General features: G+C 41.2%; 1 protein-coding gene across 2 annotated transcripts; it reads right to left on the reverse strand.

The window, feature by feature from the left end:
- Positions 1 to 42546: 42546 nt before the first annotated feature.
- LOC126335081 (protein O-mannosyl-transferase TMTC4-like) lies at positions 42547 to 183797 on the reverse strand. 2 transcript variants are annotated; one of them, XM_049997974.1, is made up of 13 exons: positions 183171 to 183797; positions 171908 to 172139; positions 165138 to 165321; positions 157115 to 157294; positions 151935 to 152240; positions 134879 to 135087; positions 115304 to 115481; positions 103349 to 103548; positions 102939 to 103046; positions 95085 to 95226; positions 55141 to 55255; positions 44865 to 45047; positions 42547 to 43069 (listed from the first exon to the last, which is right to left on the reverse strand). In XM_049997974.1, the coding sequence occupies exons 1-13, from the start codon at positions 183298 to 183300 to the stop codon at positions 42876 to 42878; spliced, it is 2361 nt and encodes a 786-aa protein (XP_049853931.1). In that variant the 5' UTR covers positions 183301 to 183797; the 3' UTR covers positions 42547 to 42875. The 2 variants fall into 2 exon arrangements, with proteins under 2 accessions (XP_049853931.1, XP_049853932.1); XM_049997975.1 differs by lacking the exon at positions 157115 to 157294.
- Between the last annotated feature and the right edge of the window lie 104561 nt (positions 183798 to 288358).

Here is a 288358-nt window from a genome sequence, read left to right on the forward strand (position 1 = left end):
AAATTACCGATCCATCAGTCTGCTGTGCTCTCTCAGCAAGATTGTTGAGAAGGTAATATTAAAACGCATCACTAGGCACTGCCCCGCCAATGACACCCTAAGACCGGAGCAATTCGGTTTTAGGAATCACCACTCAACAACACAACAACTCTTCCACGTAGTCGAACATATAACACATGGCTACAACATGAACAAAGCCATAGGGGCCGTGTTCCTGGACATCGAAAAAGCTTTCGACCATTTTTGGCACAACGGCCTTACACACAAACTAGGCGAAGCTGGTTTCTTGGACGGACTCGTACGTCTGATACACTCATATCTCATGAACAGATGTTTCAACACTGACGTGCAGGGCTCATATCTCATGAAAAGATGTTTCAACACCGACGTGCAGGGCAAACAATCGACACAACACGGTATCCAAGCTGGAGTACCCCAGGGAAGCATCATATGGCCCATCTTGTTCAACCTGTACATTAACGACTTCCCAATAACACAAATCACGACGTTAGTCATCTACGCAGATGACAGCCATTCTTGCCCAAGATTGGAAACTGTCGATTATTAATTCAAGAATGCAGACCGCACTCAGAACTGCCAAACCTAGGTTGGAACGATGGCTTATTAAAGTAAACGTCGACAAGTGCGGAGCTGTTCTGTTCACACGCAGACTGAAACGACTGCGAAAATATCAACACTGTAGACAGATAACACTACATACACGCCCAATTCGTTTATGAGGGAAAGCCAGATATCTCGGTGTCTGGCTGGACCGGAAACTTACATGGGGAGACCACGTCGAATACATTGCCAACAGAGTGCGTGCAAGGCTCAAACAACACTACCCAACGCTCAACAGAGAAAGCACAGTGAATAGGAGGGTGTCAATGTCCATATACATGACATTGATTAGGCCTCTGATGACATATGCAGCTCCCGTCTGGGGATATGCAGCTCCTATACGCCTGCGCCGCCTGCAGACCATACAAAGTGCTACGCGTCATTAGCAACGCCCCACGCTACACATGTACCGTGCATCTTCACAATGAATACCGCCTTGAAACCCTCAAGGAAGTATTCAAAAAACATGCCACATGACTGTACAGAAACTCGAGACACTCAAACAATCCTTTCGTATTTACTCTGGGAAACTATGATCACAACCATAGATGGAAGCACAAGCGGCCAAAGACACTACTACCTAGGGCATAACCACCTATGGTAAGCTAACACACACAAACAAGCGAGTAACGTCAACAAGCCCCTGCATATGAGCAATGTTGACTGGATGTGCCAGTTGCTATAAAAGCCGACCGACAGAGCAATGAGCTCGCCCACTAACACACAAAAAAATTGCAAACATCACCCTGCACTGTGCATCTGATATATGACCTATCAGACACAAAACGATGATGAACATAACTATTAGAGGTATGCTGACACTGATCAAGAGATCAACACCAGCACCCAGCGGCAGCCGCCGAGTAACAGCACTGCACAACGTCGAAGGTATCGACATGCATGATACCCACTGCTAACAAAGCCTGCCCTCGCATGACCTGTCGCAGGTAGCAAGACATCTGCTACTACTCTTGCTACCCGACCTAACTATAGCAGAGTTTTTTTTTCCCCTTGGCTTTTGCCTTGGCACTTTTTTTCCTCTGCCCTTCGAATCGCTACCCTTCGTTCGTTTTTCGACCCAATATATCTCCATATGAGCGCTTATTAATGTTTAACCTTAACCAGACATACGCAACATCACAATACCCACATCCTACGACACCTCACATTGCCGGCCGGAGTGGCCGAGCGGTTCTAGGCGCTACAGTCAGGAATCGACGACCGCTACGGTCGCAGGTTCAAATCCTGCCTCGGGCATGGATATGTGTGATGTCCTTAGGTTAGTTAGGTTTAAGTAGTTCTAAGTTCTAGGGGACTGATGACATCAGAAGTTAAGTCCCATAGTGCTCAGAGCCATTTGACACCTCACATTAGTGAAAACTAACCCTTATGCAGAGATGGCAGCAGACCTTTTCAGTTGGCCATCATGCCAGTGTGGGCGTGGAGGGGCTCCACCTCTATTTAAAGGTACTGCGCGGTTTGAGGCGCCACGTCATAGATTGGGCAGCCCCTCCCATTGGAGGTTTGAGTCCTCCCTCGGGCATGGGTGTGTATATTATTCTTAGCATAAGTTAGTTTAAGTTAGCTTAAGTAGTGTGTAAGTCTAGTGGCCGATGGCCTCAGCAGTTTGGTTTCACGGGAATTCACACATATTTGGACATTTTTGAACTTTATGGCACTCCATGGTTAAGTTTAACTCCTAATCCCGCAAATTTACAACCATATTCGAGAACTCTTACTAGACCTACATGTATCTGAACAATATGATGGTGGAGTTCTGAATCTTTTCTAGAGTCCACAAAGCAATTCTCGTAGCTCACAAAATACGCGCGAATCTTCTAATTGAGTAAGAAACATCATACCAGTGATCATTATTAAGCCGCAAAAGAGTTGTGCAATGTTCTAATACTTTAAGCGGTCTCATTCTGTTTTTAACGCTTTATTATACAGCGCTTCGAGCTTGACAAATTAAAACAGTAGTCGTTTTAAAATGTCTCAGAGCCAGAACGTGCAATCAATGGTTGATGATCTGTACGAGAAATATACTCAGGAAAAACATCATGGCGATCGCTTAGTGCAACGGAAAATTTAAGTCCGCGACACTGTTGTCTTCCCAGTGACACCAGGGAGCGCAGGTGAATAACACCGTACTAAGAGCCTCCCGGGGTGTGCCAGAAACATCTGACTATTTCGAAAACAAAGCAGATCAAGAGAAAAGTGGAAATACTTACTTTCATTTTTTATTGAGAATTAGTATCACTGTTTCTTGAAAATAACATTTAATAAGTGCCTTTTGATTTATCCAATGCCAGTGATACATCTACGAAAGAGGCAAGTAATTACAGAAACACAAGTTTATTTCTTGAACACAACTTAATCACAATTTTCAGTGTATAGCGGAAGAAGGTTTCTCTTTAAGTTCGAAGTTTAAACAAAGTCCTGCCGCAAGTGAAACAAAAGTAAAGACTGTTCTCCAATAGCAAACACAATCGATGTTCCTGATCCCAAAAGTTCCTCAACACTGGAAAATAATCACAACACCCTTCACAGTGAGAAAATCTTGAGATCTTAAATAACGTTAAATTTAACCTAAAGCAAATTCTGCAGTTGTGGGCGTTGAAAACGAAGTTGCATTGAAGTTTTATTAACAAAAACAAACACTTTTAAAGTATGTTATAGCTGGACTTCACAGTAAAGTACCAGATGATCATACGCACAGAAAAATTTCTAATCCTGACAAGGATACACTGATGTGGCATGACTCATGGGATAGCGAGATGCACTTATACAGATGGCGATAGTACCGTGTGTACAAGGTATAAAAGGGCAGTACACTGGCGGGGTTGTCATTCGTACTCAGGTGAGTCAAGTGAAAAGGCTTTCGACGTGATTATTGGTACACGAGGAGAATTAACAGACTCTGAACACGGAATGGTAGTTGGAGTTAGACACTTTGGACGTTCAACTTCGGAAATCATTTGGGAATTGAATATTCCGAGATCCATAATGTCAAGAGTGTTCTAAGATCGAAGCATCAAAGAAACCGTGTAGGCATACGTATTCAAATACAAAGGTATGTAAACAGGCAGAATACGACGCTGTGGTCGGCAACGCCTACATAAGACTACAAGTGTATGGTCCAGTTATTAGATCGGTTACTGCTTCTAAAATGATAAGTTATCAAGATTTAAGTGAGTTCGAACGTGGTGTGAGAGTCGGTGCATGGGCGATGGGACACAGCATCTCCGAGGAAGCGATGAAATGGGGATTTTCCCGTACGACCGTTTCACGAGTCTATCGTGGATATCACGAATCCGGTAAAACATCAAATCTCCGACATCGTTGCGGCCGTAAAAAGATCCTGCAAGAACGAGACGAACGACGACTGAAGAGAATTGTTCAACATGTCAGAAGTGCAACCCTTCCGCAAATTGCTGCAGATTTCAATGTTGGACCATCAACGAGTGTCAGTGTGAACCATTCAACGATAAAACATCGATATCGGCTATCAGAGCCGAAGGCCCAATCGTGTACTCTTGATCACTGCATGACACAAAGCTTTACACCTCGCTGGGCCCATCAGCACCGACATTGGACTGGAAACACGTTGCCTAGTCGGACGAGTCTCGTTTCAAATTGTATCAGGCGGATGGACGTGCATTTCAGCAAGGAACTGTTCAAGCTGGTGGAGGCTCTGTAACAGTGTGGGGCGTGTGTAGTTGGAGTGATGTGGGACCCCTGATACGTTTAGAAACGACTCTGATATGTGACACATGCGTGAGCATCCTTTCTGATCACCTGCATCCATTCATGTCCATTGTGCATTCCGACGAACTTGGGCAATTACAGCAGAACAATCAGAACAATGCAACACTCCACACGTCCAGAATTGCTACAGAGTGGCTCCAGGAACACTAGTCTGAGTTTAAACACTTCCGCTGGCCACCAGATTCCCCAGACATGAACATTATTGAGCATATCTGGGACGCCTTGCAACGAACTGTTCAGAAGAGGTCTCGCACTCTCAAGAATTTATGGACAGCCGTGCAGGACTGATGGTGTCAATTCCCTCCATCACTACTTCAGACATTAATCGAGTCCATGCCACGTTGTGTTGCGGCACGGCAGGTGTGCCACTTTCTTTGGCTCTTCAGTGTAAAATTTCAGGCAATACGTCTCACCACGGACAACACAGTGGCCGAAGATCTTCACGTAACGACGGAAAGCGGTGGCGTTTGTGTAGAATTGTCAGCGCTATCAGAGAAGCAACATCGCATGAAATAACGGCAGAAATCGATGTGGGACGTCTGACGAACGTATCTGTTAGGACAGTGCGGCGAAATTTGGTGTTTATAGGCTATGGCAGCAGACCAACGCGAGTGTCTTTGTTAACAGCACGACATTGCCTACACTGCCTCTTCTGGGCTCATGAGCATTTCAGTTGGATCCTAGATGACTGAAAAACCGTGGCCTGGTCAGATGAGTCCCGATTTCAGTTGGTAAGAACTGATAAGGTTAGAGTGTGGCGCAGGCCCCACGAAGCCATGGACCCATGTTGTCAACAAGGCACGGTGCAAGCTGGTGGTGGCTCCATAATGGTGTGGGCTGTGTTTACATGGAAGGGACTGGGTCCTCTAGTCCAACTGAACCAACCCATCGACTCAAAATGAGTGTGTTCAGCTACTTGGAGATTTAATGTTCCCAAACAAGAGCTGAATTTTTATGGATAACAATGCTCCATGTCACCAGGCCACAATTGTCCATGACTGGTCTGAAGATATTCTGGACAATTCGAGCGAATGACCTGGCCGCACAGATCGCCAGACATAAATCCTGTCACACACCTATAGGGCATAATCGAGAGGTCAGTTTGCACACAAAATCCTGCTCTGGCAACACTTTTGCAATTATGAACGGCTGTAGAGGCAGCATAGCTTAACGTTTCTGCAGGGGACTTCCAACAACTTGTGGAGTCCATGCCATTCCGAGTTGTTGCACTATGCCAGGCGAAAGGTCTGATATGGTATCAAAATGTATCCCATGACTTTTGTCATCTCAGCGTAAAAGCAAAATGTAAAGTCTTGGCATAATCTTGTTGGTGGGGGAAACAAAACAATAAAATTATACCATGTCTCAGTGCCAACAAATACATCACCGATAACTCTGAATCCCAGCAAAGGAGGTGGAGGACTTTAGTGGACGATGGTGACTGAGTCCTTGATGCAATGTGGTGAAGACCTTCTGCTCTTTTCTTCACTGTGACAGAACTGCTGGCTGGAGCTCGTGTAATGTCCTAAATAGCTGCCTCGCAGACATTATATAGGTCTTATTTTTGCACATGACCTGTAGATACAGGAAATGGTGCTATCCATCAACATCCTGTATTATCGCCATGCTTGCTGCATTGTGGCCCAGCCGGAATGGTGTTGTCACCCTCTGTTGGTCTAGCTTCGGTGTTGCGGCATTCTGAGGTCCTGTGGCGTGTGCTTCAAAGGGTTTTAAAAATGAAGTCAAAACAGTCTTGACTTCAATAAAATATTTATTAGCAATTTTTTAAATATTTTAGCCAGACTGCTGTTTTCGTCCATGAGAAATGTTCTCAAAAGTTACTGCTTGAAATCCTCCCCTCCTCCTCCACCCCCACCCCCCACCCCCCGCCACATGCCCCAGGCAATCGAAGACGGGTGGAGGCAGATGTCAATGCCCAACATCTTGCTGATGTATGTCAGCCAGCAGAGTCGCTGGCGAGGTGGCACCTTGGGAGGGTCCAGGCTCGGGTGCATTTCTGGAACAGATTGTGGTGTATGATTTCCAGCAGGAGACGTGAGACCTCGATGTGACCAAACCCAATTGCCATGTTTTCTGGACTGATGCCATTCTGTAAACCAATTTTGAGCATGGCGCGGCCAGAGATATGTGTGATGATGGCAGGGAACTACTGGGGATTACCCTGGGAGAAGATGAGCGCCCTAACGAAATTTTGTAAGGAAAAACGGTGTCAGCAAGCTTGCTGGGGCTATGGTAAGGCTGACTGAGGGTGGATAATACAGAGTTGTGAGTGGTGTGGACGCACATGCAGTTTCTCTATGGCAGCACAGCTTTGCCATCTGAGCTACAGACATTTGAGCAAATCTCTCAACAAAGCCATTCGATTTGGGTTGAAAAGGTGCTGTGCGTATATGTGATATACTGTTGCTGGCACAAAAAGACAGGAATTATGTGGATACAAACTGGGTCCACTGTCAGTGATAATGGGCTCAGGGAGTTCCTCCAATGCAAAAATGAGGGTGAGGGCTTTGATAGTATGGGCAGAGACTGTGAATGTCATTTTGGTGACAAAAGGGAAGCCAGTCCAGCATCAATTACCGTGAACCATGGTAAAATGAATGGCAAAATCTAAATGTATACTGGACTGTGGAGAAGAGGTAGTTGGTGAAGGAAAGTAACTTCTAGCAGGGGCAGCCTGTTTGCTCTGACATGTAGTGCAGGAGGTGACCATATTTGTAATGTCTGAGTCTGTACCTCACTAATTCACATTTTGCCATGCTAGCCTCTTCATAAGATCCACACCCCAGCGGCCTTTGTGGAGCAGGTCAAGGACCCAACACTGCAGTGCTGTGGGATGATGACTTGTGTTCTTCTGTTGTCTTCTTGCAGGAGGATAGCCCTTTGGAGAATGGAAAGTTTCTGCTGTTGGGATCAAAACTCTGGAGATCTGGTGGATTGAAGGCTCCTTATTGGAGGGCCAACCCTGATGTATGTAGTGTAATATTCCTACGACACTGGGTTTTCTACTGTGTGACACGACAAGTTGAACATCCAAGGGGAGCTTGGTGACTGCGTCATCTGAATCTGAGTCCAAGTGGAAGCATACTTCAGGGTCTGCATTGAACTCTGGGTCCTGACCTAGAGGCAGGTGTGACAGCATGTGGTGCATTTGGACCTGTATTGGATATTATAGATGTAGCTGGAAATAAACAGTGCCCATGGAGGTGATGTGCCAGCTTGGTTTAGACAAGCTGAATAAACATTCATGTAGTCTGTCTGGAACAGATAATATAACTCGCTGCAACATTTCAAGATTTCATTTGGAATATCTTGAATACACTCGTGAATTTGACCATTTAACTCATCAGTATTGGTTGGGAAATTACTGTTTAAAATAACCCTACAAAAAATAATCAGGTGCTGCAGACTGGGTGAACAAGCAGGCCAACTGATGCCCACAAAGGAAAAAAAATACTCTGCCTGGAAACATTTCATTCAGGACTCCCATGAAAAGACATGCATTATGGGCTCTTGCTCCATCATTACAGTATGACCCTCATTTTCAAAAAACTGTGGACCAATAATGTACTCGGAGGAAATGGCACATCATACTGCCACTTTTATACTATGCATAGAATGCTCCAGCAAATCACATTGAGTGGGCACTGTCCAGAACTGACAGTTATGGTTGTTTACATACTCAGCAGTCTTCATCTGACATCAGTAACGTGTTCATAAAGTCCTCTTCACTTGTAGAAGCTCCAAAAACTCTTTGCAGAATTGAAGTGTCATCAGCTTGATGATTTCAGTAAGCTTATGGAAAAGAATCATGAAAGAAGGTTGTATACGTGGAAGAACCCTGGAGATACTAAAAGGTATCAGATAGATTATATAATGGTAAGACAGAGATTTAGGAACCAGGTTTTAAGTTGTAAGACATTTCCAGAGGCAGATGTGGACTCTGACCACAATCTATTGGTTATGACCTGTAGATTAAAACTGAAGAAACTGCAAAAAGGTGACAATTTAAGGAGATGGGACCTGGACAAACTGAAAGAACCAGTGCTTGTACAGAGTTTCAGGGAGAGCATAAGGGAACAATTGACAGGAACGGGGGAAAGAAATACAGTAGAAGAAGAATGGGTTGCTCTGAGGGATGAAGTAGTGAAGGCAGCAGAGGATCAAGTAGGTAAAAAGACGAGGGCTAGTAGAAATCCTTGGGTAACAGAAGAAATATTGAATTTAATTGATGAAAGCAGAAAATACAAAAATGCAGTAAATGAAGCAGGCAAAAAGGAATACAAAAGTTTCAAAAATGAGATCGACAGAAAATGCAAAATGGCTAAGCAGGGATGGATAGAGGACAAATGTAAGGATGTAGAGGCTTATCTCACTAGGGGTAAGATAGATACTGCCTACAGCAAAATTAAAGAGACCTTTGGCAAAAAGAGAGCCACTTGTATGAACATCATGAGCTCAGATGGAAACCCAGTTCTAAGCAGAGAAGGGAAAGCAGAAAGGTGGAAGGAGTATATAGAGGGCCTATACAAGGGTGATGTACTTGAGGACAATATTATGGAAATTGAAGAGGATGTAGATGAAGACGAAATGGGAGATACGATACTGCGTGAAGAGTTTGACAGAGCACTGAAAGATCTGAGTCGAAACAAGGCCCCCGGAGTAGACAACATTCCATTAGAACTACTGACGGCCTTGGGACAACCAGTCCTGACAAAACTCTACCAGCTGGTGAGCAAGATGTATGAGACAGGCGAAATACCCTCAGACTTCAAGAAGAATATAATAATTCCAATCCCAAAGAAAGCAGGTGCTGACAGATGTGAAAATTACCGAACTATCAGTTTAATAAGCCACGGCTGCAAAATAGTAACGCGAATTCTTTACAGACGAATGGAAAAACTGGTAGATGCAGACCTCGGGGAGGATCAGTTTGGATTCCGTCGAAATGTTGGAACACGTGAGGCAATACTGACCATACGACTTATCTTAGAAGAAAGATTAAGAAAAGGCAAACCTACGTTTCTAGCATTTGTAGACTTAGAGAAAGCTTTTGACAATGTTGACTGGAATACTCTTTTTCAAATTCTAAAGGTGGCAGGGGTAAAATACAGGGAGCGAAAGGCTATTTATAATTTGTACAGAAACCAGATGGCAGTCATAAGAGTCGAGGGGCATGAAATGGAAGCAGTGGTTGGGAAAGGAGTGAGACAGGGTTGTAGCTCTCCCCGATGTTATTCAATCTATATATTGAGCAAGCAGTAAAGGAAACAAAAGAAAAATTTGGAGTAGGTATTAAAATTCATGGAGACGAAGTAAAAACTTTGAGGTTCGCCGATGACATTGTAATTCTGTCAGAGACGGCAAAGGACTTGGAAGAGCAGTTGAACGGAATGGACTGTGTCTTGAAAGGAGGATATAAGATGAACATTAACAAAAGCAAAACGAGGATAATGGAATGTAGTCAAATTAAATCGGGTGATGCTAAGGGAATTAGACTAGGAAATGAGACACTTGAAGTAGTAAAGGAGTTTTGCTATTTAGGAAGTAAAATAACTGATGATGGTCGAAGTAGAGAGGATATAAAATGTAGACTGGCAATGGCAAGGAAAGCGTTTCTGAAGAAGAGAAATTTGCTAACATCGAATATAGATTTATGTATCAGGAAGTCGTTTCTGAAAGTATTTGTTTGGAGTGTAGCCATGTATGGAAGTGAAACATGGACGATAACTAGTTTGAACAAGAAGAGAATAGAAGCTTTCGAAATGTGGTGCTACAGAAGAATACTGAAGATAAGGTGGATAGAGCACGTAACTAATGAGGAGGTATTGAATAGAATTGGGGAGAAGAGAAGTTTGTGGCACAACTTGACGAGAAGAAGGGATCGGTTGGTAGGACATGTTTTGAGGCATCAAGGGATCACAAATTTAGCATTGGAGGGCAGCGTGGAGGGTAAAAATCGTAGAGGGAGACCGAGAGATGAGTACACTAAGCAGATTCAGAAGGATGTAGGTTGCAGTAGGTACTGGGAGATGAAGCAGCTTGCACAGGATAGAGTAGCATGGAGAGCTGCATCAAACCAGTCTCAGGACTGAAGACAACAACAACATGGAAAACTTTGATCTTATACACATGTTGGTGTAGATCTTCATGCAGGATTTGGTGAACACTTGTAACCGCCAACCCAAGTGTGATAGCTTGCTACTGAGCTGACCATTGAGGATTACACAAGAGCTTGTCCCATTCACAACTCACATTTTTTGAGGTGTGCACCGAATGAGGATGTCCTGCAACTTAACTGCCATTCACAGTTCCATCCTCATGCCGTTTCATTATCCATTGCATCGTATTGCAACTTGGAGGAAGATGTTGAGCAAATCTATATCTACAGTGGCATCATGCAGGTGTGATAGAATCTGTCTTTATGAACAGCTCTACCACCATGAAGTGATATTCCACAGACCAGTTCTCCATCTCAACTAAACTCTAGAGGACAGTGTTCAACACAGAGAGTAGTATTACAGTGTGACATAATACGTGTCCTGTGAAAGAAAAGCTCAAAACTGTCTACATCTATATCTATACTCCATAAACCACTGTGAAGTGCATGGCAGAGGATGTGTCCCAGTGCAACAGTTATTAGAGATTTTTCCTTTTCCATTCACATATGGAGTGTGGGAAGAATGATTGTTTAATTGCCTCTGCAGGGACTGTAATTGATATAATCTAGTCCTCAGAATCACTGTGGGAGCAAAATGTGTGTGTGTGGGGAGGGGGGGGGGAGGCATTGTATATACCTAGGGTCATTGTTTAAAGCTGCTACTTGAAACTATAGTAGTAGGTTTTCCAGAATAGTTGCTGGCTAACTTCAAGAATCTCTACTTCAGTTCTTCCAGCATCTCTGTGGCACTCTCCTGTAGGTCAAACAAACCCATGGCATTCATGCTGTCCTTCTCTGTATATGTTCAATATTCCCCGTTAGTCCTATCTGGAAGGGGTTTCACACTCATGAGCAGTACTATGGAATAGGTCACATGAGTGATTTGTAAGTAATCTCTTTTGTAGATTGATTGAATTTTGCTAAGTATTCTGTCAGCAAACTTAAGTCTACCATCTTTTTTACCCACAACTGAGCCCACATGATCACTGCATTTCACATCCCTACACTCAGGTATCTAATATTGTATTTATAGGATTCTATGTTCATTTTGTGAGACACACAGTTTTATATTTTTGAACAATTGAAGCAAGTTGCCAATTTTTGCACCATTTTGAAATTGTATCAAGGTCTGTATGTCCAGCTTCATTCACACTGTAATCCATTGTAGATAACTGCATCATCTGAAAAAATATTGTCATCATCTGCAAAACTATTGTCCGCAACATCACTAATATACAGCATGAACAGCAAGGGACCCAACACGCTTTCCAGGGGTACACCCAAAGATACTTCTGCGTCTCTCAATGATACTCCTTTAAAGATAAGATGCTACATCCTCTGTATCAATTCAGTAACAAATTTCGCCTGATATTTGTATGATCATACTTTTGATAAAAAGTGTTGGTGTGGTGCTGAGTCAAATGCTTTTCAGAAATTGAGATAAACTATTTCTGCCTAAATATGTAGATCCATGGCTTGCAGGATGTCATGTGAGAAAAGTGCAAGTTGGGCTTTACATAATGTATGTTTTTTGAAATTCATGCTGCTTGACATGGAGGAGGATGTTCTGTTTGAGATACCTCACTGCACTTGAGCTCAGAATATTTTATAAAATTCTACAACAAATGGATGTCAAGGATAGTGGGCAGTAGTTTTGCTACCCTTCTTGTATGCAGGTGTGATGTGTACTTTCTTCTCACTACTGGGTTCAGTTTTTTGTCTGAGGTATCCATAACAGATTATAGTTAACAGAGGGCCTAACTCAGGCATAAATCGAGTCTGAAAGGGATTCCATTGCACCCTAGTGCTTTGTTCAGCTGTTTCTCAACACCAATGACAACAATGTCTATTTCACTTATCTTTTCAGTGATAAGAGGGTTATATTGGGGCAATACTTCTACACACCCCCTTTTTCTTTTTTAAAGGAACATTTGGAAATGGTGATGGCATTTCTGCTTTTGCTTTGTTTCAGTTTCTCTCTTATCCATGAGTGTCTGGACACTAACTTTGGTGCTACTAATAACCTTAACATACAACCAGAATTTCTCTACATTTTGTAAAAGATCTTCAGGTGTTTCTGATGCAGCCAGTATTTACATATCGGAACCCCTGCTGCAGCCAAAGAGAGGCCTTCTGCACTTGCACAGAGGGAGTGGTGCTGCTGCTGGACACTGCTGTTGTTAAATAAAGACTAAATCAACTCTGCAGTGCTTTTTATTATGTCAGAATTCAGAGGTTCTTGTTTCTCCCATTTTAATTTAATGGCAGTCAGTGCTGGATTCCATGCTATACTGTATTCAACTTGAACTCATGCATCTCTGTTGAGAAGACAGTCTACTGTAGTGATATTTATGGCCTCTTTGATAATACAATTCCAGAATGATGATGCCAAGGAGAAAACATTAGTCTTCTCATAAGATATGCAATGCTCCGTGTTCAGGCAGTGCTCCACTGCCGCTGGTTTGTCATGTTGTCCAGGGCATGTATGTCAGTGGTGTTCAGTACAATGTTCTTTCACAGTGTGACATGTCTACCCAACTACCCAATACCACATTTTCTGCACTGGCATGGAATCTTATGTAGAACTCGTTTTCTTAAGGTAAAATCATCTTCACAAAGCATAATAAATTTCTCAGTTTTGCCTGTGGACCAAAAACACACTTAATGTTATGTCTCTTGAAGAGCCTTTTGATATTTAAAACATGTCACCAAAATACAGCAGGAAGATGCATTCAGTATCTCCACATCTCCACTTACATCTCTACATTGAACTCCCTTTCATCGGAATGCATTACGCTTCTATTTATCAGAATAACCATTTTGTTGAAACACCATTTGTTGATGTCCAGTCCATATGACAGAAGTTTTGCTGGGAAGCTCTTACAAATCCTCCATACAGTCCTGATCTCTTGCCATGTGATTTCCATATTTTTGCTGCCATGAAAAAAGACATTTATGGCCATTGATTTTCTTTGGACAAAGAGATGCACTCATGGGTACAGTCATCATTTTGTAGGCAATCACAAACATTTTTCTATGAAGACACTGACTGCATTGTATCACAGTGGGATGAATGTATTAATCATTATTGCTATTAATCTTGAAATAATAGACAGTCTAATTACTTTTCTTCCACCTGTTTTTATTTGACTATCCCTTATACTTAAACAACAAAGACAGACACCATAGGTTTCATAGGATTTCAAAATCATTTATGATGCTGTCTAAGATCACAGTTCACAGCTTGACAAGCAGTGTGAAAATATTGTACCTACAAGCACTGCAAATAGCCCTAGGTGTGGAAGAGTAACTCTTTCAATTGATGAAGCTCTCATCTTTGTCACATATTAGAGGAATCATGACAAGAGTCACAGGTTTGTGTTGAAAAATAGATGGTAGCACAGTACACCCATTCAGAAGTATTGGAGAGGACACGCAATGAATTAAGTGTCAGTACAACAGCTACATCATATGATTTGTGCCACCAACACTTCTTGAAAGTATCCACCAACCTCTGCAGTGACCTGCCATGACAATCTTACTAATAGGAAGTTATTTTCAGTCATCAGAGATGTGTTAATACAGAAATGCACTAAAGCTATAACTCTCAAACGCTTGTGGGAGCTATTTCAGGCCTCTTAGTCATCAGGAATGTGACACTATTAACATTACAATGCAGGAAATCTATTCCCAGTACCTGACATACTTTCATCCAACAATATTCTTTTCTTTTTTCTTTGTAGAGTTCCTCACACATTGGTGGCAAACTTTTAGGTATGCTGCAGCCTATGAAAGCCATCAGCATTCAAGTGAATCTTGTGTCTGATTTCCACTGCAATACACCAGCTAAACAAGACACATCACTCATCCACGTACACATAGCAAGGTGGTGACAGAATACTGGATCGCTTTAACTGTGTGAGCACTATGCTGCCATGCTTAGGTGAATGTATCCTTCCTTACGATGGCCTGAAATGATGCTGCTCTTTGTAGTGTATTCCCTGCAATTAATATATACATAACTGCAGAACTCTACGTTCAATAGCAGACAGTTATTATAATGGGTAGCAGGAGTGTGTTGAGTGCATGTATTGAACCACCATTGCAGCGACTTATGTATCCCTTCTTAAACATTGTAACATGATTTGGCCCTTTATAACACAGTCATCCATTCTGCTGGAAGTATAGTGCATACACACAGTGAATTTTACTGTTTTACTGTGTAATTGGAATGGTTGTTATCAACATACTGGACAGCAGCATTTGACATCAGAACTTAACAATATGTTCTCACATTACCCATTTCCTAATTTGTTTGACAGACTCCAATGTCAACTGGAAATGCAACTTGATTTTTCAAAATCTGCATGAAAATAAATGAATTGTAGGTTGAAATAGGTGTTACAGCAGTTTGTATTTAACCTAAAGCAATTAAGGAGCACATAGTCCCATTCGTATGATCAAAGTTAGTAACGTGAACATCTTATTTCTAGAAGTATTGCAAATAGCTCTAGATGTGACAGAGTAGCCCTTTTGATTGGTGAAAGTCTTGCATTGTTGCGTACTGTACTAGATGAATGTGATAAAGTGCCACAGGTTTGTGGTTGAAGGGGACGAAAGACAACTATCCACAATATCAGAATGGGAAATGGAGATGGACACTATAGTGCCTACATACAGCAAGTCAGTCAATTTTGTGTTTAAGTAAATGAATTTCAGGCAAAAATCAGCTAGTATAAAAGATTCCAAGAAAGAAGTGCTTAGACTAAATGGGATAGTCACATTAGTCTATGTGATATACATCTAAACATAAGCGAAGTCTCCACAGCATTTCTAAATCATGTTGTTATGGATGCCTGGATGATTCTTTTCAACAAGGACACTTCTGCAAGAGATCTTCTGCTGGTCACACATGTGCGTGTCAAGAGATGTGATGTGAAATTATTGATTTTATGAAAGATACTCTGAAATATTTCAGAAGAAGTTTGGACTTTGAATATTTTATATGAAGTGGGAATGTGATGAGAAATCAAATAGTTCTTAAGTTGATCTATGGAGATTATATAAAATGTTACCCCATATGTCTACCTGTTATAGTGTAATTGTAACAAATAACGCCCATGTAATGAAATTGTAACAATATGTCCCCAAAAGCATAACAAATTGTCACCAAAATAAAACAAAGTGCTCCAAAACTGTAACAAACTGCCCCAAAACTGTATTAACTGTCCCCAAAACTGAAAAATCAAGACATATTACAGTGAAATTGTGACAATTTGCCCCATGTTTCAACAAAAATTGTAACAAAATTCCCCTAGAAATGTGACAAATTTCCCCATATTACAGCAAAAATTGTAACAAATGGCCATGTTTCAGCAAAATTTATTGCAACATATCCCATATTACAGTGAATTGATAACAAAGTGCATCTCAGTATACAGACTTTTTACAGGATTAGTACAATCATTGTTGCCTTACACGAATATTGCTCATCAGTTTTGGGAACAAAGTGTAGCTTTTAGGGCTTTTGTGAGTGGAACTCTATAGCCAACAGGAGTGTTGTCCACCTAAGCCTGTCCAGCACACATTGTAACATATCTTGATAGTTTTAATTTTGTTGCTTGAATTTTCACAATTGGGTCAACTTATTGTGTAAGAGACAGTGTAAACGTACTGGATTTACATCCTCAAAAATAGTCATATACGGAGAAGCAATACTGGCCTCCCTAGTGTGATAATTATTTCAGGATGAGAGCTACAATCATCATAATGTCCTTACCAAGAAGCATTCTTCTGTCTGGAAAATTGTAGAGGAAATGAAAACCATTGGTCTGCCTTTTAACCTAAACCAGCTTGAGAGGCAAACTCATTTCTGTCTTTTGTCCTGAGGTTAACTTGCCTGATGAGCCTTCTGTGGTTTCAACAGTGAAATCGCAAATAATTTCTTATATTCATCTCACTGGATGTCTTATCTTTCCAAATTCATATCTTGAGGCTTGACTGTGGCTGCACTGTATAGGTGTTTGTTATGAGTATCTATAGAGTATAGTGGTGTTTTGTTGATGATCAGAGAAAGAAAAATGGGGGGAAACCTAGTGACAGCAAAAGAGAAGAATCACTGTGAGACACTGCAAAGACGTGAATTTTAGTCCTTTGTGAAGGACTCAGATATTTTGGAGTTGGGTACTTAAGCACCACCATCGGCACACAATAACCCAAAATTCTCCCACATGACAGAATTTTGATATTTAAGTATGGACTGTTGTTAACAGATGATTCCAGAGAACACTGTTTTAGTATTTTATGCTAATGGTCATGAATATTTTGCTATATGGTTGAAAAACATGCATTATTTGTCTTTAATGTTGTATCAATGGTCTGAATATGCTTTATTTGTTACACTGACTATTCTGTTAGATGCACATCCTATGATTTCCAGAGATTACCTATCACTGGCAGGGTTTCTTTCAGAACATAAATATAAGGAGGATCCTGGTTTCGATTACACAGAAAAACATTATGCGGCCTTACTTTACAGCTATGAGGAGTTACTGTAAGGATGTAATACATACTGAAGGTAAAGATGACATCTGTATGATGTTCTGTGGGTAAGAAGGTTTTTGACATTCTTCTGTCCTTGTGCAGAAAAGCAGGGCACACAGGATGAGGAAACAGAGGGGAACATGGCCATTCCAATTCAAGCCGAGCACAATTGGTTGGTGCGCCAAAAAGTCAGATATTCATAATATGACATAAAATGCAACATGAAGGTTTCAAAGATGTGACAATACAATGTGCTTAACTGCAATTAATTCTGAACTACACACTAAGTTTAATTATGACACTTCATCTTTGTATTCCAGCTATCATGTCACTGTGTTTAATCAGAAAACATACATTTATTTATCTGCAGTAGACTGACAGCTTTAAGCTTGTTGTGGCCTTCAGTCTGAAGACTGGTCTGATGCAGCTCTCCATGCTGCTCTATTCTGTGCAAGCATCTTCATCTTAGAATAACTACAGCAACCTATATCCCTCTGAATCTGCTTATGGTACTCATCTCCTGGCCTCCCTATACAATTTTTACACCCCACACTTCGCTCCAGTACTCGATTGGTGATACCTTAATGTCTCAGAATGTGTCCTATCAGCTGATCTCTTCTTTTAGTCAAGTTGTGCCACAGATTTCTTGTCTCCCCAGTTCTATTCAGTACCTTCTCATTAGTTATGTGAGGTACAGAAAGGAGCCTCCGAGAAGATTGTGATGATCTGCGATCAAGATGATAAAAGCAATTGGGCGTACCCTGGACAACATCATAATATGATTCAAAATAATCTGATGACTGATACTTTCACACCGGAAACATATGTACCTGAGCCCTTTTCGGGCCACAGTTAATGATTATATCTATTAACACAAAACACATAACACCAGCCAGAGAAGAACTGCTATGAGAACTATGCAGTTAGCACCAATGCAATGTACTGTGCATAGAGGAGACACATCAAAGTTGTGACATGAGCAGACCAAAAATATACAGAATGTGTCTCACCATCTAAAGACCACATGATAAATATGGAAGTGCTATTTTTGTTCATCCAGATATCCAGATCCTATCTACAGCAGTCATGGAAGAAAACAGTTAATTGCACCATTAAATTGCTTAATAAACGACCTGGTGCTAAATTCATAGTTAAAAAACCACCCAATTTTCTAAATAAACATGTGCAGATTGTGATTGGTGATTTCAACAGCCATAGTACCATATGGGGCTAAGATCATGAAGATGAGAATGGGACAGCAGTGCAAATATGGGCAGAAGCAAGTCATCTGATTTTAATCCATGATTCAAAACTGCCTGGATCTTTCAACAGTGGCAGGTGGAGGCAAGCTTACAGTCCCGATCTATTTTTTGGTAGCAGCAGTATCAGCCAACAATGTGTAAAATCTGTATGCTCTCCAATATGCAACTTGCAGTATAGACCAATAATGTGTTATTTATTTGCTGCTATAAGACCACAGAGTCTTTCTTTTCAGAGAAGGTTTAATTTTAAGAAGGCTGATTGGTCAGGATTTGCAGAATTGTTGGACATCGAAGTAGCTCATATAGAACCAATACCCTAATGCTATGACACCTTCATGGCTGCGGTAAAGAGATGTTCGAGAATGTCTATCCTTCTGGGCTGTCGAACATCTTATATCCCTGGGCTTACTTCAGACCAAGCAACCCTATGAGTGGAATACAGCTACTTATTTGAAGAAAACCTTTTCAGTGAAGCAACTGTGGAAGCAGGGAACAAGCTTATTCCCTCTGTAATGGAGACAAATAGGGATAAGTGGATAAAAACTATAGAAAACTTGGATCTGAAAAGAGACAGCCATGAAGCTTGGAAACTTCTGAGATGCCTAAACAATGATCCAACTAAGACCATTATGCATCATAATATCACTGCCAATCAAATAGCACATCAGCTACTGATGAATGGGAAGCCAACACACAAATCACAAAAACCAAATTTGCAAAGAGTAGAGCAAGAGGAGAGTAATGACCTTACATCATCATTCAGTATGGAAGAACTAAAGAAAGCTATCAAATAAAGTAAAAATTGTAGCTGGCTTGGATTATATGAACACTTTGGCTTAAATACAAAGAAATGCATTCTCCAACTTTTTGATAACTGTGTAAGCAGAAACCAAATTCCAAAGATATGGCAGAAGAACTGAGTGATTGCTTTGCTGAAACCTGGCAAAGAAGGAAATGATCTGAAGAATTTCAGACCAGTTGCACTACTTTGTCATCTTTACAAAGTGCTGGAGAGGCCAATTTTAATTTGTCTATCACCTGCAATTGACCCCTCACTTATAACTCAGCAATCTAGATTTTGACCAGGTAAAAGCTGTACTGGACAATTGTTAAATCTCACACAGTTTATAGAAGATGGCTCTAAGGCTCGGAAGGCGACAGGAGTTGGATCTCTCAACTTACAAGCTGCGTATGATACGATCAATCACCAGCTACTACTGGTTAAGGTCTAAAATCTGACCAAAGATTTACGTCTAACCAGAATCATCACCTCCCTTCTGCAGAATCGCTGGTTGTTCATCGACTTTTAAGGCCAGCATAGTCAATGGAAACTACAGAAGAAGAACTCGCACAAGGAGGTGTTTTGGCTCCAATTCTGTTTAATATATACACAAACGATCAACCTATAGCCCCAAACACCAGAAGCATCTTATATGCTGATGACTTCACTCTAGCCACCCAGAGCATAGATTTTGAATCAGTGCACAACAACCTCATGAATCCCCTTGAAGATATGTCCAGATGCTACAACACAAACCAGCTTAAACCAAACCCTTCAAAGACCCAAGTGTGTGCTTTTCATTTGAGAAACAAGGAAGCCACTCTTAAGTTGAAAATAGTATGGTTGGGGGTACAACTGGAACACTACGAGAATCCAAAATAGCTAGGAGTTCCACTTGACAAGAAAAAGCACTGCATGAAATGCAAGTCGAAATTTTCCATCAGGTACAATCTCCTGCAGAAATTGGCCAGATCACAGTGGGTTAGTTAACCTGAAACAATCCGAACATCTGCAATAGCACTATGCTGTTCTACAGCAGAGTATGCCTGTCTTGTTTGGTGTAATTCAACTCATGCCAAACAGGTGGATGTAGCTCTCAATGAAACCTGCATTATTGTAACAGGTTGCTTGAAATCCACTCCAGTTGGATGGCTTTACCACCTTGCAGGAACACCACCACCACCTGTTCAAAGAGAACAAAGAAAGAAAGGCAGTGGCACAGGAAATTACCTATCCTCTGTATGGGCATGAACCATATCTGCAATGACTGAAGTCAAGGAAGAGTTTCCCTAGAACATCAAAGGAACTTAGAACCACTGCTGAAAAAGCTAGGTTGCAACTATGGAGGGCTACGAACTACCTTACCCCTGGTTAGAAAAGAGTCATTAAAGCTTTACCTCCAGGCCACGACAGGGAATGGAAAGCTTGGAAGTCCCTGAATAGACTGATATCCGGAGTTGGAAGATCAAAAGTTAACTTGGCGAGATAGGGATACACTGATCCAAATGGTATTTGGTGTGTGTGTGTGGAGAAGAGCAGACAGTTCAGCACATGTGTTGGTGTCAATTGTGCCCAGTCTCCTGTACAGAAGATGATCTTCTGCAAGCAACAGAAATGCACTAGAAGTGGTCAAGTTTGGTCAAAAGTAATTTAACTGTAACTGTGTAAAATGTATGTACAGTACCTGAATGTTTCTGACATGAGAATAATAGTAATTAGTTACTTGATCTACCCAACTAATCTTCAACTTTCTTCTATAGCACCACATACCAAAAGCCTCTATTCTCTTCTTGTCTAAACTGCTTATATTCATGTTTCACTTTCACATGGCTACACTCCAGACAAATATCTTTAGCAAATACTTTCTAACACTTAAATCTATATGGATGTTAGAAAATTCCTCTTCTGCAGAAATGCTGTTTTTGCCATTGCCAATCTACATTTTATATCCTCTCTACTTTGGTGATCATACTTTATTTTGCTACACAAATAGCAAAATTCATCTAATATTTTCACAGTCTTGTTTCCTAATCTAATTCCCTCAGCATCACCTGATTTAATTTGGCTACATTCCATTAACCATTTTTTGCTTTTGTTCATCTTATATCCTCCATTCAAGACCATGTCCACTCTGTTCAACTGCTCTCCCAAGTCTTTTGCTGTCTCTGACAGAATTGAAATGTCATAGACAAACCTCAATGATTCTCCTTCCTGAACTTTAATTCCCACTCCACATTTTTCTCTTGTTTGCTTTACTGCTTGCTCACTGTACAGATTGAACAACATCAGGGAAAAGCTACAATCCTGTCTCACTCCCTTCTCAACCACTGCTTCCCTTTCATGGCCCTTGACTCTTACAAGTGCCATTTGGTTTCTGTAAAAGTTGTAGATAGCCTTTTGCTCCATGTGTTTCACTTCTACTGCCTTAGAGTTTCAAAGAGTGTATCCTAGTCAACATTGTCAAAAGCTTTCTGTAAGTCTACAAATGCTATGAATGTAGGTTTGCCCTTCCTTCACCTATGTTCTAAGATAAGTCATAGGGTCAAAATTGCCTCACATGTGCCCACATTTCTCCGCAGTCCAAAGTGATGTTCCCCAAGGTTGGCCTCTACCAGTTTTTCCATTCTTCTGTAAAGAATCCGTGTTAGTTTTTATTAAACTGACAGTTCAGTAATTTTCGCATCTGCCAGAACCGACTTTTTTTGGAATTGGAATATTAAATTCTTCTTGAAGCCTGAGGGTATTTTGCTTATTTCATACATCTTGCACACCAGATGGAAGAGTTTTGTCATAGCTGTCTCTCCCAATGCTCGTAAGTAGTTCAGACAGAAGGTTATGTACTCCCAAAGCCTTGTTTCTCACATACATCTACATCTACATGATTACTCAGCAATTCACAGCTAAGTGCCTGGCAGAGGGTTCATCAAACTACCTTCAAGCTGTTTCTCTACCGTTCCTCTCTCAAACAGTGCTTGAAAATAATGAATACTTTCTGTACAACCACTGATTTCTCTTATTTTATTATTATGATCACTCCTCCCTGAGTAGGTGGCTGCCAACAAAATATTTTCACACTCTGAGGAGCTAGTTGATGATTGACATTCCATGAGAAGATCCTGCCACAAAGAAAAATACCTTTGCTATAATAATTACCAACCCAATTCACATATCATATCTGTGGCACCATTTTGCGATAGGCCTAGTACAAAATGAACTGCCCTTCTTTGACCTTTTTCGATATCCTCCATTGATCCTATTTGCTGCAGATCCTACACTGCACAGTGATACTCCAGAAGAGGACACACATGCATTGTGGAAGCAATCTCTTTAGTAGACCTGTTGCATTTTCTCGATGTTCTGCCAATAAATTGGTCTTTTGTTTGCTTTACTCGCAACGTTATCTACATGACTGTTCTAACTTAAGTTATTCATAATTGTAATACCTAAGTATTTAACTGAATTTACAGACTTTAGATTTGTGTGATTTATTGTGTAACTGAAATTTATCGGATTCCTTTTGATACTCACTTGAATGGCTTCCCCTTTTCATTATTTGGAGTCAATTGCTACTTTTCTAACCATTAATATATCTTGTCTAAACCATTTTGCAATTAGTTTTGATCATCTGATTACTTTATAAGATGGTAAATGAGTGCTCTCAGATTGTCCCCTAAATCATTTATGTAGATCAGGAACAGCAGAGGGCCTATAACACGTCAAATATTACTTAGGTTTTATTTGATGACTTTCCATCAATTACTGTGAACTGTGACCTTTATGATGTGAAATCAAGACTCCAGTCACACAACTAAGATGGTAGTCCATAGGCACGCAATTTGATTAGAAGTCATTTATGAGAGACAGCGTCAAAAGCCTTCTGGAAATCTAAAAATATGGAATCAATTTGACATCTCCTGTCAATAGCATTCATTGCTCCAAGAATGATATTTACTGAATCTGTGTTGGCTGTTAGCCAGTAAATCATTTTCTTTGAGATAACTTATAATGTTTGAACACTGTATATGTTCAAAAATCCTATTGCAAATTAATGTTAATGATAAGGATCTGTAATTTAGCAGATTAATCCTATTTGATTTCTTGGCTATTGATGTGACTTGTGCAACTTTCCAGTCTTTAGGCACAGATCTTTCAACACATGATCGGCTGCATATGATTGCTAAATATGGAGCTATTGTATCAGCATACTCTGAGAGAAAGCTGACTGGTATATAATCTGGACTGGAAGACTTGCTTTTATTAAGTGATTTATGCTGCTTCGCTACAACGAGGATATCTCATGTTGGTAGGTGTTCTTAGTTTGAGTTCTGGAATATTTACTTTTTTCTTCTTTGCTGAAGGAATTTTGGGAAACCGTATTTAATAACTCTGTTTTAGTTGCACTGTCTCAGTAGCACCAACATTGTTATCGTGCAGTGAAGGTATTGATTGCTTCTTTCTGCTGGTGTACAACAATCTCTTTGCATTCTCTGCCATATTTCGAGACAGAATTTCATTGTTGAAAGTAATAAGAGCATCTCACTTTACAGTTCAGGCTACATTTTGAGCTTCTGTAAAACGTAGCCAACCTTGAGGCTTGTTGCATTCTTTTAAATTTAGCATGCTTTTTTCATTGCTTCTGTAAGAATGTTCTGATATGTTTAGTGTACCATGTGGGATCAGTATCATCTCTTATTAATTTATTTGGTAAATGTCTCTCAATAGCCACTGACACTATTTCTTTGAGCTTAAAGAGCATCTGGCCTACACCTACATATTCAGAGTGGAAGGAGTGGAGACTGTCTCTTAGGAAGGTCTCAAGCAAATTTTTGGTTTTTAAATAGACATATTTTACATTTATTTTTGATGGGTTTCAATGCTAGTCAGCATGTTCCCTACTTCTTAAAGGATTATTTGTTGCCAAGAGGTCAAGTATGTTTGCGAACCATTTACAATTCGAGAGAGCTCCTGAGCTGACTGTTTAAAATAATTTTCTGAGAATGCTTTCAGAATGATTTATGATGACGTTTTATGCCTACCTCCAACTTTAAACATGTATTTTGCCAACATATTGAGGGTAAACTGAAGTCACCACCAACTATATGGGTGGGATACTTATTTGAAATGAGACTCAAGTTTTCTTTCAACTGTTCAGCAACTGTGTCATCTTGTATCATCTCCTCTGCAGAATGACAAACCCTAACTTACATTTTACTGGACCCCTTGGACTGCCTCTTATGGTAAGTAGTAGATTTACAGGGTTGCGTGGCAGGTCCACTTCGTGACTTACCTGTGCAGTGGCAGCGTAGTCAGCCTCCGCAGTTTCTCGACCTGTAATCGTACCTGCCCTTACCTGCAGTTCAGTTGCTCATACGTTATTCAGCACCCTGTAGATTCTGGTCTTTGCAAATATGTACAATTAGGATTTTGGAGAGGAATTCTGATGCTACTAAAGAATGCAACACAGCTCTGATAAAAGCAATTATATTCAACAGACTCGTTGGCCTCAAAATCCTTTGATACAATTTATTACAAACAAGTTTCAAAATCCTAGTTTGCATACCAGAACCAACCAGACAGCAGTAAGATGGATATGCCCCTCAAAGTGGGTTTAAGACCACTGTCGGATACTGATTGCCTTTGGTTGTTGTCTCAGTCAGGCTAATCCCAATTGTGATCTTTATAATATAATTCACTCAGCTACCATGCAGGTCTTTTAGTGCACAAGGCCAAGATCTTGTATTACTGGATGCCACGGAACTCAGTCTTTACTTACACATTATGCTCCACATAAAAATGAGCATGATCATAACCAATTGGTCATAATGATCATTGTCAGAAAACAAAAACAGAATTTGCAACAGCAGGAGTGAGCACAGCAGTTGACTTACTGTGTTCAATGACTGTTGTGTTGTTGCATGCAATAAGTTTTGCTCTGTTAATTATTTGCGTCTATACCTCAGTAATTGTCACATATCACATCATTCACAGTCAAAATAACAGCACCATCTATGCAAACATTACATTGTCACAAGCAAAGCTTCATTGGTAATCTTGTGAGAGCGCAACTGCTAGCCATCTGTACTGCTCCTCAGTCTAACTGTTAGTCCTCAACCATGGCGAGCTGTGCGCTCCTTCTCCCCCACTAAACCACTTGTGATGTCAGCCACCATCTCTGCCCTTAAAACAGACACATTTTACCTTATACTTTCCCTATTGCTTTCTGCACAAATACACTTTTGATTTACACTCTTCCGCAAATTTTACTCAGGTCCTCTGCTCTAATTTAAAGTTTTCTCAAATGAACTACTTTTTTACTTTTTGGCAGCCTCTGGTCAGACCAGTCTACCTTCTCCGTCCCCAAGGGATGTCCGAATGTGGATGCAGTGTTGTATTTCTGAGCTATCTCTGGCTTTCCTGTGTCCTTCCGGTTTCGTGTTCTTGTTAGTCACCATGCTGGCCTACCGTGCCCGACTTGGCTCTTATCGTAACCCTTCAGCACGCTACCTCTGCTCTGGCCATTTGGCTGTCTGCCATCCTGCTGCATTCTAATCAGCGCTCACTTAATTAAAAAGGTTGGAATTTTAGTTTTTTAAATTATTCTTAAAACAATTGCTTATCTGAAGTGTGGTCATTCTTCCACAGCATATTGCCTGTCTCCACTGTTTGTGTAAAACAATATTTTTCAGAAACAATGTAATAGATATTTTACCTCTGTTGTGCTTTAAAATTATGCCTTTATGATTACCCAATTTCAATCTTTCACACCTTTGTTTCTCATTAGTTGTCTATCACACCAACTGTGAACTTACAAACCTACTGATCTGAGGCCTGGGCATCATTCATGGCACCTCTTACTCTTCTTTTTCTGGTTGCTTATATTTGTTACTTTATCCTGTATAGTATACCTTCACTCACATCCTTCACACTGGCATATTACTTTTGTATGTCTACCAGAACTGCACTTTCAGCTACTCTCTTGCACACTTGAATTTTTGAATCACTTTAATATACCGAATATATGTACAAAACTATTCTAATGTCTCTCTGGCACTCATGGCTGTTCAGTCCATTCCACACATCCTACAGGAATCTACTTCCACATCTTACAACTATGTCATAGCATCTTGCTCCCTTAACTACCACTACAGAAAAACATAATGCTTCTTTAATAGCTAGTGCTTTCTGTGGGCTCTGATCATTATTCCTCACCTTTGCTCTCTACTTTCAATTCGTCTCACATTCTTGCAGAGCCTCGCATATAGCACTAGACTCTATTCTAAAAATTAAACATTTTCTTTAACTTTAAATACCCCTTTACTGCATGTAATTCCATTATTTTGCGTTTCCACATCTACTTCTCTCCACTCGAGATATTGTCCTCCCTTCTTTTACAGTCCTGTGAAGAATTTTTGATAGACAAATGGTTAGTAGTAGAGATTGAAGCACAGAAAGGAAGAATTGCTTTAGATTGCTGAGGTGCGCACAGTTGCAAACTGTGGTCTCCCCGAGACTGAGAGACTCCCTACGCTTTATCATCACTCTGTCCAGTCACATATACCTTTAATTCTATTACATTTCTTAATCCAAAAACGTGTTTGGAACCAGGATAGATGAGTCGATAGGCATTAATATATGGTGAACTCTGCACCAAAAATTGGCCATGATACCCTAGCAAAAATTTCTTTATCTCTTTGTACACCTTATTCGATCGCTCTTTGGCCTTAACTAGTACTAAATCCCCCGGTTTAAACACAGTTGCCTGAACCCTAGCATCATGTCTTTTTTTCTTTCAGCTGCCCGTTGACACATTCTTTCTCTGGTCAACTTTTCTATTTCATCTTTAGTTAGAACTCTGCTCACTGGAAAAACTGCTCACCCCAATAACATTCATTGGTTTATGCTCAAATATCAATTCACACGGTGCAAAACCTGTTGCTTCATGCCATACGTTATGGATTATCTCTTCAAAACTTACAATAAAGTTTGCCCAAGTTGTGTTTCTCCTGTGACAATAAGTCCTACATAACCAGTTCAACTCTTTCATGACCTGCTCACTCGAATTCTCTTGAGGGAAATATGGCGAAATTCTGACATGTCTCAGTCCATGTCACTCCAACATTTCTGTAAACTTGTGGGCTGTAAATGGAGGACCATTGTCTGACAATAAAGCAGCTGGCTTCCCCACATGCACAAAATAATCTTTCTCCAGTTTTTCACTCAATATCCTGGAATTTGCCCTCCTGATTGGGTACAACTTTACATGTTTCGCAAACACATCTAACTCTACAAAAATATAGGTACAACCAACTCTGGATACTGGGAGAGGTCCAAACAAGTCCACTGAAATCAATTCTCAAGGTTCTTCTACTTACATATTCTGCTGAAAACCTTGAATGGGAACCATAACTGCTCTCTCCTTTTGACATTGTTCACGAGCTTGGACTTGTCCCTGCACCCTTCGCCACATGTTCTCAAATATTACCACTTTTTGTAACTTTCCAATGCACTTTTGTGCCCCATAATGTCCATAATTTTCATGCACTAGGTCTATTAATTCACCTACAAATTGCTGCAAAAACAGAGTTTCCATTCCTCCTGATCCCCTTATAACAGAACGTAAAATCCTGTATGTCAGTAATTTCTTTACATGTAATGTTTTATGTAAATATAGCCTTTGACTGCAAGTTTAACAACTAAGAGATGGTTATCCTTGGTCATGCGGGAAGGAGGTGGATCTTGGGAAGAGGTGGTTGGGGGTCTTTGGATCGGGAGCGTGGGTTGGAGGTGGTGGTGATACAGATGTGGTGTAAAACAATGTCTTATTTCATATTATTGTAGAAGTGTTAAATGTGAATAAATGAATTAAATAGTGATGTGCAAAACTAATGTAATATTTACTCTCTAAAAATCAAAATACCACGTCGCCCTACAAAACAATTAGTCTCATCCAAACACAAAGAAACCCACGGGAACATCGCAGTGGAATCACCTCTAGACTTCACGAAGACGACAACGCAGCCACCGATACGAGTTAAGTACCAAACTGTTCGTACTTGTTAATGACCTCGGACTATAAATTTGAATCTCCTGTAGTGCCTGAAGTCACCATGTGGACAAAGGAGTAGGACAACTTATAGACTGTGGAAATCTTAGGGAGAGGTCTGTTAAACCCATTCCTCCTCTTAAACAACACCCCTTGATGATTTTTGTAAAATATTATTACTTTGCGATGTTGCTTTGATCCTAAAATTTGCTTAACATATCTTGTATGTTCATCCTGATTCAGCTGTCTTCTCATATCCTTACATACTCACCTAATTACAGCCTCATGCTTTGATCCTCTGATCATCAACACCCAGAAACCTTCCAAGTTTCTTTTACTCAAGCTCTGTTCCTCCTACCAGCATTCTGGATAAGGCAGCTGCAAAAATGTTATCCCGAACTTTAACGTATCTAATCTCCATATCAAACTGCTGTAGATACATTGCCCAACGTCCCAAATGACATCTCTTCATAAAGCTTACTGACTGATGGTCAGTAAGCGTTATTGTGTGATGACCCAACAAATAAGCCTCAGACTTCTGAAACCCATACCACATAGCCAGGGCTTCTGTTCTGCAACACAGTAGTTTCTTTCAGCTGCCATTAGCATTCTGCTAGCGAATGTGATGATTTGATGGCTGGGTTCTCCCTCCTGAAATATTTCTACCCCCAATGCCATAGCCATTAGCATCGGAAGACATTTAGGAAGGTCTACTGAAATCTAGATGATACAGAATTTTGCTACTTAATAGATGTATGTTCAGTTCCTGAAAAGCCACCTCACATTCCTCTGACCACTTCCAGGGCACATTCCTTTTCAATAACTGATTCAATGCTGGGTTATTAAATGCTTGTGATGACACAAAACGCCGATAGAACCCAAGCAACCCATACACTCCTCTCAAATCGTTCTTATTCTTTGACCGAGAAAACTCCTCGATGGCCCTAAGTTTTTCACTCTCTGGTTCTATACCTGTTTGATCAATGATATGCCCCAAAAATTGTATCTTTTCCTTCAGCCAATCTGCCTAACTAAACTTAAGTTTCATATCCCCTTCCTGCATGGCCACCATTACTTTTTCCAATAATGCACAATGCTGCTCCCACATCTATGTGGCTGTAAATATATCGGTGACATACACAGTAAACTGGTGCATTAGCTCAGGCTCTAACATCTGGTACATGGCTCTTACAAAGACACACACAGAAATGTAAAGACCAAATGGCAAGATGCAAAATTGATATCAGATTCCTTTATGCAGGAATGCTGTATATTTCCTAGATTGTTGTACTAACCTTATATTCCAGTATCCACAGGTCACATCCACGGATGAAAGAATGTTTTACTCCCTGAAACTTTAGGAAAAGTACATCTATCGATATTGGCCTATCGGTCTATCATTCCACAATTGCATTCAATCTTCTAGCATACAAGGCAAGTCACACACTGCCATCCTTCTTGGGTACTGCAAAAAATGGATTGATGTATTAACTACTTGCTCTTTCAATTACCCCCCAGGACAACATATGGTTTATCTCTTCTTGTATTGCTTCTCTCTGGTCAAACAGTATTACGTTAGTCTTGGGGACATAGACCCCATGTGGCTTACTAGTCAAACTGCACTCAAAATTCTGTACTTCACCTGGTGCATCAGAAAAGACTCCACAATTCTGATTTAAATTTTCAATCAATTCCCTTTTCTGTTGTTCAGACAAACTCTCCAACTCTGACACCCTCTCTTATATTTTCTCTTGAATTGTCTCCACAACATTGATACCCCATCTCAAGCTATGGATCATTACTAATTTCACCTCTGTTGAATCGCCTCCATCTCGTACTATAGGACTATTAAATATCTCCTTTCTCTTAACAAAGGGGACGCCTAGTTTGCTACCTCCTACTTGGAATCTCAACAAGGACTATTAAATATCTCCTTTCTCTTAACAAAGGGGACCACCAGTTTTCTACCTCATACTTGGAATCTCAACACACAGTCGTCAAAATTTAGTTCATCTTTAAACGCATTCAGGAAATCCAGGTCCACTAATAACTCTACAGTCAACTCGAGAATGAGAAGAAAGGAATGTTATACCATTACTCCCCCTAACTGCACTGACATTGCTACTTTCTGTCGAATAGCCTTTGACAACTTACCAGTAGCACCAAATATTTTCACTGGGGACACTGGCCACACTGCCATATCTTATATTGCTGGTGAACTTACAAAGTACTCTCCTGAAATTCTGGAAATTTCCAATCTGCTGTCCACTAACACCTGACTTATCACTCTTCCAACATTCTCCTCGACAATAGGCTCACTATCTGCAACCATGGGAATGACTTCTGTTGTAGCCATGACCGTTCCGGTCGCGGGGTTATTGAGAACAAAAGTGCAGCACCCCGCAAACAAACAAAATGAACCGGGAAGGACAGACATGAACAAAGAGTGACGACAGAGCAAGACCTAACGAACAACAACACACAAATAGCAATGGGGTCACAAGCAAAACCTTGAGTTCAGAACGTCCACTTGCACATGGAAACCAAGTAAACACACTGTCTGTAGGCGAGATGCCGATAGACTAGCGCGAATATCAGACTGCCTGCTGAGCCAGAGGCAGGCACTTAAATACCTGATAAGAGTAAATTGCTATTGGCTGCTGGGACCATGTGCTCAACCGTGGCGCCCTCACATTATACGAGGGCTAGGAGTTCTGTAGTGCCCCCAGAATTTTACGAAAGTCTGGAGACACTTGTGTTCCGGCTGTTTCAAACAAGCGTTATTTTAAAGCAGGGTGTAAGGATGAGCATGGGATACTGCACCGATTTATTGTTTGTGCAGGCGAAACTGGAAGGGAGATAATTCGTCGGCACTGGCAAGTGTTCAGCGCGACCTGCCAAGAATCTGGAGACACTTGTGTTCCGGCTGTTTCAAACAAGCGTTATTTTAAAGCAGGGTGTAAGGATGAGCATGGGATACTGCACCGATTTATTGTTTGTGCAGGCGAAACTGGAAGGGAGATAATTCGTCGGCACTGGCAAGTGTTCAGCGCGACCTGCCAAGAATAATTTGAACTGCTATTGAGAGTACGTGGACTGGACGTGGATATTCAGCCACAATAAAAGCTTATGTATTAATTGTGTTCAAAAATGTGTAATTAACTGATTCTGGGTGCCTGGTAATGTGTGGGCTTATGTCATAAGCTTGAGTTGTTTTTTTGTACAAAGTGGAAATAAACATGTTCTGGTGCATTGAATGATATTCCAAGAGTAGCGTATTTTTTAAATAAGAAGAGAGAGAGAGAGTGAGAGAGTGAAAATTTCCCCTTTCTAGCAGTGAAATCTTCAGAGAAGCATCCAGTGCTAGCAGAAGACATCGGCACTGCAAGAAAGCAGAACCAGCATTCTTCAACAAGTAAGTCCATGAAAATGCTTAACATTACACCAGGCCACCGCAAGAATGTGACGACCATTGAGAAAGGACCTGAGAAAGAATGGAAAATATTAAAGAAGTTATAAGAAAAAGGAAAAAAAAAAAAACAGTTGGGAGTTGCCATAGCAACCAATAACAGTTAGGCTGAAGAGCGATTCCACGATACTTATCCAGAAATATCATGTTGATAAATGGTGAAATGATTAAGGGAATCAAGAAAATCGCACAACGCTGCAGTTAGTCTCAAATCGCCGCCGCCACCGTCTACCAACGCTGACGCCGCCATACACCAACGCTGACGTCGCATCACACCAATGCCAACGCCACCATCCACAAAAGCCAATGCCGTCGTCCACCAACGTCGACATTGCCGTCCATCAACGCTGACGCCACCGTAAACCGGTGCCAACGCCGCCTTCCACTGACACCGGGTGAGCTTCTAGTGACCTTTGATTGTTTTTGAAGTGTGGGGGGCTGTGAAAATGAGCGAGTGTACTTTTAATGATAACTAGATAAAAGGCAAAACAAAACACAATGGAAAAGGAACATCAATCCGTAGAGTCTGTTGGGGCTATGGGAATTGAAGAACAGGGGGCAGATTTAGGCGAATTAATGAGGTTTATCAACGTGCAGTTTGAATCACAGAACACAAAACAGGATGAACTGAAGGCAGAATTATACTCTTAAGTTACATTTGCAAAACACAAAAGTAGAGGCTCAAGTTAATATCCTAAGTAATCAGATGCGAGAAAGGAAAAAAGAATTTAAAAAAGAATTGTCCAATTCCCTGAGTGAACAGACAAATATTTTATTTAAGGATTTAGAACAAAGAAATGGAGCTAATCTAAAAGGTTTAGTTAAAAAATTAGTACATGATGTAGACTGTTAATGTAGTAATTTGGAAACACAATTTAACGAAAATTACAACTCTTTGAAAAATGTATGTAATGTTGCATTTGATGAGGTCGAACAAGAATTAACTACGCTAAAAACCGATGTCCAGAAACAAGATAAGTTGCTCCCCCTAGTACAGGCACAAATTTCAGGGGTCAAATCACGGGTGGAAACTGTAGAACAGAACTTCAAAGAAAAGTTGATGACCTGCAGAGCTTATAAATTTGACTTGCACAGAAGAACAAGTAGAAGAATTAATAGGACAAAAGGTTGAAGAGAAACTAAGTGTTGATATCTCTTCGCCTACAGTAACTTCCGAGTTAGATAACACCAAGAAAGACTTAGAAAGTTTGAGGAAAGAATTCAAGCTTATGCACGAAAAACTACAGAAATACACAGTTTCCCAAAATATTATATTAAATAAGGACATGATAACTGATCTGCAATGGGGATAAAATATTTAGTAGATCCTGTGACGGGAGAAGAAAAGGGAATGTATAATGTTAAGGATATAAAATGATATGTACAAAACCCCCAGGGGCATTGACGTTCTGTGTCAACAGGAGGAGTGATGTCCACCGGTTCCCGAGTTGGGTTCGGTGCTACTTCCACATTAGTTTTCCTTCACCCATTTATTGTTTGTGCAGGCGAAACTGGAAGGGAGATAATTCGTCGATGCTGGCAAGTGTTCAGCGCAACCTGCCAAGAATAATTAAATACGGCCCAGAAGCTCCGTGGCCGGCTGCAAAGAGTAATGTAGCTTTGTATTGTTGAAAAACAAATGGAGTGACTCAAGATAGTGACTATTTATTAGACGTTGAACTGCTGTTGAGAGTACGTGGACTGGACGTGGATAGTCAGCCACAATAAAAGCTTATGTATTAATTGTGCTCAAAAATGTGTAAATAACTGATTCTGGGTGCCTGGTAATGTGTGGGCTTACATCATAAACTTTAGTTGTTTTTTTTTGTACAAAGTGGAAATAAACATGTGCTGGTGCATTGAATGATATTCCAAGAGTACCGTATTTTTTAAATAAGAAGAGAGAGAGCGAGAGAGTGAAAATTTCCTCTTCCTAGCAGTGAAATCTTCGGAGAAGCGTCCGGTGCTAGCAGAAGACATCAGCGCTGCAATAAAACAGAACCAGCATTCTTCAACAAGTAAGTCCATGAAAATGCTTAACATTACACTGGGCCACCACAGTATACGTGCACATCACTTCTAGTGATAATCAAGGTCCATGCTCTCTGGTGCTGATTACAAACCCACGGCACTCGGCATCAGAGCTTTCTCCTCTGCTATCAAATTGGCAATTATCTCTCTTCAGCCAAATTCTTGAACAACTCTAACAATTCCAGATTGAATATTACCTAACTGCCAACACAAAGAACCTTCAAGCAATCTGTCATGAAGCGACAGTTCGTACATACACTCAACTCGTGTCCATTCAGCACAAGATTCGAGGAGCTCAACTTCTCCGTCATTGAACCTTAAGGGTTGTCCATGTTGCTTATCTCCATCAAATATGAACAAAAAAACATCACTCTCTTGCTCTTCAATACTGACACCTTCCTCTAATGGTTCTGCTATTGCAACATTAACATTTCTATCCATACAGCCAGATTCCACATTTAGTCTTGGATGCCATAGCTCCCATACTCTTTGACTAAACGAGATATTACTATTTTACTGCCCTCAGTTCTTCAAACAATCAAGCTATTCCATAAGTTCACTCGCCTCCTGCACTTAACATGGTGTTTTCATTATCTCTGGCATGCTCCTGGTGCTGCTGATGGCGTGTCCGCTGCTTGTATTCTTCCCTGTGCAAGGGACCCCCTACTACTGTTCTTCTCTCTCTCTCTCCTTCTGTATTCATTGCGCACGCATCCACTGTCACCTGTGTCCAGCCAGTACCAGCTGACTCTCACCCCTCCAGTGCACCTTGCCAAGTGTCGAGGTCATCTCTTACAGCCTCAAAAATGGCTCTGAGTACTATGAGACTTAACTTCTAAGGTCATCAGTCCCCTAGAACTTAGAACTACTTAAACTTAACTAACCTAAGGACATCACACACATTCATGCCCGAGTCAGGATTCGAACCTGCGACCGTAGCGGTCATGCGGTTCCAGACTGAAGTGCCTAGAACCGTACAGCCACCCCGGCCGGCTCTTACAGCCTCCTTGCTCTATCCTTCCACTTATCCCCCCACCAGCTTGCACAAGAACACCTGTTTCTATATGGGCCCATCTTGTGAGCTGTCTCCAGTCGGCCCACCACTGAGACACTATTTAGTTTAAACTCTCTCTTCCCTATGCCTGTCTCTCACATTCTGAGCATGAACACCTCTCCCAACAAATCTTACCAGCTGTACGTCTTCTTGCACTGAAGGCCACTGCGACTGAGCTCATTACCGTTGCACAAATGTAAATTTCATAGCTCACCTGTGGTGCTGCTACCGGTTCCTTCCTCACATAAAAAGGCAACATCTGCTCTATCCCAGCAGCAAACAACTTGACTGCCATACCTCCATCTATGTACTTTATGCGGTGCCACCGCCAATCACAAAACTGTTTCATAGTACCACACTTTGCTTGGTACATCCTGCCTCCCCAAAAATCCACTAACAATTGTTGCTGAATTTATCTAGACCAATATTCTTCTAAAAACCTTTTCCTAAAATCTGTGAGATCTTTGCAGTCCCACAGCTACCTCATCAGCCCACTGAAAGGCATAACCCTTTAAGTGACCCACTACATACGAAATTTGCTCTCATTTTGTCAAGTAGTTTGGCATTACCTCATCAAATTCCTTAACGAATACTTTAGGATTAATGGTTCCCTGTGACTCAAAGGCACTAAACTTATGACACTGAATACAAGCTGCTTCTGCTGAATTGCTCGACGAAACTTGGCCTGCCCTTGTGTCCAGTTTAGCAATTGCTTCCTCATTTTGCATTATTCGAGCATCTATCTGCTGATTATGTATCTCTTGATGTTTCCCAAATGAGTCACATGTTGCTCAACTAGCTGTCAACGTCTGAATAATATCCTTAACATGCACCTTAAAACTAGTATCTTATTCAGATCTTATCTTACCACTTGTGTTACCCACTTCCATATTCATTTTCGTTTTAAAATCCCTCTGTTTAACTCCCAACTCAGTTGCGAAGTTTTGATATGCAGTAGCATGCTCAACCAATGTTTTGATTATTTGATCTAACCCTCCTTGTGCCCTTTAGCACATTTCTTCTTCACTTGGTCCAGCTCAGTACCCACTTTAGATACTACTTGTAGGTTAATGACTACTTGCTGCTCCAATTGCGATTTACACCGGGTGAACTGCTAAGCGATGTATTTCTTCACATGCAAATTCAACACTTCCAATGCAATACTGGAGTTTACTTGTTCATTACCTTGCTTAATATCTTTACTGATTTCTTCCTGAAATTGTGTCAAGATTGCAAGAAGTGACAGCAAGAAGACATTTTTCTCTTCCCCTGGTACTGACGAAACCATCTGGTCTACTACTGATTCTGACCTGCCTTGAGTAGCCTCAACCCCTTCAGAGACTGAATCACTCAAGTTAATAGTGGCACCTCTTTTCTCTGTTCGGTCTCTACTTTGCTATCAACCACCAATAAAATTCTCGTTGAATGCAGATCGGGGCTAAACACCTCTGCACTGTCTGATTCCCTTATTTTAACAACCTCCTCAGTATCACCTTTGGCTTTCCCTGCTATGCTACTTTTATCCTGGGCAGCCATTCTCTTTTCTAAAGTTAACACGCTGTTCAACAGTTGGTATAGCTTTTGGTTTCTTAGCTTTTGACAATTTTTCCAGTGTACTGCCTGTTTGCTGCATGCCCCACCGTCCCCTTTGTGTGGAGCTTCTGCACCGGCTTCACCCTCATGTGATCTGTTGTCCACTGGTCTTCTGTTTCCACCATGTGCTGGCGCCATTCCTCTTTGCGTGGCTGTTCATCACGCCCAGCAAAGCTCAACAGACTGCGGGCACCTGCTTATGCGAATTGCGCCCAGTTCAAGGCTACTACGCAACCCTTTTCGACCGCTATTGTCACCTTGTACTAAGCGCGCAAGCCAAACTATCGAGCCAATCTGCTGCTGCAATTACTTACAGTGCACTATCCTACTATAACGCTTATCCTTTTGAATAAATTACTTCGTACTTGTCGGTGATGCATCTCTGTTTACTTGTTTCAAGGCCAATCACGCCATGTTGTAACACTTCCCTAGGCCTATGCACCACTTTGTAACATCCTCTGCAGAATGACAAAGCCTAACTTCTACATCTACATCTACATCCATACTCCGCAAGCGACCTGATGGTGTGTGGCGGAGGGTACCTTGAGTACCTCTATCAGTTCTCCCTTCTATTCCAGTCTCGTATTGTTCGTGGAAAGAAAGATTGTCGGTATGCTTCTGTGTGGGCTCTAATCTCTCCGATTTTATCCTCAAGGTCTCTTCACAAGATATACGTAGGAGGGAGCAATATACTGCTCGACTCCTCAGTGAAGGTATGTTCTCGAAACTTCAACAAAAGCCCGTACCAAGCTACTGAGCGTCTCTCCTGCAAAGTCTTCCACTGGAGTTTATCTATCATCTCCATAATGCTTTCACGATTACTAAATGATCCTGTAACTGAATCAAACACCTTGCAGAAGTCAAGAAACACGGCATCTACCTGAGAACCCATGTCTATGGCCCTCTGAGTCTCGTGGACGAATAGCGTGAGCTCGGTTTCAGATGATTGTCTTTTCCGATACCCATGCTGATTCCTACGGAGTAGATTTCTAGTTTCCAGAAAAGTCATTATACTCGAACATAATATGTGTTCCAAAATTCTACGGGTATGACCTGTGCCCTTTTCCAATCCTTTGAAACGCTATGCTCTTCTAGAGACCTACGGTACACTGCTGCAAGAGGGGGCGCAAGTTCCTTCGTGTACTCTGTGTAAAATCTTATATCATACTGGACCCCTTGGACTGCCTGTTATGTTAAGTAGTAGATTTACAGGGGTGCGTGGCAGGTCCTCTTTGAGACTTACCTGTGCGGTGGCAGTGTAGTCAGCCTCCGCACTTTCTTGACCTGTAATCTTACCTGCACTTACCTGCAGTTCAGCCCCTCATAAGTTATTTAGCGCCCTGTAGATTCTGGACTTAGAAAATTCACTACTGGCCATTAAAATTGCTACAACACGAAGATGACGTGCTACAGACGTGAAATTTAACCGACAGGTAGGAGATGGTGTGATATGCAAATGATTAGATTTGCAGAGCATTCACACAAGGTTGGTGCCGGTGGTGACACCTACAATGTGCTGACATGGGGAAAGTTTCCAACCGATTTCTCATACACAAACGGCAGTTGACCAGTGTTGCTTGGTGAAACGTTGTTGTGATGCTTCGTGTAAGGAGGAGAAGTGGGAACCATCATGTTTCCGACTTTGATAAAGGTCAGATTGTAGCCTATGACGATTGCAGTTTATCGTATCGCAACACTGCTGCTCGCGTTGGTCGAGATCCAATGACTGGTAGCAGAATATGGAAATTGGTGGGTTCAGGCGGGTAATACAGAACGCCGTGCTGGATCCCAATGGGCTCGTATCACTAGCAGTCGAGACGACAGGCATCTTATCCACATGGCTGTAATGGATCGTGCAGCCATGTCTCAATCCCTGAGTTAACAGATGGGGACATTAGCAAGACAACAACCATCTGCATGAACAGTTCGGCGACATTTGCAGCACCATGGACTATCAGCTCGGAGACCATCGCTGTGGTTACCCTTGACGCTGCATCACAGACAGGAGCACCTGTGATGGTGTACTCGACAATGAACCTAGGTGCACAAATGGCAAAACGTCATTTATTCAGATGAATCCAGGTTCTGTTTACAGCATCATGATGGTCACATCCGTGTTTGGTGACATCGCAGCGAATGCACATAGGAAGCGCATATTCGTCATCGCCATACTGGCATATTACCCGGCGTGATGGTATGGGGTGCCATTGGTTACACATCTCGTTCACCTCCTGTTCGCATTTACGGCACTTTGAACAGTGGACACTACATTTCAGATGTGTTACGACCTGTGGCTCTACCGTTCATTCGATCCCTGTGAAACCCTACATTTCAGCAGGATAATGCATGACCGCATGTTGCAGGTCCTGTACAGGCCTTTCTGGATACAGAAAATGTCCGATTGCTGCCTTGGCCAGGACATTCCCCAGATCTCTCACCAACTGAAAATGTCTGGTCAGTGGTGGCCGAGCAACTGGCTCGTCACAATACGCCAGTCACTACTCTTGATGAACTGTAGAATCGTGTTGAAGCTGCATGGGGAGCTGTACCTGTACATGCCATCCAAGCTCTGTTTGACTCAATGCCCAGGTGTATCAAGGCCGTTATTATGGCCAGAGGTGGTTGTTCTGGGTACTGATTTCTCAGGATCTATGCACCCAAATTGTGTGAACATGTAATCACATGTCAGTTCTAGTATAATATATTTGTCCAATGAATACTCGTTTTTCATCTGCATTTCTTCTTGGTGTAGCAATTTTAATGGCCAGTAGCATATGTACAATTAGGATTTTGGAGAGGAATTCCGGTGCTACTAAAGAATGCAATGCAGCTCTGATAAAAGCAATTTTATTCGAGAGACTCGATGGCTTCAAAATCCTTTGATACAAACAACTTGAAAACTCTTAGTTTGCATGCCAGAACCAACCAGATAGCAGTCAGATGGGTATGCCCTTCAAAGTGGGTTTAAGACCATTGTTGGATACTGATTGCCTTTGGTTGCTGTCTCAGTCAGGCTAATCCCAATTTTGATCTTTTTAATATCATTCATTCACCTTCCACACAGGTCTTTTAGTGTACAAGGCCAGGATCTTGTATTATTGGATGCCACGGAACTCAGTCTTTACTTACACTTTATACCCCACATAAAAATAAGCATGATCATAACCAATTGGTCATAATGATCATTGGCAGAAAACAAAAACAGAATTTGCAACAGCAGGAGTGAGTACAGCAGTTGACTTACTGTGTTCAATTACTGTTGTGTTGATGCATGCAATAAGCTCTGCTCTATTAACTATTTGCGGCTACATACCTCAGTAACTGTCACGTATCACATCATTCACAGTCAAAATAACAACACCATCTATGCAAACATTACATTGTCATGTTCTTAAGCACATTCTGCCAAAACGCAAAGCTTCATTGGTAATCTTGTGAGAGCGCAACTGCCAGCCATCTGTACTGTTCCCCGGTCTAACTGCTAGTCCTCAACCATGGCGAGCTGTCCGCTCCTTCTCCCCCACTAAACCGCTTGTGACGTCAGCCACCATCTCTGCCCTTAAAACAGACACCTTATACTTTCTCTATTACTTTCTGCACAAATACACTTTTGATTTACTCTCTTCTGCAAATTTTACTCAGGCCCTCTGCTCTAATTTAAAGTTTTCTCAAATGAATTTCTTTTTTACCCTTTGGCAGCCTCTGGTTGGACCAGTCCACCTTCTCCAGCCACAAGGGGATGGCTTTTCTGTGTCTTTCCACCGTCATGTTGTTGCTGGCCTACCATGCCAGTATCAACTCTTATTGTAACCCTTTAGCACGCTACCTCTGCTCTAGCCGTCCATCTATCTGCCATCCCACTGCATTCTAATTGGTGCTGGCTTAACTAAAACCTCCAGACTTTAGTTCTTTTTTATTATTATTAAAACTATTGCTTATCTGGAGCGTGGTCATTCTTGCACAGCACATTGCCACGTTTCAATCTGAGTCAGAAGGTTGGTAAAAGGAACCAATTATTAATTTATTCCAGTTGTCAAGTAAAAGTTCCACCCATACTAACTCACAGGAACTGTCTACTTCGATTTCACTACAAGGTAAACTACTACTGACAGCAGTAAACACTCCAGCACCAACTGTATTTAATCTATCTTTTATGAACATGGTTAGGTCCATTGTAAAAATATCATCTGAATTTAGTTTTAGCTTTAGCCACCTTTCTGCATGTGTAACACCTATTAACCATCTAAATTTCCATAGTGTTAATTTTTGGGCTGCCAATTTCGGCAACATACAATGTCATCTTCAGGCCCCCTGACTGACATGAAGGAAGTCTCCCACCTTTGGTCCAGCATTCAACGACTGGTATCCAAAGATTTCTACTTGAGGCAGTGATCAAGTGATTTTGGAAGTGAGCACTGTCTCAAGGCTCAAGTAGAAATCTACAGATACCAGTCATTGAATGCTGACCCCTGCTTTTGACTGGACCAAATGTGGGAATCTTCCTACACATTGGTCAGGGGGCCTGAAGATAGCATATTGTCAAAACAGGTAAAAAAAAAAAAAATGCACTGGTAGCAGATGTATCAGTAGAAACTGTGGGAAAAGTGTTCTGGTGACTGGTTCACACATTTCTGATTTCCACAACTGATCATGACAGATAACTTTGTCACTTTGAGTCACAACTCTTTGTGGAAGTAATGAATATCTGTGGCTGCAACCATCTACATACAACCAGTTACCATCTGTCAAGTAACGGGCAGCACTTATGTACTACAAGGTGACATGAACAAAGGCATTACCACTCATAGTATTAGGATTGCATGCAGCAGTAAAGGAAGATATACTAAATTCACTGGTAGAATTGCTTTATGGTGAATGGTTGTGAATTCCTGGAAAACTAATAACACCAGCGACACCCTCAGCTGCGCAAGAGCTGAGAACAGGATTTGAGCACATGAGACAGTTATAAGAAGTGTCACCCATAAGGCATGGGGACAGAAGGGACTTACAAACATACCCCATTTGTCTGGCTGTCTGATGACACTGTGTGACTGCCACTACAACTGCCTTTTGTGGTTCCTCATACAGTACAAAGAAGGATATATTTTTACACTAGACATAAATGGGAAGCAAGAGGCAGTAACAGTTGAATGGTTGAAACCATGTTACCAGTGTACGGATGGAACATTATGATGTGAACAGGCAAACACACCTACTGGCAACAACTTGCCGACAGCGGCAAATGGAAGAGACAGTCATTTGGCTGAGAAAACCTCAGAACAGGAAGAAGACACTCTGGAGCAGCAACCACAGGTTTTTATCACCAGGGCAGGCTGTTGTATCAGCTCCAGTACCCCTACATACCTGTGGCACCAAGTATTTGTTTGTTTGTTTTCTTCTTTTTTTTCTAAAGGGGTGTAAAGGGCAGAGGGGGGAGGGGGTGGGGGTGTAATGATAGAAGCATATAAATGGCAAGTGTATGATGCAGTAGATGATGATAGCTGGTTGCAGTATGGAATTATTATTGTTATTATTATGGAACTTTTGTCCTTGTTATTTTTTTTATTTTCCTTAGTGTTTTGCTGATTGATTTCATGAATAAGTAACAAAAAGATTACTTACCTGTTTCTTTCATTTGCTATTATTATTCTCACCAAACACTCAGTGATTTGTGTATACCTTCCACTGCTATTTCCTAGGTCAAAAACTAGTTCACATTCCATATTGGTACTGTTAGAGCATTATAGGACTAATAGCAAAATGAGAACACTGTTGTCATTAGCAGTATTAATATTATGGAATATCCAAATCTCATGTTCATAGATAATGAACATTACATTTTAGCACAGCAAAACTGATTGCTAACTCCTGCAGTTATATTATGACGATACAAAAACTGTAAAGTGTGATGGATATATTCTTTATCATCAACATAGCAGATGGCAGTGTTAGAACAGTTCTAGTGAATGTCTGGCTTTAATCACAGTATTCATTATATTTTAATAATAGTATACAGGGCTGAAGACAACAACAACAACATACATTATAAAATTTTTGATGGGACTACAATCACTGATGTTAAGACAGATAACTGGGTGGGATCTGTTCAAAATTTATGTGCCACTTTTTGGGTTGTCAGCTCTGAGTGAGTGTTAAAACATACAATATTAGGATGAATGGAAGGGGAAATACATTACAACTGGTTAACACAATCCCAGCCTTTATTTCTAGTAACCAAACACTCATTCTCCAGGAAGATTTGGATCCACAGCACAACAAAGCAAGCCACAGCTGTAACTATTTATAAAAACAGATAAAAAAGACTAATACTATAACTGACAATCTTGTATTATCACATTTAGTTACTGCAAGAAACATCTACAAGGGCAGTGACAACAGATATGTTTCATTGTTAATAACAAACTGTGAGGACTCCAGGAATATTCACTTTTCTGATTCCACACATGATTCAGTTACAATGAGAACATAATTAATTAATTCAGTCTTTTCTTGATATTAAAAAATGACATTGTCAAGCATTACAGGTATTTACCTCTTTCTTTCCCTTTTTTGTCTGTTTAGCAAGTGAATAATCTTGTTTTGAACGAAATGTACGGACCACATTCAGATTATCTATTGTACTTTGCATTGTAGGGTCTATGGCCAGCGCTATTTTATACAATGTTTCTGCCTTTGGGTACTTCTTCCAGCGATGGTATAAAACTCCTGAGGAGAAATATGTATGTGAATACAAAATGAAAATGAATTCATGGAGTACATTCAAGTATCACAGTTTCATAATGGAATAAATTAGCATCAAATAACATGAAAATATATTAAACACAACTGTCAAATATAGCTATCTACAAAGCTATACTTAAAAGTTTGTGAGCAAAAATATTTCGTTCCATCTCCTACCACTGCCACACTACACTGTTGTTGTTGTTGTTGTTGTTGTTTTGTCATCACTGTGGTCTTCAGTCGAAATATTAGTTTGATGCAACTCTCCATACTGATCTATTCTGTGCAAGCCTCTTCATCTCCAAATTACCACTGCAACCTACATCCATTTGAACTTGATTATTGTGCTCCTTCTTCCACAATTTTTACCCCCCCCCCCCCCCTCCCCCCGCCACACACACACACTCACCTCCAACTATTACCATACTGATTAGTCCTTGATACTTTATTACATGTCTTATCAACCAATCCCTGCTTTTAGTTATATTGTGCCACAAATTTCTTTTTTTTCCAGATTCTATTCAGTACCTCCTTTATTACACTATCCATCAATCTGATCTTCAGAATTCTTCAGTAGCAACATATTTCAAAGGCTTCTATATTGTTCTGGTGTAAACTGCTTATCATCCACATTTCACTTCTGTACAATGCTACACTCCAAATAAATACTTCCAGAAAAGGCTTCCTAACATTTACATTTATAATAGATGTTAACAAATTCCTGTTTTTCAGAAATGCTTTCCTTGCTACAGCCAGTCTGTGGTTTACATCTTTTCTGCTTTGGCCATCATCAGTTATTTTGTTGCCTAAATAGCAAAACTCATCTACTACCTTTAGTGTCTCATTTGCTAATCTAAATCCCCAGCAATGCCTGATTTAATTTGACTACATTTCATTAACCCCCCTTCTCTTTTACTTTTGTTCGCCTTATAACCTTTCAAGACCCTATCCATTCTGTTCAGCTGCTATTCCAAGTCCTTTGCTGTCTCTGGTAGAATTATAGTGCTATGAATATACAGATGAAAAGTAATGCAGCACTGATAAAAAATGGATTAATAATCAGTTGACACATGTCAAGCTTGAATAGAAAATTTAAAAAATTCAATCAGCAGAACTACGGCATCATCCCATGATGATGATGATGATACAAGTTCTGAAAACTGATAAAAGAAATTTTTTAAAAATGTAGTTCTACTATTTCACCAAATTTTACTTGGCTCTTCTGGGTGTAAAATTGAAAAAATCTTCTACATGTCAATCAACACTTCCAACTTAAAAGTGAGAGTTATATTACTACAGATGATTCTCTATTTTATGCTTAACAATTTTGTTTCTATAAAGATTCTCAAAATCATTTTTTTGTCATTTACAAAAGTGAGTCATTCTCAGTTTTATGATGAGATAAAAGACATCTTTTTTAATGCCGTGTCATATGGAATTTGTAACATCATTCTTTAACTTATAATCACCTTACAATCACTTTAATAAATTTGGCAAAATGTATAAGAATGAACTCTTTTTGAAACCATATTCAGAACACAATGTTTGTTGAACACATCAGAGGTAGGGAATTTCTCACTTACTATATTTTTTTCTAGTCTCTAAGAGACTTTTTACATCTTTATAAGTTTCACCTTGCTGTTGCTCATTTCTGAACTGTCAAACTGAACTACAAAAACTGATGGAGGGCAAGTCCATGTAATAATTTAATAATAACAGATGGAACAAGTGTGAAAACTGTAGCAATGATTATATAATAAGGGAATACATTAGCACTTACCTAAATTTGAGTAATATAAAGCATTATTTGAATCAAAGTGAATTGCCAGCTGGAAATGTTTTTCAGCTTCCTCATATTTGCCGGACTTGCCCAGAGTATTTGCCAGACTAAAATGCAAAGACGGCTCATGTGGAAGATGCGAAAGGGCTGACTGCCCCACAACTTCAGCTTCAGTAATATTGCCTAGTAAAAGGAAACCACAAATGTAACCAGGCCATGAGTAATTCAGTCTCAACATTATTTCAAAAAAGTTCAATTTTCAGCTAAGTATCAAGAATGGAAGTCAGTGGTGCAATTATTTTATCTCAGACAAACATTTGAATTCCATCCATATATTCCATTACAAACTGCATTTTTATTTCAACTTCACAAACTAAAATTAGCCACAAACTGTTCTAATTAAACATGACACAGGCACGCATATGTATACAGATCACCAACTGCAAATTACATTGCCTTGTACTGTTCCATTGTTATTTCACCATTGTGAGCAAGTACCTATTAATCCATTATTTCTTGAGCTAACATTGTGGTTAGCTGTATTGTCATACATCCAAACGATCAGCAGTAATATAAAATAAACAGTGAACTAGTTGAGAAAAATTTTTTAATCTGTGCTAGAAAATGACTCAGATTAGAAGGTAGCAGCACTATCCCACAATGAGGGTGTTGTCTACGAGATAATTAGTAAGCAAATAAATAGTTAGCTGGGGTCTGAAGCAAATGTTCTGTTTAATGCATTAGGTGGGTCACTACTGTGGGGTAACTCTCGTACATGGAAACTGAGCGATATAATGAAGAATGATTTTATTATATTTTAATTAAACAGTGATTTAGCTCATATAATGTAAGTGTATTTTATCATTCTTTAATTAAACTAAGATTAAATTGTGATTTTGCTCGGATGTTTACCTTGATAACATAAAGACAGGTATTCTTTCTACGTGTACAAAGTATGGCGCACGCCCTTTCGTGTTATGAAAGAGGGTACCACTAGAGGACTCCTTGAAACTACTTGACAGCCATTTCGATGAAGACACAGTGGAATTATTCCAGCATGTGCTCACAACCAAGTGGTATTCCCAGTGTGGGGGTAAGTTTTATGAACAGGTGGATGGAGTTGCTATGGGATCCCCACTGGCACCATGTATCCCTAACCTGTACGCACCATACTTTGCAGATATCATCTTGGAAACAGCACGCCTTAAACCCAAGGTCTTTTATCAGTGCGTGGACAATACTTTCACGTTATAGCCACACGGTGAGGACACTCTAAAAAAAATTCTCTACCACCTGAACAGCATACATGAGAACATCAAGTTCACAATGGAATTAGAAGAAACTGGGTGCTTACCCTTCCTCTATGTCATAATAAAGAAAAAAAAAAAAACATATGGAATACTGTGACACTCGACTACACACAGTCCTGTACCTCAAAACCAACAGCTGCCACTACCCAGCACAACAGAAATCTGTGTTCACTACACTTGTCAGCAGAGGTCATGACATTTGCGACAAGGACAGTTTACCTACTGATATGCAGCACCTGAATAAAATCTTGCAGAAAAATGGCTACACTGAAACACAGATTACACGCGCTCTCAAGTTGGCCAAGAAGAAGAAGGAGGAGGACCTTCAGGAAGGAAGAAGAGGACAATAAGGGCCTGGCGTTCCTCTTGTACATGGGCCCACTCACGGCAAAGATTTCCAGGATACCGGAGAAGAACAAGCCAAAACCATCTTCCATCCTCCAGCAAAAATCAGGAATATGCTGGGCTCAATGAAGGACAACCTGGGTCTAAGAACACCGGCTTTCTACAGCATTTGATGTGATGTAGAAAACAATATATCGGACAGACACAGCGTTGCATCACACAACACTTCCCTGAACACATGAGAAGCGTTCGGCTTGGACAAAAGGCAAAATCTGTGATAGCAGAGAACAGCTTTAGTGAAGAACCCATGTTTCAGTTGGAACAAACCAGGATGACATGTAGAGTGAATGGTTTCTAGGAGTCTATTATTAAAGAGACAGTGGAGCTGTGAGTCAATGATAACCTGGTCAACTGGGATAGTGGCTTCCAATTTAGCACCATGTGAGACACAACATTAGCAAGAAGAGTGCACCAGTGGAGGTAGCACAGTGGCAATTGATGGAATAAACAGGCTGCACCGAGATGAGATGCTGAGACAAGACACCAAGACCCACTGGCCACAAGACCCCCCCCCCCCCCCCCCCCAATCTGCTGCCGCACTGATTCCACTTGTGCTTGATTGGTCCAACTGACATCATGTATGCAGAGAAGCCTGTGGTCGAGCAGCTACAAAGACCTGGATGAGACATGAACCTAACACTTCGCCTGAAAATGGCAAGTAAGAAACTTGCTGAACTGTTGCCAGAGAATGATGCAATGACACAGCTGTTAACCTGAGAAGATTTTATCATCGAGATTCATTGAAAAAGCCTGCATTCTCATATGTGCACTGTTCTTTCAAGGCTTCTCTATACTCAAAATTGACACACAAAACTTTAGGCATCACAAGTGCTTGTAAAGATTAAAGCTAATTTTTAGGGTTCCATACCTCAATCAATATAAACGGAACCATTACTGGATTGCTTTGTTGTCAGGTCATCAGTCCGTCTGTCCGACTGTTAACAAACCTTTTCCTCACAAATGGGTAGATGTATCAAGCTGAAATTTATGTCACACACTCTGGTCTATATTCCCCTGTTAGTGTAAAAAAAATTGAAGCTTCTAAACTAGTGCAATCAAAAGACTCAGCAATTAATGTCACATATTTTAATACTCCAAAAGTCAATCATCAAAACTTCTAGGGTACTTCCTGTTGGCCTAGAATCATGAAATTTGACAAAACAGAAGATTTCATGGTGCACCCAAAGGAAAAAAGTCAGAAAACAGTAAATTTGTAATTATATCACACAATTTTTTTTTGTCATTTCTTATCTGACTCTGTTAGTCTGCTTGTTAAGGCCCTGTTTCTCAGCAATGAGTACATGAATCGAGTTGACATTTATGTCACATACTAAGGTCTATAGGCTCTTGGTGGTGTAATAAATATAAGCTTCTAAGTCAGTACTATCAAAAGTTACGACCATTTAGGTCACATATTTAGCTACAAACTCCCTCATCAAACCATATAGGGTGCTTCCCATTGGCCTGGAATCATGGAATTTGGCAAAAAGTAAGGTTTCACAGTACAACCAAAGGAAAAAAGTCCAAAAACTGTAAGTTTGTAATTATTTCACAGGGAAAAAAAAAATTCTGGCATGTTGTGTAATCAGACTGACTTGACTGTTCATCTACATGATTACTGGAAAATCTCATATAAAGATGTGAAACAAATACTAACAAAGAGATAGAGGGGCTGGCCAGTACTTACCTCAGCTCAGTACAGCTGATAGATACACAAAAAACAACCAAAAATTACATTCCTAGCTTTCGGAATAAATGTTTCTTCATCAGGGAGGAGAGAGGGAAAAGAAAGGGAAGAAGGGAAAGTGGATTTAGTTACTCACAACCAAGGTTATGAAGCAACAGGGAAAGGAAAACAGAGAGGGTAGCAAGGATGGAGGCATGGTTGTCAGAGGGAAGCCAAAGATATTCTACTTAAGTACTGTGCCAGCTTCAAACCAAAGAGGATGCATACAGAAGTAAAGAGGTATATAGTATAAAGATAAACACAACTATGTAGGATGAAAAGATGCGTGAATGGCTAAAGAGGAAAGGGAAAGAGGAGAAGACTGAAGAGTAAATGGGAGTGAGGTTGTTTAACGTAAGTTCAGTCCAGGGGGATGGCGGGATGAAAGGATGTGTTGGAGTGCAAGTTCCCATCTCCGCAGTTCAGAGGGACTGGTGTTGGGTGGGAGAAGCCAAATGGCACATACGGTGTAGCAGGTTCCTAGAATTATGCTGGAGGGCATGGTCCGCTACTGGGTATTGGACATCTCCTAGGCGGACAGTTCGTCTGTGTCCGTTCGTGCGCTCAGCCAGTTTAGTTGTTGTCATACCGATGTAAAAGGCTGTGCAGTGCAGGCATGTCAGCTGATAAATGATATGTGTAGTTTCACACGTGGCCCTGCCTTGAATTGTGTATGTTTTGACAGTAGCGGGGCTGGAGTATGTGGTTGTGGGGAGTTTTGCAGCGGGGTCAGTTACAGGAGTAGGAACCACTGGGTAGAGAAGGTAGTCTGGGAATATAACAAGGATGTTACGGAGGTTACGGGGGTGACGAAAGGCAACTCTGGGTGGTGTGGGGAGAATTTTGGCAAGGGATGATCTCATTTCAGGGGTTGACTTGAGAAAGTCATATCCCTGGTGGAGTAATTTATTGATGTATTCGAGGCCAGGATAATATTGAGTGACAAGGGGTATGCTTCTGTGTGGTCTGGGGATAGGAACATTGTTGTTGGACGGGGAGGAATGTATTGCTCAGGAGATCTGTTTGTGGACAAGGTCTGCAGGATAGTTGTGGGAGAGGAAAGCACTGGTCAAGTTATTGGTGTAATTGTTGAGGGATTCGTCATTGGAGCAGATGCATGAATGTGAGCATGTTGTGCTCAGCAGCATGTCCTGCCACTGGTTTGTTTACTCTGTTCTATGTTAAAGTGTGGCAGTGTCCACCCATTCTGGTGGATAGGTAGGCGGTGGCCATGCCCATATAAAATGCTGTGAAGAACTTGCAGTAAAGCCAGTGTACAACATGGCTACTTTCAAAAGTGTCCCTGCCTCCAATGGGATAAGATACACCAGTGATAGGACTAGATTGGGATATGCTGAGCAGATGAATTCGGAAGGTCTTGCAACTGGATCTTGCACAGGGATATGATTCATGTGGCAAGGGGGTAGGAGTGAGAATGGCATAAGTATGGAGCAGGATGTTTTGTACATTGGGTGGGCAGCAGAATACCACTTTAGGACGGGTGAGATGTAGGATGCACTTCATTTCTGGACACAGTGATTGATAGTCAAAGCTCTCTTGAAGCATATGGTTCAGTTGCTCCAGCCTGGGGTGAGATTGTGTGATGAGGAGGACACTCCTTTGCAGCTCCTTCTTCGGGTGGTGGAAGGATTAGGTGTAAGTGAGGATATGGTATGGAAAATCTGTTTGAGGACCAAGTGTGGAGAGTAGTTCCTGTCTGGAAAGCCTCTGTGAGATCTTTAGCATAAAAATTACTGCAGATGGAAGGGGATGCAGTTGCCGAAATGCAGGTGTTGTTGATAGTTAGTTAGCTTGTTATGGACAGAGGTATGGAATGAATCCATCAAGAGGTGAAGATCAAAGTCCAGGAATGTGGCATTGGAAATGTAGATAGTTACTAGCCATCAGGTTTTTTTTTTTTTTTTTTTTTTTTTTTTTTTTTTTTTTTTATATAATACAGACTTCACAAGAATTCTCTGCAGATATATACAAACGTGATGAGAATTTTCCCATGGTACAACAATCAATGATCAGGGCCATGGTAGATGGTGAGCCTGAAAATACTCTTCTAGATGCCAGAGCTTCTGTAAGTGTGGTGTTGCCAAGTTTTCTTTAAAAAATAATGGAGCAGAAGTTACCTATATTCCAGTTAGCAATTGTAAGGTTATTGGAGCTAATGGCACAAAATCCCGGAGCATAAGAGTGCAGACAAAGATGATGAATTTCAGTAGGGAATGTAGTGGATGCATGCAAGTTCCTAGTTCTTAATGGATTAATTGTAAACCAGACATTGGGTCTGAGCTCTTTCTAGGAAAAGGAAACAAAGTTCAACTTTTCAGTGGGCCACATCTTATTCTGGATTCATAGAGCTACAATCTGAATGAATGAATGAATTAATTAATGAAACAAGATGAGAGTCACTGAAGATACTGTATATGAAACCAGCTTCATCTTGTCTATGATCAACACTCCAAAACCCGAAATGTTCCTGTCACAGAAATCACTGAGTTTAATACGTCACAGGGGCACAGTTGGCAAATTTCCTAGTGCAAAATTCTAAAGTTTTTGAAGAACAGCCTGGCATAATTAAAGGCCGCATATAAAGACTTGCATGAATCTTATTCATTAGTGGAAGACAGAGATTTCTTCACAGACCTTTTGTGAACTTTTGTTTTGAGGAATGAGGAATAACTGTGATATGTGTCGCCTACACACTAGTGATTTATACTTTTATATTACATAAGTTGTATTAATATGTGCAGTTTTTCAAATTTTGTCCTTCAGCTTAGAAAATAGATTCCTATTGTTGTCTAATGTCATTAATGAATGGTTTTCCCTGAAATGGAATTTTATTTGTGATAAGGAATCTACAGGAGAGGAATTATCAATTTTTAAAGTAATTAAATAATTTTCTTTGCTTTTATTTGAGAATTTGTAGGCTCAGTAAACTGAGCAAATGTTAGTTTAATTTCATCCAATAGTTCACAGTTCCCTAATGTTACAGGAACTGTTGATTTAATTACTCCATAACAAGAATAATTTTAAGAGTCTTAGGTCTAGATTTTGCTCTTAGTGTCTAAAAACATGGGATGGTACAAGTGAGCAGTTTGTCTTGACTGATGTGTAGTGCTATGCACACCATTCCATCTTCGTTACTTGAAAAGATAAAAAATGAGCTGAATGTAGCTTGCTTCGGATTTTTTTTTTTTATTTTTATTTTTTTTTTTTCCCCGAGCTATGTAAAGATTAAAATGATACTATGGAACTGTTATTTAGAGAAGTGAGGAAGTGAGTGGTTTTGTTTGTGTGTGTGTGTGTGTGTGTGTGTGTGTGTGTGTGTGTGTGTGTGTGTGAAAAAACATTTTTAATTGAACATGAATATTTAGCTTATGGTTTGTGATGATTTGTGGAACTCTTTTAAGTATCAGTGGAAACATATCACCCCTTTATCTGTGTGAGACACCAAACCAATACTGTACATTGAATTATTGGATAAAATGCAACATGATAATCAGCCAGAATAACTGAGAGCTTATGTAGTTATGAACATTGAAGGTGACAAAGGTATATTTCAACATTGAACTATCAGTGACTGATCATTCTTTCACTTGTCAGATTGGTGAATTTGACATCTGCAAGACAAGCACATTTGCATGTTTTGAAAGAAAATCTTCATACTTGTAAACATACCATTTCCAAAACAAACAAATTCAGGTCAACATAATTAAGTAAAAGTCCATATTTATGTTTAGACAGTTTCTTTCCAGCTCTAAAAAGGGTAGGTATTATGAAGTGTTTCTGAATGTTTTACATGTATCTACAGTACCGCTGCTAGCATGGCACTGTGAGGGTTATGGCCATCGTGAGGGTGGTGTTCATTCCTGACCATACCGCAATCAGCCAATCCACTCATGGATGACTACTACAATTATGTTCCAGATCCACTTTGCCAAGATCTACTTCCATCATGTTACAGTACACTGAAATCATTGCAGTGTTTTCCTGTTCCAACTCTCATACTACGAATTTTCCATCCATAGCTCCTGGTTATAATCAGTTTCCTTGACATTTAGTTCTCATAATATGAGAATGCACATTCATACAAAAGCAGTTCACTTAACACAATTTCTTTGTTGAATTCATGTAGTAAATTGAGGTTGACGAGGTTATGGTCAAGGTTTTGCCATGGTTCCCTTTGACCCAGTGCTGAATGGAAAACCCAGAATTCATTAGTTACTTCAACAGATGTGCTAACAGCTAAGGTGAAAAGTTTTGTGCTAACAGCTAAGGTGAAAAGTTTTGTGCTAACAGCTAAGGTGAAACGTTTTGTGCTAACAGCTAAGGTGAAACGTTTTGTGCTAACATCTAAGGTGAAAAGTTTTGTGCTAGTTGCATTTTCAGAACTTCAATGTTGGTGCCTTTTTGGTAGCTTGTTATCATATGCTACCCTAAAAAGAATCAATGAAAACAATCAGTAATTGATAAAATTATTTAATTGAACAGATTAAAAAATCTACTCACCAAGTGGCAGTAGAACACACACATAAAAGATTGTTGTGATTGGCAAGCTTTTGGAGTCAGTCAGTGGCTCCTTCTTCAGACAGAAGGGTTCAAGGGGAAGGAAGAAGGGTGAAGGAAAAGGATTGGAGAAGTCTAGGAAAAGGGGCAGATTTTGGGAATGTCACCCAGAACTGCGGGTCAGCGGAGACTTACCGTACGGGATGAGAAAGAAAGACTGATTGTTGGGGACTGCACGGACAAGATTTGAAAACCTGAGAGCTTAAAGGTGAAAGACAGGGTAATATGCAAGACTTTAAGCTCTCAGGTTTTCAAATCTCGTCTGATGTAGTCCCCAACAATCAGTCTTTCTTTCTCACCCCATACAGTAAGTCTCCCCTGACCTGCAGTTCTGGGTGACTTTCCCAAAATCTACCCTTTTTCCTACACCTCTCCAGTCCTTTTCCTTCACCCTTCTTCCTTCAGCATCAACCATTCTGCCTGAAGAAGGAGTCACTGGCTCTGAAAGCTTGTCAACCACAACAGTCTTTTATGTGCGTGTTCTTCTGCTGCTTGGTGCCTAAAAAGAATCAGCTGCACTTATTCACTCAAGCATCCAGGAAAGAATAACAGTTGTTAACCTACTGAACTGAACAGTTACAAATATTAATATGAATTCCAATAATGATTCTCTATTTAGCGAGCACTTAGGTATATGTACACTTGAACAAACAGTGACAGATGATGTCAGTAGACAATTCTGCACTTAACTACTCATCCCTTACCATGGAGCCTTGTGCTGTCACCGTATCCGAGTAAACTTTATTCCAAATATATCTGGGTATATGCTTGAACTGAGAATACAGAAACTGTGACTACATTAAGAACCTCTCATTTTTTTTCATATTTTATGGAAGCGTATCCTATATGATACAGCATGTCCAGGGATGTTATAACAATGTTTTGAACATGGCTTGGTATTCTCTGGGTACTGAATGAAGGTTACTCTCTGAATTATGAAAAACTTTTTTGCTGGGATTTCTAATTGAATTAAAGTATGAGACGCATTAGAAATCAATGTATTAAAGAGATCAATATTATTTCTTCATTGTGTTGTAGAAAGCCATTGTACAAGAAATTGTAATGTAGTTAATTATATGCAATGTGTCTGAGTATACTATAATGAATGTTAAGGACATTGTTTGGGATTGTGAACTAATAATTAAAACACACACACACACACACACACACACACACACACACACACACACACACAGGTATGTTTAACTAATTTGTATTATCTTTCCTTAATTCCATATTTCGTAAATAACAACTCTTGTCAGCATAGTTTACAGGCATGTGTGAAGGATGACGAGTTGGTAAAATACTGCTCCACAGTCCCTGGAATTCTGCATGAGTTTATAATTCATGTAATTGCACATCATGGTACAACACAGTGCTCCATACAGGCACAAATCTACAGACACCCTGTTTCTTTATTAAGATGCAGCAAATAAAATCCAGAGATCATCACTTCACCAACAAGCAGTATTAGCACAATTTCAGCCTTTATATAGTATAGATATGCAGTACTAGTGAATGTAGACTCCTCAAGGTAATGGTATGTAAAAACCTAGAATTTACAGAGAGAGATTTAGTGAGCCTTCTTGATATGACAGATTAAATTATTCACACTTATTTTACAATCTTAAATGTATGTTATTGTAATTGCTGCATTTCATGTAGTGATACAATAACGTCAAAGTGTTAATCAAAAACATGATATCCATTGAAATATTTCTGAGAAAACAATGTGTGGTGATTGGATTGCGGTGGTGGTAGTGGTCGGTGTCATTGTCTGATATAGGATTAACATCATCTTGCTCTTTAGCAATGAAAGACGCAGTGCAGGACTTCTTCTGAACCACTCATTTAAATGGAAGTCTTAGAGTATCTACTTCCACAAAATCTAAATTGTGCATTATCTGATCACCTATTTTCATCAAAATTAAGTTATTTAACATGAGACACATATTCACATAATTTCACATGCAGGCCACACTAGACATGAATGCCGACATTTATTCTTTCTGGGCAGCTTTCACCAGGTAATTTCTTTTCCATCACCTTGACCCATTTCTTCTATCAGTGGTACTCTCTTATCAGGTAAAACATCTGTTGAACAGGCTACTGAGCTTGAAGTCTGCCTTTCATAAGCAGTGCTCTACCAAAATAATACAGAATTGTCCTGTGGGACAATGTCTTTAAACTGTTCCAAGTATTTAGATCCTCTGCTTTATACCAACATTAAATAAACAATACCAAAAAGTCAACATACCTATGTTGTCCAACATAATTATCATATTATTCCATGCCAGACTGTGCAGTGGCTTAAGAGTTGTAGCATTCTTCCAAGCTTCATATGCTGCATCGTATTTTTTTAACTCCAGATACTGTAAAGGAAAAAAAATCCTTCTTCTGATATGTTACAGAGGTAACAAACTTTAATGGTATTGCACAATATTTCTACTCAGTAGGCCTAACAACAAAACAATTATCAAAAAATTACTCATAGAATTCACCTGAGGAAGCTATAAAAATATGAGCCAGAATTTCTTGTCAGTATTTATCCTCAGGAGATGAAAAATTGAACATTTGTAATAGGCACATATTAAGTATACTATCCTAGATTTCATAATAGTTAGTTACTTGTTTGGGGGAAGAGAGAGAGGGATGGGTTGGGGAAGGTCAGAAAGGCAGAGCAGACACCATGATGAGATGGAGCCATCTGTTATGAGGACGAGGAGAGGCAAAGGATAATTTGTGTGTGTGTGTGTGTGTGTGTGTGGAAGGATATTTCACTTTGTATTAACTTTGTAGGGAAGATGTGTATGCAATGCCAACAGACAACAGGAAATTCATTGCAACAATAAAAAATTTACAAGAATGAGTCATTTAAAAATATGGAAGTACTATTGTGGCAGTCATGAGAAAGTCATAATGCATATACGCATATCACTTTACTAGCTCTCGACTAGGAATAAACAGGCATGAATAACACAGTAGAGAAAGAGACAGGAATAATATTAAGATCAAGTTCCTTGATTAGCTTACATTTAAAATTCAAAATGCAGGGTTAAAATAAAAACTTTGAGAATAAAACAGATGAAAAGAGAACTTGCACAAGAAAATATAGGAAGGATAAAACAGAAAAGAAAAGACACACATCATTTGGCTCTCAAATTGTATCATAATAGTGAAACCTTCCTCTTGCACGAATGAAAATAACAATAGAAAACAGAGGGTAACATCAGCAAATGAAACAACATGAATAAAATTAAATCCACAGCAGGACACACTAAATATAGTGTTCCACAAAGTTTGGTGATGGCCCGCTTCTGTTCTTGGTGTACATAAATGACATACCGGGGACACTGGGTGACTCATCAAAAATTGTACTATTTCTTGATGACACAAGGATATTGATATAAAGTCCGAAAACACCCATACCTGACACACTGACAAGAAAAATGATACAGCATTTGAGCTGGTTCACAGCCAACTTCCTAACCCCTAATGTTATAAAAACTCATATTAGGCATTTTCAAAACAAATATATACATTAATAAATTACAGGTACCACATGGACATGCACGGGATGAGGTTCCACATGTAAAGGTCTTGAGTACCCAGGTGGCTAATGAACTGAGGTGATAATGGCATGTCAAGAAGTTAATCAAAAAGCTCAGTCCTGCCTGTTTTGCACTCATACATCTCTGCAAAGAGAGTTGCTAATACACTTGCACTCAGTTCCATCCTACAGCATAATCTTCTGGGGCACTGCTGCTAATGTTAAAAAAGGGCTTATTCTACAGAAGCATGCAATAAGAATATTGCATAAAATTGTAACCAAACATTTTGCAGATGTCTCTTCAGGTACCTGGTGATTCTTACACTTACATACCAATGTGTATACTTCCTAATGGCATTTGTGGTTAATAACAGGAGTGACCCCCCCATGAACCATGGACCTTGCCGTTGGTGGGGAGGCTTGCGTGCCTCAGCGATACAGATGGCCGTACCGTAGGTGCAACCACAACGGAGGGGTATCTGTTGAGAGGCCAGACAAACGTGTGGTTCCTGAAGAGGGGCAGCAGCCTTTTCAGTAGTTGCAGGGGCAACAGTCTGGATGGTTGACTGATCTGGCCTTGCAACATTAACCAAAACGGCCTTGCTGTGCTGGTACTGCGAACGGCTGAAAGCAAGGGGAAACTACAGCCGTAATTTTTCCCGAGGACATGCAGCTTTACTGTATGATTAAATGATGATGGCATCCTCTTGGGTAAAATATTCCGGAGGTAAAATAGTCCCCCATTCGGATCTCCGGGCGGGGACTACTCAGGAGGATGTCGTTATCAGGAGAAAGAAAACTGGCGTTCTTCGGATCGGAGCGTGGAATGTCAGATCCCTTAATCGGGCAGGTAGGTTAGAAAATTTAAAAAGGGAAATGGATAGGTTAAAGTTAGATATAGTGGGAATTAGTGAAGTTCGGTGGCAGGAGGAACAAGACTTCTGGTCAGGTGACTACAGGGTTATAAACACAAAATCAAATAGGGGTAATGCAGGAGTAGGTTTAATAATGAATAGGAAAATAGGAGTGCGGGTAAGCTACTACAAACAGCATAGTGAACGCATTCTTGCAGCCAAGATAGATACGAAGCCCACACCTACTACAGTAGTACAAGTTTATATGCCAACTAGCTCTGCAGATGATGAAGAAATTGAAGAAATGTACGATGAAATAAAAGAAATTATTCAGATAGTGAAGGGAGACGAAAATTTAATAGTAATGGGTGACTGGAATTCGAGTGTAGGAAAAGGGAGAGAAGGAAACATAGTAGGTGAATATGGATTGGGGCTAAGAAATGAAAGAGGAAGCCGCCTAGTAGAATTTTGCACAGAGCACAACTTAATCATAGCTAACACTTGGTTTAAGAATCATGAAAGAAGGTTGTATACGTGGAAGAACCCTGGAGATACTAAAAGGTATCAGATAGATTATATAATGGTAAAACAGAGATTTAGGAACCAGGTTTTAAGTTGTAAGACATTTCCAGGGGCAGATGTGGACTCTGACCACAATCTATTGGTTATGACCTGTAGATTAAAACTGAAGAAACTGCAAAAATGTGGGAAATTAAGGAGATGGGACCTGGATAAACTGAAAGAACCAGAGGTTGTACAGAGTTTCAGAGAGAGCATAAGGGAACAATTGACAGGAATAGGGGAAAGAAATACAGTAGAAGAAGAATGGGTAGCTCTGAGGGATGTAGTAGTGAAGGCAGCAGAGGATAAAGTAGGTACAAAGACGAGGGCTGCTAGAAATCCTTGGGTAACAGAAGAAATATTGAATTTAATTGATGAAAGGAGAAAATATAAAAATGCAGTAAATGAAGCAGGCAAAAAGGAATACAAACGTCTCAAAAATGAGATCGACAGGAAGTGCAAAATGGCTAAACAGGGATGGCTAGAGGACAAATGTAAGGATGTAGAAGCTTATCTCACTAGGGGTAAGATAGATACTGCCTACAGGAAAATTAAAGAGACCTTTGGAGAGAAGAGAACCACGTGTATGAATATCAAGAGCTCAGATGGCAGCCCAGTTCTAAGCAAAGAAGGGAAGGCAGAAAGGTGGAAGGAGTATGTAGAAGGTTTATACAAGGGCGATGTACTTGAGGACAATATTATGCAAATAGAAGAGGATGTAGATGAAGACGAAATGGGAGATATGATACTGCGTGAAGAGTTTGACAGAGCACTGAAAGACCTGAGTCGAAACAAGGCCCCCGGAGTAGACAACATTCCATTAGAACTACTGACGGCCTTGGGAGAGCCAATCATGACAAAACTCTACCAGCTGGTGAGCAAGATGTATGAGACAGGCGAAATACCCTCAGACTTCAAGAAGAATATAATAATTCCAATCCCAAAGAAAGCAGGTGCTGACAGATGTGAAAATTACCGAACTATCAGTTTAATAAGCCACGGCTGCAAAATACTAACGCGAATTCTTTACAGACGAATGGAAAAACTGGTAGATGCAGACCTCGGGGAGGATCAGTTTGGATTCCGTAGAAATGTTGGAACACGTGAGGCAATACTGACCTTACGACTTATCTTAGAAGAAAGATTAAGAAAAGGCAAACCTACGTTTCTAGCATTTGTAGACTTAGAGAAAGCTTTTGACAATGTTGACTGGAATACTCTTTTTCAAATTCTAAAGGTGGCAGGGGTAAAATACAGGGAGCGAAAGGCTATTTATAATTTGTACAGAAACCAGATGGCAGTAATAAGAGTCGAGGGGCATGAAAGGGAAGCAGTGGTTGGGAAAGGAGTGAGACAGGGTTGTAGCCTCTCCCCGATGTTATTCAATCTGTATATTGAGCAAGCAGTAAAGGAAACAAAAGAAAAATTTGGAGTAGGTATTAAAATTCATGGAGACGAAGTAAAAACTTTGAGGTTCGCCGATGACATTGTAATTCTGTCAGAGACGGCAAAGGACTTGGAAGAGCAGTTGAACGGAATGGACAGTGTCTTGAAAGGAGGATATAAGATGAACATTAACAAAAGCAAAACGAGGATAATGGAATGTAGTCAAATTAAATCGGGTGATGCTGAGGGAATTAGATTAGGAAATGAGACACTTAAAGTAGTAAAGGAGTTTTGCTATTTAGGAAGTAAAATAACTGATGATGGTCGAAGTAGAGAGGATATAAAATGTAGACTGGCAATGGCAAGGAAAGCGTTTCTGAAGAAGAGAAATTTGTTAACATCGAATATAGATTTATGTATCAGGAAGTCGTTTCTGAAAGTATTTGTTTGGAGTGTAGCCATGTATGGAAGTGAAACATGGACGATAACTAGTTTGGACAAGAAGAGAATAGAAGCTTTCGAAATGTGGTGCTACAGAAGAATACTGAAGATAAGGTGGATAGATCACGTAACTAATGAGGAGGTACTGAATAGGATTGGGGAGAAGAGAAGTTTGTGGCACAACTTGACTAGAAGAAGGGATCGGTTGGTAGGACATGTTTTGAGGCATCAAGGGATCACAAATTTAGCATTGGAGGGCAGCGTGGAGGGTAAAAATCGTAGAGGGAGACCGAGAGATGAGTACACTAAGCAGATTCAGAAGGATGTAGGTTGCAGTAGGTACTGGGAGATGAAGCAGCTTGCACAGGATAGAGTAGCATGGAGAGCTGCATCAAACCAGTCTCAGGACTGAAGACAACAACAACAACAACAACAGGAGTGACTTTAGGATAAGCTCAACAATTCACAACCACCATACCAGAAGTAGAAATAATTTCCGTATGGACTATGCATGACTCTAAGGCTCTGACTGGAGTTTTACAATCTGGTGGAAACACCTTTTAACAGGCTGCCAGTGGACATCAGGTGGTAAATTGAAAATTTCCAAATATTTCAACACAAAGTAAAAGTATATTTTACTAGGCAATCCTTCTACAATATATCTCAATACTTGACTCACCAATGTAACATCTGCGTAACTCTAATACGTGTCTGAGATAAATCCTGGTTTTATCATTACACAAATAGCTAATAATAGTGTGTGTAAAGTACAAATTCTTTGCTTGATGTATCAAAGAATAACAGCAGCTGAATAGTACAGGAGGAGGAGCAGTGCTTTTTCAGAGTAGTTGTTTTCTTCCTAACATTAATGTTACATAATCTACAAATTATTACCATAAATATCAGTTTGAGTAGACTGATGCTAGTAATAATATGTTGTTACTGTACTTTACAGAAGTGGCCTCCATTGGTAGCTTCTGCTTGTTAATGGATAGCTTGATTCGTTCCACATCCCTGAAAGGCCTTCTTTATGATGGGACTGATAGAACATGATGTGTGAATGAATGAATAAATAAATAATTTTGTGACTACTTAATGTGTTATGTTTAATATCTATCCTGATTTCACTATCTTGACCAGAAACTGTAAGAAACATGTCCTTTAATTTATGAACAGGTCCAATTTGCTTGGTCTTTTCTTCATTTGACAGAGTAAGGAAACACCAGTTTCCAAATACTTGCATTTTTGTCATTCATTCAATTAATTAAAATTTTTTATGGTTTGGGGAGTTGAATGTTAGATCCTTTATTTGGCTAGGTAGGATAGAGAATTTAAAAATGGAAATGGATAGGTGGAAGTTAGATATAGTGGGAATGAATGAAGTTTGGTGGCAGAAACAACAGCACTTCTAATGAGGTGAGTACAGGTTTATCACCACAAAATCAATTTAGGTTATTACAGGAGTAGGTCTGATAATGACTAAGAAAATAGCAATACAATTGAGTTACTATGAACAGTGTAATGAATTAAATATAATAGGCAAGACAGACAGACAGCCAACATTCACCACAGTAGTAAAGATTATATACCCCTACTAGCTCTGCAGATGAAGAGATTGAAAGAATTGGGAAGCAGTAGTCAGAACTGCCCTCTGCAGAAAGTTCTTGAGTTCACATCACAAATAATTCATATTACATGTTTCTGGGCTCAGAAAACTTTTGTTTGTCTTTATGTGTTACCCCAAAAAATAATCCCATATAACATTATGGAATGAAGTTAGCAAAGTACGCTAAGTTTATTTTTACATCACCTATGTCTGATAACATTCACATTTCAATAGAGATTTGTTACGTGCTCCTCCTTGTTGTATTTATTATCAACCAGCAATCTCAAGAATTTAACACTGTCAACTTCTTCCATCTACTTGTCATAATGTTTTATGCATATACTGGTGGCAAACCTCTTACAAGTTCTGTACTGCATATTGTGCGTTCCTTCAAAGTTTAATGACAAAAGTTGGCTAGGAACCATTTATGTCCATAAAAATTTCATTGGAGAAGAATGCTGAGTATCAGATGGGCAGACCGAATAACTAATGAAAAGGCCCTGAATAAAACTGGGGAAAAAGAAATTTATGGACAAATTCAAAATGAGAAGGTATCAGTTGATAGGCCACAGCATGGGACATCATGGATTCGTCAATTTGGTAAATGAAGAAAGTGTGAGGGGTCAAAAAAACTGTAGAGGTAGACCAAAGCTAAAGAGAATTTCTTCAACAGCATACCCCACCATCTGATAATTCTTGATAAATGACTTCAGAACTCAAGTATCATGTCAATAAGAAGTTTCTTCAGCATACAAAAGACATCATACATGATAGGAACATTTCAAAGATGCTCAAAGGCTATCTAGCGAAAATGGAATACTGCAGTATTAACTGCAGCTTAATAAGATAAATCTGCAAACATTGTTACATGTAATTAACAGTGCCCAAATATAAACTAAAATCGTAAAATTCTAGTAAAAATACGTTACTGAATGTTTCATATGTGTGACTTGTCTTACATTAAACTAATATTTGCTGTATGCAGTATCATCTCACAAGATCAAAATATTAGTAATTTACTTGTGTGTATGTCTGCTGCAACCAGAAAGTATATGTTCTTTATATATTTATGTGTCAAAATTTATAACTAATGCATATTTACTTGAAGACAAAGGAGTAGTTATTGTTTGGATCAATATCTTCAATTACAAACAAAATCCTTGACAAGTGCTCTCCATCTGGACTGCAGAAAAGTGTCTTTCTTGCAGTCTGTACCGTGTTTTGTGAGATTCTGTGGGAATATATCCACCACAGTCCAAGACAGTGACAAATAATGTGGTTATCACTGAACTGAATCAGGCGACTGGATAAAATTCCATGTAGTATCTTGGACAATACTTTCACTGGGAATCCTCAATGAATCCTTTCTCTTGGAAAGCATTTTGGTGTCTACAAATATGGAGTTCAATCAGCTGCTTTGGGCAGCTACTGGGTCAGAAATGGGTTTGGTTTCCACTGATGCAATTAGTAGGTGGAATTTCACTGGGCATGGTCTGCATCTCTATAGCAAAGAGAAACGTAAATTGGCTGAGGTGATAACAAAATCCTTAAGGTTGGTTGGTTGGTTTGTGGGATTGAAGGGACCAGACTGAAAATCCTTAAGTGTGGGGAGCGGGGGAGGGGGGAGTGTGGTAACTCATGGGAGAACCTCTTTCTTAGGCTAAGGTCAGTGTTCAGTTATTCAACATAAAAAGGAATTAAGCCTAATGAGAAGGTCCGATAGGCAGGTACTAAAGGTGTTAATATATCAAAATAGTCTCATAAAGGAACAGCAAAAAATAATGTTAGTATATTACATCAGAATATCAGGGGATTAAGATATGAAGTTGATGAACTATTTGTTCATTTCAAATACTCTCATAAAGGAACAGCAAAAAATAATGTTAGTATATTACATCAGAATATCAGGGTATTAAAAAATGTAGTTGATGAACTTCTTGTTCATTTCGAAGATTTGGATACTGAGGATGTAATAGATGTAGTATGCCTATCTGAACATTTTATAGTCACAGTTATAGAAAAGTGGATATAAGCATTTTGCACATGGAAGTAGAGACAATATGAAGAAAGGAGGAGTTTCTATACAAGTTAAAAGTTATCATAACGAGAAAAATTTAGAAACTAAAAAGTTTGTGTAGAGCAATATATAGAAACATGTGCTTGTGAGTTCGAACTAAATAATAGTACTCTTAATTGTAAATGTGTATACGTCCTATTGCAACAATTTCTGAAAAACTTGGATTCTTTCTTGTGCTATCTGTCAGAGAGAGGGAAGTAAATTATTATTTGTGGGGATTTTGATGTAGCTTTTTTGAAAGATTGTGGTAGGAAAAATGAGCCTGAAGTGTTAATTAGTTCTTTCAATTTGACATCAGTTATTGATTTCCCAACTTGGGTAGGATAGGAAAGCAGCACACTTATAGATGATATTTTCATAAACCAGATAAATTTTGATCCTGTTAGGAATGGTCTTTCTGGTCATGTTGCACAGCTAGTTATAGTACATGACATAGCTCCATGCAATAATGTAAAACAGTTCAGCAAAATGGTGCATTCAATTAACAATTTAACACACACATTAGTGCAGTGCCTGCAATTAAAAGTGCCTGTAAAGTTCAATGCTCTGTTACTTTGGAGATGCATGCATGTCCAAAGGAACAGACACGGCTGACAATATATAGCTGTGTTAAATCATGAAACATATTCACAGACTGTAAATATGGTATCACCACAGCTATACAAATTGCTGGAATCTGTCAAATACAAATACTGCACTAATGTATTTCATGCCAAAGCAGTCTGATGACAAAACTAAATAAGTCTCTCTCCCTGTGCAGGAATCACATAACTGTGCAAGCACAATCTGTAGCAGATACTGGGACATGTGGAAGTTTATGTCTGTCTGTGAAATGTGCTTGGATAACCAAAGTGGTTACGGCAACCCTTTACATAAAATGGAAATTCTGGGTTCAAGTCCTGGTCCAGCACAAGTTTTTATTTGTTTCCATCAATTTGTATAGCTGTGGTTGTACTGTACATGCAATTTGTGAATACATTTCATAACAATTTAACAATTGCAAATTTTACGGAAAGCTTGCAGCAGTCAGATTGGGATGCGGTTTGCCAGGGACCGGATGCAAAATTAAAGTATGACTGATTTCATGATGCGTTTGTAGGTATATTTGAAAACAGTTTCCCTGCAAAAACAGTGAAATACAATTGTTAGAAACTATTAAAAAGCTATGGCTTACTAAATGGATAACAGTATCTTATAAACATAAAAGGTCTTTTATTTATGAAGCATTTTCAGTGGTCTGTAATACACGTTTATTTTTATATACATACATCAAAAAAGGCTTTGCATCACCCCGGTTCCCACAGCTCCTGAAGATGGACGTTGATTGTGGATATTGTATCAGAGACGCAGTCCCTTTGACTGTTCAGAGATGTCACTAAACCCACCCAAAGATGTAAACAACCATGCATGAGCAGCACCTATTAGACGGAGGGGATCCAACAGCCGATCAGTTCCAGTCATTCCACCAGCAAAGAGGTACACAGTTCGTGCTGCCTGTAGTTCAACCATGCCTAGATGGTCAATACCGTGGTTTGATCGGATCTCGGAGTGAATCAAAGCGATGTTGTTTGGACATGGAGCAGATACAGAGAGACAGGAACTGTTGACGACATGCCTCACTCAGGCCGCCAAAGGGCTACTACTGCAGTGGATGACTGCTACCTACAGATTATGGCTCAGAGGAACCCTAACAGCAACGCCATGATGTTGAATAACGCTTTTCATGCAGCCACAGAATGTCGTGTTATGTCTCAAACTGTGTGCAATAGGCTGCATGATGCGCAACTTCACTCACGATGTCCATGGTGAGGTCCATCTTTGCAACCATTACACCATGCAGTGCGGTACAGATGGGCCCAACAACATGCTGAATGGACCGCTCAGGATTGGAATCACACACACTTCACCAATGAGTGCCACATAAGCCTTCAACCAGACAATTGCCGGAGCCGTGTTTGGAGGCAACCCAGTTAAGCTGAATGCCTTACACACACTGTCCAGCGAATGCAGCAAGATGGAGACTCCCTGCTGTTTTGTGGTGGCAGAATGTGGGGTTGATGTATGTGGGGCTGACGTACGCTGCTGGTGGTCATGGGAGGCGCTGTAACGGCTATATGATAAGTGAATGTCTTCCTCTGACCTATAGTGCAACCATATCGGCAGCATATTGGCAAGGCATCCGTCTTCATGGATGACAATTCCCACCCCCATCATGCACATTTTGTGAATGACTTCCTTCAGGATAACGACATCGCTCAACCAGAGTGGCCAGCATGTTCTCCAGACACGAACCCTACTGAACATGCCTGGGATAGATTGAAAAGGGCTGTTTATGGACAACGTGACCCACCAACCACCCTGAGAGATCTATGTCTAATCGTCATTGAGGAGTGGGACAATCTGGACCAAGAGTGCCTTGATAAACTTGTGGATAGTATACCACAATGAATACAGGCATGCATCAATGCAAGAGGACGTGCTACTGTATATAAGAGGTAGCAGTGTGTACAGCAATCAGGACCACCACCTCTGAAGGTCTCAATGTATGGTGGTACAACATGCAATGTGTGATTTTCTTGAGGAATAAACAGGGCAGACATGATGTTCATGTATATCTCTATTCCAATTTTCTGTAAAGGTTCTGGAACTCACGGAATCAAGGTGATGCAAAAACATTTTTTGATATGTGTATAATAAATGCATTATGTAGTAGTTACAAGTATGTGACTATGCTACATTTTCTCATTTTTTCAGATTAGAAAAAACTTTTGCAGCACAAGTTTTGTGAGATTAAATTATCATTTTGTGTTACTTGTGATTTTCAAAGTTGCTAATCCATGTGTGTGATCTTGGATATGTGTTCATTGAGTCCCTATACTGCAGATGGGTGATTTCTAGTATTTTTTCACCCACTTTATCACAACAGCTGACTTACGCTTTTCATTTATGTTACAATGTGTATGTTTACAGTGTGTAGCGTTGCCAGCTGTCAATGTATGTTTATCTTTTGTGTGGTTTGATATTTATTCATTTGTTTTGTTGTGTGTGTATGTGTGTGTGTGTGTGTGTGTGTGTGTCATTAAATTAAATGGCTTGTCTGGAACCAAGGTACCATACGGAACCTTTGCCAGCAGTCCTGTACTCTCCACTATACTCCAAGTCTTCCAAGCCAAAATGTTTGAATCAGGGAATGCTTCAAGGCCAACATAACAATCTGCATGCTTCCCCCATACAACAGCCATGGTCATCCATGTACTGCTACCAAAGACAGCACTAACATCACACGTGAACTGCATTCTCAGTTTCACATTTTTGTTTGTTATTGTTTTAGTGGCTAAAATGATCAGTGAGTTACTGCTTATATTGATTTGGTCACTAATTATTTTCTTTTTCATTGCAGGGGCACTTTGTAAATGAAAGTTTTCCTGTTACATCAAGAGTTTTTTGTTGTAACTGTTCACTCTAATAATTTTTACATCCTGTTCTAACATGGAACAAGACACAAAAGCTGTTAGAATCAAGAATTACACAAAAAAATTCCTGACATGACACACATGGCAAAAAACAAACTGCCTTTACTTAGTTGTGAAGAAGGAACATACCTCTACAAATTTGGAATATTATTGAATTATTGAAAGGGAAAAAGGGAAACATGGCAACCAAGACTACACAAAGCTTGTTCTACCATCAAACTAAATGAAAACTTTATTAACAAATAGTCAGAAGTTGAAAATATTTTTAATAATGATTTTTTAAATGTTGCTGAAAAAGAAGAATCTAGATGCTCATCAGAAAAGGCAAGGTTATGGATGGAAGATGCAATAGCTATGCAGTTTGATAAAATTGAAATTCTATTCACCTCTTCTGAACAGGTAAGTAGAACTCTCAGCCACATATGTAGTAGCTCAGTGAAACAGGGCATTTTTCCTGACAGACTGAATTATGCTACTGTACCACTTCATAAAAGAGGGGATAGGTCTGATTCTGACAACTACTGCCCAATCTCACTTCTGACAGATTTATCTAAAATTCTCGAAAAAGGAATATTTTCAAGAGTAGCTTCACACATTGTAAAAATAAAGTACCAACAAAATGTCAGTTTGGTTTCCAGAAACGCTTTTCAACAAATCATATTTAAATGCTCTGAACAACTGAACATTACCCACTGGAATTTTTTGTGGTCTCTAAAAGGCTTTTTATTGTGTAAATCATTGAATTCCTCTACATAAGCTTAAGTAGTGTGGTATTAGTGGGACAATGGTCACATGGTTTAGTTTATATTTAACTGGAAGAGTGCAGAAAATTGAAATAAACAGTTCACATAACACACACAAACTCAGCAGATTCCTCAAACTGTGGAGGTATCAAGAATGGGTCTCATGTGATTCAGTCTTGAATTCCTTATTGTTCTTAATATCATTAATGACATACCACTCTATACTTATGAAGATGTAAAGCTAGTTCTTTTTGCTGATGATACAAGTATAGCAACTACACAACAAACATGAATTATCCAAGGAAATTGTAAATAATATCTTTCAGAAAATTATTAAGTAGTTCTCTGCAAATGGACCCTCACTAAATTTTGATAAAACAACACAGTATACACAGTTTTGTGCAACAAATGGCATAACATGATTAATGAATACAAATTTTGAAGAGAAGTCTGTAGGTAACGCAGAATATTCAAAATTTTTGGGTGTGTGCGCTGATGAGAGACTGAATTGGAAGAAACACATTGATGATCCACTGAAATGTTTGAGTTCAGCTGCTCATGTTATTATTATGTAATGGGATAGACAAAAAAATCTACTCACCAAGCACTGGCAGGAGAACATATATATATATATATATATATATATATATATATATATATATATATATATATATATATATATATATATATATATATATATAAAACAGAAAGAAACTTCCACATGGGAAAAATATATTAAAAACAAAGATTCCAAGACTAACCAAGCGGGAAAGCGCCGGCAGACAGACACATGAACAAAACACACAAACACACACACAGAATTACGAGCTTTCGCAACTATATATATATATATATATATATATATATATATATATATATATATTAAAAATAAAGATTCCAAGACTTACCAAGCGGGAAAGCGCCGGCAGACAGGCACATGAACAAAACACACAAACACACACACAAAATTACGAGCTTTCGCAACTGGCAGTTGCTTCGTCAGGAAGGAAGGAAGGAGAGGGAAAAATGAAAGGGTGTGGGTTTTAAGGGAGAGGGTAAGGAGTCATTCCAATCCCGGGAGCGGAAAGACTTCCCTTAGGGGAAAAAAAAAAAAAAAAAAAAGGGACAGGTGTACACTCGCACACACGCACACATATCCATCCGCACATACACAGACACAAGCAGACATATTTAAAGGCAAAGAGTTAAGGGCAGAGATGTCAGTCGAGGCGGAAGTACAGAGGCAAAGAAGTTGTTGAAAGACAGGTGAGGTATGAGCGGCGGCAACTTGAAATTAGCGGAGGTTGAGGCCTGGCGGATATCGAGAAGAGAGGATATACTGAAGGGCGAGTTCCCATCTCCGGAGTTCGGATAGGTTGGTGTTGGTGGGAAGTATCCAGATAACTCGGACGGTGTAACACTGTGCTAAGATGTGCTGGCCGTGCATCAAGGCATGTTTAGCCACAGGGTGATCCTCATTACCAACAAACACTGTCTGCCTGTGTCCATTCATGCGAATGGACAGTTTGTTGCTGGTCATTCCCACATAGAAAGCATCACAGTGCAGGCAGGTCAGTTGGTAAATCACGTGGGTGCTTTCACATGTGGCTCTCCCTTTGATTGTGTACACCTTCCGGGTTACAGGACTGGAGTAGGTGGTGGTGGGAGGGTGCATAGGACAGGTTTTACACCGGGGGCGGTTGCAAGGGTAGGAGCCAGAGGGTAGGGGAGGTGGTTTGGGGATTTCATAGGGATGAACCAAGAGGTTACGAAGGTTAGGTGGACGGCGGAAAGACACTCTTGGTGGAGTGGGGAGGATTTCATGAAGGATGGATCTCATTTCGGGGCAGGATTTTAGGAAGTCGTATCCCTGCTGGAGAGCCACATTCAAGGTCTGATCCAGTCCCGGGAAGTATTCTGTTACAAGTGGGGCACTTTTGGGGTTCTTCTGTGAGAGGTTCTGGGTTTGAGGGGATGAGGAAGTGGCTCTGGTTATCTGCTTCTGTACCAGGTTGGGAGGGTAGTTGCGGGATGCGAAAGCTGTTTTCAGGTTGTTGGTGTAATGGTCGAGGGATTCAGGACTGGAGCAGATTCGTTTGCCACGAAGGCCTAGGCTGTAGGGAAGGGACCGTTTGATATGGAATGGGTGGCAGCTGTCATAATGGAGGTACTGTTGCTTGTTGGTGGGTTTGATGTGGACGGATGTGTGCAGCTGGCCATTGGACAGATGGAGGTCAACATCTAGGAAAGTGGCATGGGATTTGGAGTAGGACCAGGTGAATCTGATGGAACCAAAGGAGTTGAGGTTGGAGAGGAAATTCTGGAGTTGTTCTTCACTGTGAGTCCAGATCATGAAGATGTCATCAATAAATCTGTACCAAACTTTGGGTTGGCAGGCTTGGGTAACCAAGAAGGCTTCCTCTAAGCGACCCATAAATAGGTTGGCATATGAGGGGGCCATCCTGGTACCCATGGCTGTTCCCTTTAATTGTTGGTATGTCTGGCCTTCAAAAGTGAAGAAGTTGTGGGTCAGGATGAAGTTGGCTAAGGTGACGAGGAAAGAGGTTTTAGGTAGGGTGGCAGGTGATCGGCGTGAAAGGAAGTGCTCCATTGCAGCGAGGCCCTGGACGTGCGGGATATTTGTGTATAGGGAAGTGGCATCAATGGTTACCAGGATGGTTTCTGGGGGTAACAGACTGGGTACGGATTCCAGGCGTTCGAGAAAGTGGTTGGTGTCTTTGATGAAGGATGGGAGACTGCATGTAATGGGTTGAAGGTGTTGATCTACGTAGGCAGAGATACGTTCTGTGGGGGCTTGGTAACCAGCTACAATGGGGCGGCCAGGATGTTTGGGTTTATGAATTTTAGGAAGTAGGTAGAAGGTAGGAGTGCGAGGTGACAGTGGGGTGAGGAGTTTGATGGAGTCAGGTGAAAGGTTTTGTAGGGGGCCTAAGGTTCTGAGGATTCCTTGAAGCTCCGCCTGGACATCAGGAATGGGATTACTTCGGCAAACCCACCAACAAGCAACAGTACCTCCATTATGACAGCTGCCACCCATTCCATATCAAACGGTCCCTTCCCTACAGCCTAGGCCTTCGTGGCAAACGAATCTGCTCCAGTCCTGAATCCCTCGACCATTACACCAACAACCTGAAAACAGCTTTCGCATCCCGCAACTACCCTCCCAACCTGGTACAGAAGCAGATAACCAGAGCCACTTCCTCATCCCCTCAAACCCAGAACCTCTCACAGAAGAACCCCAAAAGTGCCCCACTTGTAACAGAATACTTCCCGGGACTGGATCAGACCTTGAATGTGGCTCTCCAGCAGGGATACGACTTCCTAAAATCCTGCCCCGAAATGAGATCCATCCTTCATGAAATCCTCCCCACTCCACCAAGAGTGTCTTTCCGCCGTCCACCTAACCTTCGTAACCTCTTGGTTCATCCCTATGAAATCCCCAAACCACCTCCCCTACCCTCTGGCTCCTACCCTTGCAACCGCCCCCGGTGTAAAACCTGTCCTATGCACCCTCCCACCACCACCTACTCCAGTCCTGTAACCCGGAAGGTGTACACAATCAAAGGGAGAGCCACATGTGAAAGCACCCACGTGATTTACCAACTGACCTGCCTGCACTGTGATGCTTTCTATGTGGGAATGACCAGCAACAAACTGTCCATTCGCATGAATGGACACAGGCAGACAGTGTTTGTTGGTAATGAGGATCACCCTGTGGCTAAACATGCCTTGATGCACGGCCAGCACATCTTAGCACAGTGTTACACCGTCCGAGTTATCTGGATACTTCCCACCAACACCAACCTATCCGAACTCCGGAGATGGGAACTCGCCCTTCAGTATATCCTCTCTTCTCGATATCCGCCAGGCCTCAACCTCCGCTAATTTCAAGTTGCCGCCGCTCATACCTCACCTGTCTTTCAACAACTTCTTTGCCTCTGTACTTCCGCCTCGACTGACATCTCTGCCCTTAACTCTTTGCCTTTAAATATGTCTGCTTGTGTCTGTGTATGTGCGGATGGATATGTGTGCGTGTGTGCGAGTGTACACCTGTCCCTTTTTTTTTTTTTTTTTTTCCCCTAAGGGAAGTCTTTCCGCTCCCGGGATTGGAATGACTCCTTACCCTCTCCCTTAAAACCCACACCCTTTCATTTTTCCCTCTCCTTCCTTCCTTCCTGACGAAGCAACTGCCAGTTGCGAAAGCTCGTAATTTTGTGTGTGTGTTTGTGTGTTTTGTTCATGTGCCTGTCTGCCGGCGCTTTCCCGCTTGGTAAGTCTTGGAATCTTTATTTTTAATATATTTTTCCCATGTGGAAGTTTCTTTCTGTTTTATTTACATCGTCATTAATTTGAACCCAACAATTACGTTTGTTATTGTCTCTGTTGCATTTCGAAATCTTCTCTATCGTCTTACTTTCTCTTTTCGTTTGTACAAGAAGTTCCACTTTGTATTCATCTTCCATTTTTCCGTAATCTACCATACATTTTATCCTGCCTAATTATACTCAATAATACGTAATTTACTTCCAAACCATAACCTGAAATTTTCAACGCTTTCAACATAACCGCTGCTATAAAATCCATTGTTCCAAGTTTACAAACATTTCGTGTAAACTCGTGAATACTATTTCACAGCTTCAGTTCCTTTCACCCATTACACAACCATCTCAGTTTTTTTTCCAACAACTTTCGTTTTATTCCCATTCCCGTTTTTTCCCACAAAACCGATCATTTTCTAGCAGCTTCCCACAGGTTTACACGTTATTATTTCTTCATCAAATAATTGTTAGCCTCATTATCATAACCTGCCAGTACATAACCAGTCCTTTGAATACATTTACACACATATTCTTCGAGATTTTATTCAAAAATTTTTTTCGAATTTTATTTTTTCGCCTATTATTTTTTCGAAACTTTTTTCGAAAAAATTTTTTTGTCGAAATTTTCTTGAATTTCTCGAAATTTTCTTGAATTTCCCCACCTTTTTTAAAGTGATCTGGAGACAACATAACTACCCAACCTTTGCACCCATTGTTGTTCACCAACCTAAGTTCAGCACATGATCAACATAGCTCATCTCAAACCAACACTTTTTCGACTTTTTTCACACCTTTATCTCTCCCTATATAAATCTCTCTTTACTTTCACTTTAACCTCATATTACCCTTTCCACCTACCAATACCATGTCAACCTCACAACATCCCTACAACGACCCCATTAAATTTTATTTACATTCCCTCCGCAAACATGCCTTCACCCTAGCCAGATTACGCTCCCATATTTTATTTACTCAGGCTTGTCTGACATTTGGCATTACTCCCAAAGGCCTCACACTTAAAGTTCCCATCTCTGGCTGCAATCCTTCTTTCCATCAGTCCTTATACCAGTTCCAAACAGCACAATCCATAGCCCTCACCCGCCTAATCCTTCACCTATACATCGACTCGGCCAATGAACACACCCGTCAACTCCTATCCCAAATCAAAGTCCTCAATCTTTCCTCTCCCGCATCCACACCGGCTGTACATAGCATCCTCCTACAGGCCAACCGCAAATTAGAACAACATGCCACCCTCCACCTCAAAAAACTATCCAATCTCCTGGTTTCCCACCTCCGGAAAGGCAACTCACTCACCCTCCACAACCTTTCCAACAAACCTCAACCTCCTCTCATTGCACACAGACCCAGTCTCTCCCATCTACTCAATCTCCCACTTCCAGCTCCACTCCCCCCAACACCTCAAAATTCTAGTCAACACAATCTGGAACCACAACACCCCAATTCAGTAGTTAACCTTTCCTCCAAACCCCTCTCCCAATCCGAAACCTCTGTCCTATCCAAAGGCCTCACCTTCAGCCCCACTCCCAGGTTCAACCAAACTGCCCTTGTCAAGGATTTACTGTCCTACACTCGTAGTCTCTGCTGGAAATATCACTTTGCCACGAAGAAAAACAATCCTGATCCCACTCCTAATGATCCAACTCCCCAAGACACTATCCAAATTGAACCCTGCCTGCAACAGTTCCGTCCTCCATCACAGCGGGACCCACCTCCTCTTCCTCAAAATCACCCTCTCCAAACCTTCCAGGAATTTCTCACCTCCAGCCTTGCCTCTCAATCTTTCTTGAAAAACCTTAATCCTACTCCCAACATCACCACAGCTGAATCCCAGGCTATCCGTGATCTGAAAGCTGACCGATCCATCATCATTCTTCCGGCTGACAAGGGTTCCACAACTGTGGTACTTGATCGTCGGGAGTATGTGGCTGAGGGACTGCGTCAGCTTTCAGACAACTCTACGTACAAAGTTTGCCGAAGTAATCCCATTCCTGATGTCCAGGCGGAGCTTCAAGGAATCCTCAGAACCTTAGGCCCCCTACAAAACCTTTCACCTGACTCCATCAAACTCCTCACCCCACCGTCACCTCGCACTCCTACCTTCTACCTACTTCCTAAAATTCACAAACCCAAACATCCTGGCCGCCCCATTGTAGCTGGTTACCAAGCCCCCACAGAACGTATCTCTGCCTACGTAGATCAACACCTTCAACCCATTACATGCAGTCTCCCATCCTTCATCAAAGACACCAACCACTTTCTCGAACGCCTGGAATCCGTACCCAGTCTGTTACCCCCAGAAACCATCCTGGTAACCATTGATGCCACTTCCCTATACACAAATATCCCGCACGTCCAGGGCCTCGCTGCAATGGAGCACTTCCTTTCACGCCGATCACCTGCCACCCTACCTAAAACCTCTTTCCTCGTCACCTTAGCCAACTTCATCCTGACCCACAACTTCTTCACTTTTGAAGGCCAGACATACCAACAATTAAAGGGAACAGCCATGGGTACCAGGATGGCCCCCTCATATGCCAACCTATTTATGGGTCGCTTAGAGGAAGCCTTCTTGGTTACCCAAGCCTGCCAACCCAAAGTTTGGTACAGATTTATTGATGACATCTTCATGATCTGGACTCACAGTGAAGAACAACTCCAGAATTTCCTCTCCAACCTCAACTCCTTTGGTTCCATCAGATTCACCTGGTCCTACTCCAAATCCCATGCCACTTTCCTAGATGTTGACCTCCATCTGTCCAATGGCCAGCTGCACACATCCGTCCACATCAAACCCACCAACAAGCAACAGTACCTCCATTATGACAGCTGCCACCCATTCCATATCAAACGGTCCCTTCCCTACAGCCTAGGCCTTCGTGGCAAACGAATCTGCTCCAGTCCTGAATCCCTCGACCATTACACCAACAACCTGAAAACAGCTTTCGCATCCCGCAACTACCCTCCCAACCTGGTACAGAAGCAGATAACCAGAGCCACTTCCTCATCCCCTCAAACCCAGAACCTCTCACAGAAGAACCCCAAAAGTGCCCCACTTGTAACAGAATACTTCCCGGGACTGGATCAGACCTTGAATGTGGCTCTCCAGCAGGGATACGACTTCCTAAAATCCTGCCCCGAAATGAGATCCATCCTTCATGAAATCCTCCCCACTCCACCAAGAGTGTCTTTCCGCCGTCCACCTAACCTTCGTAACCTCTTGGTTCATCCCTATGAAATCCCCAAACCACCTCCCCTACCCTCTGGCTCCTACCCTTGCAACCGCCCCCGGTGTAAAACCTGTCCTATGCACCCTCCCACCACCACCTACTCCAGTCCTGTAACCCGGAAGGTGTACACAATCAAAGGGAGAGCCACATGTGAAAGCACCCACGTGATTTACCAACTGACCTGCCTGCACTGTGATGCTTTCTATGTGGGAATGACCAGCAACAAACTGTCCATTCGCATGAATGGACACAGGCAGACAGTGTTTGTTGGTAATGAGGATCACCCTGTGGCTAAACATGCCTTGATGCACGGCCAGCACATCTTAGCACAGTGTTACACCGTCCGAGTTATCTGGATACTTCCCACCAACACCAACCTATCTGAACTCCGGAGATGGGAACTCGCCCTTCAGTATATCCTCTCTTCTCGATATCCGCCAGGCCTCAACCTCCGCTAATTTCAAGTTGCCGCCGCTCATACCTCACCTGTCTTTCAACAACTTCTTTGCCTCTGTACTTCCGCCTCGACTGACATCTCTGCCCTTAACTCTTTGCCTTTAAATATGTCTGCTTGTGTCTGTGTATGTGCGGATGGATATGTGTGCGTGTGTGCGAGTGTACACCTGTCCTTTTTTTTTTTTTCCCCTAAGGGAAGTCTTTCCGCTCCCGGGATTGGAATGACTCCTTACCCTCTCCCTTAAAACCCACACCCTTTCATTTTTCCCTCTCCTTCCTTCCTTCCTGACGAAGCAACTGCCAGTTGCGAAAGCTCGTAATTTTGTGTGTGTGTTTGTGTGTTTTGTTCATGTGCCTGTCTGCCGGCGCTTTCCCGCTTGGTAAGTCTTGGAATCTTTATTTTTAATATATTTTTCCCATGTGGAAGTTTCTTTCTGTTTTATTTACATCGTCATTAATTTGAACCCAACAATTACGTTTGTTATTGTCTCTGTTGCATTTCGAAATCTTCTCTATCGTCTTACTTTCTCTTTTCGTTTGTACAAGAAGTTCCACTTTGTATTCATCTTCCATTTTTCCGTAATCTACCATACATTTTATCCTGCCTAATTATACTCAATAATACGTAATTTACTTCCAAACCATAACCTGAAATTTTCAACGCTTTCAACATAACCGCTGCTATAAAATCCATTGTTCCAAGTTTACAAACATTTCGTGTAAACTCGTGAATACTATTTCACAGCTTCAGTTCCTTTCACCCATTACACAACCATCTCAGTTTTTTTTCCAACAACTTTCGTTTTATTCCCATTCCCGTTTTTTCCCACAAAACCGATCATTTTCTAGCAGCTTCCCACAGGTTTACACGTTATTATTTCTTCATCAAATAATTGTTAGCCTCATTATCATAACCTGCCAGTACATAACCAGTCCTTTGAATACATTTACACACATATTCTTCGAGATTTTATTCAAAAATTTTTTTCGAATTTTATTTTTTCGCCTATTATTTTTTCGAAACTTTTTTCGAAAAAATTTTTTTGTCGAAATTTTCTTGAATTTCTCGAAATTTTCTTGAATTTCCCCACCTTTTTTAAAGTGATCTGGAGACAACATAACTACCCAACCTTTGCACCCATTGTTGTTCACCAACCTAAGTTCAGCACATGATCAACATAGCTCATCTCAAACCAACACTTTTTCGACTTTTTTCACACCTTTATCTCTCCCTATATAAATCTCTCTTTACTTTCACTTTAACCTCATATTACCCTTTCCACCTACCAATACCATGTCAACCTCACAACATCCCTACAACGACCCCATTAAATTTTATTTACATTCCCTCCGCAAACATGCCTTCACCCTAGCCAGATTACGCTCCCATATTTTATTTACTCAGGCTTGTCTGACATTTGGCATTACTCCCAAAGGCCTCACACTTAAAGTTCCCATCTCTGGCTGCAATCCTTCTTTCCATCAGTCCTTATACCAGTTCCAAACAGCACAATCCATAGCCCTCACCCGCCTAATCCTTCACCTATACATCGACTCGGCCAATGAACACACCCGTCAACTCCTATCCCAAATCAAAGTCCTCAATCTTTCCTCTCCCGCATCCACACCGGCTGTACATAGCATCCTCCTACAGGCCAACCGCAAATTAGAACAACATGCCACCCTCCACCTCAAAAAACTATCCAATCTCCTGGTTTCCCACCTCCGGAAAGGCAACTCACTCACCCTCCACAACCTTTCCAACAAACCTCAACCTCCTCTCATTGCACACAGACCCAGTCTCTCCCATCTACTCAATCTCCCACTTCCAGCTCCACTCCCCCCAACACCTCAAAATTCTAGTCAACACAATCTGGAACCACAACACCCCAATTCAGTAGTTAACCTTTCCTCCAAACCCCTCTCCCAATCCGAAACCTCTGTCCTATCCAAAGGCCTCACCTTCAGCCCCACTCCCAGGTTCAACCAAACTGCCCTTGTCAAGGATTTACTGTCCTACACTCGTAGTCTCTGCTGGAAATATCACTTTGCCACGAAGAAAAACAATCCTGATCCCACTCCTAATGATCCAACTCCCCAAGACACTATCCAAATTGAACCCTGCCTCCAACAGTTCCGTCCTCCATCACAGCGGGACCCACCTCCTCTTCCTCAAAATCACCCTCTCCAAACCTTCCAGGAATTTCTCACCTCCAGCCTTGCCTCTCAATCCTTCTTGAAAAACCTTAATCCTACTCCCAACATCACCACAGCTGAATCCCAGGCTATCCGTGATCTGAAAGCTGACCGATCCATCATCATTCTTCCGGCTGACAAGGGTTCCACAACTGTGGTACTTGATCGTCGGGAGTATGTGGCTGAGGGACTGCGTCAGCTTTCAGACAACTCTACGTACAAAGTTTGCCGAAGTAATCCCATTCCTGATGTCCAGGCGGAGCTTCAAGGAATCCTCAGAACCTTAGGCCCCCTACAAAACCTTTCACCTGACTCCATCAAACTCCTCACCCCACCGTCACCTCGCACTCCTACCTTCTACCTACTTCCTAAAATTCACAAACCCAAACATCCTGGCCGCCCCATTGTAGCTGGTTACCAAGCCCCCACAGAACGTATCTCTGCCTACGTAGATCAACACCTTCAACCCATTACATGCAGTCTCCCATCCTTCATCAAAGACACCAACCACTTTCTCGAACGCCTGGAATCCGTACCCAGTCTGTTACCCCCAGAAACCATCCTGGTAACCATTGATGCCACTTCCCTATACACAAATATCCCGCACGTCCAGGGCCTCGCTGCAATGGAGCACTTCCTTTCACGCCGATCACCTGCCACCCTACCTAAAACCTCTTTCCTCGTCACCTTAGCCAACTTCATCCTGACCCACAACTTCTTCACTTTTGAAGGCCAGACATACCAACAATTAAAGGGAACAGCCATGGGTACCAGGATGGCCCCCTCATATGCCAACCTATTTATGGGTCGCTTAGAGGAAGCCTTCTTGGTTACCCAAGCCTGCCAACCCAAAGTTTGGTACAGATTTATTGATGACATCTTCATGATCTGGACTCACAGTGAAGAACAACTCCAGAATTTCCTCTCCAACCTCAACTCCTTTGGTTCCATCAGATTCACCTGGTCCTACTCCAAATCCCATGCCACTTTCCTAGATGTTGACCTCCATCTGTCCAATGGCCAGCTGCACACATCCGTCCACATCAAACCCACCAACAAGCAACAGTACCTCCATTATGACAGCTGCCACCCATTCCATATCAAACGGTCCCTTCCCTACAGCCTAGGCCTTCGTGGCAAACGAATCTGCTCCAGTCCTGAATCCCTCGACCATTACACCAACAACCTGAAAACAGCTTTCGCATCCCGCAACTACCCTCCCAACCTGGTACAGAAGCAGATAACCAGAGCCACTTCCTCATCCCCTCAAACCCAGAACATCTCACAGAAGAACCCCAAAAGTGCCCCACTTGTAACAGAATACTTCCCGGGACTGGATCAGACCTTGAATGTGGCTCTCCAGCAGGGATACGACTTCCTAAAATCCTGCCCCGAAATGAGATCCATCCTTCATGAAATCCTCCCCACTCCACCAAGAGTGTCTTTCCGCCGTCCACCTAACCTTCGTAACCTCTTGGTTCATCCCTATGAAATCCCCAAACCACCTCCCCTACCCTCTGGCTCCTACCCTTGCAACCGCCCCCGGTGTAAAACCTGTCCTATGCACCCTCCCACCACCACCTACTCCAGTCCTGTAACCCGGAAGGTGTACACAATCAAAGGGAGAGCCACATGTGAAAGCACCCACGTGATTTACCAACTGACCTGCCTGCACTGTGATGCTTTCTATGTGGGAATGACCAGCAACAAACTGTCCATTCGCATGAATGGACACAGGCAGACAGTGTTTGTTGGTAATGAGGATCACCCTGTGGCTAAACATGCCTTGATGCACGGCCAGCACATCTTAGCACAGTGTTACACCGTCCGAGTTATCTGGATACTTCCCACCAACACCAACCTATCCGAACTCCGGAGATGGGAACTCGCCCTTCAGTATATCCTCTCTTCTCGATATCCGCCAGGCCTCAACCTCCGCTAATTTCAAGTTGCCGCCGCTCATACCTCACCTGTCTTTCAACAACTTCTTTGCCTCTGTACTTCCGCCTCGACTGACATCTCTGCCCTTAACTCTTTGCCTTTAAATATGTCTGCTTGTGTCTGTGTATGTGCGGATGGATATGTGTGCGTGTGTGCGAGTGTACACCTGTCCTTTTTTTTTTTCCCCCTAAGGGAAGTCTTTCCGCTCCCGGGATTGGAATGACTCCTTACCCTCTCCCTTAAAACCCACACCCTTTCATTTTTCCCTCTCCTTCCTTCCTTCCTGACGAAGCAACTGCCAGTTGCGAAAGCTCGTAATTTTGTGTGTGTGTTTGTGTGTTTTGTTCATGTGCCTGTCTGCCGGCGCTTTCCCGCTTGGTAAGTCTTGGAATCTTTATTTTTAATATATTTTTCCCATGTGGAAGTTTCTTTCTGTTTTATTTACATCGTCATTAATTTGAACCCAACAATTACGTTTGTTATTGTCTCTGTTGCATTTCGAAATCTTCTCTATCGTCTTACTTTCTCTTTTCGTTTGTACAAGAAGTTCCACTTTGTATTCATCTTCCATTTTTCCGTAATCTACCATACATTTTATCCTGCCTAATTATACTCAATAATACGTAATTTACTTCCAAACCATAACCTGAAATTTTCAACGCTTTCAACATAACCGCTGCTATAAAATCCATTGTTCCAAGTTTACAAACATTTCGTGTAAACTCGTGAATACTATTTCACAGCTTCAGTTCCTTTCACCCATTACACAACCATCTCAGTTTTTTTTCCAACAACTTTCGTTTTATTCCCATTCCCGTTTTTTCCCACAAAACCGATCATTTTCTAGCAGCTTCCCACAGGTTTACACGTTATTATTTCTTCATCAAATAATTGTTAGCCTCATTATCATAACCTGCCAGTACATAACCAGTCCTTTGAATACATTTACACACATATTCTTCGAGATTTTATTCAAAAATTTTTTTCGAATTTTATTTTTTCGCCTATTATTTTTTCGAAAAAATTTTTTTGTCGAAATTTTCTTGAATTTCTCGAAATTTTCTTGAATTTCCCCACCTTTTTTAAAGTGATCTGGAGACAACATAACTACCCAACCTTTGCACCCATTGTTGTTCACCAACCTAAGTTCAGCACATGATCAACATAGCTCATCTCAAACCAACACTTTTTCGACTTTTTTCACACCTTTATCTCTCCCTATATAAATCTCTCTTTACTTTCACTTTAACCTCATATTACCCTTTCCACCTACCAATACCATGCCAACCTCACAACATCCCTACAACGACCCCATTAAATTTTATTTACATTCCCTCCGCAAACATGCCTTCACCCTAGCCAGATTACGCTCCCATATTTTATTTACTCAGGCTTGTCTGACATTTGGCATTACTCCCAAAGGCCTCACACTTAAAGTTCCCATCTCTGGCTGCAATCCTTCTTTCCATCAGTCCTTATACCAGTTCCAAACAGCACAATCCATAGCCCTCACCCGCCTAATCCTTCACCTATACATCGACTCGGCCAATGAACACACCCGTCAACTCCTATCCCAATTCAAAGTCCTCAATCTTTCCTCTCCCGCATCCACACCGGCTGTACATAGCATCCTCCTACAGGCCAACCGCAAATTAGAACAACATGCCACCCTCCACCTCAAAAAACTATCCAATCTCCTGGTTTCCCACCTCCGGAAAGGCAACTCACTCACCCTCCACAACCTTTCCAACAAACCTCAACCTCCTCTCATTGCACACAGACCCAGTCTCTCCCATCTACTCAATCTCCCACTTCCAGCTCCACTCCCCCCAACACCTCAAAATTCTAGTCAACACAATCTGGAACCACAACACCCCAATTCAGTAGTTAACCTTTCCTCCAAACCCCTCTCCCAATCCGAAACCTCTGTCCTATCCAAAGGCCTCACCTTCAGCCCCACTCCCAGGTTCAACCAAACTGCCCTTGTCAAGGATTTACTGTCCTACACTCGTAGTCTCTGCTGGAAATATCACTTTGCCACGAAGAAAAACAATCCTGATCCCACTCCTAATGATCCAACTCCCCAAGACACTATCCAAATTGAACCCTGCCTGCAACAGTTCCGTCCTCCATCACAGCGGGACCCACCTCCTCTTCCTCAAAATCACCCTCTCCAAACCTTCCAGGAATTTCTCACCTCCAGCCTTGCCTCTCAATCCTTCTTGAAAAACCTTAATCCTACTCCCAACATCACCACAGCTGAATCCCAGGCTATCCGTGATCTGAAAGCTGACCGATCCATCATCATTCTTCCGGCTGACAAGGGTTCCACAACTGTGGTACTTGATCGTCGGGAGTATGTGGCTGAGGGACTGCGTCAGCTTTCAGACAACTCTACGTACAAAGTTTGCCGAAGTAATCCCATTCCTGATGTCCAGGCGGAGCTTCAAGGAATCCTCAGAACCTTAGGCCCCCTACAAAACCTTTCACCTGACTCCATCAAACTCCTCACCCCACCGTCACCTCGCACTCCTACCTTCTACCTACTTCCTAAAATTCACAAACCCAAACATCCTGGCCGCCCCATTGTAGCTGGTTACCAAGCCCCCACAGAACGTATCTCTGCCTACGTAGATCAACACCTTCAACCCATTACATGCAGTCTCCCATCCTTCATCAAAGACACCAACCACTTTCTCGAACGCCTGGAATCCGTACCCAGTCTGTTACCCCCAGAAACCATCCTGGTAACCATTGATGCCACTTCCCTATACACAAATATCCCGCACGTCCAGGGCCTCGCTGCAATGGAGCACTTCCTTTCACGCCGATCACCTGCCACCCTACCTAAAACCTCTTTCCTCGTCACCTTAGCCAACTTCATCCTGACCCACAACTTCTTCACTTTTGAAGGCCAGACATACCAACAATTAAAGGGAACAGCCATGGGTACCAGGATGGCCCCCTCATATGCCAACCTATTTATGGGTCGCTTAGAGGAAGCCTTCTTGGTTACCCAAGCCTGCCAACCCAAAGTTTGGTACAGATTTATTGATGACATCTTCATGATCTGGACTCACAGTGAAGAACAACTCCAGAATTTCCTCTCCAACCTCAACTCCTTTGGTTCCATCAGATTCACCTGGTCCTACTCCAAATCCCATGCCACTTTCCTAGATGTTGACCTCCATCTGTCCAATGGCCAGCTGCACACATCCGTCCACATCAAACCCACCAACAAGCAACAGTACCTCCATTATGACAGCTGCCACCCATTCCATATCAAACGGTCCCTTCCCTACAGCCTAGGCCTTCGTGGCAAACGAATCTGCTCCAGTCCTGAATCCCTCGACCATTACACCAACAACCTGAAAACAGCTTTCGCATCCCGCAACTACCCTCCCAACCTGGTACAGAAGCAGATAACCAGAGCCACTTCCTCATCCCCTCAAACCCAGAACCTCTCACAGAAGAACCCCAAAAGTGCCCCACTTGTAACAGAATACTTCCCGGGACTGGATCAGACCTTGAATGTGGCTCTCCAGCAGGGATACGACTTCCTAAAATCCTGCCCCGAAATGAGATCCATCCTTCATGAAATCCTCCCCACTCCACCAAGAGTGTCTTTCCGCCGTCCACCTAACCTTCGTAACCTCTTGGTTCATCCCTATGAAATCCCCAAACCACCTCCCCTACCCTCTGGCTCCTACCCTTGCAACCGCCCCCGGTGTAAAACCTGTCCTATGCACCCTCCCACCACCAACTACTCCAGTCCTGTAACCCGGAAGGTGTACACAATCAAAGGGAGAGCCACATGTGAAAGCACCCACGTAATTTACCAACTGACCTGCCTGCACTGTGATGCTTTCTATGTGGGAATGACCAGCAACAAACTGTCCATTCGCATGAATGGACACAGGCAGACAGTGTTTGTTGGTAATGAGGATCACCCTGTGGCTAAACATGCCTTGATGCACGGCCAGCACATCTTAGCACAGTGTTACACCGTCCGAGTTATCTGGATACTTCCCACCAACACCAACCTATCCGAACTCCGGAGATGGGAACTCGCCCTTCAGTATATCCTCTCTTCTCGATATCCGCCAGGCCTCAACCTCCGCTAATTTCAAGTTGCCGCCGCTCATACCTCACCTGTCTTTCAACAACTTCTTTGCCTCTGTACTTCCGCCTCGACTGACATCTCTGCCCTTAACTCTTTGCCTTTAAATATGTCTGCTTGTGTCTGTGTATGTGCGGATGGATATGTGTGCGTGTGTGCGAGTGTACACCTGTCCTTTTTTTTTTTCCCCCTAAGGGAAGTCTTTCCGCTCCCGGGATTGGAATGACTCCTTACCCTCTCCCTTAAAACCCACACCCTTTCATTTTTCCCTCTCCTTCCTTCCTTCCTGACGAAGCAACTGCCAGTTGCGAAAGCTCGTAATTTTGTGTGTGTGTTTGTGTGTTTTGTTCATGTGCCTGTCTGCCGGCGCTTTCCCGCTTGGTAAGTCTTGGAATCTTTATTTTTAATATATTTTTCCCATGTGGAAGTTTCTTTCTGTTTTATTTACATCGTCATTAATTTGAACCCAACAATTACGTTTGTTATTGTCTCTGTTGCATTTCGAAATCTTCTCTATCGTCTTACTTTCTCTTTTCGTTTGTACAAGAAGTTCCACTTTGTATTCATCTTCCATTTTTCCATAATCTACCATACATTTTATCCTGCCTAATTATACTCAATAATACGTAATTTACTTCCAAACCATAACCTGAAATTTTCAACGCTTTCAACATAACCGCTGCTATAAAATCCATTGTTCCAAGTTTACAAACATTTCGTGTAAACTCGTGAATACTATTTCACAGCTTCAGTTCCTTTCACCCATTACACAACCATCTCAGTTTTTTTTCCAACAACTTTCGTTTTATTCCCATTCCCGTTTTTTCCCACAAAACCGATCATTTTCTAGCAGCTTCCCACAGGTTTACACGTTATTATTTCTTCATCAAATAATTGTTAGCCTCATTATCATAACCTGCCAGTACATAACCAGTCCTTTGAATACATTTACACACATATTCTTCGAGATTTTATTCAAAAATTTTTTTCGAATTTTATTTTTTCGCCTATCATTTTTTCGAAAAAATTTTTTTGTCGAAATTTTCTTGAATTTCTCGAAATTTTCTTGAATTTCCCCACCTTTTTTAAAGTGATCTGGAGACAACATAACTACCCAACCTTTGCACCCATTGTTGTTCACCAACCTAAGTTCAGCACATGATCAACATAGCTCATCTCAAACCAACACTTTTTCGACTTTTTTCACACCTTTATCTCTCCCTATATAAATCTCTCTTTACTTTCACTTTAACCTCATATTACCCTTTCCACCTACCAATACCATGTCAACCTCACAACATCCCTACAACGACCCCATTAAATTTTATTTACATTCCCTCCGCAAACATGCCTTCACCCTAGCCAGATTACGCTCCCATATTTTATTTACTCAGGCTTGTCTGACATTTGGCATTACTCCCAAAGGCCTCACACTTAAAGTTCCCATCTCTGGCTGCAATCCTTCTTTCCATCAGTCCTTATACCAGTTCCAAACAGCACAATCCATAGCCCTCACCCGCCTAATCCTTCACCTATACATCGACTCGGCCAATGAACACACCCGTCAACTCCTATCCCAATTCAAAGTCCTCAATCTTTCCTCTCCCGCATCCACACCGGCTGTACATAGCATCCTCCTACAGGCCAACCGCAAATTAGAACAACATGCCACCCTCCACCTCAAAAAACTATCCAATCTCCTGGTTTCCCACCTCCGGAAAGGCAACTCACTCACCCTCCACAACCTTTCCAACAAACCTCAACCTCCTCTCATTGCACACAGACCCAGTCTCTCCCATCTACTCAATCTCCCACTTCCAGCTCCACTCCCCCCAACACCTCAAAATTCTAGTCAACACAATCTGGAACCACAACACCCCAATTCAGTAGTTAACCTTTCCTCCAAACCCCTCTCCCAATCCGAAACCTCTGTCCTATCCAAAGGCCTCACCTTCAGCCCCACTCCCAGGTTCAACCAAACTGCCCTTGTCAAGGATTTACTGTCCTACACTCGTAGTCTCTGCTGGAAATATCACTTTGCCACGAAGAAAAACAATCCTGATCCCACTCCTAATGATCCAACTCCCCAAGACACTATCCAAATTGAACCCTGCCTGCAACAGTTCCGTCCTCCATCACAGCGGGACCCACCTCCTCTTCCTCAAAATCACCCTCTCCAAACCTTCCAGGAATTTCTCACCTCCAGCCTTGCCTCTCAATCTTTCTTGAAAAACCTTAATCCTACTCCCAACATCACCACAGCTGAATCCCAGGCTATCCGTGATCTGAAAGCTGACCGATCCATCATCATTCTTCCGGCTGACAAGGGTTCCACAACTGTGGTACTTGATCGTCGGGAGTATGTGGCTGAGGGACTGCGTCAGCTTTCAGACAACTCTACGTACAAAGTTTGCCGAAGTAATCCCATTCCTGATGTCCAGGCGGAGCTTCAAGGAATCCTCAGAACCTTAGGCCCCCTACAAAACCTTTCACCTGACTCCATCAAACTCCTCACCCCACCGTCACCTCGCACTCCTACCTTCTACCTACTTCCTAAAATTCACAAACCCAAACATCCTGGCCGCCCCATTGTAGCTGGTTACCAAGCCCCCACAGAACGTATCTCTGCCTACGTAGATCAACACCTTCAACCCATTACATGCAGTCTCCCATCCTTCATCAAAGACACCAACCACTTTCTCGAACGCCTGGAATCCGTACCCAGTCTGTTACCCCCAGAAACCATCCTGGTAACCATTGATGCCACTTCCCTATACACAAATATCCCGCACGTCCAGGGCCTCGCTGCAATGGAGCACTTCCTTTCATGCCGATCACCTGCCACCCTACCTAAAACCTCTTTCCTCGTCACCTTAGCCAACTTCATCCTGACCCACAACTTCTTCACTTTTGAAGGCCAGACATACCAACAATTAAAGGGAACAGCCATGGGTACCAGGATGGCCCCCTCATATGCCAACCTATTTATGGGTCGCTTAGAGGAAGCCTTCTTGGTTACCCAAGCCTGCCAACCCAAAGTTTGGTACAGATTTATTGATGACATCTTCATGATCTGGACTCACAGTGAAGAACAACTCCAGAATTTCCTCTCCAACCTCAACTCCTTTGGTTCCATCAGATTCACCTGGTCCTACTCCAAATCCCATGCCACTTTCCTAGATGTTGACCTCCATCTGTCCAATGGCCAGCTGCACACATCCGTCCACATCAAACCCACCAACAAGCAACAGTACCTCCATTATGACAGCTGCCACCCATTCCATATCAAACGGTCCCTTCCCTACAGCCTAGGCCTTCGTGGCAAACGAATCTGCTCCAGTCCTGAATCCCTCGACCATTACACCAACAACCTGAAAACAGCTTTCGCATCCCGCAACTACCCTCCCAACCTGGTACAGAAGCAGATAACCAGAGCCACTTCCTCATCCCCTCAAACCCAGAACCTCTCACAGAAGAACCCCAAAAGTGCCCCACTTGTAACAGAATACTTCCCGGGACTGGATCAGACCTTGAATGTGGCTCTCCAGCAGGGATACGACTTCCTAAAATCCTGCCCCGAAATGAGATCCATCCTTCATGAAATCCTCCCCACTCCACCAAGAGTGTCTTTCCGCCGTCCACCTAACCTTCGTAACCTCTTGGTTCATCCCTATGAAATCCCCAAACCACCTCCCCTACCCTCTGGCTCCTACCCTTGCAACCGCCCCCGGTGTAAAACCTGTCCTATGCACCCTCCCACCACCACCTACTCCAGTCCTGTAACCCGGAAGGTGTACACAATCAAAGGGAGAGCCACATGTGAAAGCACCCACGTGATTTACCAACTGACCTGCCTGCACTGTGATGCTTTCTATGTGGGAATGACCAGCAACAAACTGTCCATTCGCATGAATGGACACAGGCAGACAGTGTTTGTTGGTAATGAGGATCACCCTGTGGCTAAACATGCCTTGCTGCACGGCCAGCACATCTTAGCACAGTGTTACACCGTCCGAGTTATCTGGATACTTCCCACCAACACCAACCTATCCGAACTCCGGAGATGGGAACTCGCCCTTCAGTATATCCTCTCTTCTCGATATCCGCCAGGCCTCAACCTCCGCTAATTTCAAGTTGCCGCCGCTCATACCTCACCTGTCTTTCAACAACTTCTTTGCCTCTGTACTTCCGCCTCGACTGACATCTCTGCCCTTAACTCTTTGCCTTTAAATATGTCTGCTTGTGTCTGTGTATGTGCGGATGGATATGTGTGCGTGTGTGCGAGTGTACACCTGTCCTTTTTTTTTTTTCCCCTAAGGGAAGTCTTTCCGCTCCCGGGATTGGAATGACTCCTTACCCTCTCCCTTAAAACCCACACCCTTTCATTTTTCCCTCTCCTTCCTTCCTTCCTGACGAAGCAACTGCCAGTTGCGAAAGCTCGTAATTTTGTGTGTGTGTTTGTGTGTTTTGTTCATGTGCCTGTCTGCCGGCGCTTTCCCGCTTGGTAAGTCTTGGAATCTTTATTTTTAATATATTTTTCCCATGTGGAAGTTTCTTTCTGTTTTATTTACATCGTCATTAATTTGAACCCAACAATTACGTTTGTTATTGTCTCTGTTGCATTTCGAAATCTTCTCTATCGTCTTACTTTCTCTTTTCGTTTGTACAAGAAGTTCCACTTTGTATTCATCTTCCATTTTTCCGTAATCTACCATACATTTTATCCTGCCTAATTATACTCAATAATACGTAATTTACTTCCAAACCATAACCTGAAATTTTCAACGCTTTCAACATAACCGCTGCTATAAAATCCATTGTTCCAAGTTTACAAACATTTCGTGTAAACTCGTGAATACTATTTCACAGCTTCAGTTCCTTTCACCCATTACACAACCATCTCAGTTTTTTTTCCAACAACTTTCGTTTTATTCCCATTCCCGTTTTTTCCCACAAAACCGATCATTTTCTAGCAGCTTCCCACAGGTTTACACGTTATTATTTCTTCATCAAATAATTGTTAGCCTCATTATCATAACCTGCCAGTACATAACCAGTCCTTTGAATACATTTACACACATATTCTTCGAGATTTTATTCAAAAATTTTTTTCGAATTTTATTTTTTCGCCTATTATTTTTTCGAAACTTTTTTCGAAAAAATTTTTTTGTCGAAATTTTCTTGAATTTCTCGAAATTTTCTTGAATTTCCCCACCTTTTTTAAAGTGATCTGGAGACAACATAACTACCCAACCTTTGCACCCATTGTTGTTCACCAACCTAAGTTCAGCACATGATCAACATAGCTCATCTCAAACCAACACTTTTTCGACTTTTTTCACACCTTTATCTCTCCCTATATAAATCTCTCTTTACTTTCACTTTAACCTCATATTACCCTTTCCACCTACCAATACCATGTCAACCTCACAACATCCCTACAACGACCCCATTAAATTTTATTTACATTCCCTCCGCAAACATGCCTTCACCCTAGCCAGATTACGCTCCCATATTTTATTTACTCAGGCTTGTCTGACATTTGGCATTACTCCCAAAGGCCTCACACTTAAAGTTCCCATCTCTGGCTGCAATCCTTCTTTCCATCAGTCCTTATACCAGTTCCAAACAGCACAATCCATAGCCCTCACCCGCCTAATCCTTCACCTATACATCGACTCGGCCAATGAACACACCCGTCAACTCCTATCCCAAATCAAAGTCCTCAATCTTTCCTCTCCCGCATCCACACCGGCTGTACATAGCATCCTCCTACAGGCCAACCGCAAATTAGAACAACATGCCACCCTCCACCTCAAAAAACTATCCAATCTCCTGGTTTCCCACCTCCGGAAAGGCAACTCACTCACCCTCCACAACCTTTCCAACAAACCTCAACCTCCTCTCATTGCACACAGACCCAGTCTCTCCCATCTACTCAATCTCCCACTTCCAGCTCCACTCCCCCCAACACCTCAAAATTCTAGTCAACACAATCTGGAACCACAACACCCCAATTCAGTAGTTAACCTTTCCTCCAAACCCCTCTCCCAATCCGAAACCTCTGTCCTATCCAAAGGCCTCACCTTCAGCCCCACTCCCAGGTTCAACCAAACTGCCCTTGTCAAGGATTTACTGTCCTACACTCGTAGTCTCTGCTGGAAATATCACTTTGCCACGAAGAAAAACAATCCTGATCCCACTCCTAATGATCCAACTCCCCAAGACACTATCCAAATTGAACCCTGCCTGCAACAGTTCCGTCCTCCATCACAGCGGGACCCACCTCCTCTTCCTCAAAATCACCCTCTCCAAACCTTCCAGGAATTTCTCACCTCCAGCCTTGCCTCTCAATCTTTCTTGAAAAACCTTAATCCTACTCCCAACATCACCACAGCTGAATCCCAGGCTATCCGTGATCTGAAAGCTGACCGATCCATCATCATTCTTCCGGCTGACAAGGGTTCCACAACTGTGGTACTTGATCGTCGGGAGTATGTGGCTGAGGGACTGCGTCAGCTTTCAGACAACTCTACGTACAAAGTTTGCCGAAGTAATCCCATTCCTGATGTCCAGGCGGAGCTTCAAGGAATCCTCAGAACCTTAGGCCCCCTACAAAACCTTTCACCTGACTCCATCAAACTCCTCACCCCACCGTCACCTCGCACTCCTACCTTCTACCTACTTCCTAAAATTCACAAACCCAAACATCCTGGCCGCCCCATTGTAGCTGGTTACCAAGCCCCCACAGAACGTATCTCTGCCTACGTAGATCAACACCTTCAACCCATTACATGCAGTCTCCCATCCTTCATCAAAGACACCAACCACTTTCTCGAACGCCTGGAATCCGTACCCAGTCTGTTACCCCCAGAAACCATCCTGGTAACCATTGATGCCACTTCCCTATACACAAATATCCCGCACGTCCAGGGCCTCGCTGCAATGGAGCACTTCCTTTCACGCCGATCACCTGCCACCCTACCTAAAACCTCTTTCCTCGTCACCTTAGCCAACTTCATCCTGACCCACAATTTCTTCACTTTTGAAGGCCAGACATACCAACAATTAAAGGGAACAGCCATGGGTACCAGGATGGCCCCCTCATATGCCAACCTATTTATGGGTCGCTTAGAGGAAGCCTTCTTGGTTACCCAAGCCTGCCAACCCAAAGTTTGGTACAGATTTATTGATGACATCTTCATGATCTGGACTCACAGTGAAGAACAACTCCAGAATTTCCTCCCAACCTCAACTCCTTTGGTTCCATCAGATTCACCTGGTCCTACTCCAAATCCCATGCCACTTTCCTAGATGTTGACCTCCATCTGTCCAATGGCCAGCTGCACACATCCGTCCACATCAAACCCACCAACAAGCAACAGTACCTCCATTATGACAGCTGCCACCCATTCCATATCAAACGGTCCCTTCCCTACAGCCTAGGCCTTCGTGGCAAACGAATCTGCTCCAGTCCTGAATCCCTCGACCATTACACCAACAACCTGAAAACAGCTTTCGCATCCCGCAACTACCCTCCCAACCTGGTACAGAAGCAGATAACCAGAGCCACTTCCTCATCCCCTCAAACCCAGAACCTCTCACAGAAGAACCCCAAAAGTGCCCCACTTGTAACAGAATACTTCCCGGGACTGGATTAGACCTTGAATGTGGCTCTCCAGCAGGGATACGACTTCCTAAAATCCTGCCCCGAAATGAGATCCATCCTTCATGAAATCCTCCCCACTCCACCAAGAGTGTCTTTCCGCCGTCCACCTAACCTTCGTAACCTCTTGGTTCATCCCTATGAAATCCCCAAACCACCTCCCCTACCCTCTGGCTCCTACCCTTGCAACCGCCCCCGGTGTAAAACCTGTCCTATGCACCCTCCCACCACCACCTACTCCAGTCCTGTAACCCGGAAGGTGTACACAATCAAAGGGAGAGCCACATGTGAAAGCACCCACGTGATTTACCAACTGACCTGCCTGCACTGTGATGCTTTCTATGTGGGAATGACCAGCAACAAACTGTCCATTCGCATGAATGGACACAGGCAGACAGTGTTTGTTGGTAATGAGGATCACCCTGTGGCTAAACATGCCTTGATGCACGGCCAGCACATCTTAGCACAGTGTTACACCGTCCGAGTTATCTGGATACTTCCCACCAACACCAACCTATCCGAACTCCGGAGATGGGAACTCGCCCTTCAGTATATCCTCTCTTCTCGATATCCGCCAGGCCTCAACCTCCGCTAATTTCAAGTTGCCGCCGCTCATACCTCACCTGTCTTTCAACAACTTCTTTGCCTCTGTACTTCCGCCTCGACTGACATCTCTGCCCTTAACTCTTTGCCTTTAAATATGTCTGCTTGTGTCTGTGTATGTGCGGATGGATATGTGTGCGTGTGTGCGAGTGTACACCTGTCCCTTTTTTTTTTTTTTTTTCCCCTAAGGGAAGTCTTTCCGCTCCCGGGATTGGAATGACTCCTTACCCTCTCCATTAAAACCCACACCCTTTCATTTTTCCCTCTCCTTCCTTCCTTCCTGACGAAGCAACTGCCAGTTGCGAAAGCTCGTAATTTTGTGTGTGTGTTTGTGTGTTTTGTTCATGTGCCTGTCTGCCGGCGCTTTCCCGCTTGGTAAGTCTTGGAATATTTATTTTTAATATATTTTTCCCATGTGGAAGTTTCTTTCTGTTATATATATATATATATATATATATATATATATATATATATATATATATATAAGTTTTACTCATGCAAGCTTTCACAGCCAGTGGCTTCTTCTTCCACCTGAAGGGTCGAAGGGGAAGGAAGTGGGTTTAATGGAAAGGAACTGGAGAGTTTTAGTAAGGAAAGACTTCTTTCATTCTCATTCCATCTGGTAAGACTCCTTTAACCCGGGTCCTGGCTGATTTTTCTGAACTCTACCCCTTTTCCTAAACCTCTCCGGTTCCTTCCCTCTTTCTTCCCATTCAGCCTTTCTGCCAGAAGAAGGAACCACTGGCTCTGCAAGTTTGCATAAGTAATATATGTGTGTTCTCTTGCTGCTGCTTGGTGAGCATCATTTTTTACCTGTCCAGTTACAGTATATTGTCAAAAATTGATTACTTTAGTTGTTATACTTACATTATTAAACATTTCTGGCAATAAATATATCAGTAAATTAGCTTACTATGCCCATCATCATTCACTGCTTTCCTATGGTGTCATATTTTGGGGTAATTTGTCATTAAGGGGAAAAAGTATTCATTTCAAAAATGTGTGTAATCAGAATAATAGCTGGAGCCCACCCAAGATCATCTTGCAGATTTTTATTTAAGAAACTAGGGATATTTACAGCTGCTTCACAATGTGTGTGTGTGTGTGTGTGTGTGTGTGTGTGTGTGTGTGTGTGTGTGTGTGTGTATATTTATACAGGATGGAGAAAAATTATGTCACGTAATTTTAACCCTGGATAACTGATGCCAGTAGGAAACAAAATTACTAATGTTGTATAGGTCAACAACACACCATTTTTAAACTACGGAAACTTGATGCCACGTGCTCTGATTGGCCGTGGGATTGACATGTTGTTGTTCGTCAGTTGACGGGCAGTGCTATGTTTATCGGTTCACACATACAGAAGTCCCTCACCCTGTCACTGCCCCAATGTGATACATGCACATGTCAAACAGGCCTTCCTGTTCGTCACCACCTCACATCTGAGGCATTCACACATAAGCTTCACTTCGGAGCACACAAGTCACCTGTAATCTCTGTCAATGGTAATGTGTTATCCAGAGTATCCGGCAACAGGGCAATCCTGCACAGCGTGTGGTGCCAAGTTTCTGTACTTTAAAAACTGCGTGTTGTCAACCCACACAACATTAGTAATTTTGGTTTCTTTTCTCCACCTTGTATGCATGTGCACATGCACGCGCAAGTGCGCACGCGCGCGCACACACATACACACACACACACACACACACACACACACACACATATCACTTATGACATTTGTTATTAATAACACATCCCAATTCAAAAACCATAGCATTGTGCGTAGCTACAACAGTAGCAGGACGGCTGATCTTAGCTATTCTTGGATAAATCTAACTTTGGTACCAAAAGGGGTAAATTATGCTGCCACAAAAATTTTTGGTCCGTTTTCCAATAGCATCAAAAGACTGACAGATAGCCAACTAGTATTTAACAATAAATTAAAAGAATATCTGAATAACAACTCCTTCTACTCAATAGATAAATTTTTAGATATAAATCAGCAATTTTACAATAAAAAAGGAAGAAAAAAGAAAGAAATTTAGGTATGTCATGTAAAGAGACTAACTGACGTGTTCCACATCATTATGATGTGTCATATTTGTGACCTAATATAATCTAATCTAGAAGCAAAGAACAACAATATTAGGAAAAGGATACATTGCTACTCACCATTAAGATTACCTGTTGAGTTACTGACAGGCACAACTAAAGACTCTCACACATTACAGATTTCGACCAAAGCTTTCTTCAGCAATAAGACACATACCACGCAAGCAAGCACACTTCATACTCATATGACCGATGTCTGAAGCAAGTATTATCTGACACTGATCGATCTGATACACACGATAAAACAGAATGCAGAAAATGGAAGCAATATGAAGATAGGGAGGAACAAATAAATATCACTGCAAGTAAAGAAGTAAATCACACTATCCTATGATGATGCAATAGTTGCTTCTTTTTGTTATGCTTGGCTTGTCCCTCCAATTTTGATGTTAATGCAAGGTATTATTTAGGCAGGAACAGGAAATTATGTGCAATTAAACTTCTCCCAGAAAATACCTAACAGCAGATCTAGACTTTGTCCCATTTCAAATCTGAATGTATTTGTGACTCACATACTCAAATTTCAACTTGTTCACATCCCTCTCAAATGAATTGAATATATAATTGGTACTGAGAACTGAGCTTAAGTTTGATGTTTGTTGTTAAAACATGATACAGTGGTTGTTATAGTTCCCCTACCACAGCAAAGAACACAACTACAAGATCAAAGTTCTAGTTTTGTCCCTTTTTACACCCAATGCTTCTTCTCATCCCTTCAATACTTCAGTTACTTGATGATCAGTAGTAGTACAGTTTGTTTTTAATAAATTTTTTAAATGAAACAAATCCTTTTGAAATGGGAAGCAGAGCTATAATTGTACTAACCAAGTTTCCTAAATTGTAATAGCAGTCAGGGTATTTCCGTCTATGCTTAAGAGCTGTTATGTAGCATTCTTCTGCTTCTTGATAGCGTTTTTGTCCTGAAAGTACAATACCCAAATTCATCCAGGCAGCAGCAAAATCATTTCTGTAAGAAACCAAATGTATCAGATTTATAATCACACAACAGGGAGACTACTATTCCACAATGAAACGGTGAGGCACAAATGTAACAACAAAGCTAACATACAGCACACACTACAGTATTTAAAATATATGTTAATGTAATTTTTATTAAATATTTACTGGCTGATGAATACTGGCTTAAATCAATTTATGGATCAACACTCACCTTTTTGCATGTTTTACCTTTTATAGGAGAGAGATAATACATAGTTTGATAGTACACGAGCCTACACAAGTATCAGTTTATGTCCCCTAATCTTACTGTTGAAATAAAAATAACTTTCACACTTATTGCTGTTCTCCACTCATTGTAAAGCCACTGTGGCATATTTGGCACTAACGCTAAATGGTTATTATAAATGCTTTCCGACAGAATGTGGTAAAGGAGATGTTATGTTTGTGGTGGTGTCTGTGGTGACAGTGGACACTGCAGGATTTTTTAGGCACACTGCATGTTTAATACACCAATAATGCACTAAATTATGGAAGTACTTTACTATGAATGTGATTAAAAGAAGTAAAAATCACACACTCATGAAAAACTTCCTTATCAAAATCTGATTAACACTCTCTTTCTTGCTTTCTCTTGTTAACATCCAAGTCTTCAATATTTAAAACTTTTTGTAATACAAACAGCATAAAATCTGTCCCCCAAAATATAACAAAAACAACACATGAAAAATAAATCTAAATGCTGTGGCTGGGTGTTTGATTATTAAGGGAATTAGCCATTCACCTTCACTGTCACATTTATGTTTTTGTAAGTTCATGTGATGTTTGCTCAACAGGATATGAAATGCAATGAGTTAAAATAGAATGTGTTGCAATTAGAACACTATATGAATTGGCATGAAGACCCAGTCATACAAGTTTATATGCCATCTAGCTCCGCAGATAATTAAGAGACTGAAGAAATATATGATGAAACAAAAGAAATTAAACAATGGAAAATGCAGGATGGAATAATGACAATATTATGAAAAGGATAGATTGCTACTCACCATATAGCAAAGATGTTGAGTTCCAGACAGGCACAACAAAGAAAGTACCAAACACACAGGCTTTAGCTCAAAAGAACTTCTTCTGAAATAGACAACAAACACATGCACATTCAAGCAAATGCAACTCACACACACACACAGGATCACTGTCTCTGGCTGCTGAGGCCAGCCTGCGAGCAATAACACATGATGCAAGCAACAGCCTGGGTGGTGGGGGTAAAGAGGAATCTAGGACAGGAAGAGAGAGGGATAGAAGGGTACAGGTGGGGAACAGTAAGTGCTGTTTGTGGGAGCACGCAGGGATGACGTGGAGAGAGAGGGTAGGGCGTAGGGCAGCTAGGTGCTGTCAGGGGGTTAGACAGATGAGGCATGGGGGTAAGGGGGTGGGGGGTGGGGGGTGGGGGGGGGGGAGGGAGGCTGCGGAGGAGAGGATGGAGCGGAAAAGGAGAGTCAAAAGACTGTGGGTATGTTTGTGGAATAGAAGGCTGTGGAGTGGGAACACGGAAGGAGATATATGGGTAATGGAGAATGACAAACAAAGGTTGAGGGCGGAAGGGTTACTGGAACATAGGATATATTGCAGGGAGAGTTGACACCTGCACAATCAATTCAGAAGAGCTGGTGTTGGTAAGAAGGATACAGATGACACAGGCTCTGAAGCAGTCATTAAAATGAAGAACACTGTGCTGTGCAATGTGCACAGCAACTGGGTGTTCCAGCTGTTTTCAAAAGCCCCTTCCATACAGCCTAGCCATCCATGGTTGTCGCATCTGTAGTGACAAGTGGTCCCTCTCAAAATATATGAAAGGTCTCACTGAAGCCTTCACAGACCGTAATTATCCTCCCAACCTTGTACAAAAACAAATCTCCTGTGCCTTATCTTTCCAGGCTCTCACCACCACCAAAAGTCTCACCATGTAGCCACAGAAGAGCATTCCCCTCAAAACTCAGTAGCACCCAGGATTGCAGCAATTGAATTACACTCTCCACCAGGGTTTCGACTACCTCTCATCGTGCCCTGAAATGAGAAATGTCCTGCCCACTATCCTTCCCATCCCTCCCACAGTGATATTCTGCTGTCCACGAAACCTACAAAATATACTCGTCCATCCTTAAACAACCCCTGTCCCAATCCCTTACCTCATGGCTCATGCTCCTGTAATAGACTTAGATGCAAGACCTGTCCCATACATCCTCCCACCACCACCTACTCCAGGCTGGTCACAAACATCACCTATCCCATCAAAGGCAGGGCTACCTGTGAAACCAGCCATGTAATCTACAAGCTAAGCTGCAGCCACTGTGCTGCATTCTATGTGGGCCTGATGACCAATAAGCTATCTGTCCACTTGAATGGCCACCAACAAACTGTGGCCAGGAAACAAGCAGACCACCCTGTTACTGAACATGCTGCCAAACATGACATCCTTCATTTCAATGACAGCTTCACAGCCTGTGACATATGGATCCTTCCCACCAACACCAGCTTTTCTGAATTGTGCAGGTGAGAACTCTCCCTGCAATAAATCCTACATTCCCGAAACTCTCCTGGCCTCAACCTTCATTAGTCATTATCCTCACCCATCCAGCCCCTTCCCTGTTCCCATTCCAGCACTACATAGCCAGCATTCCACCATCACACTCAGTATTTTTACTTCTGTCCTTTTCCACTACTTCTGCGCCTCCCTCCCCACCTCTCCCCTACACTCCGTCTAACCAACCTCTCCCCTGCCCTTTGTCTAACCTGCAGCACTTCACTGTCCGTCACCCCCACCATACTATCCCTCCCCCTTCCCACCTCCTCCTTACCCCCACCCATTCAACACTTCCAACATGCACTGGTGCTAGCTACTGCTCGCAATGTGGTTTCAGTTGCCTGAGTCTGCGATCATGTGTGCGAGCTGCATTTGCGCGCACGTGTGTGTGTAATGCTGTTACATTCCACTGTATTTTCCATTATTTGATGTACTTTTATGATTATTTTTTTTACTGATAACAAAATATCAGTATTGTACAGTTCATTGATCAGTATAATACAATATTATGATTTCGATCAAAAATAATCTTCTATATGACTGAAGTGTAATGAGCTATTATTGAATAAGTATGTGCATATGTTATATGGGAGAGTTTTATAAATGGAAGGGAATGTCAAAACTTCTCTCAGTTTAGAATGAGATCATGTCAGAGTTAGAACTGAAGCTACATTCTTGTTCTTGTGTCTTCCTGTTGAAGATGCATTTGTGTAAGAGTTGGAAAGGAGGACATATGCCTAGAAATTACCAAGTGGTTTAAACTGATTAGTCAGGAAACAAACAATCAAGTCGTCAGCCAAACGAAAATTACGAAATAGTTTGAACCGAAGAGGACAGATGTGGATGAAGCAAAACTTATACAAGCTCCAGAAGTTAACTCACCTGCAGATTGCCACCAGCAAACAGAAGCCACACACAAGAAAGATACTGAAATTTTTTTAGGGTAAGTGCTGTATTATAAATGCCATTAGATAAAGAATCAGAAATCGTTTCAACTAAAGTTACTAAATACCCAGATTTTGCAATACTACACCATAACGTTCAGTCACTCACAAATAAAATTTCCATGTTGGAAGCACTACTCCAGCATGCACTACATGTAGACATAATTTGCATTACTGAACATTGGCTATGAAATGACGAAGTAAAATCAACCTCAATCTCAGGATATAGATTACCAAATCATTTTAGCTGAGAATTTTCCAAACATGCTGGCTCTGCTATCTTTGTGAAAGAACAAATAAAGTTCTGTGATGTCAGTAAAAGTTATATTGACTCAATTGAAAAAGACTTTGAACTTTCCATTACTAAACTGCCAGAGCTTAATTTCATAGTTATTAACATATACAGGGTGTTACAAAAAGGTATGGCCAAACTTTCAGGAAACATTCCTCACACACAAAAAAAGAAAAGATGTTATGTGGACATGTGTCCGGAAACGCTTAATTTCCATGTTAGAGCTCATTTTAGTTTCGTCAGTATATACTGTACTTCCTCGATTCACCGCTCAGTGGAGCACATTATCATGATTTCATACGGGATACTCTACCTGTGCTACTAGAACATGTGCCTTTACAAGTATGACACAACTTGTGGTTCATGCACCATGAAGCTCCTGCACATTTCAGTCGAAGTGTTTGTACGCTTCTCAACAACAGATTCGGTGACCAATGGATTGGTAGAGGTGGACCAATTCCATGACCTCCACGCTCTCCTGACCTCAACCCTCTTGACTTTCATTTATGGGGGCATTTGAAAGCTCTTGTCTACGAAACCGCGGTTCCAAATGTAGAGACTCTATGTGCTCATATTATGGACGGCTGTGATACAATATGCCATTCTTCAGGGCTGCATCAGCGCATCAGGGATTCCATGAGACGGAGGGTGGATGCATGTATCCTCGCTAATGGAGGACATTTTGAACATTTCCTGTAACAATGTGTTTGAAGTCACACGGTACATTCTGTTTCTGTGTGCTTCCATTCCATAATTAATGTGATTTGAAGAGAAGTAATAAAATGAGCTCTAACATGGAAAGTTAGCATTTCTGGACACATGTCCACGTAACATATTTTCTTTCTTTGTGTGTGAGGAATGTTTCCTGAAAGTTTGGAAGTACCTTTTTGTAACACCCAGTATACAGCACCAAGTGGATACCTGCTAGTCTTCATGAATAAACTAGAGGTTCTGCTAAACAGAATCAGTACACTAATTATGAAGATAGTGTTTTGTGGGGATTTCAATATTGATTTTTCAAAAGATAGCAGCACCAGAGATGCTTTGATAAATATGACCAACACATTCAATATGATCCCCACAATACATTACCCATACAAGATTAACAGAATGCAGAGATTCCATTATTGACCAAATATTCATCTCAGAAACAAATTAAAGATTCACAAGCAGAGTACTGAACATGGGTTATAGTGATCATGAGGCATAGCTGCTGTGTATAGAAATGCCAACAAGTAGAAGTAGTTTGAAAAAAGTAGTTAACCTTTTCTGAAGATAACATTAGAATTTTTAATCTTTTACTGGTGAAGGAAAACTGGGAAAGCATCGCCACTCAGAACAATGTTAATAGCATGTACATGAGTTTTCAGAGCACCTTTCTTCACTGTTTTAATATAGCATTTCCGAAAGAAGTAAAAACAGTAAAACCTAACAATAATAAGCAATACGTAACTAAAGGCATAAAAATTTCCAGTGAGAGAAACAGATTTCTGCAGTACTGTTGTAAGAAATATAGAGTAACCCAAGAATTCGCAGATTATTCAAGAGCCTACAAAAGAATCTATGGTAGAGTAGTCAAAGAGACAAAAATTATGTGAAATGACAATTTGATAAGAAACTCATGTAACAAAATAAGATCCACGTGGGGAGAACTTGTAGTTCAGAGCCAAAGAAAAAGAATGTGTCATTAACACTAGAAGGCTCAAAAGTGACAGACCCAAATTCAGTTGTGGAAAAATTCAATGAATACTTCACTTCACTAGCTGAAGACCTTATTCAGGTACACTGTCAAGGTGCAGTCTCAAGTTTCTCTAGCAAGTCAGTGATCTCGACTGCTTCTATGTATGTTTATGAAACAAACCCCAATGAAATTATAAGTAAAATTAAATCATTAAGCAATAAAATGTCAAGTGGTCTTGATGAAGTACCTGATTTCATATTAAAAGCATGTGCTCACCACATAGCAGACACCTTGGCAAACATTCTCAACCACTCTTTAAAAACTGGTGTATTTCCAGATATTTTTAAAATAGCAAAAATTTCACCACTGCTAAAAAAAGGTTCTTCTGAAAAAATATCAAACTACCAACCCATGTCACAGTTAAGTTCCTTCTAGAAAAACTGTTCTATGACAGGTTTTTAAGTTTCATAAATAAATATGCACCTCTTACAGTACAACAACATGGTTTCAGAAAGTCTAAATCTACACAGGCAGCAATCTTCGAATTCTCAGTCTGCATTTTAAAATCCCTTGATTAAAATAAATTAGCTGCAGGTATTTTTCTAGATCTATCAAAAGCCTTTGATGTCCTGGACCATAACATTCTGCTCCAAAAATTAGAAAGACAAGGAGTAAGAGGAGTAGCACAAAGTTGGTTGTGTTCATACCTAAAAAACCAGAGGCAGAAAGTATCACTTCAGCACAAATTCAACAAAATGAATAAAACAAGAAACAACTCCTTTCTTTCCAGTGAATTACCAATAAAATATGGTGTACCACAGGGCTCAATCTTAGGTCCACTACTCTTCTTGATTATGTGGACGACTTAGTTGAATATATGAGTCCCACAAAAACTATCCGGTTTGCTGATGACACCAGCATATTGCTCACTGGATCCAGTCCAGAAACTTTGCAGTCCTCGGTAGAAAGTTTTATTAAAAGTCTTTCTGAGTGGTTCACAAAAAACAAACTCATTATAAATACTGAAAAAACTGTGTGTGTCGATTTTCATTTAATTCCTCCAACTAATCAAATGTCTATTCAAGCACAATTAAAAAATGATACCCTACAAAATGCGTCACAAAATTTTTGGGTCTATGGGTTCAGCACGACTTAAAGTGGGACACACATATAAATAATTTGTCTAGAAAACTATCATCTGTGTGCTATGGCCTAAGAATTTTAATGGCTACAACAAGCTAAACAACAGTATTGCAGGCATACTATGCACAGTTATGCTCACTAGTCCGATATGGGATCATTTTCTGGGGATACTCAATACACAGTGTAAAGGTTTTTAGAATGCAAAAAAGAGCGCTAAGAATTATTTGTGGCCTTAAAAAGATGGAGTCCTGTAAATCCCATTTTACTGAGCTTGGTGTTCTAAATGTTCCAAGTTTATTCATTTTGGAAACTATCTTGTTCACTAGGGACTACCTCCTGAAAACAGGCAAATTGCTACAGAAAAAAAAAAAAAAAAAAAAAAAAAAAATGTACACAACTACAGTACCAGAGGAAAATCAAATATACATCAAAAATATCACAGAAAAACCACTTATCAGAGGAGCATAATTGACATTGATGTAACACTACACAATAAGACACCAGAGGAAATAAAAAATGTTACTCATCCAATATTTAAAGCTAAACTAAAGGCATTTCTAATAAAGCACTGTTTCTATTCTGTCAGAGAATTTCTGAATACGTAACAAAATTAATTGCAACAGTCACCTATTTTTAATTTTCCTACTATTCTGCTAATACTATGTATTATTATAACTTATCTTTGACCTGTCTAATATCAATTGTACAATTTGTGCTGTATGATAAAACTGGGCCAATAAAAAATCAAATCAAAAAGGCAACTGAAGGACTAGCTCACTTGAAACTTCCTTTAGTATTTTAGTTATGCACATGAAGTCTGGTTCTCTAGCACATGTCACATTACACAGTTCACAAGATCTTTACTGTTAGTTGTGAAATAGCTTTGGGTTGTATTCAGTAACAAGGGCACAAATATTGAGCAACTGGAAGTTACTTCTTTTGCTTCCTTCATAACTTTATAGCAAAATTAGAAGGTGCTTGATTCATTATTGTTGATATATAAACTATTTTTTTTCAAATTTTTCAAAATATTTCATTACTTCAATTTACATTTTAGGAATCAAAAGTTTCAATTCACCTCAACGATATAGCTTTTCGGAGAAGGCTTTCGGCTTCATTCAACTGTCCATCATCTCTGAGCATATTGGCCAAGTTGTTCATTGCCTGATCATATTCTTCATTTAACCTGCAAAAAGAAAAAGAAAAAAGAATTTAGTTTTAATGCAGGGAAACAATATAGTCTACAAAGTTGTTCGTCATAAATATGATGTATTCTGTTTTGGACCTTAACACTAAAAAATATTACAAGTGACTGAACACATTATAAATTTATGAAATACACATAAAAGATTCGCTTTTGAATTATATGAAAAATTTTGATGGGGTGAGAGCAATATAAAAATTCACCTATTACTTAAAGTACAGAGGATTCCCATATAACTGTCAAATGAAATTAAAATAAAACACAGGAAGTTTTGAGCACGTTACCTGAGAGCTGTCCTGTAGCCAGCAATGGCTGCAAGTTTATGCCCAGCATCACCTGCCTTTTTGGCGATGTTGTAATGAATTTTGGCATTAAGGGGGCAGACATTAAGACCACTCTCAAAAAGAACCTCCTCTGTCTTCCACTGTGCACTCCTTCGAGTTGCACGGGTACCAAAGGCAATCAGCAGGTAAAGAAAACCTACCTGTACATAAATGAGAGTAAATAACAATGTAAGTAGCACAGCACAAGCAAATGACTACTGTATTCAAAAAAATATGTGATACATGCAAAGGCACAGCAATAAAAGGGTGGTGGCAAAGGAAAACGACTGCAACTTGTTCTTAGCTGCTCATACACCGAGACAATGTCTGAGCTTATGCTTATTATGCGCTGTTTAGGTGTTCACCTAAAGCATCCTTGCACAGCACCTGCTTTCAAACACAGAGCTCTAATATATATTACACATAACAGCTCCAATGCCAATACATAGGAGGCTCACACAGGCACTTTAATATTCTCCTCTGCACTTACAACACTCATATCCATGACATTTATGTTCCTTGTATTGATTGATGATCTTTAACCTTCTTTTACCTAGCTAAATAAATTGACTATTTTTTACACATTAAATTTTGAAACACGTTATTAAAAAACACACAAACATTTTGGTTGTTGTTTCCTAACATGCTAGTGGCCAAGTTACCTGCTGGAGGACAACTGTCCCAGCAGTGTGGGTTCCTATACAATTGTTTCTTTGAAGAATTAGCTATAACCTAACTCTGACAGTGTGGATCCCATACACTTGATCCTTCTAAGAACTAGCTATAACCTTACTATTGTTAACTTATCAATTACAGATACTCATTAAAACTACCATCCACCTAATATTGCAGAAAAAACTAATACTAATACTAATAACAATGATGATGATGACGATGAGAGAAGTAATAAAAATACGAAGAGAGAGGTAGAGGAGGAAGGGAGAGGGGGAAAGAGGGAGGGGGAGGGGGAGGGGGGAGGGGGGAGGGGGGAGGGAGTGAGGGAGTGAGGGAGTGAGAGAGAGAGAGAGAGAGAGAGAGAGAGAGAGAGAGAGAGAGAGAGAGAGAGAGAATATAAACGAGAAAAATGTTGTCATCATAATAATAAAAGCATGTTGATGTTGTGGTTTTCATTTTTTTTTACTTTTTTTATTAGTAATCTGAGGGAATTTCACTGGTTAGGGCATGATACATCCAGTTTCCTTTTCACACTGGCTTTAGGAACCTTATAACCTGAAAGCTAGACGATGATGTACTGGAATACTTCACAACTGAATATTCGTATTACAGATGAGGGACTGAAGATCAAGTCTCTCTTTCACAGTGAGGTCATCGATCTCATCGGATTAGGGAAGGATGGGGAAGGAAGTTGGTGGTGCCCTTTCAAAGGAACCACCCCGGCATTTGCTTGAAGTGATTTAGGGAAATCACAGAAAACCTACATCAGGATGGCCCGATGTGGGATTGAACCGTCATCCTCCCAAATGCGAGTCCAGTGTGCTAACCACTGCGCCACCTCGCTTGGTGCTTTGGAAATGAAGACAAGCTAATGGTCTACTTCACCTAGAAGCAGAACACACTGTCTGTGACAACACATTCAACTTCATCTGTTGCCTTGCAACTCATGTCACATTGGTTCCTCCCAGAAACATCTCTTCTGAGCTGCTCATATGATAAGTGCTCTTCCAGCATATTCTACTCCCCTGCAATGTTCCTAGACTTAAATTCTGTTAGTTTTTGTGTTGGCCTGTCCATTCTTCTCTTCCTTTTAAACTTCTAGTTTTCCCCCGTCCTTTCTATTTGTTTTCCTTGCTCTTTTATCTTTCTTAGGCTACACACTGTACTTCCCTTTCCAGTTCTCTGGGCATTTTCATGGCAGGCTCCCACTTTCTTGCTTGGCACATCTCCCTTCACATGTGTATCCTGTCTGAGGCCACAACTTGTTGCTGGAACCCACCATGTTGTTGCTTTCTGTCTACTCCATCACCTCTCTTTGCAATCTTTTGAAGTCTCCCCTCTTCCACCTCTTCAGCCTTCCCACTCTTTTCAACTTCTACTACCATCTACACCAGTTATGCTGCAACATGAAAAGTATGTATGCACATCTACATATCCAGAACAACAACAAGTACCCCAAAGATAGGCAGTTAATCACTTTTCTTTTATGTTTTGCCCACACTGTTACCTCATATTTACAGTGTGTCATGGCCTGTCCTTGCTATATTTATTTTTATTATTCACTAGGTGGACATAAAAATGCAATAACCTGTACATTCTTGGTGGAATCACACCATTAAATTCCTTTTGTATTAAATACATTAGCAGGTGGTACATGTACAATTATTTAACAGGTTGAGAAAGAATTCTTAGTATGTATTAGTAATAATGTAGGGTAGGAGTAGGAGGGGGTGGGGGTGGGGAGGGTGAGAGCTAGAGCTATATTCTGGTTACAAACAATTTCACAACATTTCTTATACTGCAATGGCAATGTACCAGGGCACTTAGTTTCAAGTGGCTAGTGCGAAGATGAAACAATGGAAACGCCAGGTAGGACAAGATAGATTGCTACTTCCCATAAAGAAGACATTTCAAGTTGCAGACAGGCACAATTAAAAGACACTTGCATAAAGCTTTTGGCCACAGCCTTCACTGGAAAAAGAGAACACACACACACACACACACACACACACACACACACACACACACACACACACACACACACTAGTGTGTGTGTGTGTGTGTGAGGTGTGCTTGCTTGTATTTGTGTGTATGAATGTTGTGTGTGTTTCTCTCTTTACTGATGAATGCTGTGGCCAAAAGCTACATGTGAGTGTCATTTAAATGTAGTGTGTGCCCTCCGTGGTGAAATTGGGTCAATCTTTGCAGTATGCCTTGTTGTAGCCTTGTCGCCTATGTCACACTATCAATGGAAAGCAATGATTTGTTGGGCAGTTTTGATGTAGTTTTGCTTTTTACAAATGTGCCTCTGATGGACTTAATACATCTCATCGGCAGTAGGTTTGGGGTTGACATTACAGTGTTGTTCGAGCACACTCTACCCTCGGCATACTTTTTATTTAACAATGATGTTTTCTGGCCAATTGGATGATGTCGCCATGGGGAATCCTTTGTCTCCCCTGGTGGCCATTCTTTTATGGAAGATTTTTGGGAGCAAACATCCCTCCAGTATATGTTGATGACACTTTTATAGCTTGGCCTCATGATTTGGACATTCTCCAAGAATTCCTTCAACACCTACGCATGAAAACATAAAATGTACTATGGAGACTGAGAAAGATGGCTGGTTGCTTGCTGCTTTTACATCTCTTGGTGTGACATAATACCTATGGTACAGCACTGCATCTGCATGGCAAAATCGCAGGAGTAGTGTTTGTCTACATCACTCGCTATGCATGCTCATGTGGCATCATGCAGCTGGCACTTCACTCACTCGGTATCACGCAACGCTTGACAGGTAACAGCTGAGTGGCCTTGCCGTGTGGGTAAGGAAACAGGCTCTACCAATACAGCTCTGACACAAATAGTGGCCCTAAGGGAGCTGGCAAGCATTCAAATGCATTTAGAATTATAATTTCTTTTTAGTGGTTGATTTTCCATGTTTTCTTTGGAGGACGTGAGTTTTGTATACATGAGATTCACCAAGTATTACCACACTATAATGAAAATTAAAGTGATAAACAAATATTGAATGTTATTAAAGATTATTGTTTCAGTTATGGAACTATATATTTCTGTGAACTAATACTTGATAAATTAATGCTCAGAATTTAGTCAGCTGCTAAAATTGCACTGACATTTAGACTTTTTTTTGAACAGGGCAAATTAAAATGATTTACATTGAGGGGTGTGACAACAGATTATAATTATCAGCTTAGTTTATAATTACCAAAAATCTTAAATCTGGCTACACCATAGGCTTTCATGAGTAAACTGAGTAAGTGAGCAACTAGGACTCATTGCATTTGATAATATGAACAGAAAATCATTCAAACAAATTTATTCACCTGTGAATTATCTGCAAATTAAATAATGAATAACATACAATGCCACCATATTTTCTTTGTTTACTTCTTGCACAGAATTAGTATTTGTTCCCTTGGCTCAATGCAATTTCTGTTTGATAATAAACTTATTAATGGTTTGTCTAGAAATGCGCCTTTGTAGTTCAGTGGTTAAGTTCCACACTACAAAACTTAGGCTTACATTTCAAACCCCAGCTATCCAATTATTTTCTCTGTTCTTATCAATTCTTTCGCCTACAATAATGACAATAATGCCAAGTTGCAACGTATTTTGGAGTACATGTTTAAACGTAGACTCCCCTCTAACTGGATGTATAAGTCTGTTCAGAGGTGTTGGTCGATTGGTTGATTGGTTGGTTGATTTGGGAGCAGGGGACCAACCAGCAAAATCATCGGTCCCATTGGATTAGGTAAGTATGGAGAAGGAAGTCAGCCATGCCCGTTCAAAGGAACCATCCCTGCATTTGCCTCAAAATCTTGGAAAACTTAAATCTAGATGGCCAGACATGGGTTTGAACCATTGTCCTCCTGAATGAGAGTCCCGTGTGGTAACCACTGCACCATCTCACTCAGTTTCAGAGGTGTGAGGACTATGCCTAGTAAAGTGCTGCAATGCTGAAACCATCCTTCAAGTTGAGCACAGATTTACTTCATTTAAATGAAATATAAAAATGCTTATATGTGGATGGCATATAATGTACCAGGGCTATAATGCACTAGGCAGCCACAATGCTTAACACCCCAATTTAGTCACCCATCTGACAGTCAGTCATGAATGATCAGCTGAGCGAGATGTACATATAATATGTTATGCTTTTCCTCATAACAAACACACTTTACTATAACTATAAAAATTATTTTTCCATCATTTTACACTCCTGGAAATGGAAAAAAGAACACATTGACACCGGTGTGTCAGACCCACCATACTTGCTCCGGACACTGCGAGAGGGCTGTACAAGCAATGATCACACGCACGGCACAGCGGACACACCAGGAACCGCGGTGTTGGCCGTCGAATGGCACTAGCTGCGCAGCATTTGTGCACTGCCGCCGTCAGTGTCAGCCAGTTTGCCGTGGCATACGGAGCTCCATCGCAGTCTTTAACACTGGTAGCATGCCACGACAGCGTGGACGTGAACTGTATATGCAGTTGACGGATATGAGCGAGGGCGTATAGTGGGCATGCGGGAGGCCGGGTGGACGTACCGCCGAATTGCTCAACACGTGGGGCGTGAGGTCTCCACAGTACATCGATGTTGTCGCCAGTGGTCGGCGGAAGGTGCACGTGCCCGTCGACCTGGGACCGGACCGCAGTGACGCACGGATGCACGCCAAGACTGTAGGATCCTACACAGTGCCATAGGGGACCGCACCGCCACTTCCCAGGAAATTAGGGACACTGTTGCTCTTGGGGTATCGGTGAGGACCATTCGCAACCGTCTCCATGAAGCTGGGCTACGGTCCCGCACGCCGTTAGGCCGTCTTCCGCTCACGCCCCAACATCGTACAGCCCGCCTCCAGTGGTGTCGCGACAGGCGTGAATGGAGGGACGAATGGAGACGTGTCGTCTTCAGCGATGAGAGTCGCTTCTGCCTTGGTGCCAATGATGGTCGTATGCGTGTTTGGCGCCGTGCAGGTGAGCGCCACAATCAGGACTGTTTACGACCGAGGCACACAGGGCCAACACCCGGCATCATGGTGTGGGGAGCGATCTCCTACACTGGCCGTACACCTCTGGTGATCGTCGAGGGGACACTGAATAGTGCACGGTACATCCAAACCGTCATCGAACCCATCGTTCTACCATTCCTAGACCGGCAAGGGAACTTGCTGTTCCAACAGGACAATGCACGTCCGCATGTATCCCGTGCCACCCAACGTGCTCTAGAAGCTGTAAGTCAACTACCCTGGCCAGCAAGATCTCCGGATCTGTCCCCCATTGAGCATGTTTGGGACTGGATGAAGCGTCGTCTCACGCGGTCTGCACGTCCAGCATGAACGCTGGTCCAACTGAGGCGCCAGGTGGAAATGGCATGGCAAGCCGTTCCACAGGACTATATCCAGCATCTCTACGATCATCTCCATGGGAGAATAGCAGCCTGCATTGCTGCGAAAGGTGGATATACACTGTACTAGTGCCGACATTGTGCATGCTCTGTTGCCTGTGTCTATGTGCCTGTGGTTCTGTCATTGTGATCATGTGATGTATCTGACCCCAGGAATGTGTCAATAAAGTTTCCCCTTCTTATTTCAATTTCCAGGAGTGTATGTACTTTATGCACTGTGGATTATAAGTTCACTTAAGAAATGTTGGAGCTATGGAAAATATAGTAACTCGGCTATAGGAGAAGGAATTCTGCCTTATGCAAGACACCTTTTGTTTTACCTACACATGTTTCAGCACTTTTTTGTGGTATCTTCAGTGGGTTGTTTGGTCCCATAGAAACTTACCATCTTTAGCGAGTTGCTTTATTTTCTTACTTACATGAAGCTATTGGTTGGTTATGGTGGTACCTAGTCTGCTACACAATCTACAACTTGTCATGGCTATGATGTCATAATGTTTTCTCTTATGTTTTGGTGAGGTGAATACGCTGATTTCTGTTTCACCTCACCATAACATACGAGGAAACACTACAACATCAAAGCCATGACAAGCTGTAGATTATGTAGCAGACCAGCTACCAACATAAACACAGAATAGCTTCATGTAAGTAAGAAAATAGAACAACCCACTGAAGATAGCACAAAAAGTGCTGAAATATGTCCAGGAAAACGAAACTGAAAAGGTGTCTCGCATAAGGCATAATTCCTTGTCCTATTTTCATAGCAAGCACAAACATATGAAGAACTGCAACACCACAAGATGATAACTCATCTATTTTTATGCAATCAATTTTGCATGAAAATGTCATTAGTAAAAATTTATGAATATTGGAGGAAACCCCATATCAAGCAAGGGAGTACCAATGCCTTGTGTCATTGTCAGAGATGACGCAATTTGTGTATCTGAAGGAAGACTTTTTCATCACCCAATGGATGTTTGAGAAGAAATTGCAATTGCTATAATAAATGTATGCTGTGTTTTACAAAATAATGTGCCCAAATGAGATGGAAATTCCCCCAGGTCCTACAAGATGTTAAAAGTTATCATTAAATTTGTTTCAGGATGCAAGCAAGGTCTGGCTGCATCAACAAGGGAATGGACACTCCTCTCCATGAAATCACAGTGGCCCAGCGCACAGCCTACAATGCACATATATTTTTAGTTAGCTGCCACAGATGGCCTGCTAAGTCTTTTACAGCACTTATACTACAGACTCAGCCCCATTCAACTGTCTCTGCAGTGCCAAAATGTCTCCCCCCTCCTCCTGCTAATATGGTGCAAAAACTCTACATAAGCAGCCCACAATGAGAATGCAGCCAACAAAAGCTCTAAATCTTCAATGCCTTTCTTACACTGCTAACACCATCAGATAAGCATGTCTCCTTAATACAATGACACAATTCGTTGTAGAGTGAATGATGCAAGAACTCACTGGTTCCTAATGATTATTATCACCAGAATTTTAATTAAAGTCTCCTAAGATACTTCTGAAATGCTGATGGATGTCCAAAGTCATCCAAAGTGTTTTAAGATTAATTCTGACTAACCTTGCTGTTTGAATATGGAAAAGAGAAGATTTTCCTTGGAATGTAATTTGAGAAGTGAAGTTAAAGTTGAATCACAATTAATTATTAGCCACAAAATGCAGTGGAATTGATAATTTCTCAGTTTTTGCTGAAGGAGATTGTGAGCTGAAAGTCATAGATTGAATTCATGACTGAAGATGAATTCAGGAGTGCATTGCATGTGTACAACATATTTTCTTTAGTGTGCAATGGGAAATCTCCATAAATCAAATAGGTTTATGAGGAAATCAAACAATGGAAAATCCAGGATAGACTATGACAATATTAAGAAAATGACAGATTGCTACTCACCATGCAGCACAGATGCTGAGTTGCATATAGGCACAACAGAAAGATTGTCAAACGAGTGGTTTGGTCTTCCTGTTGTATCTATCTATCTATCTATCTACAACTCAGCATCTACACTGTCATTTAGATGTTGTTCATGCTGCTGGAGGGGGGGGGGGGGGGGGGGGTGCACACAGAGCATTTGTAAAACACAGCTAAAGCTGAGACTTTAAGATTTTGTGAGTATTTTGCAATTCATCCATTTGTTTGAGCAATGTTTTCATCAATAAATATGGAGTTTTGAAATCAGGTCATTCCTTTTGAAACACTCTGTATTAGTGGAAAATCTACCATCAGAGGTACATACAGTAGCTTGTCATGAGTTTAAGAAATATTTTAAAGACATGAATGAAAATTTTAAATCAGTACACAGTGAAATTTTGAACATGAATGAGAAAGTAGAATTAATTAAGTGCCTATAACAATCCATTACTAGTGGCTAAGAAGGCTGCAGGCAGGATTTACCTTGTGTTGGATGCAAGCACACAAAATAGGCACACAGAAATGGAATGTGATAGACCTGTTGGTATCGATGAATTATTGAAATGATTTGAACAGCAAGATAGTTTAGCTTGATGGAATTGATGGTTGGCTATATACAGTGCTCTTATACAATGGAAAATGTTATCAATTTAGGATATTATCTTTTTCATTGAATAGTTCTGTTTCAGTATTTATTAGAGCCCTTGATCAAGCTCTTGGGAAACAATTATTGCAAGAACTTTCAATTTATGTAGATGATATTTTATTGGTATCCACGACATGGGACTGTCTTTGATATCTTTTTTCTTCTTAGATTTCAAGAAATCCTTGCTTAATTTCCTTTCTTTAATCTCCTTTAGGAGGTCCAGTTATATCTTTTCTTCCTTCTGTAAGCAATAGTCTTCATTGTGGAACCCTTCTTATTTCTGCTTAGTTTCAACTTGTTTTCACAGGATTGATGAGATTGATCTGCACGCATGAGACATGAGATGACGACAATACAATAAATATTCAAGTGTAGAGATGTTCCCGGCTATCAAAAATTTTTGGTGGCGATAGCCATGCATGAAGCAACATGTGCATTGAAGAAGACGCACTACACTTGTTCAAACAGCAGATGATACATGGGTAGAATAAAACAAGATTGATTTCTTAAAGATAAGAATGTGCTTTGGGCAAATCGAATTCATAAGCAGAAAAACTGGATATTATTGATGCATGACAACATATTACAAGTATGTACAGATATGAATACCAGCAAATTGGTGTAATGTAAGTACTAATATAAATTTTTCTATGAATATAGATTAGTTAAGAACTCAAAATAATTTTATCTTACAGGTACTAATGAGTAATGTTGCAGAGTTAATTACATGCATAAAATAGTGAAAAGTGAGGAAAATATTAAGAAATAAGGAACAAAGTCTGACTGAACATAAATGCATGAGCCATGGTAGGTAAAGCAAAAGTGGATATGAAGCTTTCAACTTTAAGTAAACTGATAGGCCTGGGAATTATTGTATAAAATATTATAAGTATGAGGGTTTGCTAAATGGAAGTAATTAGAGTATAAAGAAATGTTAAGCTATAAGCTGAAGAGAAACACAGGTTTACATCTCAGTACAGTCAAATATTAAGTGTAAGGAGAGAAGTAGAAAATAAGCTGATAGAGGCTGTGTGACTGGTTTGTAATATAAGGAGAAGTGTACTTAGCTTAGGAGAAGGTAGAAATGGGAGACGGATGGACAGATACATGAGAGACTGAGGTTTGCTGTGGTTCAGGGAATGGTGGTAGTATATATTTGTAGAGAATTTAAATGGGGCATTTTCACTTGAGGTTGTGCAGTATCTACCCACAGAAGGCAATGAGCAGTTCTTTTATTAAACAATTTACACAGTTACAGTGGCAAATGATCATGTCAAGGAAGAGGTTTCTTAATTAGTTCAGATAGAGGATTTTCCTAATCACAATGTAAGGGGACCTTTAAAATCTCCATGCATATTAACATAAAGGTATTTGAAATTTTGATATGTACTCGTAAGGAACGATGTACCATCAGCATAAGACTCCTCTAGAAAAGGCAGACATAATAAAAATTTGTATAGGGGAACTGAGAAGTAAATGAGTTAAATGTTAAATAAGTTAATGCAAACTGATCTCTTTATTGAGAAACTTGAACTCCTTGCTGAAAACATGTGGCCTGCCTGATTTTCTCCAGTTGGCTATTCAATAGAAGGTATCAAGTTATTACATTTTCTGTGACACCTCACAGAAACCCTATAGATGTTATTCTGTACAACAAGCATTTAACATTTACTTTATCAAAATACAATGAGTGGGAACAGAAGTAACCAACAGGTTTTAAGTACAAAATGTATGTTTTTATTTAAGCAATGGTGGCTAAACATTAACCTTTGTACTCACTAGAAGGTAGAATAAGAAGAGAACCCTATGTTCATGTTATCATAATAAAGGTTTGACAACAAAACTGGATTTTTTCCATACTTTTCTGAAACTTATGAAAGTTGCAGAGACAAATAAAATTTAGTTTATATGAGGCTTGTTCAAAAAATGCCTGAACTTTGTCCACAAATTTTTTCATTTCTTACCTTTCACTTATTTTGTATGATCTCCTTCGAAATACTCTCCTCCACAACTAATACACCACTCCCAACACCATTTCCTCTTCCAGAAGCAGTCTTGGTACACCTCTTGCTGGATCACGTGAAGCGCCACCTACAAATTTTCTATTATCTTGTCTATTGTTATAAATCTCCGTCCTTTTAAAGGCGTTTTCAACTTTGGAAATAAAAAAAAAGTTTGCAGAGCCAGGTCTGGACAGTACAGAGGATGAGGCAGCACAGTGATTTTGTCTTTTGTGCAATAGTCACGCACCAACAGGGATGAATGTGTGGGTGTGTTATCATGATGCAAGAGCCATGAACTTTCTTGCCACATTGCAAACCATTTCCTTCTCACATTCTCTGACAGGCATCACAAGACGTTCTGACAGTACCATCAATTATCAGTTTGTTTCTGTGGCACAAATTCATGATGAACTAATTCTTTAAAGTAAATTATCAGCATGGCTTTGAGATTTGACCTGACCTGACAAGCTTCTTTTAGTCATGGAGAAACTTACCCGACCCATTGTGAAGACTGAACCTTGGTTTTAACATCATATCCATAGACCCACGTCTCATGAACACTCTAATTCTTTTAAGGAACATCTTGTTCTCATTTGCGCAATTCAAAAGATCTTCACAGACTGCGAGGGGAAAATCTTTCCGGTCTTGACTCATGAGCCGTGGGACGAGATGCTGCATCAGGATTTCATGACATGATCCAACTGAAACGTTACATTCTTCTGAAATCTCTTGGACAGTCAGTCTTCAATTGGCATGCACAATTTTGTTGACATTCCTGACATGAGCATCGTCAGTAGATATTGAAGGGCATCCTGAACAAGGGTCATCTTTAACTTCCAACTGGCCACTTTTAAACCGTGTGAACCACTTGCAACACTGAGTATGGCTTAAGCACTCATCAACGAAGCCTTTCTGCACCATTTGGTTTCTCTCTGTAGAGGTTTTCTTGAGTTTCATGCAAAATTTAATGCAGATGCGTTGCTCCTCTCAAAGTTTGAAACCTGTGTGACACAATGTTCTGCGCACTATAGCACTAATCAATAACTAACAGACATACAACAATGTAACTTCTGGCAGTTCACTTTAAATTAAGGCATGTGAAGGGATGACAACTGCATTTTGCTCCAACACACCACTGGTGAGAAATTACAAACGTTCCGGCATTTTTGAACAGACCTCGTAAGAAACAGAGACAATTAATAGCATTAGTAGTACATATTACCCGTGCCAGTGATCTATCAACTTGGGCCAGCTGTCGAAGGCCTATCACAATAAGCATGCAATGGCCAGCACTTGGGAGGTAGAGAACACGCTCAGCCACAACAAAACCCACACGGAAGAATATATTTGAAGCTGGGAGGAATGGAATCACTAGCAGTCCCAGACTCAAGATCATGCACCTGTAAAAAACAATATTCAAGTAAATCAATGAGTTAGGTAAAGTGCTGCTTTAATGGGGTATTAGTGCATATTCAATAAATGGGCAACAACTCTCTTTGTTGGTTGTGTATATAGTAACTGCATTCTGTATCTACAGCCTGCACCAACATTCACTTACTATATTGTTTCATTTTATGTTTTTGTTGCTGATCACTTGTATTGTGAGCCAATGTGTGAGAGGTAAACATATTGTACTGGGTCAGCAGATAATGTAATAGTCTATGAAGACTTCCGTGGAGTACTGGGAGACTGCAAAACATTTTATCTAAAATGAGACCCATGGCGCAAATGTGAAGACCTAAAAATTATATAAAAACATGTCTGGAAGTAAATGTATTTGATGAAGTTCTGACATCATTTCTGCATGGACCTTGGGCGGTGATGTGTGTTTTCATTTTGAAGTAAATTGTGAGCATCCAGGAGAGAGAAAGAAAACAACATTTTCTGGGGCTTTCCTGTGGTGAATAAGATATGGGTTCCAATATCATTTTCCATTGTGTTGCTCCATATCTCTGATAAATGTAAAATAACAATAATATCATAATGTGAATAAGCGCTACGTAGGCAGAAGAGGAGCACTTTGACTGCTGATGCAGGAAGAATCTGAGTTAGAGTCTTCTATACACAATCAAACAAAATTAGGTTAAGAGACATGGAATCTCTTACTTTGGAAACATCTGGAATAGGTCGTTCATCAAGAAAACAAGGCAGACATGAAACTGGAAAACATATGGATATACTGGAAAACATATGTACCAGTATATGATGTATAAGAGCTGGTGAAAAGGAGTCCGTCTGAACTCTTTATTAATGGAAGAACTGAGGGTAGTGTGTACGGTATAGGAAAGGAACATTTTACAGTCACGCTTATTAGCTATTCCATTTGTGCACTGTGTGCCTCTCTTGATACAAATTCTGCATAATATTTCCTTCCCTACAGTGTCATCTGTGTATTATATTTTACCTTCTCCATTGCTAAGTGCACCTCTTTCTTTGCTAAAAGAACAACATTTAAGCTATATGGCCTAAAATCTAGATCCCTCTTATAGATGTTATTTAATTGGATAGATAAAAAATCTACACACCCAGAAGCGGCAGCACCCACACATAAAATACTGTTGTGATTGGCAAGCTTTTGGAGCCAGTGGCTTCTTCTTCAGACAGAAGTGGTGAAGGGGAAGGAAGAAGGATGAAGGAAAAGGACTGGAGAGATCTAGGAAATGGGGTAGATTTTGGGAAAGTCACCCAGGACCATGGGTCAGAAGACTTTAAGCTCTCAGGTTTCCAAATCTCATCTGATGCAGTCCCCAACAATCAGTCTTTCCTTCTCATCCTGTACAGTAAGTCTCCTCTGACCTGCAGTTCTGGATTACTTTCCCAAAATATACCCCTTTCCCTAGACCTCTCCAATCCTTTTCCTTCACTCTTCTTCCTCCCCCTTCAACCCTTTTGGTGGATGAAGGAGCTACTGGCTCCAAAAGCTCGCCAATCACAACAGTCTTTTATGTGTGTGTTCTGCTACCACTTGGTGAGTAGATTTTTTATCTATCCAATTAAATAATTTTATCAATTATTGACTGTTGGAGATGTTATATAACGATGCAAGTAAATGAGAGGTCTTTTGTTTTGTGTCTTGTAACATCTTCAATGGCTTATAGTACTAGTTTGTTTTTTGAATATAATAATGGTGTTGTGTAATAATTCACATCTGTTGCTATAGTACGTTTTTTGTTATTCTCATATTTTCAAGTAATAGACAACTTTTTGGAGTACAATTTTCATAAGGTTAACCAAACATTAATTTAACCTTATGAAAATTGTGCCCACAAATTGCTTCTTTCCCAAAAATTGAAGAATAACCAAAAACTGTAAGGTAGCAACATATCTGAATCATTACATAATGCAGTTATTATATACATCATACACACGTGTCACAGGGCACTGGAGATGATTCATAAACAGATACAACTGAAAAGTGTATAGCATAAAACAAACCATATTTTATTAAGATGCATAGATGGACAACATCTTCAAGAATACAGTTGCAACTAACGAACAATAGAAAAAGCACAAAAAAAAAAAATAGAAAAAGAAGACAAGTTAGTAGCTCCTAATTACAGTAGGAACATTCTGGTACAATGAATGAGGGAATGGTGGAAAGTTATATTTCTTTATTTTTTATGTGAAAGCTCTTAAAGTCTTTTAAATAAAACAAATGTTATTAACGTTCTACATATTTATTCTTCATGCCTACATATTTGCAGCCCTGTGCTGCTACAGGGCTCCCAACTGTAGCACCTAACATTGCTGTTGCATCGTAACTATGTAGGGACATAAGAAACAGTGTGCTGCAATCAAGTTTCAAATTTGAAGAGTTCATCCACGCATGTAGCAACCTCTCCTTGAAGTCCAGAGTGAGATTTTAACTCTACAGCGGGGTGTGCACTGATACGAAACTTCCTAGCAGATTAAAAGTGTGTGATAGACCAAAACTCAAACTCAACACCTTTGCCTTTTGCAGGCAAGTCCTCTAGCAGTTGTGCAAAGTACAGCACACAGTTTTAATCTGCCAGGAAGTTTCTCTCCTTGAAGTGTTTCTATGGAGTACCTAGTTATGGGCTGTATCAAAGTTCTCAATTGATCTGTCACTTCGATGTTGTTCAAGAGTACTTTTACCTTACTGAAGATTTTAGGTTGCCTTCTCATTCTTTCTTGAAGCAGTGCACCTGCTATTCAGTGCCACTGATTGTGCCATTGGACTTTGTTTCCAGCTGCAAAAGGTCGAGGGCTATAAGAGAGCCCGCAACTACACCAACCCATTATGAAATGGCGTAACTGTCTTTTAGAGAATTCCCCCGTACTTAGTTGTTCTTGTATTCAATAATTATGAGTGGTAACAAATCAGTCATTACTCAGGACAATGTATCTTAAGTGTATCTCTGAAAAGTACATAAGAGAGTGACATTTTTCTGCAGCTTCTATCAGATGTTTTTGGGTGTTCATATTGTCAGCAGAAGAGTTTCCTCTGTGCTTTCCAAAACACTGCCAAGCCATGACACCAAAGCATAAATGTCACATCCAGAGCAAGCAGAGATTCTCAACAGCATCACACCTCACTGGTATCCCATGCTCATGCTTCTCGAATCTTCTCTGCACAAACCAAAATCGAAGCATGCAGAGTGGATATTTCTTATGTGCTAACCACCTAAACAATGTTTTTAAACCAGCAACTTTCATAAGATTGAATTGAAGAGGCAGAAGAACGTGTTATACCACATCCTTCAGCTTGACAATGCTAGATCTTACATGAGTGCTATGACACCTGCAACAATCCAACACCTGGGGTTCACTGTGACTGAACATCCTCCATACAGTCCCAACTTGGCTCTATCAGATTTTTAGATTTTCATCTGTTTCAAATACTTAAAACAATGAATTAGTGCAAGCAAATGTGATGTTGTGGCTCTGTCAACTAAGTCAAACATTCTACAGTGACATACAACAAACTGGTCTCTCATTGGGAGAAACGTGTTTGTCGGCAGGGTGACTAAGTTGAGAGATAAATCTGTAGACATAAAGATTTAAGACATACAATGTTAATAACATTTGTTTTATTTAAAAAGATTTAAGAGTTAACACACAAAATATTCGGAGTTATTAGTTTTTAGCCTGCCTTGTTACCTACTTTGGAGACCACTCACCAAATAGCAAAAGCATTGAGTACTGAGTCATCAACGGGCAAAAACACAAAATAATGAAAACAAGCTAGCTTTTGGAGTAAGAGATACAAACACAACACAACACACACACAAAATCACAAAATATTTCAGTGCTGCAGTTCATCAGGTGGTCAGGTGGACTATGTTCAGGTGGGATTTGTGTTCAGGTTAGATTACCCGGCGGGGAGGGGGGGGGGGGGGGGGAGCAAGGAGGGTCTGGGGTGGGTGGCTAGCAGCTCGAAGGGAGGCAGCTGCTCTGCTGGCTACGAACATGGAAGGAGGGATGGCAGTTGCACAGGTTAGGTATGTAATGCACCGGTGTCAGAGCCAGCGGAGAGTGGCACATACTGAAGGTGACATTAGGATGTGAATTGAGAGAGGGCAATAGGACCGAGGAAGGGAAAACTGTTGGGTGGCAGATGTGGGAATTGCAGGTATCTGGAGCTGAGTCCAGGGTGATTACGGGAGCAAGGGTGTGCTGCAAGTTTAGAGAAGTTGGGGTGGAGGAAAGGATCCAGATGGCCCGGGTTGTGAAACAGCTATGAAATTGAGCATGTAGGCTCAGCTGCATGTTGAACTGCTGGGTAGTCAACTTTCTTCTTGGCCACAGTTTGTTGCTGGTCATTCATCCTTCTGGACAGTTGGCTGTTAGTCATGTTGACATAAAAACTGTGCAGTATTTGCAGCAGAGTTGGCATATAACATGATTGCTTTCACAGGTGGTCCAGCATCTGATGGGGTAGGATAAACCTGTGACAGTACTGTAGTTGGATGTGCTGCATGGGTGGATTTGCCATGTCTTTCATCTGGGTCTCCCATAAGGATATGATCCCTGTGGCAGAGGTTGAGAGTGGGAATGGCACAGGGATGAACTAGGATGTTGTGTAGGATGCATGGAGGAGTCAACACCACTTTAGGATGACTGGTAAGGATCTTGGGTAGGATGTCTCTCACTGCAGTGCATGATGATAGATTATTAAAATTCCTGGTGAAGGATGTGGTTCAGTAGTTCTAGTCCAGGGTGATACTGGATGATGAGGGGGTGCTACTTTGTAGCTGATTCGTGGCGTTGGGGGGAGGATTGGGAATGTGTGAACATGTTGTTGTTGTTGTTGTGGTCTTCAATCCAGAGACGGGTTTGATGAATCTCTCCATGCAACTCTATCCTGTGCAAGCTTCTTCATCTCCCAGTACCTACCTCAACCTACATCCTTCTGAATCTGTTTAGTGTATTCATCTCTTGGTCTCCCTCTATGATTTTTACCCTCCACGCTGCCCTCCAATACTAAATTGGTGATCCCTTGATGCCTCAGAATATACGCTACCAACTGATCCCTTCTTCTAGTCAAGTTGTGTCGCAAATTTCTCCTCTCTCCAATTCTACTCAATACCTCCTCAATAGTTATGTGATCTATCCATCTAATCTTCAGCATTCTCCTGTAGCACAACATTTCAAAAGCTTCTATTCTATTCTTGTCTAAACTATTTATCGTCCACATTTCACTTCTGTACAAGGCTACGCTCCATACAAATACATTCAGAAACGACTTCCTGACACTTAAATCTATACTAGATGTTAACAAATTTCTCTTCTTCAGAAACAGTTTCCTTGCCATTGCCAGTCTACATTTTACATCCTCTCTACTTCGACTGTCATCAGTTATTTTGCTCCCCAAATAGCAAAACTCCTTTACTACTTTAAGTGTCTCATTTCCTAATCTAATTCCCTCAGCATCACCCGATTTAATTCGACTACATTCCATTATCCTCGTTTTGCTTTTGTTGATGTTAATCTTATACCCTACTTTCAAGACACTGTCCATTCTGTTCAACTGCTCTTCCAGGTCCTTTGCTATCTGTGACAGAATTACAATGTCATCAGCGAACCTCAAAGTTTTTATTTCTTCTCCCTGGATTTTAATACCTACTCCGAGTTTTTCTTTTGCTGTCTTTACTGCTTGCTCAATATACAGATTGAATAACACTGGGGATGGCTACAACCCTGTCTCACTCCCTTCCCAACCACTGCTTCCCTTTCATGCCCCTCGACTCTTATAACTGCCATCTGGTTTCTGTACAAATTTTAAATAGCCTTTCGCTCCCTGTATTTTACCCCTACCACCTTCAGAATTTGAAGGAGAATATTCCAGTCAGCATTGTCAAAAGCTTTCTCTAAGTCTACAAATGCTAGAAATGTGGGTTTGCCTTTCCTTAATCTATTTTCTAAGATAAGTCGTAGGGTCAGTATTGCCTCACGTGTTCCAACATTTCTACGGAATCCAAACTGATCTTCCCCGAGGTCGGCTTCTACTAGTTTTTCCATTCGTCTGTAAAGAACTCGAGTTAGTATTTTGCACCTGTGGCTTATTAAACTGATAGTTCGGTAATTTTTACATCTGTCAACACCTGCTTTCTTTGTGATTGGAATTATTATATTCTTCTTGAAGTCTGTTGGTATTTCTCCTGTCTCATACATCTTGCTCACTAGATGGTAGAGTTTTGTTAGGCCTGGCTCTCCCAAGGCTGTCAGTAGTTCTAATGGAATGTTGTCTACTCCGAGGGCTTTGTTTCGACTTAGATCTTTCGGTGCTCTGTCAAACTCTTCGAGCAGTATCAAATCTCCTATTTAATCTTCATCTACAGTCTCTTCCATTTCTATAATATTGTCCTCAAGAACATCTCCCTTGTATAGATTCTCTATATATTCCTTCCACCTTTCTGCTTTCCCGTCTTTGCTTAGAATTGGGTTTCCATCTGAGCTCTTGATATTCATGCAAGTGGTTCTCTCTTCTGCAAAGGTCTCTTTAATTTTCCTGTAGGCAGTATCTATCTTACCCCTAGTGATATGTGTCTCTACATCCTTACATTTGTCCTCTAGCCATCCCTATTTAGCCATTTTGCACTTCCTGTTGATCTCATTTTTGAGACATTTGTATTCCTTTTTGCCTGCTTCATTTCCTGCATTTTTATATTTTCTCCTTTCATCAATTAAATTCAGTATCTCTTCTGTTACCCAAGGATTTCTATTAGCCCTCGTCTTTTTACCTACTTGATCCTTTGCTACCTTCACTATTTCATCTCTCAAAGCTACCCATTCTTCTTCTACTGTATTTCTTCCCCCCATTCTTCTCAATCGTTCCCTAATGGTCTCCCTGAAGCTCTCTACACCCTCTGGTTCTTTCAGTTTATCCAGGTCCCATCTTCTCAAATTCCCACCTTTTTGCAGTTTCTTCAGTTTTAATCTACAGTTCATTACCAATAGATTGTGGTCAGAGTCACATCTGCCCCTGGAAATGTCTTACAGTTTAAAACCTGGTTCCTGAATCTCTGTTTTACCATTATATAATCTATCTGTGACCTTCCAGTATCTCCAGGATTCTTTCATGTATACAACCTTCTTTTACAATTCTTCAACCAAGTGTTAGCTATGACTAAGTTACGCTCTGTGCAAAATTCTACCAGGTGGCTTCCTCTTTCATTCCTTACTCCCATTCCATATTCGCCTACTACATTTCCTTCTCTTCCTTTTCCTCCAGTCACCCATGACTATTAACTTTTCATTTCCCTTCACTATCTGAATAATTTCTTTTATCTCATCATACATTTCATCAATCTCTTCATCATCTGCGGAGCTAGTTGGCATATAAACATGTACTACTGTGGTAGGTGTGGGCTTTGTGTCTATCTTGGCCACAATAATGCATTCACTATGCTGTTTGTAGTAGCTCACCCGCATTCCTATTTTCCTATTCATTATAAAACCTACTCCTGCATTACCCCTACACCGGGGGTGGTTACAAGGGTAGGAGCCAGAGGGTAGGGAAGGTGGTTTGGGGATTTCATAGGGATGAACCAAGAGGTTACCAAGGTAAGTCTTTCCGCTCCCAGGATTGGAATGACTCGTTACCCTCTCCCTTAAAACCCACATCCCTTCGTCTTTCCCTCTCCTTCCCTCTTTCCTGAAGAAGCAACCGTGGGCTGTGAAAGCTAGAAATTCTGCGTGTGTGTTTTATTTATTGTGCCTATCTACCGGCGCTTTCCCCTAAGGGAAGTCTTTCCGCTCCCGGGATTGGAATGCCTCCTTACCCTCTCCCTTAAAACCCACATCCTTTCGTCTTTCCCTCTCCTTCCTGAAGAAGCAACCATCTGTGTGTGTGTTTGTCTGTTTTGTTCATTGTGCCTGTCTGCCGGCACTTTCCCGCTTGGTAAGTCTTGGAATCTTTGTATTTAATATATTTTTTCCATGTGGAAGTTTATTTCTATTATATATATATATATATATATATATATATATATATATATATATATATATATAAAAACAAAGATTCCAAGACTTACCAAGCGGGAAAGCGCCGGCAGACAGGCACATGAACAAAACACACAAACACACACACAGAATTACGAGCTTTCGCAACTGGCAGTTGCTTCGTCAGGAAGGAAGGAAGGAGAGGGAAAAATGAAAGGATGTGGGTTTTGCCTTTAAATATGTCTGCTTGTGTCTGTGTATGTGCGGATGGATATGTGTGTGTGTGTGTGTGTGTGTGTGTGCGCGAGTGTACACCTGTCCTTTTTTTTCCCCTAAGGGAAGTCTTTCCGCTCCCGGGATTGGAATGACTCCTTACCCTCTCCCTTAAAACCCACATCCTTTCATTTTTCCCTCTCCTTCCTTCCTTCCTGACGAAGCAACTGCCAGTTGCGAAAGCTCGTAATTCTGTGTGTGTGTTTGTGTGTTTTGTTCATGTGCCTGTCTGCCGGCGCTTTCCCGCTTGGTAAGTCTTGGAATCTTTGTTTTTAATATATTTTTCCCATGTGGAAGTTTCTTTCTGTTATATATATATATATATATATATATATATATATATATATATATATATATATATATATATATATATATATATATATTAAAAACAAACCTCATATAACCCTTTCCACCTACTAATACCATGTCAACCTCACAACATCCCTACAACGACCCCATTAAATTTTATTTACATTCCCTCCGCAAACATGCCTTCACCCTAGCCAGATTACGCTCCCATATTTTATTTACTCAGGCTTGTCTGACATTTGGCATTACTCCCAAAGGCCTCACACTTAAAGTTCCCACCTCTGGCTGCAATCCTTCTTTCCATCAGTCCTTATACCAGTTCCAAACAGCACAATCCATAGCCCTCACCCGCCTAATCCTTCACCTATACATCGACTCGGCCAATGAACACACCCGTCAACTCCTATCCCAAATCACAGTCCTCAATCTTTCCTCTCCCACATCCACACCGGCTGTACATAGCATCCTCCTACAGGCCAACCGCAAATTAGAACAACATGCCACCCTCCACCTCAAAAAACTATCCAATCTCCTGGTTTCCCACCTCCGGAAAGGCAACTCACTCACCCTCCACAACCTTTCCAACAAACCTCAACCTCCTCTCATTGCACACAGACCCAGTCTCTCCCATCTACTCAATCTCCCACTTCCAGCTCCACTCCCCCCAACACCTCAAAATTCTAGTCAACACAATCTGGAACCACAACACCCCAATTCAGTAGTTAACCTTTCCTCCAAACCCCTCTCCCAATCCGAAACCTCTGTCCTATCCAAAGGCCTCACCTTCAGCCCCACTCCCAGGTTCAATCAAACTGCCCTTGTCAAAGATTTACTGTCCTACACTCGTAGTCTCTGCTGGCAATATCACTTTGCCACGAAGAAAAACAATCCTGATCCCACTCCTAATGATCCAACTCCCCAAGACACTATCCAAATTGAACCCTGCCTGCAACAGTTCCGTCCTCCATCACAGCGGGACCCACCTCCTCTTCCTCAAAATCACCCTCTCCAAACCTTCCAGGAATTTCTCACTTCCAGCCTTGCCTCGCAATCTTTCTTGAAAAACCTTAATCCTACTCCCAACATCACCACAGCCGAAGCCCAGGCTATCCGTGATCTGAAAGCTGACCGATCCATCATCATTCTTCCGGCTGACAAGGGTTCCACGACTGTGGTACTTGATCGTCGGGGGTATGTGGCTGAGGGACTGCGTCAGCTTTCAGACAACTCTACATACAAAGTTTGCCAAGGTAATCCCATTCCTGATGTCCAGGCGGAGCTTCAAGGAATCCTCAGAACCTTAGGCCCCCTACAAAACCTTTCACCTGACTCCATCAAACTCCTCAGCCCACCGACACCTCGCAATCCTACCTTCTACCTACTTCCTAAAATTCACAAACCCAAACATCCTGGCCGCCCCATTGTAGCTGGTTACCAAGCCCCCACAGAACGTATCTCTGCCTACGTAGATCAACACCTTCAATCCATTACATGCAGTCTCCCATCCTTCATCAAAGACACCAACCACTTTCTCAAATGCCTGGAATCCGTACCCAGTCTGTTACCTCCGGAGACCATCCTTGTAATCATTGATGCCACTTCCCTATACACGAATATCCCGCACGTCCAGGGCCTCGCTGCAATGGAGCACTTCCTTTCACGCCGATCACCTGCCACCCTACCTAAAACCTCTTTCCTCGTCACCTTAGCCAGCTTCATCCTGACCCACAACGTCTTCACTTTTGAAGGCCACACATACCAACAATTAAAGGGAACAGCCATGGGTACCAGGATGGCCCCCTCATATGCCAACCTATTTATGGGTCGCTTAGAGGAAGCCTTCTTGGTTACCCAAGCCTGCCAACCCAAAGTTTGGTACAGATTTATTGATGACATCTTCATGATCTGGACTCACAGTGAAGAACAACTCCAGAATTTCCTCTCCAACCTCAACTCCTTTGGTTCCATCAGATTCACCTGGTCCTACTCCAAATCCCATGCCACTTTCCTAGACGTTGACCTCCATCTGTCCAATGGCCAGCTGCACACATCCGTCCACATCAAACCCACCAACAAGCAACAGTACCTCCATTATGACAGCTGCCACCCATTCCATATCAAACGGTCCCTTCCCTACAGCCTAGGCCTTCGTGGCAAACAAATCTGCTCCAGTCCTGAATCCCTCGACCATTACACCAACAACCTGAAAACAGCTTTCGCATCCCGCAACTACCCTCCCAACCTGGTACAGAAGCAGATAACCAGAGCCACTTCCTCATCCCCTCAAACCCAGAACCTCTCACAGAAGAACCCCAAAAGTGCCCCACTTGTGACAGAATACTTCCCGGGACTGGATCAGACCTTGAATGTGGCTCTCCAGCAGGGATACGACTTCCTAAAATCCTGCCCCGAAATGAGATCCATCCTTCATGAAATCCTCCCCACTCCACCAAGAGTGTCTTTCCGCCGTCCACCTAACCTTCATAACCTCTTGGTTCATCCCTATGAAATCCCCAAACCACCTTCCCTACCCTCTGGCTCCTACCCTTGCAACCGCCCCCGGTGTAAAACCTGTCCTATGCACCCTCCCACCACCACCTACTCCAGTCCTGTAACCCGGAAGGTTTACACGATCAAAGGGAGAGCCACGTGTGAAAGCACCCACGTGATTTACCAACTGACCTGCCTGTACTGTGATGCTTTCTATGTGGGAATGACCAGCAACAAACTGTCCATTCGCATGAATGGACACAGGCAGACAGTGTTTGTTGGTAATGAGGATCACCCTGTGGCTACATCTACATCTACATGACTACTCTGCAATTCACATTTAAGTGCTTGGCAGAGGGTTCATCGAACCACAATCATACTATCTCTCTACTATTCCACTCCCGAACAGCGAGCGGGAAAAACGAACACCTAAACCTTTCTGTTCGAGCTCTGATTTCTCTTATTTTATTTTGATGATCATTCCTACCTATGTAGGTTGGGCTCAACAAAATATTTTCGCATTCGGAAGAGAAAGTTGGTGACTGAAATTTCGTAAAAAGGTCTCGCCGCGACGAAAAACGTCTATGCTGTAATGACTTCCATCCCAACTCGTGTATCATATCTGCCACACTCTCTCCCCTATAACGCGATAATACAAAACGAGCTGCCCTTCTTTGCACCCTCTCGATGTCCTCCGTCAATCCCACCTGGTAAGGATCCCAGACCGCGCAGCAATATTCTAACAGAGGACGAACGAGTGTAGTGTAAGCTGTCTCTTTAGTGGACTTGTTGCATCTTCTAAGTGTCCTGCCAATGAAACGCAACCTTTGGCTCGCCTTCCCGACAATATTATCTATGTGGTCCTTCCAACTGAAGTTGTTTGTAATTTTAACACCCAGGTACTTAGTTGAATTGACAGCCTTGAGAATTGTACTATTTATCGAGTAATCGAATTCCAACGGATTTCTTTTGGAACTCATGTGGATCATCTCACACTTTTCGTTATTTAGCGTCAACTGCCACCTGACACACCATACAGCAATCTTTTCTAAATCGCTTTGCAGCTGATACTGGTCTTCGGATGACCTTACTAGACGGTAAATTACAGCATCATCTGCGAACAACCTAAGAGAACTGCTCAGATTGTCACCCAGGTCATTTATATAGATCAGGAACAGTAGAGGTCCCAGGACGCTTCCCTGGGGAACACCTGATATCACTTCAGTTTTACTCGATGATTTGCCGTCTATTACTACGAACTGCGACCTTCCTGACAGGAAATCACGAATCCAGTCGCACAACTGAGACGATACCCCATAGCTCCGCAGCTTGATTAGAAGTCGCTTGTGAGGAACGGTGTCAAAAGCTTTCCGGAAATCTAGAAATACGGAATCAACTTGAGATCCCCTGTCAATAGCGGCCATTACTTCGTGCGAATAAAGAGCTAGCTGCGTTGCACAAGAGCGATGTTTTCTGAAGCCATGCTGATTACGTGTCAATAGATCGTTCCCTTCGAGGTGATTCATAATGTTTGAATACAGTATATGCTCCAAAACCCTACTGCAAACCGACGTCAATGATATAGGTCTGTAGTTAAATGGATTACTCCTACTACCCTTCTTGAACACTGGTGCGACCTGCGCAATTTTCCAATCTGTAGGTACAGATCTATCGGTGAGCGAGCGGTTGTATATGAGTGCTAAGTAGGGAGCTATAGTATCAGCGTAATCTGAAAGGAACCTAATCGGTATACAATCTGGACCTGAAGACTTGCCCGTATCAAGCGATTTGAGTTGCTTCGCAACCCCTAAGGTATCTACTTCTAAGAAACTCATGCTAGCAGATGTTCGTGTTTCAAATTCTGGAATATTCCATTCGTCTTCCCTGGTGAAGGAATTTCGGAAAACTGCGTTCAATAACTCCGCTTTAGCGGCGCAGTCGTCGATAACAGTACCATCGGCACTGCGCAGTGAAGGTATTGACTGCGTCTTGCCGCTTGTGTACTTTACATACGACCAGAATTTCTTCGGATTTTCTACCAAATTTCGAGACAATGTTTCGTTGTGGAACCTATTAAAGGCATCTCGCATCGAAGTACGTGCCAAATTTCGCGCGTCTGTAAATTTTAGCCCATCTTCAGGATTTCGCGTTCTTCTGAACTTCGCATGCTTTTTCCGTTGCCTCTGCAACAGCGTTCGGACCTTTTTTGTGTACCACGGGGGATCCGTTCCATCTCTTACCAATTTATGAGGTATGAATATCTCAATTGCTGTTGCTACTATATCTTTGAATTTGAGCCACATCTCGTCTACATTCGCATAGTCAGTTCGGAAGGAATGGAAATTGTCTTTTAGGAAGGCTTCTAGTGGTACTTTATCCGCTTTTTTAAATAAAATTATTTTGCGTTTGTTTCTGATGGATTTGGAAGATATGGTATTGAGCCTAGCTACAATGACCTTGTGATCACTAATCCCTGTATCAGTCATGATGCTCTCTATCAGCTCGGGATTGTTTGTGGCCAAGAGGTCAAGTGTGTTTTCGCAACCATTTACAATTCGCGTGGGTTCGTGGACTAACTGCTCTAAATAATTTTCGGAGAATGCATTTAGGACAATCTCGGAAGACGTTTTGTGCCTACCACCGGTTTTGAACAAGTATTTTTGCCAACATACCGAGGGTAGGTTGAAGTCCCCACCAACTATAACCGTATGAGCGGGGTATTTATTTGTTACGAGACTCAAACTTTCTCTGAACTGTTCCGCAACTGTATCATCGGAGTCTGGGGGTCGGTAGAAGGAGCCAATTATTAACTTAATTCGGCTGTTAAGTATAACCTCCACCCACACCAATTCGCACAGAGTATCTACTTCGACTTCACTACAAGATAAACCACTACTGACAGACACCAACACTCCACCACCAATTCTGCCTAATCTATCTTTCCTGAACACCGTCTGAGACTTCGTAAAAATTTCTGCAGAACTTATTTCAGGCTTTAGCCAGCTTTCTGTACCTATAACGATATCCGCTTCTGTGCTTTCTATTAGCGCTTGAAGCTCAGGGACTTTTCCAGCGCAACTACAACAGTTTACAACTATAATTCCGACTGTTCCTTGATCCAAGCACGTCCTGTAATTGCCAAGCACCCTTTGACATTGCAGCCCATCCCGCACTTTCCCGAGGCCTTCTAACCTAAAAAACCGCCCAGTCCACGCCACACAGCCTCCGCTACCCGTGTAGCCGCCAGCTGAGTGTAGTGAACTCCTGACCTATTCAGCGGAACCCGAAACCCCACCACCCTATGGCGCAAGTCAAGGAATCTGCAGCCAATACGGTCGCAAAACCGTCTGAGCCTCTGATTCAGACCCTCCACCCGGCTCTGCACCAAAGGTCCGCAGTCGGTTCTGTCAACGATGCTGCAGATGGTGAGCTCTGCCTTCATCTCATAAGCAAGACCGGCAGCCTTCACCAAATCAGATAGCCGCTGGAATCCAGAGAGAATTTCCTCAGATCCAAAGCGACACACGTCATTAGTGCCGACATGTGCCACCACCTGCAGCTGGCTGCACCCTGTGCTCTTCATGGCATCCGGAAGGACCCTTTCCACATCAGGAATGACTCCTCCCGGAATGCACACGGAGTGCACACTGGATTTCTTCCCCTCCTTAGCCGCCATATCCCTAAGGGGCCCCATTACGCGCCTAACATTGGAGCTCCCAACTACCAGTAAGCCCAACCTCTGCGATTGCCCGGACCTTGAAGGCTGAGAATGATCCTCTGAAACAGGGCAGGCAGCTGCATCTGGCTCAGCCAGAGACAGTGCCTGAAACCGGTTTGTCAGACGCACCGGGGAGGCTTTCTGGTCAGCTTCCGGGGACGCCTTTCGCTGCCTGCCACGCCTTGGAACGACCTCCCAATCAACCACAGGCGAGGGCTCAGCTCCACTGCGGGCAGCAACCGGGGCAACCACAGCGGCAGACCGATCTGGGGACAGACGGGATGAGGTTGACATCCCCGTGATACCCGAGTCCGGCTCCCCACAGTGGTGCCCATTGGCAACAGCCTCAAGCTGCGCGACCGAAGTCAGCGCCGATTGCAGCTGTGAGCGAAGGGATGCCAAGTCAGCCCTCATCCGAACACAGCAATCGCAGTCCCTGTCCATTCTAATCGATGTTTAACAACAGTTACTGAAACACGAGTCGGTGCCTAGATAACGCAAGCGGAACACGCAAAGAATGTATCAACTAACCTGTACAAATGCCTAACGACTGCGCTACAATCTGCTGAATTTACGATTACAGTAACTAAAATTCGAAACTGCACCTCCTATACGAAACTCACACGCAATTTAAATAAGAATCTACGAAGTAAACACTAAAGCGCGATGCTACAACTGTCAAATACTATAATACGCCCGAAATATATGAATTAAACAATGCAAGTACCCAAAAACACGCAAAGAAATTAATTAAACTATGTAACAAATAAGTAAGCTAGGGTTATACGAATTGCTGCTGCAGCTGCTTATCCAACGGCGGCAGGGAGCTAAACATGCCTTGATGCACGGCCAGCACATCTTGGCACAGTGTTACACCGTCCGAGTTATCTGGATACTTCCCACCAACACCAACCTATCCGAACTCCGGAGATGGTGTATGTGCAGATGGATATGTGTGTGTGTGCGAGTGTACACCTGTCCTTTTTTTCCCCTAAGGGAAGTCTTTCCGCTCCCGGGATTGGAATGACTCCTTACCCTCTCCCTTAAAACCCACATCCTTTCGTCTTTCCCTCTCCTTCCTGAAGAAGCAACCATCGGTTGCGAAAGCTAGTAATCCTGTGTGTGTGTGAAGGCCGGACTGTGTGTGTGTGTGTGTGTGTGTGTGGGTGTTTTGTCAACTTTAAAAGAAGGCCTCTTGGCAAAGCGTAGCAGTATTTTTGCTGTGTCCTCCATATGATAAGTACCAATCCACCATAGTGACTTTGGGAATAGCTAATAACTGTAAAGAGTATGTTTAATGTAAAAAGAGAGATGCCAACCATAGTGCCTCTTCATGTTGGAAGTGTTCTAATATTTCTCAATAGATACTCACCATAGCAATTTTATTGAACAGCTTACATTGTTATAGAAATTTATTTGTTGTGATAAAGAAAGGACATCGACTAAATTTTCTTTATGTAAACTGTTTTTAATTATGTAATTGGGTATGTTTCAAAAAGACGTTTGTAATGGGAAAAGTTAAAAGGAAATTTATGCTGGAGGAAATTTAAAAATTTCAAATGTAATTTATTTGTGACGTGGACATTTATTTTGTTGAAAAGAATCTCAATATTATTATTTTGTTAGAAATATATTTCTCACAAAAGTTTGTAAAATAATTTTTATGTATTACTATCGAGTCCAAGGTGTAGAAATTTGATAATACTGTAGAAGAATTTCATGTTTTCATTAATATGTAATTCACCACTGAATTTTTTGATGGTTAGATTCAGTTAAAAATTTGACTTTCTTAAGGTAAAAAGGTACTTTATAATAATCATGCTCTTATGTGAACCTCAAACATACTTGAAAGTAATTGTCAGTTCACAGGAGGTGTGTAATGTAGCACAGTATACCGAGTATTTATTCCTTGCAGTGAAGTATGTGAGCTTAGAGTATGTCTATTCTGGATCCAGAAGGAAGAGCAATTTTCTTTGTTCTCAGCTGCAAGGAGCTAATACTGAGCACCCAAATTGTCAGCCAATAGGAATTAAACATTTCCTGCACTTAGGATAAAGCTTTGTATGCTGCAGTTCTGTTAGCTCTGGAACCATCTTACTGTGCAGGTCATGTGCCCCACAGTTTTCAGCTAAGATGGAAAGTATCATTTATTCTTTTGCTTCTGCTACCGTAATTATGAAGCAACTACAGTTCTAAACAGTTTAGTGGAAGTCTGGAAATCTTGAGTAACTTAGCCTGGAAGTTATTTGCTTGTGAACTTTCCCCAAAACAACTTCACATAGTGTGTTTCATGAACATTCTTGGAAGTTTTGGGTGAGCACATCTTCTTAAGAAGACAACTGAATGACCTGATACAGTAACTCATAAACAGCTGTGGGTCAGTGGCTGTATAGACCATATAAATTATTCGGGTTGGACTGATAGATTTCTGGTTCCTTTCACATGTGAACTCTTGTAGTAAAATAGTAACCAACTTGCATGATAATTGTTTCATTACTAAGTACAGATTTGGTAGCCATTTACAACTTCTTTCAGAGGCAATAAACCTTAATTAACTGAAATTTGAAAGCTTTTATGCCAGTTATTAAAAACCCAAAAGCCCAATATTTTTTTACAAAACTTACACATGCTGCCTCCAAGCTTGAGTTATAGGTCTTTTGCTGGTACATATTTAGTGAGTCTTTCACCAGCTGACACAGTACCTATCAACACAGAGTGAAGGGGGTGTACATCACGAAGCCTTTTGAGGTAGGTGGACTAAAATTTCTGCACTGAAACTCCAGGCACAGACTTTTATGTCGAACTGTTATCTGAAGTAGATGTAGAAGGGTATTGGAGGTATGAATATGCCCTGCTGATTGTTGGAGGCTGGAACATGCCACTTGAATGCTGGAGGTCTCACAAAGGCCTTCACAAACAAGCACCCTCCCTGCCCCCTCCCAACCCTATCCCACAAACAGTTACCCCATGCCATATCCTTGCACATTCCAAATCCTCCCTCCAACCCCAAGAATCATCTACAAAGCAGTGCCTCCCTCATCACCCAGTACCATCCTCGAACAGAACAACTGAACCATAACTTTTATCAGGGTTTGACCCTACCCAAGATCCTACCCACCCCACCTAAAGTGGTGTTCCGTCGCCCTCCCACCTACACAAAATTCTAGTCCATCCCTGTGCCACTCTCACTCTCAACCCCTTGTCACTGGGACCATTTCACTGTGGAATATCCAGGTGCAAGACCTGCCCAACCAACCACCACTTATTAATCCAGTCCTGTTAGAGGCTTATCCCACCCCATCAGATGGTTGAGCCACCTATGAAAGCAGTCATGCCGTATACCAACTCTGCTGCAAACACTGCACAGCTTTTTGTGTCGGTATGACTAACAACGAACTATCCACCAGGATGAATGGCCAACACCGAACTGTTGCCAAACTTGACCACCCAGTGGCATAGCATGCAACTGAGCATAACATGCTCTATTTCAATAGCTCCTTCATAGGCTGGGCCCTTTGTGTCCTTACCTCCACTTCCAGTCTCTCTGAATTATGGAAATGGGAATTATCCTTGTAGCACACCAATAATCTCCAGTCCCCACACCTGCCACACAACAGTTTCCTCTTCCTCAAACCTATCTCCCCCTCCCAGGTTCACATCCCCATTGTCATCTTCAGTGTGCACCTCTCACCATCACCTCCAATATCTATATATCACATGCCTAGCCTGTGCAACTGCCAACCTTCCGTCCCAAATTCCCAGCCAGCAAACCAGCTGCCCAAGAGTCACTAGCCACAAAAGCCCCATAACTTCCTGCCTCTTGCCTCTCTCCTCCTACCAACCCCATCCAATACAACCTGCATCCCAACATAGTCCACCTACCATGCAGCAGCAATGGTATTGTGTGTGTCCAGCTGGTGCCATGCAAGGATATAAGTGTGTGTGTGTGTGTGTGTGTGTGTGTGTGTGTGTGTGTGTGTGTGCGCGCGCGCGCAAATGGTAGGGAAATAAGTGTGTGTGGGGGGGGGGGGGGGGAGAGGTTGTGCTTGCATGCTTCTGCATGTGTGCATATTTGTACTTTAGCATGAAAAATAATTATTTTGGAAGCCAGGAACTTTTCTTTCATTTTTTGTGTTTGGCAGTGAATATCAGTTTACAGAATGAAATTTTTTCATTCTGGAAATAAATCAGTTCTATCAGCTCTTACAATGCAGTTGAGTTTCCTGCTTAATAAAGAAGTAACAGGCACCACACATTTAATTTATAAAAGTGATATGTTGTGTTCTTGACAATGGAATCATTGTAATTCAGTCAATATTAAACCAGAATCTACTAATAGTACGTATGACCAATGCTGCCTTTCTCAGTTAGTTTCACTGACGAAATTTTCTTGGATTGTGGTGAATAACAACACTGTCTAGCAAAAAAATATCAACAAGCTCTGTATTTGTCAAGAAAATCTGACTGAACTGATAAGTTGGAAAATTGTTGATATATTATTTCATGATGATTCTGTTATTTGAATATTATCTAGATCGCTGAAGAAGTCATATACATCACTCATACAATAGTAAATGTCTCAAGATTATCAGGAGAACATACCTCACATTTCTTGAGTTTCTGCTTGAGAAACACTTCCGTAGCAGCACTGCCAATAAGGTCCAGAAGATAACAATGGTCACAATACGATAGTCAAACGGATTCTTCATGGAGAAAAGGGGTATGCAACCCATGGACCAATCAAAGCACAGCCATTCAGGGCACAATAGTAACCAGGCATTGAGAGCATAGATGTAGTTGTAAGTAAGAAACTAAATGAACAAAAAAAGAGTTTTTGTTAGATATAAATCTTGAGTTGTTTCCTTAGAGTAAATATTTAAAAAAACTAAAAATGAATAAATAAAGCTCAAACGTGAATCAACAACAAATAGCTACATCAATCAGAAGGAGGTCCAGTAGAGCATCAATTATCCAAATACCAATTACCTGAAACATTAGCTAAATGAAAACACTCCAATCAGTAAATTCAAATTTGCACTCAGTAAATTCAAATTTGCACACATGCCCTGCAAAAGTTTCAGTGGCACTGGGCTTGCCAGTGTAGCAGTAACCACCTCCCTGCTAAATGTCATTTTTGATGTTCTGTGTTGATGCCTAAACCTTCCATGTGACTGATCATGCTGTTGAGACATTCACAAAACATATTGTTCCTAATATTTTCAATAAACTACAGATAATAGACCAGTTGAAGAAGGCTGCCAGTGGATCAAGCTTATCTCAGGAAGATGGTTCAGAAATGCAATAATGCTGGGTCTTAAAAGGGACAGAGACGTCACTACAAAATTTGCAAGTGTACTTCACAGTGTAATGGTACAAAACTCTGCCACCGTCCACAGCCATAATTGCACCATGGTCACCTTCAGCAGCCACAGAGACCTGTCGACACAGCAACCCTCTGCTGTCAGGCCACTTTCACGTCAGCCTCCTTCCGAATGATGACATCTGCATCTGTAACACTGGCCCTGTTTGAGACTTTTGACATGATCCAGAAACACACCTTCTTCTGTACTGGTCATCATTTTACAGCAGCACTTAAACATCAAGGACCAGCCCATCATCACTGAACTGCTTGGTAGTAGTATGAATTCCAATCTGTTCTGCCCGTGCCAAACTTACATCGCAGATGCCATTGCCATCAATGAGACGTGAACTGTTGTCTGCTAACTGGCTGCATGGGTTGCTCACAGCCAGCCACCCCACTGCCAACACCACCACCACGTGGTCCGAGACTCACAGTGAGGTACAGTCACTTTGGCACTGCTACTACATGGTCTCCAAGGTCTGTGTTTGACACGCAGGACAGTTTTACTGGACAAGCCCATCTACCCCTGGGCAGTTGTTGCTCCACCACCCCCGCTGTCCTACATAGCCATTGTCACTTGTCACAATGTGGCAGGAGTAGTTATCAGTTACAGAATTCAAGTAACTGCTGATCAAATTTTTGGACCTGTCTGGTTGTGATTTTTCCTTTGCTTTCCTTTCTGTTTGGGTATATTGTACTTGTGTGGCAATAATAGTAAGCAAAATATCTGTCAGTAGGAGACTGATAACCCTGGAGATGATTCGGCATTTGGTGGATAAGGTAGCTAAAGTTCAAACAGATAATAAAGCTTTGCATAGAGAAACAGATCGTTTAAAGGGTGAAAGCAAGTAATGGTCAACTTCTAACATGTCCCCACACATCTTTGATGCTAGTACTGCCTAGTTAGTAGGCCCATTTTCTGGTAAAAGAAGGGAAGATCTTTTTATCTGTTTTGATAGTTTGCACATGAGTTATGGAACTTGTGTACTGAGCAGTTTCAAATTTAAAATTAGTGGGACACTAGAAAATAAGTAATATACAATGAGAAGTTGCGGGATGCTCAGTCCTTCACAGACTTTCAGGAAGAGTTAGTGGATCATTACAGGAAAAATGATGCTTCTAGGAATTATCAGGAAAAACTTAATGGTGTAATTAAAAAACAAGGGGAATCAGTAGAAAGTTTTGTAGACCATTTCAGGAAAATCAATATTCATATACATGAAATGATGGAAGGTGATAGTGTCAACAAGCCCATTCTGTAGGAAGCAGAACAATGGACACTTGATGCATTTTTGTGGGGACTATTGGTTGAAATGTCATGAAAAGTTGCACAGATTTCCCAAAAACCTTGGAATATGCGGTAGAAACTGCGGCAGCTTCAGCTGAAATTTACTCAGTGACTAGGTGGAGGGGGCAACAATTAGTTTTTACATCAGTGCACAATGCTCCCAGTAAGTCTGACCACTTGGATACCCATGTGATAAAACCAATGACAGGCATCTGTCTAACTGGCTATGTAAAGGGAACATTGTGTAAGTTTTTGTTGGGTACAGGATTACAGGTATCCATGACAAACAAGTGTTTATTTGGTACCATAAATTTGAACCACCACGTTTCAGATATCTGTATGGGCGACAAAAAATTTGCACTAACTTTTAGCATCAACTATTTCCATTGTTATTTGTGTGGGTGACATTTTAGGGTCATTAGGGATCATGCAGCACTGAAATGGCATCTGGGACTAAAAGATAGAACCAGTTGTTTGGCACACTGGGCTTTATGGCTAAATTAATTTGATTTTGAGGTTGTACATCATCCAAGGAAATCTCATGGAAATGGATGAAATTAGTAGCAAAATCTCTGCAGTAGAATGTATTGTGGTAAGCACAGAATGATGTTGCAGACTCAGGCCACTGACCCAACTTGTCAACAGTATGCGAGGCAAGCCCAACTCAGCTCTCACGATAGAGTGCTGTACATGCAACCAAGGTCTGGCTGCCACATAGATGCACCAGTAAGTTTACATAAAAAGTTCTGAGGCAGGCTCAGAATTCCATTTTGGCAGCACATTGTGGATGATGTGCCATGGAATGTCCTATTTCTGGAAATAACTGGTGGCCAACAAGAAGCAAGATGTAGAGGGTTTCATATAGAACTGCATTCACTGTGCTCAAAGAGACAAGCTGAGTCGTCAGTGAATCCCATTACAAAGGTTACCTGAGGTGGATAGACCATTCTAAATGACTGGAAGGGACATTCTTGGTCCCTTTGCACAAACACCACCAGGGAACTGATATGGATTAACTATAAGTGATTATTTCTCACATTTATTGACTGTGATCACCATGCCAAATCAACAGACAGAAATGGTGGCACGAGCTATGGTCAGTCAATGTTTACACAATTTGTAGCACCAGAGACTGTGTTAATTGACCATGCCACTAACTTCATGTTTGAGTTACTGAAGTAACTGTGTCAACTATTATGCATAAAGATGTCACTATACTCATAAACAAACAACAGGACTGTAAGGCTACACTGAACAATAGAGAAATGTTATGTTATCATGTAAATAGTAGTCATAATGATTGGGACACACTAATACCAAATGTAGTAGCAGAATGTAACTTGAAAGTCCATGAGGATATGGTCTTACCACTTTATGAGGTTGTTCTGGGCAAAAAATGCCCTCCCCTTTTGAATTATGCAAACCTACCCCAGGAGAAAATATATTGTTTGTTTGAAACTTTGCTGAAAAGTTTTAAAATGTCTGGTGCCAGATTACAAAGATCAGTGCAATGGCTCTAGAATAAGAGGGGGACTCACAACAAAAAAGAAAAATTGTCCAAGTACCAAATCAGGCAATGGGTAATGTTATCTAACCCTTGATGCTGAAATAAAAAAATTAAAAAGTTCATTTTGTGTTACCAAAGACCTTATCAGGTAGTTGAGACAATGTGTCTTGTTAATGTCAAACTGCAACTTCCGATCTTAAGCACAGTGGTCTTAAGTAAGAAGAATTCTGAACTAAAAGTACTATCTCAAATTGCTGGCAGTTCCTTACGAAGGAAAGGGTTGGTGATAATATGAGAAAGAAGGTAAAATTATGCACGTAAAGCATGTGTACCTACAGTTGTTCCAATGCATCAATACACCTTGTCACGAGATGGCTTTGCGAGCTAATTTTTCATGTTTTCCTATTAGCTATTACAGATATTTGTGATTATACATTACTGTTATGTCTGTGTTTGCATTGCTTTTCTGAAGGAGGCTCATGTGCGAGTGTGAAGAAAAATGTTACTTTCGTAATAGATTAAAATAATTTTTGCATAAAATTTTATTTGCAATGTTGGTAGAACATTAAGTGCCTTATTTAGCATAACATCGTGCAGCACATTTATTGTTTGGTTAAGTATGTGGTTTGTGTAGAAGCAGTTGTGCAAACTTGCAACGTGAAATAGAGAGAGAGAGAGAGAGAGAGAGAGAGAGAGAGAGAGAGAGAGAGAGAGAGAGAGAGAGAGTACACCTTTTACTAAACTGTAGACCTATTTTAGTGACCATTTGGAACTTTTCAAACAGGGATGTGTAGTTAACAGTCTGCATTATTTGCAAGACACATGATACAAGATATAAATGTACATTTTTGTGTTTAATTTTGTGTTTCTTTCTTTCATATTCCTATGACCAAAGGTACAAAACGTTTTCATAAATGACTGGTTATCTTTAAAAAAATCAGTTATCTGAACATCTTCCACCCTCAACTGTTTTAGATAACTGGTGCTCCATTGGAAAAACAGTTAAAGTCATGATACTAAACAGGCAATAAAATCATCACCATGTATATATTACAGGCACTAATCACCTAACCATATTCTGATCAAAACCTGTAGTCATATCATTCCTACACTACAGCTTGGCTGTCATCTGTGTTTCGATTTCTCTCCACAGGGTCATTTTCCACATGCACAGCTGGCCTACCATTGAACACTTCCACAACCTGTGATATCCTTCCCACAAATCTTAAATTCATATTCAATAATAACTGTTTCGACTCTGAGTGACAGGTATTCACAGCTCCCTCTTATGCTAAACTTCTCATTCCCACTTTGAGAGTTTCAGCAAAGTCCAAGAACAATAAGGCACTAAATTTATTCAAATTATTTTGTTATTTACACTATCTAGATCTAAGCTGTCTTACAACACATCACTTTGTTTATAAAGTTCAGCTGATTTAAACCTAGAGTGCTATGAGAGCTGTCACCCTCTGTAGGTTAAACACTTCCTTCTTTTGGAACTCAGCAGTTGTAGTAAATTATCTATTCAGACAAGGACTTGGCTCATAAATATACTCTTTAACATCGCCAATGAACTATTTAAGCATCTAACAACAAAGCAGTGTATTTCTCTGGTGTGGATATAAATTTCTTATGTCATGACACAGTGTTGTCACCTCCCAAACCCCCATACAAGCTACTCACAGCCTTTATGTGTCTTTGACTCACGCCACTGCTATATACTCCACAGGTTTAGGACAGCATCCACAGCCAAGCTTTCTTATACATTTTCTTGTCACTACTTTCTCCAGCCCTTTACTAGTAAGAACTCTTTCAAAGGCACACAGTATACATCCAATAATATGCAACCACAGTTTGTCCTTTTCTTGAGAATAACTATTTCAACAATGACATACCTACAACATTCTCTCAGTACTTCTACTTCCTTACAAATTCTGGCACAAATATCTAATAAAGAATGGCATGAAATTTGAAATCAAATTTCTATGACAACTACGCAATACCCTTTCACTGTTCCTACAATACTACACAATAGCTGTAACCTTATTGTTGCTAGTGGTTGGTTACTGTTTCCCAGCACGTGCAAAGTTCTCACTGAAGTCAGACTGTCATGACAGCCATTTAAAACACAGCAAGTTGTCATTATGACTGACATGCTAACACTGATGAATGTGTGGCTCTTGGTCGAAAGTGAATATCCATTGCCATTACTCTCTTCTCATTTGGACCTTCTTGCAATGTCATCAATAGTCAACCATGGTAAAGCAACAGTCAATCACAGCACAGATGCTGCACACCGAAACAGCATATACAGGTGCCAATCAGGAAGAAGCAGTAAGCAGCACCTCTCATAGTTACAAGGCACCACTGCCAAGGCACACTCCTCAAATACTGCCATATAGAACAAGACTAACCAGTTCTATTCTGCTCTGTCTTCAAGTTGTGTATCTCAAGTGCAGTCACACCCTAATGTACTGCTTCTGGCTCCAGAGGACAGTGGTGTTGTATCATTGCTGAGTCAAATCTAGTTCCATCTTAAATGTGTTGAGTGTCATCAATGGTCACATATCCATCATAGCTGCAGCAAATATTCAGAATTCATTATCTGTAGACCTGTACTTTGACTCAGCTCATTGTTTACGGCTGCCTATTGTGTACTTGAACAGCAAGTCATTTAACTGCATAACTAATTCCAGACATATTCACATAGACACAGTAGTAAGAGTATTTGTTTGCTTCAATGAAGTATTGGGTATTTGACTATTCATTTAACTGACTGTTTCATTTGTTCACAGCAGAACACAACACCTCCACTCACAGAAAATTTCAATGATTCCACTTCTATCATTCCCTTGTCATCCTCCAGTATTCCTGCATTCTCTCACTGCATATTTTCTTCATTACATAGCACCATTTTGTGCCTATCTTCTTCTATGCCTAACATGGATCCCTTCATTTTTCAAAATTCTTCTTAATCTCCATTTTTACCACATCTTATTCTTTTATGTTGTGTCTTTCATAATGTTTCTTCCACTCTTTAATGGAGGTTGTCATCATCTTCCTAGAAAAACATTTGAAAATCTGTTAATTTCGGATCAGTCATACTGCACAGGTATTAAAATAACATCACACAACATATCATTTCTTTGTTTCTGTTTCATTTTGTATGTTCTGTTCTACAAGAACTACTTACTACTATCCACATCTCTTGTTGCTGGTGTATATTGTACCTTAGTCAACAATTCTCATTTCAAGTATGTCACTTTTAATTCAATATTAGACATCTGCTCAACTATAAGCACCATGGCTCTGTTAGTTTAGTTTGGTCATGAAAGAGATTGCAGCTGACAAGCGGACTGCCAAGGAAGTAAACAAAGACAACTTTTTTTACCTATACATAGCTACTAATCAGTGCAATGAGGTATTGTGATTATGTGTGCCTGTAGATGAAACTTGTTCATCTGACATATATCAGTTTTAATGAGATCTAATTTTAAGGTAATTAATGTTCTAGGTGTGGTCTGGTCAAAAGATATGTTTAAATTGTTAATTTCCGACTTTTTCAGAGTTCTCACAATTAATTAGACTGATTCCACTACACTCATCTCTGAATATTTGGTGCTCAGTGGCCTTTAACATCATTCTTTAATGGTCATTGTTGAATGTTGTAGAGAAGTTACACAAATTATTCTTTATAGCAATGGAAAAAATCAGTTTTTTAAAATGTAATGTGATTGTATGGACAAAACATCTGCTCAGCAAGTGGTGACAGGGGAAGATACACATACAAATTTCAAAGTCTGCAAGCTTTCGGAGCCAGTGGCTCCTTCATCTGGCAAAAAAGGTTGAAGGGGAAGAAAGAGGAGTGAAGGAAAAGGAGTGATGAGGTTTAGGAAATGTGGAGAGTTTGGAAAAGGCACTCAAAACCCTGAGCCAGGGGAAACTTACCAGACAGGATGAGAAGAAAAGACTGACTATTGAGGAGACATGTAAAACCCTAAGAGTTTAAAGATGAAAGAGGGGTAGGGTAAGAGACAGATTACTGACACATCATCATGCACATGTTAATAAGAACAGGAAGCTAAGTGCATTTTATGTGGTAGAGGTGGGGGACGAGGAAAAATGGACATGTCAGAAAATGAAGGATATAGAAAACTAAGAAGAAATGCTGGGACTGAAGAAATTAAAGTAAATTAAGGCCAGGTGGGTGGCAAGAACCAACGAAATGTTGTAATGCCAGTTCTCGTCTTCAAAATTCTGAGGAACTGGTGGCTGGGGGAATAATCCAAATGCCACGTGTGGTGAAACACACACTGATGTCACGACTGTCATACTGTAAAGCACGCTCTGCAACAGGATACTGTGTTATGGCAGTATATTCCCTCTGCCTATGCCCATTCATCTTAACTGATAACTTGGTGGTATTCATGCAAATGTAAAAGCTAAACAGTGTTTACTTAACAGCTGATACACAACATGTGTCATTTCACAAGCAACTCTCCCTTTGACAGTGTATGTTTTGCCAGTACAGGGCGGATATAGGTGATGGTAGGTGGGTGTATAGAGTAAGCCTTGCAGCAGGAATGGATGTATGGATAGAAGCCATAGAATAGGTCTGGCAAGGATGTTGCAGAGATTGGGAGGGTGATGAAAAGTTATTCAAGCTGCGGTGAGCAAAATGTCAGACAGAATGGACCTCATTTCAAGACATGATTTAAGGAAGTCTTAACCTTGTCAAAGTAGCTGGTTAACACATTCAAGACCAGGATAACACTAAGTGACAAGAGGCATACGCCTAAGTTGTTTTTTGGAGGGATCAGCGGTACCAGGAATGGATATGATGGCCCAGGAAATCTGCTTTTGAACTAGGCTGGTGGGGTTATTATGTCCAGTGAAGACTAGGGTGAGAATAGTGGTGTGTTTCTGTAAGGAGTCTGCATCTGAACAAATACGCTTGCCTCGAATGCCAAGGCTTCAGGATGGCAAGTGCCAGTATGTAAGTACTGTTGTTTGCTAGTAGGTTTAATGTGAACTGAAGTGAGTAGCTGACCCTTGGTGAGGGCGAGGTCAACACCAAGGAAAGTGGCATGAGATTCAGAATACGACTATGTGAAATTTAGGTGGAAAGCTGTATGCAGAGATGCCAAGAATTTTAACAGGTCTGCCTGACTATGAGTCCGCCCTCAAGTGACACATCAAAAGGTTGACTTATAAAGGAGCCATCCTGGTTCCCATTGCCATGTTGTCCCTCATCTGTTTATATGTCTGCCCATCAAAGGTAAAGTAGTTTTTGATAAGTATCAAGTCATTTAAGGCAAGCAGGATGGGTGTCATACATTTGGAATCAGGTGGGTGAGTAAATGCTCAGCAGCAGACAGACCAGGCACTTGGGGGTGTTCGTGTAGAGGGAGGTGTCTTCAGTGGCCAAAGTGTGTGGTGGGATTGGGGCAGGCTCAGATTTCAGGTGATCCAGAAAATGATTGTGTCTTTAATGTAGGAGGGAAGTCTTTGTACTATAGGTTGCAGGCATTGACCAACTAATGCAGATGTACTTTTGATGGGCGCTTTGAAGCCAGAAATTGTGGGACAACCAGAGTGGCTGGGTAGTGGAACTTAGGAAGAAAGTGAAAGGTGGGAATGCATGGTTTGCATGGGGTAAGAAGTTCTGTGGATTGAGGTGTTAGTCCCTGTGAGGGGTCTGAGGTTTTTTGAAAGGACTGAAGGTTAGTTTGTACCACAGGGATGGGATCTTGATGGCAGATACTGTATGTAGAGGTGGCAGACAGCTAGTGTAAGCCCTCACTAACATACTCCCATTGGTCAATTACCACAGTGATACATGTCTTGGCCACCAGGAGGATAATGATAGGAAATGAAGAGCCTGGAGTTTTGCAGAGCACACTTTAGAGTCACATTTTAGGGACCTGAAGAAGGGTTGTGAAGTAATGCTGGAGGTTAGGAATTCTTGCAAGGCTTGTTAAGGGATGATTTTGAGGCAGTGACTGTGGATAAAGTTGGGACCACAATCTGAACTGTTCAAGCCAGTGTTCAATTTCAGCTGCATAATTAAATACAGATTTAGGTCTGATAGTGAGACCCTTGTATAATAGGGATAATTCAGGAGAAGAGAGGCCTTAGATGATAGGTTGAGAAGACTGTAATGTTGTGGTCAGTTTTTGTGATCATGAGTTATCATTGTTCTGGTAGGCAGTGGTGAAGGTTGGGGGATTTTAAAAAGATTGGCCAAACTTGGTTTGTAGGAGAGGAATGGTGGTTGACGGTGTGGTTCTTTATAGGAAGGTCATGAGTGAGGAAGGCAAACACCACTGTTGAGTTAGTTTAAGAGAAAATGGGAAAGTGCTATGAGGTGAAGTCTGGCCTGTTTTTGCAGTTTGAAGTTGGCTTGACAGATGATACCATCCAAGGAAACATGACAGGCAGATAACTTCATCTAACATTCTGGCAGAAAATTCCTTACCCACTCATTACTTCTTGTTAACCTTTGCCTGTCCTCACAATTTCCATATGAATTTTTCTGATTTTTTTCCTTGCTTTTCTCTCTGTTTCCTCCTCTGCTTCTTGTTTGCTGCTCCCACCATCTCTAGCACTCCAAACCCTCCTCTGTTGCTATGATGAATCCCATCCTATCGAAGGAAATTGACGGAGATCCGAAATCTGAAATAATTTGGGTAAAGGTCACGGTTAAAGCAGGCTCGGACATGGTAATTGGATGTCTTTATAGCCCCCCTGGCTCAGCAGCTGCTGTGGCTGAGCACCTAAAGGATAATTTGGAAAATATTTTGAGTAGATTTCCCCACCTTGTTATAGTTCTGGGTGGAGATTTTAATTTGCCGGATATAGACTGGGAGACTCAAACGTTCATAACAGGTGGCAGGGACAAAGAATCCAGTGAAATTTTTTAAAGTGCTTTACCTATCTGAAAACTACCTTGAGCAGTTAAACAGAGAACCAACTCGTGGTAATAACATATTAGACCTTCTGGTGACAAACAGACGCGAACTATTTGAAATAGTTAACGCCGAACAGGGAATCAGCGATCATAAAGCTATTACTGCATCGATGATTTCAGCCGTAAATAGAAATATTAAAAAGGGTAGGAAGATTTTTCTGTTTAGCAAAAGTGACAAAAAGCAGATTACAGAGTACCTGACGGCTCAACACAAAAGTTTTGTCTCAAGTACAGATAGTGTTGAGGATCAGTGGACAAAGTTCAAAACCATCATACAATATGCGTTGGATGAGTATGTGCCAAGCAAGATCATAAGAGATGGAAAAGAGCCACCGTGGTACAACAGCCAAGTTAGGAAACTGCTGTGGAAGCAAAGGGAACTTCACAGCAAACATAAACATAGCCAAAGCCTTGCAGACAAACAAAAATTACATGAAGCGAAATGTAGTGTGAGGAGGGCTATGCAACAGGCGTTCAATGAATTCGAAAGTAAAGTTCTGTGTAGTGACTTGGCAGAAAATCCTAAGAAATTTTGGTCTTATGTCAAAGCGGTAGGTGGATCAAAACAAAATGTCCAGGCACTCTGTGACCAAAATGGTACTGAAACAGAGGATGACAGACTAAAGGCCAAAATACTAAATGTCTTTTTCCAAAGCTGTTTCTCAGAGGAAGACTGCACTGTAGTTCCTTCTCTAGATTGTCGCACAGATGACAAAATGGTAGATATCGAAATAGACGACAGAGGCATAAAGAAACAATTAAAATCGCTCAAAAGAGGAAAGGCCGCTGGACCTGATGGGATACCAGTTCGATTTTACACGGAGTATGCGAAGGAGCTTACCCCCCTTCTTGCAACGGTGTACCGTAGGTCTCTAGAAGAGCGTAGCATTGCAAAGGATTGGAAAAGGCCACAGGTCATTCCTGTTTTCAAGAAGGGACATCGAACAGATGTGCAGAACTATAGACCTATATCTCTAACGTTGATCAGTTGTAGAATTTTGGAACACGTATTATGTTAGAGTATAATGACTTTTCTGGAGACTAGAAATCTACTCTGTAGGAATCAGCATGGGTTTCAAAAAAGACGGTCGTGTGAAACCCAGCTCGCGCTATTCGTCTACGAGACTCGGAAGGCCATAGACACGGGTTCACAGATAGATGCCGTGTTTCTTGACTTCCGCAAGGTGTTCGATACAGTTCCCCACAGTCGTTTAATGAACAAAGTAAGAGCATATGGACTATCAGACCACTTGTGTGATTCGATTGAAGAGTTCCTAGATAACAGAATGCAGCATGTCATTCTCAATGGAGAGAAGTCTTCCGAAGTAAGAGTGATTTCAGGTGTGCCGCAGGGGAGTGTCATAGGACCATTGCTATTCACAATATACATAAATGACTTTGTGGATGACATCGGAAGTTCACTGAGGCTTTTTGCAGATGGTGCTGTGGTGTATTGAGAGGTTGTAACAATGGAAAATTGTACTGAAATGCAGGAGGATCTGCAGCGAATTGACGCATGGTGCACGGAATGGCAATTGAATCTCAATGTAGACAAGTGTAATGTGCTGCGAATACATAGAAAGATAGATCCCTTATCATTTAGCTACAAAATAACAGGTCAGCAACTGAAAGCAGTTAATTCCATAAATTATCTGGGAGTACACATTAGGAGTGATTTAAAATGGAATGATCATATAAAGTTGATCGTCAGTAAAGAAGATGCCATACTGAGATTCATTGGAAGAATCCTAAGGCAATGCAATCCAAAAACAAAGGAAGTAGGTTACAGTACGCTTGTTTGCCCACTGCTTGAATACTGCTCAGCAGTGTGGGATCCGTACCAGATAGGGTTGATAGAAGAGATAGAGAAGATCCAACGGAGAGCAGCGCGCTTTGTTACAGGATCATTTAGTAATCGCGAAAGCATTATGGAGATGATAGATAAACTCCAGTGGAAGACTCTGCAGGACAGATGCTCAGTAGCTCGGTACGGGCTTTTGTTAAAGTTTCAAGAACATACCTGCACCGAAGAGTAAAGCAGTATATTGCTCCCTCCTATATATATCTCGCGAAGAGACCATGGGGATAAAATCAGAGAGATCAGAGCCCACACAGAATCCTTCTTTCCATGAACAATACGAGACTGGAATAGAACGGAGAACCGATAGAGGTACTCGGGGTACCCTCTGCCACACACCGTCAGGTAGCTTGCAGAGTATGGATGTAGATGTAGATCACATATTACATATGGTTCTTTCGAAAACATGCTTTTGAATAATCAAAAATAAGGCCAAACATTTTGTTTCTTGAAACTTTGTTGTCCCTATGAGTTACTCTCAAAGGCCTAAAATTGAAAGTTTCTGTTTCTGCATGTTATCCTACTTGACAAAGCCCCTTTTACAGTTTCAAATAAAGCACTCTCTTGCACTTATCTAACTAATCTGTCCCTATACACCTCATCTGTCAGTTTCCACACCACCAGACTTTCTGCCTTTACAAAATCCTGCAGTTATCTGTCCATCATATTTCCTTGGATGTTATCCATCAACCAGGCCAACTTCAGACTGCAAAAACAGGCTAGACTTCATCTCAAAAAGCTTTCCCACCTTCTGCTAAACTAATTCAACATGGAGTTTCCCTCCTGTTCCTCACTAACTCCCTAAACAGCCACACCATCAACCACCAGTCATCCCCAACAAACTGGGCTTGCCCAACCTTCTTAACATCGCCTAGCCACCACCACTGCCTCCAAGAGCAATAGCCCAAAATCACAAGAACCAGCCACAACATTACAGTCTTCTTGATTGGCGACTCCACGGAGTGTCCTGTGCACCACGACCAGACAATGGATATACTTAGAAGGAGAGACAGCATTGGTCGTATTTTTTTGTTTTATTAACCGCAAAATCGATTTTCGGTCACTTAGTGACCATTCTCAGTGCTGTAATATACAATTTAAATTGGTATGCACTGGTGTCAAAAAGCTTAGAGCGATCACATAGGCCATGTGATCGCTCTAAGCTTGTTGACGCCAGTGCATACCAATTTAAATTGTATATTACAGCACTGAGGATGGTCAGTAAGCGACCAAAAATTGATTTTGCGGTTAATAAAACAAAAAAATATGACCAATGCTGTCTCTCCTTCTAAGTATATTACAGTCTTCTCAACCTCTCATCTTAAGCCTTCTCCCCTCCTGAATAACCAGTGTTATCCAAGGTTCCCATTTTCAGCCCTAACCCTGGATTTAATGGTGCTCCTTTGATGAAGGACCTACTTTCCTTCACATGTAAAGTCAGCTGGAAATATCACTTTGCAACCCAATAACAAAACCTTTAAAAAAGCAAAACCGGACATTATACCCTGCCTTGAACAGTCTGATTATGATCCCAAATTAATCCACCATCACTACCTCAAAATCATCCCTTACAAGCCTTGCAAGAATTCCTTTTATCTAGCTTGGCTTTACAACCCTTCCTAATCTATCCTCTGCAAAACTCCAAGCTCTTCATTCCCTATAAACTGATGGCTCTATCTTTATCCTTCGGGTGAACAAGGGATTCACCACTGTGGTACTGATGCACAGGAGTATGTAAGCAAGGGTCTACACCAGCTGTCAGCCATCACTACATACAGGTGCCATCGCAATCTCATCCCTGTGGTGCAAACTGATCTACAGTCCCTTCTGAAACCTCTGGCCCCTTACAAGGACTAACGTGTCAATCCATAGAACTTCTTACACCCACAAAAGCCACGCACTCCCATCTTTTACTTTTTTCCCAAGATACACAGACCCAGCGACACTGCCTGTCCCAAAATTGCTGGCTTCAAAGCACCCACCAAAGACATATTTGCATTAGTTGATCAATGCCTGCAACATATAGAACAAAGACATCCCTCCTAGATTAAAGACACAATCATTTTCTAGATCATCTGAAATCTGTGCCTGTCCCAGTCTCACCACACATTTTGCTTGTCACCACTGATGACCAACTTCTTTCCCTTTGAGGGACAGACATATTGATAGATCAGGGGAACAGCCATGGGAACTAGGATGGCTCCTTGTACACCAACCTTTTCAGGGGTCATTTGGAGGGGGCTTACCTAGGACCCATAAGCCTTCTGCCCCTGGTCTGATTTAGATACATTGATGGCATCTTTGCCATGTGGGCTCTCAGTCACTCTGGCCTGTTAAAATTCTTGGGATCTCTAAATACATTCTCCCACCTAAATTTCACATGGTCCTATTCCAAATCCTATGCCACACACTATGCTACACACTTCAGTTCACATTAAACCTACTAATAGACAACAAAACTTACATACTGACAGTTGCCAGCCTTTCCATGCCAAGCGTTTCCTCCCATACAGCCTTGGAATTTGAGGCAAACATATTTGTTCAGATGCAGACTCTTTACAGCACCACACCATCATTCTCACCCCAGCCTTCACTGGACATAATAACCCACCAGCCTAGTTCAAAAGCAGATATCCTGGGCCATCACATTCATTCCTGGTACTGCTGATCCCTCCAAAAATACAACTTAGGAGAACAACTCTTGTTACTTAGTATTATCCTGGCCTTGAATGTATAAACCACCTACTTTGACAATGCTACGACTTGCTAAAACCATGTCTTGAGAAATGAGATCCATTCTGTCTGACATTTTTCCCACCACACCTAAAACAGTTTTTCGTTACCCTTCCAATCTCTGCAGTATCCTTGTCAGACCCTATTCTATAGCTCCTTCCCCTATGTCCATCACTGCTGTAAGACTTACCCTATGCTATCCACATACCACTGCCTATACCAGTAATTGGCAAAACATACAGTCTCAAAGGGAAGGCTACATATGAAACAACACACCATGTACCAGCTGTTATGTACACACTGTTCTGTACACACTGTTCGGCTTTTGCACTGGCATGACTACCACCAAGTTATCAGTTAGGATGAATGGGTATAGGTAGTGGGTGTATACTAGCAACATAGAATATCCTGTTGCAGAGCATGCTCTACAACATGTCAGTCATGATCTCAGTGCCTGTTTCCCAACATACGGCATACCCAGATACCAGTGCTCAGAACTTCACAGGTGGGAACTGGCATTGTAACATGTACTTGATTCTTGCCCCCAACGTGGCCTTAATTTATGTTAATTTATTCAGTCTTCTTAGGAACTATTTTCATTTCCTATATCTTTTACTTTCTAACCTGTCTATTTTTTCTCATCCCCCACTTCTACCACATACAATACATTTAGCTTTATGCTTTTATTACTCATTTATGACGTTTTGTAAGTAACCTCTGTCTTGCCTTCCTTCCCACTCTACTCCTCTGCCAGAAGAAGAAGCCACTGGCTCCGAAAACTTGTAAATTTCAATACATTTATGTATGTATTCTCCTGTAGCCTCCTGGTCAGTAGATTTTCTTTTTATATGCAATTACATTACAATTTATTCTTTAAAACATTGTCCTCAATTTAAATACATTGTGATTATGCAGAAGTCCTCTTTATTAATTTGGCTACAATTCTTCTTGTATTGACTGCATTGTCCACTTTTTTCTGGAAATTTATATTTACTTCACAGTATCATTTTTTCTTTTACTGTTCCTCAGTTTCATTTCTTTTTAATTTTGGCTTGGCTAAACACCATATTTGGTGACGTACTGATTGTGTGTGGATAATCTTTGCAAGTTTCATAGTTCAATCACTAGAATTTCTTCCCAAAAATGTTTGGTTTCTGTGTGATGCTTAGCTTCTGTTATATTACATGTTTTCTTTTGCCTTATATATTCTTACTGGGGTATCCCCTGTAGCTTGACTTTGCAGGAATAGTGGTATGAACTTTACTTCTTACTACTTTGTCAACCATGATTTCTTTAAAATAACCTTGATAAATAAGTGAACTGTGTTAAGAACTATGGACAACATCAGGTTTGGCAGCATCTATGTTTTAGCTTTCCTGGGGAGTTTCTTGAAGGTGGACATAAACTTCAGCTGGCTTTAATGAGATTAATTAGTGTCATACCATTAGTCCTTTGGAAAGCAGTTTATTTTCTTAAACAATTATTCCTTATCTAATTGTGCACTACCTAGTGCATTGTAGCTGCATTCTTTTCATGACTTGGTAGCTGATGTCTCAAAAAAAACTGTATAGTTTTTTTTGTTTCTGACACGTTCTTGTCAAGCAAAATGGTTGCTTCCACTGTTGAGATATTTATTTACACTTACTAAAGAGGATTTTCAGTTCTTGACTAGGTTTTCCCTGTAACCCATGAAGCCGTCTTAGAGCGATTGGTACCATTCAGCACCACATGATCTCATAATATTTAATATTCACTGAACCTTAAAAATGGCATCTCTCTCTTTGTATCCAAATGATTTGGTAAAAATGCAAACTTTAACAAAGAGTTACAGAATATTTACTTCACAATACACAATGCAAGTAATGGTTTGAAAATTATCTTCATTTCATCTTAACTTTTCCACAAATTAACATTCACAATCAAAGTTTTAACGTCCTTACCCTGACTGTAAAACTTTCGGCAAATGAGGCCGGATTATCTGACTTCTGAAATGTTGGAAGAGTGGAGCCCATTACTTTCCAGCGGAGCAGTAACAACAAAATTCCTGTGAGAAACAGTATAACATGTCTCTTTAACAAATGCTTGCTTCTTCCATTAGAGCTGCTTTTTCTTTCATCTAAACCAATTGTCTCCACTTGTACCTCTTGACTTTTCTGAAAAGCACTGATTTTACATGCCAAGCTTGATATGACATCCACAGGAAGAACTTTAGCTGTTTCTATTACATCGTACAAGCTGCACAGACCCTGCAAAACCAGTGATCCTGAGTATGATATGTAACAAATATTGAAATAAAACACATAATAGTACACAAAGGCATGGCTTATGTTGATATGATGCACAATATAGAAATATTTTGTACATGTTTCATAAATATTTACTACAACTATTATAATTTTTTTGTAATGTGAACTGTAATTAAATATTTTATTAGAGGAAGAGAGTCAATGAAGTTTTACTATCACTACATTCTTAGCCCATATTATCCACATTCTAGTTTTGGATACGACTTGCTCCCTTCCTATTTGATGAAGATTTCTCAGGTTAGCTGCAAAGGAGTCCCATGGTCATTGCCCTACCTTGCTTTACAGAGGCAAAGGAAACATGTGGCCTGTTTTTTTGGTATTACAAATTCTTTTTTTGTGTTGTTCCAAGGCTGATTTCCACTTCCATAATTACATTTATCCTTTGTAAATAGCAACATGTGTGATTCAATGAATGTGACAAGTATCGCAGAGCTGCCTTTCTGATTTGTTCAGCAATGGGGGGAGAGGGGGGGGGGGAAGTCTAGCTCTTATCAGTTTTTACTGCAGTTTATGTAATTCCTGTCAATGTGATTTGTGTCTTTGGAAATGGGTATGTTCATGAACTGATGAGGTAGTTGAAAGTTTTTCCATTGAGCTCAAAGCCTTTCCTGTAACCTTTATATTCACATGTCACCATTTGCAAGGGGACCAGTCTAAACAGTCACCAGAGACTGAGTGACAGTTGAACTGGTTGTGGAAATTATGAGGAAAAGATGGCCAAATGACAGTTATTTGCCTGAAAACAACCTGCTTCTTTCAGAGCCACCCTAAGATTCATCACATCCACTGTCCCTTACTCATCCTGACTGCACCCTAAAGTGTCAGATAACCCGCACATGTAGGATGAGTCTTATGCTACTTTCTAATCTTGGAGAGAAATGTGAGTGAAAATATAGTTACTGTTAGTGTTTATTTACAGCTGAAATTGGTATAAAAATAATAATTCAGTGAAGAGAACAAATGATAATATCAGTTTTCTTTGCAAAAATCTGTGTACACATACTTACAGCTCTAGTTGATCTACATGTGGTGCAACAACTTGACACACACTGCTCCTTCTCACAAAAACATGGCAAATGGATGGAAAGCACATAATTCCACAATTATTAGCACCCAAACAATAATATAAGTGTTAGAAAAGCACTCCCTAAATAATGAAGCAATCAATTTAGCTGTTAACACTGACACTAGAAGATATTGCATTAAAACTCTAAAATATTCAAATAAAGTGACTGGCAAACACACATAAAAAGATTACCCAATCACTTTCACATATACTAACCCTCCTCTTTTTAATGTTTTGGAGAGAAATTGAGACACCAGAAAACTAAAACCTCATGGTAGACTCTTACCATCATCCCATGGTCCATCTGCATTACTAGGGAGAAGATTCCAGTAGGTTAGAGAGAAGATAAACAAGCAAAAGGCTTCACAGAAAGAGCTCCAGTTGCTTATATTTACACTGTAAGGTCACATTCTTGTGACATGGCCCAAATTTTCTGCAGCACGTAACTAATGATGTGTAACACATCACGTGCCATGGAAAAATACACTGACAGAAAGGAAAACGCAACACCAACAAGGAATTTTGAAACATAAACAAAAGTTGGCATGCGTTATTTCTACATCGAACATATGATGTCTATACTAATTTCATGCCAGTCACATAAGGGTGGAGCTAGCAGTGCCACTATGAGGATGCCAATCAGGTTTGCTTTAAACACATACTGTAATGGTTGTGAGTGTTACTTCCTTTGAGATGGGACATCGTATGTTAATATTAGCCAAAAATGCCTTTAAGGTGGCATAAAGATGGCAGAGTTTCTCCGAGGTTGTGTAATTGGAGTATGACAAGCTGGATGTTCCTTTTGTGATACTACAGAGAGATTTGGCAGGAATGTAGCCACTGTACATGAGCACTGGCAGCAGTGTTCATGAAAATGTATAGTTGCAAGAGTGCCGAGCTCTTGACAGCCACGTGGCACTACTGAGAGGGAAGAGCACTGCATTCAGTGTATGGCTCTGGTTCATTGCACTGCATCTGCAGCAGCAATTTCAGTAGCAGCTGACACTGCAGTGACATAACGAACTGTTTCAGCTCTGAGCCAGACAGAGCCAGATGCCCTGTTGCATGCATTCCACTGTTGCATGCCTTTTCGACTTTAGTGGTGTCAAACGAGAACTCACTGGAGGGTATGGCGGCGGTCTATCTCCTTCTCTGATAAAACCTGGTTCTGCCTCAGTACCAGGCAGTGTCTTGGTTACAAGAAGACCAGTTGAGGGCCTGCAACTACCCTGTCTGCTTACTGGACCCTCTGTACCTACACCTGGAGTTATGGTCTGGGGCGTGATTTCGTATGACAGTGGGAGCACTCTCGTGGCTATCTCACACAGCATGACTGCAAATTTTTATGTTGATCTGGTGATTCGACCTATTGTGAACAGCATTCCAAGAAGTGTTTTCCAATAGGATAACACTTGGGCACACACTACTGTTGTAACCGAACATGCTCCTCAGAGTGTCAACATGTTGTCTTGGCCTGCTCAATTACTAGATCTATCTCCGATCGAGCACATATGGGATATCATTGGACGACAACTCCAGCATCATCCACAAACAGCACTAACAGTCCCAGTATTGACCAACCAAGTGCAACAGGCATGGAACTCCATCCCACATCCAGTACCTGTACAACACATTGCATGCACATTTGCATTCAACATTCTCGAGGTTATAGCAGTTATTAATGTGCCTGCATTTCACATTTAAAATGGTTTGTCTTGTGCTTACATTAACCTGTGATTTTACAATGTTAATCACTTAAATATGCTACCAAGACAATTCTATTCCAAAAATTTTATTACTCTAGATTAATTATTTTTTTGGTGTTGTGATTTTTTTTTTTTTTTTTTTTTTTTCACCAGTGTCTTTATGGTGACCGGAAAGCTGTTTGTAAGTATACAGCTCACAGTGGATTGCACAGTATAGATGTAGATGGTAGATAGGTACAGACAGGAAATGATTTGTCCAAGTTACAAAAAGGGGCTACAATTGGCTTTCAGACAAATGAGAGCATAAGAGGCAGCTTTGTTTAAAGGCTTCAAAAAGGGCCATCATAGTGGGCCAAAATAGCTTTGTTGTAATGATATTCACAAGAATTACAAAATAGCTAGTATATCAACACTACAGCTTCTTTAAAAAAAACTTTAGATTTGACAAATCATCTTTCATAGCTGAGTGGTCAGCACAGCTGACTGCCATGCAGGGGACTGCGATCCGATTCCTTGCCAGGTCGGAGATTTTATGCACTCGAGGATTGACTGTTGTGTTGTCATCATCTTGCACTGGCGGTTGAACAGCCCCAGATGGGGTTTCCTAGCCAATAACGCCATATGAACATTTCGTTTCATTTATCCCGAAAAGAACTGCTATCTTTTTATAATGTAGGAAAAGATAGATTGCTATTTACCATATAGAAGACATGCTAAGTTGCAAACAGGCACAATTAAAAGGCACTTACACAAAGCTTTCGACCAAAGCCTTCATTAGCAACAGAGAAACACACACCATTCATACACACTCACAAGCACACTTAACAAGCACATGACTGCCAGTTCCAGCAGCTCAGATCAACATTTGGGAGTACACTGTATTCATCTTTATAGCTTTGATATTGTCTCTTTGTTATTATCGAATTTGTTTATGAGAATTTTTTTGGTCTTTGATGATGTCATTAACTTGATTTGTTATCAATTTTCTGATCAGCCCTTCATTTATACTATGGTTTTTGTTTCTTCCCTCAAATGCTCTGCTACAAGATGTTGCAAGAGGTAACATTTATTCTTATGTACCTGGCTCCAAATATTAACAATACGAACAAATTCATTTTATGTATACCAATATTGCTACAAATTCAGGCTTCGTTGATGAATTTTACTGATAAATCCTTCCTGGGAAATCATCAGAAACTTTATTATTTTGTGTGTGATTTTCATCCTGAAATTACAGAGTTCCATGTTTCATTAACACACTCAGTTTTCTTTCAGACTCAGCATTGTGTTTGGTTGAGTAGAAATTGAATAATTAAACATGAATACTGAAGTTTCAACTAGAGTATGGGAAAGCATCAACTGCGCAGCAATTTGAGAGAAAAACCAAAGGCATATGGTGATGTAGGTTAAAGTCCCAGGTATGACATCCTGCAGCCCTTCATCTGGTGGGCCCTCCTTTGCAAGTTATCAACACAAAAGTTTAGGAATGGAGTGTGATTTTGTACCTTTGTGAAAAAAGGATATGTATCAGATTGGTTGCTCAGCATAACAATTAATGTTCTGGCTTTCCGCATAATAGGTTTTTGACTCAAAACTCATGAGGAGCTATCTAATTTTTTATTTTTAAACCTTCATTGGAATGCATTTTCTCATTACTTTTATTCAATTATTTGAGTAAAATGTATTTTTTTTATTTCAGTTCCTTTTTCACATCACTTTAACCACTGTATTATCTTTTTCAATTGCTCTAATTTTTTCTTCCTGTCATTCTTTTTGCACTTGGAATCTTTGCTCATGTGAATTTAATTCTTTCTTATTTATCTGTCGTAATATTTAAACATTTGGAAATGCCAATGCATAGGTTAAAAAACAAAAGACACAATATTCTCTTTATAATGACTGTGCAGTGGCATCCTTGTACGATTATTACTGTTACATAAATAGATTTGTACAATACACTATACAGAAACAGAGAGAGCATGTGGGATTTTTTTTTACTACACCAGTTCCAAAAAATATTCTTCGATGTACTGCATACTTACAAGCACTGTGATGCCTTGTTCCTTACAGAGCATCGATATACAGCAAAGAACCATACTGACAAAGAGGGCCCAGAGCTTTTCAGTGTCACTCTTATAGTGAATTGCTCTGTAGTACATCAGAAATGATAGAAGGAAGAAGACAGCACATAGTAAATCAGCTCTTCCCACAACACCTGCAACCTGAAAAGTTCATAATTTAGCAACTGAAGAAATAGTAAACAAGGTTTTTAACAATATGGCAAAAGTGGGAGTTATGCAATGATTGCTGATTTTCAGTGACTAAAACCTGAAATGATTTTCTATCAATTACAGGCCATTTTGCTATGGTCAGATGAATTTCTTGTCAAAACTCAATATCCCCCCCACACCCCTTCCCTGCGGATGACATCCTCATGGGGGGGGGGGGGGGGGGGGGCTCTGGCTTTTCTGAAGGTCTGATGCATGGGCTGGCTCGCTGCTATTGAAATTTTTCTTCCTACTTTTGTAACAGATGCTGATAGGTAAAAGAGATCATTAGTTGTCCCGCAGAATTTTAGTAGGTTAATTCTTCAAAGTACTTGCAATATATTTATCAGGTGATGTATTTCTTGTGTTGAAAGGATCCTGCTAATCAGTGCTCATTTAACCATGGATCAGCTCTTCTTAATTGACTTCTTCTCCTTTTGTGTTGAAAGATGATGAAAGAGATTTTTGTTGTTCAGTGTACTCACTGGAGTAACCCACTAAGATAGTCTGAACTCAATGTATTGTCTATAATACACAATTCTAGATGATGACATGTGACTATATCTGTATGTATTCCAGTCAGACAAGAGAATGTACGAGTATCAGAGCTCATCAAGACAATAATAATTGGTACAAATATACTTCAGCATCATTTTTTCACTGGCAAGCACTTCTTTGACATCAAGGATATAATATTCTCTCCCTTCACCTGTGGCACCACAGAGCAGGCAACACCATCCAGCAGGTAGAAGTGCCCTTTCACAGCCATCCCCCCTCGCTGATAGCACAGGATTGGTACAACTCTCATCTGCACAGACTACAAAAAACACCTCCCAAAAGTGGGGTGCTTCCTAATTATTAACCACCTTAACTCAATATCTTTACATCTACATCTACATTCATACTCCGCAAGCCACCCAACGGTGTGTGGCGGAGGGCACTTTACGTGCCACTGTCATTACCTCCCTTTTCTGTTCCAGTCGCGTATGGTTTGCGGGAAGAACGACTGTCTGAAAGCCTCCGTGCGCGCTCGAATCTCTCTAATTTTACATTTGTGATCTCCACGGGAGGTATAAGTAGGGGGAAGCAGTATATTCGATACCTCATCTTTTGTCAGCCGATCAAGAGCAAGGAAGTGTGACATCTCATTCCCAGAATGACATCTCACATTTCACTATTGGAAGTAAAATTCTGTTTCTGCATGCTCTTGCACAGAGGCACGACATCACATTTGAGCACAATTGGCTGTTGTCAGTCACTGTTGTCCACCATGGTGGAAGACTGACACATTCTTCAACACCAGTATCCAGATAAGATTTAGCTGTCACACCCTTCTCCTACTGATTAAAATTACTGGTGTGTTTAATAATCTCTACGGCCTTCCATATTACCCACTTGTAGCTGCCAGTAACTGACTCTTATCAAATCGAATTGTTGGGTATCAAAAAGAAATTCATCCAACCATGGCATAATAGCCAGGAATATTTTAATAAGTGTGTAAATTCTGACCATTAAAGTTTATATTTTCCAATTTCCTTCAAATGTGGGAAAAGCAACTTTTTTTTTATAACGGAGGGCTGTCTTGAAATACTAGTCATAGTGCAAGCAAATAGTAGACATCATCTGGTTAAGAGCTTGTCATTGGCTACTTCTGACCAGACATATAGGTGCATTGCCATCATAATTTATGTGCACAGGAGTGGTGTGTGGATGAGTTTTTAGCCAAGCTTACTTATAAAGGACTCATCAGTCACCGGAAAGAACACTGTTCCACTTTGTTCACCTACGGTAATTTACATACATTGTTGCTTATCTACTAATGTGTGTGACAAACTGCTGAATGTAAGTTCTGCACCACCCACATGATTTTCACTGTATGTACATGAAGTTTTTTAATTACTTTTTTTAAAATCAGTAACATCTTTCTGAATACTCTTTGTAACCACAGTAAATATATACACACAGCCGCCTGTGTAATGGAGAAAAAAGATTAAATCTGCATTCTTGGTGCAGTATAGTAGGAAGCATGTAATCTCCAAATGTGAACAAGACTTTGTGCCTAGAGTTGCCTTGAAGGTTCATTTCAAAATAAGATCACTTGTGTATTGTCACTTTACTGTAAAAAGGGCTGTTGCACAAGAATTTATATGTTGAACTGCTATCATGAGATACAGAACACTGAACCTGTGAAGGTGTCATAACACCAGCTGAAGAAAGCTACCAAGAAATTATAGCTCGTGCAAACTTTAAGGAGAACAGGAGAAAACTGTGCAATACTTTTTGGAAGTGACTCAGAAGGCTGTGTTGACTCAGACAGTATGCAACTGTCTTCACATCATCAGTCTGACCTCTGCGTGTCCATTAAAAATAGCAGTACAAACTCAGCAGTGCTGTGGTGCGAGAAGAAGGTGGCCAAGGAAACTACTGGGATGGAACCTGGATCAACGGCATTGAGCTTTTTTCATTGTCAAGTGAAGAATTTGTCTGATACCTGACAACTGTCATAAAAGAATGTATGGGTGGATAAATAACAATGCATACTTTAGGCAAAGAAGTCCCACAGTTTCGAACGGGATTTAGGTAAGTCATGTTTTCAATTGCTACCATGTTTGGATGCTGGACACCTCTCATCACTATTAAATGGTAATTTAAGATTTTTTTTCTGTATCAGGACACAATCCTACATCCCATTATACAGGAATGCAGTCAACATTTCAGTGATGGATTCACATCTTAAGACAATAATGCATGACCATTCAACATTCACCTTGTGAAAACCTATTGGTGCTGAACAAAAAAATTTAAAGAAACAGGAAATACATGCTTGTACAAAAATGAATTGTATTTGACCACAAATAGCACCTCTGCAATGCCTTCAACTGGTTGCAAGTGTCAGCCATGGTCAGAACAGGTTCTGTGTAGCTGAAAGTGCATTATGTTGGTGCAAAGTGAATTCAACTGTGGGCAAATTTTTGGTATTGTGGGTGTTTCCATAGCCAAGGTAGCCAAAGTGTTTAGTGTTTTAAGAGAAACCATATCAAAGTTTATTTCTCTAACAAAAGCATCTCAACCTGTTTTTGCCAGTCAACAATTTTAAGGTCTTCGCCATAAGTAGTATATTACAGCTTAGGATCCAATAATAATGTAACACATTATAATTAAATAATTTTGTTTTGAAGGATTTAACATGCACTTATTACATATGAAACTGTTCACATATGAAGGGTAACATACTATTCAAGCAACTCTAAAGGCATTAGAAATGTAGTAAATAGCTTAAAACTCGATTTACGGCCAGAGGGACAAAAAAAGTTGGCGAGAGAAGAGGCAACAAAACCAGAAATCTGCATCTTCTCTGATGGACAAGATTTGGCCACTATTCTTATGAATAAGCAATTGCAATTTTTAGTTACAGGAACTGTAAAACCCGGGGCTCCCCTCCAGGAAATAGTTAAAGACTGCAACCCACACCCAAATGATGTCTGTGTAGTTATTGCTGGAGCTAATGATGTATATAAAAACGAGTCAAAAATGCAGTCAGAGCATTGCGCCAAACATTGGAAAGAATTGAACAACAAAAAACGATCGCCATTAGCATTCGACACAGACATGACTTAATAAAAAGTTCATGTGTAAATACCGAAATAAGTTTCACAAACAGAAAGCTCCGGAAAAGCTGTAAAGCTTTCAAACATGTCAAGTTCTTAGACATTAGCTCCAAAGAAAGAAGCTTCTTTACTCGCTATGGAATGCACAGAAACCGCCGAGAAAAACATGTACTTGCTAACACATTATTAACAGAAACGTCCTAAATATATGAAAACACCACACTACCAATCGTACTAAAAGCACCTGTGCCTAATAAAAGTGCACTATTGGAAGATAAAGAAACAGCTGCATCAATAAATTCCCTTGCAATTAATGAAGAAGCAGACAGGGAAACTTCACCTAAAAAATCACAAGAAACTACCAGCGAATTATTACACAGTCAAAATTTGGATACGGCTATTCAAACAACAGCTCAACAAGGAAAGTCTACGAGATCACAACATACTCCCACTGCATCATATTCGTTATTGGAGAGTCACGTTTCTTTTGGGAGTACAGCTTCAAGCAGCAAGATCTCAACATCTCTGAGAAGATCGTCAAGAAAAACAAAAAAAGTGTCAGCTAATAACGAAGATTTCGTATGGTCAAGTCACATCTTTTGCAAGAGGACACAGCAGACATAAATCTTCCTCACATAGAACAACGTGACAACTCTACCATATACTGTCACAATGTACAAGGATTGAGAAATAAAGTAAGTGAACTTGAAATTCTTACAAGTGATACTAATGTTTTGTCAGACATGCACTTTGTGTATTAGTGAACACTGGCTAAAAGATTCAGAATTACCTTATCAGTATATTCAAAACTTCAGATTAGTCCACCACTATTCTAGGAAAAATTACAAAGGTGGTGGAACTCGTATATACATAGGAAATAGCATTAGCTGTGAACCTTTCCACCCCTGTGAAGTGTATTCCTTAGACAAAGACATTGAAATAGCTGCGGTAGTACTTGCCTACCTAAATATGTATATAATGTGTGTATACAGATCACCGAGTGGTAACTTTTCAGTCTTCCTCAGAAACTTTGCACTATTGCTAGAAAAAGCTTGTCACAACAACACTGATTTCCTTGAAGAATCTGCTCGAAAGTCCCAATTAGTAAATTTAATGATGTTATTCAACTTGAATATGAAAGTTATATGTCCTACGAGATTAAACAGCTGTCTTGATCAGGTTGCTACTAACACTGACTGCACTGTAAAAATTATAGATGTTGGTTTTTTCAGATCACAGCGCACTAACAATATATTTTAATCCACCACTCAATGTACTCCCAACAGGAGAAACAGTTATTAAATGTAGAAGTTATAGTGATAGCAACATAAACAACTTTGTACTTAGCTTAGAGAAAGAAGACTGGCAAAGTGTATTTACTTCCTCAACAACAAATGGAAAATATGACAATTTTCTGCAGATATTTGAACATTACTTTAATTGCTATTTCCCAGAGAAAACAAAGATTATCAGTAACAAAAAAAGAATGCTTGGGTTACAAAAGGTATTAAAACTTCCTCAGAAAATATGAGGCTGCTGCACAGACTTAGCAAACTGGACAGTGGCAAATCCAGAGAATTCAAGGTATACTATAAAAATTACAAAAACACATACAGGAGAGTTATCAAATGGGCTAAAAAAAGCTCATAATGATAAAACAGTTAGGTGCTCTTCCAACAAATGTAAGTCCATCTGGGGTATAGTAAATGAACAGACTGGTAGAAAGTTAAGGATAGAGGATAAAATCACACTAAATATAGAAGGACAAAAGACTGAAAATGTACATAAAATTGTCAATAAATTCAACAGCTATTTTCCAGAAATTTCTGCGAATCTCCTAACCAACTCTTCAAATACTGTTCACTCTCCCCCCACAAATCTCCTGACTAACTCTCCAAACACTGCACACTCTTGTCTCAAAAATAATACTCCTCTGAACTCCTTTTTCCTATCTCCTACAACACCGTATGAAATTGAAGATATTATTAAAAAAAAAAGAGTCAAAAAGATTTATTCTGCAGGGCATGATCTGATACCCTGCTTCTTATTTCATAAGTGTTCAAATTACATCAGTGGACTCCTGTCAAATATCATAAATACCTCATGTCTAGAGGGAACATTTCCAAACCAGCTAAAACTTGCTAAAATTATACCTTTCTACAAGAAGGAAGAGAAAACGGACATGACAAACTATACGCCAATTGCTATACTGTCTGCCTTCTCAAAAATATTTGAATACTGTATGTTAACTAGATTAGAAATGTGTATAAATTCTAACAACATAATCACATCTTCCCAATATGTATTTCGGAATAGGTCCACCACACATGCTCTGTATGCATTTCTAGAAAAATGCTCAAGTTTTGTTGACCATAAACAACCTGCTGTTGGTATATTTCTTGATCAGTCCAAGGCCTTTGACATGGTCGACCACAAGCTGCTCCTTATGAAACTCCATAAGTATGGGATTAGAGGTGTAGCCCACAATTGGTTCCATAGCTACCTTAGTCAAAGAAAGCAATATGAAGAAATAAGAAAATCAGAGACATTCAGGCACTGCAGGTCAGATATACTACATACAACAAATGGCATCCCTCAGGGATCTGTCCTTGGGCCTGTTCTTTTCATATTGTTCATAAATGGTCTCCCAGAACACATACCAAATGCCAGCTCCTTTCTGTATGCGGACGACACAAATATCCTGATAACCAGTAGAGGTGACACATTGCAAGATGCAGTTAATGAAACTACTTGTCATTTACAATCGTGGTCTGTAGCAAATAGACTTCTCATAAATACTCAAAAAACTGTAAGCATGAACTTCCATACTACACAAAATCTAAGCCCCTTCAATGCAGTTATAGTTATCGGCAAAGATGACATTATGTACAAGCAGGACACCAAATTACTTGAACTTACCATTAGTAACACACTAAATTGGAAACCACATATTGAGGCACTGTCACAAAAGCTTAGTAAAACCTGCTATCTATTACGATCATTAAAAGACAAAGCCACTGTAGATGCCTTGAAGCTGGTGTACCATGCCCTGTTTGAGTCTGTCTTGAGCTATGGCCTAATCATCTGGGGAAAGAGCTCTGATTCTCTCACAATTTTCAAGTTACAAAAACAAGTAGTAAGAATAATGAAATGTAAAAAAAGAACTGAACACTGTAAACCACTATTTCAACAGTTAAAAATCCTGCCACTGCCATGCCTCTATATATTGGAACTAGCTTGTTTTACAGTACAGCACTTGGACACCCTCGACAGAAATGCAGACCACCACACACATGACACCAGAAACAAAACACAGTTACAAATTATAGCCCACAACACAAAATTATATGCGAATGGAGTTAAATGTATGGGCATTAAAATATACAACCACCTCCCAACAGACATAAAAACAAGCAAAAACCCAAAAATAATGAGAACTAAATTAAAGGAATTGCTACTAAATCACTGTTTCTATTCCATACATGAATTTCTTGAAACAAAATTTTAATTACTTGCAACAAGCTGTTTATTCAGTTGTAGATGTTTCTACTTAGTAAGATAATTTAGTTATTGTATCTTATCTATATTCTGTCTGTATCTCATATAGGCCTATGTATTCTGCTATGTGAACTATGTACCATAATATTTTAATTACTTGTAATAAGCTGTATATTCACTGGTAGATATTTCTACTTAGTAAGATAATTTAACTATCGTTTGTTACTCATATTCTGTCTGTATCTCATATATGTATTCTGCTATGTGATCAATGTACCCCAATATTTTAATTACTTGTAATAAGCTGTATATTCACTGAAGATATTTCTACTTAGTAGGATAATTTAATTATTGTTTGTTACTCCTATTCTGTCTGTATCTCATATGTATTCTGCTATGTACAGTACGCACCACTGTCGTCTCTCATCACACACCACCTTTTTTTCTATTTTGTCTATATATCCTGTATGTATTCTGCTATGTGAGTTATGCATCACTACTGTCATCTCTCATCATATACCATCTTAACATAATTTTCAAATTGACTTGTCCTATTCATGATGTGCTTTGCTGTACAAATTGTATGATCTACAGGACCAATAATAAATCAAATCACATCAAAACACTAAAAGCACAAAAACAAATTTTAACCAACTGGGCATCTGCAGAAATAAAAGTACTTGATAACTCACAGCCTCTGAATGCACAGGATGGACAGCAAAAAGCAATGCAGTCAGGAACGATGCTCTTGGACATCCGCCACCATAAAGTATGTCACAGAATGGTAAAAGTAGTACAGATGCAAGAGCATGCAGCCATATGTTGGTCACATGAAATCCCCATGGCTTCAGTCCTCCAGATAACCAGTAATTCCACCTACAAAATCAGCAAGCAATCAATAAAAGAAATAAAAAAACAAAAATTAAAAAATACAGATTCCAGCTGGGGCCAACTGAAGGAGCTGATAATGTTTGTGTCATGAACAAGTACGGCAGTAAAATGATTATGACATTAAACTGCGAAAGGGAATATGCAAATTCCTATTCCATCACATGGACTGATTTTTTCCTCATTTCAGGCAAATTGTAAAATATTTCCCTCAAATATGTGTAGTTTAGGTTTGTTGGGGGACATTTATGAAAGTGTGGGGCATCTGTAAAGGAAGCTGCATGCCCAATGCTAGCTCAACCAATTTTACAGTACTGCTCCAGTGTCTTGAGTCATCATTAAGTACCTATCACAGCAGACATTAGATTAAATTCAGACATGTGACTAGAAAACTTAAATGGAATTTTTTGGAAGAAAGGACAAAGTATTCTTGTGAAAACTTGTTGGATAAATTTTGAGGATTCTACATCAGAGGAAGACTGTGCAGGAGCTACATTGTCTCCACCATACATGTGACATACCGGGCCACACATCAGCTTGTAGTTTTTCGGAGGCAGCGATCATGGCGAAAAATATACAAAAATCAGACCCCCTCACTGAATTAGTTATGGCCAGTCCATGTCTTAATTATGCAATTAAGTTGCATTTATCAGGTATGCACATACTGTTCCTTCTAATTAGACAATAGTCACTGTCCAGCGTAACCTGACCTAACCATCCAACAACAGTCTCACTCAGATGACCAATGTGTATGGCATTTTTATATTCAAGTTGATCAGCAACCATTGTTAACTGCCCTACTTCACTCTAAACAGTCTTATTCATGACAACATATCATTGCACCATAACATTATTACAGTTCAGATTGACATGGGTTTCGTGCTCACAATCTAGGCACTGACTGTCTTTCGTATTCAAGTTAATTCACGTATGTTATTAACAGTTCTGGTACATAGCGCAGTTTCATATTAAGTTAAACACATTATTTTATAAGTACATTATGACTCTTTTGACTGATGTGAGTTCACACTCAAAATCTCATAACAGACTGACTTAAAATGGCATTAGGCCCAGTGTCTATAGTAGCTCTGCAAACATGACTACTAAAGTTTCACATTGTTAAACATGTAATTTTGATGATTTACAATTAGAATTTTACATCTTAAATTAATTGAATAGTGCAGAAAAATTGGTTTTGGTCTGAACTTTATGTTGCAATAAGAGTTAAAATTGAAATAAGCCTTCTTGACGATGAAACTGGATAAACAGCTAATTAAATGATGCCATACACAAAAGTGTTAATCAACTGGACACTAATTAAGTGCTGATGTTCCTACAATGTTATGGAAATTAGCTTCTTGAATACTTTAATGATGTCTATGGGTTGTTTTCCTAACTTGATCAGTAATATAGTGATTTCATATGTTTACATGTCAACAATGCGACTGGAATAGGAAATAATTACTGTTAGCTTAGTGAGCTGAACTTTAGCAAAACTTTTTTTCTTAAAATTGTTCAAATTACTTTGTAAATTGTTCTGACTATGATAATTTAGCAAAGTTGGGCCTGATGTTATACTCAGAATTACAGAATGGCAGCTATATCTTATGGCACATCTCTCAGTAACACTAATGATAATTAAGAAAAAAAAAATTCAATCGTTAAAGGACGCAAATAACAAAACAAAATGGGGATGGGTCCCAGCTTGCTTTGCTAAAAAATCTTTGTAGTACCATGAGCATAAGATAGGAGAAATTTAGTACATGTAAAAATGCATTTTCCCCTTGTTCTGTATGCAAGTGGAATTGCTCAGAGTGCCATTAATATTTGCTTGCCAATTATAAATGTAGACAGAATATTGAACTCTAACCTTCTTTCTTTTTTTCACTCTATACTTGATCAATGACATCAAAATTCTCTCTTCACTTACCGCTTTGCGTGCCTCTTATGACAACATTTGAGTGTGCCTGAAGCTTTACTTTTAAATTTTGTTTGATTCTTTAAAGCCCCCTTCACTTTCTCTCCCAAGATTTACTGAACACCATTATACTAAATATTGAACATAGACTGAGATCACGTAGTCTCCTTCCGCCGCCAAGCAGTGTGTCAGCAGTGTGCAAGTAGCAGCATTACTGCATTTACTAGGCAGTCTTGTATTTTAATAACCATTTAAATTTTGTGTCAAATTGTTTGTGCTCTCTGTAGATTAATTCAGACATTTATTGCCCAACAGTTTTTAGCATGGATAGGGACTGCAACTGCTGTGTTCGGATGCAGGCTGAGTTGGCATCCCTTCGTTCCCAGCTTCAGGCAATGTTGGCTTTGGTCACACAGCTTGAGGCTGTTGCCAATGGGCATCACTGTGGGGGTCCGGATGGGGGTTTGTCGGGAACGACCAGCTCGTCCCACGCATCCCCCGATCGGACTACGACTGTGGCTCCCCGGGATACTGCCCACATTGATGCTGATCCCTCACCTGTGGTAGAGTGGGAGGTCGTCTCGAGGTGTGGCAGGGGGCGAAAGACATTCCAGAGGGCTGAACGGAAGGCCTCTCCAGTTTGTCTGACGAACCGGTTTCTGGCTCTGTCTCCGGCTGATACTGATGTTCGGCCGGAGATGATTACTTGTCCTGTTCCAGAGGTTGCCCCTCAGTTTGCAAGATCCGGGCAGTCGCAGAGGGTGGGGTTACTGGTAGTTGGGAGCTCCAACGTCAGGCACATAATAGGGCCCCTTAGGGATATGGCAGGAACAGAGAGGAAGAAAACCAATGTGCACTCCAAGTGCATACCGGCGGGAGTCATTCCAGATGTGGAAAGGGTCCTTCTGAATGCCATAAAGGGTACAGGGTGCACCCATCTGCAGGTGGTCGCTCATGTCGACACCAATGATGTGTGTCGCTATGGATCAGAGGAAATCCTCTCTGGCTTCCGGCAGCTATCTGATTTGGTGAAGGCTGCCAGTCTCGCTAGTGGAATGATAGCAGAGCTGACCATCTGCAGCATCGCCAACAGGACTGACTGCGGACCTTTGGTTCAGAGCCGAGTGGAGGGTCTGAATCAAAGGCTGAGACGGTTCTGCAACCGTGTGGGCTGCAGATTCCTCGACTTGCACCACAGGGTGGTGGGGTTTCGGGTTGCGTTGGATAGGTCAGGAGTCCATTACACGCAGCAAGCGGCTACACAGGTAGCAGGGGTTGTGTGGCGTGGACTGGGCGGTTTTTTAGGTTGGATCACCTCGGGCGAGTACAGAAAGGGCAACAGCCTCAAAGTGTGCGGGGCAAAGTCAGGACATGGAGGGACCAAGCAGCAATCGGTATTGTAATTGTAAACTGTCGAAGTTGCATTGGTTAAGTACCAAAACTTCAATCGCTGATAGAAAACACCAAAGCTGAAATCGTTATAGGTACAGAAAGCTGGCTGAAGCCAGAGATAAATTCAGCCGAAATTTTTACAAAGGCACAGACGGTGTTTAGGAAGGATAGACTGCATGCAACCGGTGGTGGCATGTTTGTCGCTGTTAGTAGTAGTTTCTCCTGTAGTGAAGTAGAAGTGGATAGTTCCTGTGAAATATTATGGGTGGAGGTTACACCCACAACCGAGCTAGGTTAATAATTGGCTCCTTTTACCGACCTCCCGACTCAGCAGCATTAGGGCAGAACAGCTGTGAGAAAATTTGGAATACATTTCACATAAATTTTCTCAGCATATTATAGTCTTAGGCGGAGATTTCAATTTACCAGATATAGACTGGGATACTCAGATGTTTAGGATGGGTGGTAGGGACAGAGCATCGAGTGACATTATACTGAGTGTACTATCTGAAAATTAGCTCGAGCAATTAAACAGAGAACCTACTCGTGGAGATAAGATCTTGGACCTACTGATAGCAAACAGACCCGAACTTTTCGACTCTGTAAGTGCAGAACAGGGAATCAGTGATAGCAAACAGACCTGAACTTTTCGACTCTGTAAGTGCAGAACAGGGAATCAGTGATCATAAGGCCGTTGCAGCATCCATGAATATGGAAGTTAATAGGAAATTTAAAAAATTGAGAAAGGTTTATCTGTTTAGCAAGAATAATAGAAGGCAGATTTCAGACTACCTAACAGATCAAAACGAAAATTTCTGTTCCGACACTGACAATGTTGAGTGTTTATGGAAAAAGTTTAAGGCAATTGTAAAATGCGTTTTAGACAGGTACATGCCGAGTAAAACTGTGAGGGACGGGAAAAACCCACCATGGTGCAACAACAAAGTTAGGAAACTACTGCAAAGTTAGGAAACTACTGCAAAGAGAGCTTCACTCAAAGTTTAAACGTAGCCAAAACCTCTCAGACAAACAGAACCTAAACGATGTCAAAGTTAGCGTAAGGAGGGCTATGCGTGAAGCGTTCAGTGAATTTGAAAGTAAAATTCTATGTACCGACTTGACAGAAAATCCTAGAAAGTTCTGGTCTTACGTTAAATCAGTAAGTGGCTCGAAACAGCATATCCAGACACTCCGGGATGATGATGGCATAAAACAGAGGATGACACGCGTAAAGCTGAAATACTAAACACCTTTTTCCGAAGCTGTTTCACAGAGGAACACCGCACTGCAGTTCCTTTTCTAAATTCTCGCACAAACGAAAAAATGGCTGACATCGAAATAAGTGTCCAAGGTATAGAAAAGCAACTGAAATCACTCAACAGAGGAAAGTCCACTGGACCTGACGGAATACCAATTTGATTCTACACAGAGTACACGAAAGAACTTGCCCCCCTTCTAACAGCCGTGTACTGCAAATCTCTAGAGGAACAGAATGTTCCAAATGATTGGAAAAGAGCACAGGTAGTCCCAGTCTTCAAGAAGGGTCGTTGAGCAAATGGGCAAAACTATAGACCTATATCTCTGACGTCGATCTGTTGTAGAATTATAGAACATGTTTTTTGCTCGAGTATCATGTCATTTTTGGAAACCCAGAATCTACTCTGTAGGAATCAACATGGATTCCGGAAACAGTGATCGTGTGAGACTCAACTCACTTTATTTGTTCATGAGACCCAGAAAATATTAGATACAGGCTCCCAGGTATATGCTATTTTCCTAGACTTCCGGAAGGCGTTCGATACAGTTCCGCACTGTCTCCTGACAAACAAAGTAAGAGCCTACGGAATATCAGACCAGCTGTGTGGCTGGATTGAAGAGATTTTAGCAAACAGAACACAGCATGTTTTTATCAATGGAGAGACGTCTACAGACATTAAAGTAACCTCTGGCATGCCACAGGGGAGTGTTATGGGACCATTGCTTTTCACAATATATATAAATGACCTAGTAGATAGTATCGGAAGTTCCATGCGGCTTTTCGCGGGTGATGCTGTAGTATACAGAGAAGTTGCAGCATTAGAAAATTGTAGCAAAATGCAGGAAGATCTGCAGTGGATAGGCACTTGGTGTAGGGAGTGGCAACTGACCCTTAACATAGACAAATGTAATGTATTGTGAATACATAGAAAGAAGGATCCTTTATTGTATGATTATATGATAAAGGAACAAACACTGGTAGCAGTTACTTCTGTAAAATATCTGGGAGTATGAGTGCGGAACGATTTGAAATGGAATGATCATATAAAATCAATTGTTGGTAAGGCGAGTTCCAGGTTGATTCATTGGGAGAGTCCTTAGAAAATGTAGTCCATCAACAAAGGAGATGGCTTACAAAACACTCGTTCGACCTATACTTGAGTACTGCTCATCAGTGTGGGATCCGTACCAGATCGGGTTGACGGAGGAGATAGAGAAGATCCAAAGAAGAGCGGCGCGTTTCGTCACAGGGTTATTTGGTAACCATGATAGCGTTACGGAGATGTTTAGCAAACTCAAGTGGCAGACTCTGCAAGAGAGGCGCTCTGCATCGCGGTGTAGCTTGCTCGCCAGGTTTCGAGAGGGTGCGTTTCTGGATGAGGTATCGAATATACTGCTTCCTCCTACTTATACCTCCCGAGGAGATCACGAATGTAAAATTAGAGAGATTCGAGCACGCACGGAGGCTTTCAGACAGGCCTTCTTCCTGCGAACCATACGCGACTGGAACAGAAAAGGGAGGTAATGACAGTGGCACGTAAAGTGCCCTCCGCCACACACCGTTGGGTGGCTTGCGGAGTATAAATGTAGATGTAGATGTAGAAATCAAACTGAAATGTGATACCCTGATCATTCTCACTGGACTGTGAGCATAATACATGGCAAGTTACCAAACCTCTTGATAATTTGTTTGATACTTCCTAGTACTGTATACTGAATTAGAAGTCGCGGGGCACGAGTATCATAAAATAAATTTCCATCCTCTTTACCTTGCAATATAATCTCATATATTTACAGTTAGATGGTAATTCCGTGTGTGTGTGTGTGTGTGTGAATGCTATGTGTATGGATAAGCAATAACAAATCATTAAAAAGGAAATGTACATGAAAACTTATGCCAGTCTATAGTTGTTTCATATCTACAAATTACACAGAATCTCTAATACATAAGTATATATAGATATAGAATGACATACATAAACAAATGAAGATTATATTTTTTTGTACCTGAAAGAAAGGACAGTCAGTGGTCTGTATGACTTGTGGCTAGTCTTGTCTGTAAGTCTCGTCCCCCAAAAATCATTGAAAAATAAATTCCAAACTGGAGTCTCAGGCCGCAAATCTTCATTATTCACAATGGCTTCAGTGTCGTCAAATACAAATTCACCATCAACTGAGTTTTTGTAGCAAAGTATTGCCACCAGGCCAACAATAACTGCTGAAAGTGGTCCTGAGAGTTCTGAAAAAGATAGAGAAACTGATTAAGATGTCTGAAATAACAATATTGAACCAAATTTCACTCTCCTATACTGCAACATAATATATATTGAAAAGAAACTTTCCTGTGGATTTGAATTGTGATTTGTGGCTTGTGCAGACTGTGTCCTATGGAATAAGCTAACCAAGCATGACTCATGAAAAAGTACAACTTCTGTCAACACAAAGATTGATTTTAGCACCACAGTGAATTATTAGGTATGGTCCTAGTGTAGGCAGTATGCCCATCCTTTTCTCCAAACTTGAAATGACTTTCTAAGGCATTTATGGGGGAACCACACTTTAATGTGTGGACTCTATCATGGTACAACTTGGTATTTATCACATTAATAAGTCAGTGTCCAAGATGAGGCGTTTGACACAGTTCCCCACAGTCGTTTAATGAACAAAGTAAGAGCATACGGACTATCAGATCAATTGTGTGATTGGATTGAGGAGTTCCTAGATAACAGAACACAGCATGTTATTCTCAATGGAGAGAAGTCTTCCGAATTAAGAGTGATTTCAGGTGTGCCGCAGGGGAGTGTCATAGGACCGTTGCTATTCACAATATACATAAATGACCTGGTGGATGACATTGGAAGTTCACTGAGGCTTTTTGCAGATGATGCTGTGGTGTATCGAGAGGTTACAACAATGGAAAACTGTACTGAAATGCAGGAGGATCTGCTGTAAATTGACGCATGGTGCACGGAATGGCAATTGAATCTCAATGTAGACAAGTGTAATGTGCTGCGAATACATAGAAAGATAGGTCCCTTATCATTTAGCTACAAAATAGCAGGTCAGCAACTGGAAGCAGTTAATTCCATAAATTATCTGGGAGTACGCATTAGGAGTGATTTAAAATGGAATGATCATATAAAGTTGATCATCGGTAAAGCAGATGCCAGACTAAGATTCATTGGAAGAATCCTAAGGAAATGCAATCCGACAACAAAGGAAGTAGGTTACAGTACGCTTGTTCGCCCACTGCTTGAATACTGCTCAGCAGTGTGGTATCCGCACCAGATAGGGTTGATAGAAGAGATAGAGAATATCCAACGGAGAGCAGCGCGCTTCGTTACAGGATCATTTAGTATTCGCGAAAGCGTTACGGAGATGATGGATAAACTCCAGTGGAAGACTCTGCAGGAGAGACGCTCAGTAGCTCGGTACGGGCTTTTGTTAAAGCTCCGAGAACATAGCTTCACCGAAGAGTCAAGCAGTATATGCTCCCTCCTACGTATATCTCGCGAAGAGACCATGAGGATAAAATCAGAGAGATTAGAGCCCACACAGAAGCATACCGACAATCCTTCTTTCCACGTACAATACGAGACTGGAATAGAAGGGAGAACCGATAGAGGTACTCAGGGTACCCTCCGCCACACACCGTCAGGTGGCTTGCGGAGTATGGATGTAGATGAGGTAAAAATGTTTTACCTGAGACCGTAATGCAGTTAGCTAAGTTCAATTTTCTTTGGGATTTTCTGTGCTGACTTATTACTTCCTAAAACAGTGAAAATGACATGGTTATACACTAACATTAATTCCAGGGGTATGAGAGTGTTCAAAAGCTAAAATAATCTTTATTTTTCATATGATACTGTAAGGTCAGTAACAGCGATATGGATAAACATCTCATCTTTCTATATGTCAAAAACAAAGCAACCTTCCATCTTTTTTACGTACTTCTCCACACGTCAGTCCTCCTATCTAAAGCAACTAGTAGCAGCATAATCAAGGTTTCAAGAAAGTACTATCCGATCACTTCTTTAATGGGGCCTATCTAGTTAGGGAATTAGCACAAGTCTGAAGCTTTTTGGCGGTGCAGTAGAAATCACTGCTTCATTTTCCCTTCTTTGCCAATGTTGTGTGGGGAAAAACAGATCCCTGTTGCTGCTCATCTATACCTGCAGAAGGCCAGTTCTGCACAGTAAATGGGATAACACCATTGACTAATACAGACTTTGAACAGAATTCTGTTGCTAAGGCAGAAACATTTATGATCTGCTGAAGTGTTCAGATTCGGCTGCTACGCTGTTAGGGTTATTGCAAATAACAGTGACAAACATATCAGTAAATTATCCTACTATGCCTATTTTCATCCACTGCTTTCATATGGTATCACATTTTGCAGTAACTAATCATTAAGAAAAAAAGTATTCATTGCAGAAAAGCACGTAATCAGAATAATAGCTGGAGCCCTTTCAAGATCACCTTACAGACATTTATTTAAGGAACTCAGGATATTCACTGTACCTTTGCAATACATATATTCACCTACAAAATCTGATATTAATAACCCATACAAGTTCAAAAATAATAGCGAAGTGCATAGCTCTAACACTAGAAGAAAGAATGATCTTCACTATTCTGGGTTAAATCTGACTTTGATACAAAAAGGGGTTAATTATGTGGCCACAAAAATCTTCAGTCATTTGCCAAATAGCATTAAAAGTCTCACAGATAGCCAACCAGCATTTAAAAACAAATTAAAAGAATTCCTGAATCACAACTCCTTCTTAATTTCCTCTGTGAGCTGAACTACTTTAGGGCAAGGCTACAGATTCTCTTAACAAACAATATTGGTGTTTGCTCATAGGGATACACGCCAAAAGGATGGGAAAAAGATTAAGGTTTAATGTCTCATCAGTGATGACATTGTCAGAGAGGAAGTACAAGGGCCTTTGAATAAGTAATGCAAAATATGATTTTTCTCAAAGCAGGATCATTTTATTCATGATTTAAATACACAGTATTTTCCCCCAGTTCTTTGGCTACAAAATGTTACTTATCAACTTAACCTTTGTTCAGTTCTATGGCCACCTTAATGTGAAAGCACATATGCCATCATCATGATACTATCCTACTGGTTTGATCTCTGCCAGGTTCTAGCTGCATCAGTAACTTTTCCGTAACTGCTCTCGAGCTTCCCACACAGCCCATTCTTCAGTGGGCCAATGAGATGGAAGTCAGAATGTGAAAGATCTGGGCTGTAAGGCAGATGGAGAAGAATAGCCAATCAAATTTTGATCTCTGCTCAGGTGTACAGACTTCTGCATGGCCTTATGTTATCATAGAGAAAGAGAAGTGTGTTCACATTTTTTGCAGCCATGAACACATTGTAATAACTTCTTCAGTTTCTGAAGAGTCTTGTGATAGACTACAAAGTTTATAATTTGATAGTGAAGGAGCACATCGAACAGAATAACCCATTCAAAGTTCCAGATGACTAAAGAGCTGACTTCACCAGCTGAAGGTACTGTTTTGAACTGATTCTTTGAAGGAAATCCAGAAAAAAATGGGGAATTCATGTTTCATCATTTGTGAGAATGTTTGATAAGAAAACGTCTCTTTCAGCTTCATAACAAGCAAGTAATTTGGTACAGATGTCCCTTCTTTAATCTTTATGCACTTCAGATTGGTTTTGGAGAACACAGCAGGCACAAATTTTGGTATATAATGACTGGTGCACAAGTGAGTCGGCACTACCAACAGAGGTATTAAGTCGGGCACTGTGTTGCGCAACTGTCATTCATCAGTCACTTCAAATAAGTGTTTCCACACGCTGCAACATTGCAGGTATCATAGCTGTATGTGGCTGGCCTGCGCATGTCGATAAGACAGATTTCCTTCTCCTTGTTCTGTTGACAACAGACACTTTGCCTGGTGACACTGTGCTTCTATCCAGCGCCCGCTATCCCTAGTTATTCTGAAAAAGCCTGTGAATATTTGTGATGGCTTCATTTTCCACTAAAAGAGTAGCTGCTCTTTGTTTAGAATGCACCTTAGTTGCAAATGCAATTTTGAAGACATAGTAGTATAGCCACCTATTGAGAGTTACTAGAAATATACGAGATGATGCAGGAATGTTTAAGGATGCTGCAGACAAACTTACAATTTTTCTGAACCATAATTGGCTGAGACAAACAATTTGTTGCATTACTTGTTGAATGCCCCTCATACAGGCTTGTATTGTGGAAGAAAATCAGCTGTATTATTATTATTGTTATTATTTCCCAGAAGAAGCAGTAGATGGGCAGTCACTGTGAAAACAGTGCAGGTACGTGTGCACAAAAAAATAGCTGCAACTATTAAGACATGGAGAAAATTTATTGGCCCACATGGAACTGATATTAATGAGATTTTCTTCTTGGTATACTGGTGAATGTTGTAGCATGCAATTATGTCTCCTTGCCTCCTCTAGCTGCTCCTGAGAGTTCTGTGTGTTCTTCACTTTTCTGGCAACAGCCACAGCACCACCATTCAGTTACCCAAACACTGAAAGACCTGTGTGGTCAGGAATGACAATGGGGGTAATTCCACCTGATAGCTTGGGTATAAGCAGAACCTGCAGTGCTTTAACTGGTCCTTTATGGTTCAGTGCGCTTTTAGCCTCATATATTGCTGTCAAAATTAAGTTTTTTAAACATCCCTGATCCGGCTTCTTCTTCTTCTTCACCATTGCCTTCTTTTCTTCTTCTTCAGTGCACAATGTGTGGCATTCATAACTTGCTGGAAATTCACACCCATGCCCAACTTAATTGTACCACACATGATTTTATCAATTACAAACGCTGAAATCATGTGATGCTTTGATCTGCATGTCAATTTTGTTTGGACAGCTTTTAAAGTGTCTGTCAGTTTTATTCAAATGGATAAGCTGAATTAACAAAAATTTATTATTAATCGAAATTCATCCAAAGTTGGTATTGGTTTCTAAGGAATCTGTTCCTACACGAGCTGCTGAATTTGTGTGTGATCATGCTCTTAAAGACAATTCACCTGGGACATGTGAGAACTGCAACAACTGAGGAAGTGCACCACCTGATACGCAAAAATCAACAACTAAAAGTGCAATGAAATCACTGCTGCCTTAAGAACATTTACACGAAAAAGTGGCTATGGAACACATTTGTGCAAAATGGGTGTCAAATCTACTGAATTTTGACAAAAAAAAAAAAAAAATAAAAAGTAAATCTCTAAAAATTAAGAAAAAAGACCTATTGCTTTAGTATGCTGATTTGAACTTCAATCCTGTACATCAAATTTGACAATACCACCATTCGGCTGATCACCTGAGAAGACTTTATCACTGAAATATGCTGAGAAAGCCTGCAACCACATATGTCCAATGACTAGCCTACTGTAGTACTGAATGAGTATTTTCAGAGAGGTTTTGGCAGTGCACTTCAGATTAGGAGGCTGTTCACTGGAAAAATACTGGAGAGTGTGAAATGATCTGATAGTGAGTTACATATTCCACAGATCATTTGAAAGACTCTTTTATTGAAATGATGTGGAACAATTCAGTTTACAGGTTATGAACACATGATTAATGTTAAGATTAGTGAACACACATTATTTTTAGTCCTACATTTAATTTTTTTTTTCTCTTTCATTTTTACTGTCAAGCAACTTCTAAGTAGAAATTTGTCAATGGAATAGGGGTTGTACACGAGAAATTATTTTAAACTTGCTTCGTTACATGTCAGACATTTTATGTTATTGGGCAAACTATCAAAAATTTTTATTGTTGCATATTGAACTCCTTTCTGAGCCGCTGACAGCTTTAAGAGTGAGTAATGAAGGTTATTTTTCCCTCTAGTGCCGTAGGTGTATATATATCACTGTTCTTCTCAAATTATGATGGATTATTTAAGATGAATTTCATTAGCTAATATATGCCAGAATGAGATTTTCACTCTGCAGCGGAGTGTGCGCTGATATGAAACTTCCTGGCAGATTAAAACTGTGTGCCCGACCGAGACTCGAACTCGGGACCATTGCCTTTCGCGGGCGAGTGCTCTACCATCTGAGCTACCGAAGCACGACTAACGCCCGGTACTCACAGCTTTACTTCTGCCAGTACCTCGTCTCCTACCTTCCAAACTTTACGGAGGCTCTCCTGCGAAACTTGCAGAACTAGCACTCCTGAAAGAAAGGATATTGCGGAGACATGGCTTATCCACAGCCTGGGGGATGTTTCCAGAATGAGATTTTCACTCTGCAGCGGAGTGTGCGCTGATATGAAACTTCCTGGCAGATTAAAACTGTGTGCCCAACCAAGACTCAAACTCGGGACCTTTGCCTTTCGCGGGCAAGTGCTCTACCATCTGTGTGGCATATATATCACTGTTCTTCTCAAATTATGATGGATTATTTAAGATGAATTTCATTAGCTAATGTATGTTTGTGATGGCACAGTTAAAATGGCTACTCCCCTTAAGAGGTCCATGGGTGAACACATATTATTCTTACTACTCACTTTTGTGCAATCAATATTTTCTTCCTAAGTGATGAGTTGCCCCAGAAAAGTATTCTGTGTGACATTATTGAGTGGAAACATGCAAAATATGTCACAAGGTTCATATGTTTGTTTCCAAGATTAGCAATTATCCGAAGAGAAACAGTAGCTGTACTTAATTGTTTGTGAAGCTCAGGAATGTGCTTCCATCAGTTAAAGTTTTCATCAGTCTGTATATGACTGTTGCATAGAAATAAATGTAGTGTGTGCTTTCTTTTTTCCGATATTTAAGAAGAGTACATTTTGAGTACCATGTTTGCTCAATGAATGTTAAGTGGAAGGTCATTCCCAAAAAATTGGGTATGTGTTAAATCATCAGCTTTTCTAAGAGAGTTTCATGATCTACACAATCAAATGGCTTGGAAAGATCACAAAAAATACCAACTGGCAGTATATTGTTATTTAAGGCTTGTACTATTTGATGTGTGAATGTATACATACCATTATCAGTCGAGCAACTCCTCTGGAATCACAACTGTGATAAGTTAAGTAAATTGTTATCACTTACGTATGGGCTACTCTTGAGTAGATCACTTTCTCAAATATTTTGGAAAAAGATGTCAGTAAGGAAATTGGATGATAATTATTGAAATCCATCTTGTTACCTTTCTTATGAGGTGGTTTAATAATTGTATATTTTAACCAATCTGGAAAAATTCACTGTGCCAATGAAAAATTGCGAATATCAATAAGGACATTGATTATTATGTTGGAACAACTTTTCAGAATTCTGTTTGAAATTTCATCAACTGCACAAGTGCTTTTGTATTTTAGTATTTTTATAATTGTATTAATTTCAGTGAAGGATGTTGGTGCTACTTCTAGATGCTTAAAGTTTTATGGAGTGACATTTTTAATACATTCCCTTGCTTTTTCAACTGAACCATTAAATCCCATATTTACTGCTAAAACATAGCATTGAAAGTGATTGTGAAATGTACTTGTAACTGATGAATTATCAGCCACAACATAGTCATTTAGTTTATTGTTATGGAATTTTGTACTCTAATTGGCTGTTCTGTCTCCTGTTTGACAATGTCCCACATAGTTCTAATCAAGTTATCTACACTGTTTACTTCCATCATAACATGCACACTTCTGGACATTTTAATGATTTTCCTTAAAATATTACATTACTTTTTGTAGCATAAAAGTCATATCAGATCTTGACTTACTCTGGCCTCTACATAAATTTCCCTTTTCCTGTTACACGAGATTTTAATTTCCTTAGTTATCCACAGCTTACCCTCCCCCCCCCTTTTTTTTCATAGATGCTCTGGATAATTTTTTAGGGAAGTGACTTCCAAATACTGACACAAATTTACTATGGAATATACTAAATTTGACATTGGCATCTCTTTCTACACAATCCTCACCCCCCACAGCCCCTTTCAGATTTCTCTTAAAACACTGCATTCTGTTCTCATTATGAAGCCTCACTGCTTTGTATGAGCTTGCTTCAGGGTTATAAAGTGTCATACTATTTATTTCCATTACTTGTGCATCATGATCAGATAGTCCATTACCAATATGGTACACATTAATTGTTTCAGTCTGAGCACTGTCTATAAAAAATGTTATCAGTGTCCTACTTTGCTGCACAGGAGTTGGCAAAGTGACTACTGAAATTATCCTGAAACACCCAAATAATAATTCTGGTTCATTTTTCCTGTCTGTATCTTTTAAGAAATCTGCATTGAAATCTCCACAAACTGCTAACTGTTTCTTCTTGTCTGAGTGGTTGCTCAGTAATGCATCTAATAGCTGAAAGTAATGCAGCAAATAGCTAAAAGTTGCCTAGAGGGTATCTGTACACTGTTACAGTTACCAGAGAAGGCTTCTGCAATGACAACCCACAAGCACATGCTTCTAGGTTCTGATCAACAAAAAAATTATTTGTTTTAGAATTTTTCAGTTTGTGTCTAGCTTTTATATATGTTGCATCTCCTGCTCTTTTTTCCCTGTTGACTATACATGAAAAATGATGCAGGTCTATAATCCCTGGTATGTAATATCTCCATCACTGTGGTTACATGATGTTCAGAAATTGATGGAACAATTTTCCACATCTTCTAGGCATACAATAAGCTGATCTATCTTGATTTTCAGACTTATAATGTTCTGATGAAACAAATTAACTTTATTTTCCTGGAAACTGTTAATTGTATTATGGTCTCACATCCCTTTAATTTCTTTCAGTACTGTCAATCTGCAACATAACTCTAACCTAAAGAATGTGCCCCTTTGATTCCAACAATTTGAGATTTTTTACATGCTTACAGCCCCCCTTACACTTTCTGCAAGGTGCTCAGCTAATCTTTATCTTCCCTCTCCTATTCAAGTGGTAGCCATGATTAGTGTATCCCCAACTATCAATCACAGCAACAGATATGTGACTTTGTTTCAGTCAAAAACAACTAGCCCAGCTCTTTTTCCACACAGCTAACAACCGTGTTAAACCAGGACTGGTTGTGTTGCTGCAAAATCTCAATAAACCCCTCATGAGTATGTGCTGTTGCTACTCCTACTTCCTCCAGGTCACCCTTAATTCTAAGTGATTTTTCTACTGAGCTAGCATTAAAGTCATTCCTACAAGTCCACTGCATCCTATTAAGCTGAAAAACTGGTTTAGGCCTATCCCCTACTTACAGTAACAAGTTAAAATGATTGCTAACCAGAATTTGAAATGTTATTTCTTAAGTTTTCTCCTTTTGCCTATTACTTGTCACCTTCTCCCAGTTCCCATTCTCTCTTTCCCCCCTTCAACCTATCAAATTCAAAATGTGCCATGTCTAATTATGCCTGGTGGACACAAATCTTTCTTTCATTCCACAATTGTCTTGTCTCGGCTACATAATCTACAACCCCAAGGAACAGACTCATCTGTCACTTTTGTAGCTGCCCCACTGCATTCTCCCTAGTGAAACACCAAAACAAAGCTGAGGACTAAATTGAAAATAAATGTATTGTTAACCTCACCACCACATCAAGATCATTTCTCACTAGTGACGTAAAATGGGGTAGGCATGGGTGTCGTTCTGGTGGATTAATACACTGAGGGTAGTGAAGCACCCATTGTAGGCTAGTATGCTCTGTGACTGGATGGGCAGTTTGGTTCTTTACCAAAGTGTGTCAGTGACCGATGATACAGGTGGGTAGTGGGCAGCTTATAAGTAGTTATCTCATATGAAAAGTTGTACAGTAGTTGAGAAAAATGAAACTCTGCCGGTGGATATTGTGACTGACTTATTATTTTACTCTGCTGTTTACAAAATAACAAAACAATTTAATTATATAACTAGTTACACTGGAAATTGTTCTCATGATTGTGGCAATAACAGAGTAAAATAATATTTGGAGCATTTGTAGTGAATTGGCATACAACTCTTTAGAGATGTGGTTCTGCCTCTGCAAATGAAGGGTATGCCAGTGACAGACTAGAATAAGATGTGTTTGCAGTCCTCAGCTCAATAAACACTTGTGTCTATTTATATTTGTATATATGACCTTTAAGAGTTTCTTTTTATTAAGCTGATCCATCCTATACAACTGTCAAATGATTCTTGGACAAATAAATTACCAATTCTAATGGATAAGGCATATAGGCTCATATTGCATAGAAATGACCTGTGTGGTGAAAAGTTTAAAACACAAAAGATAAAAATGTGAACAGGGACATAACTTCTTTACTCAACCAATTTCCTGTAAGCCATCACAATACACCATTATCATATTAATTTCCCATTTATTCCAGTTGCTAATGGCATTTAAAAGAATCTGTTTTGTGTGTGACAAAAACATTTCTTTTCTTTTTTTATGTTTTGGGAACTCTTCTGCCATATTTAGGTAAAATAAAGCAAGTTACTTTCAGATTCTTACTTTTTCTAACAAACAACCTCATCCACTTTCAACATGGTATGTCATATTGTTTCAAGAAAGCCTCTACCTGTATATGCTAAACTGAACTCTGTTGTACTGTCATCCTGTAAGGCCTGCTGACAGATCACTCCTTCATTCTCTGTCATAAGAGAGCAGTATTGCTGATTTGCCAGCTATAATAGTGTATTCCTATAACCCTGCCAGAGTTCTGGCATTACACAGATAATTGTGTAGCTTTTGTTTCATATAATGCTGGTGTTCATTAGGTATATGAATGTGGCTTCTATTATTTATAGACCTGGCTTCTTGGCGGAGAATAGCTAAACAAAAATCACTCCAGAAATTCCTAGCACAAAATTGCTATGAAGCTAAGATAGACAAGAGATGCTGTCACCTGCCTAACTAATAAGAATGCAATATCGTTAAATAGTTACCAGCAGGGAGAAACCACACAACAGCAAACTAACCACAGAACATTCGATGGCAATGCACTAACAACAACTTGTTACCTATTACTGTGATTTCAAAGAGCAATCAATTCAACCATGCTTACGAGCAGCCAATATCACTCTTCAATACAGCACACAAGTTGCTTTACACAACAGGCGAAACACAGAACATTTAAAACAAAACAATATTAGGTTTTGGCAGTAGCTTCATTATGACACAAAAATGAGACAATTGGTACATTATTTTCAACTTGTGGAGCATTAAATTGGAACTCCTCTTGAAACTAGTTATACTGTTACAATGGCTATTAAGTTCCCTACATACAACACATATATAGGAATTTTCGTCACATTACAACAGCAATTTACGCACTCGGAAATGGTAATCCTGAGTCCCAGGAGACTTCTCTGCGTCTTGAGCCGCGTTTAGGCCTATAGTCATCAGAGTCATCTGACCATCTGTCACCTATTCTCTCAAACAACTTTTGATTCACATTTCTCATTTTGGTTGGTTCTGTTCTCGTTACAATACTATCTGGTGGGCCTCAAATTTGAAGATTTCTTCCAATATTTACGTTTTGCAGTAATAAAAACATAAAATTTCCCACAGCAACAACAAGATATAGTTTTAGAAGTACATCCTTCTCCAAAGGATTACATGTTATTCACGAAAAAACTGCATCCAAATACATTATTCCAAATATTTCAGTCTTTCATTTGCTTTAATTAAAAAACACTTGAGGAATTTGGCTGACAGTTACGTCAAGTGGGCACATCTAGTTAAAATTGCCATTTTAACTTGCTGATGTATTTCAGTCCCTCGAATGACTCGTGGAATTACTATCATTTTCGACTATTTCAAGCGAGTTTCATTACGCCAAAAAAAGCAACTACTTCATCCACGACGTGAGCAAGCATACCGGCTTCTTAAGTACACAAGTGAAGATGATCACTGATAAGACACACGACGCAGTCGACATTTTCGGCACTTCGATACTTGATTCTGCTCTGCAATCGACTAACTTTGCCCTATCAATCCTGGCGGCATATGATTTAGGCGGCCGTGGATTACTGGTGATCTTAATTAGTATCAAAGGCGAGAAATCTACAGCTGTAGATAATATTATTAGCTGATAATGTGCAACATTATTGAAACTGTCAGTAGACGTCGGTCTCAAGAAAATTGCGCAGTTATTCATTTTGGTTTGTTACGACGCTGCCGTTGACACACATTGCTGTAAGAGACTGAAAACTATACGAAAAGTTGATACATGGAGCAGCAGTAAGCCAGGTTTCCACAGACATGAATTTCTTACACGTGCATCCCTCTAATCGTATGCTTGCACACACATTAAAAGCCGGGTTCACACGCGCTTGTGGCTTTCTGTACTGATGCCTAGTTATGAACATGTATCACACAAGACGCAACAAATTATCTGTTGTTGCACAGCTTTCGATATTTTTACAACATACGGGCAAGCATTAATGTTATATAGTGCAGGTTACGGCATTAAGGCTGTGAGAAGCGTCAAGCACAAGAAAGACGAAACCCAAATGTTATGCCTGAAAATATATTTCGCGCAGCGATAAATCAGGGATCGCAACACATTTACAAAAGAAATAAACACTCGAACACGAAAATGCTGTCTGCTGAGGCAAACTAACCGACAGCTGGCATTTCAGAATCATCTGCAGACACGTAACTCTTCCAACAAATGTATTCGTTTCTGTAGGCATTTCTAAATAGCTAATTTTTAGTTTAACAGCTGCTACGTCACATTCTGGGGCTATTTCCCCGCATATGACCCACAATTTATACAATGCGTGGTCTCACAAATTTCATACTTCTCTCTTTTTTTGGTAACATATTACGTTTATTTATTTTTCATCTAAACATTGTTCAAGGTTAGGCCTACGTCATCGATTTTCAAGTATAGAGCGCACAAGTGTAGTGCCCACGCGCGCGCGTACACACACAAACGCACACACATACACTGCTATCGAAAATTAAACATAAGTTGTTGTTCGTTTAGTTCAAGAAGCTGCGAAAGTGTACCTGCTAACCACTGTTCTGACGTTTTTCAGTAATAAAATAAAAACACACTGAAATGGAACGGAGAACAGCAGGAATTACTTCACGTTAAGTGCAACAGAAAGCTCATGTTCCGAAATACTGGCACCAGCGAGCAGTGCTGGAAGAAAAGTGGTGTCACAAAATACAACCAAGCTTAGTTTTTTGTGGCATTACAAAAGTAGCGTCTCCTAAGCTGCGCCACTGAAAACTGGAAATTCATATATGCAGCTGCATTGCAATTGTCGTATGCCACTAGGTGTGGCGAATTTCTGTTGCGTAGCCTATGCGAACCGGTTTTAGCGTTTCCACTGGTCCAAGTTCGAAATGCTTCTTACACGACTTTCAAGATGGCGACAAGTGAAATTATAAACTACAAGAGTTTAGCAGCTTTTAGCCAAGAAGCTGATAGCCATGTTAATGAGCAAAAATCAGACAAACAAGTGTTGGGTATGGAAATGGGCATCTCACAGGAATCGTTTGGCGGCATACAATACGGTAATAAAGGAATTATCTATCGAGGACGGCATTTAGTTAGAGAACTGTTTCTAAATTATTACGTTATCTACTACACACTGAAGGGAGATGGGGTAGTAAGGTGTTTTTGACTCAACGTTCAGCTAGGTTTTTATTTCCAAGGCTAGTCAAGTTTTTTATAGGTCACAGGTGTTATAAATGTAAGTTTTGTTTTATTGGTGCAGTACTTAATTTTGTAACCAACTTGGTACTACTGTGCAGAACAGCCATTACTCAGTGAGAGGGCCAATATGAACACTGTTATATTCACACAGGTTATCAACGAGAGTGAAAATTAGTTTCAGATCTGTAAAGCCACAAATAAATTTCTATTTCACCGCAATATTTACTCACAATGACTAAAGCTGCAATGATACAAGTTATCTGACTTTTCTCCTCACATTTATACTAAATTTGTTCGCTCCTTGTCACGACTGCTGAGAGGCAGGACGCTTTAGCTGCATATACGTAAAGTCTCATTACCTTGATTTATTATGGGGAAATGCATTTTATATTATTTCAGCAGTCATCGTTAAAGGGGCTAACAGTCCCAGTGCGCGACTACGTGAGAACTGCACACTGCTCCGAATGTGGCAGATGTATCATGAGCACTCAAAGCTTTGTGCTGTTTTGCTCGTGTGAAGTGGCCACTGACGGAGGGTCATGGAACCTACCTGTCCTTTGCTCTAAGTCAGCGTCTTCGGCCTTTGGCACAACTCGCTTCTTGAGATGGTCTAGCGTAAGAATTTCAAGTGCTTGCTCAGACACCACAATTTATGGGGGGAAAGTACAAGCCTTGGAACTTTGGGCGAACTGAGGTGAGAACAGGGACCTCACAGAGTGCAAGTCATGTTGGTTTGCCCTCAGGAAATTCAGAAGCATTAAACAACATTCTGATTCTCCCATCTCTGGCTTACATCAAATGAGAATGTCTAGGACAAACTAGTTAGAAAAATGTACTCTGGTCCATGACTGACGACATTCCAGGCTGGGGATTTGTTAAATGTGGCATTAACACTCTATTGGCGGAAAATAGTTACATTTTTGCTGATTGGCGTTTGCAACCAGGTGGACGCAAACTGCCGAGTTGGGAGCTTGTGAATGAGAAAGGGACAATTGGTTTGGTGGCAGATAGAAAAAGATTACTGGTTGGAGATGTCATGGCACCTGGACGGGTCCGAGTCCTGACGAGCAAGATTCTAATTCTCAACTTTGACCATGGCACTCCGACTCACCGCCACAGCAGATTGGTGAGAGAACACAGCAGCACAGTTCACTAGATGGGGGTTGTTAGGAAGCCACAGCTTGGCTAAACTGGATTCCTGTATTTGTATCGTTTGGTGTGGTATTCAATTGACCACTGGAGTTTCTAAATTAATCGTTGGGTTGTACTGGATTAATTATTTAATGCACAGCTACGATACAGTAGTCATTCTTCCGTTTGCCTATCACGTTAATTGTAGTCAGCAGTTAACTTTGTTTTTTGTAGAGTTTTGATGCCAATACTCTGTCGTTGTTTAAAACAATAAATAATCTGTTTACATTTCATTTACATTTTTGTTTGAAAGAGCACATAGTTCCCTTCAGTTCACTGATTTATTCTGTTGACTGAACGGATAGTTATAGAACGCGATTATTTCAATTTCCCACCTTATGATACTACGTTAGGGCATATCAAGATAGCGATTCCTTTATATAATTTACAATTTGTGTGGAGTCTTAAAGGCAGTGTGATGGAATCTCGTTAGATCCATTACGCTGGTAGGTTACACAGTCTCACTGTAGGATACTGCAGAGCAAGAAATTATCACCATTGTACTGACATAAAAAGTTTCTTCACAGAATTGACTGTTCTGCAGTTCTCAGTAAGTTCACACTCTCAGTTACAGTACTTCTTAATTTATTTCATCATTTCAAAAGATGCTGTGTTATTCCATTACAAATAAGTGACTATGAAGATGTCCCTATTTCATTGTTGAAGAATATTTTGCCCCTTTAGAGAGTATTTGTTTATCTAGCTGAAGGCTAAGCCCATTGTTTTGGAGTGACGCTAACATTCCATGCTCATAAACAAAGAATTCTAGATCTGTGAAGCCGAATGAACCAGAACAGAATGAGAGCATATTCACCTACTTGCACTTGCTGAAGCTCGTAGGTGATAGTGATGGAAGCATCATGCAAGAAAGTAGAATGCCTTCCAACTTTCCTAACTTAATCCTAAGTTGGCATGACATAGTGCAAGAAGGGTTTTTCCACATGTAAGCTGACTTATGTGAGTGGTGGTGTGGGGTCGCATGTGTATGAAAATTATGTCTGTGGAAACCCAGATGTAGATTATTTCTACCATAGAGTAGGCCTATATATATCAATGAAGTGAGCATAGCTTACTGCACATGTTCTCAACATCAAACCGAGCCAGTCATCTGGTTTTGGGATGACACTGGTTTGACTATATTTTGTGGTAATAGCAGACTTGAATATTACAGTATTCCCCTTGTTTTACGTACATATGTTTCTGCACATATGAGTATTAGTAACAGCTATGGTGCAGTATTGTAGTTGCTGCAGATGTAAAGAGAAGTAGACTATGTGAAAGGAGGACAGTTACTTTTCATAGGCGTGTACAAAAGATGTATAATTGTAAATGTCATATTAATATGAGGCACTTTATATATTGGAAAAGTACCGAGATGTGGTATTTTAAAGTCATGTACTGCAGAACTAATTTCTGTGATTTCTTGGCCATGTGCTTACTAGACAAATGCTAGATAAATTTGCAAGTGTGTCTGAGTAAATTACCAGTCATACAGATTCACACTATGCTCATAGGCAGATAAAATTTATACATTGCAGTCTGATTAATTTCCTCCAATTTATGAAGGTTCTCAAACCATTGTATGTCTCTAAACACGTCTGCATGAGACAGTTTTCTACATTATGTGATTTAATATTCTGCTTCCTGAAAGATGAAAAAAGAATCAAAATATGATTCCACAAAATAAAAAGGAAGAATTTCGCCCCTAAAAAATATTTAAAAGTGTAAACATAAACAAAGCAGAATCTGAGCTCCACATTATGACGTAAAAGCGCAATACTCTTTACCCTCCCATCTTTGAGCTGATTTCACTTCCAGGTATGAAAGTGTAAAGGCGTCTATAAAACACATATACCAAGTTTCGCGGCTCTATTGAAGGTGATCTATCTGTACCAGTGAAGTAATAACGTTCAAAATACGCTATGCGCTAAGTGGGCTCAAATGTGCCATCCCAAGATCATGTAACGTGAACGGCAAGAGATGTTGCAGACAGAATTCTCATTCCAAGTATCTGAATGCTCACTCCATAGAGATTTATAATCTATGATTGCTACAGGGGACACATCAATATTTGCAGAGAGATACTTTATAACAGCAGTAGGGGTAATAAAAAAGTACATTATTTTAATACCTATTCTTATGAGACAACTCACTACTGTTTTCACAAACCATTGAAAAAATGTATTGTTGCCTTGTTCAAACTACGAAATTGTCATCCATTAATTCTTCAGTAGAATAATACCACTTTTCCGCTAGAGGAGTCAAAAACAATCTTCTTGGCGATAACAGACCCACGTTAAATGTATTCCTACGTATTAGTTTATTATAAATTTTAATTAAATATACTCTGAGTTCTGGAAATTGAACTACAGACAGGCTGTACAAACTTTAACATTTCCGCTATGATGTAATTGCCCTTGAAACTGTTTATTGATTTTTGTACTAGAAATTCAGGATCTCGCAAATGTACAGGAAAGAAAATATTTTAGGGGATGCCAATATCGCATCCATTAACGCACAAGCTTGTTAATACAAACACTTTACTATGTCATTCCACATCACACAGCAACAGGAGACCCAGAAAACATTATTATAACAAAAGAGAGAGAGATAGAGAGGGCAAAGAACATCATAATCAACAAAGCATAAAAGACAAAGATCTTAGTCAAGGATTGTTTATACCTTAATGACTGTCCTTGACTTCATCGATTCTCAATGCCTCCTCCCACCCCTAACCCCAGCCCCACCCTCATTTTAGAGACCTGTACCTCAGTCACAACTGTCAAATGTGACATTTATGTTGATCACTATGGTGAAATTTGACCAGCTACATTGATTGCAAAAAACCACATGCACTGTGAACCCATAGAAGCCTGCACGTCATCATTCAGCCAGATTACGTCTCCACAACTCGTGGAGTAGACTGTGTACGAGAAGGTATCCATAGGCACACATCCAAATGACACTGATGTCCATGAACAGATCCTCACCTGGATCTACATGACAGGATAGGTTGGTTGTCACCAGTAAAAGCAGGCTTAAGATGATCCACCATTACCATATCCCATCTTCTTATCCTATTGATAGTGAATATTTTGTCATTCATATCAATTACTCGAAAGTGATCAGCATACTGAGGAGCAAGTGGTGATCTGACTGCATTGTCTCTCATCAAAACTAAACTACATGCAGAGAGAGGTTTGTGGTGGAAGATTGGCCTGGTACCACGCTGCACAGGATTCATAGGCTGGAGACAGTCCATGTGCATTAGGAAGTCCACAAAAACTCAGCACACTCCACAACTGATAAACTGGGAGGTGTAGGAGGGAAAAGAAAATGTCTCTGAGCACTATGGGACTTAACGTCTGAGGTCACCAGTCCCCTAGAACTTATAACTACTTAAATCTAACTAACCTAAGGACATCACACACATTCATGAGTGGTGCAGGATTCGAACCTGCAACCGTAGAGGTCGCACGGTTCCACACTGTAGCGCCTAGAAGCGCTCGGCCACAGAGGGAAAAGAACTCATCCAGTATTTTTAAAGCTTTGCCGTACACCAGCTGGGTGGCAGAACATCCAAAGTCCTTCTTAACTATGGTTCTCTACCAATGTAGCACTAATGAAAGTGCACCAGCAGTGCATAGCAAGATAACTCAGATTTGAAGATGTTGTGCATCCTTTTATTGTGATCCTAACATGTTTGCAACCTCACAAGCTCAAAATTTCCTCAAATAGTTGGCAATAAATTTGCCTGCCTCTTTCTGATCTTATCACCTGAGGATTAGTAAATTGGGAAAACCAAGACGAAACAGCAGCAATAGCTGAGATGTCAAGGACAGGAACCACATCAGGCCATCTAGTAAATCTGTCCACCATTGTAACCATGAAACCAAAGCTCACAGATTGGGGTAGGGGATCGAAAATATCAGAATGAAGATGAGCCAACTTCCCAAATGGCGAAGGAAAAACTTCCACAGGGGTCAATGGGTGTCGAGATACTTTACACTTTTAACAATGAATGCAGCTCCGAGACCACCGACAACAATCTTTGTGCACCCCCAGCCACACAGCTTTGTCTGACAGCAATTTTGTGGATGCCCTAATTCCCAAGTGTGATAAATTGTGGAATACATCGAAAACAGTTCAATGGCACCTCGTCAGGATGAATGGATGGACCCCATTCTCCTCTGCGTTGCACCAGATCCATTTCACAAAACCCTGCAGCAGCATGTCAAAGCACGTTCTGGGTGGCAGTGCATGAGGAATGGGTCAGCCCCCAGCTTGGTAGCCACCGTCACCCAGTCAATAATGGAGATAGCTTCACAGTTGCGATACAAACTGTCAGCTACCGCATTCATCTGCTCTGCAGTGTGATTGTTATATGTAAAAAACTGTGCAATTTCAGCATCAGACACCTGCTGGGGATAACTGAACTCAGTCACACATATGTGATTTCAGTCTTTCTCGGTGTATTCCACTGATGAATTCTTCTCGGGTTATCAGTCGAGTGGTGGCGTCGTCTTGTCGCAACGTTTCAATGACTTTTGTACCCATCATCTTCTAGCGAAGAAAGCAGTGGAGGTATTTAAAAGTCACAGGCAGTGGAATCTTCGCCAGAAGATGATGGGTACGAAACTCATTGAAACGTTGCGACAAGACGACGCCACCACTCGGCTGATAACCCGAGAAGAATTCATCAGACAGTCACACATTTAACAATAGAAATCTCTGATTTGTGATCTGTGTCAATTTTAAACATTTGGCTACCAAGCCACGGCTAAAATTGTTTAACTACCCAATAAATCTCCAACAGCTCTCTGTCGACAGTTCTCCAATATTTTTGTTGCTCTGACATGTACGTTGAGAAATATGCCAACAGGTGCCATGTTGACGAAATCATTTGCTGCAACACTGCAGCCACAGCTGTCATACTTGCATCCATTACCAAGGCAATGGGTACACTGGGAACAGGATGGATTAAGAGAGTAGCGTTTACTAAAGCTTTTCTGAGGGCTTTGTATGTTTGAGTGGCCTCAGAATTCCACAGGACTTTCTAACTTCACAATGTGTTCGTCTCCTTAATCAAATCATTGCGTCTCTGCAAAGTGGGGCAAAGGCCTATAATAGTAATTCAGAATTTCAAGAAAGCAGTGTAGGCATTTAAAAGTCACAGGCAGTGGAAACTGCATTATTATGCAGATTACTTTATCACGATTGGAAGAAATACCAGCCTGAGAGACAATATAATCAAGTAATTTAACCTCTTGTTCATCGAACACACATTTGTCTCTACTGATCTTAACCCCATAACTGTCCAGTCTCTTTGAGTAATGCTCACAGCTGCTTGGTGTGCCCCTATTTTCTCTGAGATAATACCAGTACGTCATCAGTGTAACAGGAAACAAGAGGTAGTCCACGGAGCACCTCATCCATGAAACACAAAATTTAAATTGCTATTGAAATTCGATTGGGCACAGGGCATCTATCAGGGGTGGTATGAGAGTTAAGGCCTCAACATTTCTCACAAATTCACCATGATCAATCTTTTATCTTCACTGCCTGTAGTGGTGACTCCTATGAACTATGAGATCTTGACACCACTCCATCAGCAATCACATAATCAAATGTTGTGTGCAGTTTCTCAGAAGGCAAATGTCTCAGCCGACTAGCTGCATATTGACCAGGAGTAGGTCTTCTGTGATGTGTGATAGAATGCCTCAGTTTACCCTTAGCCGCAATGGGGTCTGTCAGTGCTGGGAACTCCCTGTAGGAGCAGCTAACTGAGATTATCATCCACCAGCAGCACACCTCTAGAGGGGAGTGAAGGGGAAAGTGGAGGGGGAGTTCAGCCCCCTCACACACACTTTATCAAGCAGGCATCCTTGAGTGCCTTGCAGACGAGTTTCACTAGCTGCCACACTCAATATCAAATAAACAATTTTCTCAATTCGCATTTTACTGCCCTTCACTTTCCTCGTGTATAATACATTGATCTCGCAAATTTTTTTGTCAGGCAACGTGTATTTTTCATGTAACTAAGTAAGCTTACAACAGTAATAGGGCGAGGAGAATTCTGGCTCAATTTATTTGTTCATATGTCATACATTCAGGGGCAAGTTATTACCTTCCCCTTCCCATTAAGCTGTTATTATGCTAATTGATTTATGTCCCCCTCAGGGTTGATTTATGAACCCCTGGGGATAATCTGTTCTTCTGAGAAACCCACCACCGCTCCTCTGCTCCTTCTATACCACTCCTCTGGGAAATTCCCCAGCCATCCTCTCCCCTCATCCCCTCCCCCCAACGCTACCCCTATCTGGAAATCGGTGGGAAGAAAGACTCAGTAGGATGGATCCCACAACACGAAATTCAAATCAATGTCAATAATAATAACTTATTGATGCACATTCTTTATTTAATCAGTTTGCAGAACACGGGGCTGTTCCTCTTGGGAGAGTTCATATCTTCCCCCACTTCCCATGATATAAAAGCTGCAAGAAATGAAATAAAGTGTATTAAATTTAGCTACTATTCTGGGCTGCTAGTGTGTGTGTATCTGTCGTCTGGACGCAGCCACAGAAGTCATAAAAAGCCCAATATCATAATTACAGATTACAGTACCAAATACTGCCGACTATGGATCAGATGTCTGTCTCATTTGATCTCGTGACACCGAACAGACCATCAGGTGGTAGCATTCTGTTGATCAGGAAATTCCAGATTTGCTTCCTGTCTCTGTCTCTGTCTCTTGTTTGTGTGCGAACCAACGTCTCCAAAAACATGCAGCAGAGATTTTCATCCATCCTTAGAATACTGTGTCCCTATTGACAAATGCTAGGGGCAAAGGAAGAGCTAGTGGAGTTACAATATCTAAAGTGGTGGGAAATGGTCCATTTGCACTGCCCTATTAAATTAATTGTTAAACATTTTACAGGAGTCAAATAGATTACTTAAAACACTGTCCACCACCTTACGATTATCCTTTTTCACAATAAAAACATATTTTCAACGTCTGAAAATCACATTCAAATATTATGCAAACCACATAATCAAAATTTCTGTCACAAATAGAGCATATAACTAAATATATTCGAGTTTCTGTATCAATCCATGTTTGAGAACATAAGCACCCTCGTCCACTATTACAGCACATACATGGCGAAAAAATCCTTCTAATTGCCTCTTAACACTTACTACAGGGCAGATATGGGGGCAACTGCAGATTCGAGCGTGCACTGGTTGGGAGAGAGATCTGCACACAGGAGATTAGATTAGATAAGATAAGATTTTAGTTCCATAGACTCAGGAAATGAAATTATTCTCGTGAATGTGGAACATGTCAGAAAGCGTAACATAAATAAGATAAAGCATTTGAATATAGTACTTACTAACCTGATCATTTTTCAGGAGATTGTCAAAATAGGTGAACTCATTACAGTAAACTGGAACTGCTAATATTTATAGAAGTAATATGCTGTCAGATGAAACATTGTTATGCACTTTTAATAAATTTATCATATACAAAATACCTAACCTTGACCATTGTGACCAAGTGCTGTCAAAACTGAAATCTAAGAGACATTTTTACCAAAGCTGGTCTAACAGTTCCTGTTAAGATATTCATTTACAGAATAGAAGAAGTTGCCTATCCGAAAGCCTTACAACTTCTGTGTAAAAAGTGCTTTATCTGAAACCAAGTTTTTAATGGTTGCTGGCAATTTATTGAAAATATGTTTTCCTGAATATTGGGCCCCTTTTTGGACCATAGTAAGTGATTTTAGGTCTTTATGTAGATTGTTCTTACTCCTAGTATTGGTACTATATATTGAGCTATTTGTTGGAGACAAAGACATATTACTTGCAACAAATTTCATTGAGGAATAATCATAGTGAGAATCAGTAGTTAGAGTACAAAGTTCCTTGTACAGGTTTCTCTGTGATGTTCTTGAACTTACATCACAAATGATTCTTATTACATGGTTTTGGACACTAAAAACTTTTGCTCGACAGAATATGATCCTGTATGACTTAACAGATTGAAAGTAAGCAAAGTATGCAAGTTTTTTGTATTTATATCTCCTACATCTGACATCATTCTCACTGCAAATACAGAGTTGTTTAGGCACTTACGCAGTTCTGTGGTATGCCCTCCCCTACTGAATTTATTATCGAGTTGGAAACCCGGAAATTTAACACTGCCATCCTCTTCAATCAACATGTCTTCATACGTTATAAACATGCTGGAAGGAAATCTCTTACATGTTCTGATGTGACAGTGAATTTGTATTATTTGCAAACACAACAAACTTAGCATCTGGCAATGTAACAGATGAGAGGTCATTAATGTTCACAAGAAAAAGCTATGGACACAAGATGGAACCTTGAGGGACACCAAATTTACTTAATTCCCTTTCAGATGAAGACTGAGTGCTTACTTCACAGGTACTTCACAATGACAAATCTTGTTTCCTGTTTGTCAGATAAGACTCAAACCATTTGGCAGCATTGCTGATGACACCATCTAAAGTATAAAGGAACGACATTTCATTCTTAAGTGCAACCGTTCTAGTGATATTTTCTTTTGTTTATCGTACACAAATTTTGGTTGTGCTGTTTACGTTTGCTTTAGATGTTTTATTCCTGGCAATTGACTTTACATTTTCTATCAATCAAATTCGAAAATGTCTCTGTGTGAACGCTGTCAGAAGGAAAGCCTGGAAACCAACTAAGCATAAAAAATGATTCAAATGGCTCTGAGCACTATGGGACTTAACATCTGTGGTCATCAGTCCCCTAGAACTTAGAACTACTTAAACCTAACTAACCTAAGGACATCACTCTCATCCATGCCCGAGGCAGGATTCGAACCTGCAACCGTAGCAGTCACACGGTTCCAGACTGAAGCGCCTAGAACTGCATGGCCTCACCGGCCGGCAACTAAGCGTAGTAAGGTATGTTCTCAGCATTGTTCGGAAGACGATATAGACTGAACCTCAGTTTCGTCAGTCCGTATTAAGGTTAGGAAAACAGCCTTCTCATACCATATACCTCTCTCTTGGCTATTCGATGCATATAAAGGAAAATGAAAGTTACATCAACGAGGCGAAATGCGTCGTATTACTGCTTCAAAGATGCATTTAAGCCCAGAAATAGTCTGAAAATTCTTTCCTGAGGACGTGTTATTCACTAAAGCACTGCATCATTTGATATTTAAAACAACTGTTGCGTGCACACAACAGAATTTAAGAACAAGAAGAAGCTGTAATAGAAGTTTATTATGTTTCAGAGGATCTAATATAGCGGTGCACAGTGTGAGTCTACGCCATCTCCACGTATTATAAGTCCACGCCCTCACTAGACCTGTGTGGCTGGAGACCTCAATGTATATTCATAGAGGCAGAGATATAGAGCTTACATCCTTTGCAAACTGGAGGTATTAAGATATGTTGCTAGCCGAGTGGAATAACCACTACTACCATTAATAGAAGAGAAGAAGTGGTGATTCACATGACTTCAGTATGTAAATGTCAGTCCTTTCTCCATTTATCTCTCGTATTTACCATTTTGAAGCAAAGAGAGACATAATACATCTCGACATACACAAACTGTCAGCGCGATATTCAGCACATGCGTTTCAACTTTACATGTGGAACTTCATTCCATTATTTCCAAAAATATAGTCTTGTCAACCGATCTTTGAGCAGACAGATTGTTAGTCGATCCCTGACACATGCAGGGGGAATCGTTGTTTAGGTTATTTACTTCGACCTCTGGTGAACTGTAAACCCAATACAGTATTTCGCCTCGATTCAAAGGAATTGTAACTTTTTCTAGTAAACGTTTTTAACTGCTACCAAACCATCCATGAACACTTTGGTAGCACGATGCTTTTCTTAAATTTCAGATCTCTTGGGTCCAAATGACTACTGACGTTTTGCTAGAAAAGTGATTGCACACCGCCAATGCAACGTTTGTCGCGCTGCAATGGCTTCGAATACATTGTTCTTGGATGTGAGACACATTTCTAGTTTATATCCCATTATTCGCCACCCATTGTTTCAGTGATATGTTGCCAAGAGGATTTTTATATACAATCTCCGCTGCTGTTTGCATACAATGAGACACTTATGCAGGATGCAGTATCTCTGCTCTTCACCGTGAGAAGTGAAGTTCCTCGCCTTGATTCGGTTTCACCATCTCGCCGACAGGAAGATTATTACAGACGGGGTACTAATTCAGCTTGTGCAGGATGTGCAGAAGAGATTACGGCAGTATTTCCATACGAAGGATTCGGCTCTAATGACTGTAATTAGGATTTTAACTCTTCTCGACTGTGACTGCAGTGTGATTCAGGAGAAAGCCTTTTACGGTTTTTCTTGCCACTTAATTTACTTACTGTAAGAATTATTAGTTTCTCCATGTCTGGACCGTGCTGTTACGATGCAGCTGTATTTCCATTTAAGGAAAGGGCACCCCAATCACCTACATCCATTTTATTGAAGCGCACTAGCGATTTCGGCCTTCACTTACAGGCCATCTTCAGGTGGATCTGAAACTACCGTTGTTAATACATAATATTATGGATGCGCAAATTGTTTACGTAATAAAAGATGAAAAACGACACTTACGCATGTACAGTATAAGTGCTGTTGTGAAGCGACATCAAATGATTAAGAAGGTAAACCTCTGCTGAATTTTAAAGCTATACTCTCATTGATATCATGACAAAAATGTGCGTCTCATATAACAGAAACTGTTCAGTTCGATATACCCGAAATACTGGCATGCTTTAGCTTTAAAGGTGTTATGTTCTGACGGTTCTATGGCCAGGTGTCACACGTAGACAGAGCAATCTTAAAAATATAATAATTAAAAAAAATAAATAAACATATCGTACACATCATGTATAAATCTCAACCTTCATTGTTACGTCTCGTAATACACGACGTTAACACAATGCAAACCTTAAACCAAAACGGTGGCATGTACAAAATGTACGTGTCTGACTAATGATAGTTATGAGGTTCATTCAAATGAAAGCTGGTCAGTGCGTCTATCTTTGCCTTAAACGTAAGGTGGCACAACGTAACTGCAGGTATGGTGGCGCCGACTGATGTTAGAGAGACTGATGCGTGCGCACCGTTTGATGTTGCATAGCGCCAGTGCTGTTTCACGCCGAAGAGAAGGTAGTCACACAAGTAATCGTCCGCTACCGAACATGCAGGCGAGTAAGCAGGAACAAATAGGAATGATTCGATTTTTGGTGGCGGAGAGAGTTCGAGGCCGTGAAATGTATTGACGGATGGAGGCTGTGTACAGTGAGTACAGTCGGAGACGTTCGAGTGTCGTGAAATGGCACAAACGATTCCCTGAGGGGTGCGAGTCCCGGACAGACTCAGCGTGTCATCACGCCGGAAATGGTTGCGGAAGTCAATGCTTTAGTCTTGGACAACTGCAGAATCATCGTGGACGAGACCCGTGGGTTACTGGGTATTAGCGTGGGCACTGCCCACACCATAATGCATCAACACTTGAACTTCCGAAAACTCTGTGTGCAGTGAGTTCCCCACCATTGACCGCCGAACAGCGCAATACTCCAATGGCACTGTCTTTGAGTCATCTTCAACGTTATCATGAGGGGGAATACAGCTTTCTGTCGCGTATTTTCACAGGTGACGAAACACTGTGTCACCATTTTGAACAGGAAAGCAAGCGTCCTAGCAAGCAATGGAAACAAGCGACTTCACCACCTCCAAAGAAATCAAAGGCCGTGCACGTCAGTTCTGGTAAGGTCATGATGTCTTTCTTTCTTGACCACAAGGGCCGAATGCTTGTCTAATTCCTGGAATGGGGAACCACAGTCAGTGCCCAGTCCTATCAAACCACTTTACAGAATCTTAGTCGAGCCATCAAGTCGAAACGCCGAGGCATGTTGTCCAATGGCGTTATCCTCCTGCTTGATAACACGGCCAATGCGGTGAAGACGACGTTGCAGCAGGTTCGGTGGGAAAGGCTGGAACATCCACCGTACAATCCCGACCTCTCACCGTGTGACTTTCATGTGTTTGGACCTCTAAAACAAGCTATTTGTGGGCATCGATTCGCAACGGACGACGAAGTGTGTGACTGGGCCCAGGCCTGGATCCGACAGCAGCCTACGAGCTTCTTCAAGGACGGAATCGTCTGGCTAGTGTCGCACTGGGATAAATGTGCCAACAGTTTTGGGGACTATTTTTGAGTGTGTGTACTAGTATAACTACATTTTTGAGTTATAGTTACTTTATACTAGTTACTGGGTTTCATTTGACTGCCCCTTAATTTTTACATTGGACAAACGGGAAGGAATTTTAAAACGCGATACCAGGAATGCACAAAACTAAAAAGAAAGAAACACAGGAATTAAATCCACCTCTGCGGCTCACCTCATAGATGACAGTTACATTACATTAGTAGTTGTTCCATAGATCACGAATATGACATCTCCTTACGATGCAGAATGTGTCAGTTTAACATAAGTTTCCTTTACACGATTTTTAAAATATAGTTATCACTCCATATCTAAAAATTGATCTATTGAGTACATCCACATCTATATGGGTATTCTGCGAATCACATCTGAGTGCCTGGCAGAGGGTTCATCATACAACCTTCACAATAATTCTCAATTATTCCAATCTCGTACAGCGCGCGGAAAAAAAAAACGAACACTTATATCTTTCGGTGCGAGCTCTGATTTCCCTCATTTGATTATGGTGATCGTTTCTCCCTGTATATGTCGGCGTCAAAAAAATGTTTTCACATTCGCAGAAGAAAGATGGTGATTTGAAATTTCATGAGGAGATTCCAACGCAACGAAATACGCCTTTGTTTTAATGATGTTCACCCCAAATACTGTATCAGTTCAGTGACCCTCTCTCCCCTATTCCGCGTTAATACAAAACGTGCTCAATTCTTTCAACTGGTTCGAAGTATTTCGTCAATCTTGCCTGGTAAGGATGCCACACCGCGCAGCAGTATTCTAAAAGAGGGCGGACAAGCATAGTGTAGGCAGCCTCTTTAGTAGATCTGTTACATTTTCTGAGTGTTCTGCCAATAAAACGCAGTCTTTGGTTAGCGCTCCCTACATTCTTTACGTGTTCCTTCCAATTGAAGTTGTTCGTAATTGTAACCGAAAGTTTAACGGATTTCTTTTAGAACTATTGTGGATGACATCACACTTTTCGTTATTCAGGGTCAATTGCCAATTTTCGCAGCATGCAGATATCTTTTCTAAATCGTTTTAAATCATATTTATCTTGATGACTTTACTAGTCGAGAAACGACAGCGTCATCTGCAAACAATCTAAGACAGCTGCTCAGATTGTCTCCTAAATAGTTTATATAGATTAGGAAGAGGAGAGTAGGAGGAGTTGTAATTCAGAAAGTTGGCTATCTGTCAGACTTTCAATGTTATTTGGAAAATGACCGAAGATTTTTGTGCAGCATTATTCATTCCTTTATGTGCAAAGTCATATTTAACCCAGAATATTGAAGAACATCTTTTCTTCTAGTTTTGTAGCTATGCACATTGCTACTATTTTTGAACTGGAATGGATTATTAATAACAAATTTCGTTAGTGACTTTATGTATTGTGTAGGTATTGTGTGTATCCCACAATCCCTAAGCAAATGTCTGAAAAGTGATGTTGGGTGAGTTCCAGCTGATATTCTGATTATGTGCTTTTCTGCAATGAATACTTATTCTCTTATGATGACTTACCCCAGAATGTAATGCTATATAAAAGGAGTGAATGAAAATAAGCATAGTAGGTTAATTTACTGATATGTTTATCACCAAAATTTGCAATAACCCTATTAGCATAAGCACCTGAACCTGTTTCAGCAGATAATCAATGCGCACTCCCAGAAATTTTGAATATTATGCCTTAGCAACAAACTTCTGTTCGAAGTCCATATTTATCAATGGCTTATGTCATATACTGTGCAGAACTGTGTTTTCTCAAAATTCAGTGAGAATCCATTTGCAGAGAACCACTTAATAATTTTCTGAAAGGCATTATTTACAATTCCCTCAGCTAATTCTTGTTTGTTGGGTGTGACTAACTATACTTTTATCATCAAGAAAAGATTTAGCTTTGTATCTTCATAGATACAGAGTGGCAAGTCATTAATATAGATTAAGAACAATAAGGGACCCAAGACAGAACGCTGGGGCACACCATTCTTGATACCTCCCCAGTTAGAGGGCTCTGCTGATTTTTGCAGACTATTTGTACTGTTAATTTCAACCTTCCATATTCTTCCAGTTAAATATGAATCAAACCATCTGTGCCCTGTCTTACACATAGAATAATACGTAAGCTTATCTAGAAGAATTTCATGATTCACACAGTTAAAAGTCTTTGAGATATCACAAAATATCCTAGTGTGTGACATCCGACTATTCAGAGCATTTAATATTTGGTCAGAGGAAGCATATATAGCATTTTCTGTTGAAAAGCCTTTCTGAAAACCAAATCGACATTTTCATAAACCTCTTCAATTCCTGTGCCTTCACCTCTCTTCCTTCCCCTTCAACCCTTCTGCTGGAAAAAGGTGCCACTGGCTCGGAACACTTGTATAAATAAAACCTTCTTTTTATATGTGTGTTTTCCTGCCAACACTTGGTGAGTAGATTTTTTACCTATCCAATTACATTATAATAATACAATTAGCTAAACACAAATGTTTCAATGGGTCATCAATGTGTTTCTTCCAATTCAGTCTCTCATCAATACACACACTCAAAAGCTTTGAATATTCTACCTTAGCTACAGACTTCTGTTCAAAACCTATAATTATTAATGGTGTCATGACATTTCCTGTACAAAAATGTGTGTACTGTGTTTTGTCAATATTTAGTGAGAGCCCATTTGCAGAGAACCACTTAATGATTTTCTGAAAGATTTTTTTACAATATCCTCCGCTAATTCTTGTTTGTTGTGTGTGATTACTATACTTGTATCACCAGCAAAATGAACTGGCTTTGCATCTTCATAAATACAGAGGGGCACATCATTAATATATATTAAGAACGATAAGGAACCCAAGACTGTATCACATGGGACCTCATTCTTGATACCTCCCCATTTTGGGTATCTGCTGAGTTTTTGTTCATTATGTGAAATGTTTACTTCAACCTTATGAACACCATTAAACCATTTGACCAATGTCCCAGTCGTAACACAATACTCGAGCTCATCTAGAGGAATTCCATGATTTACACATTACAAAGCCTTTGAGAGATCACAAAAAAATCCCAGTGGGTGATGTTCAGTCATTCAGAGCATTTAATATACGATATGTTGAAAAGCCATTCTGGAAACCAAATTGACATTTTGTTAGTACTTCGTTTTTACAAATATGTGAAGCTAATCTTCAATACATTACATTTTTAAGTAACGTGGATAAAGCTGTTATGAGTGAGATTGGGTGGTAGTTGTTAGCATCATATGTGTCTCCTTTTTTATACAACGGTTAAAGAATAGTGTATTTCAGGCTACCTGGAAAAACGCCCTGTTTCAATGAGCTACTACATATGTGGCTGAGAATCCTACTTATCTGTTGGGAACAACCTTTTAAGTTGGAAATGCCATCAACTTTTTGCGAGTTTTTGTTTTTTAGTGAATTTATTATTTTCGTAGTTTCTGTAGGATGGGTGGGCTGAGTTTCAATTTTATCAAATTGTGTACATTCCCTCTTCCATATACAGACTTGCAATTTCTAATGACTTGATGGTTCCTATTTTCTCCAAGACAGTTAAAAATGATTTAAAAAATATTTTCTATTTCTGACTTTTTGTTAAATTTTTCATGAAGTTTGATAGGAATACAGTCTCCCTGTGGTCTTGGTTGACCTGCTTGTCTTTTAACAGTACTCGAAATTGTTTTAATTTTGTTCTCAGAGGTGTTAATTTCATACATAATGTAAACACCTCTGGCCCTTTTAATAACTTTTCTTAATCAAGTGCAGTAGTTTTTATAATGTTTCACTGTTCCTGAATCATTACTTCTTCTAGCTATAACATACAATTCCCATTTCTGTTTACAAGACAAATTTATCCTTTTAGGAATCCATGGCGTTTTAGATGGTTTCTGTTTTCTTACATTATGTTTTACTGTTTTCCTGGGAGAACTGTTTTCTAATATAATCACAAAGGTATCATGAAATAGGTTAAATTTTAAATTAGCATCAGTTTCCCTGAACACCTCCACCCAGTCTGACTGTTGCAAGCTTTCCCTAAAATTTGCATTTGTTAAATTGTTAATTGAATGCACTATTTTGGAGGACTGTTTTGCATAATTGTATGGAGCTATATTATACACTGTAATGGGCTGTGTATGATTATCAGAAAGACCATCCTCAACAGGAAAATTTTTTATTTGATTAATTTTATCTTGGTCTATAAAAACATTTCATATCATCATACTACCCGAGAGGGAAAAGCAGTAACTGATGTCAAATTGAAAGTACCAAGTAATACTTCAAGGTTAAGCTTTCTATCAGACTCTTTCAGAAAATCTACACTGAAGGCCCCACAAACAATATTTTACTTCCCTGTGTCTGACAAACAGCGCAACAAAGAATCCAAATTTTTCGAAAATAGCTGTAAATTTTCAAATGAGGACGTGTACACATCTACAATTATAAAAGTACCATTACTTAGTTTCAACTCACACATACATCCTTTTGTATATTGTTCTACACAAATTTTTTTAGTTTCTAAATTTTTCATACTGTGATAAATTTTAACACAAATGGCAACCCTTGCTCTCTCCATAGTGTCTCTACTTACAAATGCTGAAAGTTTATATGCACCCACAATTATCTTTTCTATGTCCGTCACTACATGATGTTCATACAGGTATAGTACATCTATTCCACTGTATACTGTGCACAATATCGGAAACAACATCGTAATTCTGATACAATGAAGAAGAGATAGTTTATAGTCATATATGAACAATCAGAAAGCTGCATTTACGTGAAAAAAATTAAAGTAAAAGACGTTGAATCACCAGTGCACACTAATGAACACCTTTTTATTCCACATATGTCGTCCTCTTATTGACAACTCCATTTCAAAAAAGTCCGCAGGTTGGTAACTACATCTAGACGTCAGTAAAATATTTCTTGTAAGAGCGTGAGGTGTTTACCTTGCGCGTAAGACAAGCCAGCGCCCTATACAGTTCCCTGTTTTAACTCCTGCGCTCACACTCAAGAGGACAGAACATTACGCTCGACCTCGACGCACCGTTGTTTTATTAACTCTAAAAAGAGCTTTTACTTTTTTATTGATAAGCATGTAATTTCGAAAAGGTCAGAATGTAACTTCTTTTAATGATAAAGCCTGTGAGTACTCCTATTGTATCGAATTGTACAGTTTTTTTCAATCATGACACGCCCATTCTTTTTTCGATATCGTTAGGCATATCTCTACTATATTCATACCTCGCATTATGCTGGTGACAGAAAGGTAGGGTCAAGTGTCTCGGATAGCACTTCGGCTAGAGGCGATTTTTATACCCAACAGAAGGATCGTCTTAGTGTCACTATCCTACAATATAGGGTCAAAGTATGAACATTGCACAGTGCCTCATGCTTAGGCAAACAGAGCAAATTGTTTGGTTCTTTTTGGGTTTCATGTGGTCTACGGTGAGTCTCAAGGGGTTTATGGAGGTACCATTAGTTCACGGGCGGTTGCATAGAAAACCCGATAAAAACGGCTTTTACCATGTTACAGCAGCTGGCTCATTGACCGAGCGGTTCTAGACGCTTTAGTCTGGAACCGCGCGACTGCTACGGTCGCAGTTTCGAATCGTGCCTAGGGCATGGATGTGTTTGATGCCCTTAGATTAGTTAGGTTTAAGTAGTTCTAAGTTCTAGGGGACTGATGACCTCAGATGTTAAGTCCCATAGTGCTCAGAGCCATTTGAACCATTTTCTCGCACCAAAACTAAGACGCAGATTCCAAGACGGCTGTGTACAGTAAATGGGTGTATTTTTTACGATGTATTCCTAAGATCACGATCTCGAAGAGCGTTGAACATTTTCTTGATATCTCTATCCGTTTCCAAGATACAGAAGTCCAAAGTTACCCTACTTATACACGTAAAACACGCTTGTAAAATGCGGCGAGAGGCGAAAAGGTAGTTTATAAAGTAAAGTAGCACAGAGAAATATGCTGTAAAAAGTCTCAGTTACCATCAGAAGAGTTCTGGGAATCCCATGCTGTAGCACTGAAGTACAGGCAAAGCTTTTGTGCTCGTGAAATCCGGTCTGAGATGTAAAATTAGTTTTGCGTTATTTCAATTTTACATAAGTAAACTATCAAAATTTTACTGACCCCTGAAGTTCTTTTCATGTGAGTGACCTCCTCTGCTGTGGCAGAGAAAAGTAGGGAACCAGCTCCAATTGGAGCACAAAAACGGCGAATATCCTCCTGTTTAAAGGGCTCTGATCAAAAAGTGAGTTGTCAGCTGCCTTAGTATAAGTCAGCGGTTGTGGTATGGAAAAAACGATGAAGACAATGGCAGTGTGAGAGAGAGGTACACAGTGGCAATGGAAGATAGTTGACAGTGACAAAACAGTGCTGGGGAAATAGTGTAGGAGGCAGTGCCACTGGGACAGGAGTAAAGAGAAGGAGAAAGTGGAAGTGCGTGACAGCCACTGATAATGGGAAACAGTATATAACAGTGACGACGAAGAAGAGAAATAGTGGTAGTGAGAAGAGACAGCAGCAGTGGGAAGGAAGGAGTAAGATACTAGCAGTAAGGTAGAAGAAGAGGAAGACAGATACAGTGAGAAGACACAGTAGTGGCAGGACAGAACGAAGGAGACTTCGGCAGTGAGACAGGAGACGGTGACAGAGAGAGAGAATGAGGTAAAGAGGTGGTGAATGAGTGGATGAGTGAGTGAGAATGGCCAAGTGGGAGTGGATGGCAACGAATGATTTTCAGCAGTGGATTAGTGGTTATGAGCGGCTTACAGTTATGGGAGTTCGTGGGAGCGAGAGGTGAGTTGTATGTTAAAAAGATCGTGATGATGTTCGCATTCCAAAATTTTGGGGAAAACTTTTAAAGACGGTGAGGAAGGCAGAAAAAGACAGCTGATATCCCACCTTTCAGTCAGTGTCTTTTAATAAACATTAGCATATTCGCCTTTTTTGTGCTGCTACGGGAGCATTTTTCCGCTGGTAACTAGTACCCTTTTTTTTTATCGTTTCATGTCATTTCACGACAGCAACAAATCGAAATTTCGCGCCGTTTTCCTGTAAGTTGGTAAGCTCGCTACAAACAGCGTGCAGAATGGCCTGTAGGTGGCAGCATAGTGCAGATGCACACATACCGGCGCAGTATCAGTACCAAGATGGCCGCCCCACTTGCGACTTGCACGAGGGAAGAACAGCGTTCTGTTATTCGGTTTTCGCGTAGTGAAGGTGTGAAACCTATTGAAATTCATCGACGAATGACGGTTCAGTACGGTGACACATGTCTGTCACAGCAGCAAGTCTACGAATGGAGTAGGAAGTTCGCAAATGGTGTGACTTCAGTGGAAGATGTTCCTCATCCAGGTCAGGCACAACGAGTTGTTACTGCACAGAACATTGCAGCGGTTGAAGCCATAGTGAAGGAAAACCGCAGAGTGACACTGAATGACATTGCATCATGTTTACAGGTTAGTCATGGGTCAGCACACCACATTGTCCATGATGTGCTCCAGTTTCACAAAGTGTCTGCAAGATGGGTACCACGACAGCTGACTCCTGAAATGAGAGAACGACGTGTTGATGCTTGTGAAGAACTTCTTCTTCGCTTTGGAAGAATCGTTACTGGGGACGAAAACTGGGTTTGCTTCCACCAACCAGAAATGAAGAGAGCGAGCAAGGAATGGCGCCATTTCTCATCACCAAAACCAAAGAAGTTTCGAACAAAACCATGAACAGGGAAGGTTATGCTGAATCTTTTGGGACGAAAAAGGCGTCATTTTGGAGCTCAGAGGGACCACTGTCACCAGTGCACCAGTGCATCATTTTTCTGTCAGAGTCTTTTAGAGAGGTACATATTCGCTTTTTTTGTACTCCGACAGGAAATTTTTCCGTTGGTTCCCTTCTTTTCCCTGTTAAAGCAGCATGTTGTGGATGTAGAAAACGAATTCTATGAAGTAAAGTTTGACAGTTTATTTATATACTTTGACACAGTTACATACTTTGACACATGTAAACAAGAAATAAGTACCCATAATATAAGGTTAATACATAAACGTTTGCTTCACATCTTTTATTCTGGATACCTTGCTTATCGACTGCATTTCATTGAAGATGCCCAGCTTATGATTTGTATCTTAAAAGAGCAAAAATGTTTTAGAAATATTTTATTGAATTTGCAGCCTTTCCAGTTTTACATAATTTCTGGCACTTATTTTAAGTTCTTTTCAGGCATGTTAAGATTCCTTTTCGCTAATTTTTTGTTGCTGCAGTACCACTTCAGGCATGTTCGTGTAAATGTCAAATTGTCCTTGTACAAAGACAGCACGTCAGACAGTGTTATTACTGCAAAAATGCCGACTAAAACATGAGGTGACCCTAAAACCCTTGCACCATGTTCAATACGCCAGTTAAAATTGTAATTACACCTCAGACCGAATATTATATGCGTATTTTACATACATAAGTACTGTAACTTTGAACCTTTGGATCTCGGCAATGGATAATGATTTCGAAAAATGTTTCACGGTCTCCTGGAAACATCATTTTAAGAACATATGGTAAAAATTTAGATTATTTACCACGAATAGAAATCACAGAAATGGCCATCCGCCAATTAGTAGTTTTGGTAACCAAAAATGATGGTTTTCGGGTGTAACTTGATAAAGAATACATTAGTTTCGAAAATAGCGTTATTTTCAAAAATGGGAAAATAGCGTTATTTTTGAAAATGGGAATATAGCGTTTTTAGCTGAACTTCTTAAGACTGTACAGTTAAAACTTGAGTCATTTGCTATGGTAGTTGTTTAGATAATTGCCGCCAGCAGTGAAAAAACTGCTAAAAACCGATTATTGCGGGTTTCTCCGTAAGTGCGGTAGCTTTGAACCTCTGGCTCTCGGTAGTGGTAATGATGCCGAAACAATTTTCTAAGTTCCCCGAGAATAGTATCGAAACAACGCACAGTAAAAATTTCGACGGTTTGCTGTAGGGAAGCAGCCTACTCACGCCGTATAAAATTCACAGCAGTCTTTCCATTGCGTGCCACCAGTCAGCTGTAACTAGCTCTGACGTCATAAATGTTGCGCAATACTTTAAAATGAAGTAAATAACCTGAAACGTTTCTAGCATGTCAGGAGTAATACTAAATCAGTATGTGTTGAATATCAGTTCAATAACTTTACCCATTTTCGAAATTTGAACGTTTTTCTGTAAAAAACATTGGCGCAACAGAAAAGAGCTAGAAACTTAAAAATTTATATTTAGGTTCCTTTGCATAATAATTTAGTAGCAATAGTATTCTGGAACTCATAAATTAAAATTTTAGTTGAAATTCATGATTTTCTGGTTTTTGTCTTAAAAATTAAGGAAGCAAGATAGATTAAGTAGGCGAATAAATAAAGCTAGGATGTTTAAATTTAAGTAGAAGGGAGATACGCTACAATCATAAAGATGTGAGAAGTTTCAACTGAATAACTATGAAACTATAGCGATAGCGTATCTCCAAAGGGCAAGTTCAGATCTCATCTACTGTGTGTAGTGTAATTAAATTAATTCTCTCGCCCAAAATATTGGACTTAGCCACGTCAGACTTTTCTTATGATTACTTACCTGTGTGCTGATTGCACATTTAAATTGAGAGCCTCATCGACCATAAGCAAAGGAAGTAATGATTTATTCAATAACTTAAAGTGGTGCATTACTAGCCCAGCGACTAGTCGGGACAGCGGATTTAATCAGGCGTTTCCTTAGCCGTCCGCACCGCGGCTTTATATATAAGAACGCTGTGCGAGAAAGAAAGGCCCCAGTTCTCTCCAGACGCTGATGAGCGCACCACCTGTGTCTGGAGTTGGGTTGCGTCGGTATCATTGCTATAAACAGCCTCGGATGCCGTAATAAGTTACTCGGGATACGCGTAACCATGAAATAGTTTTCGAGTGAAGTGTTAATTCTGGGATGACTTTAATGATCTATCTTCAGTTTGCGTATGTCGTATTTTCACGTGCCGCCACGGGGCGGACATTCTACCATTATTTAGCGTGGCGTTTGATGAACATTATCATCAAATTATGGCGAGCATTCACTTAAACATATAGTTGGAACAGTTATAGTTGCATCAGCGCATTAGACTCTGAACAGCTCTGGTAGTTGGATTGTGTCGATTCTTTTGGTCTGTGACTTTCAGAATATAGTGAACCTTTTAGAGTGAATCGTTTTGGATTATGAATCCTAATTCCTCAGAGCTATAAGCTGTAGCTATAAATGTATTTCTCTGTTGAAGTGGGCACTAGGAATTCTAGTTACAGGCTTCACGTTTTGCTAATCACTTTCTGGTTGCCAATATTGTAGTTAGAGAGCCAGTGTTGAGAACAGCGAACAGCAGCATTAATTAAATCATAGGAACATTTCAATAAAAATAAATTCCATACACCGCCCCACAGTGCCTTGAATATAAATTATATAATTGACCATTCCCACGATTGCTACTTTTCGTGCCCAAGGAACATGGTTTTCGGGGTTTCTTCAGGAACCGCCCATGAACAAAAGGTGCTTTTGTAGCCCACCTAAGGTCCACCTTAGGGCATACCAACTGCAAAGGAACTAACTGATTTGCTCAATTTGCCTGGTTGGAAGAAGTGTGTAAAGTTTAAATTTTGACCCTGTACTGTAGGAGACTTGCGGTTACGCACCTTCTTACGATAGGTATACAGTTGGTGGCTAGGCTAATACCTACTCAAAACGCTTACCTAAAACACTCTCTGTGATTAACAGAACCCGAGATATGAACCCCTGAAAAATGGCATTTCCGCTCGTGGCTTTTTGGAACATAGTGGTATACTGCGCTGTGTCATGCACGGACCGAAATGTCACGGTCCTTTGAATGGACGCAGAGAAAAATACTGGGTGATCAAAAAGTCAGTATACATTTGGAAACTGAATAAATCAGGGAATAATGTAGATAGAGAGGTACAAATTGACACACATGCTTGGAGTGACATGGGGTTTTATTAGAACAATATATATATATATATATATATATATATATATATATATATATATATATATATATATATATATAAGTTCACAAAATGTCCGACAGATGGCGCTTCATGTGATCACAATAGCAATAATTAGCATAACAAAGTAAGACAAAGCAAAGATGATGTTCTTTACAGGAAATTCTCAATATGTCCACCATCATTCCTCAACAGTAGCTGTAGTCGAGGAATAATGCTGTGAACAGCAGTGTAAAGCATGTCCGGAGTTATGGTGAGGAATTGGCGTCGGATGTTGTCTTTCAGCATCCGTAGGGATGTCGGTCGATCACGATACACTTGCGACTTCAGATAACACCAAAGCCAATAATCACACAGACTGAGGAAGGCCAAGCATGACGAAAGTGGCGGCTGAGCACACGATCATCACCAAACGACACGCACAGGAGATCTTTCACGCGTCTAGCATTTTTTTTTTTGTTCTAATAAAACTCCATGTCATTCCAAGCATGTGTGTCAATTTTTACCTCTCTATCTACATTATTCCATGCTTTATTAAGTTTTCAAATTTATAATGACTTTTTGATCACCCGGTATTTGTTACTTCTTACACTTATGTTGAAAATTATGACTAAATATTGTACTGCTTACATACGTTCCCTTCACCAGCTTAGTACCCAGACCTCGGTCAACACCTTAGAATATGAGATACATGATCGACAGGCGTTCTTGCTTAATTCTTTGTTACATGTCTCGTTATTTCGTTTATTTGCAGTAGGTATTCAGAATCAATTTTACTGGTATTTAACTATTACTACGTGTACTACTCTTGTACTTACCAATGCAAATTTTCTTAAAGAATACATGCATCATAATACGTCATCAACTCATCACAGGCTATCGCAGTCATACATTTTAAGTAAAGGATAGACAACTTTGCTTGCTGTTATGGTTACTCACCCATAACTGTCTCTACACATGCGGTTCTCGAGCTACATGCTGCTTGAACATTAAGTGACTCAGAATAGTCTCAGCAGTTACGTCACATTATCAGATAATGTAGAACTTACGAGCTCACTTATAATGCTATTAATTCTAAACTAATATGTCATGTATAAAAATATGTGTCATATATAAAAATAGTTTTCATCCCAAGTATATTATGATTCTGTTGTGGACATACAAGGTCTTCGGAAAATCCCGTTACAAACTTATAGGACTTGTAGAGGGGAGTGAGTACACGATATTTTGAATACGAACCCATGTCTGGAAACGTACTGTTTCCGATCCACGACGGTTTCAGTTCAGATGCGTAACGCGTCAACGTCTGCTGGAGAAAAGAGAAATGTCTCAGAGCTGCTTGTCAGGGCGTCCAGCAGAATAGAGTTTAATTTACGAGACCCCTGTTGAAACGGAGGAAGATCAGCTGGTACGAGTTCTGGCCACTTCACTAGGAATTATGGTGAGGCATTGGCGTCGGATGTTGTCTTTCAGCATCCCTAGGGATGTCGGTCGATCACGATACACTTGCGACTTCAGGTAACCCCAAAGCCATGGAGAGTGTGCTTCAGAACATGCTACGTACGTAGAACGTCTGTAACAATGTTGGTGGTCACCAAATCGAGCCGCTGCTGTAACGCATCAGTACTGTTCTGTACGTATTGTATACTGGGTCGTTTTTTGTTTTGGAATAATGGAAAAATGGAAATAAGCGTTTGGCGTCATTAGCCGGGAGGAGGCCCCTTGCGTGGCAGGTCAGACCGCCTTGGTGCAGGTATACATTCGACGCCACATTGGGCGACCTGCGCGCCAGATGGGGATGAAATGCTGATGAAGACAAGACAAGACAACACCCAGTCCCCGAGCGGAGAAAAATCTCCAACCCAGCCGGGAATCGAACCCGGGCCAGTAGGACGGCAATCCGTCACGCTGACCACTCAGCTATAGGGGCGGACTGGAATAATGTAAACACTTCATGTTTGAGTGTTAATGCAGATCTGTGTGCTGAAGTGTTAATGCATATTCCGTTATGTTTCCTTTCGAATTGTTATCTTATAATTGTGCTGCAAACTGCCTAATTCAATTCGACAAGCAGAAGTGGATGAGTTTAAACATCTGAATTGAAACCATAGTAGAACGGAAAAGGCACGTTCCTGGACGTGGAATCCTATTCAAAATATTATAATCACTCCCCTCTACAAGTGCTAGGAATCTGTAACGGGAATTTCCGAACAATCTGTATGTGGCTTACTGATTTCTGTGTAGGCTGGCATTATTTTCATTCTTTATTTCTCATTAAGTACGAATAACTTTCTCAAGATTACAAGAGATTTTTCTTACTGAAGGGTTATTTTTCACTTTGTTTCTTAGAATACTGATGTGAAAGCCACGGCATGTCTCTGAACGGCTTCTAGAATTCTCTTACTATGGGATCAGTAGCTATAAATTTCATGAGAATTTTAACATTTCCGCTGGTCAGTGTGACCGAGCGATTCTAGACACTTCAGTCTGGAACCACGCGACCGCTGCGGTCGCAGGTTCGAACCCTGCCTCGGGCATGGATGTGTGTGATGTCCTTAGGTTAGTTAGGTTTAAGTAGTTCTACGTTCTAGGGGACTGATGACCTCAGATGTTAAGTCCCACAGTGCTCAGAGCCATTTGAACCATTTTTAACATTTCCTTGTCTCTGTAATTTTCTGTAATTGTAATCATGCTGATTTATGCTTCGTCAAATAATGACATTTATAACAGATATGTTATGTCCTTTGTAATGTATTCATATGCCGCTGTGTGGCACTTAGATAATTGATTCTGACTGAACAGCATTAAAAAAAGATTTTTTAAATTTATTACTATACTTCGTCAAGTAATGACATATGTAGTTAATACCTCACTACCACTTTCAGTGTACTTATAGGCCGCTTACTGGTATGTGTGAAATTAATTTTAATGATATATAGTGTTTACGTTACCTGTACATTCAAATTATCTTACTCATGTTACTAGAGTTTGTGGATCGTTCAATATTTTCTCCTATGATCAGAATTTACCGTTAGCACCATCTGGTGGAACTTTCTTCCTTGTAAGCCCTGACGCAAGGCACTGGTTAGTCTTCTGCCTGAAGCGATATGGACACTTCCCTGTTTACAGATTCTGCGTGTCATGAGCAGCCTTTGATGTTTGTTTTCACATGCGGAGCTTACTTAGTAATAGATCTATACAGTGAATACGCAAGTCTCGTACAACGGAGTCAACGGCATACATTAGTTCTGGAGCCACTTCTCTAGATTAGAATAACATAGCGTGTCAGTTACGTTCATACTATGCACAAGTGGATAACATTAGATTCTGTTGTTATACATACCACGCAACGATCTAGTAAACTTGGATAAGAATTGTAGTGTCAACGTATACTTTTTATGATGTGTTCATGCACTATAATATATATATATATATATATATATATATATATATCGTCATGATTTAAATATACAGGGTGTTACAAAAAGGTACGGCCAATTTTTCAGGAAACATTCCTCACACATAAATAAAGAAAAGATGTTATGTGGACATGTGTCCGGAAACGCTTAATTTCCATGCTAGAGCTCATTTTAGTTTCGTCAGTATGTACTGTAATTCCTCGATTCACCGCCATTTGGCCCAATTGAAGGAAGGTAATGTTGACTTCGGTGCTTGTGTTGACATGCGACTCATTGCTCTACAGGTTAGTGTTCATCACGAACGTGGTTTTGCAGGCAGTGCAATGTTTACAAATGCGGAGTTGGCAGATGCCCATTTGATGTATGGATTAGCACGGGGCAATAGCCGTGGCGCGGTACGTTTGTATCGAAACAGATTTCCAGAACGAAGGTATCCCGACAGGAAGACGTTCGAAGCAATTAATCGGCGTCTTAGGGAGCACGAAACATTCCAGCCTATGACTCGCGACTGGGGAAGACTTAGAACGACGAGGATACCTGCAATGGACGAGGCAATTCTTCGTGCAGTTGACGAATGTCAGCGTCAGAGAAGTTGCTGCTGTACAAGGTAAGGTTGACCACGTCACTGTATGGAGAGTGCTACGGGAGAACCAGTTGTTTCCGTACCATGTACAGCGTGTGCAGGCACTATCAGCAGCTGATTGGCCTCCACGGGTACACTTCTGCGAATGGTTCATCCAACAATGTGTCAATCCTCATTTCAAAGCAAATGTTCTCTTTACGGATGAGGCTTCATTCCAACGTGATCAAATTGTAAATTTTCACAATTGACATGTGTGGGCTGACGAGAATCCGCACGCTGTTGTGCAATCACGTCATCAACGCAGATTTTCTGTGAAAATTTGGGCAGGCATTGTTGGTGATGTCTTGATTGGGCCCCATGTTCTTCCAACTACGCTCAATGGAGCACGTTATCATGATTTCATATGGGATACTCTACCTGTGCTGCTAGAACATGTGCCTTTACAAGTACGACACAACATGTGGTTCATGCACGATGGAGCTCCTGCACATTTCAGTCGAAGTGGTCGTACGCTTCTCAACAACAGATTCGGTGACCGATGGATTGGTAGAGGCGGACCAATTCCATGGCCCCCACGCTCTCCTGACCTCAACCTTCTTGACTTTCATTTATGGGGGCATTTGAAAGCTCTTGTCTACGCAACCCCGGTACCAAATGTAGAGACTTTTCGTGCTCGTATTGTGGACGGCTGTGATACAATACGCATTCTCCAGGCTGCATCAGCCCATCAGGGATTCCATGCGACGGAGGGTGGATGCAAGTATCCTCGCTAACGGAGGACATTTTGAACATTTCCTGTAACAAAGTGTTTGAAGTCACGCTGGTACGATCTGTTGCTGTGTGTTTCCATTCCATGATTAATGTGATTTGAAGAGAAGTAATAAAATGAGCTCTAACATGGAAAGTAAGCGTTTCCGGACACATGTCCACATAACATATTTTCTTTCTTTGTGTGTGAGGAATATTTCCTAAAAGTTTGGCAGTACCTTTTTGTAACAACCTGTATATTATAGACTATTTTACACTGTCGTTGTTGTTACAGGTTGTATAATAACCAACGCAGTTTAAACAAAATTATGACGATGTGTTCCGTCATTCGGTGAGTTTTGTGTTAAGTACTTTGTGCCAGAACTATTTTATATGAGTAGTTTATAGAATATTACTTTTTTAGTTGCAATTTTGTATGTATTACAGATCTGAAGATATCTAATCAATGTAGCCGAAACTAGTTATCAATCAAGAAAATATACTTGCGATCGTGACTAATAAAGGATTTTTGTGAATCCATATTTTTTTTTTATCTAAACTCATCCAGTGTATATCAGTACAGTAACGACAATATCGTAGAGAACATTTCAGGTGAAAGTCTATAATTCTTTCTGAGACAGTGAAAGACCGAAGTTTTATTTTGGCAAGACAGAGTCCGATTTTCAAGTTCCACTGCTATTTCCTATCAGGTACTGCAGACAGCGGTGTTCTTTTTTATAGCGTAGCTCACTACACAAATAAAGTCTGTATCGCGACATATCCACTGTAATCCGTGTTTCAGTGCATAAAAGGGTGAGGCAATGACTCAGATACGTTGCGCGTCTGTACAATGTTCTAACGTCTAAGCTAAAGCGTAATTGCGGGGATTAAGGCCCGAAGTGAAGTTAATTTTGAATATTATTTGTCTGCAGTATGAGATTTCAGGAATTCTAGGCGAATTTCATGATAAAATCTTCATAGATTGTCAGTCGAGTCATGGCCTTAAAGTAACGTTCCATGTTTCCTATTCTTTATCTTCAGGTGAAGTTAACGTACTTACTCGCCAGATAATCTGAGAGGCTTCTGTTTGGAATGTGAAAATCAAGAGTTGCTGATTAAGGTGGCTAATCACAAAATAAATAGTAACAGGTGTAAACTTCAGGTAAGAATTAATTTACAAGAATACGTAATAGCGGAGAAAGTATTTGTGACAAATATGGGGTAGTCAGACAATGGTTAAAGTAAATGACAGATAGTATAGTGGGCGCCACTGAAAAGCAAACACTCCAAATGATAGGTCCGTGAAGACGATGCTTGACACCAGCTCCAATCGAGGATATCCAAGTTCTGGCCGGAATAGCACCACCCGACATAATACAGATAGTTAACAAACAAATCCGAAAGGAGCGAAGTCAACAATGATGACAGACGACACTCACTTCAAGGGCACAAATCTGTTGCTCCTCGTCTTAGCAGCAGGAAAAGCTTTCTCTCAGGTAGCATCCCCTTGGTGGAGTCAGAGGTAGTGGAGAGACTTCAACGCTAGCAGGAAAAGCTAAACGTGATTGGATACCGCCAAAAGAGGATCTACAGTGTAGCAGCCTACTATGGCCAACGTGGAGATTACTTAATTGTCTTAGCGTGGGAACTGGCCGAAATAAGATTGACACGTTAAAATGGGGCCTCTGCGATAACCAAAATGTGTCCTGAACGTGTGGCGCTGAGCCATTTCCGTCACTGCCCCAAACACACCATCTCCTCAGGCATCGTGACGCAAGAGGATCTGGCATCAGTGAGCCCAACATCAGTGCACCTTGCTGAGGCACTACCTTCATTTAAATGCATTCAAATGGTTGTCATCGAGACGATAAGAAGAAGAAGAAGAAGAAGAAGAAGAAGAAGAAGAAAGGTTCATTCATGGCAACGATGAAAACTGCGGTAACAGTCATTTCTAAAGGAAGTAGCTTATCAGCCGCTGTAGCAGTAGCTTACGGTGTATCGTTCTCAAATATCACGATGTGTGTCATAGGTTTCATCAAAATAAGTTACTGCTTTTCACGTGAAAATCATGCTGATAACGTACAGGGTGTTTCACAATTAATGTTACACATTCCTGGAGGTTGTAGAGGGGCTTAGTAAATCAAGTGTGTCATGGAAACGTCAACTAACGATGCTATAGAGCGTCAAAGTTAGAGATGACGGCGACTTTAAATATATGTATTTAGACAGTGATTCCGTGGTGATGAGACTTTCAAGGATGGCGGAGAAGGATAAATGTTTCAATTTGGGGTAAGGTCCCTGTACTGGAAACGAACGAGTCGAAAGTTATAAGCGAAAACTATTCTGATTCCTAGAATAACTCTACCGGTACTGTTGTTGATATGATTGCATGGTAGGAAATTTTCAGAGGTGAGAGTATGGGTCAAAACAAGGAAAAAATGTCCAGTAAACATGGGATCTAAAATGCATACCTCAAGGGCTATAAGCACTTGATCAATACAGATGTGTTTCACAGTACTGATGATGAACAAGTGCTCCTAGCTCCTCAGGTAAGCATCTAAGAGCCAATATTTACTGGACATTTTTTCCTTGTTTTGTTCCATACTACCACCTAGCCTACCCTAAAATCTTGGCAGTAACAGAAGTGGTACATGTGTTCACTGTCGGAGGGATCAGAATGATTTTCCCTTGTAAATTTCGATACGTTCGTTTCCGAAGCAAGGACCCTTACCTCAGATTGGTAAATTTCTCCTTCTCCATCATCCTTGGATGTTTGTAACACCATCACGGAGTCTTCCTATGTACAAGTATTTTATATATATTTACAGGCAACGGCGCCTATAACTTTGAAGCTCTGTAGCATCGTTGGATGACGTTTCCGAACATGGGTTCCTATGTCAAACTTGGTCTGCTGTCCCCTCTATAACTTCTAGAAGTTTGTAACATGAATTGTGAAACACTCTGTATAGTCTAGTTCTGATGGTAACTTTTTCTGGTTATGAAAAATTTTCAATTATATGACCACGAATAAAAAGCGTAAATAAACTAATATTAGTTCTGTAACAACATAAGCGGTGTTAATCTTCTGTTTTGAAATTTTAACAGTATGCAATTTAACTTTATAATTATGTATAAACATGTAAAAATGATTTTACCTTTATTAGTGCTGTACATATTTAGAAAACCGGGAATGATTTCAGGATATCTATCATTCGTATCCATTGTTAAAAGTCATATTTAAACCTTAGCAGTATTAGCAGATCATGTTTGGAAGCAGATTTCTTTCACGTAAGTTCACAACATCATAATTCATTATGTGACGTTGTAGATGTTATTAAAGCACGAACTTGAATTTTCATTGTTTTGTTGAGAGGCAAATGGCTGTCTGGATACTTTTCAGTCCTTAGATTACAATCGGTGCAGTTTTGAGCCTGCTTAACGGAGTGTTGTTGTTGTTGTCTTCAGTCCTGAGACTGGTTTGATGCAGCTCTCCATGCTACTCTATCCTGTGCAAGCTGCTTCATCTCCCTGTACCTGCTGCAACCTACATCCTTCTGAATCTGCTTAGTGTACTCATCTCTCGGTCTCCCTCTACGATTTTTACCCTCCACGCTGCCCTCCAATGCTAAATTTGTGATCCCTTGATGCCTCAAAACATGTCCTACCAACCAATCCCTTCTTCTAGTCAAGTTGTGCCACAAACTCCTCTTGTCCCCAATCCTATTCAATACCTCCTCATTAGTTACGTGATCTATCCACCTTATCTTCAGTATTCTTCTGTAGCACCACATTTCGAAAGCTTCTATTCTCTTCTTGTCCAAACTAGTTATCGTCCATGTTTCACTTCCATACATGGCTACACTCCAAACAAATACTTTCAGAAACGACTTCCTGATACATAAATCTATATTCGATGTTAACAAATTTCTCTTCTTCAGAAACGCTTTCCTTGCCATTGCCAGTCTACATTTTATATCCTCTCTACTTCGACCATCATCAGTTATTTTACTTCCTAAATAGCAAAACTCCTTTACTACTTTAAGTGTCTCATTTCCTAATCTAATTCCCTCAGCATCACCCGATTTAATTTGACTATATTCCATTATCCTCGTTTTCCTTTTGTTGATGTTCATCTTATATCCTCCTTTCAAGACATTGTCCATTCCATTCAACTCCTCTTCTAAGTCCTTTTTTGTCTCTGACAGAATTACAATGTCATCGGCGAACCTCAAAGTTTTTACTTCTTCCCCATGAATTTTAGTACCTACTCCAAATTTTTCTTTTGTTTCCTTTACTGCTTGCTCAATATACAGATTGAATAACATCGGGGAGAGGCTACAACCCTGTCTCACTCCTTTCCCAACCACTGCTTCCCTTTCATGCCCCTCGACTCATGACTGCCATCTGGTTTCTGTACAAATTGTAAATAGCCTTTCGCTCCCTGTATTTTACCCCTGCCACCTTTAGAATTTGAAAGAGAGTATTCCAGTCAACATTGTCAAAAGCTTTCTCTAAGTCTACAAATGCTAGAAACGTAGGTTTGCCTTTTCTTAATCTTTCTTCTAAGATAAGTCGTATGGTCAGTATTGCCTCACGTGTTACAACATTTCTACGGAATCAAAACTGATCCTCCCCGAGGTCCGCATCTACCAGTTTTTCCATTCGTCTGTAAAGAATTCGCGTTAGTATTTTGCAGCTGTGACTTATTAAACTGATAGTTCGGTAATTTTCACATCTGTCAGCACCTGCTTTCTTTGGGATTGGAATTATTATATTCTTCTTGAAGTCTGAGGGTATTTCGCCTGTCTCATACATCTTGCTCACCAGCTGGTAGAGTTTTGTCATGACTGGCTCTCCCAAGGCCGTCAGTAGTTCTAATGGAATGTTGTCTACTCCGGGGGCCTTGTTTGGACTCAGGTCTTTCAGTGCTCTGTCAAACTCTTCACGCAGTATCGTAACTCCCATTTCGTCTTCATCTACATCCTCTTCCATTTCCATAATATTGTCCTCAAGTACATCGCCCTTGTATAAACCTTCTATATACTCCTCCCACCTTTCTGCCCTCCCTTCTGTGCTTAGAACTGGGTTTCCATCTGAGCTCTTGATATTCATACAAGTGGCTCTCTTTTCTCCAAAGGTCTCTTTAATTTTCCTGTAGGTAGTATCTGTCTTACCCCTAGTGAGATAAGCCTCTACATCCTTACATTTGTCCTATAGCCATCCCTGCTTAGCCATTTTGCACTTCCTGTCGATCTCATTTTTGAGACGTTTGTATTCCTTTTTGCCTGCTTCATTTACTGCATTTTTATATTTTCTTCTTTCATCAATTAAATTCAATATTTCTTCTGTTACCCACGGATTTCTATTAGCCCTCGTCTTTTTACCTACTTTATCTTCTGCTGCCTTCACTACTTCATCCCTCAGAGCTACCCATTCTTCTTCTACTGTATTTCTTTCCCCTATTCCTGTCAATTGTTCCCTTATGCTCTCCCTGAAACTCTGTACAGCCTCTGGTTCTTTCAGTTTATCCAGGTCCCATATCCTTAATTTCCCACATTTTTGCAGTTTCTTCAGTTTTAATCTCCAGTTCATAACCAATAGATTGTGGTCAGAGTCCACATCTGCCCCTGGAAATGTCTTACAACTTAAAACCTGGTTCCTAAATCTCTGTCTTACCATTATATAATCTATCTGATACCTTTTAGTATCTCCAGGGTTCTTCCATGTATACAACCTTCTTTCATGATTCTTAAACCAAGTGTTAGCTATGACTAAGTTATGCTCTGTGCAAAATTCTACTAGGCGGCTTCCTCTTTCATTTCTTAGCCCTAATCCATATTCACCTACTATGTTTCCTTCTCTCCCTTTTCCTACTGAAGAATTCGAGACACCCATTACTATTAAATTTTCGTCTCCTTTCACTATCTGAATAATTTCTTTTATTTCATCGTACATTTCTTCAATTTCTTCGTCATCTGCAGAGCTAGTTGGCATATAAACTTGTACTGCTGTAGTAGGTGTGGGCTTCGTATCTATCTTGGCCACAATAATGCGTTCACTATGCTGTTTGTAGTAGCTTACCCGCATTCCTATTTTCCTATTCATTATTAAACATACTCCTTCATTACCCCTATTTGATTTTGTGTTTATAACGCTGTAGTCACCTGACCAGAAGTCTTGTTCCTCCTGCCACAGAACTTCACTAATTCCCACTATATCTAACTTTAACCTATCCATTTCCCTTTTTAAATTTTCTAACCTACCTGCCCGATTAAGGGATCTGACATTCCACGCTCCGATCCGTAGAACGCCAGTTTTCTTTCTCCTGATAACGACATCCTCTTGAGTAGTCCCCGCCCGGAAATCCGAATAGGGGACTATTTTACCTCCGGAATGTTTTACCCAAGAGGACGCCATTATCATTTAATCATACAGTAAAGCTGCATGCCCTCGGGAAAAATTACGGCTGTAGTTTCCCCTTGATTTCAGCCGTGCTTAACGGGGTTAACGGGTATAAACAGATATTAAAATGTGATACATTACCGTACCGCAACAAAGCGAGACCAAACAGTTAGTAATGAAATATTCATTTGAGTTTTTGGTACGCATGCCCTTCCACCATTGAACGCCGTACATCGTCGCAACCTGACATTTTGTGATCTTAACTGAACTTGACCTATTGCTGACATTATACTCTCGCTCCTACAACACGACAACACACTATATATAGTTGGTGAACTAGCAGATCCTTCTGCGCGACATGATCCGTGCTGAACGAAGGCCTACGTAGGCCATCACTGAGCCAAAGCGGAATGACTCATATAAAATGCGTTATATTATCAAGATTGCTACATCGCACAACAACGGTTTTGATATTTCAGTCATCTAATTTCTCATACTATGAAGTCTAACATTTTAAAAGGAAACGTTATGAGTTAGGCTTTCCCATCGATTGAAACTACAAATTTACTATTTATGGCCAAAGTTTGCTTTATTTAGACTACGTGTTTCAGAAGCTTAATCCCACATCCTTAAGTGGATTTGTTGTGTCACAACTTTACGGTAAGCTGCGGCACTGTCTAGTAGAAAATGACAACGACAAAATACTATTTTAGCATATGGCTCGTAGTTTCATAGAAGTCTTGATTGAAAAGATGACCAGAAATATAAATGTAAAAAATTAGGTGAAAGTTTAACATTGTGCAGCTCTGACATAATCAAAGCTGTGTTGTCTCTCATTCCTTTTCACCCTTCATCCTTCAACCCTTGCCCTCCCCTTTTCCTCCGCCACGCCCACCCCCTCGCGCGCGCATGCTCCCACCACACAGATTACCAATGTAACATCATGATAATAAGTAAAATTTTAACGTCATTTTTCCACTGTTGGCAACCTAATAATTTTATATATTTTTTCACTTAATGTTTATAACACGGAGCCTTTATCTGTTTAAATGCATGCAAATTATTAAGTCATGTAAACATGGAATATAAAATACATGACCACTGGAGGTATTTACGTTCATATTTCTATCTGTCTGTGGTTTCAAAGACCTCCACAATGCTTTGAGCCTTGTCCAAAACTTGTTTCACGACTGTTGGCAACATTGTTATTTTATATGTTCTTTAAACTTATCAGATTCTAGACCCACTCGTTGCTTACTTCGATATTTACGAAGTGCGTGTGATGTAATACGAGAGAAAAAGGAACCTGTGATAACTGGTGGTAGTTTTACATGTATATTTTTGTTCGTCTTTTCACTCAAAGAACTCCTCAAAACTATGAGCCATGTACTATGACAGTTTTCGGTTTTGTCTTCCTCTACTAAAGAGTGCCACAAGTTACCGCGAAGTCGTGGACACAACTCATAACTTATATGTCGTATTAATTCACATAAATCCATATGATGATGGAGATTTAAAATTCTGATGTTCGTTGTGGAAATAATAGAAATTTTAACTGGTAGCAGTAAATTTGTTGTTTCAATCGAAGGTTATCATTTTGTGTTATGTTCCAAAGTGAATGTTATTATCCAGAAAGGCGATTTAGTATGTAAAAATGATAGAATCTCCCATAATAATGTTAACAAACTACGTAAAATTCAAGAAACTTAATTATTTGTGCCAAAAATTAGAGACGACCCTGTAATTTTAGGTATAACGTCCGGACATTAGAAAATCATCAGTGATGGTAAGATTGTGACAATTAAGGGTGATAAAATACACAACTAAGCAAAACCATTGATGCACTCTTCTTGTCATTCCTTGCGCAAACTTTTTCGGGAAAATACCTTCGTTGCACCAACATTGCTACTACTTTCAAGTCATAACATTTCAAGAGCAAAATATGGGATTTATGGAGTTGTGAATATCAGCGAAAGGCACGCCTTGTGGAATGCAGTAAGTTCGCAGATCGTAACTGAAGAGTTATCATGCTAAAGGGGCTAAGTAGCAAAATGTATTTTCTAGGTTATTCAGAATAAATTTTATTGAAATAACAAGAACATAAATATGAATTAATGTCATATTAACACTCGCTCATTGACTTCATTAAAGCAAGTTATCACTTGGCATTGATTAAAAAATAATATATAAACTCTTGACTTTTGTATATAAATTTTCACTAAAATGCGAGCTCGCATCTCGTGGTCGTGTGGAAGCGTTCTCGCTTCCCACGCCCGGGTTCCCGGGTTCGATTCCCGGCGGGTCAGGGATTTTCTCTGCCTCGTGATGGCTGGGTGTTGTGTGACGTCCTTAGGTTAGTTAGGTTTAAGTAGTTCTAAGTTCTAGGGGACTGATGATCATAGATGTTAAGTCCCATAGTGCTCAGAGCCATTTGAACTAAAATGCGAAAGAGTCTGAGCCCACCAAACAGATTTTTTAATATTTCTGCCTTTAGTTATCATTTTACTGTTACGTCTTGCACAATTCACTGTAAAACTTTTTGTGCATCTCAGGTAGGTATACCATCACACTTCTGAGGTGTCTCTTCTTCTCTGAAGACAATCCTTTTGCACCAATGACCTCACTGAATGTGACCGTTTTCAAACTTTCACTTCGCCATCCTTTTTCAACACTTACCATTTCTATCCATCTATTTCAACAAATGTCTTTTTTATCTAAATTAGCCCAGGCGTGATGGTTTTAATCCATGAGGCGGAACTTGTATTAACTTCAATTGTGTGATCATTTTCCCCTGCTTGCTGAAAATCCGTAAAATAACTGCCTTTCATCTGAACAATTCTAAATAGTTGCTTATTACAGTCTGTTGCTATAGAGTTCATTACATCATCAGGAACAAAAACTGTATATCTCTAAGTCGAGTATACTGAACTTGTGTAACACATCTGCAATTACCCCATTTAGTTTGAAAAAGTCATAGAAGTTATCTCTAAGATACTGGCCTTTGTAGTTACTACATCAGCCAAAAGTGGAGATAGCCCCTTTAGTGCATACAAGTCCTATTGACTTACCAGAAAACACAATTCATGCAAACCTGGAGCTTAGCATAACAACCGTGGCCGTGCGGTTCTAGGCGTTACAGTCTGGAACCGCGCGATCGCTACTGTCGCAGGTTCGAAGCCTGCCTCGGGCACGGATGTGTGTGATGTCCTTAGGTTAGTTAGGTTTAAGTAGTTCTAAGTTCTAGGGGACTTATGACCTCAGATGTTAAGTCCCATAGTGCTCAGAGCTATTTGAACCATTGTTTAGCATGATAACCCTTGAATTGCCATTATACAGAACTAATTGGAGGTGCAACAAAAAGTCGTGGAGGAAGCTTGGAACTATATTGTATAACTGGAACAGAGCTGCGCTAATGTTGAATAAGTCACTTAATAGAACGTCATCAGCTGGTGAATGAATTATGTCAATTTTACACGTTTCAGGATAACCCATCATTAGATATCTGTAAAACAGAGGATTCAAATTCGTGTAGTGAAACCAACAGCTCTGTCATGGCGCATCACAAAAATATCCAAAAGAACACGTACGAGATATATCGAGTTGTACAGATAATTTTACGTTATATGATACATAACTGTCAGAGGTAGACTGACTGTTACACAATGATAACAGCTCCAGTAAAGAAAATTCTACCGGAAGGGAGCGATAGTGGCGGTACCCGGTGTCATGTCACAGACAACTATTTATGTACTTAAGTTTTTCAAGTGTTCCATAAAGTCGTATAGAGAGAAAGATCCAGCCTACAATAAGGTAGGCCGGCCGCTGGTGGCCGAGTGGTTCTAGGCGCTATTCTGGAACCGCGCGACCGCTACGGTCGCAGGTTCGAATCCTTCCTCGGGCTTGGATGTGTGTGCTGTCCTTAGGTTAGTTAGGTTTAAGTAGTTCTAAGTTCTAGGGGACTTATGACCTCAGCAGTTGAGTCCCGTAGTGCTCAGAGCCATTTGAACCATTTCACAATTAGGTATACACATAACTGAATTGGTGGCTTATAGTTTCAACATGGCAGACAAAAAAATTTTAAATAATTTTATGTAGGTAAAATAAGAATTTTTTAGTTATTGTACAGATGATTGCTATGTCCCCGTTACGCCAAAACTGCGACTGCTCTACAGAACGTATCACATGTGATACGGCTATCCAATAGTCTAAACAGCGTTTAAATTTCTTAACGAAGTTTAGGGTAATTTTTTTAATCGTAATTTCATTGCACGTGAGTGCATCAATTGCAAACTAATCATACGCAGGATGAAGATAAGCAACCTGATAATAAACTGATATCAGCTTAGGGGACGTTGTACCGAATAAAACCCTAATAATGGCCATAAGTCGGAAAAGCACCGATGTGGATCTACAGCCAATCAGTGAGGAACGCATAGAAGTGTGTGTATTTAGACTAACTTGCCACAGCTAATACCTGTTATGCTAAAGAGCGCAGCTACCGATTAAATCAACCGAAGGTAGTGGTTTCAGCTGACCAGTCAAAGCTAGGCAACATTTAAATTAATATCCATGGCTGGTTATGTTAGAAGCGAATTTTCGGTGACGTTAATCGGATAAAGTCTGATTAATAAATCAATTACGCTAAAAGTACTGCAGTTCCATTAATTTATAAGATAAATAAGCTGTACGGGCAAAACAGCACTGCAGTGGCACACTGCACGTGTGGTAGCAAGGTACAATGTTATTAACAATTGAATCTAAAGGCCAAGTGTTTCAATGTTTGCTTCTGTACATAGATCATGAATGAACTTCATTCTAACAGGAGCAGTATTACAGAGAATGTGAGCTAAGACAACTGTGCAGAAGACAACAAAAATTAAATTTTAAATGCCCTTTTAATTGAAATCAGTCATTCCTTACAGCAAATGCTCGATATTCCTTCCTTCAACATCGCTTCAAAGTTGACAACACATCATACGAACTTTAATTCAACGCTATAATTATAATCTGTGATCTTTTTGATTGTCTTATGTTTACAAAATACGAACGGCGTATAGTCGTCTACTGCCTTCTTATTGCTAGAGCCTTATACTATATCATGTATTAAACGAACTCTATGTTTCGTTGTGAAATAATAATTAGTTTACCTTAGGTATGTTCTTATTTAGTAGTACTGATTTTATTCGTGCTCTTCACTAATGATTCACCTCTCTGTATATTTCGTAGCCTTTTTGATCGATGCGATTGCGCGTTGGTTACTACGCTCACCTATCTTTGCTCAGAGAATTGTATGACATCCCTGGACGGCAGTGATCTCTATACATCCTGGATGTAGAAGTCCGGTCTCTGAATATGATGGACTGGAGCGTGTCTGCAGAAACGTGTGCTTTACACGTTCCGCCAGACCTTTCCATCGGTCTGTACGTGACAAAGAATTGTAGACTGATTTATTATTTTGAACTTTATGTCGATATGTGATGTATTAGACTGATGAGGGAGCGGAATTGAAAAGTATTTTCTTTTCGTGTTATCGTGACATATCCTACCAGCGATGTTGTAATTTGGCCAGAAACGAAGTATGAGCATCTGTGACTGACACGATCAGACAGCTGAAGTTCAACATCCCGGTACACTACTGGCCATTAAAACTGCTACACCAAGAAGAAATGCAGATCATAAACGGGTATTCATTGGACAAATATATTATACTAGAACTGACACGTGATTACATTTTCACGCAATTTGGGTGCAAAGATCCTTAGAAACCAGTGCCCTGAACAATCACCTCTGGCCGTAATAACGGCCTTGATACGCCTGGGCATTGAGAAACAGAGCTTGGATAGCGTGTACAGGTACAGCTGCCCATGCAGCTTCAACACGATACCACACTTCATCGACAGCAGTGACTGGCGTATTGTGACGAACCAGTTGCTTGGCCATCATTGACCAGACGTTTTCAACTGGTGAGAGATCTGGATAATGTGCTGACCAGGGCAGCAGTCGAACATTTTCTGTATCCAGAAAGGCCCATACAGGAGCTGCAACATGCGGTCCTGCATTGTTCTGCTGAAATGTAGGGTTTCGCAGGGATCGAATGAAGTGTAGAGCCACGGGTCGTAACACATCTGAAATGTAACGTCCACTGTTCAAAGTGCCGTCAATGCGAACAAGAGGGGGCCGAGACGTGTAACCATTGGCATCACGCCGGGTGGTACTCCAGTATGGCAATGACGAATACAGGCTTCCAATGTGCGTTCACCGCGATCCCGGCAAACACGGATGCGACAATCACGATGCTGTAAACAGAATCTGTATTCATCCGAAAAAATGACGTTTTGCCGTTCGTGCATCCAGGTTCGTCGTTGAGTGCACCATCGCAGGCGCCCCTGTCAGTGATGCAGCATCAAGGGTAACCGCAGCCATGGTCTCCGAGTTGATAGTCCATGCTGCTGCAAACGTCGTCGAACTGTTGGTGCAGGTGGTTGTTGTCTTGCAAACGTCCCCATCTGTTGACTAAGGGATCGAGACGTGGCTGCACGATTCGTTACAGCCATGCGGATAAGATGCCTGTCAATTCGACTGCTAGTGATACGAGGCCGTTGGGATCCAGCACGGCGTTCCGTATTACCCTCCTGAACCCACCGATTCCATACTCTGCGAACAGTCATTGGTCTCAACCATCGCGAGCAGCAATGTCACTATAAGATAAACCGCAATCGCGATAGGCTACAATCTGACCTATATCAAAGTCGGAAACGTGATGGTACGCATTTCTCCTCCTTACACGAGGCATCACAACAACGTCTCACCAGGCAACGCCGGTCAACTGCTGTTTGTGTGTGAGAAATTGGTTGGAAACTTTCCTCATGTCAGCACGTCGTAGGTGTCGCCACCGGCGCTAACTTTGTGTGAATGCTCTGAAAAGCTAATCATTTGCATATCACAGCATCTTGTTAGTGTCGGTTAAATTTCACGTCTGTAGCACGCCATCTTTGTGGTGTAGCAATTTTAACGGCTAGTAGTGTAGTATAGAGATCTCAGCTGGCCGGCCAAGAGAGGGCGCGGCCGGGGAAGGCGATTTGGAGCGACTCAGCCGGCGAGGAGAACGAAGTTGCCGACGGCGGTGTCCACGGACAGCTTTACGTTGGTGTTGATATTCAAGCGGCACTGGTTATGGGGAATCGTCTCTCAAAAAGGAAGACGGCTTGGACTTGTTAATATTGCTCAACTTCTGTAACGAATGTAGACTGGTTGTCATCGGGAAAAGATTGCACGGTGAGCAATTAGTGAATCTTATAATCCATATGTTGTCGAAGGTGGTTAACGAAGCTGATTTTTAATATTCAGCATTGTGGTTGCCGTCACCGGAATAATAGTTGATTAACCCTCAAAAGTTAGTTAATAAATTGTTAAAGTAAAAGAATAAAACTGCAGTTCTGCTATCCTGATAAGTACTATTTCTTCCGGGTCGAGTTAATAAGACTTACGGCTCTAAATGGACATATTTACTTCTCCGGATTTCCTCTCTTAATTCTGTGCAGTTTAACACTCTAGAATTTAAGCCTGCGTTTGTGTGTTTTCTCTGTTGTAGTACTGGTCGCTGTTGTCTGGCCTGCAATTACTGTTGCTTTACGTGTGCGCTGATATGAAACTTCCTGGCAGATTAAAACTGTGTGCCCGACCGAGACTCGAACTCGGGACCTTTGCATTTCGCGGGCAAGTGCTCTACCATCTGAGCTACCCTGTTTGAAATTTCTTTTGTGACTTTTTTAAAAAAACGTTATCTAGCGATCTTTTGATTAAAAATTTTGTAACTGTGTGTTAAACAATTATCAATGATATCGTGTGTGCTCTATTCCTGGCAAATAGATTTATTCCTAGCAGTTTCCATTCCAGTCTCCCCGGCCCCCTTACCACTTCTAATTTCGTTGGAAGTGATCTGTTTGGCCAGGCAACAATCGAGGGCCATAAGCCCCTTATTCAGAATGAGATTTTCACTCTGCAGCGGAGTGTGCGCTGATATGAAACTTCCTGGCAGATTAAAACTGTGTGCCCGACCGAGACTCGAACATGGGACCTTTGCCTTTCGCGGCCAAGTGCTCTACCATCTGAGCTACCGAAGCACGACTCACGCCCGGTACTCACAGCTTTACTTCTGGCAGTATCTCGTCTCCTACTTTCCAAACTTTACAGAAGCTCTCCTGCGAACCTTGCAGAACTAGCACTCCTGAAAGAAAGGATATTGCGGAGACATGGCTTAGCCACAGCCTGGGGGATGTTTCCAGAATGAGATTTTCACTCTGCAGCGAAGTGTGCGCTGATATGAAACTTCCTGGCAGATTAAAACTGTGTACCCGACCGAGACTCGAACTCGGGACCTTTGCCTTTCGCGGCCAACTGCTCTACCATCTGAGCTACCGAAGCACGACTCACGCTCGGTACTCACAGCTTTACTTCTGCCAGTATCTCGTCTCCTACTTTCCAAACTTTACAGAAGCTCTCCTGCGAACCTTGCAGAACTAGCACTCCTGAAAGAAAGGATATTGCGGAGACATGGCTTAGCCACAGCCTAGGGGATGTTTCCAGAATGAGATTTTCACTCTGCAGCGAAGTGTGTGCTGATATGAAACTTCCTGGCAGATTAAAACTGTGTGCCCGACCGAGGCTCGAACTCGGGACCTTTGCCTTTCGCGGGCAAGTGCTCTACCATCTGAGCTACCGAAGAAGAACGCAGAAACGACGAAACAAATTGCAGAAACTACGAGATAAATGTGTGAGATTAAAGGACAAAACAAAAAAAATCAGTGACACCTAAGTCATATTGAGGACGAGGCAAAAGAATCTCGAGAAGTGATAGGAAACTTAGTAACAGGTCATAATCAATTGAGAACAGACATTGACAAGGTACAAGTGGACGTACAAACATTGCGTAATGACACTCAGAACGAGATCAAAACATTACGTAACAACACCCAGGGAGAAGTCAAGAAACTAGAGAAATAGATAAACGTAATTACTAGACAAGCAGCAGGTACAGCGCGTGAAATTGTTGAAAACAGTGTGTTACACAAACGTATCACAAAAGCAGCGCTGAAAAGATATGATAACCGCATAGTCAAAATAGAAGCGCAAACGAAGCGACAGTTTCAGAAATTGCGATCAGAGTTGTTGCGAACCATTGAAGAGCGTAGTTAACAGGATCGAACAAGCACTGAGTCTGCAACCACATCCGTATCTGTAACAGCACCGGAAAAACAAGCTATTAACGAAGATTTCATGCATTTTCGATTCCAATCACAGGCGGAAAATAACATACGTGAAATCAGACAGCTTGCACAGCAACAAACACTTTTAGAGATTCTGGATGAACAAACGGCACCACAAACACATTCGGAACCACAAATGTATGTTTCAAGACAGTTGGATCGTGCAATGAAGCGGCAAGGTTAGCCAGACAAGATACCCAACCAATAAGTGACAATGCAAAGCCAGGTCGCGAAGAGTACAGTGCAATGCATTCAGCTACACGTTCACGGCCGATGGAAGAAAATTATTGCGTACCACTCCAACGATTTTACGCAAGGGTACGCGAAAGTTACAGTGGACAACAGCCAATGGATCTACCACAACCGGAAAGAACGACGGGAGAAATGATCAGAAACAAAAGTGGCGAAGAATCGCGAATTTAACTATGACGAAGTACGACAACGATCATTTCCTCACAGTCAGAAAATTTCAACACTTTCGAGAAGGAAACTCATTTCATCCACGAACTTTTATTGATCAATTCCGAGTAGGATTACCAGAACACTGGACGCCAGCACACAAATTAGACTTGATATGTGCACACATGTTAGGAACAGTCGCAGAAACCACGCAGAATGTTGCAGCGACATGCCGATCGAACGAAGATTTCAGAGAGAAGTTTCTCTCACGATATTGGTCCAGCGAAGCACAGAACAGAGTGAAGTACGAATTATTACAGAACCCATATTTTGAAAATTCAGGAGAGAAGAGTCCCGTAAATTTTTTCGAAGTAATAGCAAACAAAAATCATTGCTTACATGTACCATACAGTGACGGAGAGTTGATTAAATTATGCGCGATGAAGTTACCATTGAAATACCAGCAATCATTAGTAGGTCGCGGAGTCAATGACGTCGAAGCATTTAAAGGTATTCTAAGGGAACAAGAGTTCATATTTTCGGAAGATGACGCAAGAAAAAGACGAAGCGCACGTGAAAACAAAAGCAAAAAGCAGTGAAATCCACAAGTCACAGTCCGAAGAAACAATAATTACGAACCACGTGATAACTTTGCACCAAGAAACGACAGTAGATTTCAACAAAGAACTGGTTATGGATTTAGAAGAGAATATGGCAATAACTATAATTCACCCAGGAACGGCAACAACTATTACAGAGGGAATAACGACAACCGGAACGGGTACTGGAGAACCAATAGACCGTCCCATTATCAACAAAGAAACCAATATCAACAAGCGGAGCAAGAAAAGAGAATAGAGATAGAAGAGGTGGAGGTAAGACCACCAAACCCCGATAAACTTTCGAATTGACAGCTAAGCGCCCATGCCAAAGAGAATGGCGCACCGACCCAGGACAACTGCAGCACCTTGACAACAGAGAAGTAAATACCTTATCACGAGAAGAGAAGAAGGAAGAAACAAATCCGCAGGGACCAGATGAAAACGAAGACAGGAAAATAACAATATCATGTTGGGACGAAATTAATTGGGAGAATACTGACGAGGAAGATGAATTACTAGAGGCATGCACAACGAATGTAGAGGAAAGGACGAAGTAATGAGTATTTCAGAGCTATTTGAGATGGAAACCAGGGAAAGCGAATTCAATGAGGATAATGCGCAGTCGACAGAAGTTGAAAATAAGTTACTAGTGAGCACACAACCCAATGTATATAATGAAAGAAGTTATGAAGCGATCATTAGAGCATTTAGATGTGATTATGTGGAAGTAGTGACGAAGAAGGAGAAGATAGACGAGGATGAGGAAAAAGTAGAGGATGTTGAAGAAATGGTAAATGAAGGAAGAAATAGAGAAGAGGAAATAAAAGAGAGAAAAGTTCGAATTCACAAGGGAAATTCCGGAAAGACTCATGTATGATTAAGTGGAGGATTCGTTGATGCAAGAAGAAGAAGAACAGAACCAACCCTTTCAAATTCAACCAATTGTGAAGGCCATGGTAAAGCATATCCCAGTCAATATTGTAATTGATAGCGGAAGTGAACTGATTGCGATCTCAGAAAAATTATTCATGCAGTGTAATGCCAATGAGGAATTGCCAGTTCTGAAAACATGTAAGATTAAAGTAAGAGGTACTATTAGAAACAATGTTGCGGAAGTTACGAGACAAACAAGGCTAACTCTTTCGTGCCAAGGTCAAAAGATCGAAGCCAACTTCGTGATTATACCTAAACTAACTGTAGATTTGATTACAGGTACAGATTTTTTAAATGAGAAACGAGCAATAATACATGTGGGGAAAGGTAGCATAACATTCGTGAATGTCACACTTCTCTTTGAGCAAAAGTTAAAAGTAGAAGAAATACCAGTTATAAACAAACAATTAAGAATAACGCGAGATAAAGGGGGTGAAGAATTAGAATGGTATGTACAAAAGGGGGAATCGCCTCAACTCATGTTATAAGTCCATGAAGAAATCGACGAAAAATTGCAAGAAGTTCAAGGTATTTCGGAACACAGTAAAAGAGAATTGGAGGGTATTTTAGGAGATAAAGCAGAGGTATTGTTACCTAAGACTGGCAGTATTAAACACTTTCAGTACAAGTTTGAAGATTAATTTTATTACTGGTAAATAATCAGTACAATATTTCAAGATTATGTTGCAGATAAGATCGTCAGGAGAAAGAAGAATGAAGAGAGAGGAAGGTGGGAAAAAGAAAGTAGTTTCAATAAAAACAAAAACAAAAATAACACCAATAGTACCATAGATTAAGGTGAAGGGATAAAGTGTAGCTAGTCTAACAGCATGAAATACTAAAATGTTATACACCACGACACTACACAAAAATAAAAAACGAATTTGAGGATTCTTGTAGAAGTTAAGACTCAAAATATCTCAGAATTGTAACATGGAAAGGGCGCCGAAATTTGTAAAGCTTTTTAAGAAGGCGTAAAACAATGTAGGTACTAGACATATGTTAGATGATTATAAGTAAAATATTTTGTAAGAACCATTGTAAAAACTCCTGCAAAGACCAGATGCAATGACTCACAAGTTGCAACGTGAAAAGTATCAAGAAAGAAAAAGGACGTAATTCGCAAGACACGATTCCTACAAGGCAGAAGAGTCGAGAGAAGGGAAAGGACAGCGAGACCAACAGAGGATCCTTGTAGTGAAGTGGGCAGTAAATCTGCTGAACCACAGGTTGGCGGAACCCTGTTGGGACAGAACACGGAACTACAGTGTGGCGGAACATGGAAGGCCAAGAGGGTCTTGGAACGCCCCGACTCAGCGGCACGAGCAAAAAACGGCCTGACGAAAAGACTGCTTCGGCAAGCCACTACTGGAAAAAAAATATGTGTGAAAGTCACAATACTGCTATTAAACAGCATGCTGATGCACGAAACTGAAGAAAACCTCCACAAAGTAAAAATGACGTGCCCAAACAATTTATCAAACTGTTACTAAGAGGAGGACTTCAAAGCGACTAGTTATCAATAAATATTTCCATATCCTGCCCAGAGAAGAACCAAGAATCAAGTAAGAAGCAGAGAAAAAGCAGGAAGAACAGAAGTTCAAGATTCGCAAGATTGAGACCAAGAAAGAAGATGGGTGAAGAATAGATGACATACCTTCCCAAATCCCTATCTTATTGTAAACTAGTGTCTGCGAAGTATTACAACGAAAAACGACCGCTTTCAGCAACACATAACGATGACTTTCACGCATACAAAGGCAGTAAACCAGGAGATTCTGCACTCACAGCCCCATTCCATTATGGGACCTCCTCAACAGCAACACACACTTGCAAAGCCAACAAGGAACGACGAACGAAGCTGTACATCAAATACTTGCCCACATCCATCTCGTTCAAGCCCATCACCTTCATGCAAAAACATTCGCCAACCTCATGCTTAAACATTCATAGGATTGTGTGAATGTGTGAAATCAAATTATGTGATGTAGGAATTGTACAAAAGAAACGTGTGGAAAACTAAATAAGTTAAGCACACCAGACAGCTAATAAACTACAAAATAACAGTCATTGACTATGGACTTAAGTAAAAAAATGGACTATCGATAAAAATAAGTCATTAGTTCTGAAATGGACAGTATATAAAGAACAAAAGTAAGGCATGATAAACACTAAATCTATATGCCACTTATTTTCTCCTCATAAAAAAAGAATAACTATATTTTACTTATTTTCTCCTTATAAAAACAAAGAATAAAAAATTATCTCATTGGATGTTTTCCCTCTTTTTTAACATTTGTACCATTTGTTAGGATAATATCTCAATACTTGTGTATGTATATTTCTTTGTCAATGCAATTCTTGGAAATAATTCTTATTTGTTAGTGTAACAATGTTGAAATGAGCGTCTAGAAACAAAAACATTTTACTTGTACATGATATTTAGAAAATGTGTTAGGAATAGATTTTACTTAATTACTACATTTATAAAAAAAATATTTATAAGAAAATCAATCTGAAAGACTGCTCACTTTCGATAACAAGTTCTTAAAAAACAAACTTCACACTTAAATAAATAAATATAATAATTAAACAATTTTAATAATAATAATAGCATAAAAATATTCTTCTCTTGTCAATATAAACATATTTTTGAGAATAATGTGGAAGAATATAAAAATATAAATTAGTAATACAAACTAGCATAGAACCAGAATAACGTGGCTGAACAGTAGGCAACAAAATTTAGATAAAGGAATAATTTTTGACTGACTTAGACAACGATTCAATCATTGCCTAACTTCGAAGAGTGGTGAAATGTAAGGTGTCAGGCAAACACAACACCTTCCGTGAAAACCCTGACATGATAAGCAAATCCAGCAGTATGTCACATAGCTCCGAATAAATCGTGAGATTAAATTAACCAAAGCAATACGAGTAACGAGTGAGCAAATGGAATACCACAAACTAACACAAGAATGCCTAAATGCATGTCTATACCTTCGCACCGTGAGACAGACGAAGTTCCGGGGGGAGAAACGAGAACAGAAGCCGAGAGCAGAACCGTGCTAAGCTAGAAGGCCCTACGATAAGGGACGGACACCCACGTCGCCAGCTAACCACCAGGACCACCCCAGCCCATGTTAAAAGCTAGAGCCCTCCAGAAGAACAGTATAGATCTTACGATAACACTAAAAGGTCCACACCAGCTGCAAGCTTTAGCGTGGGACTCTTTCGCGTCTCTGTTACGTTGCAAACTTTAAAAACATTGCCCCACCACGAAAAGTATAACGTTTCTCATTGGATAGACAGAATTTTTGTAGGCGGAGCTTAAGGTTAACATTGATACCCTGATTGATCAGATGACAACACAGCCAGATACTTTTTTTTAAACCAACTTCGGTAAATTGTAGTAAGGAGAAGTTAGGAGAGAGTTGCTTCTAAGGCGGCGAGCTGTATGGAGCTGCGCCGACCGCCGCCCCCTGACGAACACCGACAAGGTAATGAAAGCACGCGATGCCGCATTTTTAAGCGCATAAGGCTTCACTCAGATCTGCAGAAGTCTCATTTGTTACATCCCCTTTTTACGTAATACTAGTGTCGATCGTCAATTGAAGCTCATGGTATTCACATTTGCTACGTAAGTTAAAATCTGAAACATGATGATTTTTCTGTTATATAATTATTGAGAAGCTACATCAGCCACTGTAATTTACGACAAGTTAGATAAGTAATTAAAGATAATTGAGGACACTATAGACCATTTTGATAGTTTTCTCTTTTGTGAAACTTAATTTAAACCTAGATTATAGATGTGATATGGCATAGGTCATCCTTCAATCCATTGTAGAACTTAGAAACCCACTCAGGGAATATTAGTTCACATTTTTGTTGAACGCAGTTGGTTTTTATAATTCTGTATTAAAATATTTCCTTTTATCAATAGTGCAATTTATAAACAGTGTTTTGTGAGTAGAATAAAATTTCCAGTGGTAAACTTAACTGCTTTTTCGACGTTATTTTACCAGCTAACTGAAAATAGGAAAGCCTTGAACCCCTTCCACTAAATTTAGTTCGTATTAAGATTCTTTTACAGGGAGTGCAGTGAAGCTGACGCTGAAATCATTAAGTATTTGGTTATATCATCGCTAGTCTCACTGAACTCTTCTGAACTCTACATGTCATCTGTGGTCCGGCGTCTCCTTACCAGCAACAGGTCCCAAGTTCAAACTAGCCAATTCCCTAAAAAACACGCTCAGAGCGTCGTTGCGCGAAGGTGGTAGGGAGACACGACATAACAACAGACACCACGCAGAATGTTGAGAGGATAGCTGCATACTTGTATTGATCCATTGTGCCTTCCAGTGGGAGATATCCGGCAATTGTTGCAGGGTATTTGCTTTCAGACGTTTCACGTTATACACGACAACGGCCATCTGTCCGATGGGACATTAAAAATGATTCATCTAAAAAGGCAACCAGTCGACGCTCAATGGACGTCCAATTGCGGTAATGGCGTGCAAATTCCAGCCTTCGTAGCCGATGAGCAGCAGTCAGCATGGGTGCATGGACCAGCCACTTGCTGTGGAGATCCATACACTGCAACATTCGATGAATGACCTTTGAGGATACGATGTTCACTACATCCTAGCGGTACCAGGTCGTATTCAGCGGGAATTATGAAGTCTGAGCAGAAAAATCAATCAAGACCAGAAGCCAGAACGTCAACCGTGCACTTAAATAAGATATGAAACAAGAAGTGATTCCCCTAAACACGCGAACTTCTAGGTAGTAAACACACAGCTGACTCAAGTCGACGGGCGCCTTAAATTGGTGCCTCAAAAACCAGAGGTTCTCTCCAGTTAGCCCAGTACACACCGTGCCGGATCGCCCCCTGTCGACGGCCGTCGTACTCAGTTCACTGGCTGCAAACATCGTCGGTTCCGCGTTCTCTGTTGCCATGGCGTTATCGGGAGGTGCGGATACTAAAAGGTTGGTAGCCCTTTGGTTCACCTGCGTGGTCATTTGCTCAACAATTGCACGTCTGTGAGCGCACACATCCCCGCAGCCGTCGTTCAACCGTGACATCTATAGCCCATGGTGCACCACGGTAGTCTCAGCATCAGTTTTGGATAGCGCCATTTTGCCATGCACGGTATATTTTAACCATGATGACACGCGAACACTTTACAGACTTAACCGTTTCGGAAATGCTTCCACCCTTGGCCCGAAAGCCAAAGATTATGGCCTTTCGAACGTCAGTTAAATCGCTATGTTTCTGGAATACGACGACGACGGTACTGTATTCCGTGCTCCCCCTCCTCTGCCCTCGATACACTTTTTATATCCTCCACTGCTAGTGCTGCCAGTTGCAATCTGTGAGTGGTGCTTGCACGATGATGTCGAACACCGACGGTGTTCACATTAATTCGATTGAACTGTGTAGAATCAAGTTTACTGCTTGCTTGAACATGCAAATGATTAGCATTTGATGGCAGCCGTCAAAATAGGTAGGAATAAAACCGTCTACGTTCTGTATGTAAAATAGCACACGGCTTTCATATTCAAGAACAGTATTTGAGTGATGGTCACCTGTGAAAAGATTGTGTAATGCGTCGTGTCTGGATAAGCGAAGTCTGCCAACACCTGTCGGAATTCAACAGCAGCAGCATGGTGGCACATCGAGACTGATGTTTATGATTTTACGATATTACTAGTCAAGTTGCTCAGCATCCCAGGACTGTCATGAGAATCGATGGATCCAGGAGGGTCATACTCAACGCCAACCAGGATGACAGCAGCCCTGACAGCTAGTGCCTGACAGCACAGCACAGACAGCATGACTTGACAAAAAAAGTGAGAAACCTGGAAGTGAAGGAGTAAACGAAATGAAAGTTCATGGGTTGAGACAGTATGTCAAACTATTTCAATGATTACAATATGGAGTGAAATTTACAAAGAACTAGGAAATATGAGCCCACTAGTCAGTATGACATTGCACCCCCCTCTGGCCAGAAGGAAAGCTCTGATTCAGCTGGGGTGATCATGAAGTCACTGTATCCTCTCCTGAGACAAGCTGGCCAACGGTTGTAACTATTCCTCAATACCCCAGATACTAGTGCTGCGACGGAATTGACGTCTGATCTGTTCCTCTGACCCATATTCTATCCTGACATACTTGGGAATTTTGTCGAACACCACCTATGGTGTTTATCTGTACGAAGTTCCATTGACGTCCGACCATGTCTTCAAGGTGATTCATTGTTTTCGTCAGGCAGTATATAGTATCCAGTCGAGCGCGGAGGAAGACCCACCTTGGATTAGGAAATGGGCTTCTTTGCGGTGAGACAAGTATCTACAAGGGCAGCGGTACGACCGACGTCTGAAGCAGTGCAGATAGTCAGAGTGGAGACCTTTTCTGTGCCTTACATTGTCGTGGCCGCAGAGGTGCCACATCTTGTCTGTGGTGTCCTGAACTAACTCGATGCAGATGGTTTCCGACTGTTGCGTTGGACAACGGTAGATTCCTTAAGCACTGAAAACATCCACCCATGGGTTGGAGAGAGACTGGTACACCACCACTAGTCAACTTCAATGGTCGATGAAGTTTATGTATTGAACCAGCATGCAGCTCTCATGTCTGTCATTAAAACTTAGTTAGACTCGTTTTACATCTGGGTTAGAGTGGTTGTTGCTGTCAGAGGTTGGCAGGTCAATGTACGAAAATCTGCGCACCTTACCCCCAACACACCTGCAAATTCAGCCATGCGTTCTTCCTATGATTCCATATGCACAATATAAGTAACATTTCATCAGTTGCTATACTTTTTGCTGCTATGACTCTAATGGCCAGCAGAACAGATTACGCTACAATAACTTTAATTTCACAAGATGTTTTTGGACCACGGGTACTAACGCCACTAAACCTTTAAAATACAGTATGACAAAAGTGTTGTATTTGTCGTCAGTCCGAAGACTGGTTCGATGCAACTCTCCACGCTACTGTGCCCTATGCAAGCCTCTTTATCTCTATGTAACTACTGCAGCGTACATTCATTTTTACCTGCTTACTGGGTTCAACTCTTGGTCTCCCTCTACTATTCCCCCCTCACCCCACCTCCTCCTAACTTCCTTGTGTTACCACATTGGTGATTCCTTGACGCCTCAGGATGTTCACTATCAACCAATCGCCTTTTTTACTCAAGCTGTGCCATAAGTTTTTTTTTCCCTCAATTCTATTCAGTGCCTCCTCATTGATTATCAGATCTACCCATCTAGCTTTCAGCATTCTCCTGTAGCTCCACATTTCAAAAGCTTCTGTTCTCTCCTTGTCTGCGCTGTTTATCGCCCATGTTTCACATCTGAACAAGATCACACTCCAGACAAATGCTTTCTGAACAGTTTTCCTAACTCTTAAATTTAATTATGTTTTACCATATAGATATATTGTAATATATTGTAATTGAAATTACAACTGAGGACAAATGGCTCAAAATACTAACAAAATAAACTTTAAATTTGTTGTTAACAGATTTTTCTTTATGGGAAATGCTGTTTCTGCTAATGGCAGTCGGCATTTTATATCATCTCTACTTCGGTTATCGTCTGTTTTTTTCTGTCCAAATAGCAAAAGTCGTCTACTACCTTCACTATCTCATCCCCTAATTTTCTATATCATTTCTGCTACCGTCAGGATTTCAAATGATTCAGATGGCTCTGAGCACTATGGAAATTAACATCTGAGGTCATCAGTCCCCTAGAACTTAGAACAGCTTAAACATAACCAACGTAAGGACGTCACACACATCCATGCCCGATGCAGGATTCGAACCTGCGAGCGTAGCAGTCGCGCGGTTCCGGACTGAAGCGCCTAGAACTGCTCGGTCACCGCGGCCGGCCCAGGATTTCAAAGAGCACATTCCAATCTACATCGTAAAAAGCTTTGTCTAAATCTACAAATGCGCTAAATGTAGATTAACCCTTGTGCAGTCTATTTTCTAAGCTAAGTCGTATGGTCATTATCGTCTCGTGCGTTCCCACGTTTCTTTAGCCCCCAGACTGAGCTTCTACTAGATTTTCTTTCATTTGTAAATATTTCGTCACAGTATTGTGCAACCATGACTCAGCCATTTCGTAATTAAAACTCATTTTACACATATCTGAAAGATAAAAGGTCAGAAACTGTGTTCCATTATTATCAAAATTACACTTTCACAAACAAAAATTTTAGCTTGACGAATTTTAAAAGCCGGTTGGATGGAACCCATGTTTCTGACGAACATAACTAATAACTAAGTCCATATTTTGAACTGAGTGTAGGATTTTCATAGATAATTGTTTGTTTGTAGAAGGATTTTATTAGAATACCAAATACCAAGCAAGGTGATGCAATGGTTAGCAAAATAAACCCGCATTCGGGAAGAGGATGGTTCAAATCCTCGTCCGGCTCTCCAGATTTACATTTTCCATGATTTCGCTAAATTGCTCCAGGCAAACAGGCAAATACCAGGGTGGTTCCTTTGAAAAGCCCATGCCCGAATTCCTTTCCCATCATTTCGTAATCCAAGCTTGTGCTCCATCTTTTATGACCTTGCTGTCGATGGGCCGCAGAATTCTGATCTCTCTTCCTTCTAGAATGGCAAATGTGTAAGAAGTACCTTCTAAGACAAAAAAGACCCACTACAAAGGAGGCATGCAAACTGGTCACAAATCTACACTCCTGGAAATGGAAAAAAGAACACATTGACACCGGTGTGTCAGACCCACCATACTTGCTCCGGACACTGCGAGAGGGCTGTACAAGCAATGATCACACGCACGGCACAGCGGACACACCAGGAACTGCGGTGTTGGCCGTCGAATGGCGCTAGCTGCGCAGCATTTGTGCACCGCCGCCGTCAGTGTCAGCCAGTTTGCCGTGGCATACGGAGCTCCATCGCAGTCTTTAACACTGGTAGCATGCCGCGACAGCGTGGACGTGAACCGTATGTGCAGTTGACGGACTTTGAGCGACGGCGTATAGTGGGCATGCGGGAGGCCGGGTGGACGTACAGCCGAATTGCTCAACACGTGGGGCGTGAGGTCTCCACAGTACATCGATGTTGTCGCCAGTGTTCGGCGGAAGGTGCACGTGCCCGTCGACCTGGGACCGGACCGCAGCGACGCACGGATGCACGCCAAGACCGTAGGATCCTACGCAGTGCCGTAGGGGACCGCACCGCCACTTCCCAGCAAATTATGGACACTGTTGCTCCTGGGGTATCGGCGAGGACCATTCGCAACCGTCTCCATGAAGCTGGGCTACGGTCCCGCACACCGTTAGGCCGTCTTCCGCCCACGCCCCAACATCGTGCAGCCCGCCTCCAGTGGTGTCGCGACAGGCGTGAATGGAGGGACGAATGGAGACGTGTCGTCTTCAGCGATGAGAGTCGCTTCTGCCTTGGTGCCAATGATGGTCGTATGCGTGTTTGGCGCCGTGCAGGTGAGCGCCACAATCAGGACTGCATACGACCGAGGCACACAGGGCCAACACCTGGCATCATGGTGTGGGGAGCGATCTCCTACACTGGCCGTACACCTCTGGTGATCGTCGAGGGGACACTGAATAGTGCACGGTACATCCAAACCGTCATCGAACCCATCGTTCTACCATTCCTAGACCGGCAAGGGAACTTGCTGTTCCAACAGGACAATGCACGTCCGCATGTATCCCGTGCCACCCAACGTGCTCTAGAAGCTGTAAGTCAACTACCCTGGCCAGCAAGATCTCCGGATCTGTCCCCCATTGAGCATGTTTGGGACTGGATGAAGCGTCGTCTCACGCGGTCTGCACGTCCAGCACGAACGCTGGTCTAACTGAGGCGCCAGGTGGAAATGGCATGGCAAGCCATTCCACAGGACTACATCCAGCATCTCTACGATCGTCTCCGTGGGAGAATAGCAGCCTGCATTGCTGCGAAAGGTGCATATACACTGTACTAGTGCCGACATTGTGCATGCTCTGTTGCCTGTGTCTATGTGCCTGTGGTTCTGTCAGTGTGATCATGTGATTTATCTGACCCCAGGAATGTGTCAATAAAGTTTCCCCTTCCTGGGACAATGAATTCACGGTTTTCTTATTTCAATTTCCAGGAGTGTATATCCATACAGATATCGATAGAAAAATCAAAACTGTTAACTTTGGCGGTCAGTGGATAAATGTGTGATGCTGCAATTTCACAGCGCAGCTAGCAAGGATAGTAAACATGTCGATACAAGGGCATAAAGTCTTTGTGAGTTTCATTTCGTGTACTCAGTTGGACAGCAACTATGCCTCGCAAACAGGCGTGTGAACGGTATACGCAGAGGTCAGAATTTGAGAGAGGACGGGTAGTTGGACTCAAAGAAAAAAACTAAAACTAAACTCCTCCCGAACAGGCCATGAAGGCCCAACGGTACCGACCGGCCGCCGTGTTACCCTCAGCCCACAGGTGTTACTGGATGCGGATATGGAGGGGCATGTGCGCAGCACACCGCTCTTCCGGCTTTGTAAGTCAGTTTACGAGACCGGAGACGCTGCTTCTCAATCCAGTAGCTCCTCAGTTTGCCTCGCAACCAAAGAAGCCTGCTGCGTAGTCAGCGAATAGCTCAACATTTGAATAGGATCGATGGCACTATTCAGTTTTGTTGGTAGGAATAGGTGAATTATGGACGAACACAACATTGTAATATGATGCATATGTAGGAGAGCTATTTGACCACTTAGTATGGTAGGAGGTACGAAGATGACTTTGTATGTTACCTGTATGCTAAGCCAGCGGCTCCAGGGGCTGAGGGCATGGCTCGGCAGGACAAGCCGGAGCAAATATTGGTCGTCCCGTGTACAAAAGCTGTCAGCCTAGCAAGGCCGGATGTGGGTAAAGAGCGGTACGGGGAATTTGGATGACGCGTCGATCGCTTAAGATGGTGGACATTGCTCCAAGAAATGGCGGAGTGAAAGACAATCTGAAATATGGCTCAGTTACAGATCTTTGAAATTCGACAATAAATCACTGTTACACTATAAAGCAAATCTGAATACGTCAGAGATCTCAGAAAAATGAGGCACGGGTAATGACAAAACAATATTTTCAATATCTTTATAACTGTAGAAGTTAATATTTCATAGTGAATAAACATTTTCACAATGAACCTGTGAATTAAAAAATTTTAAACACTTAATGCGATTTCAAAAAACGATATCACAGATGATAGCGCTGCACGATAATTATCATCCCTGAAAGCCATTCATCTGTACCTATTTGTTTATTGATTTATTATGTTTTTATATCTTTCCAACGGAGAGCAGCGCGCTTCGTTACACGATCGTTTGGTAATTGCGAATGCGTTACGGAGATGATAAATAAACTCCAGTGAAAGACTCTGCAAGAGAGACGCTCAGTAGTTCGGTACGGGCTTTTGTTGAAGTTTCGAGAACATACCTTCACCGAGAAGTCAAGCAGTATATTGCTCCCTCCTACGTATATCTCACGAAGAGACCATGAGGATAAAATCACAGAGATTAGAGCCCACACAGAGGCATACCGACAATCTTTCTTTCCACGAACAATACGAGACTGGAACAGAAGGCGCCGGCCGGAGTGGCTGAGCGGTTCTAGGCGCTACAGTCTGGAACCACGCGACCTCTACGGTCGCAGGTTCGAATCCTGCCTCGGGTATGGATGTGTGTGATGTCCTTAGGTTAGCTAGGTTTAAGTAGTTCTAAGTTCTAGGGGACTGATGACCTCAGAAGTTAAGTACCATAGTGCTCAGAGCCATTTGGAATAGAAGGGAAAACCGATAGAGGTACTCAAGGGACCCTCCGCCACAAACCGTCAGGTGGCTTGAGGAGTATGGATGTAGATGTAGATGCAAATGTTTGTCAGAAAATTGTAATCTCTAGAATAACACAGAATATGAACACAGCATAAATATCTCATATTGTGTCATACTTGTGTGTTTATTTAATGAATATGTTACTGTGATTGCCAGATGTTTATTGATTACAGTAGCTAATACAAGATCATGTTAATATAAAAAGGGGTCAATGACATGTGTTAGCTGACACCTCTTTTGCAAAGAATGTCGAAAGACGCTTCTGTCCAGAGAAAATCTGTTGTCATTTAACGTGAGTGCACTCGCATAAGAATACTAGCTTATTTATTTGTAAACAGACCTTAATTTGTAATTGATTGTAAATGTTTCGAGTGTAACTGAATGTTTATAACATTGCTTTTACTTACATTTTTTTGCAATGTATTAGTTTAGTCTGAGCAGTGGTCAAGTTCAGTCAGATCATGTCTGTAGAAAGTGAGTACGACGTATTTTTGGTAGGCAGAGCCTTCACCCAATGGAAAAGCAGACAGTTGTGGAATACTATGGGAGTCAAGTGGAGACAAACTTTCGAGTGGAGAGCTCAAGGGATCTATTCTGGACACTTCACGTGGAGTTCTGGGAAAGGGCAGACCTGCCTGTGGTAACAGGTGTTATTCGACTGGGTAGGTTATCGATTCTCGGTGGCGTAAAACTACCATACTTTAACGTCTTAAGAGACTCTATATTTCGAGAGGTCTGAGTGTGCACCAGCGTTGAACACTAACTTTTTCCACTTGCATTACGGAACTGAGAAAGACAGAGTATTAATTACTATTCTTTTATTGACTGCGTCAATTTTTGAATCGCCATGTTGATCTCTGAATTATTTTGAGCCGGTGGATATTTCGTGTATTGTGATCATAAAAGGGCATAGTTTTTGCGATTCATGGGTAACTATTTAGCTTGGGGATTTTACTGCTATTCTCATAACACTCAAAACGTAACTTTTCTGCATTGAGAAGCGTATTTTTTGTCTGTATTTTCATTGGATATCGTATGACCACTTAGTTGTTATTTGATATGTCCTATCGTGAATGAACAATATTGAACATAATTCTCTCTTCTCTGCACCAATTACAGACGTTAGAATATAACCCTTTGTATTAAATTATTCATTTATCTTTTATTTAATATAGTGTGTATCTTATTAATTCAGAATTCTGATAAATGCACAGATTATTTGTCTGAGTGATAACAGTATAGATCATTATTTGCAGTGGTTAGCTGCACGACTTGAAAGTAGATGAGCGCAACTTGACTCTATCACTACATCGAGCTACTACTTTCAAACAGAGCCATGCCTGGCTTAACTACCTAAAGTGTGAGTAACACCAGTTAAATTCGCAACTAATTTGTTTGTGTGGACTGTTGGTCAGAGAGCAACTACTGCAGCAAGAGGTGGCCAGTGGCAGAGAGTTGCGAGCTGGACAGGTGGCAATAGATAAACGACGTCAGCACGTCAGTGAGAGTAGAGCTACATCAAGGACTGGGTGGGTGGCAGGCATGATGTGGCAGCAAACTGTGGTGTACGCCAGTTACACAATTTGGCGCAAATATCTGACCAGGTAATAAACTGTGGTGTACCAGATGCCGGAGGAACGCGAGTGTGTCAGTGAACCAAAGATCCCTTATGCAAACGAGATCTTGCGGTAGCAGTGTGTACGTAGAAGGTAGGCAGCACCTCAGCAGTAGACGTATGTGGATGGCACCTGAGAATGGGCTGTGAACTGCGGGTCCCCTAGTAGATGCCCGCACCTTGGTTGAATTCAGCCAGCAGTTGATCACCAGCTGGGAGTCAGCACTTCAGCCCCCAGAAGCATCAGGACTAGGTGCAACCCATAGATCTGCAGCTAGTGGAGGCAGTGTCTAGTAGTGGATGAGGCCAGATGACGCCCTTCAGTTCGACGACTGGTGTCGGGTACTTCTCTGAGTTGGCTGCGGACGATGACAGATACTGCAACTCTGGACTGGGCGGTGTGTATGTCCACTGGATCCGAACCTTTTGTGACAGGATATAATTTTTGATCTCGTAGACGCGAAAGTGGTACAGTGCCATAGTGACTGCCTGGCTTCCTTTCTGTGCCTTTCCAGTCTTGGCGGCAGGCAGCGAGACTGGTCGAGTGGCAACCAGACTAACTTTAATGCGAGTGACTACCGTGACACCATCTGCGCCCCTTTCAGCTTCTGGTCGAGAAATACAGTGTCAGTTTTGCGCTCATTTGGTTGCAGGGCGTGGTCACCAATTTCAAAGGCAGTGGTGGAGCATTGTCAAACATTAAGTATATATCAAAAAACTATGTTACGGCTATGTTACAGAATTAGTTAGTTTGTAAGTCTTTGATATGGTTGGTCTGAATATTAAGCACGAACTATTGAAGTTAAACACAAATGGTTACCATCAGTGAAAAGAGCAGAAAAACTCATTTGCAAATGAATGGGCTCTTGCTTTGTTTTAATATCTTTTAAAGTAATTGAAGAATAATAAGTTATGATAACAGAAATTATGCTGAGCCCAAACAATAATCGCAAACTCTGCGACTTTCAAAGCAGCACACTGTGGTGCCAATAGTTCTCATGTAAGTATAACGTAGTGTTTATCTTCGTTTTTCTGCATTTGAGCAGTAAAAGTATGGAGTTTGGAGCCAGAGTGGGGTGCTATTGGCACACACTGAGGGACAGTCTGTGAGACAGTGCTTAACTGAGTGTGATACAAGTTAGAAAGTTTGATGAAAGTTACCAAGACAGATTCTGGACGGCAAGAAAGCCACAGAGTTGAACTTTGTTCAATTCAGCACAGAAGCATAAATTTGAGACTTGTGTGGTATATGGCGTTGAACTTAGCAGTATTTTCTGCAATGGTGACTTTGGTATCCCTGCCTGCGGCGGGTATCGAAAGCGACTCAGAGATGTTAAACATCGCTACAACAGCTCTATCTTTGGTTCCAAGAGTGGACGGTCTGTCACGTGGACTGCACTTCTCACATTGACACAGGCCAACCGGGCTGGCAGAAATCTCTTGTTCCGTGCTGTATGAGGTGCTTTGTATCTCTTCAGAACGCCAAGTATACAATAACCCTACTTCTGTCCCGTAGATATATTGTCTGGTCTTCACTATCGGTATGCGTTCAGTGCGCAGCTCACGTCGATATTTGTTTAGGCTTTCGTAACGGGAGTGGACAGAAAAGAACCATGCTCTGAACTATGCTGGTTAATTGGTAATAGTCTTCAGTTTAGATTACAGTCCCGAAATCTGCAGAATGATTTGCCAAAAACCTGCAGCTTCGATCTGAAATGTAACCTTATTCTTGAGTAATCTTGTGCTGGACTACGTACTCATGTGCCCACTCTTTGCAATAGGCTACCGATTTTTATTGACATGTGTTGTTAATCAAGCAGAATATCAAATAGATTCTCGTGTGTACTCACTTCCTATACAGTATTTCAATAATAACGGGTATTAGAAGCAGAGACTTTGAACTTGAGTGTAACAGAGTGCGGCCGAGTGTGTCTGCTCTCATGGAGAACCAAGACCAAACCGATGAAGCGGTCACACATTGCTCCAGCAGCCTTGATGCTGAAAAGAAATGCTTTGCGCCTGTAAGGTCCCAGCCGGCCGAGGTGGTCTCGCGGTTCTAGGCGCGCAGTCCGGAACCGTGCGACTGCTACGGTCGCAGGTTCGAATCCTGCCTCGGGCATGGATGTATGTGATGTCCTTAGGTTAGTTAGGTTTAAGTAGTTCTACGTTCTACGGGACTAATAACCACAGCAGTTGAGTCCCATAGTGCTCAGAGCCATTTGAACCATTTTTGTAAGGTCCCAATAGTCGGACCACGGTGTAGCAAATTACCCGCCAGTTCACAACAACTGGACAGCAATGCCACAGCCTAGATATTCGAGATGTTTCAGTTGTTCTATTTTTTCAATTTCAGTCGAGTTGGCATTTTCCTGAAAAATCCATGGTTATAATTTTCTGCACTGAAACTTTAAGATACTTTATTCAGTCACGAATACAGTTTTCGTCTCCCACCTAGCTGCAACAGAAATGATCGATTTCGTACATGCACTCAGTCTTTGATATCACATGAAAAGGGTGTCCCCTAAACTTCATTATGCTCCAGAGCTTTTCTCTTAAGACGTTATCGGAGGTTTCCTCAGAATCTATAAATATTAAGAATATTTCTTGGTTAAACTATCGTTTCTTTTTTCAATGAACTGTTATGAGGCCGAATAGCTCAGTAGTTGAGTATATTTCCTTAAAACCCATTCGTTCTTTTGTAGACAAATATTCATCTATTGCTTTGAGTCCATTGTTTAAATACTGTTGTACAGTTTGTTTGTTGTTGTGAGCAAGCTTATTCCTCTGTAGTTATTGTAAACTGTTTTTTCGCATTTCTTGTTTAGTGACATTACAATGGCCTCTTCCAGTTTTGAGAGATCTTCTATTGTTTCCAATACATTTTAAGGAGATAAGCTGTGTAAAATGAGGCAGCATGCTTCCGTACTTAATTCCACCCATACCATGTCACTTTCCTATTATTTGTGGCCTTTATAGCTGCCATCATTTCTTCTCATCTTCTGTATTCGGATGCAAAGGAGAACAGCGCAGATGGCCCCAGTTTCGTTTGGCCCACGAGAGAGTGTCTCGGTAACGCAGAGAAACCTAGAAGCAGATGCCTGAAGTTCAACGCTGACTGTTCCGTGAAGTTCAGCTCATATACGCTGTCTGGTCACATTAATGTGACCACCTATCAAAAGCAGGAACACGCCGGCCGTTGTGGCCGAGCGGTTCTAGGCGCTTCAGTCCGGAACCGCGCCGCTGCTACGGTCGCCGGTTCGAATCTTGCCTCGGGCATGGATGTGTGTGATGACTTTAGGTTACTTAGGTTGAAGTAGTTCTAAGTCTAGGGGACTAATGACTCCAGATGTTACGTCCCACAGTGCTGACAGCCATTTGAACCATTTTTGGACCATTTGAGCCAAAAGCCGGAATAACACATTTTGCAGCGCAGACCGTTGCGAGACGTGCAGGAAAACAGTCAGTGAGATTCTGCAAGGTACCAACAGGGATGTGGAGACACACTGACTCCTGCGCCGTGCTCAGCTGCGCTGCCTTTCACGCCTGAGTATCCATGGCACGAACAGCCCGATCGAAGTGGTCCCACCGGTTCTCGATTGAATTTAAATCCCGGGAGTTTGGTGGCCAGGGAGGTACGGTAAACTATTCCTGGCGCTCTTCGAACCACAGACGTATTCTGCGAGCTGTGTGACACGTTGTATTGTCCTGCTGGTAGATGCCATCACTTCGAACAAAAACAAACTTCATGTAGGAGTGGATATTATTTCCAAGGATAGATACCCACTTGTGTTAGCCATTGTGGCTTCCAGAATGACAACATCACCCAGGGAGTACCACGAAAACATTAGCCAAGCCATAATGCTCCCTTCCCCGACCCATACCCTTTCAGCGATTGAGGCAGGGTGTTTCCTTTCAGCATCAAACTGGTTCTTGTGAAAAGGCAGCTGTCGTCACACAGTGGATGTCCAGTTACAATACTGTCATGCAAATTCCAGCCTTCGCCAGAGATGAACAGCAGTCAGCATGGGTGCATGAACTAGGCTCTGCTGCTGAGGTCCGTACGTACCAACGTACATCGTTCGCTGACCGATCGTTGAGAAGCACTTTGCTTCAGATGGGCGGTCAGTTGCTCAACAGTTGCACGTCTATTCACTCATACATATCTCTACAGCCGTCGTTCACCCCTGTCGCCTGTGGCCTGTGGTCTTCATATACATCTACTTCTACATCTACATGGTTACTCTGCAATTCACACTGAAGTGCCTGGTAGAGGGTTCATCGAACCATTTTCATACTACCCCTCTACCATTCCACTCTCGAATGTTGAGTGGGAAAAAGGAACACCTATATCCTTCCGTTCGAGCTCTGATTTCTCTTATTTTATTACGATGATCATTTCTCCCTACGTAGGTGGGTGTCAACAAAATGTTTTTGCATTCGGAAGAGAAAGTTGGTGATTGAAATTTCGTAAATAGATCTCGCCGCAAAGAAAACCGCCTTTGTTTCAGTGACTGCCACCCTAACTCGCGTATCATGTCAGTGACACTCTCACCCCTACTGCGCGATAACACGAAACGAGCTAAGTTCTAGGGGACCGATGATCTTAGATGTTAAGTCCCATAGTGCTCAGAGCCATTTGAACGAAACGAGCTGCCTTTCTTTGCACTTTTTCGATGTCCTCCGTCAGTCCTACCTGGTGAGGGTCCCACATCGCGCAGTAATATTCCAGCAGAGGACGGATAAGTGTAATGTAGGCTGTCTAGTGGGTTTGTCGCATCTTTTAAGTGTTCTGCCAACAAAGCGCATTCTTTGTTTCGCCTTCCCCACAATATTATCTATGTGGTCTTTCCAATTTAAGTTGCTCGTAATTGTAATTCCTAGGTATTTAGTCGAATTGACAGCCCTCAGATTTGTGCGATTTATCGTATACTCAAAATTTATCGGATTTCTTTTAGTACCCATGTGGATGACCTCGCACTTTTCTTTGTTTAGCGCCAATTGCCACTTTTCGCACCATACAGAAAATTCTCTCTAGATCATTTTCTAATCGGAATTGATCGTCTGTTGATTTTACTAGACGGTAAATTACAGCGTCATCTGCAAACAATCTAAGGGGGCTGCTCAGATTATCAGCATAGTAGCCTCAGCGCTGCTTTTGAATAGCGCTATTTGCTCATGCACAGTGTACTTTACTTTACCCAAGGGCCACGCGAACAGTTAAAGAACATTGCCGTTTGGAAATGCGTCCACACTTGGCCCTTTTGGACATAATATAAATCTCTCCTTTTACGCTTTACGACAACGATTACACAATTTTCCGCGTCTCCCTGACACGCTTCGTATGCCATCGACTGCTGGTGCTGCCACGTTCGTCTTTGAGTGTTTGCTGCACGTTGATGCCGAACATAGCGGTGTCACTTTACTGTGGGTGCACCGTTCATAAAACCAGGTCTGGTGTACGTTGTAAGTAGGCTGTTTAGGTTTTCTTATTGGTAACGCCACGTAGCGCTCTGTATGAAAATCACTGGCTGTGCTGTGTGCAGTCTGTGACTAGTTTGCATTGTTGTCTGCCATTGTAGTGTTGGGCACTTGGCTGTTAACAGCGCGTAGCGTTGCGCAGTTGGAGGTGAGCCGCCAGCAGTGGTGGATGTGGGAAAATGAGATGGCGGATTTTTGCGAGCGGATGTTCTGGACGTGTTTCCATCAGGAACAGTACATGAGTAAGAAAGGATGTCATGAACTGCTATATATATTATGACTTTTGAACACTATTAAGGTAAATACATTGTTTGTTCTCTGTCAAAATCTTTCATTTGCTAACTATGCCTATCAGTATTTAGTGCCTTCAGTAGTTAGAATCTTTTATTTAGCTGGCAGTAGTGGCGCTCTCTGTATTGTAGTAGTTCGAGTAACGAAGATTTTTGTGAGGTAAGTGATTTGGAAAAGGTATAGGTTATTGTTAGTCAGGGCCATTCTTTTGTAGAGATTATTGAAAGTCAGATTGCGTTGCGCTAAAAAAATATTGTGTTTCAGTTTAGTGTTGATCAGAATAGGTAAAGAGCGAAATGTCTGAGTACGTTCAGTTTTGCTCAGCTGTTTGAAAATCAAATAATGTAAGAGGTTTATCAGCGCAGTAATTCATTAATTTTTTAAGGGGACATTTCAACGTAAATACACGTTACCCGACACAGATATTGCAACACTGACACAAAAAAGCAAAGGACTATGCAGAGAAACAAAATATTCTTCCGGCAATTTGACCGAGTGCGTAATTTTACAACTGAAAGTTATAATTAATCTGAACGTGCTAATCATGTCAGTGACACCTCATATTAACTTATTGAGTTTGCGGATAGCCTACACAGTATTTTGTGTGAACAACACTGAGTAATAGCTGTTTTCATTCAGTACAAAGGACGTCAAGAGAAGACAACGCCGATGCAATGCCATTTCACTCAAGGTCAGAAAAACACGACTAGCGTACATTTACATATAATGAATGCTCAACAGCAGTGTTTGTAAATATCAGTTCGTTATAGATTCACTGTTTCATTTACTAGAGTGACATACCTAGGACATCGCTCCTTTTCCGCTTTACGGCAACGATTACACTGTTTTCCGCGTCTCCCTGACACGCTTCGTATGCCATCGACTGCTGGTGCTGCCACGTTCGTCTTTGAGTGTGTGCTGCACGTTGATGCCGAACATAGCGGTGTCACTTTACTGTGACTGCACCTTTTATAAAACCTGGTCTGGTGTACGTAAATACACGTTACCCAACACAGATATTGCAACACTGACACAAAAAAGGAAAAGGACTATTCAGAGAAACAAAATATTTTTCCGTCAATTTGACCGAGTGCGTAATTTTACAACTGAAAGTTCGAGATCATTATTGTTAGTTCTTAAATAGTTTTACTGGTGTAACTGAACTTTGGTAATGTAGACGTATAGTTTTTTTCAGTAACTGTAAAATTTTATCATGAGTGAAAACTGTGGGCTGTGTCGTAGGTTTGTGAGTAGTGGATTACGGTGTGCGATTTGTTCAAAGTTTTTTCATTGGAGGGAATGCAGTGGGGAAGCCAGTGGTCATTTTAGGGAGATCCTCTCATGGGAATGTAGACTCTGTAGTAGAAACAAGTTAATAAAGGAGCAGGAGCGTAAGATCTGTGCCCTTCAGGTACAGTTACAATACGCAAAGGAGGAACTAGATTGGTTGAGGAGGGTGAAGGTTGGTGGGGAATGGGAACTGGCAGTCGGCAAGAAGGTAGCTAGGAAGAGGAGGTACTCAGATAGTTTTACTTTGCATACATGCAATAGATTCGACCAACTGTCAGAGTCGAGTGGAGAGGAGCCTCATGTAGCCGTAGATGTAGGTAATTTGCAGCAGTTCTCAGCAATTAGGAGGCCTAGGTTAGTTGCAAAGTCTAGCAGAAAGAAGGTTCGGCTGCTAGGTAGTTCCCACGGTAGAGGTGTGGGCCAACAGTTGCAGGAAGTGCTTGGGAGTGAGTACCAGGTCACCTGTATTGTGAAGCCTAGTGCAGGGTTGGCTCAGGTGACTGAAAGCATAGGGGAGTTATGTAAGAATTTTACGAAAGAGGATCAGGTAGTGATAGTGGGTGGAGCAGGGAACAGTCTCGATAGGGACGGGGAATATGATGTCAGTGGTGACTTGATTAAGGTAGCTACTCAAACTGGTGGCACTAATGTGCATTTCGTGCGACTGTTTCAGCGTCATGATCGGCCTCACCTTATGCGGCTGTTAGGCGCGTTAATGTGGGGCTGGGGAGGGCACTGATGGCGGAGGGCATGGATCACATCTCAGTGGTGCCAGTTGGGTATATCAGTAGATGGGGTTTCACTAGGCATGGCCTGCACCTCAATAGGTATGGGAAGGGGAGGCTGGCTAAGCTTATAGGTGACAGTGTAGTGGATGGTGGTGGTGGTAGTGGTATCACTCATGTAGTAGTTGGTGTTAGAGCTGCACTTTTTTAGACTGAAGTGAGCTGATAGGTATACCTGCTTAAAGGAAGTGCCTCTAACTAAGGGCTCACCTTCAGAGGATGTAATGCTTCCAAGTAGAGAAGGAATTAGCATATTTCATCAAACTATAAGAGGTATTAGAGATAAAGTTAGTGAACTGCTAATAGATGTTAACTCTGAAATTATTGGTATATCAGAGCACCACTTAAATAATTTGATAATTCAGAGGCTTCCTTTACCAGGCTACAGATTAGCTGGCTGTTTCTCGCGGAGTTCCTTGCGGGGTGGGGTTGTGGCTCTGTACGTAAAAAACAGTATTTCATTTGAGTCCATAGACGTATCACGACACTGCACTGAACAGATATTTGAAAGTTGTGCAGCATTAGTTGAATTTAGTGAAACTAAACTTCTAATTGCTGTTGTTTATAGGTCCCCTAACTCCGACTTCAGAGCATTTTTGCTTAAGCTCGAAAGGGTTCTTGATTCACTTTGTAGGATGTACCAGAAAGTAGTTATATGTGGTGACTTCAACATTAATTTTGTACATGATTGTGTAAGAAAAAGGATGTTGGTAGATCTCCTAAATTCATATGATCTGATGCAAACTGTGTTTTTTCCAACTAGGGTGCAGGAGAACAGTAGCACAGTCATAGACAATATTTTTATTCATTCTTCATTACTAGATGGGCATTCTGTCAGTAAAAGGGTGAATGGCCTTTCAGGCCATGATGTACAAATTTTAACACTAAAAGGTTTTTGTACTCAAACCAATGTCGTATTTAATTACAAACTACGTAGGAAAGTTAATCCAACAGCAATAGAGAGTTTTTCAAAACATGTCAAGGAGTGGCAAGATGTTTATAGTGTCGATAATATAGATGATAAATACAATGTTTTCCATAACGCATTTCTCATGCTCTTTGAGAGTTGCTTTCCATTAGAACATTCTAAACGGGGTACTAGCAGTAATGGACAGCCCGGTTGGCTGACTAGTGGGATAAGGATATCATGTAGAACAAAGCGAGAATTATATCAAAATGTTTCATGTACATCTACATTTATACTCCGCAAGCCACCCAACGGTGTGTGGCGGAGGGCACTTTACGTGCCACTGTCTTTTCCTCCCTTTTCTGTTCCAGTCGCGTATGGTTCGCGGGAGGAATGACTGTCTGAAAGCCTCTGTGCGCGCTCGAATCTCTCTGATTTTACATTCGTGATCTCCTCGGGAGGTATAAGTAGGGGGAAGCAATATATTCGATACATCATCCAGAAACGCACCCTCTCGAAACCTGGCGAGCAAACTACACCGCGATGCAGAGCGCCTCTCTTGCAGAGTCTGCCACTTGCGTTTGCTAAACATCTCCGTAACGCTATCATGGTTGCCAAATAACCCTGTGACGAAACGCGCCGCTCTTCTTCGGATCTTCTCTATCTCCTCCGTCAACCCGATCTGGTACGGATCCCACACTGATGAGCAGTACTCAAGTATAGGTCGAACGAGTGTTTTGTAAGCCACCTCCTTTGTTGATGGACTACATTTTCTAAGGACTCTCCCAATGAATCTCAACCTGGAACCTGCCTTACCAACAATTGATTTTATATGATCATTCCATTTCAAATCGTTCCGCACGTATACTCCCAGACATTTTACAGAAGTAACTGCCACCAGTGTTTGTTCCTTTATCATATAATCATACAATAAAGGATCCTTCTTTCTATGTATTTGCAATATATTACATTTGTCTATGTTAAGGGTCAGTTGCCACTCCCTATATCAAGTGCCTATCCTCTGCAGATCTTCCTGCATTTCGCTACAATCTTCTAATGCTGCAACTTCTCTGTATACTACAGCATCATCCGCGAAAAGCCGCATGGAACTTCCGACAATATCTACTAGGTCATTTATATGTATTGTGAAAAGCAATGGTCCCGTAACACTCCCCTGTGGCACGCCAGAGGTTATTTTAACGTCTGTAGACGTCTCTCCATTGAGAACAACATGCTGTGTTCAGTTTGCTAAAAATTCTTCAATCCAGCCACACAGCTGGTCTGCTATTCCGTAGGCTCTTACTTTGTTTATCAGGCGACAGTGCGGAACTGTATCGAACACCTTCCGGAAGTCAAGGAAAATAGCATCTACCTGGGAGCCTGTATCTAATATTTTCTGGGTCTCATGAACAAATAAAGCGAGCTGGGTCTCACACGATCGCATGTTGGTTCCTACAGAGTAGACTCTGGGTTTCCAGAAACGACATGATACTCGAGCAAAAAACATGCTCTAAAATTCTACAACAGATCGACGTCAGATATATAGCCCTGTAGTTTTGCGCATCTGTTCGACGACCCTTCTTGAAGACTGGGACTACCTGTGCTCTTTTCCAATCATTTGGAACCTTCCGTTCCTCTAGAGACTTGCGGTACACGGCTGTTAGAAGAGGGGCAAGTGCTTTCGCGTACTCTGTGTAGAGTCTAATTGGTATCCCGTCAGGTCCAGTGGACTTTCCTCTGTTGAGTGATTCCTGTTGCTTTTCTATTCCTTCGACACTTATTTCGATGTCAGCCATTTTTTCGTTTGTGCGCGAGAAGGAACTGCAATGCGGTCTTCCTCTGTGAAACAGCTTTGAAAAAAGGTGTTTAGAAGTTTCAGCTTTACGGGCGTCATCCTCTGTTTCAATGCCATCATCATCCCGGAGTGTCTGGATATGCAGTTTCGAACCACTTACTGATCTAACGTAAGACCAGAACTTCCTAGGATTTTCTGTCAAGTCGGTACATATAATTTTACTTCCGAATTCACTGAACGCTTCACGCATACCCCTCCTTACTTTGACATCGTTTAGCTTCTGTTTGTCTGAGAGGTCGGTAAAAGGAGCCAATTATTAACCTAGCTCGGTTGTTGAGTGTAACCTCCACCCATAATAATTCACAGGAACTATCCACTTCTACTTCACTACAGGATAATCTACTACTAACAGTGACAAACACGCCACCACCGATCGCATGCAATCTATCCTTTCTAAACACAGTCTGTGACTTTGTAAAAATTTCGGCTGAATTTATCTCTGGCTTCAGCCAGCTTTCTGCATGTATAACGATTTCAGCTTCGGTGCCTTCTATCAGCGCTTGAAGTTCCGGTATTTTACCAATGCAACTCCGACAGTTTACAATTACAATACCGATTGCTGCTTGGTCCCCGCATGTCCTGACTTTGCCCCGCACCCTTTGAAGCTGTTGCCCTTTCTGTACTCTCCCGAGGCCATCTAACCTAAAAAACCGCCCAGTCCACGCCACACAACCCCTGCTACCCGTGTAGCCGCTTGCTGCGTGTAGTGGACTCCTGACCTATTCAACGCAACCCGAAACCCCACCACCCTACGGCACAAGTCGAGGAATCTGCAGCTCACACTGTTGCAGAACCGTCTCAGCCTCTGATTCAGACCATCCACTCGGCTCTGTACCAAAGTTCCGCAGTCAGTCCTGTCGACGATGCTGCAGATGGTGAGCTCTTCTTTCATCCAACAAGCGAGACTGGCAGTCTTCACCAAGTTAGATAGCCGCCGGAAGCCAGAGAGGATTTCCTCCGATCCATAGCGACACACATCATTGGTGCCGACATGAGCGACCACCTGCAGATGGGTGCACCATGTACTCTTCATGGCATCCGGAAGGACCCTTTCCACATCTGGAATGACTCCCACCGGTATGTACACGGAGTGCACATTGGTTTTCTTCCCCTCTCTTGCTGCCATATCCCTAAGGGGTCCTATTACGTGTCTGACGTTGGAGCTCCCAACTACCAGTAACCCCACCCTCTGCGACTGCCCGGATCTTCCAAACTGAGGGGCAACCTCTGGAACAGCGCAAGTAGCCATCTCCGGCCGAACATCAGTATCAGCCGTAGACAGAGCCAGAAACCGGTTCGTCAGACAAACTGGAGAGGCCTTCCGTTCAGCCCTCTGGAATGTCTTTCGCCCCCTGCCACACCTCGAGACGACCTCCCACTCTACCACAGGTGAGGGATCAGCCTCAATGTGGGCAGTATCCCCGGGAGCCACAGTCGTAGTCCGATCGTGGGACGAGCTGGCCGTCCCCGACAAACCCCCATCTGGACCCCCACAGTGATGCCCATTGGCAACAGCCTCAAGCTGTGTGACCGAAGCTAACACTGCCTGCAGCTAGGAGCGAAGGGATGCCAACTCAGCCTGCATCCGAACACAGCAGTTGCAGTCCCTATGCATGGTAAAAACTGTTGTGCAAAGAACGTCTGAACTAATATACAGAGAGCTCAAACAAATCGACACAAAATTTAAACGGTTATTAAAATACAAGATTGCCTAGTAAATGCAGTAATGCTGCTACTTGCGCACTGCTGACACATTGCTTGGCGGCGGAAGGAGACTATGCGATTTTACACTATTCAGGTACTAAAACGCGATGCTACAACTCTCAAATACTATAATACGCCCGAAATTTATGAATTAAACAGTGCAAGTACCAAAAACACGCAAAGAAAATAAGAATTAAACTATGTAACAAATAAGTGAGCTAGGAGTATACGACTTTCTGCTGGCAGCTGCTTATCCAACTGTGGCAGGGAGGATTGTTAGAAGTAGTCACAATCAAGCTACAGTAGCCCATTACAAACAGTATTGTGAGGTGCTTAAAAATGTTATTAGCCAGGCAAAAAGTATGTGGTATGCAAATAGAATAGCTAATTCAGAGGATAAAATTAAAGCCATATGGTCAGTTGTGAAGGAAGTGTCTGGTCAGCAGCACAAGGTTGATGATATAAAGTCAGTTAGCAGTAATAATATTTCTGTTACTGATAAATCAGATATATGTACAGTATTTAACAATCATTTTCTGAGCATTGCTGGTGAATTAAATAAAAATTTAGTTTCCACAGCAAATCATATAAATTTCTTAGCAAATGCCTTTCTGTGATTGACGTCAGAAATACTCCTCTATGATACAGACAAGAGGGAGACTGCGCCAATAATTAAATCACTGAAGACTAAGGACTCTCATGGTTATGATGGGGTGTCTAGTAGAATATTAAAGTACTGTGCTGCACATGTTAGCCCTCTATTTAGCCATATTTGTAATTTTTCCTTTAGGAATGGTCAGTTTCCTGAGCGATTGAAGTACTCAGTAGTAAAGCCGCTTTATAAAAAGGGAGAAACTGATAATGTAGATAATTTGAGACCTATTTATATGCCATCAGTGTTTGCAAAAGTTATCGAAAAGGCTGTGTATGTAAGGTTAATCGATCATTTTATATGACACGATTTGTATCAAATGTACATTTCGGCTTTAGAAGTCGTTTGACAACAGAAAATGCTATATTCTCTTTTATCTGTGAGGTACTGGATGGGCTAAACAAAAAGTTTCGAACGCTTGGCGTATTTTTTGACAAAGGAATTTGACTGTGTTGATCTCACAATATTGCTCCAGAAGTTGGACCATTACGGAATACGGGGACTAGCTCCCAATTGGTTCACCTCTTACTTTAGCAACAGGCAGCAAAAGGTCATTATTCACAATGTTGATAACGGCTGTCATGTGGGATCTGAGTGGGGTACTGTCAAGTGGGAGGTGCCCCAGGGATCAATGTTGGGGCCGCTCCTGTTCCTTATTTATATAAATGATATGCCCTGTAGTATTATGGGTAACTCTAAAATATTTCTGTTTCCTGATGAACTAGCTTGGTAGTAAAGGATGTTGTGTGTAACATTGACTCGGTTTCAAGTAGTGCAGTACATGACCTCAGTTCATGGCTTGTAGAAAATAAACTAACGTTAAATCACAGTAAGACTCAGTTTTTAGTTTCTAACACACAATTCAACAAAACCTGACGTTTTAATCTCACAGAACGGTCATATGATTAGTGAAACTGAACAGTTCAAATTCCTAGGTGTTCAGATAGATAGTAAGCTGTCGTGGAAACCCACGTTCAGGATTTTGTTCAAAGACTGAATACTGCCATTTTCACTACTCGAACGGTATCGAAAGTGAGTGATACTTCGACACGTAAATTAGTCTACTTTGCTTATTTTCATTCACTTATGTTGTATGGTGTTATGTTTTGGGGTAACTCTTCCCATTCTAGAAGGATATTTTTGGCAGAGAAACGGTCGGTTCGGGCAATAAGTGGTGTGAGTTCACGAACCTCTTGTCGACCTCTGTTCACGAGTCTGGGTATTTTGACATTGGCCTCTCAATATGTATATTCCTTATTGTCGTTTCTTGTTACCAATATTAGTTTATTTCCAACAATAAGCAGCTTTCACTCGGTTAATACTCGGCAGAAATCAAACCTCCATTTGGATCGGACTTCCTTAACTCTTGTGCAAAAAGGTGCGCAGTATACTGCTGCATCCATTTTCAATAAGCTGCCACTCGAATTCAAAAATCTTAGCAGTAATCCACGCGCTTTCAAATTGAAACTGAAGAGTTCCCTCATGGGTCACTCCTTCTATTCTGTCGAGGAGTTCTTTGAAAAATTAAGCTGATTCTCATTGTATAGCTGATAGCGTTTGCTTAAACTTATGGACTGATTTTCTTGCAGGTTCATGAACATTTATTTTTATCTGTTATCACTTTTATGTTTTAAGTTCATGTACTGACACGTTCCATGACCTTGGAGATTTGTTCCTCAATTTGGTCCTACGGAACTTGACGTGTAAATAAATAAGTAAATAAATTACTTTGGCCCTTACGTATTGTTCCTGAAGTGACGGGGAAGACTAATTACGGCGCGCATACACACAAACAGAAGCATTTCAGCAACCATTTTTCTCGTGCTCAGTTACAGCAACGGAAAAAGGGAAGAAACTCTTATATGTCGAGCAATAGGAGGTGCGCGGAGTATAGATCTACATTCACTGCACAAATTTCTTGGTGGCCCACTCCCCTCTGCCTCCCAGTAACGAACATTATCTTTGTTTCTCTCCGGTTCTTGCTGTTTGGCGTGCGACATTTTCCGCTAGAATATCTTACAGGCATAATCAGACATTTCGATAACATTGCTAGAAAGCTAGAAATGTGAGTACATAAACACATGTTCTTAAACGCATCGGAATTATTCTCCTACGATTTCCCGAAACCTCTGAACAGGTGGGCTACTGATTCCTGTTGTGATCGTAGCTCGGTTGTACACTTTCTTCTGAGTGAACCAGTATCCTATTGAATCTTCTTCTGAAAGGTATTCAGGCAATTCGTAATATCATTGTAAAATCAAGTTCGGGTGCTCCAGAATGAGATTTTCACTCTGCAGCGGAGTGTGCGCTGATATGAAACTTCCTGGCAGATTAAAACGGTGTCGGGCCGAGACTCGAACTCGGGACCTTTGCCTTTCGTGGGAAAGTGTTCTGCCAACTGAGCTACCCAAGCACGACTCACTACCCGTCCTCAGAGCTTTTCTTCTGCCAGTATATCGTCTCCTACCTTCCAAACTTTACAGAAGCTCTCTTGCGAACCTAGCAGAACTAGGTAGGAGACGAGATACTGGCAGAAGTAAAACTGTGAGGACAGGGCGTGAGTCGTGCTTGGGTAGCTCAGTTGGTAGAGCACTTGCCCGCGAAAGGCAAAGGTCCAGAGTTCGAGTCTCGGTCCGGCACACCGTTTTAATCTGCCAGGAAGTTTCAAATTCGGGTGCTGTTTGGCGAACAATTCCCAAAAGCGTGGGAACTAGAACATTAATTTAGACTCGTGAGCAGTAAAATTAGACGCAAGTCGTGGTCTGGACACCACGAAACACAGCAAACGAAGAGGATCCGTTTTGTTCCATGACCGCTCAAAACAACGCACGAAGATTGGCAGAGGTGGGTTCAGGGCACATATTTCTCGGTTGATGCCGCCTCAAATGTGCGCAATGGAGTTAAGACCAGGTGACTTGGTCGGCCCACGTAAGAACCGCCAACGAAGAACCGCCTACGTGGCGTGTTTCTCAAACCCGTCTGTCGTAAGTCGGGAGCTGTGGCCAGAAGCACTGTCCTGCAGAATGTGCAAATCGATTTCTGGTTGCCTATGATCGGAAGTGGCTTCTTGTACCTTTTTACTGGTGAGAGACAACGGCAAACGTGTTAGTAGCCCCATTTCATCCCTTGGTAACATTCCACTACAATAGAAGCCTAAACCGTTCGCCGCAGGCATGCAGATTGCACTGGTGTGCTGCCATGGACATGTTCAAACGTGCATCGCCACACATCAGTCAGAGCGAATTTTTTCTAGAGTCCAGTAGCTGTGCTCGTGCACCACTGCTGATCTTTGTGTCATGCCCTGTGACTTACGGTTAGCAAAGGCACGCGTGTGGGACTGTAGTTTTGTTTGTGGTCCTGGAACGAGGACAGCGTTCTCGACTAAACTTGTCATTAACAATAAATAACAGAAGAAGTGAAATATCTCGAATATCTTGGATGTGACATATCATTTAGAGGCCATCCATGTTTGCTAACTCTGTTCGCTAAGTCCTCGGCCAATTGCCGGGTCCAGGAGGAAGGGCCTTTTTTATTCGGCCTGGAGAAGGTGGATCGATCTTTCCCTAATCTCCCTAAATGGGTGGCAGTCGGAGCTGACTAGGCATAACGGCCGGTGTTTCAGACACCTCTTACAGAAGAAGTTGAAAATTTACTGCCAGGAATCAGGAAACGTCCAATGAAAACGCCTGCATTCTACTCTCATTCGGATCGCCTGGACGGCCAAAACGTTTCCGTGGAGAGGTTTGGAGCTCGGGAAATGGAGGACTCGAACAGCAGCCCTCGTGTTGTACAGAAGTCTTGGGCCCTCTGGGACGGAGGCAGCGTTCTCGCTGTGTATTCCGGAAGTCCCGAGTAGGTGAACCTTCGAGGTCAACGAAGTTACTGAGAGCGGTACGAAGTGTAAGAGAGTCTGGAGTGGTGCGGGTTAGTGAGCGTGGACTTTTTCGGTAAAAAAAAGGCCTCAGAGAAGAGCGTGGGGCCGTCAGATGGGTGGTCGTGGCGTTAGCTTAAAGTGACCAGTTTGGCTAGGGTTGACAAACGACAATAAATTTCATTTGTTTCCGTGCAAATATAAAAGTGATGTGTGCATCTCCACATTTTCACGGGGCTACGATTGCTCCATTAAATTTCGGGTGTGTAGCAGCATAAATTCCGATTCTTTTTTAATATTTCGGCTGTACATCGTTCGGACACCTTCAGAGTGAACCGAAACATTACAAGAAGAAATGAAATTATGCGGCTGCTCATCCGAAATTTAATGGACTTGAGTCCATTAAATGTGATGTTTTTGTGAGACTATTTTCCTACTGAACTGGACTGCTGTTTTGTTGTAGTGATGACTTTCGGTTAGAGTTGCTGGTAGCCAGTTGGAGATAGTGTATGAGCTGTTATGGGTGTACACATTCCAGTCCAGTGATTGGACCTCGGGATTTGTCTGAAAGTAGTTGGACTACTGCAAGGCTTTTAATTATTGACATTGTCAAGGTCAGAAGCTTAACGTTGCCTCGTGGGTCAAAGCGAAGCTGGTGAACTTTATGTAGACTGAGTTTACATGAGTAGCCGTGCGGAGACTTAATCCGGCTCAGCTGTGGAGCAGCAAACAGCGTAACTGTCTCACGAGGCGAGCAGTGCAAACCAAAAGGACAACCAGGTACTAGAAGTCCGAGGAGAAGACGGGGACCGATACAGACAGTAAGCAGCCTGATTCGGAAAATAAAGAAGAACAAGCACTAGGAGAGAAATAAAATTCTGGGATATTCTTCGTTGTTCCCAATAGCCCCTTATTTCTCGTTTGGGTGTCCGCCACAAGTTCCGAAGGAGTGAATTAGTGTGATATGTAACACGCCGAAACAGAAGCGCGACCTTTTATGCCACTGAAACCGGTTACATGTTTCTGCAGTTCTTGAATCATTCTGTAGCCGTATGGGGAAAGAGACGACCTGGAGAGATGAATGGGCTATAAAGTACTCTGTCGACGGATTACGCACATTAAAAATGATTTATTTGTACATTTGGCATCACCACAAATATTAAGCCATATGCGAACAACTTTTTCACACACACTGCAGTCAGTGGAATTGTTAGAGGCGGATATTATCGTCTTTCCTACCTTAATGGCCAACCATAAATATACGCCATTAATCACGGCACTCAGCACCTTCCAGACGTAATTCTTTCCAGCTTTTTTATTTCCCCCAAACGACGTCGTACAGAGGCACCGAATATCATTGCCTCATTTTTCTCTCGCTCCATTTGCGAATGAAACTGGGGACGGTACAGAGTACCCTCTGCCGCCCAGTGTCCAGTGGCTTGCTGAGTATGTCTGTGTAGTCCTGGGTGTAATTTTCATTACACTCAGAAAAATACAAATCGATATCCTGTAGAGTGTTCACTGCCCGAATGCCGCAGTTACTTTTGAGTGAGTCATTATTAACCACAATAAGAACTGCAATGGACCTAGAACGAATCCGTGTGGTACCAGCCACTCTGCACCTCCCCAGACGCTTTCACATCTTTCGAGAACTCCCTTCTGTTTCCTGTTTTCTACATATATAATAAAGCATAGATCGGCTCTTCCCATAATTCAGTAATGTTACAACTTATGCAAAGGCACAGGTGTAGAACACAATGGGGTAACTCTGCTCAAAGGTTACATCTCAGTTTTAACAATCGAGTAGCGTTGCTCACGTCCGTAGGTTTAACCTTAAAATATCCTACACGTGCCTCCTGGGTGGTGCTAATGAAACAATAGTGATTACAGGCGGCCATATTATCCATAGGATCTCCTGGAAATGACATATCAACTAAATAGCAGAAATAATTCTTTTCAGACCCCATTAACAAGAAACATTGGACCAACTATCAGACTCCTCCAACTGAATATCGAAAGCATTAGCAAGGCAAAGTGTGACTACCTGTCAAAATTTTTGCTGGACAACAATATCGATATCGTCGCCATTCAGGAAACTCGCGTTTCCAGGGAAGAAATATTCCGAAGCCGAGGTCTGGATTTCTGGATATTCTGAACTTGGTGTAACTTACCACGAGGTGTATGGAATTGCTACGCATGTCAGTAACAACATAAACGAAGCCTCACTGATTTCTGTAAGTGTGGAGGCAGATATACATACAGTTGTCATACAAGTGCACGGTATTACTATTACAAACCACCCAAAACAACATGGCCCGATTTTGTCCTACACACAGCAGAACATTCTGCAATTTACATAGGAGACTTCAATAGTCATCACGAACTTTGGAACTACTCTCGAAATGATGAAAATGGGAGCATGTTTGCAGAATGGGTTGAAGAGAATAATCTTCATTTACTGTTTGATGCCAAAGATCAAGGCACTTTCAGGTCAACTGCTTGGGACAAGGATTCAGATCCTGACTTATGCTTTGTTAACTGCAACGTAAGTGGCTTTCCCATCAACGCTACAAGGAAAGTGATAGATGCCTTTCCTCACAGCCAACACAGACCTGTAATAATACAAATTGGCTGCACGGTTCCTGTTATACGATCAACCCCGCATGCTCGATTCCAAAAAGCTGACTGGACGAAGTTTTCAACGGAACTGGTTAAGACCATTCGCTGGATGCCTCCATCACATAAGAACTATCAACGCTTCGTTGGTGCAGTAACAGCAACAGCTAAAAAGTTTATGCCAAGAGGATAACGAAAAGAATATGTTAAGGCATGGAATGATGAAAGTGAAACACTGTACCAACACTTCCAGCAAAGTGGTGACCCAGAGATAGCTACGGAACTATTGTCCAGCTTGGACATGTCTCGGAGCCAGAAATGGGGAGAAACAGTCGAAAATATGGACTTTACCCACTCGAGCTGGAAAGCATGGTGTCTTCTGGGAAAATTGGGAGGAAGTGGCCCAGTATGCAGAAAAAAATCCCAATTAACACCAGACCAAATTGCTTCCCACATCATTACTACCTCAAGAGTGTCTCCTGACATGAAACATACTAGACATATCAGACGACAGCTTCGTGACCTGAAAAAGATGGCATCTCTCTGATCTGAGTATACCCATCGCTTCACGGTTTCACACACTGACTGTGCACTGAAGGACCCCAAACCTCTTAAGGCGCCTGGATTCGATGGTGTCCACCCAGAATTCCTGATCCATATGGGAGGAAAAGCAAGAAATGGCTGCAGAATTGTTCACTGACAGCTTTCTGACTGGTCAACGTCCATTGGAGTTTAAAAAGGCGAAGATAATATCTGTTCTGAAACATGGAAAACCCAGCAACATAGTAGAAAGCTATTGCCCCATTGCCCTACTTAGCTGCTGCTACAAGCTTTTTGAAAGGCTGGTGTATAACAGAATAAGTATCGCTATCCTAGAGAACGTTCTAGTTGATCAGGCAGGCTTCAGACCAGGGAGTAGCTGCTGCGACCAAGTATTATCTCTCACATGATTCATAGAGTCAGGATACCAAATGAAGCAGAAAACATCTGTGGTGTTTGTTGATCTAACTGCCGCCTTCGATATTGTGTGGAGGGAAGGCCTTATCTACAAATTTCTCCGCATCATACCCTGCAGAACAATGGTTCGACTGATTAACAGTTTGCTAAGCGATCGAAGTTCCATGTAATCACTGGAAGCAACATAAGCAACGAGAGGAAGCTGAACAATGGATTGCCTCAAGTATCAATTCTCTCACCATTACTGTTCAAGCTATAACTATCTGATCTACCTGGCACTTCGTTCAGAAAATACTGCTATGCTGATGACCTGGCTCTAGCCGTACGACACCAGGAAATGAAGACAAAAGAAGATATTCTAACCAATGACCTGTCTGCACTAGATAATTACTTCAAAATCTGGAGACTCCAACCCAGTGTGAGTAAAACAGAAGTGTGTTGCTTCCATTAAATAATCGGTTGGCGAACATAAAACTGGAAGTAAGTTTCAGAGGCAGAATTCTTCGTCATAACTGGAACCAAAACATCTTGGTGTCACCCTGGACCGTACACTATTCTTCAAACAACACCTTATTAACTTAGCTCAAAAGTTGAGGACTCGAAACAACATCCTCCATAAGCTATGCGGAACTACCTGGGTATTTCAGCAACCACCCTACGATCTTCAGCTCTGGGCTTGATGTACTCAAGTGCTGAGTAGTGCAGCTGTCTGGATGGACAGTCATCATAAAAGACTTGTTGACACCCAGCTGAATACGACGTTGCGCATAGTATCTGGCGCAATCAGATCTACTTCAGTTTATTGGCTTCCGCTGTTAACCGGTATAATGCCTCCTGATCTACGCAGATGTATGAGAGAGTTCCACAAGATCTCCAGGAATTCTAACCTACCCGTGCATAGCGACATCCCACTTTAAATCGTAAGAGATTGAAATCACGCCATGCAACTCTATGCGATGCTGCTGACATGGTTGCTAAGGATTTCAAACCTCTCGAAGAATGGAAAAGTTGGGTGATAAGCAGTGGCAGATGTGCGCCTGCATAACATCTTCTCGGGTGCTAAACTTCCATGTGGATTCGACCTACCACACAAGACCTGGACTACTCTCAACAGAATCCTACAGGCCATGGCGGACGCAGGGATGCTCCCTTTTAAGTGGAAGAAGCTGCATAATCCAGCCTCTGACTCCGGGGCTCCATACCAGACTCTCAACCACATTGTCAGCAAATGCAGGATTCGAGCCTATCACGGTGCTGAAGAGGACTTCCTACTAGCAACTCCAGATGCAGTGCGGTGGATTGAAGTTGTAAAGACAAACTTCAGTTTCTTGTGTGTCAATATGTACATATGTATATGTAATTTAATTTTATGATATGTCTTTGTTAGCCGTACGCTAAATCAATGAAGTTTACTATTCTGCTGGGCATGAAACAGCGTCGCTTGCTTACACTTTCTTGCCTTAGTTTGATTGTTTTACTGGCACTAAATTCTGCACAATATGGTATGAAGTGTTTTGCGTCGTTTCATTATAAAATTTTGTATTACGAAATAAGCTATAGCTCAGACTACTTAAGTTATGAAGTCTAACTTCGTACTAACATGTACTACGTTGTATTTCCATTACTGTGATGTGGTAAACCATTGACATTCCTTTCTGCAAAGCACTTCCATGTACGGAGAAAAACTAAATTCTCAGCTCGAGTGGAACTGCGCAGTACATAGGCTCACCAAAACCGTTACCATCACCAGTTGTCTCGTTCATATGAATATTTTCGCATGTTTTTTTTTATTTTTACTACATTGTTCATAGTCAGAATTGTACATTAAATCAAATTTTGCGTTAATAGTAATTGTTATATGTGTAGAAACATCTACATTTATACTCCGCAAGCCACCCTACGGTGTGTAGCGGAGGGCACTTTACGTGCCACTGTCATTATCTCCCATTCCTGTTCCAGTCGCGTATGGTTCGCGGGAAGAACGACTGCCGAAAAGCCTCCGTGCGCGCTCGAATCTCTCTAATTTTACATTCGCGATTTCCTCGGGAGGTATAAGTACGGGGAAGCAATATATTCGATACCTCATCCAGAAACGCACCCTCTCGAAACCTGGACAGCAAGCTACACCGCGATGCAGAGCGCCTCTCTTGCAGAGTCTGCCACTTGAGTTTGCTGAACATCTCCGTAACGCTATCATGGTTACCAAATAACCCAGTGACGAAACGCGCCGGTCTTCTTTGGATTTTCTCTATCTATTGTCGAAACTGAAATGAATGGCACGTACGTTATACTCATTTTAATAACAATGAGCAGACTTACCCCACTGAAAAGGGGTCGGCTAAGACTGTGTATTTACATAACTGTTTTTTCCAAGTACGCATTACAGTTTAAATTTTATGTTTGTCTAACTACGTTACACAATCGTTAAAAGTCAGACGAAATGACACTCAAATTTTTATTACAGTTCGTGACGTTTCTTTCAGAGCGTCACTAATCAGACTTTTAACAGTACAGCATTGTACAAATTTGCTCTACACACAGTCAAATTATTTTCTTAAGTAGAAGAAGGCAAGTGCTGCCCTTAATTTATCGCTTAAGTCCGAAAGTATCTCGCCCACAAAAAATGAGTATCAGTTGCTGTTGATGCTCATTTTTGAAATAACAAATTACATATGCTGAGTATGTTGCCTCTTTAAAAAATCACAAAGAGACAGCAGCGAAAAAAAGAACGTAAATCGGCGTCTGCGCGGTTTTGTGCTTCGTCAGCTGAAGATTCGCTCCTCGGACCTCGCACACGAGCGTCCCTCGCAGAAACAGAAGACGTAGGCGCAACGGCAGTGGCTGTGAAAGCTGTTTCTGGTCCGGGAAAAGATGTCCTAAGCGTGCTGCAATACGCTCTCTTATCCACTAGCGTTCAGTTCCGCTAGCCGCGCTTGACGGCCCGCATTTATAAGGCACAAACGGCTGCAGCCACACGGCCACACGCCGTACTCCGGCTGTGGTGCACTTCCTCCCAACTGTTTGTACAGTTTGCGACCTGCTCTGGTCTATCCACTTCTCTGTGTCCACGTCTATGGTCTACCGGCATCTTTGGCGAAAATAGTTGGCAAGAAAAGACAATGAAATCTCTATTAAGATCTCTGACGTCCATTGGTCTGCATCTATATGCAGCGCACCACATTACTGTGTGTCGTGGAGGATACTTCTACTTTTTCTCCCCTTTCCTGTTTCATTCATAAACCGTGGGTGGGCACAACGACTATTGGTGAACTTCCACATGAGTTTTAATTTCTGTGATTTTCTCTCCCTGGTCATTTCGCGAAATGTATGTGGGAGAAAGTAATAAGTGGCTAGATTCTTCTTGGAAAGCACGCTCTTGGAATTTCCGCAGATAAGTTCTCCCCGACGCACAACGCCTCTCTCGTAGCGTGTACGTAACGGTTTCACGCTTATTTAACCAGTCCGTGACGAAACGTGCCGCTCTTCGTTGGATCTTCTCTGTTTCTTCTGTTAATAGTTGGTGAAGGTCCCAGAATGAAGATAAACACCCAATAATCGGCCGAACAAGTGTTTCGTAAGCTGAAATTTTGTTCACTAAACACGGCATCTCCCGTCACAGGTTCGAGTCTTCCCTTGGGCAGGTGTGTGTGTTGTTCTTAACATGTGTTAGTTTAACTTAGTTTAAGTAGTGTGGAAGTCTAGAGACCGATGACCTGAGCAGTTTGGTCCCTTAGGAATTCACACGCTTTTGAACATTTGTTCACGAAACGACAGTGCGTAAAAGCATGTAATGCCTTGCAGAAATCAAGGAATACGGCTTCAATCTTGTTCTCTTTGTCTCTGAATTTCATGGCTTCAATTTTGGCCTCTTTATCTATAGTACTCTGAATTTTATGGACGAGCAGAGGTAGCTGTATTTCGCGAGGTCTCTGCTTATTGAATCCTTGTCAGTTTTTATAGAAGTTTTCGTTTTCCAAAAACTTAATATCACGTGAGCACATAACATGTGCCACAGTTCTGCAGATTAACGTTGGCGCTATATGTCTATAATTACGTGCACCTGACCCGATGCCCTTTCTTAAAAACGGGTACGACCTGCACTTTTTTCAGTCGCTAGCTACCTTTCCTTCGTCCAGTGACGTACGACCAACTACTGCAATAAGAGAATTCATTGACTGTTTCTTGCATTGATCCCTGTACAGTAATTTTCGCTTCGTTCAGTTTTTGTCATCTAAACTGCTTCTTTAACTCCAAGGTTTAAAATGTCAGATCTTTCATAAATCATTTTTTGAGCGAATTCTGCGAACTGCAAGGTAATTTGTAGATGACATTATGATGAAGCTCTGCCCGACTTGTACAACGTCTTATTACAAGAAGTGACAGTTCAGATTTTACGCCATTATTTGAGTCAAACAAACACTTGACAAATGCTACTGCGAATTCAGCGTGCCCCTTTAGTTCAACCTAGTGCTATAGCAGAATTCCAGGCAACGAAAAGTTAGCACATCTTTGTCACCGCTTTCGGTCGCTGAGTCCACTTAGCTTTTAAGACATCTTTATTAACGCGTTTCGGGCATGGCGCATCATCGAATGTCAGAGGAACTCTTAATGCAGAGTGCCAGTCAAGTAGTATCTATCGTAACACTGAGCTTCGATGTTAATAAAAAGTTTGAACTGCAAGTGGACACTTCCTACCAGCGGCGTAAAGCGGTAGTAAGGCGGCCGTTGCAAGCCTCCTGCGCCACTTTAATGTCGCCAGGTGAACCTAGCGTGTGGTGTTCCAAGCATTTTAAAATAAACTGACTAGATATACAAACTTCGTCTTTCTGCTTGCAGCCAACGCAACATGTTCCATTGTTTGTTGCTAGCACCAATCGTGTGACTCCAGGTGTGTGTGACTCAGCGCTAATGTGGTTAGTCTGCAGTGCTTATTTGTCTTACCGAGCTCCTGGACGTTCGGGGCACCTAAATGTTAAAGTTTAATAAGATGCTCTCAAACAGATGAACGAATTTCACTACCTCGGAAATATGGTACACAGCCTCACAAAAATGTGATCTACCCAGAACAGGAGGAGGGAACGAAACGAAAATTCTTGGGTTGAGAGGCTATGTGATGTTACTGCCGTGATTACAAAATTGAGTCAGACTTACAAACCACTTGGCAGTATGAACCCACTTAGCAATATGACGTTGATGCTCTCTTGCCTGAAGGCAAACACTGATTACGTTGGGAACAGTGTCATAAGGCCATTGTATCCTCTCCCCGAGGATCTTGCTGCCCACGGCAGTAGGGCCTACTCAACATCAACCAGGCAGTTCAAAGAGACAAGCGTTGTCCTGTTGAAAAATGGCACCATGAGACGAAACACATGAGGATGCACGATATCCGTGGCTTACTGTTGTGCCGCCTTATTTACTAACACCCTTGACCAGAAGTCATACCTGATGGCTTTCCACACCGTGACGTCGGCAGTAACACCGATGGGCCTCTCCAAAACACAAGAAGAATGGGAGCTCTCCCCAGGTCGCCACGATGTGCACCTGGGGTAGTGCAGAGTTAGTTAGCTAGTTACACGCTCCATACATCATTTGAACGATTCTTTTATCGAAACAATATGGAATAAGTGCTTTTAGAGCATACGTAAACATGATTAGTGCTGTATCGGAGATCTATGCAAAAGGGAGCGGCAACCCCGTCGGCACGCGTGCAGCCTACGCGGCCCCTGCACGCCTCAGCATCGGGAGCTCTCCGTGTCGCAGCCACAACCAGACAGCAACGGTGCCAGAGGCAGACACTTCCGAGGGACGAATTCGCGACCGCCCACCACGTGACTAGGAAATAGTACACTACTGGCCATTAAAATTGCTACACAACGAAGATGACGTGCTACAGACGCGAAATTTAACCGACAGGAAGAAGGTGCTGTGATATGCAGGTAAATAACCCAAGTTCCCAGGATGCCGTCATGATTGGGTCCCAACCAGGCAAAGAAAAGTCTATGCTTAATGCAGTCTAAGTTCGCAGAGGAAACAACGATGAAAGCTGAGAACAGTGGTATCGGTCTTTCCGATGGGCCTCGAGATCGACCTGAGGCGGTGAGGTGGGTAGCAGCCACGCGGAGGCCAGGAGAGGCTCCTGCAGCCGGAAGATCTGGTAGTGTAGTCCGTGAACCGGCCTTTTATCTGCCCGCGGCGAGATACTCAAGATACACTACTGTCCCTTACAATTGCTATATCAAGAAGAAATGCAGATGATAAACGGATAATCATTGGACAAATATATTATAATAGAACTGACATGTCATTACATTTTCACGCAATTTGGCTGCATAGATCCTGAGAAATAAGTACCCAGCTCCTAGTGGCGGTACTACATACTATACTGTGTTCATCATAAGAATAAACATAATGTAAACATTACACCATGCATTCTTCCGCGTTTGATTGAATCTCATTGGATTTCGTTTCAAATGAAGCGGAATCCAAGATTTATGGAGTACAGTCAAGTACGATCATAAAGATACGTTTCATGCTGTGTTGCCGGCCGGAGTGGCCGAGCGGTTCTAGGCGCTACAGTTTGGAACCGCGAGACCGCTACGGTTGCATGTTCGAATCCTGCCTCGGGCATGGATGTGTGTGATGTCCTTAGGTCAGTTAGGTTTAAGTAGTTCTAAGTTCTAGGGGACAGATGACATCAACAGTTAAGTCCCATAGTGCTCAGAGACATTTAAATCATTTGCACCATGCTGTGTTACACGCACGTAGACTGAGCGATAATGTGGGACAATAGCTTTACCGGAGCATTTAACTTTGACAGCACTGGCGAGCCAGCGGATCCAACTAACCTACATCTTCATCTACATCTTCATGGTTACTCTGCAATTAACACTTAAGTTCCTGGTAGAGGGTTCATCGAACCATTTTCATACTGCTTCTCTACCATTCCACTCTCGAATGGCACGTGGGAAAAAGGAACACATTAATATTATTTCCGTTCGGGCTCTGATCTCTCTTACTTCATTATGATGATCATTTCCCCCTACGAAGATGTGTGTCAATATAATATTTTCGCATTCGGAAGAGAAAGTTGGTGATGGAAATTTCGTAAATAAATCTCGCCGCATAGAAAACCGCCTTTGTTTCAGTGACTGCCACCCCAACTCGCGTATCATATCAGTGACATTCTCACCCCTATTGCGCTATAACACGAAACGAGCTACCCTTCTTTGCACTTTTTCGATGTCATCCGTCAATTCTACCTGGTAAGGATCCCACATCGCGTAGTAATATTCCAGCAGAGGACGGACAAGTGTAATGTAGGCTGTCTCTTTAGTGGGTTTGTCGCATCTTGTAAGTGATCTGCCAACAAAGCGCAGTCTTTGTTTCGCCTTTCCCACAACATTATCTATGTTGTCTTTCCAATTTAAGTTGCGTCGTAATTGTAATTCTTGGGTATTTAGTCGAACTGACAGCCCTTAGATTTGTGCGATTAATCGTATACCCAAAATTTATCGAATTTATTTTAGTACCCATGTGGATGACGTCGCACTTTTCTTTGTTTAACACCAATTGCCACTTTTCGCACCGTACAGAAATTCTCTCTAGATCATTTTGTAATTGGAATTGATCGGCTGATGACTTTACTAGACTGTAAATTACACTGCCATCTGCAAACAATCTAAGGGGGCTGCTCAGATTATCATCTAGATCATTTATGTAAATCAGGAACAGCAGAGGGCCTGTGACACTACCTTGCTGAACGCCAGTTATCACTTCTGTTCTACTCGATGATTTACCGCCTATCACTACGAACTTTGAACTCTCTGAGAGGAAATCACGAATCCAGTTACACAACTGCGACGATACTCCATATGCATGCAATTTGATTAATAGTCGCTTGTGAGGAACGGTATCAAAAGCCTTCTGGACATCTAGGAATATGGAATCGAACTGAGACCCCTTGTCGACAGCACTCATTACTTCATGGTAATAAGGAACTAGCTGTATTGCACAAGAACGATATTTTCTGAATCCGTGTTGGTTATGTATCAATAAGGCATTTTCTTCAAGGTGATTCATAATGTTCGAGTACGGTATATGCTCCAAAATCCTCCTACAAATTGAGGTCAGTGATATGGGTCAGCAATGATGTGAGCGGTTGCAGTTCACACGTAAGAAGAGATAAGCAGATGAACAGTATAGCTACGAATGTGATTTAATTTTTAACGAGAATAAAATAATATTAGCAAAAACTCTAGCACTCTTATACGCTTCTTAGGTAAGCAGAATGAAAGAATAAAATGCTCTCGGTCTCACGTAACATGGTATTCAAATTACAAACAAGAGTGATGAAAATTCCTAACTTAAATACAGGGTAATTATTCTGAGCGAGCTATGTGTGATGCAAAAGCATACCGCGGGGATATCACGGTACTGTTGAACACTGAAGCCACTGAAGGTATTAATTACAGTCATTCCTCCGGTAATCTCTTAGCTCCTTCCTTTTCCGAATCGGAGAAATACGTTTCACTTCTGGAACTATGATCTGCTATGTTAATAACGAGTCAATCAACAGCAGAATCCACGAAGTCACCCACGCGCCGCCTTTTCTCCTCTTCTTTTATGATGTGCCATTCTGTATCCTGCCATATAAAGAACGTTACAACACATAAAACCTGGAGGCAACACAAAAATATCTAAGTCTCCATATGCTGTTTAAAAAATTATATCACCCGTAAAATTTCAAAGTGCTACAAGGATGCAGCTGGATTGTCGCCCAGAGACTACATTATCTGATGCGAAGTATCTGGACACCTATTACCAGACATTAATGTAGGGTGTGTGCACGCTTCGCCTGTACTGTGGCTTGGACTCTGCTCGGGGTATTTTCAATGGGGTGTCTCAGTGTATGATTAGGATTGGCACCCATTCTTCATCAAACACCAAGCACAGAGAACGTAGTGATTACATACTGGTGTCTGGAGCGAAGGAGAAGTCCTGCCTCATCCCAAAGGCGTTCCATTAGGTTCAGGTCGGATCTCTAGGCAGGGCAGTCTATTTCAGGAATGTTATTGCCCATTAACCATTGCCTCGCAGAAGCCACTTTATAATAGGATGCGCTGTCATGTTGATATAACCAATCACCATTTCCGAACTGTTCCTATACTGTACGCAGTAGACTATGTTCTAAAATGTGTTCATATCCTTTCCCATTTTGCGTTTTCTTAAGCGCACTAAGGGTCCACAATAAACACCCCCTAGCGTATCACCACCTCCTCCGAACCAGTGTTGGCAACTGCACATGACGGCAGCTAACGTTCTTCAGGCAGCATTCTCCAAACATGAACCTTTCCATTGGACTATTAGAGGATGCAGTGTGATTCGTCGCTCCACATCTTTCCTTTTGGCCAACCACTGTCCATTGGCTTCACTCTTTACATCAGCTGAAGCGCCGCGTGGCATTCACTACATAAATGAGGGGCTGCTCGACCATTCTACCCCGTTCTCGTTAGCTGCCCACGCATAGTCATTGTGCTAGATGGGTTGCTGGTAGCACTTTGGACCTCGCGATTGATTCCTGCTGTTCATTTCATGCGAATTTTTGACAACCACCCTCCACAATGCTCGACAATTCCTGTCCTACAGCACACGACGTGTGCGTATACTTGGTTTAGTAGTGGTTGCCCCATCGCGTTTCCAGTTCACAATCATGTCACCAAAAGTCGACATGTGCAGCTTTAGAAGGGTTGAAATGTCAGTAATAGATTTATTACTCATGCAACATCCGAATTATTTAGCGAGACATCGAACGTATATCGAAAAGACCGATTACACGCCATACCAGCGGAGTTCTCGTAAGTGTCGACAAGAACATTGTGGTTGTCAAATGTTCAAATGGCTCTAAGCACAATGGGACTTAACATCTGAGGTTCAAATGTGTGTGAAATCTTATGGGACTTAATTGCTACGGTCATCAGTCCCTAAGCTTACACACTACTTATCCTAAGGACAAATACACACACCCATGCCCGAGGGAGGACTCGAACCACCGCCGGGACCAGCCGCACAGTCCATGACTGCAGCGCCCAAGACCGCTCGGCTAATCCCGGCTGCTAACATATGAGGGCATCAGTCCCCTAGACTTAGAACTGCTTAAACCTAACTAACCTAAAGACATCACACACATCCATGCCCTAGACACGATTCGAACCTGCGACCGTAGCAACAGCGCGGACTGAAGTGCCTAGAACAGCTCGGCCACAGCGACCGGCTTGTGGCTATCAAGGTCGAAATTGAATCTGACTGTGAAGTTATGTGGACACGAGTAGCAGGTGTAGGTGAACTGAAGCTAATTATTGAATGTTTTTACTGGCCACCTGATTCCGACGTAATAGCTGTAGAGTCTTTCGATGGAAGTCTACACTCAGTAGCGCGGAAATACCCACATTACGCAATATTTGTTGGAGGCGGCATCAACCCAGCGAGGATAGAGTGGGACGTCTATATATTCGCTGCAGGGGCTACGGACAGATCGTCTTTTGAAGCAGTTTAGAACATGTTTTCCGAAAACATGTCTTGAGCAGCTAGTTTGGCAGCCCACATTACAATGGAAATATTTTACAACCTGCAGCTACAAACAGTTCGGACCTTTTTCGACGCTGTCAGTATAAAGAGACGTATTAGTGATCAAAATGTCGCCATAGCAACGATAGTTACTAAAGTTAACAAATCAATCAAGTAGGCTACACAAGTATTTTTGCTAGAAAGAGCAAATAAACAGTTGCTAACGTACCACTTGCACAATTAGCTGACATCATTTAGTTTCAGTATGACAGAGGCAGTGGAATTATGGGCAATATTTGAACAGATTGTAAATCTCGCTCTGTAGAAGTATGTGCTGAGAAAGTAGATTAAGGAGGAAAACACCCATCGTGATTTAATAACAGCATTCGAAAAATGCTGAGAAAGGAAAGACTGTTGCATTCTTGGTTCAAAAGAGAACGCGCAAATGACGACAGACAGAAGTTAATGGAGGTTCGTGCATCTCTAAAAACATCCATGCGCGGAACATAAACTACCATCGTCATACCTTCGCAATGGTTCTGGAAGAGAACCCGACAAAGTACTACTCCTACCGAAATCACTAAGCGGCTCGAAGCCCTCTATGCAGTCACTCGTTGACCAGTCAGATGTGGCAAAAGGAAAGTTGAAGTGTTAAATTTCATATTTAAGAAATAGTTCACGCTGGAGGATCGTACAAACACACCGTCGTTTGACCATCAGACAGACTCCTGCACGGAGGACAGAGCAACAGGCATCCTTCGCGTAGAGAAACAACTGAAAAAGTTGAAAACAAATTAGTCGCCAGGTCCGGGTGGAATCACAGTTTGGTTTTATAGAGAGCACGCTACGACACTGGTGCCTTGCTTAGGTTGCATTTATCGCGAATCTCTTACCCGGCGCAAATGCCAGGCGACTGGAGAAAAGCGCAGGTGACTCCTGTGAATAAGAAGGTTAAAGAACGGAACCGAAAAATTACAAAAATGTGTTCAAATGTGTGTAAAATCTTAAGGGACTTAACTTCTAAGGTCATCAGTCCCTAAGCTTACACACTACTTAAGCTAAATTATCCTAAGGACAAACACACACGTCCATGCCCGAGGGAGGACTCGAACCTCCGCCGTGACCAGCCGCACAGTCCATGACTGCAGCGCCCAAGACCGCTCGGCTAATCCCGCGCGGCGAAAAATTACGGACAAATATACTTAATATCGGTTTACTGCAGAATTCTTGAACGTATTCTCACTTCAAATGTAATAGATGAGTGGGCTTACATGGCAAATCAAGTGAATTCAAGAATTCAGTTGGATGTCTGACAGCATCAATTGTCGTGCTCTGTGCCGGAACTGCAGCCTGCGAGTGTCCACGTAACTAACTCTGTTAAAACGTTAAGGCACCTCCCCGTCCCAGGGCACGAGAATGTCGAGAAAATATATAAATTAAACAAAACTCGTGCAGAGGCGCAACAGAATTCTGTTCGGTCTCTCAGAGGAACACAGATTCCCAAAAACACTGAACGGACAACGATGTGAGCAATAAGCAATCGTATGCTTTATCGAATTGGTGATTGTACTTCCCAGCACTATAGCACACCTTTGCTGAAATGAATCTTCTTTAGTAAATGGTTCAAATGGCTCTGAGCACTATGGGACTCAACTGCTGTGGTCATTAGTCCCCTAGAACTTAGAACTACTTAAACCTAACTAACCTAAGGACATCACATACATCCATGTCCGAGGCAGGATTCGAACGTGCGACCGTAGCGGTCACGCGGTTCCAGACTGTAGCGCCTAGGACCGCACTGCCACACCGGCCGGTTTACACTTCTTTAGTACATGCTTATTTACAAAAAGAGCCATCAAAAGAGAACCATCAACATACGACGGAGAGAATGCACAAGTCAGCTCTCTACTCATGAAGTATCTTTTTTTTTTTTTGTAAAGAATTCTCAGTACATGTATTGTATGTATACGCGAATCACTGGGTTTCCCGATCAATTTCACTCACATCTGGGCGACCCTGGTCCAGATGTTGGCACCATTTAGCTACCGGCTGGAGGCGACACTGCATCTGGTTCACATAGCGCCAGAATGTCACAGTGAATTCGTGTGCAGTTTTGTTCACAAAAAACCATACTGTCCCGCCTAGTAGAACTTTGGTGTTCGTTCCGCGTTGCCACGACATTTCAATTGCACACTTTGGTCACCCGTCATCTTTACAGCAGAAGGGCCGAGACTGCAGGAAACCCTGAATATGTACTCCTGTTCTGGCAATGAGCCACTCTTCTTGCGCAATGGTCTTCGTGCGGGGCGACGGGCGTAATATTTTGTGTGCGCTGCCGACGTAAATTAGGATGTCCTGCAGCTGCTTTACCTTTTTAACGACGATGAAACTTATTCGTTGATGCATTCCATGCGTAGATGTAGGTACTTCAGTGTAAAGTAGCGTCTCGCCAAACTTATCGACCGCCCACAAGGAAAAAAAGCAGTGAACGCCGCGGTGACAGCGCTCTTGTTCGTGCATTTTCTGTTCTGAAGTACACGAGCTATCTATTTTTCGAGGTGCTCTGCCAAATGATCAACTCCTGGAACTCGTTCACGTACCGAAAATGAGAAACAGTGTCATACAGCTTCATTGCTACTAAAGTAGATATTGGTCGATTCCATTGAGAGCTGTCGTTGCATATCCCACTCAAACACAGTCGCATCTCTTCCTTTGCTGACATCTTTGCAGATGTACCTGATAGATTTCAATGAATTGGAATACTCGACATAGATAAATGACCTGGGTGACAATCTGAGCAGTTCTCTTAGATTGTTCGCAGATGATGCTGTAATTTACCGTCTAGTAATGTCATCCGAAGACCAGTATCAGTTGCAAAGCGATTTAGAAAAGATTGCTGTATGGTGTGTCAGGTGGCAGTTGACGCTAAATAACGAAAAGTGTGAGATGACCCACATGAGTTCCAAAAGGAATCTGTTGGAATTCGATTACTCGATAAATATTACAATTCTCAAGGCTGTCAATTCAACTAAGTACCTGGGTGTTAAAATTACGAACAACTTCAGTTGGAAAGACCACATAGATAATACTGTGGGGAAGGCGAGCCAAAGGTTGCGTTTCATTGGCAGGACACTTAGAAGATGCAACAAGTCCACTAAAGAGACAGCTTACACTACACTCGTTCGTCCTCTGTTAGAATATTGCTGGGCGGTGAGGGATCCTTACCAGGTGGGATTGACGGAGGACATCGAAAGGGTGCAAAAAAAGGGCAGCACGTTTTGTATTATCACGTAATAGGGGAGAGAGTGTGGTACATATGATACGCGAACTGGGATGGAAGTCAATACAGCATAGACGTTTTTCGTCGCGGCGAGACCTTTTTACGAAATTTCAGTCACCAACTTTCTCTTCCGAATGCGAAAATATTTTGTTGAGCCCAACCTACATAGGTAGGAATGATTATCAAAATAAAATAAGAGAAATCAGAGCTCGAACAGAAAGGTTTAGGTGTTCGTTTTTCCCGCTCGCTGTTCGGGAGTGGAATAGTAGAGAGATAGTATGATTGTGGTTCGATGAACCCTCTGCCAAGCACTTAAATGTGAATTGCAGAGTAGTCATATAGATGTAGATGTGTGATTTGTAGGTTTTGGGAGAGTTACGGAGAACATGGTACAACCCAACGATTATCGACTTCAACATCATTGTTTCGTACATTTAAAGTCATGGACTTCTTGATATCTTCAGTTAATCGTCGACCATAGAGTAGATATCCGTCAATTCCGGAGACAGCGTCGCCAACTAAGTCTCTTGGGTATCTTTTCGTGCATTTCCCGTCAGAAACGCATGGTGAATTGTGGCTGGGTAACCCACATGGACCATGAATCATAAGTAGGCTTGTAGAAAAATGTGTGCCTGTAGCAATCCTCTCTGTTGCCATTCAGTGGAACATATCTAGCAGGTTGCCTCTTCAAAAACAAGATGCTGGATAATGAAATACATTAAAGATTCCGATTTTTTTGTTTAAAGACACGGGCGGCAATATCGTGAGATCTGCTGATGATTGCCCAGTTTGCAAAAGTTCTTTTAATTCATATCATGTAGGATTTCATGTGAATGAAATAAAAAAAATCTCGGCGGCCTTATGTGCGAACATGACATGTCTTTGCATCTTGTTCTTATTCATGCATGTGCCGCGGATTCTCCGTGAATGTGACTGGAAGTACGACCGTTTTTCCCAGCTGCGTCACGTAAATCAATGTACTCTTCGGAATGCCACTTTGTTTGATTTACTGGACTGTAGATGAGGCGTTCCGTTTCAGTTATCGCACTCATACCGACAATGTCCTTACAATAGCTGACATTTCAAGATATGATTTTAATGTTCTCACAAATTATCAGTCGATATCCATCATAACTGATGGCACTGACTGTGTTATTTGTTTCCTTATGTGTTTCTGAGTTTCTCAATTTGATGTCGACATTACATCCATCTTCACCCTGCCAGAATAAAATCTTGCAGCCCACCCTATGAGCAGTGAGTTTCTAATACTCGCTGAATATCACCATTGTTCGATGGAAAATTACATCACGCAAGTTAAATTTTTTGCCAGATATAACTATCGCCTCTTCATCAGTTGCTTGTGCATTTGCAGTATTTCATTTTTGCCGACAGATGTTTCGTCTGTTCTAACTACAACTTTGTGGTCATCATATGACATTTGTTCAAGGGCAGTTCTGAACAATGCAATAATTTCGTTGTGTTGGTCGAATGCAGTTTCAACGCAGCGACGATTTCTTGTCTGGTGCCCGTACTGAACCGCCAACGTTGATCTATTTGTTCATCAGCGTCTCCGGTAAAATAAATATGAAGCAATTTGTGATTTGCGTCCTGCAGTCGTATTACGAATCCTGCTCGATGATAAAGATTTGTCATGGCAGGTTGAATGTTGTCCTGTTATTCTCGCGCACGGTATTTATTACGCCGAACTATGACAACTGGAAATATGAATTGAACTTGCTTGGGTTTGCCAAAGAATATTTCGTTTGGTTTATGTCACCTTATATAGACGATAACGGTTCCAATGGTGAATGTAATTCTGGCGATTTTACTTTTCCACCTGCCCAGCACATTTCAGGTGTTACATTCTTACACTACTGGCCATTAAAATTGCTACACCAAGAAGAAATGCAGATGATAAACGGGTATTCATTGGACAAATATATTATACTACAACTGACATGTCATTACATTTTCACACAATTTGGCTGCATAGATCCTGAGAAATAAGTACCCAGAACAACCACCTTTCTGGCCGTAACAACAGCCTTGATTCGCCTGGGCATTGAGTCAAACAGAACTCGGATGGTGTGTACAGGAACAGCTGCCTATGCAGCTTCAACACGATACCACAGTTCATCAAGAGTAGTGACTGGCGTATTGTGACGAGCCAGTTGCTCGGCCACCATTGAACAGACGTTTGCAGTTGGTGAGAAATTTAGAGAATGTGCTGGCCAGGGCGAAATTCGAACATGTTCTGTATCCAGAAAGGCCCTTACAGGACCTGCAACATGCGGTCGTGCATTATTCTGCTGAAATGTAGGGTTCCGCAGGGATCGAATGAAGGGTAGAGCCACGGGTCGTAACACATCTGAAATGTAACGTCCACTGTTCAAAGTGCCGTCAATGCGAACAAGAGGTAACCGAGACGTGTAGCCAACGGCACCCCTTACCATCACCCCGGGTGATACGCCAGTATGGCAATGACGAATACACGCTTCCACGCTTCACCGCGATGTCGCCAAACATGGATGGATGCGACCATCACGATGCTGTGAACACAACCTGGATTCATCCGAAAAAAAATGACGTTTTGCCATTCGCGCACCCAGGTTCGTCGTTGAGTACACCATCGCAGGCGCTCCTGTCTGTGATGCAGCGTCAAGAGTAAGCGCAGCCATGGTCTCCGAGCTGCAAACGTCGTCGAACTGTTCGTGCAGATGGTTGTTGCCTTGCAAACGTCCCATCTGTTGACTCCGGGATCGAGACGCGGCTGCACGATTCGTTACAGCCATGCGGATAAAATGCCTGTCATCTCGAATGCTAGTGATACGAGGCCGTTGGGATCCAGCACGGCGTTCCGCGTTACCCTCCCGAACCCATCGATTCCATATTCTGCTAACAGTCACTGGATCTCGGCCAACGCGAGCAGCAATGTCGCGGTACGACAAACCGCAATCGCGATAGGCTACAATCCGACCGACCTTCATCAAAGTCGGAAACGTGATAGTGCGCATTTTTCTTCCTTACACTAGGCATCACAACAATGATTGAAAGGGTACAGTACCGTCCGACATTGAAAATAGGTACAACATACTTCATTATTCTTGTCAGAACAACATATTTTTTGTAAAAATAACTCAATTTCAATTAATACAGCGAAGCCAGATACCAGTGTGGGAAAGAATGACAATTTATTTATTTAATTGATCACATGAGCACTCCCACAAAATAAATCCCTACATCCAGTTTGGTGAGATCTGTGAAATGAATGAATGTATGGTCGTCTGCTAACCGCAGATAGTGAATGTGAATATATGATCATCTTTGAGACGATCCTTTGGCCACTTTTGGTGGAACCAAAGAGATGAAATTTACGGGAGGTTTGAGCGCCTGAAATGTGGCTGACCAATACGGTAGCAAGATGCTCCCCCACTTCGGCAGAAGTGCGAGAGGATCTGAAGAACGGCCATGTTTCAGCACTCTGCCGCTGGATCTAGTGTTGGTAAGACCTATCTTAGGTGTGCTCTGTAAAGACAAAAGAGTGGAGACATGGTATGCATGTGAAATACTTAAGATTAGTTTAGAATAATGATTTCTCTATTGCAGGAACTTTTGTGGGGAGAATTAAATGTCAGGCAGGTAATATTAAGGGGATCGTAATAATCTTCGGAAGTGACCAACGGTCACAATGAAATCACGTGTAGCAATAAGTTGAAATACTTCCGAGTGCTTAAGTTAAGCTGAATTACTAGCGTGTGTACTATAAGTTGGAAATATTTAAGAAATGACGTGTGCAGGCTTTGAAATTAGAGACGAGTACTTCCACGTGGTGAGTACTGTGTGAGTCTCAATCTGTGTATGAGACAAAGGATAAAGGACTCGCGTGTGTGATGAATACGTTCTTAATATTACTTTGCGTGTTATGTTTCCGAGTGACACTTGATTCAAACTATAATACTCTGAGAGAGAAGCAAGGTGAGTCAGCCGCCTATCCAGCAACGCCACTTGGCTTGCATTGCACGGGAAGAAGTGCATATATCCTTCAGAGTTCGTAGTAGGAAAGAAAAGTTACGAAGTGAGGCAGTGTCGTGTGAAACTGGGATGAATACTAATTGTAGTGGGAAAGCTGAAAGTGATAATGTTGTGATTATTCCTTGTGTTGTACACTAGATCGCGTGTTTGTGTATGTCATATAATTTAGGTATGTGTGGGTTGCATGGGAGATTAGCAAGGTAGTTTCAGAGGTAGCGGGTTATGCATGTTCCTTTTGTACCGCTCGGTCTGGAGGAAAGTTTCGTATTGATGGTTGTGAGAGTCGGAGTGTGAGATATAGCAAAAGATCCACCATCCTATCCAGAAAGTGCACTGTAGCGTTAAATAATTACGAGACCATAAGATAGAGAATCACCAATGTAAAACCATGCCCTCTGGGCGGAATATCTCATGTGTTATTGTTGTAAGTTATAGAATTTGTGTGTTTAAGTCATAGAATTTATCGGAATAAATAAGATAGTGAAAAGAAAAAGATTGGTGGCCTTTTCCTTCGAATTGTATGTTGTCATGATATCCAGAATTTATAATGTGTGCACCATTCATATTCAGTGCGATGGCCACGTGTTGATCAAAACCGTTAAATAATAAAGAAAATTTTGGTATTGTCAGTGCGTAGTGAACAGTCAGAGTTCCGTAAATTATTAATAGTCAGATGTGCGTTTCCGTTGCGTAATATTTAAACAGGAGAGCAACTTGTAACTTAATTGTAAGTACTAGAGTTCATGTTACTCGATAAATAAGAATGAGCCCACTCGCATGGCAGACCACTCATCTTGCAGGCCTGACTGCTTGATGCCACAGTATGAGCAAGGCATGTGTGAGCTTCTCACGTTTCACCAGGCAACGGCGGTCAACTGCTGTTTGCGTATGAGAAATCGGTTGGAAACTTCCTCATGTCAGCACGTTGTAGGTGTCGCTACGGGCGCCATCCTTGTGTGAATGCTCTGAGAAGTTAATCATTTGCTTATCACAGCATCTTCTTCCTGTCGGTTAAATTTCGCATCTGTAACACGTCATCTTCGTGGTGTAGCAAATTTTAATGGCCAGTAGTGTAAATTTGAGGGCACTGCAATATACGCATAATTTATTCATTTTCACCAGCCACACTCGCATGCAGACCGTAATCATAATTAGCATCGTAATTGAATGTAACAAGATATATGTGAAGGGTACAATAAGTAATACAACACATTTTTTTTTCTGATAGCAGGTTGGCATTATTGATGATTACAATACACCATATTATTCCACGCTCTTTTGGCTACAAACCCTATTTTACAACATAATCTGCGTTCAATGCGGCGGCCTTACGCCACCTTACTGGGACGGCCCGCATGGTATCACTCCACTCGTGGACGTTGTAGCCAGCGTGTTGCTTCATCAATAACCTCATCATCCACGTACTGCTTGCTGCGGAAAGCTTCCTTCATTGGACCAAATAGATAGAAGTCGGAAGGTGCGAGATCCGAGCTGTAGGGTGTATGAAGAAGAACGGACCAACGAAGTTTTGTGAGCTCTCGGGTGTGTGACTTCTGTGAGGGCTCGCGTTGTCGTGGAGAAGGAGCAGTTAGTTTGCATTTTTGTGGCGATGTACATGTTAAAGCTGTTTCTTCAATTTCCCCCAGTACACTTGCAAGTTGATCGTTGCATCGTGTGCGGCTCCCCCCGTCGGAGGTTCGACTCCTCCGTCGGACATGGCTGTGTGTGTGTTGTCCATAGCGTAAGTTAGGCTTAGGGACCGATGACCTCAGCAGTTTGCCGTAAGACCTTACCACAAATTTCCAATATCCGTTGCACCATGAGGGAGGAAATCAAAAAGAACAACCCCTTCAGAGCCCCAGAAGACCGTCACCATGCCTTTATCGGCTGAGGGTACGGCTTTGATGTTTTTCTTCGGAGGAGAGTTGATATGGTGTCACTCGATAGATTGCTGTTTTGTTTCCGTTTCGAAGTGATGATTCCATATTTCATCATCTGTGACGATGTTCGACAAAATTTATTTGTCACGATCAGCCTCGTAACGCGCAAGCAATCCCGCATATATGGTCCTTCGTTGCTCGTTATGGCCTCCTGTTGCGTGGCGAGGAAATGAGCGGGCATTCGCCTTTGAGTACCTCAACTGGTGGACGAGTGAGACATCGCTGTCAACAGAGACGTCCAGTTGAGCAGCGAGGTGTTTGATGGTGATCCGTCGATCACCTCAAGTGCGTGTTTATGTGACCGGCCAGCACGCGGGACATCGAACCGATTTGTGCGACCTTGATGCGATGATCGCAGACGCCTCGCCCATAGACTCACAGAGCTTTTGTACATTTCCAGATCTCCGTAGATATTCTGAAGGCGCCTATGAATATCTGTCATGCTCTACTTTTCCCACAAAAGAAACTCAGTGACAGCTCTCAGCTTGGAAAGTACCTCCGTTACAGACGCCATTTTGAAGGATGCCAATAGCGCCGCCACATGTTTGAACTTCAAGTAACTACAGGGGCTGACAGAAATGTGTTGTATTACTTACTGAACGCCGGTAGCAGTGCGTGCTCGAATGTTCTGTTTCTGAAGCTTATGATGCCTTTTTGTTTCGTGCTTGAGGTGCTGATCGACCAATCGCTTGTCGATTGGTTGGCATTATTATTATTATTTTTTTTTTACAACGAAAGTAACGCTTTTGTGGCTACTATTGCAAATTCACTTGGAAACAGAAAAGAAAATGCGTGCAATGTCAGTTATCTAATGGCGGCTGGCAACTGGAATTTCACAATCTAACACCACTTCTTATGTCACACACGAATTGCAGTGTCGCTGTCTGTATTTGATTGAATTCAATTATATCATGCGCGCGCACTCATGCGTCGAAAACATAGGAACTCCCGCTAAGCTATATTAAACACAAACATCTGATGAAATGACTCGCGCACCACCTATTGTCAATTGGATGTACTAATTCGGAAACGATCGCGGGCGTGCGCACAACACACCAAATTTTCATCGCAGTCAGATGACAAAAAAAAAAAAAAACAAAGAAACATTCATTTTTACATATACAGAATGTGTCTAGTGAAACGTAGGTGGCTGCCATGTCCTAATTTGGAAAGAAACAAAATACCAGGATCTTTCGCTAGAAACACATATAGGGATATCGAGTAAGCATAAGGTACTCCGTGCTTCGTCAATACTATACGGGAATAGTTACGAGATAATTCTACACTAAGACCGAAATTTTAATGCTACACGTACATGTTTTTTCCCTGTCTTCACACATTTATTTATTGGTGGACAGCGAAGGTGCTGAACTGTTGTTGCTGCTACGCACACAAATCAAAATTCACCAAAGGAGCCGGCCAGGGTGGCCGTGCGGTTCTAGGCGCTACAGTCTGGAACCGAGCGACCGCTACGGTCGCAGGTTCGAATCCTGCCTCGGGCATGGATGTGTGTGATGTCCTTAGGTTAGTTAGGTTTAATTAGTTCTAAGTTCTAGGCGACTGATGACCTCAGAAGTTAAGTCGCATAGTGCTCAGAGCCATTTGAACCATTTCACCAAAGGAGGAAAATTTACATTTCATAGAAATGTCTAAGTACACTTATCATATTAGTAAGAAGTGATTTATGTGTTGATTGATGTCGAGTCGCAGTGTAATAAAGAGCTATTAACGTGGGCTTTAGAAGCTGCTAACTGCAGTAAGGGAACAAGTCCACTTTTATAAATCTTACACTAGAGGCAAAAAACTGTTTTAGAGGAAAACTCTAAACCGAAATTATTCTATATTTTTCGAAAAAAAATTACGGTTGTATGATGCTTTGGATTATGTAATTTTTATCCGATTTTGTGTTACTGGTAGCTAAACTTACCCTTTTTGAAGTAGTCAGTGTAGAACATAAATTGTAACCTTACGCTGTGAGGTTAAACATTTATTTTACATATTTTCCTCAAACGAAATACATTTTAAACATTATTACATCAAAATGAGTTCCATGAACTTAAATTTTCTTCAGTTTCATCTGCCTTGATTGTCGATAACTCAAAATTTCATTCTAAGTTTACATCTCTTTTTTCGGTTCAAAAATGGTTCAAATGGCTCTGAGCACTGTGGGACTTAACATCTATGATCATCAGTCCCCTAGAACTTAGAACTACTTAAACCTAACTAACCTAAGGACAACACACAACACCCAGCCATCAAGAGGTAGAGCAAATCCCTGACCCCGCCGGGAATCGAACCCGGGAACCCGGGCGCGTCTTTTTTTGGTATATAAACTAAATGTATTTAATATCAACCA

Source organism: Schistocerca gregaria, chromosome 2, assembly GCF_023897955.1.
Source record: "Schistocerca gregaria isolate iqSchGreg1 chromosome 2, iqSchGreg1.2, whole genome shotgun sequence".
NCBI lineage: Eukaryota > Metazoa > Arthropoda > Insecta > Orthoptera > Acrididae > Schistocerca > Schistocerca gregaria.

Excerpts from the sequence above, each read along its gene's own strand:
- LOC126335081 (XM_049997974.1), bottom strand. The coding sequence starts at position 183,300 with ATGAGAAATGTGAATCAAAAGTTGTTTGAGAGAATAGGTGACAGATGG. Across the intron at positions 165,322-171,907 it reads CTGACTGTCCTTTCTTTCAG|GTGGAATTACTGGTTATCTG; the intron begins GTACAAAAAAAT and ends CTGATTTTGTAG. Across the intron at positions 55,256-95,084 it reads ATTACAATTTAGGAAACTTG|TATCTGGAGTTAAAAAAATA; the intron begins GTTAGTACAATT and ends TTTCCTTTACAG.